Source organism: Psittacula echo (genome assembly GCF_963264785.1).
Source record: "Psittacula echo genome assembly, chromosome: 1".
NCBI classification, from domain to species: Eukaryota; Metazoa; Chordata; class Aves; order Psittaciformes; family Psittacidae; genus Psittacula; species Psittacula echo.
Genome location: NC_137735.1, coordinates 124,354,655 through 124,643,012, shown reverse-complemented (window position 1 = coordinate 124,643,012; position 288,358 = coordinate 124,354,655). Strand labels below are relative to the sequence as shown.

The following is a 288,358-nucleotide window of genomic DNA, read 5'->3' as shown; positions in this document are numbered from 1 at the left end:
CTTGTAAGTCAAAAACTGAAGGTCATTTGGAAGCCTGCCTCCTTTCTCTGTCATGCCAGCAGTGGCCCTCCCAAAAGATTTAATGGAAAGCTGCCTTTTGATTTGGAAGTGTTCCCTTGCTCCCAGGTCTATCAGAGCACCATTACAATGAAGGGAACCGTTGTCAGCTTCCTACAGCTCTCCTGAGTTGTGCTATCAGGTCCATGTTCGCAGTGTCCAACCCTGCTGTCCACATGACCTTTTGTGTACATGGCTGAGCAATGCTGTGTCAGCTCTTTGGATTTTAGCTGTGTCCATTCTGCATGTGATTCAGAACCACAGTCAACCCACAGACATCATCTATATAACCGCACAATCCTGTTTTTGTTATCCCTACTTTTTGTTTCCTCCCACCTTCCTTCCTATTGCTTGTGTCATTGGCTTATTGCACCTCAACCACCAGTAGACTATAAATTCTTCAGCACTTCTCATCCTTCAGTGTCTTCTTGCCTAATGGGAACCACCAGAACACAAATAGTCCTTACAAAACAAACATAAACCTCAACAGCTGGGACAAATAAGATGCATACATGTAATTTCAGCCCCTAAGGTCTGTTTGGCCTAGAAACCCATAATCACTTCAGGCAATACCTCCTGTGTTTTCTGCTTTAGGTCAGAGATGAAGCTGAATCAAACTGTAAGGAAATGCAATAAATAAACACAATCATTTCATGCTTTGAAATTCTGCTGTGTTTACATGCAGTTTCCTGGACAATTGACAGCTTGATAAAATTAAATAATAAAAAAAAAAAGAAGAAAAAGTCTCCTTGAAAGGAAAACAATTTATATATCCTTGTAACACAGTTTCCCACAGACCAAGGAAACTGCTGGTTACAGCTTGTTTCATATCTTTACGTTTAAATATGATATGTACAAAGAAAGGAGAAGAGATGAGACATCAAGAATATATGCAGTGTCCTCCAGCACTGGGTTTGCAACACAGAAGTTTGAGTGCCTAGGGAGAGTAAAGTGATCCAAGGAAACAGAGGTGAGTCTGTCTACATGGTAGGTGAGACTGGAGCCTATGACCAGAGCTCCAAGCACCCACCCAACAGGCTGGGTTAGGGACATGTGTAGTGAGTCGTGCACACCCAGCATGAGCCGTTCTATCTATTTCAGCTTCTTGCTGAGCACAACACAACTCTGCTCCTCTGCTTGAGCTGCAGCCTGCTTCCTGATGTGGGCTGTGTGGCCTTACACCAGCATATGGGCACTATGAGACTGATGGCAGAGGACTTACTTAGACCAAACCTGTGCCCAAATCTATAACCCTACTACCTATGTAGTGCAGAGGAAATTGTTTGTCCCACACTAACTAATACAACACTAAAGTAAAAAGAATATTGAATAGTAGAAAACTAAAGTTTGATGAAATGCTGATCCAGCCCTGAGCTCCCCAGTCACCCTATGGATGTTTCCGTGCCTAAAACAACCCCTGCAAAGATCTCCCTGAGGCCAGGCTCAGTGAAGATGGTACTTTGACTGAATGCTGAGCTCTATCTGGACACCTCAAGGCACCTTAGGTACAACCCATGGCTCAGACTCCTGATGGGATGTGCATTTCTAAATGGGATGACAGCTGTGTTTGCAGCAGTGTCACAGTCAGAGATGCTTGGGAGCTATGATAACCCTAGCAGATGGGTATGCAATCTTTGCACCTCTCTCTTCCCCAAAGTGTACTCTAATCATCAGGCCACGTATGGATTTTAGAGAAATCTCACACATATGTCAAAATAAACCTGGGTTCAAGGGTTAGTTAGCAGGATGAGGAAACTCGTTATCAAGCACATTGGAGCTTGCAGAAATCTGCAAATCTAATTCAACGTGCTCCAAAACAGGCTCTAGACATTAAGAAAACACAACTCCATAACAGCTCTTTGTCTAAATTTCAGCATGGGAATGAGGTATCAAAGCCAGCATGCCTTTGGCATGGATTTCTTTTCTTCTTTGCTCAACATTTTTTCTCTGCTCAGCGTACTTACCCCACCAGCTGCAAACCTCCCCAGAGTAGCAAACATAGTGATGAGTCAGTCTAACGCAGTCTCCAGCTCTTTGCCTGGAAATCTGGCAGGCTCGCTGATGTTACAGCATCAAATCAGTTTCTGCTATCTTTCTTTGGCTTCCTTTCGCTAGTTGTTGCCAAGGCCTGATTTTGCTCTGATTTACACTCAGAAATTACTGCTCATAAATGATTTGCAATAGTGGAAATGACAGAGAAGGGTTGTAGTAAGAAGACAAGGAAGCGAATCAAATGGAAAAGCCCAAATATGCCCTGTGCTGATGGGTCAGCTTTAATACACAGAGGCTGTGACCCACGGGCAACCACAGCTGCAGGGCTGCTGGTGCTGACTTCTCTGCCAGTCCCAGCATGGCCACCCAGAGCTGCTCATCCAGCAGCTTCCTGACTGCTGTGGCTTAGAGAGTGCAGTCAGTAATCCCTCAGCAGGCCTCAGGCAGCTCGTGTCCAAGGGTGGACAGCTGGGGTGGCAGCACTGTCAGCCTCACAGGCTCCTGCATCTTGGCCAGATTCCCTGTGGTGGGTTACCCAGAGCAGTCTTCAGCCCAGCTCCTCCTGACAGCAGGCCAAGGAAGCAATCCAAAGGTCCCAGCTTGCCATGGGAATCAGGAGTCCAGGGAGAGCAGGGTTTGCACCAGGAGCTTCTCTGCACATAGGTGTCTACTACAGCCAGAAATAAAACCTGCTGTAAATTAACCTCTAGTAGCACTGTCTTGAGGAGCACTGGCCATGGACTGTTGCAGAAGACCCAGGCACATATGTCATGTATATGCCAAAATAAACGTGTGCTCAAGGGTCAACAAGATGAGAAAACTCATTGAGAGAGGATGATCTTATATATATTTTATTATAATTATTCAATTGCTATTTTATACAATATTGTTATTGTAATTTTATACGATCTAATGCAATTACTATATTTTTTGCTACATGGCTTGCATTAACATATGTTCCAGAATGGCACCAGTGATCTCCTTTACCATTGTCATATTTTAAAGAGAAGACATTTTCCCCAGCAGTGTGCAATGTACACGCGTATGGGAGCTTGCAGAAATCTGCAGATTTAACTGAACGTGGTCTGGATGCACCAAGTCCTGCGTGTGCCCAAGATCATGAGCAAAAGAGGTGAGGGGACAGGGAGGGACAGACAGTGAATGAGGGGGGCAACAGCCACTTATCTGTCTGGCTGTGATGAAGGGTCCTCAGTGGGACATCGTGCAGCTTTCTGTCCTTCCACTTTTAGTGGGATGAGAAGAACCCTGAAGGTGAGATTCTGAACTCAAATTAGGCCAAATACAAGACGTCTGCAGCTTTCCCCTGGCATCTATGGTTCAAAGAGACCTTGCACTGGCTCTCAGCACAGGTGAACTTCAGCCCTTTAGGAAAGAAAGACTTTCAATAGAGGTAAATGCACTTATAAAATATTCCTCATTTTCTCATATTTTTTTCTGGCTGAGCCCACAAAGTCCAACACTTACTTTGTTGGAAGGAGAGCTTTGCATTGCTCTTTCACTGCCCATCCCAGCACTGATGATGCCACTCTGCCCATAACGTCACAGTTCTGCACATGCCCGCTTAGCAGGGCCGCTGATGCCATATTACATATTAAATCATGTGTTTAACATTTATAGGTCATTTTGTCCTCATCTGCATTATAGTTCTGTTGCACATCATAAATGCAAAATGAGTTTCATTTCTTCTCCCTATGCCTTTGGTTTATTGCATTTACATAAAGCTGTAGAACATTTATGAGGATTTTTATAACTTTATTAAATGAATTTCTTCAGCCGCCAAGGAGATGACATTTCCACAGCAATGCCGTTATTTCCCAAACCCTATTTTCTGGTATCTTTGGCCTCACTGAAGTGGCACATTTTTCATTAAACTTAGCAGTACATAAAGTCATTACGGTGACAGTAGTGTGCCGTTATAGCTGTTGTAGCAACGCTGGAAGTGACTTCACCCTTGGGTCATCTGGAGCAATTATTAAGTAAAGTGTCAAGAGATATTGAATGACTTAGAAAACTTAGAATTGCCTTGCTGTAAGTACCTCTTCTATGCAGACAGCACAGACAGCTGACCTTCGTAGCTCAAGTCATCTGGAAAAAGAGAGTGAGCTACCGAACACTGCAACCGACACAGCCAAAAACATTAAGACATCCTTTCCTTCCTCTAGTATTCTTTGTAAAGCGAATCTTTTTTCACTCCCAGCAACATGTTTTCATTCTGCTTTTCATCTGCTTTAATGATTAAACTTGCCTGCTAACCCAGAGGGCTATGCTGGTCTTCCTGCGTGTCACAACCTGTCATCAGTCACGGTTGCTCTCATCCAGCAGAGGAAAACTGGATGCAGAAGCAACAAATAACCTTAAGAAGTGGGAAGCAGCCTGCTAGCAATATAAAGCCTGCCTGCTTCTTTTCCTCTGCAGCATTTAAAACTTACTGGATGATTCAAAACCCTCTGAAGAGATGAGAGTCTGATCCCTGAACCAGTGAGCTGTGGAGCTTGGTATTTTTCTGACAAAGGTCAAAAGAAACCACTTTGCGAGTGAGGGAGAACGATTTTTCACCTCCCGAAATCTCTGAACAAGCCTGGAGCCATGCAGAGCTACTGATATCTCTTAATACTCCTTAATACTGCAACTGGCCATGTAAGTTACAGGCCAAAATTTCTAGCAATGTGTCTCAAGGCAAACATTTCACCTTGGCTTAAAGAGATGGCAATTTTTATCCTATTGGGAAAATACTATTTTACAGCCACTTGGTACAAGTAGCTCAAGCACAACAAACACTGGGCAGCCCAGCATCACCAATGCTGTAAAATTTGCATAAATAAGCCTGTAGTTTTGTTAACAATAAACTTTTTTAAGCCGTTACAGTCAACACAACAGGATTTCCAGGGTCCAGACTTAAAATTTGCAAGTTCATTGCAGGGATTTTTGAACAGTGCCATTCCTGATTCATTTATTATTTCTTACATTCTGGGGTTGCTGATCCCATTTTTGGATATCACTTACATGGTAAGAAGTCCTGAGCACTTCACTGGGACAAATACAAAACAAGTGAGTCTGTAAACCCACAGGACAGAAATTGTGCATGCTGTACAATCAGGGAGTTAGGCGGGATCTTGGAATTCATCACTTTAGGCAGGGCTGATGGCAAGCTTCCTTATCCTATTATACAGACTTCAAACAAATGCCCCCAGATCCTTACCACTCTGTAACAACAAGGGTAGAAGTCTTTTATTCTGGAAGAGAAGGGGGTGGTACTACCTCCGGCTGAAATTCAGCGGAAAAATGCAGCCAAATGGTTCGGCCATTCCCAAAGCCTGCTCTCCCCTTGCCTGCTTCTGTTAGCGTTTCCAGAAATGGTTTGTTTGAACAGCTGCAGCATCTCCCTGCTGTGCTGCATGGGCTCAAGCTACAACTGGCAATAGAGAGGGGAGGCAATAACCTTCGGTTTTGGGGGCTAAAGCTGTGAAAACACATTTGAGTTTGGCCACACTGTGAACCTTACAGGTGATTTAAGTGTGTGTGAGCAGGGCAATAGGGAAAAAATATGCTGTTCAGCACCATTACACCTATGCCAGCTCAATCACTCAGTCCTCTCTCCACCCACTTTGAACTAAATGGGGCAATCACTGTTAGAATCATAGAATCATAGAATAGTTAGGGTTGGAAAGGACCTTAAGATCATCTAGTTCCAACCCCCCTGCCAGGGACAGGGACACCTCACACTAAACCATGTCACCCAAGGCCTCATCCAACCTGGCCTTGAACACCGCCAAGGATGAAGCATTCACAGCCTCCCTGGGCAACCCATTCCAGTGCCTCACCACCCTCACAGTAAAGAATTTCTTCCTTATATCCAATCTAAACTTCCCCTGTTTCAGTTTCAACCCGTTACCCCTTGTCCTGTCACTACAGTCCCTGATGAAGAGTCCCTCCCCAGCATCCTTGTAGGCCCCCTTCAGATACTGGAAGGCTGCTATGAGGTCTCCACGCAGCCTTCTCTTCTCCAGGCTGAACAGACCCAACTTTCTCAGCCTGTCTCCATACGGGAGGTGCTCCACTCCCCTGATCATCCTCGTGGCCCTCCTCTGGACTTGTTCCAACAGTTCCATGTCCTTTTTATGTTGAGGACACCAGAACTGCACACAATACTTCAAGTGAGGTCTCACAAGAGCAGAGTAGAGGGGCAGGATCACCTCCTTCGACCTGCTGGTCACGCTCCTCTTGATGCAGCCCAGGATACAGTTGGCTTTCTGGGCTGCGAGCGCACACTGAAGCCGGCTCATGTTCATTTTCTTATCGACCAACACCCCCAAGTCCTTCTCTGCAGGGCTGCTCTGAATCTCTTCTCTGCCCAACCTGTAGCTGTGCCTGGGATTGCTCCGACCCAGGTGTAGGACCTTGCACTTGGCATGGTTAAACTTCATCAGGTTGGCATCAGCCCACCTCACAAGCGTGTCAAGGTCCCTCTGGATGGCATCCCTTCCCTCCAGCATATCAACCGAACCACACAGCTTGGTGTCATTGGCAAACTTGCTGAGGGCGCACTCATCTGGGTGCCACTATTGATCTTGCTGCATCAGGCTGGCATAGCTGCATGTAAGCATGCACTCAGATGTGGGATAGGAGGAGCTGCTGAGGGAAACAACCATCTGAGTGCAAAGCATCTGGAGAAATAAAGAGAAAAAATCATATTTTGCCTATTGGCTCGCATCTGCTTGGCCAGAGAGAAGAAAGCTGAGGGAAGGAGGCACTTTGCCAGGTGATCCAGTGTTGGCAGCAGTAAAATATCCACAGTTACCTGCCACAACTGGCAGCACAATGAAACAATATGTGTTCTGTGAAGATGTGCACCCAGCCAAGGAGGTGCATCCAGCCACTGAAACCTACTCCAGAGCCCCTGTGAAAGTGGGGCAAGGTGAGCCATGCAAGAAGAGTCTAATACAACCTTCCCTGTGTCCATCCTCTGGGTGCTGGGAGCTTTATGGACAGCTAGAGTCACCTCCTGCACCGCGCAGGTGTTACCTCACACTGTTGTTGTAAGTCAACAGCACTGATTTCATCTTTGCCTCTTTTCCCCCATCACTCAGTGCTGCCTTTAGGCTGAAGGAAGCCACGTGCTGCTGCCACCCGGAGATGGGGTGCTGTGTTTTGTGACTGTGGTGAGTCACGGATCTGCATGGCTGCTTTGCACAGTCAAAGACTTGGGTTTCATGTTTATACCTTTTAACAGAGACCAGACACAGTATTCACGGTTCAGGAATGGCAGTCCTCAAGTGTCTGGTGACATACCTGCTGTGACTAGTGCAAGAGCTGTCTTTTCCCGAAACTAAAAAGAGGAGACTGGAAAGGGCTGTGTGTTTCTCAGGATGAAACAGATTTCCTCATTGGATGAGGCCTTGGGTTGCATGGTTTAGTGTGAGGTGTCCCTGACCATGGCAGAGGGGTTGGAACTAGATGATCTTAAGGTCCTTTCCAACCCTAACTATTCTATGATTCTATGATTCTATTTCTCCCTTTTGCTCTCCTCCAATCCATGAAGTGCCAAAACGCCTGGGGTTGCTCTAGGTGGCTTCATGCGCAAGAGTAAGATGTGTTGGTGTGGATGTCTAGGGAGGCAGGCTTCTCCAAGGGTGCTGCCAGACCATGGGCAAATGTGCCTGATGGTGATATAGTTAACATGAGGAAGCCCTGGGCTGTTCCAGAAGGCAGACAAAGAAGCAGACTCACAACTGTGCTTAGCATGATAGTGAAACAGTGGATTTCACTTAAACTGGTTTTCTGGCTTTCTTTTTAACCATAATTTTGCAGCCAGCAAAAATTTCACTCAAAACATTGGAAAACATTCAAATTTGTGAAGATGGGAGTTGGTAACGTGGTTGTCACTATAAATGTAATGTAGATATTTCAGGTCCACGCTTAAAAAAAGAAATTGTGGTTCTCTTTCTCTCCTATGAGACATCTTCTCATTTTCTTCTTCTCCTTCCACTGAAGCTCTTGCCTTTGCTGCCTCACAGTGTGACTGTGCTGTTCTTCAGGTTATTTTATCCCATACATGCACAGCTATATATGTGTATGTCTATATATATTGTTTATGCATCTATATATAGCACATGGCTATATGCATACTTATCTATAGATAGAGGAGGCAAGGGCACAGACTTGCCTTCTACTCAACTATCAATGTTTATGGTGATACCTGTGCTGCTGTCTTGTTTGGACGTCTAATACATCCTTCACATAAACTGGGTTGCCATCATAACAGCTCCCTTCAGCTGGCGCTTGTAGTTTTTATCAGAAGCCTCACATGTTTTAATTACTATCCTGAAGACTCAGCTTTAGATACCAGGGTTTACAGAAGAAAATTTCCTTTCCTCTTTCCTTTCCCCTTCCCTTTCCATTTTCCTATCCCTTTCTAAAGTAAGCTTCAAAATTTTTGGGTACAAAAACATGGACTATACAAAAGACCTCAAATACCAGAAAACAATTAAAGTTCTTATTATCTTTGTAAGATCTCATGGGCTTGAATCTCCCAATTCATCATTTTTCAATGCTTCAGATGAGCAAAAATAGAAATGTGTTATTTTCTTGGCAGTTCTCTGTTTGGAGAAGCTTGTTTACTATCTATCAGTTACTTGGTAATTTTTCTGTGTTCTTAATTAGCAATAATAAAGGTTCATTATGCTGCCTGTTTGGCTAGGCTGGTTTAACTCCTTTCTTTGGGCCATTACTTTTACTGGTAACAACTTGTCTCGCTTTGTATATTTTTTAATTCAAGCTTCTTCTTTGGTATATCATTATTGGTGTGAGCAGTTTTTAAAGGTGTTAATTAATCCAAGAGCCTCTCTGACATAATTTACCTCGCCTCAGATCTTTTGCCTTACATATTTCCTGCCTTTACCAATTTTTTGTGCATATTTAGGTGGAAATACATAGACTTTTCCACAGGCATCAGACTCTTTTTTGTTTGTTTTTAAACATGCCCATTCTTCCAGAAAAGAGTCACATATAAAAGCAAGACTTACTCCGATTGATAGAGTGTCATTGTGTAATTTCTCTCTTATTGCTGAGATCAGTCCAGCTAATTTATAGTTTCTTGTTTTCAGTCTGAAAGAGAACAAGATTTTTCCCCATGAATCTTACCAGGAGTCTCTAAAATGCACTATTTATTGCTTTTAAATTTCTCATTAAGTAAAATTCAGTCATCTTTGAAGCTATTGCAAATGGAGAACGTTCCTAAGGACAGTTAAGACTCAGCTATGCCTTTTCATTGCATAGGATGACATAAATGACAAATGACGAACAAGACACCATTACACTTTATAATTTCTTTAAATGAATTTGCCTGACACCTATTTAAATCAAACACCAGCATTTGCAGAGTGAATGCCAATTCTCCCCACAAGCTTTCATATGGATTTTACAGGGAGAAGAATATTTTGATTGCATGATTTAAAAATTCCAGAAGAAAAATCAAGTTAGTATTATGCATAAACTGTGAAATGTCATTGCACGAAACCATCCTTAAATGCTCTGCAAATATGCAACCAGAGTAACTGAGGCAGAGTAAAAGCAGCTAGGGGTGATTTCAGTGCACACTGGACATGATCTGCAGGTCTTGGTACATCTCATGGTATTTCAGGTCAAAGCCACACTGACCTCATCTGTTCACAAACAAGCTGGCTCCCCTCTCAGATTAAGAGGTCTTTAGTGACAGCACCTTAATTATCTCTAGCTCATTAGTGTGCAGCAGAAGTGCTAGTTGGGTTACTGCACAGATGTCCTTTCCATGTCCAGCTGTGTCTTTCGCAGCCGGGCCCAGATGGTCACTATTGCCCTCTTGCCCAAGGTCATTGTTCCTTCTGTGACCAGTGCGAGGGTTCCTAACCCAATTTAATCAGAATGAGACGGATTCACAGAAAACAGCAGCTTAAACACTGCATTTGAAGGATATTTGAAATTAACAAGAGAAGCAAGAAAATGTAATTTCAAATACACTTCACAGCCTTGAACCTGCCCATGATTTTTGGCACTCCAGGCTTCATATGAGGCTGCAGAGAGCCACACGACTAAATCGGACCTCCACCAGAAGGTCAAGGTCATCTGACAGATTGTTATCACAATTGAATTGGGTCTGATGTCTGAAATATTCATGCTAACTTCAGACATCCCTCACATTGCTCAGATGGGAATGTACATTTAGAGAACTCCCTGATTCAAGAGCCCATCTCACTTAAGATTCAGTATCCTCAATGCTAGATGTACATGTGAGCATAATTTGGCCTCCAAAATCCTCTTTGGTAAGAACAAGAGAAAAACGAGAAAAAAAGGCTGAATTTTCATATCAGACCTCAGAAAAAAACCCTTGCCTCTTTCAACTCCACTGAGTTAGCAGAACATTACAGATAACAAAATCCACACATGTTGCCCCATGCTGTCCCTTGTGATCATTAAGTGCATGCTGTTTGACTGTGCAGAGTATATAACACAGACCCAAACCTCACACTCTTGTACTAGGTAGAAGCTCCTTGCCCAAGCAATAGTGGGTTTAAAGACATGAAATAAACCCCTCAAATACAGAGGCACTGGTCACACCTGTGATCAGTGCCATCCTTAGGAGTTCTATTGGGTCATGATCTTCATGCTTACTTAGAATCATAGAATCACAGAATAGTTAGGGTTGGAAAGGACTTTGATATCATCTAGTTCCAACCCCCCTAAATTTTAAATTACCATATTTTAAATTACTTAAAATATACAGGTGACTTGTTTTTGTAGTGAAAGCTGATTGAAGGGGTCCATCTGTTGAAAGTATTTTCTATTTCAAAAGTGCTAGAAGGTGAAATGTGCATCACTGCTAGGACAACTTTTCCTCTACTCATTTACCCATATGTGGTTTTATTCAAACTGCATTTACATGCAAAGGGGTCTCCTTGAAGAAGTTTCTGATCTCTGTAGCTCCAGTGAAGCCAGCAGATTTCTCCCTGCTGGATTTCCTCACTGCAAATGTGTTCCCGATCTGCGTCTTGGGAGCCATGATTCAACAAAAACAAATCAGCCAATGACAGGAAAGTTTTACATGTGTAGCAAGAAGAGTAATGGAATGAGGGTAACAGTTTATTTGTAGAAGTAAAAGCAAACAGTGTAAATAAATGAAGCAACTGATAGCTGTTTATACATTCAGAGGTTTTGTAAACATTTCATTAAATTGATGGGATCTAATGCATTCTTCCAATTTTTTACACTGAAATTTACACGGATAGACCTTTTAGCACATCTCTTCATTATTTTGTTTCCAGGCTAGTTATGGCGCTGAGACGTCTAGTTCTCAACTAGCCAACAAGTCCATGACCTCTGTGTCCATCAGTTCTGAAATTCCCAACCAGGGAATCCAAACCATCTCACAGCTATGCATAGACAGTTTATGTGTTGTGAAACTTCTGCTGTGTAGAACTGTAATCATTTATTGTGCTTCAGTGGAGAGCATAACCTAGAGGAAACTCGTAAGGATTAAAGTTACTGTCAAATATTTTTATTTTTCTAAGAAAAATAATAAACCTCAGCGTTGTAAACTACTACCTACTTAGAAATAGAAAGAGTGCCTAGATCCAAAGCAAACCAATGCTAAGGTTTGGAGACCCACTGCCGTCAACTGTCCATGGTGATCGCAAATGCAGCATCTGTCAATCACCGTCATTCAAGGGAAGATCAGATCAAATGAAGTCGGACCATCTACAGCAACGCAAAGCCCACATAAACTCAGGCATTCTCCTTCCATCTCCACTTTTCTCTGATGATAACTTTTGGGGAGGGTGATATCGTAAGAACTCTGCCAGCAAAGTTAGTTAAAGTTTGACTATGTTGATGGCACTGAACATCCAGCATTAAACAGCAAATACTTCACTTTAGCAAAGAAAACTGATCCTGAGTAAAGCTGTTTGTTTGGCAAAAAGAGTAAAATGCATTCTGTAATCGTCTTTCTGGAGTTCCTAGCACAAGCTCAGGTGATCAAGGTCAGTAATGTGAGCTTCTGTGAAAACAAAGCCAATTTTCAGGAAACGATTTGTATGTTCTTCTGCCTCTGCTTTGGTCAGGTTCATGTCCTAAGTCCTTGCTGCTTGCATCTGCTCCAGAAATGTCCATAATTCAGAAGTGAAGCAAGTCCTGATTGAATATATCCCAGTATCTGTATAGAGATGGAGGATTCCTTGCCTCCGTTATGTTCAGTTTTAAGGTGGGGTTACTAAACAGACCACAAAGCTAACAGGGTACAAATTTCTTTACTCTAAATTCAGAGAAAGGAGCTAGATGAACAAGACCTCACTGTCCTCTTCCTATTAGCCTGTGGTTCAAACTTTGTGCAGCTGGGATCACTTGAGGTCTGAACTGATTATTCCTTCCTTTTCCTTGTTTGATTTGTTAGAAAACATAGAAAAGATCAAGAATCCGTTATAAAGATCGTACTTCCTGTTAAAATGGGAAGTCACTGAAAGACAAAAAGATGTTTTATTTTCACATTTTTAAGGCGTGCAAACAGCAACTTGGATTGTGGAAGAAAAACATGAAATGGACCTGAAAGGGTAAATTATGCCTATCTGCTTACTTTAATTGCCTTGTTTTCAAGTGAGTCAGCTCAGAGCAGTATTTTTCCAGAAACACCAGTCTACCAATTCACATCAGTTAACACCCCAGAAGGTTCCTCTTTTGGTCACATGATGAAACAAATGACATCATTATGGTAAAGCTTCCCTGTAAGTCAGGAATGTACAAAAGTACCCCGACTGCATCCTGCTATCGAGTATAATGACAGTAGGCACAGAAGTGACACGTGTATTACTATCAAACGCTGCAGACAACGTGGAAAAGGTCTCAGGGTGTGCTTGTGGTGCTTCTCTGGAGAGGCAAAATGAAGACAACACAGGATAAAAGAGGATTCTCGGTCTGTAAGAATCTTACTTCCGTTAAGCAAAGCTATCAAATGTGTAATTGTCGAAATAGATGAGGAACCAAGTGCAGTATCAAAACATTGCCAGCCTACTGCATCAGCAGACTCATAAAAACAAGCAAGGAAGCTGTTGTGAGAAGCTGAGGTCAATATCAGCTCCATCATTTGTTTAAAGATGCACCTACAAAGTAATAGGAGGAAATTACTAACACTAGCCTGATCCATTCACTAATACGAGACAGCAGTACTGAAAGGAAGTGAGGATTGCAGAGGGGATGAGGAAGTTCTGTCATTTCCCACTAGGGACTATACCCTAACATCATATAATGTGGTGGTAGCAGCTCGGCTGCCCATACTTTCACTAGGTAAGTGCTATACCTGCCTCTCAACTGCCCAGCCAGAAAACCATATTCTAAATACATGCTAAAATAATAATTTTCAGCCTTTCTGTGGCCAGGGCCAACAAATTCCCAACAATTATATGACATGTACAAAGCCTCCAAAGCAGTATTTCTGTAGCAATATTTCTGTAGCTCTGTAGTACAGACAGCACAAAGCACAGGAGATTAGACTTTTAACACACAATTTCTAGTAGCTGACAAATAACAATCTTTGGCTTTCAAAGCTTTGGCAAGGAGCCATTTAAGAATTAAAGGCTGAGCAGAGAAAGAAAAATGTGTTTTGAAATCCCATCTTTATTAGTTAAGCTATCATTATTACTATTCAATTATTGTACAAATGTGCAGCTTTCATAACGTAAAATACCATTTCAAAGTCTTTTGACAGGATTAGATGCGATATGTCTCTAGTCAGGCCCAGTTCTTCAAGATACCAACATGCCCCCCAAGTCCCACTGAAACCTACTAATAAGGCAAAACCACATGGATGAGATGTCTGTGAACAGCACAAAGCATCAGACACGCCTTCCTTCTAATTAAAAATGGCAATAATTAATAATAGTTAAAAGTATTATCTCTGCTGGTTTGTTGCTTGATGAAAGACAAGCCAACAGGACAGACTCACCCTTTTACAGGAATATGAAAGAACAACAGTTAGAAAACAGTAATTCCTGATCAAAAATGCTGAGGAGGAGAAGAGGTGGGATGAGACATGAGAAGGAGCCCTCTGTTTCAGTAATACTGCTTTGTTGATCTTCCCGCCCTCCACCATGTGGTTTCTATTTTCTTGTATTAATCCGTGCTTCCCCTCCCAACATTTTTTCATGTAGCTGCCAGTCGGAGGTCAAGGAATACTAAGAATGGACTGAAAAGAATTTCCAGGATGTTTTTTAAGACTATTAATAACTTTAGCAGCTATTCAAGCAAACAGCACTCTGTGTTCATCATATTCCAGAACGTAAGCTCATCACTTAAGGAGGCTGATTCAGAGTTTCCTCACATTACAGATTGTACAGACAGTCAGTTATGGTATGGGACTTTGGAGACAAGATGTCAGTAGGATGCTGAAAAAGAAGGACCCATCAACAGGAATGTTTTTCAAAGGCAATAAAAGTCCTGAAACAGGTCTCATGGGGAGTTTTAAGTGTTGCCATTTACAGTACTGCACTTCCTAATTCCAAGGCCCCTAACTGCACAGCAAGCATCATCAAAGCCCTAAGATGTGCAGTATTCCTCAACAACACGCAGCAAGACTGAAGTACCTATGAGTGAGATCTGCAGAAGACATTCAAACCAGGCAGGCTGCCAGAGGCTACAGGGAGAGCTGGCATTTCTGGAGATACGTGATTAAGCTTCAGTGCTGTGCAGTGAAAGCCCCGAGCAGCATCCCTCACAACAGTGATGCAGAGAGGCTCAGCTGGTACCTGAAGGAGAAACACAGCCCCAAGCCCATGATACAGTGAATCATTCAAAATAAAAGAGATCTGATCAGCTGTGTTCAAGACAATGCACTTCAAAATTATACCAAAGCCTTGTGTAGGGCTGACTGCCAATTGCATGATGACCTGTGTTTCAAACAAGGCAGAGTACCTCAGCTTCACATGTCCCAGTACACTGCTTTAACTGATACAATGGGCAAAGTGGGGAGATGCAGCCAGTCTCATTCCAGCTGTCTCCTGTCTGAGACCTGACCTGGCAGTCCTGGAACATGAGAGAGGCCATGGAGGAGATGATCCGAGAACTCCATGGGGGCCTGGGCATGAGGCAGCATGAAGACGCCAGGTGTGGCTGCTCACACATGAGCAGATGTCTCCATTCATGTGTAATCCCCTCTGCTTCCAAGGGGATTAAACATCTGACCCTGAAATGCCTAAAACCAGGGCCCAAAATCTATTTTAAAGCTGATTTTTATAAAACAGAAGATGACTTTTATAAAAGAAGAGACTAAAACTTGCACAGGAGAAAAAGAACCACTATGCCAAGTTTCAGTGTGACATATGAGGGCATAATTCACAGGTTGGAAGGCGAGTTTCAGGGAGTTAAGTGATGAATTCAATCCCAGAGAAATATGTGCTTGATAAAATGCACTATCTTGGACTCCTTCTACAGACAGCAGCGTTTGGGCATCCAGGGCTTTCCAGCACCCTAAGAAATGATGCAAACTATTTAATTCTTTTCCTCAAAGGCTTTGCCTTGTGCTTTCCTTCTTGATTTTGTATTTCAGAGAGTAAATTTAAGCAAGCAAAGGAACATTTGAAAAGGATGTTAACTTTCTTTCTTGCCTCCCCCCAAAATGACCCATGTTAGCAGAATAAAGGTTACATACATTTATGAATTTATTTTTGAGATGTAAAGTTAGGTCTGATTTTTATATAAGCACCAACACACCAGCACAAAGTGTCAGAAGTTTCCAGCACTCATTCATAAAGGTAACCAGAGCTGGGGAGTGACCCAAACCTTCAGCTGATAGAGCTACAGGGTGGTGAAGTGTGGCTCCTGTTGAAAGAACATTGCTCCAGCAAATTATGTGTCTAAAGATGCCCCTGACTTGTTCCTATTCTATAGGAACTGTAGCCCTTTCTCTTTTCCAGTTTTCCTGCTACCTGTGGCTGTGAAGAAGCCTCTTCAAGCCTTTGTACATTACACCAACTTACCCATCTAACAGTCTCACCAAACAGAGCATTTTGCCTGGTTGATGGCAGTAGTAGATGGCCATACCACAACACACTGCAATGCCATGGGAAAGTTGCTTACTCTTTCTGTATTGAGCATTAAAGCTAAGAAGTTTACTGCCCATTTCCTCCACAACTCACATTTGCTGGATACTCTTAATCTCAAGAGTAATTTCTGAGCTAAATGAGTGTATTTTTTCTGGTGCACGGACATGTTTTCATTAATGGTGGTTAAATTCCAGCTAACACCGTTACACGATCCCTACCTTCACTGGCAATTGCAGGGGAGCTAATATTGCATTTTCACTTCCTGCCTTTAAAAAGGACACAACTGCACTGTTTCAAATTGCCCTGTGCATAGCACATTCCCTTAATAGTTTTGCAAAACCTGGGAAATCTTGTGAGATACGCTAAAGGTCAACAGAAATGTATTCCCCATGGGACACCCCTAGAACAGTGCCTCCATTGAAATGTTTGTGGTGAAGCTTTGGATTCTGGTGTGTACGTGAGTGTTCAGAAGAAGGCTGGCAAAAGCCATCACATTTTGGGAGAAGCAAAGGGACAAGGTGGCACTGGTGCTGTTGAAAGCAAATCTGGAATAGGTGGAGAGGAACAGATTTTGTATCCTCTGAGCTAAAACAGTAAAAGGAGGCTTGGAGGACACGGCACACAAATTTTGCTCACCTATAAAAACCCAAACATTATTGCACAGCTTTCTGTATCTGTAAGCTGCATGGTATGCTGTTCTGGTAGCTGTAGAGAGACAACAGCCTCTATATCTACCCCTTAGCACAGCGGAGCTACACCTCCCCCTCAGCAGCATCACACTCTCCTTGGAGGCACTCTCTGCTCAGTGCCTCTTTCCATGTTGAACCTCTCCAAAAGCTCAGCCCCTGCAGCCTCTGCCTGCCCTCAGGAGGCACAGTAGTGATGAAGGTCCTTCTTTGGGAGTCATGGGGAGCAGTAAGGGCTAAGTGCGAAGTCCTCCTCCAACAGCCCCTTACACAGCCCATCCCTCCACACACGAGCCCAGACTGCACACAGTATACAGGGATGCAATACAGGGGGTGCAATTCCCCATCTTCCCTCCAGTAAATCCACTCCTGGCTATCACACATTAATTTTCTGGGACATCATACTAAGTGGAACAAACTTTGGTCAAGGGTATCATATTTTCAGATCAAAAACATGCACTTGTATCCTGAGTAGATTAGATTAAAGTGGATGTGAATCTGCAGTCCAGGGTGCCTTTTCCTGCTGACTTTTCCCAGCAGTTTCCAGGTCAAAAGATGGATACATGCAGTAGACGGTGGGTTTCCTGAAGGCACACTATAATCTTTCCCATATAGACAATGGAGTCGAGATGCCTAATGTCAGAGACAGAATGGTGCTTCTTTTCCATCATCCATGATGAATATTTCTTCTGAGGCTCATTGCCTCAGCTAGGTACAATTAACTGAGCTGTTCTGATTTACAGCTGCAGTTAATTTTATTTCAGGCAGGTGATTGTTCATTCTGTTTCACTGCCTTGCCATTCCCAGAATTTGGAAGATCACAATGGCTTTTTATGCTAATTGGACTCCGCTTCCTCAGATTCTCACACAAACATTAAGCACAAAGCACAGACTGCTCTTTCCTCAGCCATCTGGCAGAGAAGCTGAAACCAACAATTTTCCAAGTCAAAAATCAGACATCGGAAAATAATGTTAATGTATTCTAACCTCTTTGTATCTACTGAACAAGTCAATGGGCAAGCTGGAATATGGAGAACAGGCTGTAGGAAAGGCACACCGTTCACCTTGCCCTTCAGCATCCCCACACAATCAGACTAAGGCTGCAAAATTAGAAACTCAAATCTATCCTCCCCTAGAAAGGCAATACTGCCTGCAGCCCAGCATCTGCTACACCAAAGATCAGGTGAGAGATCTGTGGGCTTTTTCATGGTTTTATGCTGACAAGCAGAAATGAATACGCATGTATAAATATACACATGCATACATACATTTCTATGTTCACGATACGGATTGCTGTTTGCTGTCATCACGTTACATCCTACTTGCCTTAGTAACAAAGCCTTTCTAGTTAAAATCATTTGTAAGACCCATAAAGTGTAAGACACTTTTATCAGTCAGAATCGAAGAGCTTGTCTTACTATTGTAACAGACTCCAGCTTCCTGGAAGACAGAAAGCTCAGATAAAGCTGGCAGGAAGGAGAACGATATGACAAATTACTGACTTGTGAAATCATTGCTTCTTCCACACGACACAGCTAACAGAGGAAACAGAGAACCTGATTTCAGCTTCCTGGAGCTCCCAGCCATCCCAGTGCACAGCAACAAAGGGAGGAGGAAGTCATCATTGTGTTTACCACCAGTGATGTTCTGAGAGGTAAACAAAAGTGCAGTCTGCATTCAAGGAACACAACTCAGAAGGATGTATAGAATATGCACATGATAAGCCTGCACTGTGTATGTATTTTGTGCTTTTCATGTTTACCTGAATAGCACAATATATTTCCCACATAGTCCACAGATGTCAACAGTATCCATCAGGGATTCTGGTTTTGCAGGACTTTTCCAAGCACAAATAGCCATATAAAGCAGTAGTATCGAATGATGAGGACAAAGAAACCGCCCAGGAGCAACAGAATTAACATTTGGCAGAATCTTATTCATCCCAGACCAGTCCTGTGAAACCCCAGACCTGTGAAAGACTGTCTTCACAAGGAAGACCACTGGAGCAGAAGAATATGTAAACCCTATCTGATCATCTCTCCAGCAAAGATATTTTTCTTTCTTTTTTATATTTAAACAAACACTTTTCAAATACATTTTCCTAGCTCAGCTTTTCTAAAACATCTACTGCAAGATCAGTGCTTGATACTGTTATTCAAACTATGTGGTACATTTTCCATGCATCCCACTTGCCAGCAAAAAAATACGCTATGCAGAGCAGCATGTACTTTACAGCAGGAAGAAACCCAGTCTGTTACACAATACCTATACGCTTATCCCAGTTTCCTTCTGTGACCATTCAAAAAGCTCATTAACAAGTAATTACAGACATCAGCTTCTGCATTTTCAACTTCCATTCCCCGTTCTCTCTGAATGTGTCAAACCAGCACCACAGCATTGCTGGCAGGAGTACTCAATCTCCCAAGTAAATCTGAAGGGTTAAATTCCCAGTGAAGTTGGTGGGTGTTTCAGTGTGCTGTGGACCTACTGGTACTTCTCCATTATCATTGTACCCCTTCTTCAGTAACAATAAGACAACTATTGAAAGGAAACAACACCCTCTTTGTCAACATGTCTTTGCTGTTAGAATGGTTTTTATAGCTTAAAAAACCCTGGGTAAAATTGATCTCAGAGGAGGATATCATCCCTGTCCAGCCGGCGAGGATAGATTACCAGCAGCTTTCAAAAGCAGCAGTGTATCTTTTCCAGCCCTGTGAGCCAAGCAGATGGATGCCTGGATGGACAGTGTGGGGGTAGCCATAGTAACCATCATCCTGTGAAGCTCCTGCTCACATCTCTCTATCTATCACAACTGGGGAGAAAAGCCAACAGCTCACTGCTGGGGTGCAGATATCCGGTCAGACCTTCTCTTCCCAGCTCCAGCTGGGGTTTCCATTCCTCTTCAGCAATTTTCTAATCATGCCTTGCTTGTCTGTGTTTATGGATCGTGAGTAAAATCCCATCCCAGGGAAAGATCTCTCAAGCAAGCAACTTCCCAGCTGCTGCAGCCCCTGTGGTGGGTAGATGTGTGCTGGCAGCTTTCTTCACCTCACAAGGAGCAGAAAGCCCCTCAGCCTCCCCCATGCTGGGCAAACACCTCCGTTTCTCTTGAACTCATCTGGAGTACTGCATGGCACGTGAAGATAGATCAGGGTTGACCCCATTCCCAGCCTGTGTGCAGCCTGTCAGCCAGCATTCATCGAGGAGCACAGAGCTTTGTGCTGTAGCCATCCCCATGGGAGCAGGCTGGAAGGTGCTCCCATGCACACATCACCCTGGCTTTTCAGAGGGGATAACGGCACAGGGTGCTCCAGCCTGGAAGGCAGCTGCTAGGCTTGGATGCAGGAGAAGGCTGCTCTGCCAATGTCTGATGGTGTTATCCACTCTCATCTCTCACTTAAGATTTTATCATTTCCATTAAGGGCAAGCCTCTTCTCAAAGCAAAATTTGGTGGTACCCAAGGTAACACATCTAACTGCCCTGCATGAACTCAGAAGGGACTTTCAAATTTTAAAACATGCCTGCTGAAAAGCAAATATAATTGTTTGTATTAAGTTCTGTGACCAAAGCCTGCTCCTGTTTTAGAACCATGGAATATTTGAGGCTGGAAGCGGGCTCTGGGGACTGTTTAGTCCCATCCCCTCATCACTGTTCTTTTATGTAGCTTTTACTTCAATTTGTCTGTGAGGATATTACAGGAGACAGTGTTGAAAGCTTTGTTAAAGTCAAGATAAACAACATACTACTCTCTGCTCATCCACTGAGCCAGTGAATTCTCTGTAGAAGGCTACTGGGACAGTTAGACATGATCTTCCCTTTGCAAATCCATGCTCACAACTCCTAGTTACTTTCTTGTAGTCTATACATTTGGAAATGATTCCCAGGAGGATTTGCTCCATCTCTTTCCCAGGGATTAAGGTGAGGCTGACGGCCCTGTAATTCACTGCATCTTCCTCCTTGCCCTTCTTGAAGAAGGCAGGACATTTGCTTTCTTCCAGTCCTCAGTAACCTCCCCCAGTTGCTGTGACCTGTCAAAAACAATTGCAATGACATTAGCTGCTCTCACTGCTCTCATGGCTGCATCCTGTCAGGTCCTATGGACTTCTGTGTGTCCAGCTGGTTTAAATGTTCCCTAATCTGATCCTCCTCCACCAAAGGTCTTTTTTGCTCTAGACTTTCCCCTGGGTTTCAGGCACATGGAATTCTTGAAGGCAAAAATATTCTGTGAAAACCAACTGAGTGGATGTATGAAGACCTGTGTGTGTCTGCAGCAGGACAGTGCAAACTTGATTGAACTGACATGTGTTCAGCCTGTTTGCTGAAACTCTGAAAACCAGACCTAAGTCATAATCATACTGAGCGATTGCCAGCTCTTGCTGGTGACCTGATCTACCTTCAGGAGCTAAATTTGCACAGCAGTCACCTGGAGTCAGTCAGCATTGCTCTCCGCAGCTCCACCCTTCAAACAGCCCTTGGGCCTCAGCCAAAACAGAATTAAAACACTTCCAATTCAGTTCTGTGAACTGTGAGAACTTGTTAATTCTAAAACTCAATGACAATGAGGAGATTAGGTTGAAGAGCCTGTTTTGAACAGCCTAATCCAAGCGTTCCCTGCACACAACTTCAAATACCACTGACTTTATTAGCATGCACTGCAAGAGCAGCCATGAATTACTGAGTGTATTCCAGTAATTTATGGCTGCTCTTGTCACCTCCTTCCTTCTCACCTTTGTGATGATCTGGAATTGGCTAAAACATGTCAGGTTTACGTGTGGGAAGAGAGCAAATAGAGGGTTTAGAAACCACCCATCATCACCTCACTGAGCAGCAGGCCCCCTGTCCAAGGGGGAGGGCAGGGGCTGCGCATCCATCACCTACTCATTCAACCATGCCATGGTCCTATGCAACCCTCCTGCTTCCCCCACAGACTTACAATTAGATAAACAGCTAAATGTTTAGATTTATTTGTATATTCACTTTGCAAGGCACACATCTGAAATCAATTACCTGTATATTAGTGGAATGGTGTTTTTTGCCTTACTTTTTGTTTCTCCTCTCCTCCCTTCACCTGAGTCTTGCAAAATTACATTTGTGAAGCACAGAAGTATTAAGCAAGGAACAGTGTGAAAAGAAAAGCTTATAAAGAAATGAATAATTCTGTATTCATAGCAGGGCTTGAATAATGTCCCTAGAACCACACGCTGCGAAAAGAGGAGAAAACCAAATATTGAACAGCTGCTCATTAGAAAAGCACCAGCCATCCTGAGCCCTGAAAGACATGGGAGTCCTGTGGGGGACTGCATGACCATGTAATTAAGGGCTCTATCAGACTGTTGCAGGGGCTGCAGCAAGGCTACACTGGCTTTGCAACCTGGCACTCTTCAAATGCAACTGCTTGTCATTTTGGGGGGTCAAAAAACAGGAATCCCCACACCCCCAGGCCACAAACTGTGCTGTGTGTGGTTCCAGGGACATCTTCCAGAGAGGAGTTGAGTGTCCAAATGGAGAGACCTCTGCCACTTGAGCCATTTGAGCCAACAGGAGAGCTGGCAGCAGCATGTTTGACATCCTCTTTCTTGTGTGGGGAGAGGCACTTTGTGCTGGCACATATCTGGGTTTCTCCACTGTTTGTCAGCAGTAAAAGGACCCTGAAGTGCCAGACACTGGTGTGGCTGCCTGGGTACACTGGTGAGGCCAATGGTGGGTCCCTTTGTGCCTTACCTGCACAAGTACACAATTCTGCCAGGGTGTTTTAGCAGAGGTGCAATAATACATTCCTCTTCGGCATCATTCTTGAAAACAGTGGAGCTACTTTGGCAGCAACTTAAAAATGAAAAATCAGCTTCAGACAGACACTCAACATGACAAATTTCATGTCTGATGCATATATCTGGCACAGCCATCAGCAGTTTACAACACAGACTCGTAACAGGAGCATTGAGCAAATACGTTACTAGCCCTGCCCTAAAATACTAACGTTCGGATCGAGAAGCTATGATTTTACTGTTGTTTTCATGGAATACAGGTGCTCAGAGGCCATGACTGATATCCAGATGTGTTGGAGAAGGAAGAGCAATTGCTGTTGGATTGTAATCACTACCAAAGCTTTCAGCAGAGAAACACCAGAAAAGAAGACATTTTTCTAATCTACTGAGACACAAGAATACCACAAACACTGCCCATCAGAACTGGCTTCCTAAGCTTGTAGTTACCCTGCAACCATTCTTTGGAAATTCCTCCTTTCCAACATGTGAGATTTATTTCCTGCTGCCCCAGGCCCCACTAAGGGTACATCCCAATGGCCCCCCCATCCAGGGGAGCCAGCTCTCGCTGTGGTGCTTCATTCATCTTGCCTCCGGATGTTTCCAGTCTGCTCCCTCCTGTCTCAACTTGGTTACCCACTCTGAGCCAAAGCCTTGTCTTCTGCAGCTCTCCTCTGAGTCACCCTTGCACCACTGGTGCCTTTTGTTGAAGGCAACAGATTCCATGCAGAAATTTCTGGAGGTTTTTTTTCCCTTCCTGTTTCCTTCTCCCTTCCCTTTTGTCTCCTCCTTTATCAGTGTGAGTTATGAACCTGCAGAGATGTTCTGTGTTTACAGATTTGCTATGTGAGTAGCTTTAATGCAAGGGGGTAAATACTGCAGGTCTGTCTATTAGTTGAGTAAGCAGAAGTGTGTGTGTGTATATATATCTACACACCAATATAATTATATGTATAGAGAGAGAGGGAGAGCAATATAAGTACACATAATTACAAGTATGCAAATATAACGAAACAGTGTGAAGCTACTGGAAAATTTCTTTTTTAAAAAATACTAAGCTTCTAGGTTTCACTAATGCATTGAGCATATGGAAAACCAGACAACATGCTCATTTCAAAACCGAAGTGCAAATCCCACAGACTTCCTGTTCGGTTCAAATAACTGTGTGAAACAGAGCTTCCCCAAGATAAGGCTATTTGCTTTTGGAAACAAAAGCCTGGTTTTGCCTTAAGCATGAGTGCCGACACTGTTTCCAGGGCAGCTGATGCCACAGCCCCGGAGGAAGCAGATGGCAGTTGGCGCTCCCCAGCACAGCTTTGATGTGGGCCGACTGGTCCCTCTGAAATCACTGTACACTGCAGGCCTTCACTTCTGTGTGCAGTGAGGGTATTCCCAGATCCCACTGGAGATCGGGGTGCATTCACAACCTACCCACACCCCCTGAGAGCCAGGCAACTGTCCTCACCAGGATGGTTGAGTGCCAGTGTGTGGCTGCACAACACAGACCATGCTAAAGAAGTGGTGCGTACCTCAGGAACAGATTTCAATGGGCCAAGGTGCTCACTAGTTTGCATCAGTTCAGCTCTAGGCTGTTGTATTTACACGAGGTGAGAAACAGATGCAATAACTAGCAGTAAGACTCAAAAGTACCATTGCCCTGGATTCAGCTGAAACAGTTTATTTTCTCCTTCTTAGCAGCTGGTGCAGTGCTGTGTTTTGGCTTTGGCCTGAGAACAATGCTGATAACACACCGATGTTTTTAGTTGTTGCTAAGTAATGATTACTCCGATCAAGGACTTTGCAGTCTCTCATGCTTTGCCAGTGAGGAGGGGCACAAGAAGCCAGGAGGAAGCAGAGACAGGACACCTGATCTGAACTAGCCAAAGGGGTATTCCATAACACAGCACATCATGCCCAGTATATAAACTGGGGTGGGGGGTCACCCTGAAGGGCAGATTGCTGCTCAGATAGGGCTGGGTATCAGTCAGTGGGTGGTGAGCAATTGTATTGTGCATCACTTCTTTTAATTGGGGTTTTTTCTTTCCCTTTTTAGTTTTATATTCTCTCCCCTTTTTATTTCCCTTATTATTAGTAGTAGTAGTTTTGTATTATACTTTAGTTATTGGACTGCTCTTATATCAACCTGTGGGGCTTACATTCTTTCAATTCTCCTCCTCATCCCACCCAGAGGGGGAGGGAAAAGGGGGTGAGCCAACGGTTGCATGGTGCTGAGTTACCAGCTGGGCTTAAACCACAACCACCATGAAAAAAATATGAATCTGAGTCCAGATCTCGAATAAATGACTTCTCAGTATAAATACCCATGGGAAATAAATATGCTTTGGAGTTTTTTATAGAGTCCTCAAGATAGAGAATGATATCCATGTTAAGGTACAAGAAAATCCCATTATTACCAAACTCTCAACTTTTGGGACCCAAATCCAATCCCTTTTGAAAATGCAAGAGAAATCAAGCTACCCACTGCTTCACAGGCATTTACACCTGGATTCTTCTTCACCTTAAAAGAGATGCATAAGGAACATACAAGAAAAGGAATATACAAGGATATTTCTTCTTCAGACTACACACTACTCAGAATTGTGGGTGCTGCTGGCCTCATTTTGTTGTTATCGGTGCTTTGTACCACCAAGGCAGCTGGATGTAGAGAGAGATTGGTGTATTAATTACCCTTTAAATAACAAGCGCACTCACAGTTGCTTGAATATTTTGCTCCAATCTCATGTTTGGGTCCTTCTGAGGTGTAAGCTAGCTTTCAGTAGGTTGCATCTACTCATATCAGGGATTCGTTTTGTCCTTTTGGGGATGAGAAGGTGCAGTTAGGAACTGTGAGTACTGAGAGGACAGAGATGTTGGCCCCAGGAAGGGGCCAGGATGGAAAATGCTAACAAGTAGCAGTTGTTGATATGCCTTCCTCTCAACGCTTGTACTTATAGTGATTCCTTATGAGCACAAATAAGGTAAAATTTAAGAGACTATTACAATCTCATCTGCACCTTATCACACTTGCACATCCCTCCTACACTGGATAAAATGGCAAGTCCAGGATGAGGAGGACTCTATGGCCGCCCATGTCACCACCTTCACATCTTCTTTGGAGAAAGAGAAGTTTTTTGAGAGTTGCAGCTGTATTCACTGTTTGTAACTCAAATACAATAACTTTCCTCAATTTCCCCTTTCCTGCCTTCACACACAAAAAGGTATAATTTTCAACCCAACTGCAAACATGAATGCTGCCTATTTGTATCACCTGTTTCTCAGGTGAGAAAGCAAATTCAGCCTATCAGCCTGATCCCAGCCTTGATGAAGTTGATCACAGTGCTTGTTAGCCCAAAGCCTGGCCCTGTTGCACTCCCAGGCATAATTCCCACCAACTTCAAACAGGTCCCCCTGGTCTGGCTCAATGACTTCCATGGGCTTGGCACCAGGGTTTAAATCACTGTACACAGTCACTCGAGAAGCTGTCGGCAGTCAGAAATGAGTCATTAGTATGCTGCCAACACAGTATTCAGTGACAAAACCCAGCTGCCACTGTAGTCAAGAATGCAGTTTCTTTAGCACTACTGTAAGTCTTATTAGCATAGAAATCAAGTGTATGTATGTAATTGAATTTCTTTGTTGCATCCTAGTATGAGATTTTCCATCAATCCTGATTGTTACTAAATTTGAACTAGCAGCCCATATTTGCACTTAAGCAACATCTGAAAGAGGACTACACAAAGAAAGACTTTCCTAAGTCAACACATCCTAGAAAACAGCAGCTGTGCAAAGGCAGAGGCAAGCAGTATTTCATTTTCCTCCCCATAGCACCCAATCTTTTGGTACCTCTGCTTTAAAACTGGGTTCTGCTGGCAGCCTGTACGAGAGCAGAGGCTGTCCCACCAGGAGACTCTGTCAGGATGTTGTGATGCCGGTTACTGTTGATTAGGAAGTGAGATAATACCATAGCTACAGTTCATTTTAGGTCACTGATTAAACTCAACTCCTGGAAAAGAAAGAAGCAATAAAGCCAAGAGGGGAATACCAGAAGTGGTTAGGAGCATAATTTCAGGATTAACTTCACTGACATAGGAATGACTGTTCAGAAGCGGTATGAGTCTCAGAGATGCAGGGGTTGTCTCTGTGGGCTTGGGATGTGCTAGGGGAGGGTGAGGACTGACTAACCCAGCCTGGACTGAGAAGGCAGCCACCATCGCTGTGCCTGCCTTTTCAGTGGTGGTTTCTCAAGGGACTGTCTTAACCCCCATGAACCATACAGCCATATTTTCCGAGCATAACTGTGGTCAAAACCACAGACACCTGACGAGATGGAAAAAGATGGTGCACAAGGAAATTTAATATCTCGCCCCTGTACAGATGGTCATTGCAGACCTCAATTGAGTTGTGTTGCTAATGACTGTGCTGTGAACACATCCCTCCAGCTTTGCTACTAAACCAGCGCTTTACCAAGGTCACTGTCCAAGCAATCTACAAAGCCACCAGCCCTTACCCATGAGGTTAAGGAACCAAGTCTTGTAACCCCCAGGCAGCCTAGCACCAGAGAGCGGCAGGAGCCAAGGTACAAGATGGATCCAAGGATCAAAGGTAGAGTCAGTCTGCAGAATTTCACAGTTCAATTTATCACAAGATCCTGACATGAACCAGTTTCCCCCCATATGTCCACAGTTTCAGGAAACATGGCTGTTATTCCTACAGCTCTTGGGACTTCAGCAAATCAGGATTGTGCTCCTGGATTATTTATTTACATATATATATATATATAGTGACAACTGCAACTAAATAGAGGCAGTGGGGCAGAGTAACTGTTGACGTTGGACAATCTGTAAGTGGCAGGTCACAGTCAGATTTTTCCCAGTACATCGCAATGCCATGTAATGCTGTTTTTACAAACCGGATATCATCACCCACTGCCGGGAGTGGGCAGGCACGAGTTCACTTCAGGGTCCAACAGTTCCCACTGGATTTTTAATTTCTCAAGCAATAAACCCCAAGATCAGGACTCTTCTGAATCAGACAGAAGGAAGGAGTGAGCTCCTTCCTCCCCTGACACAATGCAACAGTAAAGCGGAAACTAAGAAATATCCAGGAGCAGCTAATTCCCACCATGAGCCTCTAGCCACAGATTCCACTGTGCAGCCCTGGCATGAGGGCAGGATGGACTTTCCCTCTGGGGAATTACAGTGAAGGAGGAAAGGGATAGGACATGTGTGGATAGCATTAGCTTTTCACTGGAGTTTCCCTCTGTGCTGATGATGAATTGCACCACCTTGGTCAAACCGTGCAGCTCTGTCTCCCTTTGGACTGCTATAAAGCTGACTTTTGTTACAGATTTGATTCATCGTTATTTAATTTTTCACTTCTCCTGGGCTTTTCTTTTGCTCCCTTGATTTCAGTTATTGTGAGCTCAGTCTCTTTTCAATTTTACACCAAAGCTCCTGTGTATAAGGTAGTAAGTTAGGAAAATGTAAGGATTTCAGAGAAAGGAAACTCTGATATGATGGTTACTGCCGGGCACTATCAGCCAGGGCTGGGAGACCTCCCTGAAGCTTCCTTTGTCTTTCTGGCTCAACAATGCCAAGCAGCTACCAGCCTACCCTCTGCAAATCAGGGTGAATAAATCAGTGTCTTTTGGAGACCTGAACTAACTTCAATTATCATTTGTAGAGTGCTCTGCAGCTGCCTTGCAAGAAGGCCTTACCAGGCATTTCCGTATGACAGTGATCCCAGCTCTGTTCCAAGTTGGTGTTTTGGGCAGTAGCTGATATAAACTGGGGTACCTGTGATGTCAGCACTACATTTGTCAGACACAGTTGCAAATACTAATTTACCCCCAGGGACACCTGAGTCCATTTGCTCCAGCAAAACATCTAGCATTAGCTGATATTATTGCCAATCTGCCTCTCTTGGGGACTTTTTCTTTTTTTGGCTAGTTTGCTAATTTAGTAAATATTTAGAAATCCATGTTCTTATAAAACTGCAGCACTGGATACTATTCCCCTTTGTTCAAAACTGTTTACAGACATAGGCACAATTATAGTAAGATCTGTAGTTAATACTCACTGGGGTAAAGGCAAGCGACCCTAAGTGAGAAAGGGGTGGGGGGGAAAGGGGGAATTTGTTACGGCAAAGTTCGACAGTGCCTTCAAGCCCTCATGGCTGAAGCTCTAACGGAAGGCCTGTTTCTAAAGGGAAAAGAGCAGAGTTCGAAAATAAGGCAGTGAAATTGAATGCCCAAGATAGGATATTGCATGGTGACCTTCAAAAGGTGACAGAGGAGAAGAGGTCGCCTTTAGCACATGGCACAGAAAGCCAGGTCACGCATGGAAAATGTCTGTCGTGGTACATCTCCCAGGTCTGCCTTGTGTATGGATGTGCTGCTTCTGATTTCAATGCCCCGGGCGCTTACCCACCCTGCTCCTGCTGCTGCACCCCTACCCACAAGGGGCCAGTGCCCATGCCCAACATGTTATATCCAAGGGAGTCAGCAAGCCGTGAGAGCAGTCACCAGTGGGGCAGAGGTCTCCAAACCAGAGCAAATACAGCTGTCAACACCAGACAGCAGGGTTGTGAAATCCAGATTTTTAAGAGGAAATTGCCAATTCCCAAAGATTTTTACCATGCCTGAAGATTAAAGAGAGGCCAGGATACGACTCAAAGTGTTGGCAAGGAATCATGGTGCCCTTGAGGAGACAAAAGACATCTTTTGGCAACAGGCATGCTGGACTTAGCTTCAGACCACCAGGGACTTGTTGGTGGCCATAGTTGCATGTTTTTTTCTCCCCTCTCCCAGAAAAGCTTCCCAATCCCTGCTGCTGTGGCCATGCTGTGAGCAGCACCCATGGTACACGGTTTAAAATCAGTTCAGCTGTGTCCATAGGAGTTGCAGCCATCTCTAGCTGCTTGGTGAATGATCCTGGAGCCACTGCATTTCCACCAACAGCGGTTTGCACCACCTTTCTTTCTTTATTAAAGAAATAAATTGCTATTTAGCCAGCCTTTGGAGCAAGCTGAAGCAGAAGGGGTAGGGGACAACGCAGAAAGGGCCCTGCTTGACAGGATCCCGTTAGGAAGGGTTTGCCCAAACATAATGCTGTTGGACAGCACGAATTCATGCTGCCTTAGACAGCAGACAGGTTTGCATGCTCCAGCACGGAGAGGCAGCTCCAATTATTCAGCTAGCCTACAGTCAGGCAGTTCCACATTCAAGTGTCCAGGCAGAGGTCAGTAACTATACACCCTGAAATTACTTTAATTATGGGACAATCACTTTCCAGTGTATTGAATAACCACCTATTTTAGATAGGACCAACCCCAGGGACTCAGCTCCACCTTAAAAGGGAAGCTAATAAGCACGGCTTACAAAGCATACACATGGCTTCTTTCAGCCAGCTTATCAAGATGGCATTTTAAGGGAACCTAATTTACCTTTTCACAATGTAGGTCAAAGCATGAGGCTCTCAATGGAGGGACTTCCTCACAGATAATGGACATAGGAGGCAGTCTTCATGCTGACTTTGATAAGGATTCAAAGCAGAGAGTTAGGAATTCACATTACAGTGTATTAAGTCCCCCTTTCACCTGCCACCACCACTAGCCAGGGCAGAACAAAGAGCTGGTTTTACAAGGCCTGTAAATGATGCGCAGTGTAACATCATATCCCCAAAACAGGTGCTCCCAGGCAACCCCCAGTACAAATCCACTGCAGCTCTCTGAAGATATGAGAAATAATTATCCTCTCTTCTGTCAATAGACATGAGAAAATCCATGGGATAGAGCTCTCCTGGGATGCTGGATTTAATCCTGGATACTACCAAGGAGTCTGCTCGTCTTTCATGGTACAAAAATCTCCAAGTATGAAAGGACCCCTCCTGGCTAACATCACCCCCTCATATGCTTCTGCACCTTAACATTTCCCATTTGGTTTCAAAACTTTGCATTACTCCTCTCCTGAAGATTACAGCTCAGCAGGATTCAAACTCTTCCACCCTGGCAGGCTAGGTGTCTCCTTCACAGGGAGCTGGAGGGCACTCTGGGATCCAATACATGTCTTTAGCTCCTCTGATGTGAAACTAAAGCATGACAGACCCCTGGCACACAACACCAGACTCCTGACTCCACAATCTATATCTGAAAGAAGCACCAGGTATCCTTTGGTCAACAGTGTAATTTATGTGATCCCTGGTACTCCATCTCAATGTACAGTGCCATGTGTGCATCAAAATAACACGGAGAGTTGAAATGCATTAGGACAGTGTCTGTACCTGAATCTGCTGATTCAACTCCCAAAGCTGCATTAAGCAGCTGTACTCTTCGAGCCCTGCAGATGTCTATTTTAATCATCTGTCTTAAAATATCAGCTGGTTTTATGCCCTATTCGGAAGCTTCCCATCCCTTGAAGAGGCTGTTGCTTTCTCTAAGCACTGCCATCCAATCACAATTACAGACAGGCAGGAAAGAGAGGAAATAAGGACAAGTAACTTTTGTTAATGCTTATTGCCACACATCTTGCACAGCTTGCGGCTAAAACACCTTGGGAGGGCATAGCTGCTTTACCTCATGAGACCAGCGGGACACTTCTATTGGAGATCTGAAACACACCAACTGAGGTACGTTCCTCATCAAAAGCAGATTCAAGTTGGCAGAGATGTCTCTTCTCCAAGCCTTCCTCCTTCTCTTCTGCCTTTCTGACTAAGAAGCAGAAGAAACATCCCTGCCTCAAAGAAACACCCCTGTACAACAGAGAAGCTGTTCCTTTCAATGATAAAATCCTTCTGCAAAACAAGCTCGAGGATCCTTCCTAACCCACGCTCGCAGCATCAGCTCACTGATCTCTCAGCTGCTTTTTTAGGGTTGGGTTGTTTTGGGGTTTTTTAGCAAAAACTAACCAAAACTAATTTTTTTTTTCAATAATATGGCTCCTGTCTTGAAGGCTGTTCTCCTTCTCTCTGCTGTGCCACCGCACATCCTGACACTTCCAAAGTGTGTTATGTTCATCAATCTAAGTGTTTCCTCTATTCCCAATGTACCTGCAATTTGTGCAGACGCAGAGCTTAAGATCACCTGCAATCTTGTTAATTATGATAATTACAGTCATTAAGGACCTATTATAGAGTTCACTGTTAATAGAAGCTTCCATAGAAGATTGTGGCCAAAACAACTAAGGCCAGCTCTCCATACACAACTCTTCATGACTTCCAAAGGATGACTGTGAAGTGTGCGATCTCTTGGCCCTGCCTTGCACTCTCCACCAGGGAGGTTTGCTCATCCATGACCAATGTCTGTTCATCATCATCACAAAGCCAAGGCCTTTAGCAGGTGTCCTTTTTGTGGCTATGACAAGAAGGCAACACCCAGCACAGAAAATTAGAGAAAAATATTTTTAATCCTTTGCTTGTTCTTGGACTTCCCCCATAGCCCGGATAAACTAATTAAGCTAAAACATTTAAGCATCTCACATTCGCATTCTGGAGCTTTTCTGTTTGGACCAAATGGAAGAACATTATATTAGTAAGACTTGCAGTCTGCTATGCAAAGTAACTGCTCGGAGTCCCTGGTTTCAAGTAACCTGAATACCACTCCTCAAATCCTGTGTTCAGTTCTGGGCCCTGCGCTACAAGAAAGACATTGAGGTGCTGGAGTGGGTCCAGAGAAGGGCAGCAAAGCTGGTGAAGGGTCTGGAGCACAAGTGTAATGAGGAGCAGCTGAGGGGACTGGGGGTGTTTAGTCTGGAGAAGAGAAGGCTCAGAGTGATAGGATGAGAGGAAATTGCCTCAGAGTTGTGCCAGGATGGGGGATTAGATTGAGTATTGGGAAAAATTGTCAAACACTGGAACAGGCTGCCCGGGGAAGTGGTTGAGTCACCATCCCTGGAGGTGTTCAAAAGACATGTAGATGTGGCACTGAGGGACATGATTTAGTGGTGGACTTGGCAGTGCTGGGTTAATGATTGAACTCCATGATCTTAAGGGTCTTTTCCAACCTAAGCAATTCTATGATGCTATGACACATTTGGCTCAGAAACACAGCAGCATGCTTGCTTTCCCTCCAGTGACTCATTTAACAACACCTCAAAGGAAAATTACTACTACTGGAACAGCACAAACAGCCTCCCAGGCACTATTACGATCAGCTGTGTGGAAAGGAGCTGGTGAGTATGAAGAGGTGAACATGATGCCTGGCAAGGTGGGCCAGAGCCCAGCAGCAGGAGGTGGGAGAGGCATGAATGGCTCATGGACTAGTGGCCCATTTTGACACCACCATGAGGAGAAGCTGCTGTTTGGCCTCTGCCATGAACCAGTTCCACACTCTCCCTGGCCAGAGCCGATGCCTATCTGCCGTACTGCAAGAGTGGGTGAGGTGTCTCCAACCCTTGTGCCATGGTCTGCCCAAAGGAGGCAGTCAGCCTTGCTCCCCAGGGCAGTGACCGCAGGTTGAGGAGAGGTGAATCATCTGTTCGACTCACAGCGATCCTTCTTACCATGCTTACAGCCTTCAGGCTGGGATTTAAGCTCTTCCTCTGGTCAGCCAGGCCCCTGCCAGACACCTGTGTTTAGATGGATGGGAGGAGGCTTGCCCTCTGGAGACAGCAGCCTCTCCTTGCAGCAAAACATCTCCAGTGCGTTATGGTTTCTCATGCAGTGGCATACAAACTTGTCAGGCTCTTGGCATGTGACTGACTGCCCATGTGTCACAGAGGGACAACTTAAAGCAGATTCTGAGCTCTTTTATGCTAACTTTGCTTTGCTTTTGATGCTGTTAGTTCAGAAACCTATATTTTATCTGTCACTTTCCATTTTCAAAGCCTGCTTTGTCAGTGAAAACCCGTGTCCTCCTAACTGTGGTATGAAAAACACTGCTGACGATTATCCCGCGGTTACAACACATCACATTAGGTGGTCCTATCTCAGTGCGGTAGACAGCTGATGGGTGGGGAGGGGAAACTGATATAGCCTAACCATGAGGTCTCACTGCCTGCCTGGGAAATAAAGGACACCAAAATATAACTGCGTGGGAAGGGCTTCCAAGAAGAATTTGTCCCAGACCATTTCTGGAAACAGATGATAACATTATTTACCCAAATACAGGAAGCTCGAGATTGCAATGAATGACGAAAGGCATGAACTAAGGGTGAGGGGGAGAAATATGTCCTTCCCTCTCCCCTTTCCCAAAAGATAGAAAGAAAAACCCACCAGCAAACTCCTGGTTATTAGGCTGTGCACTCACAAGCTGATATATCCCTCTGTGTTTGTGCATGTGCATCTCACACCCACACAGCCCTGCCCGGCCCCCTTTGGATCCTAATGCCGGGGGCTCTTTCCAAAGCCAGGCACGGTATCCCGCAGAGGAGAGTCCAGCTGTTGGGATCCTTCCCAGAAGTCAAACAGCGCAGCATTGAAGCCTTTCTGGCCTTTCAGTAGTTAAACTGGGAATACCCAGACACCGAGAGCAATGCAAGTCCCACCAATGAGAAAGGGATGAGAAGCAGTGGGGTGTGCTTCAAAGCCACAGTATTGATGTATTTATTTATTTATTTGTGTTGATGTTTATGTAAATTTCCCCTGAATCTGGGTTGAACTTTGGGAGCCTGAGCTCTCAAACACAGAATCCAGCTGTTTGAAATAATGAAGAATGCGCATTCCCGCCAGCAACGTAAATCCGAAATGTAAGGAGGCAAAGAGCCCAGCTAGCCAAAGGAGGGGTGAGGGGGAATTAGCTCTCACAGAACAGCACCCTATCTTCTGCTGTATTTATTTATTTTCTTAACGTTGCTGCCTGCTCTGCACTAAAAAAAAAGATGCTGGTTATTTTGGAATACACAGCGATGCAAAGCGTCCCTCAGCCTCTGCTCACAGCGATTCCCAGGCACGGCCTCTGCTGCACTCAGACCAAGTGAACATCACAGACCCAAGATGTTTTATTACAGTGACAGCCTGGCTGAGCTGGATTCAGCAGCATTATATTTATCTTGGCAGTGTTGATCAGCCCAGCCACTGCAAATCTGCTGGAAGACCAGGGAGTTCCTCCTCGTCTCTGCACATGACTCCATGTCCCCAAGACCAGCTCAGCTGTGATCACAGATCACAGTCACTCTGGTCTTGGCTTCATGGCACACTGACAGCATTCCTGGTCTGCTTGTGAGATGCCAAGCACCAAGTCACCATGAACTCACCATTTTCATTTGTCTGTCCATAAAACAATTCAGCTTGTTAACTTTGTTTGAATGAGCTTTATGTTATCTTGGGTGTCAGATGTAGCTCCCTCTGCCTGCACTAAGCCACATCCTCTGCATATGCTCCATATTGTGTGTTTTGTAGAATTTAACAGCCTATGTCAGCACACGCACATGCACGTCTCTGAGCTGAACATGCACATATGATAGGGCGCTCCAGTGAGCAGACGCAGTACTGGTGACTTCTGACTTTAGGTTAAGTTAGATCTGACCCTTAGGTGCAGAGACGTATATAGGACTTCTGCAGAAGACATTGAAGTACATGCTACAGAGATCAGTCTTCCCAGCTATTTATAAAACAGGGAGAAGTTAACCTTCTGAGCCTTTATTTAAGCCCTAAGTCTATTATTGGCTTTTCAATCAGTGAACATTACAGTTATTATAATAAAGATTTTGACAATCTGCTTTGACATCTAAATGTGGGATTGGGATTATAATGCAAAAATCTCAGTTCAAGTGGAAAAAAAAACATTTGTGTGACCTTAGGGCAAGCATATACCTAGCTTTACACCCTAAATGAGCTATGCAGTAAGTGCAAATGCATGGATTAACAGGTACCCATTTTCTACAGCATTTCTACGCACACACAAAAATGCATTTGCAGAAAGGAATAAGCAAGGGTGAAGTTGGCAATTCAGAGGTTAATTACTATCGTTAAGAAAAAATCCCACTTCAGGCACATCAGCATTAAAGGTGGTTGGAAGTGGCCTTCTAAGAGGTGGAAGCAGCAGACAGCCATAAATAGAAGCTCTTCAGTCTATGATATAATAAGTGTGATGTGATACAAAGTCTGTGATAAAATTTCACTCTAAAAGCGCCTTACAAAACAAGAGAAGGGGCAAATCAGTTCAACTAACTCCGAGGGCTCCTATACCCAACAGGATCTCTCACTGATACCTAAGGTATTTTCTCCCTGGCCTGGTGCAAGTCTGAAGCTGTGACCAATAAGCTGGCCTGATTTACACCAAGACTCCAGTCAGCAGTAATAGGTGAGTCTGACTTTGCCCCTACAGAAAACTCCCTGAAGCATGTACAAACCCTCTGCAGCTTGAGGCCTGACACAGTTTTCTCTCCTCCTGTTTTCCAGGCATGAGCTGAAAGGGCAAGATGCTCCCCCGAAGTCCCCTTGGTGACTTTTTGTCCTTTCATCATCCAACACCATCTTTCCTAGTCCTCAAGTTGGCCTTTGCCAACTTTTCTGTGATCATAGAATCACAGAAAGGTTTGGGTTGGAAGGGACATTAAAGCTCATCCAATTCGAAACCCCCTTCCATGAGCAGGGACACCTTCCACTAGACCAGGTTGCTCCAAGCCCTGTCCGACCTTGCCTTGAACACTGCCAGGGATGGGGCAGCCACAGCTTCTCTGTGCAACTTGAGCCAATGCCTCACCACCCACACTGTAAAGAACTACTTCCTCATAGTCCTTGTTAGGTGAACAGCTGTGACTGAGTATCCAAAGGGAAAATGCTTGTTGGTGGATAAACCTTGGGGACAAAGTTAAGACTTCAGCTGGGCACACACTATTGCCTCCTGGTGACTTTTATACATTTTAATGTCAGACATCACATATTAGCGTTTAGGTGACAGTAGCAATGCCTCTGTCACTATGATACCCTCCAGAGCCCACTGGTGACGGAGCGCTGGTAATTAAAGTGATTCAGACCATCCTTATTTACAGATTTATTTTACTATCTCTTTTCCCAGTTAAACTGCCTTGATGACATGCTCCTGCGACACCTGCCACTGCAGAGAATCACTAAGGAATGAATTACAACCATGATTAACTTTCAGCTAAATAGAAAAAGATGCTTGAACCAAAACTCATCACCTGTTTTGATACAAATTAAAACCATTACATTTTCAGTAAGGCAACGCTCCAAACGCTGCAGCACCCTAAATTCATGCAGATGTTATTTAATCACAGCTATCTGCCATTACTTTTTCCTCAGCTGAACAACAGTGCAGTTAGCAGAAGTCATGTGAAAAAGGGCTGACGTTAGACAGAGAATGTTGTTAATGTTATGGTTCCAAAGAAAAGTGAGATGTCTTTTATAATCGTTCATGGCTGCAGCTGATAATTGCTTCCTGTCTTACACCTACACAAAACCCATGAATATAATTACAGCAGCGTAGCGCTGAGTTCAATCAGAAGGGAGTATTGATTTGTGTATAAATCAAAAGCCATCTTCCTCCGGTCCTATTTACATGGAAAAAATAATAGGGCTTTTCTGAAAGAGCTGCATAATCAAGAAAGAGGAGCATGTTGCAGAAAACCTCACTCATAGATTATACGGCCAGAAGGGAATAATATGATCATCGAAATGAGTATACACATGCAAGCCACAGGATTTCACAAATTAATTAAGCTTTGATCTACAATGTTTTAGGGTTTTTTTAAGAAGAAAAAAGAAAACTCCACTTATTTTGGTAGATTTTGAAATGCATAATTTCATTTATATGCACATAAATTATTACCATGTTCTCCTGTGCAGCAGACCTTGTTGCTTGGAACAGAAGCAGATGCTTCTGTTCTTGGGGTGCATATTGCATCACTCACCAGCAAAGACAGGGATGCCAATTAGCACTGGGGTTGCTTACAGGAGTGAGGAGGAACAGCTGTAATTTTTCATCTTCCTCACCTGCTTCCCCTGGTAAATGCTTATCCAGACTGAGAGAGGCATCATGAGCTTTGCAGTAAAGACATCTGAATGAGGGGATGTGTCCTTTCTTGACAGCAAGTGCACTTTGGAGAATCCTGTCTGCAGGGCTATGAAAGCAAGTGTGGGAAAGCAGAGCAAAGTCTGAATTTGGCACTGTGGAACGTGATCCAAACCCCAGAAAGTCACATTCCTTGCATAGGCTGGAGTCCAGTTGGAGGGGGTCCCTGTTTAATAGACAGTACCTGCAGAGAAACAGCAGACTGGCTTTTTGCAACTGAAGCTCGCTGGGGAGGGACACAAACCTATTTTCATCTAGATCTGCCCTGCCTAGAGCTCCCTCCTACACATCAGTCTTTATTAAAGGTTGATCTGTTCTGCACTCTCTTCATGAGTAAATGGCATCCTCCACTGTAAATGCTAACCTTGCCCCAGAGGAAAAGAGTAGCGTGCTCCTCCTTTCTCATCACCCAGGCTTCATGAAGAAAACTTGCTCGCCTGTGTAATTCTCTGCAACTTGTCTGAAGGAAGCCTTTAGGATGGGAAGACTGAACAGCGACATTTCTATAGCTTCCTTGTTATTTGAGCTGCCAGCACAGGGCTCAGGACGAATGCAGAACCACAAGGTCTCATTCTGTGCACAGAAGTTGCACTGGGTAGTAATGGAGAGCTAGAAAGGGACAGAGGCACATACTGTTATGGAAGCATTTGCACAACTCAGGTTTGGCAAAGGGAAAGGAAGAGAGCGTGTAAGTGAAAGATCATTTGAAGCCAGTAGAGCCGTCACCTCTTCAGGAGGTACAATAACGTCCATAAAATCTTCCGGTTTGCTCTCCCTGGCTACACCAGCTCAAAAATGAGACCACATCTGTACCCCTGTTAAACATCCATCACTGAGTACTCAGCTCAAATTAACTGTTTTGGGAACACTTTGCTTGGGGCTACTAGCAATTAAAGTTCATTTTTGTCATTTCCTGAGAAGGAATTGATCAGAACTGATGACTGCGTTAATATTATTCATCACCCCCTGAAGATTTCCTTCAAGTGAGCCACCTAAATAATTAATATTAAAATTGATTTTGTGAAGCATTCTCAGATGTTGTAATAAATGTATACTAACTGTCTATTTACAAGGCCACAGTGTAGAAGGATTAAAACCTGATCAATTATGACATGCCTTTGTTTTTGAATAGGAGCCCGTTTGAAGAAGCACAATCTATGCAGAATAGAATTACATGTATTAAGTTACATCACAATTTGTTCTGCCACTGACTATGTAAGATTAAAAACACTGCTAAGGAAACGGCTAACGAATTAATCAAACAGGATCATTTCCAATGGCTTTCATCTGATCAGCTGTGCCTCAGATCGATTTTTATAGAAACAGTCAGCCAAACAGAAAAAGTTAACTGTAATGGATGGACAAAAGCTGTGCTTGAAAAAATCACAGTAAGGAGTGCATATGCTGTTTTTCATGGATCTAACTAATACGAATCACAAGCATTTCCAAGTATCAAGGAAAGACGATGGATGAGGAGGACTGCGAAAGCACACTCTAGATATGTATATACACACCAGCTATCCTGTTTGCCTCCATAGATAAAATATCAGCATGAAATACTTTAAGTCTTCTAGACTTAGGAAGCTGCATTGTATTAACCACTTGTGTCACTGAGCTTGGAGAAGATACACAAAGCTGTCATTGTACCTAAAGAAAAGCTATAGCTAGGGAATTAAGGACCTAAAGCCATGGAAAAGCCTTGTGGGATTTTCCATGCAGTTTCATTGTTACTAAGACTCCTGCCAGACTCTCACAGACTTAAATGTTGTATTCCTGTGCCTAGCAAGGAAATGCTCAGCTCTACAGAAGGAGTCCACCAAGTAAGGTTAAGAGCAAATGCTCACAGATAACCTAGGAAAAGAGTTTAGCACCTCAAAATGGGATCCTAAGCAGACAACATACAACTACCTGCGAAGATGCTAAAAGGCAAGGGATGGCTCCTGCTGCTTTCACTGATGTAGCACCCCATGAGCCACTGAGCCACAATGACAACCCCTTTCTGAGGATGAACGTGCTGTCCCATGGGACATGGAAGGCCAAGTCTCCATTTCATCTGTAAACAGAGAGCACATTAGCAGTCTTGTTGAACCCAGAGTGATTTAAACGATGTTAGAAAGACAAAGGGGAAGATAAATTAATAAAAATAGCAATTTTTCAGCAATGTTTCTGCAACATATTTTGTCTATTTGTTTATAATAGAACATCTATGGAAATCAAGCATATGACCAAATGACTAATAAAAATGCTGCCTCAGAAATCAACGTCAAAAGATGTGGTAACCTCTAGCTTTTGGCCTTGGAGCTAGAATATTCATAGACCCTGGGGAAAACACTCCTTCCCATCCCTTCCTGTGAAGAAAGAGTGCTGGGCAGATGGGTCCAGGAAGGTGATGAAGCAAGGCAGAAAATAAGCAAGAAAATAACTTGATTGTGTAAAATGAAAATCACTGTGTATGGACCATAAAGAAGACAGTCCACTTGTGAAGATGGTCACAGATACACAAGACCTTTTTTGAACATATGATTTTTCTCCTACTGAATCCAAAAGGATTTTGACAGTGAGCCTACCAAGGTGCTTTGGAAACTCACTCAGTAGCATATGTGCATATTGACTTGTATACCAGCTGGAGAAATTGGACCCTGACTGTTCACAGCATGACAGCCTAAGTTGCAAGAAGGTGACACTGTCTTCTGCATACAGAATTAGTTAATCCCCATCTGCTGGTGTGCTACAATTCCAGTCATCTCCTGAAAAGAATTAAAAGCCAGGCAGATAATTAAAACACAAAGTGTTTTAAAGCACTAATGTTTCACTCAGGCTAGCAGCTGGAATCATTTTTGCTGTTATGTCTTCTTCGTCTTCTCTTCCCCAAATACTGGGTGAATTTGCTTTCTGCCAGGGACAGTCACTAGACATTCACATTTTAGGAAATTCTTAAAGAACATTAATAAAAAGCAGATCTCAAATAGGTCACCATCATTTTTTGCATCATGCAGCCTACACTTTGACAGTCAGGAGTCAACTGAATGCCACACATGCTCACTAATGAAGTAGAACACAGCTGAGATGTCCAAGGATAATTTAATGGGCACAATAAGTTTTACAGAAATACTAATGTATTTCCATAAACTGGAGATGTCCATTTCACCAGGCAATGTCATAAGCCTAAAAAGCAAGTAGGATCTTTAATGAATATATAGGTGGAGAAGTACCTAGTATGTACAGTAAGACAGTACAAGCTAGATTCCCCAGCAAGATCATGGCCCAACAGTGGGCAGCTCTTTACCCCATCTCTTCCAGGGACCAGCATCAGCTGTTGTTACACAGGGACATGAGAAGCACCAGTAGCTCCAGCACAGGATTGTACTAGTATGGCTGGGCAGGTCGTGGGTCAGAGCTGGCTTGGGTCCAGCTGGCTGGGGACATGTCACTGCTGGCACACATCCATCCAGGCACTCCACTGAGTACCTTGTAATTATAGGCACCTCTATGATCAATTAGCATTTTAGCAAGGGCTTTGAAGACTGTGCTTCTCGGCTGATGATGCTACAGTGGTTCTGAAGAGGTTCCTGTTCATTTGTTTGCCTGAACCCCAATCTGAGAAAATGTTCCTAGTGAAATTACAAGGAGTGTCCCTTATTGTTTGTACACTTAACACATGGTTAATTTTGCTAAAGCCCTTTCCAAATTCCATAGTCCTTAAAAGCCTTTGAATTTGAGCAATCATACCAACTAATTAGTTAATACCTGTGGCCCAATTTGAAGTAATTATGGTAGTTTCACCTTCATTAACTTGAATTAGAGTTCATCCAGAGTACAGGATATGTAAAATGTAAAAGACTTCCAAAAAGTTAACTGGATTACAAATGATCCCTGCATAATGGATTTTTGTTCAAATGCTCACTGAATTACACGTGTATGCCCCATCATAAATTCAGTAAGTTCAGAAATTTCATCTCCGTGGTAAAAATGTCCCAACATAAGGACAGCTCAGGTTTCCCAAATGCATCCATTTGTTCACAAAAGAGATCTCTGGTTACAGCCTCCCCCTGAGACCCTCCTCTGGCACAGGACAGTTAAAATCTCTCCATTTCCTGGTAAGAAAGTCTTGTGACATGGAATTCTGGAAAAAAAGGAAAACCTCTTATCTTCTTTAGGGTTTTTTGCCTGCAAATCTAATAGTGGAAGTCCCGACATAGCAACTGTTGTCTGAGCATTGAGAAATGGAAATAGTGTTCTTTTGTTCCTCTTTTTTTACGGGGCTACTTTCCCACATGAGATTGATGTATGCTGTTACATGTGTTTATACAGACAACCATCCACAGTGTCCTTGGTACATGATGAGGACATCAGGATGAATGAGACAAGTCACCTATTAATACTACAACCCCGCTTAAACAAAACAACCCAAATTATGAACCTAGGCTTGACTCCAGTTGAGGCAAGGGTAACATCCCTTTAAGTCTTTCTGCCTCTGTATTTCTGTCATTCCAGGTCTTACATCTCTATGGTCCTGTTGGCATCACCAGGACACTGTCCCTGTGAAAGCAGCACAAAGGTCCTAACTGACACACCACTCTGGTGTCTGACTACCCTGTGATGAACTACCTGAAGTACAGTGACATGGAGAATTAGTCTCCAAATCCGGGAGATCTTGGTTCAGAGGAAACCTCATTCCTTCACCCTCCCTCACATCTCTTCCTCACCCACAGTCATGGGGATCTGAGTCCCCAGGGGCACAGTCCCACATGGAGAGCTTCCAAAACAAAGATGGAATCAAGCCAGGGAACCAGCTCTCACAAGCTCCTGGCAATACTGGTGCAATCTACAGGAAACTCAATGGAGACCATGGAAGGAGGGTAGGAATCAGAAAGCTCCTTGCCTACAAGACAGGCAACCCAGAAGTGCCACAGGAGTGGGAATAATGCACAGGAGGAAATGTGGTAAGAGGATAAGGATGGGTTTTGTGAAAACATGCTCATACCTACTATTATCCAGCACACATGAGGGTGTGGGGATGCTCTGCTATTTAACCTCCTCTCCTACACAATCTCTGTTTTAAATGTCCTGAAACTGAATACTGTGTCTGCTGAATGTTGCCTGAGGCTAGCTCTCTGATTTCCCTTGTAACACCAATCTGCTACCAAGACAAGGAAAACAAACAAACCAAACCTTACAATTAAGCAGGTAACAGCTCCTATAGCCTCTAGTTTAAGAGGGAGAAGTAGGTAAGAGACATGCCGGTTGGCCCAGGCAGATGCTCCAGGCTGGACCAGGTTTTCCTCTCGGTGCGGTGGGGTAGGGCTGGTGCCCAGCAGAGACAGTGTGCCTGCCACAGGAGAGGGGCACGTCCTGGCCTCCTGACCTGCGAGCGGGTGAGCCTCCAGGGCAGCCAGGTTTTGGCATTCAAACATGTGCGGAGGAGCACAAAGAGGCCTTTTATGTCGCTGCAATTGCAACATTAGATTTCAGTTTTATTCCCAAACATGAGCTGAGCTCTCAGTCATAGACAGGCTTTTTAATCAGCCCTGGCAAAGATGAAAAGCCTGAGAAAGAGAGGCAGTGTCTGTGCAAGAAGGACTCATTTACATTAAATAATTATCCTGAAGGAGAGAAACGGCAAGGGGGTGATTTTTTAATTATAAAGAAATAATTGCAGCCTGGAGGAGTGTATGGAGTCCTAGCTCTTTTCCCTGTAAGTTACCTGTGTGCAGTAAAACCCGAGCTGTAGGTTTGAGAGGTAAGAAATATCTGTTTGCTATTATTTTCAAAAGAGGGTATCATGTGAGAAGGAAGACAGGGAAATAGTTCTGCACCCCCAAAAGGCTGCTGCTGTTATAATGTCTCCTCTGCACAGCACGGCAAAAAATCAGTATTGCAAACATAAATGCTAAAAATACAAGAGCTGACATATAAACACGTTCTGTAATGCGTTAGGAATTACTCTGCTGATGAGCGTGTGAGTATGTGTGAGAGATACAGCACTGTCATACTAGTGTATCCGGCTGCTGCATAGCCTGCTTAAGCAACCTGGTACATGCTTTCTCTTCTTTGATATGGCTTATTTAGTAAAAAATAGAAAGGATTTGACTCCAGCGTTTCCCCATAAAAATTCCTTTTGAGCTGAGTTGATGAAGAATAGAACCAAGTTTAAATTCCAAGGCATTTACAATAGGGGATCCTGTGCTTTTGGGATTAATACCCTGGATGGAGCTGACATCCTGAGCCTCCCGGCATATAGCACAAGAGCATGGTTTTGGGGAATGTGAACACTCCACTACAGGTTCTATCATTATAACTGAGGAGGGTGTCAAAACATAAGAAATCCCACACATTTCCTGCTGCAGAATCAGGGCAGCGCTCAGCAACTCACAACTGGTCCTCAGTATAGGGCAGCGAACACACTTCACACCTACATGGGCATGGCACCCATCTCAGGGCCACCAACAGGGGCCTATGATGCAGCCTTGCAGAGCCCTGGAGTGCTTTTCTTCCCCATGCCTGGCTCCTGTCCCTGGGCTGTAAATGTTACAAGTGTGCCATATTTCTATTGTGAAAGGGTCCGCCTCCAGCCTTTATCCACTGCATCTCACTGTGCCTTCTCTTCCTTGATTAAAGACCTGCTTGACAATTACTTCCAGCAATGCTGAAGCTTAAGATTGCAGAAAAATATTATCTCATTTTGAAAGCAAAGAAAAGTGGCAGGGACAGGAGACTCCAGCAGAAGGGAGAGGCTAGAGAGAGAAGAAATGGCATTGGGACACAGCAGGAAAGGGCTACCAGACTCAGGAAAATGGGCAAAGAAACAAGGCTGTATTGACACCTGAAAGCACACAGCAGCCACTGCTTTGCAGCTCAGCTATGCCCTGTCACCAAAACCAAGTGATGGTTTATCAATTCACATACACCTGACAGTTTTTACAGCAGTGAAAGTTCTGAAATACTGGTTTCTGCCTGTAAGTGAAAGCAGGCTGTGGGCTGGGAGCTAGATACCATCTTCCTGTGATGAACAAGGTGGCTGCTGCAAAATCACGGCAAATGTGATTATGAAATGTGTGCATAGCTTTTGTATTGTGTACAATAGCAGAAAAACATATAGACAAGCTATACGTATATGTTGCCTTACAGAATAAAAATAACTATATTAATTCCTTCATAAGCGCATTCTACAATTTTCTTGTTTTCTTACATTCCCAGTAAACCTAATTTTCAGCTCCTGTGTTGGAAAATTCAAGAGCTTACAGTAGCAGACATACAAATCAGACTGTAGTGTCCAACTATACAAATATCACTGGATCGTGACCATCAGGAGCACTGATTTACATTTACAGCTCTAGAAATAGGATTTGGTGTCATGGACTGTGTCAAGTACTCAGGACAGCATAGCAAAAGTTAATGTGCATAACACATTAAGCTAATGGGATTCATTCAAGGGTGAATATGTCTCTTTGGGCTAAGAAAGCATCAAATCTGCCCACATTGTCTGAATACTCTGCAGCCTGCCATGTGCTTCTGCTATGGGCATGGAATGTGAAATGAGAACAACAGAGGAAAAGAAGCAGGGTGAATCTGCAAGAACAGAGGTGAAAAGATGCCAAGGAACAATAAGAACGACCAGCTCTTCAGCTGGGAAAAACAAAAGAACAATTTTCCTTCATATGCCTATTTTGAACCAAATCCAGCCTTGACCGCTCTGCCTCAGAAGAATATGGTCAGATATGCATTGTTTAAGGTGAAGTAGATTTAAACCAGCAACCTTCTGGTTTATAAACATGGGTGAAAAAATACTTCCCTCAGCTTTTTTTGTACAGGTGACTCCCTCCCACCACTACCCCATCGTGGAATTTAATAGAGAAGGAAGATCAAAGGAAAAACAAAATGAAATCTGAAGAGTAAAGATAAATACTGCTGATTTAATTTATTATATTTTGACCTGAATTCACAGTATTTCCACAGAATAATAGAAATAGAAGCCCCCCTTACCCCTCCCCTGCCTTAGCCAGGGCTTCCAACAGATCATTCCTTGGCTTTGTCCCCTTTCTACAAGGAAGCAAGGGAAAGGGGAATTTACTTTTACTTAAAGACATCAGAAGAGTCAGGTTCCCAAATACACAGAGCAGTCTGGAGTACAGCCAAGAGTTTCTCCTGCAAACTCTCTGCTTGCAAGGACTGAATTGGCGCTTGTCTTCAAACATTCATACACAATTTTTGAGGTCAGCTCTTAAGACTACAGCTTTTCAGCTGTTTCGGATGCTAATATGGAATTATGTTTCCCCTGTGGTTTTACCAACATTTTTCGATGCTAATGCATTTTATTGCAAGACTTCAGCATTTTGTATCATTCTCGGAGAATTTGGATTTGAAAAGCTGAGGAAATTCTTCTTCATAAGCTGTGAGATAAAATATGGGTAAAACTGTCAGCAATGTTCATGTAAGCATTAAAAGGCCCCTGTATATGTCTGTGTTTGTATGCAAGGGTCTACGCTCTATGTCTTCTGCTCCAGCTCCTTGTATTCGTATTTCTCCTTCTGGGTTTGTTTGTTCTGTCCACACTCCACCAGCCCACTCAGGTATGCTCTGCTTTCCCCTCTTTGGCCACTGGTCTGATCTCAGGCACTTGTAAATCCTTCTGTACCATGGTGCACGCTGGAGCCCTTCAGGAAAGGTTTTGTCACACGGTGCCATCACAGAGATGTAGGATACCCGGGGCTGGAGGGGCCACGTTTGCACCTCTGCCATGAGATCACTTGAGTTTTATCTACAGGCAAACCCTGAAGGTTGTAGGGGTTTCACCCTTGATTATGGGGTTTCATCAACACTCTTTGGAAACAAAACATGGATGAACGTAAGAGCGATGAAGCACTAAATATATTGAAGTAGCTGATACTGCAAAATACTGTTATGCCACAAGTCTTTCTAGCCTGACTGCATAATATAGATGGGCTCGTTTCCTTTACCCTTCCTTTAGCACCTTATTCCTCCAGCTGTCTCAGGTCTTTCTTACAGTGCTATTTAAGGAGTGAGCAAGTGGCTCTGGAGCTCATGTATGTGTATGTCCAGGAAAATACATGCTCAATAATCTAACAAGCAAAATTAAAAGTTGGGGTATTTGGAAGTGCTGACACCCCTCTCCCTCATTGCAGAAGGAACCCCATGGTCTGCACACACACACACAGGAGAAGTGAACATAAAATGGTTCTCTCACAGACCATGCCAAATGCCATGACATTCTTGGCCATACCAGATTCACTTTTAAACGAGGCTCACAGTTAGTCAACACAATGGAAACCATACAGTATTTGCAATGGGCAGAGGTGTTTAGTGCATTGATAATGTCTTCCTGAGTTAAAAAAAGGACAGAATAAATTCAAATATGATCATAACTCTAAGCTAAACACTAACTCGTCATCAGACTGCAATGCATATGTGGCTATGCCTTAAAGATTGGCACATAATATGGCAGAAAACTGGATGTCTCTGGAGGAAGCATCATACATGATCAGTGACCTCCTCAAGAACTCAAAAGAAAGCTTAAAAATTATAGATTCAACTTTGTTTGGTCTAGCAGCCAAATTCTAGCCACATTGTAAGGGAAGATAGAGGTCAGGACAGAGACAAGCTATGAAATATTCAAAATACTTGGAGGGCTGGAGCAGTAAAGCTTCCCTGTCAGCAAAAGATATTAAATCATAAAGGCTCAGATTGTGCAACACTGAGTCTTAATCTGGAACTAGATCCACAGAAATAAATAAAATGAAAGTAACAAGACTATTCAAAAGCTTCACTATTGTTCACCAGAAGGATGTTAAATAAAGCAGGTTCTGTTCCTGCCCCTTACTCATCTTATGATATTATTTGCAAAGCTATGATCAGTCACACAGGCCAGTTTTTAATTAGAACCCAAGTATTGTGCCAATATGAATACCAGTCACTACCTGAACGGCACCAAGATCTGAAATAAGAGAAGAAAAGAACTGTGACAAGTTAGATCATCCTCTGAATAAAAGCTGGGCAGAAATGTTAAACCCCCTTGAAAGCTGGGTGCAGGGCAGACCAAGCTCTTGCCACTGGACATAGTGAGCACCTCTACTTTTAGAGGCTGGCTACCTACCAGCCAATCAATCAATCTCTTTTGAATCCCTGAATTCAATTCAATCCGTATTATGGGTGTCCATGCACAAAAAAGAAACCCCAAACAACTAGCTGAAAGGCAGCAAGGAGCAGATATTTCCTGGAAAAAACAAATGCACTATTTTAGTGGGCTATTGTTGAGCCCAGTGCCTGATGTATGAGGAAACGAGCGTGAGATAACGTTTTCAAAATAGACCATGACACTTTCAGGCACTGCATCGGCTCCATGGCATTCGGATGAGTAATGTCCATCCTTATCAATGAGCCGTGTGATTCATGCCCAGGAGCTGCGCAGCCATTAGTGGTGTCCAAATGCCAGTCAATGCTGCTGCGCCTGCCCTGTTACGCGGAGCAGGCGTCACTAAGAGATGCAAACCCAAATTGGCCCCCTTGAGAATGAAAACTAAATGTTAGCCTTGTTTTCATAGCTCTCCCGGAGCAAAGTGCCCTGGGAAAGAGGGTTTTGGGGTGCAAACACCTTCTGGGGGTGCTGCCAGCCCTGACATGGGGCCAGCTCCCCTGCTACCCAATCTGTGTTCCCCCAGAACAGCTATTGCTGGCACCAGCACAGGATCCAGAAGGGCACTTCTGTGTTCAATCAAAATTCCCTTCCTCTTGGAGACATGTCAGCTCTTCCACACTGCCAGGATGGCCATGCATACGATATAAACTGCTGCAGGGAAAGAAGTCAGAGAACAGAAGGATATGGAGAAAAGGAGCACAGCTGGAAGAGTGAAAGCCATATCCAAAAGGGTTTTGTTGTCCTTCTCCAGATAAGCTACCTGAAAGGTCTGGCACTAAACCCATATGGCCCCATGTGAAACATGTCTTCACAGAAGGCAGGGTGATGCTGAAATACTCGTAGCAGCTATGGAATTCCCATGCTATGGAAAGAAAATAATTCAAAGCATGAAGAAAATCACATCTTCCGAAAAGAAAGACACAAGCCATGTTTTTGGTACACATGTTCTCATAGCCAACATTGACAGCAGCAATAGAAATGTTTTTGTCACACAAAAATGATAGTTTACATGAAAAAGTTATTTCTTTTCCTATTAATTTCTCTGGATATTCATTCTCATTCATTTCTCTGGATACATGGTATGTGTCAACAAATTTTTTTTTTCCAAAAACAGATTAATTTTTCCTTCCCTTGATCTTAGCTTTTTCTTCCCTCATTTTCCTCGCATGCTCCTACCCCAAAATAAAAAATTTAATGTGGAAAATAAGGAAAATCAGATTATGTATCTAAATATATTGAGAACTCCTTGGTCCCTTTCACAGTCAGCTAGGATTTTGGAGTAGAGGGAAGGGAAGTAGCTCAGTCCAGGTTACCTGTGTCACATTATGCTCAGGAATCACTTTTTCTTACTTGAAAGAAGTTTCTAGGTAAAAGGAATTCCAGGGTATACCGACAGTCTTTCCAACCATATACTCTCTTTCATGAATCATTTCCTCTGAAGTTAAGGAGATGAGGTACACAATCGTATCACTGCACACACTTGTATAAAAGGTACAAAAGGCCTTTTCTTTTAAACTTAATAGCAGGAGAATGAAATAATCTCTTCTTTTTTACAAGAGAATAGTTTCATTGTTCTGCCCACATACTTTATTTGTTGAACTGACATCTGTAATAGTGAAATGGAAGAGGAAAGGGAAGCGGATGAGAGAAAGATATTAATTAAAATATTTGGGATAAGCTTTTGGAGAACACTATATGGCTATGTTTGAGTAAACTTGACATGATCTAAGCAATAGCACAAATAATCAAACACTGGAGGAAAAAGTCCACTCTGATCTGGTTGCAAAGGCTGACCTCTCTCATACATCACCCTTCCTACAGTGTTATTCTAATTTGTTTGCAAGGCAGCTCCCTGAAGGCCCAATTCCCCTTTGTGCGTAGACAGAATTTCCACTGTGGCTCAGAGGGTTGGTTTTTACTATAACATGTTTGTTTCTGACAGCAGCTTGCCATGCTGGGTTAACTCTTTCAACATATATTTGGTTCCTCAGCTTTCGATGCCCCGTGGGGTTCACCCCATACTGCTGTGCATGGGGATGAAAATATCTGCTCCTCAGCAGTCTTGTCTTTACCTCCAACCCAGAGTCCAGGCAAGGTGGCAGCCCCATGGGCTTCCAAGGTATGAACCAACATGTGGGTGAAGAGACCTTTTATGTCCCACTTCTGCCAGAGAGGACTAACACATGACCAACACCAGCATCTCCACCATTGCTGGGTGTGAGGTGAGGTCCTGCCACCACGAGCACCCTTGTTGGGTGGATAACTCGTGCAGAATGGGGCTCTCTGGAGGGCCAGCAGACATCTGGCTTGGCTGCTGTGCTCTTGCCACCAGGCAGTGGCATTTGTGATGGAGAGAAGGAAGAGGCTGAACAGCAGTGGAAAATACCCCAAGTTTTGCCAAGTTGATAAAGGCAACAGTTCTTGCTTTCCTTCCTTGTGCTAAGGATCTTGATGAACCATCAAGACCGAGGACCTTGCATAGCAAGTTAAAAGAATTTGGCGCTATGCGAGGAAGCACCCAAATTTTGCCAGTATTCCTCAGCAGCATCCCCGCTTGTTAAATACCCTCCGGGGGTAATGCAAGGGATACGTTAATTAGCACGTACATTTTTATGTGGACCAGCTGTCTACTCTGTCTGCTGTCAGAAATGCAAAGTCCTCTGGGAATCCCTAGGAGAAAACATGCTTTGTCTTCTAGGAACAGGATGGTTTTCTTTTAATAACCCCTTCAACTGTAACTCGTTTAGCTTATAAATCTTGACACTTGACAATGGATTCTGGCCACTGATGTACTGTTTTCTTATGCTAAGGCTTTTTTTTTTCCCTCCTTCCTCCTCGGATACCTTACACTCTGTGTTTAAATGCGAGACACAGCTGTCTGCGCCAGCAGGAGTTCACATTATAAAAATCACTGAGATTTACACAACAGGTGTCCTACCAGCCCTCTGTGCTAACGTTTTCTCCATGCAATGAAACAGTGCACGGGGCTGGGATAAAAAATAAATCAAATTAAAAGAAGAAGAAAACGTTTGCTGGCTGGAGATTAGTCTTGGCACAACTTCAGCTGAAGTGCTGAGTCTTGGTTTTTCTCTTACAGGAAACCTAACTAGCTCCCATAGAAGTGAATGGGTGAAATTGGTCAGGCAGGATATACATAAAGGAGTGACAACCCCAGGACAAGGCTTAGGAGAAGGAAGATGATTGGGAAGAATTGTCTTTTAAAATATATGCTTATCGGTTGTCCTGATGCCACTTCATTGAATAGTCCAGGGACACCTACAAAGCAACAGAAATGAGACTACAGACTAGTGCAGTTCAACCTCTTGCAACTTGCAGTCCTGTAAGATTTTTCCAGTCCATGATGTGCAGAGCCCTGGGTAGAGGTTTTTAAGTTTACTGGCTTTTGTTTTGTCTTGTAGACCCTGTTTGAAGAACCTTTAGTTACCCTCAGGCCACAAGTTTCAAACCATTGCTCCAGCCAAACAAGTCTCATTGGTGATGAGAGCTCCTCGCATTCCCCAAAAGCTGAAAACAGCAACCAATAGTTTTAAAATACATGCTGTGAGTATACAGTATATGCATATATACAGAGTCTATATATAATGCAGAATGCTATTATATTTAGACACGTGATACATAATATTATAGCAAAAATGCCCCTGCTGCCAGGCAGCTGCAGAGAGAGGAACACTGTAAGTGTTTTATTTAGTGCATTCAAAATGACACACAGTATGTATAGAAGAGACACATTGACACTTGGTACTCAAGCTTTTGACTGGATCAGATTAACTCTCCCTCAGGAGGCAGGGTTATGAGCTCAGGAAATGCTTGAGCACTTATCTGCATGCTTTCCTCTGACAATGTGTTGGGAGGCAGAAAGTGGGGACAGCAACAAAACAGCCATTTCATGGGGGAAACGCAGAGTACATATAATGGCACATAAATTATAAGGGGGGGGGGGGGGGAGTCCTGCTTTTCACACTTAAACGAAAGCCAGATTTGAAGGCTCAAAACCCTTTGCAAAGAGGATTTTCACCCTGGGCATATCTCCCTATCTTCTGTCTCTCCCCACAGCTAATGCCAAGTGCTTGAATTGCTTTAATTCACTCTCGGAGTGGGACCGAGGTCCCCCGGGAGCTGTGTGGTTTTAAAGACAGGTGGAGCATTTCACCCTGCCTTCTCCAAAGAGATTTATGACAAGAGATTTAAAGCAAAGGAAGAAGACAAGCTAAAAAGGAATGCTGAAAAAAAATCACTCTTGGCTTACACACAAGGCAGCTGACCCAAAGAGTGATCATAATGGAAAGACAAGCCAGTGCTGACCTTGACCATATATATGTGTTCGTGATGCTAGTAACATATTTAAAGTACAAAGTCTTGAATGTTGTGTCCAAATCAGAGGATTCACCATCGAGCCATGTAAATTAAAACATGCCAAATAGCTGTGACTAGGAAAACATTACAATGTGGAAGGATTTTTGAAATGTTGTCTCTTCATGTTACTGATTTGTGGGTACCCAGAAGAAAATTGGAGCATTAGGAAACTGGACACAGTCCAACCTGGAAGATCATTGTGCAAGTTTGGAATTATCTTATATCCCTTCCTTGTATTTTGCTGATCAATAAGATAAAGCCATTGCCTTTCAGTAGGCACAGAGAAAGCAAAACATCCAAGAGGAGCACATGAACAACAGTATCGATAAGCTCGTGAGGGAAATAAAAAGAAGTGTCTCCAGCCAAATGTCGACTGTGAGGATTTAAAACTGCTGAACATGTGTTTCACATTCAAGCTTTTCCTGTGAATGAGTTGGCTGTTCTGAGGAAACTGAAGATATATGAGAAAGTCTGAAAGTCCTAAACTGAATGGAGGGATTATATTTGTTAATGCCATGCTACAGAGCTCTAAGTCCCTTAGGATGAACAATACCTTCAGGCATATGTGACAACTGCCATTGCGATCTGGGGTGCATCTTTGCTAATCACGATTCAACCATCAGCGCTAAACGCATCCAGCACAGGACGTTACATTAAGACAACCTCTGTCTTTCTGCAGTGGTTGGAGCTGGCTATGCATTACTCTCAGAGGAAATGATCTGGCCTTCAGATGTGTGAAATGCTGAGGATTGATGCTGCAGGTTATTTTAAAATCAAGGCAGTGTCAGTCACCATTGACAGGGCAGCAGTGAGACGCGCTCAGACGCTCTTGCATCACCCACTGCACTAGCAGGAGGCCACAGGTGGAGAGTTCATTTCATGCTTTCTGTCCTTAAATAAAGCCTCATCTTCCTGTTACATAATCAGCCTCTCTGATCTCAACCACAGCCAGGACTGCACCACCAACTGCACACCAGCCAGCAGCCAAGCTGCCTCTGCAGCCACACTGCGTCGGTGAGCACTGTCCCCATGTGTGGAGATGCCACACAAGATGCCCAGCTGAGCCCTGCTGCAGTGGGAAAGCACAATGCTTCCCTATGCAGCTCCCAGCATCACCGGCTGCTAAGGCAGGTGGGATCCCTAGGCTGCTGTTGCCTGGGTCCTTTCCCTGGCCAGCAGCCCTCAGGGTCACTGTAAATGGAGCTGCTTTTGGCCAAAGATTAGTTATTCCTACAGAGGATGTTTCTACACAGTGCTAAGGCATCCGGGGGTGCATTTTGTCAGTGGCAAGGCACAGTTCAGCTGTCACTACCTCTGCTGAGAAGAGCGGGCTGTCAGTGTCCCTCATGCTTCCTGCAGCAGGCACAGCACACTTGGAAGGAGCCTTGGCAGGAGGTCTGAGCCTCCCAGCATTACCACACCTCAGAACAAGCCCTCCCCTTGCCTGCCTTTTCTGCCTCCTCAAAGTGAACGCACCGTATGTTATCCCCTTGTAGCTCATCTCCCTTTTAATTAGATTTCCTGTCTTACACTGACAATTACTGCTGCAGGGCTGTGGCCTCATGGCGGTAGCACAAATGGCTGAGCAGAAAACTCCATACAGCTCTGGGACGATGCTCAGATGATGCCCTGTCAGGGAAACAGCTGGGAATACTATTTGGAAACCACTTACCCAGGAACCATCATCAGCTGACACACTCCCCTTCTAGCCCCTCAAGCCTCTATCCTCCTTCCCAACAAGCAGAAAGGTGTGCCTCCAGCTTCTGAGGGAGTGCTCCCACACCACGGTGGGGATGGGATCCAATGGGATGGATGGGCATGCTTCCCTGGCAGATGTCAGGCAGCTGAGAGGGACCAGGCATCACAACAGGGCAGTGCCAGGGCTGGCCAGGATCTGCTCCGCCAATGTGGCCAGATCCTGCCGAGCGCCCATAAAAACCCACCCCCGCTCTCCCCACCTATCCCAGTGCTGTCAGCCACACGTGTGCTGGGGTGAAGGGGCATGCTGGAAACCTCAGAGGGGTCCAGTGAAGAAGTAGCCTGATTCACCACCACAGCTCCTAATAGTCCTAATGGCAGTAACAGAGAGCATGGGGGAAACAGGGCAGTGAAAATAAATAGCTCTACTCTGAGGAAGTCTTGAACATTTTAGAGTTTGCAGCTGGGCGAGCTTTCTCTTCTGGGAAATATCTTAATACAGGGAATTAAATGTTTTCCCTGAAAGCTTGCACTAAAATGGGATCTCTTGAGAGAATGCACCCTTTGGGTGGTAATTTGCTGATGCTATTTCGAAAGTGTTGAGGTGGATCACGTACAATCTCTCTCAGCATTTTAGTCCTTTCAGTTTTTATGCTCTGTACTGTGGGGATGGGCTTACTCCATGATCTTGCAGCTCATAACACAGTGGCACCATATTGGCTCCTTGATGTTAATACTTAGACAAAATTGCAGAGCGGTATCACCTCTGCACTAACATGCTAAGTTTAGCCTCAACTACTCTATTTTATCATAGAATGGTTTGGTTAGGAAAGGACCTTAAGATCATCTAGTTCCAACCCCTTGCCATGGGCAAGGACACCTCACACTAAACCATGTCACCCAAGGCTCTGACCAACCTGGCCTTGAACACCGCCAGGAATGGAGTATTCACAACTTTCTTGGGCAACCCATTCCAGTGCCTCACCAGGCTTACAGTAAAGAATTTCTTCCTTACATCTACCCTAAACTTCCCCTGTTTTAGTTTGAACCCACTACCCCTTGTTCTATAGCTACAGTTCCTGATGAAGGATCCATGCAGCCCTCCTTCAGCTATCAGGTTACTCCCTCTTGGAAAACCCTTCCTCTTCCATAACAAACAGGCATTTCAAACACAGGCCCATCTTCCTAACAAAGGAAGGTGTGCTAGTTTTGCCTCCGCCTCCTTGCTATGCAATACTGCATCCAGGCAGTCATGCACGTGAAAGCTTGCAATACTTCCAGTAGAAGCAGGGTTTCTCACATACAGGGCATATGATACCTACAGAACCTATAATTTTAAGTGAACAAAGATGTTTGTGACCAGGGATTTGAGATGGTGATGATAACTTGGCTGCAAAGCCCAAAGGTCACTTAGGACCTGAAGATCTTTGGCTTGGAGACTGTCACCTCCCAAGCTGCTCTTCCATGACTCACTCCGCAAACCAACCTCATTGCCACAGCCAGGAGGAAATGATTCATAAAGACTGACCTTTCCCCTTGCCACCCCTGCAAAATGAGGTCTGTGTATATGCACTCACAGAGCTGGAGCCATGGGAATTGCAACTAGATAAACCATCCACGGACAACAACATCACGCAACCTCTTCCCTGTCTGTCCCAGTGGTGGTGATGTTTGCTGTGAGCCGGGTACACTCACAGAAGAACAGATTTGGGGCAAAACAGAAAAATGAGGCAACGAGAAGGTAAGTCAGATCAGGGAAGACTGAGAAGGTAGAGTGAGAGCTGGATGAAATTCCATGGTCCCCTCTTTGCAGATAGTATGAAGCCAATGTCTCGTAGAAAACTTTACAAGCTTAAGAGTTAATAAACCCAATATCCTTCCTGCCATACTCAGTCTGTGGGATTCACAGTGGCAGATCAGCAGTCATTAAAGAATAATATTGCTTTGTTATTATTAGCAACACTCTCAGGACATGGGATGCCCAGTTCTGGGTGACTGGCCTGCTGTTGACATGCTGCACAGACACAAGGTGATGAGGGGTTGTGACCCAGGATGCTCTCAGACTGCACTCACGTCATCAGGGGTGGATGCAGCAGATGAAAGCAAACACAAGGAAGAAGGACAAACTCCTCTTTGTCTCCCTTGTGAACCACCTTTACGACTTAGGAGGTCCTTACAACTTCGAGGCAACCTCTCATCAAAACCTCCTATTTTAAACACCCCAGAATTCATTTCAGTCTGAATGCAAAGACAACCAATGAACCAAGCTTTCTATTTCTTTATGACACCCTGCTGGGTTTGACCGCTGCCCAACAGAGAGGCATTCCCAGGGCTTGCAGCACACCTCATACAGCTATAACCAGAAATGGCTAATTAAACTGGCAGGAATGTCACCAGGACCTGGCAAACAAAACTGGTTCCTTAGTTCTAAGTCTGTACTTCTGTGAGAAGCTGCCACAGAGGAAGACAGTAATGACAAACAGTTCACTCTTCTTCAGTGAGAGTTGCTTCAAATGACTAAGTCTCTAGGTACAAGTTGCTCTTCACATACCAAGTATAATAGACTCTCCACCACTGAATACAGTGATTGCAGATGGAGGGTATAGCAGCCAATGTGCACTCACAGGGAAAGCATCAGTCTGCCTGGCAGAGCATCCCTGGGAGAGCCATGTGGGGTGCAGCGCTGCCTCCTCCATGTCCCCACTCCCTGGGAAGCAGTGTGTCCGGGCTTGCAGGCAGCCTTAGGGATAGATGACATAAACATGACCCTAGTAGTGCGGGCTGGCTAGAGGCAGGGTGAGCTACAGAGAAGAAGGCAGCTCAGTAATTATTTACACTGAGCACATAAAAGACTTATTAGGCAGCTGCTGGCAGGCAGGCGGAATTACGAAGATGAGCCAGACCTTGCAGTTTAAGAGCAGCTCTGCCAAGAGCCACCAAGAGCAGCATTTCAGCCAGTGGGTGCCATAGAGCACCCAGCTCCACCAGCACGGCAGAGGTTCACCTTCCTTCTCCTCCACTGCCCTCAAGAACCATGTTCTCAACTGCAGCACCCCACTGGTGGAGCAGCACCATCAATGCCTGCTGGGTGAGGGAGGCCAGCGGGGATGGAGCTGGGATACCGGCAGCCAGGGAAGCCCAGAGGGTCACAAACAAGTCCCTTTGGGAATGGTGCTTGGGGCAGCCATGAGTGCCTTTCCCTGAGGGGATGACGAGGGCAGCTCTGGGCTTCACCTATACATGCATGCCATTGTGCAGGTGCATGGCAGCTTTGCAACACAGAAGCCAGTGGGCTTGAGCAGGAATGAAGCTGTGTTGCAGTCAGGAGGCTGGGGAGAGATTCCCACCCTCAGGACAGATTCTGAGCAAGGTGGTGGTGCATCAGGATTTGCGCAGGTCTCACTTGAGCAGAAGCAGCCTAGGTCAAGGTTGCAGATTGTCCATTCCCTTCAGCACATGTCCTCTCCTAGGATGCTATCTAGTGCTGCCACACTTGCTTTCCTCACATTCTTGTTATCAGTATCATAAGATAATCATCAAACTTGGTCATTTCTGGACTGTTTCTGAGAAGAGGCCAATAGTCATTCCTGTTTGAAGCCTATCAGAAAGATTCCCTCAGATATGGAGGCGGTATCTGATTGCAAGATCAGGGAGGGACAGGGACTGGCCCTCGTGTCCCATATTCACAAGACCTTTCCATGGAGCTGCTGCTTTCGAGGTCACTGTGCTCCTCGAGCCATCTCACCAATGTGTTGCTCCCACTGAAGGCTCTCCATATGCTACTGGGTAATGCTCAGGCTGAAGGGCAAGCGTTAAGGCATGGCATGCCCTGCCCTCTGGGGGTAGCATGCATGGTTAGGAGATCATATTGCCAAGGGGGTCACGTAGTTAACCAGAGGAAGAAGTGTGAGTTATGCAGCCCCCTCCACTGTTCGCTTTCTTCCCATTGACATGCCTAACGACCACCCACAGCAAATCCATCCTCTGCACAAAACCTTTGCAGGGTGCCAAGGCACCACAGAGGAAGAATCTGAGCTATTTCTTGATGCCTCCATCAGGGATTTGCCTCTTTCATGGGCTCTGCTACCTGCCAGGGAGCCCTCAATGCCTCTATCACCATCTCCATGCACCGTGCTGGGGCTGCACACATTTTCACGGCACAAAGACATAAATTCACAAGCAGAACAGACCCCAGGGCTTTGCAATCCTCAAACATGAACAATTCTACCAACAAACACTCCTCATGTCCTGAGCTGCAAAGTGTAGGAATATAACAGCTTCTGGACGGTGGGTAGTTATTGAACATCTCTGGCTGCTCAATAGGCTTATTTTTCCTCATTCCTGGCACTTTACTTGTGCACATATCTGTGAAGATGAAGGATTTGAGCACTCTGAGTAGGTGGTGTGCAAACCTGGGGCTGGAGATCTCTTTGAAGCTGCTGACAAACTTAAGATCAAGGTTTCTTGGAGGAGGGAGAGGAAGTATACAGAAATTGAGCTTTCCTCTTCAGAAAGCCATTAAAAAAGGATGTGAAGGGAGAACAGCGGCAGGGTTCGTAAAAACAGAGGATTTTTATGGGCTGGGAGTGAGCACAGCAATTAAAATAGCGGTTCTGAGCTACTTAGCCCAGTGACATTGTAGCAGCTATAGCAACACTGTTAAATAGACCAACTGCAGTAAATTGCAGATACAGCTTTCTAGCGTCATGTAGTCAACAGCTAGGAGCTGAAAACAGCTGTATCCTTGTGCTTTCGAGCACAGCAACAGGGGTGTCTCATGAGGACCCCCAAATCTGGGCTAACCCTGCAAGCTCCAGAGAAAGCCATGCTACCAGGAGTTAGGGACCTGCATGAGGACCCTGCCGAATGAGGTCCTGGCCCTCTGAGATGCATTTCTCCAAGAACTGGGAATTCTTTAGGTTCTGAAAGTATTTTCCTTTTCTGAATGGTACATACAAACCATGGCACCCTGATCCTGCCTCCCCCAGGCTGCAAGTCAGGGATCCACTGGATTTTGCAGCAGCTGCATAAAGTCAAGGTTAAAGAAAGGCCACCAAGCACAGGAGTGGAAGACCTGCTAGAAGTATCACATAAATAAACCCTGCTTTTAGATCTGTCCTTGCTTTCAGTTCACCTGAACCCTTGCCTGCAGCAGCAGGACAGCAATGACAGCAGCAAAGGCAAACCAGATTTTACCTTAATCAATCACACACAGGAGCAGTGTTAGCAGCTGTGAGGGGAAGCACAATCCCATCTCCTTCATGTCTGGGAATACTTTCCAGTGATTGCAACAAAGGTGTGGCAATGAAAAAGCCCCTGCTGAAGGACATCTATGCAGGACTGCCATGGTAGGGCTTTGCCTACCAAGTACCCCTGGGCCAGCTCAGGGAGGGCTGTGACAGCTGAATTAAGAGCAAGCCCCAGCTATGCCAGAGTTTCATTTTACAAGGACAAACCTAATAGATGATGGCTGGGAACAGACTGAATAGAGGACATAGCTGTGGCTACTCCAGGGCTACCATATCTTTACAAGGCACTAGCCTCATCAGTAAGGCACAGAGAATGGACAGTGGAACAGCTGCTACGGTTTGCAAACCTCTCCCACTAAATGCTGTGTGCTAAACTCAGAGAAGAGGGAAAGAAAAGAGGGCTGGAGAAAGACTAAGCATATCCAGAGCTCAGCAAAACGGAATTACTTCTCCCAAATTCAGCTTGATTTAAGGTTTCAACTTCATTTTGAGTGAATGCATTGGAAAAATATCCTTACGTGAATGCTCTGAAAATTAACCATTAAATCTGCTCAGATTCAGTTAAATTAAAACATTAGCAAAGCCAGCAAAATGATCTGTGTTGCCATGATTACCTGTAACTTTGCAGATACATATAATCTTTACTTTTATGCAAGCTTTGCATTGTGTTAGAGCCCTGCCATTGTCCCAAATGAAAATTAAGTACTCCATTGAGGCTACCTGCGTAAGCACTTACCCTTCCTCACAGAGCTGTGGCAGCAAAAGAGGTTGCTGCAGATTTTCAGCTAACAGGAAAAACGACCAAACCATTTATAATTTCCTTTGAGAAAGAAACTGCCCTTTGGGAGGTGGCTCTGCAGCTGAGACAAGCTGAATTAGGGAAAACCTAGGAAGAAAGAAGACCCCAGCCTGCAAATGAAGGTGCCAAGTATGGGTGCTGCACTCCCACATTTGGCACTTGCTAGCACCCTGCTCACAGGGCAAGGGGACCTCCGTTCTCAGGAGATGTTTATTTCACACATTCAGCTTATTGCACCTTCCCCATTTCAAGGCAGGTCAGCAGAGCCATTCCTGAGGTTATTAGCAGCAAAACTGCAGGGTTGCAGGTGTTCTGGAGACCACTGTTTCCTTCAGCTGCTCAGTGTTACTACTCCACAACTGTGGAGAGGAACAGCAGCACTGGTGAAGCCACCAGCAAGGCAGTGGCATGGCATATCCCAGGATGTGCCATCTCAGGAGGCCTTTCAAACACCTTCAAGATCATTTATGAGACAGCCCATTCCTCCTTGGCAAGCCCAGAGGCCTTCAGAGCATGAAGGCTTCTCCAACAGACATAGCCAGCACTAGCAGTAGGAAGGCGAGCCCGGAGCCCTCCCTGGTGCCTGCCCTGAGTCACCCCAGAGGCACCTCCTTGGCCTCCCTCCCAGTGAGTAAGGATGATGGGGAGGATGGCAGGGAGCTGATCGCCCCACAGCTGCAGTTTCACAACAGGAGACGTCTGTGGGCCATGACTGTGAGCTGCTTAAGCCCTCAGGAAAACACAGGGGAACAGTTTCCAGATTATTTGGGAGTGATTGCAGCAGGTTCCTGGGGCGGCAGCTCAATACTGCTCTGCAGCTGCTGCTCCCTGGGCTGATTTTTAAACACAGGAGTGGGCCCACAGACTAGCTGCAGAAATGATCTCAGTTTCATCCCAGACATATCCACCCAGTGAGCCATCATCCTCCCTTGGATGTAAGCTACTGTCTTTTCCCTAACAGCAATAATGGGGTGAGGAAATGGCTTGGTGTTGATAATTACCGTCATTTTATAATGTCTTGCTGCCCTCTCAGCCACTAGATTCCCCTCTCTCTTTGCACCCAGCCACTCAGCTTGCGCATGCAGAACCATAGCGCTTGCTTCGGGCTTTGCAGCTTCTGAGCAGACTCTACCTCTGCTCGGAAGGAGATCAGCCAGCCATCCCTCTTCATCTTCCTCAGCTCTGGAAGGACAGTTGGTCTAATTTAGAGCCTCCCCCCACAAACAATATCTTTTTCCCAGGCCTGCCGGGTGCCCTGGTGAGGAATGCTGACAATCTGCCTTCCAAGAGCAGACCTGTCAGCGTTACTTCCCTACTGCTGAGCCCTCAGTCATCACTTGCGTGAAGGATAAGCATGCAGCCTGCTGCCTTGTGACAAGAGCTGTGACTTTGTTTAGGAGCCAAGCACTCGGGACGAGTACCAGGGAAACGTGGTTTAGTGGAACAGGAAATATCAACAATCATGATAGAAGTGAAAAAAGCGGCCAGTACACATCCAGCTCAGCTGGAGGCACCACTCTACTGTAGGCTCAGAGTAATGGCAGCCCCCAAAAAGACAATAAGGAAACAGCTTTTCCACTTCAAGGCTGACTTCTGAAAGAAGAGAGTAATTTTTCTCCTGTTCATCTGTGCACAAGAAAAGCCCCTAAGCAAGGTCATCTGCATATTGAAGTAACTGCTGGCACAGGGAAAAGCACAGAGGGGTTTCCAGCTCTACACAGGGGCTGTTGCGAAAGCCCACAAAGATAGACTCACACAGCTCCATCTCCCTCTGGCAGCGGGTTAGGATAAACCAGTTGTCCATGAGCTACTACAGCTTTGTGCATCAGTCATGTCTTTTTGCTGGTAGAAGAACACATGATTGGGATAAGTGTTTCTGGCTAAAAGGATTTCTCTCAAAACTCCTTCTTTCTGACTGAAATGCAGAATGGAACATGAAAATTATTCCCCCTTCCCCTTTTTCTTCCCCCTTAGTTTCATGTGTTTTAGTTAAGGCAGTTAGCAGGCTGGAAAAGCTGCATTAACATCGCATTCTTATCTATACAGTCCTTTCAAGTTACTATAGAGCTGATAACCTCTCTTCGTCCTTGTAATCCGCAGTAAATAGAGGAGATTAATCACTCCAGAAATGGGTAACAACTCACAGATCCCTCCACTTCTAGTACGTTGTTTGCACAACACCTAGTGCTGGGAATAACCAGAAGCTGTTTCAATAATCCTAAATCATCCCAAGACTCTGCTAAATCTCACATTAAACCTAAACGGTTTGTCTTGGTCTTATCTCCACCAGGCAAGCAGCTGCACCATGATGATGATCTAAAGCTGGAACTTAGCTGGCAGGACAACCACTCATTTGGGTTTCCATTCAAGGCCCTGTGGCACAGGCAGGGGGCTTGGACACTGCATTTGCAGTTGGCTCTAAGGGAGCTCCCTACCAAACCCAGAAAATGCAGTAGCCTTTCCTGTGAGAGGCAGTGATTCTCACGCAGGCACAGGGACCCTGCCTACGGATGGAATGCTGCTGTCCCTCTCCCGGGGCACGACCTTGGGCAGGCAGCACAGGCTCTTTGGTCCCAAGTTTCCTCTTCTCCAAAACAGTGATATGATATACAAGTGGGCTGAGGGCCTCACAGAGAGGTGCTATCGCCGGTACAGGCAGTTATCATCCCCAGGCCTGGGTCCAAAGCACACAGCAACACAGAGAGCCGTTCCCTCAAAGGACCCTGGCGCTGGCACCCAAGCCAACAGGCTGGATTTGTTCTCTGAGTTGCAGGCTCACTGCTGTTACTACACGCTGTACTTTTACCTTTGTAAATCGCAGTAGGTGCAAAAGATCCTGCAGGCTAAGCAACAAATCCCAACACAAATTATCATTAATGAAATAATCCCCTCCTTAAGGGTTATGACCCAATCCTTGAGCCTCTGCAAGGTATAATCAAAACCGTATGTATGGTCATAAATATCAGAAGTATTTACAAAACACTGACAAGATCTTAAAAACAAAAGCAATGATTTCCTCATCTTGCTGGAAGCCTTACAAAACATGGGGAAAATTGTCTCGTGTAAAATATCGTGCTGACCACAGAGCACTGTATGTTTCACTGTAACAGTTAGTCATTCTATATGCATTCACTGGCTTGGTTAATCTACTATGACTGGCTACAAACTATTGCAAGAGAAAGATTATGAAGTAAGGTCAATAAAAACTTTGTTTATGCAAAATGCACTGTTGTCATAGCACAATTTCACACAAAAGGTAAATCAAGCCCCCACCCGAACAACCATTTTCCCATCAGGGGTGGCTGGCATTGCTAGAGATGTCAAGCAGAATTACTCGGAAGGGCTCTAAAATTGGGCTATTTAAAGTGACTTTGATGAGTCCATAGTGGGGTAAATGCCTCTGCTTTTCCTAAAAACCTGAAATAAAATAATCCCAAGCATTTAAGCACAGAAGCCTCACCTCTGGCTTTCCCTTCAAGTATCCTAAGGAAAACCTGCAGGTGCTGCAGTCAGACAGGGCTGTTGACACAGAGCAGAAGCTTCATGTGGATGCCAGCTAGCAATACAACCTCATTTCCCAGGAGCTGCTGCCCCTTTCCTTGTACATTCAGTGTGTAGCAGTAGGCCAGGACCCCACAAGTTGCTGAGCCCCATTGTGAGGTCCCAATCAGCTCCCAGGTCCTTTTAGTGTCAGGACGCCTTGAGGGTATTCAGCTCATAGCAGGACCAAAGCCACCGTCTTTTCCTCTGCGCATCTTCAGCAGGCAAGGCACAAAGCAACACTGTGAGCAGTGTGTAACAGCGGTGTGGTGTTTCCAGGGTCCCCACCTCACACATCAACAATCCCTCAGTGGAGAGACAGAACAAACATCATCACAAACACCCATAGTACTGTTTGTAACTTCATAAACTGGAAATAAGCTTTGTAAAAGTAACAGTTGATTTAAAATAAATAAAGGAAGGGGAGGAAAGTCATTTAGGTGTTTTCTAGGAAGGGCCGAGATGTTCCTGGCCTAGAAACAGGCAGTCAAAGGAAAGGCTTTGGTTTAGTTCCAATTTGGGTGCAATTGCAAAGAAAATTGTTCCATTTCAGCTATGCTGTGGATTCCATGAAATTGCAAGAAACTGTTCTGGTCTAGACTTCCTTTCAGTGGGGAAGGATGACATTTAGATTGGTCTTCTTTCATACAACAAGGGTGGCAAAATACTGGAACGGGTTGCCCAGAGAGGTGATAGATGTGCCATACCTGGAGACATTCAAGGCCATTGAGGCAGAGAAACGTGTTGTTAATGCACCTTTATGAAGATATCACCATTGATGCAGGAGCAGAAAGTGAAAATTATTTAATCCTTGCTCTACTATATTTATGCCCTTAAAGAGACAGTTATCACTGGCATTAAAAGCTCAGAAGGGACATCTCCAAAAGCTGTAAGCAGCATTGGGCCCTTGAACAGACAAATCCACAGATGCTCAACTGGCTTTTCAAAGCTGCTGACAACCAGCACTTCTGAGAGGTCAGCTCTTTAAGTCATCCTATTAATATCGAATATTAAGTTCAAATGTCTACATTTTGCATGTTTACTATTGAAAAGAAAACTTGTTACAGCAATAGCCTTCTGATGGAAGAGGTTACTGACATCTCTCCAGCACAGGCAGGCAGCACCAGTAAGTCTAGGTCAACGCACACCGTGCCACTGAAGTTAATACACGTTTGGAAGATACTTAAAAATGAGGACCTGCTGCAATGAAAATACATCCCAGGGGAGTTCAAGGCAACTGAACGGCTGCAGTTCTGCAGAGACCCTAAAGCAGCAGAAGTCATCACATTTTTCTTGTCGTACCTCATTTCTTTTCCCACAATGCTAGAAGAGAACAGGTCAGAGGATACACTGAATGGTGGAAGTGTTCATTCTGGATTACGTTCAGGTTACTTGAAATTCAACCACAGTGCTTCAGATACATAAAAAAGAGCAACAGAGCACACTTAATGCTTCATTTTAGGTTCCTAATGTGACACAGAGCAAGGCATTCATGGGTAAAGATTGCGAGCCTAAAGTCTGTGTCCCAATGATCTGTTGTATGTGGACTAAGAAGCCAAGCACCGTACTACCAACATTAGCAGGACTCTCTGTGGGTGCTCATGCGTCACACACAGAAGCCAAACTGAGGACTCTGAGCATTGTGGTTGTGCTATGTATAAAGACTAATGAGGCATCTAAGTGGATCTTTCCTTGAGAAGGAATTTACATAGGTTCAAAGTGTTCCTCTCAGGCTCTTAGATTGAGCTTAAGACATTGGAAAAGCTTAGATCAGGCTTTAATTTAACAGGTAGCCCACCAAACACCATTCCTCCAACATACCAAGAGCTCTTTCAATAGATACCTCTTTATTTGAAATGGAATGCATCTTGAAAATATGAAAAATAAATCACATCTCTCAGAAATCATTTATGAGTCATATTTACACACAATTTTTTTTGACGACACTGGTATTTCTGCTCACAATAGGATGTGCTAGAAAACATTTGGTACATCACTGCAGCTATAATTCAGAAGCTGGCATTTGCATATCATGAAACTTAAATAAAAAGAGGAACTACTTCAGGATGTCACAGAGACAACATCCACTTGATCTTCCTTTCCTCCCAGTTTCTAAATGTTCTTGGTCACCACAGCTTGAATTTCCTTATTGAATTTGTCCCTTAAACACTTTGTTTTTAATTAAGACATGTAATTTTGACCTCTTTATGAGATGAATGTCCACACTTCTGCTACCTCATATCAGGCATTTGCCTGCGTGTGTTTTGCTGGCATTTTTGTTTATTCTGTAATGAATTTATCTCCTGCTGTTGGCTTTTTCTTCCTTTTTTTTTTGCAAGGGGAAGGACAACCTGATTTCTCTACTTGCAAAGCTCCAGTAAGATGGAGTGTGATCTGCTGGACCTACTTTCACAGCCGTTGCTTACAAGGCAGTGACATACAGTATTTAACCGAGCAGTGCCAATGAAAACTATGCTGTAGTAGAGAGGCAAGCCAAAAAAAAGCCCAGACTCGCTTCATTTATAACATCAATTTCTTGGTCTAAAATTACTATCAGTCAAAAGAAAAAAAAAAAAAAAAGGTGGGATTTAGAGTTGTCAGATTGCCCATGTCAGACAATTCAGCCTTCTTTATACTGACATAGTATGAGCCACACATTCCAGCTGTCCCCAGGGGACCCCAGCCAATTTGTTCCCATTCAGTTTCCAGGAGACAGTCTGGAGGCACAAGGCAGGGCAGATTGATCCTTACGCCCATCCCTCCACTCAGGCTGCAGGCATAGGAACAGCACAAGGTGGATTTTGTGACAGGATCACCTCTCACATTAAGAGTTTGGCTGACACCAGTGTTTTTAAATAGGTAACACAGCAGGTAAGGACATCCAGCAAAATACCGTTGAACTACATCCACCCAAGTGGTCTTGAGAGCATCCTTCAGACCAACTTAGAAAACATAAGGTGAAAGTGGGACATTGACCTTGAACCAGTGAAAGAGAGCAGTAAACTCAAAGTGAAAGCTGTTTCCTCAAACCTTACTGGCAGTTATAACACTAAAATTGCCATCTTTCAAAGTACAAATACTTCCAGAAGAGCAGTAAAATTTCAGCTTTAGACTAGATCCATAGACTTCTGTGGCATTCAGGGCCTGTGCATCCACTGAGGACAGGAATACTGTCCTCTTTTAGAGAAATATGTCTGTCTGACCACATAGGAACTAATTTTCATCAACTACATTTATCCTTCAGTAGCCTAAAATGCATTTTAGTAGGTGAGATATCAGCGATACGTCTGTGTATCTGAAAAGGTGGATTAGTTACTCAGCAAACTGTAATTAATGACTCTAAAGAGAGGAGCCAAATTACAAATTACAGTCTATTTTGTGAGTCTTTGACTAGCTCATTAGAGAATCCCCTTGCAGCTCTAACATCCAAGCATTAGCAGAATGATAATGGCAGATGTACAGAGATGTGGAAATTGGCTATTATGATTGCCAAGACAGCAAATCTAATCCTAGAAGATGCTGGGGCACCTTCGATTTCAATTAGTCTCAAAATAACAACTTTGTTAGCACAGCTGTAATCTACCACCCCAAGCTCGTCACGCAACCTTGTTGTGGGCAGTATCAAAACCAGAGCTTAGGAGCAACCACTGAGAATCGCCAAGGTCGGGCTTTAATTCTGCACTATGATGCGTTCTGCGTGTCCAGGTCACGTGGGGACAAGTAACACAAGAGGAGGGCTAAAAAAAAGATCCCGACTTACTTGTTACAGGTCTGAGCTTAAGCTTAGAGTGCAGAAGAAGGGACTGTTACGTGCTGTAGTCAATTCCAATATCACCCTTTGAGCATCACTCCAGTCTTTTGCTTTAAACACTTACAGAAACAGCTTGAACCAAGAACATGGGGCTTTTACAGTCAAGCTACACCTCAGTTACACAAACAGAAAACTCCTGGATGTGTGGCTTCAGAAGACTTTGTTTACATTCATGTAACTTGTAAAGTGGCCAAAAGCTGTTTTCCTCACCACACTAGCTAAAACAAATAGCCCCACGGCTGCAACTTGAACCAGATATAACGGGCCACATTGATCTGTCCTGCTTCCAGCCTCCTGAGGACCAGGGCTGTAGCAGCACGCAGCAGCATGAAGCCACCCATCATCACCTGGAAGGCCCTGGAATGCACACAGACCTGCAACTGCTCCTTCCTCTGCACTGGGCAAACAGCACCGACCCAGTCTCACCTGCACCACAGCCAAGCTCCCAGTGACTCTTAGGAGGAAGCCACACCAGCTGTGCAATTAGCCCTTTGTTTTCCAACTTCACGGCTTCATCACTGTTTTCTGAGGCAAGATTGCACGCCTCTCTCGACATCTGACAGCACTAAACACCACAATTCATCCGGTTCATCTCAGCTACAGAGCAACTTCCAGCTTGTGAAAACCATGACCAAAAGCATCCATTCGCACTAAGGCATACATAAAATAGGGCTTCAACTAGGGGCTACTTTAATGCAAGACACTTAAAAACCGCCATGAAAATTCAACACGGGTCAAGAGCTTGGGTCGCTTACACACCGACCGTGCAAAGAGAGCCATGGACACTATGAAATGTTCATAAATGTCACTCGGGTCCTGCCCTCCTGCCTAGGAGGGAGCAGGTAACTGAAATCCAACTGGGATTCCTGTATCACAAAAGAAGACGGTCAGGTTCCTCTCCGCTCATACATTAAAAACAGATTGGTTTTAATCTCGGGATGACAAGAAATGGTTTTTCTTGAATAACCAAGCGTGAATAAATGTTATTTTTGCCACACGTAGTGTTTTAAAAGAAAATAATTTTAAACCGAGACTATAATTGCTATTCTCATTACAGAAAACAGTTTCTGTACGCAGTGTGGGTTTCAGCCAAATTCCAGACCACACATCACATTTTCCACCTTAGCGTAATACAGTGCATTTTAGGTAAAAATGAAAAACTTTTGTCAAATTACACATGGCCAAACTAGCCGTAACTTTTTATGGTGCTAACGTACACATCGGTCTTTTCCTTTGCTTTTCAGATACAGCCTACATTCAGAAATGTCTTGCAAATATAAGCCTTCAGAAACAACAACAACAAAATAAAAGAAGAAATAAAACCAAACAACCTAATAAATAAAATAAAAATACATTAAAATAAAGTTACAGTACATCCTGTCTCCTAGAAATCCCATCGTACCGAAGGATCCCTTCCAAGGTTCATAAATAATAGATTTGAAATGCTTCTCGGCACCGAGGGCGGCAAAGCAGCAGCACAGCAGCAGCTGGGGTCCAGGTTGTTGAGCCGCATCTCTCCAGTCTACCTGCACCTCCGGCGTGTGCCCAGTCTCTGGCCACCTGAAGAACGGCCGCGGCGAACGCGCTCAGTCCCGCTGCCCCGAAGCGCTCCGTTAACTTCACCTGCAATAAGATAGCACAGCGCAAAGGGCAGCCCGTCAGCAGAGGAAAACCGGCGCGGGAGCTGGTTCTCCCCGTCGGGGACCGCGCTGCGGGGCCGGGGCTCGGAGGGTTCCCGGAGCGGAGGGGTAGCAGGTTGCGGGTCCGTACCTGGTCTAGGCGGAGTTGGAGGCGCTGCGGAGGCGCGGTCCGTGGGGCTGTGCCAGGTGCTGCTGCTTCTGCCTGGTGGAGCGAACGGCGAGGATGGCCTGGCGGTTCTTGTACTGCACCATCTGCAGCGTGATCGCCGCGTTCCAGCCCTGCTCCTGCGCGCACCGAAAGTCGATCTCCTTCCCCTCGGCCATCACCACCGTGAAGTACACGTACTTGCCTTTTCGCTCCACGCAGTCCACCGTCTTCATGTTGGAGAAGTGCAGCTCCTTGATCTTGGCCGTCGGCTCGGCCGGCAGCGGCGGCTGTTGCTGCTGTTGTTGCTGCTGCTGCTCCTGCGGCGGCAGCGGCGGCTGCTGCTTGGGGGGGGTAAGGAGTAGCCCCTCCTCGGTGAGGATGCAGCGCTTCTTCTTCCAGAGCTGCAGGAGCCCGTCGCTCCTCTTCTCCAGCACGCCCTCCTTCACCGCCTTGCAGCCGCTCTCCAGCATCCTCCTCACATAAGCCGGCGGGGCCGAGGGCCTCCGCCCGCAGGGGCTGTGCTCTGGGGGCAGCCGGCACCAGCCGATGACCCGCCGCCCCGCGCCGGCGCCGCGCCGGAGGGCCGGGAGCGCCCCGGCCCGCAGGGAGCGGAGCGGCTGCCGCCCGTGCCGCGGCGTGGCGGACGCTCTGCCGGGCGGGCGGCTGGCTCTGGCAGCGGCTTTTCCCTCCCCGCCGCTTTTGAACGCGCCTTCCCCTCCCCAGGGTGACACCCAGCGGAAAAGGCGGCTCCTCCCGTCGGCACCGGGGAAGCCCGAACCGGCCGCGGAGGGGTGCGGAGCGAAAGGGGCTGCCCCCTGCCCTGCTGCGGTCCCGGGGCTGCGTGCCCGGCCCAGCTGCCCCTTTGTCCCCCGGGCGGTGGCTAGGACAGAGCGCGGAGGTGCTGCGGAAACTGCTGTTCCGCTCTACTTAGCTACCGGTGGCTTCAAAGTGGGATTAATGTAACCATTCGGATGCGCTGCAGCGCTCATGTGCTTCCCCCAGGGTGTGCCAGCAGCATGTGCTCGGAACTGATGTCCTCAGCCTGCCCCCTCCCCGCCGCGGGGAACAACAGCAGAAACCCCCCCTTCTGGGTGTTTTTGATTCAAGTCCAATAAAACCGTGTTGCCAGTTACCAGCGACACCCTGACATTTAAACCATCATCGCTCCATTAAACAAAGGAAACAGCCTGACACAGAACCTGGCACAACAGCTTTAGCCCTATGCTTTCAGTGCTCCCGACTGTGCTGAGGAGAAGCAGCGTTTACTGTATATATAAAACGATATATAAATCTTTACTTGCTGCAGCAGTTTGAGTAATATCCAAGGAAAGCAAGTATCCATACCACTTCCCAGAGGAAACACTAGAACCTCAGTACTTGGAAATTTTACAAGCACAGTAGGAAAAAAACCGCAAACAACCAAAACCAAGCTGGCAAAGAACTAGGACCATTTGCCTTGTTACTCTCTGCTTTGTTGCCACACATTTGATTATTGTTTGGATTCTCCCCTGAGATTAGCTTTTGAATTCATTTATTTGAGTAGAAAAGTGACCTAGGTTAACATCAAGCTACTTAAGTCCTTTGATGTATTAGATGTAAATCAAAAAGCCTACGTAACTGAATTTGGCTGGCAATGCCAATGTAAACTGAAGGCTGAAGTTTCATACTCCAAGAGTATTGGTTTGTTTTAAACATCTATTTAACATGGCCATGAAAATAAAAACCCTCCTCACAGTAATCTTGGCAGCAAGGCACCAGGTCATGTAGCGTAGGTCAGCGGAAGCACATTAGGGAAAAAAACCCCCAGTATTAATGATAGCTTTAATGGAGTTTATCTCCGATAACACTCTAAAATGAGTTTCCTCCTATAATCTTTTCCTCCTGAAGTTCAAAGTTAATTTTGAAAACCTGTTGAGAGGCAAACAATTAAGCTAACAGCAGCAATTAAGATTACTTAGCTGGTTTACCTTTCCTGAGGTAACTGGAAGACACTCAAATCATAATAAAGACAACTTGCTAACCATAATATGAACAAAAAAAGAAAAAAAGATATTAATATCTGAAACATCCACTTACCTGAAGAACAGTCATTTTTAAAGCTTACTATACACACTATGAGATCCACTTCATTTTCACAACCATCTTACACCTATTTCAAGAGGCCCCTGCTAATTTTCGAAAGATATGAATACCATTCATGATTGTCTTGATCTGCAGCTCCTCACCATTTGAGCCTAAATCCCCCAGTGGAAATATCTGTGCCTTCAGCTGCTGGTGCACATACAAGGAGCCTCACACACAATTTGAACTAGACAGGAGAACTCCTTGCCTTTTCACCTGATGTGCTTTACTTCTACTTCTTTGCTCCTGACTGTGTCACGTGAGCAGGGACTTAATTTTGCAGTTGTCAAACTAAAACATAAACTGGTTAAAATGAATTCACCCAGACCAAGCAACTTCATTAAAAAAAACAAGGTAAGGCACAGGGCATTGAACTAAACCTACAGAAGACTTAATTTCTCATTATTCTCCAGCTTTGGTTGCATGTCCGTTGCTGTAGGTGAGCAGCAGTTCGTTTCCAACATGCACTAACCAGCAGACTGGAAACTCGCACTAGGCTTAGGAGTCAGTCCCACACATCAGTCTGTAACAAGCATTCAAGAACCTTTTCCCACCTGCAACACTGCCCTGTAACACTTAAGGACATTAGCACATAATCTGTATATTTTAATGTGAGCTTTCTTCCTTGTTCTCAGTGCTAATAGCAATTTGTAATTAACCAAAGGAAAAAAGTAAGGTAAGTGTGGAAAGCCAAAAGACTTCCAAATATACAGGAGAAAGGGACTAAATTCATTCTACTTTGGCCTTCCATGGCATAAAGTTCCCAGAAGTGTTGAACGTCAGATTTTTAACCCAACTCTAAACACTGATGGACATACTCTGCTAATGTATAGACCCACAACAACAACTCTTTATTCCTGGTGAAATTCACCTAAGCATGTGATCAGAAGTAAACATGCAAAACATCTATTTGAACTTGTATCCTGTAAACCAACAAGTAGTAACAACCATTAAAAATACACTACATATTTGACCAAAATCATCAGATCAGCCAAAAGCTAGGAGACTAGGACAAGATCTCATGCTAAAAGAGCAAAATAACCCAAATCAATCATGCAGAATTTGCCCGTAAAGGATAACAAGCTTCATTTGCCCAGACAGAAGTCACAACTAAACTTCTGGAAATGCTTCTTACACTAGTAATTTGAAAAACCACATTCACCACAGTTAAACACACTACATTATCCCACTGAGAGTTTAAATATCTATTTAAACCAATGCAATTATATTAAATTTTCCATGTCTGCTACCTTTATTGAAATTCCACTGAAGACTATTGCAGGTTCTGCATACGTTCCTCCTGAAATATCTGATGTGCAGATGCCTCCTACTGTCAAACTTGAAATACTACAACCTGATTCTTGAAAATCTCTACATCTAAGATGCATTTATTCCTTACCGAGTTTTTCCTTCTCCCTGATCGAAGTTCATACTGGTAACAGAAATGTTTGGTTGTTAGACACACTTGTCTCCTATATCAAAAGCTCCCTAACTCTGACTCAAGTAGCTGAAATTTTCTACACATAACCTTAATTAAAGAGTAGCTACGGAACAAGCAATGAGTGTTCTTTTTAAATCCTGAGACAAGTTAAACACTGTTTTGGGAAGCCACCGTGAAAGACTAAAAAGCCCATAATTTTACTAGTGTTTCCCTGGATAACGAATTTGCTTGACACTAACTATCAGCAGTTAGTTTCAAAGGGATGCTAACCTTCTGGGCAACAACCCTTAAGCATGATCGTTTCTCCCATTACTGAGAAGTGGCTATAACAGAAAAACAGTTAAAAGGGAAACCTAAAGGAAGTACAAGCGGGTTATTGCTAGACATAAGGAAGGGTCAAGGGCTGAGAAATACATGACAAAATAAATGTGTTGCAACATATGATTAAAGCAATTAGTGATTATTTATTTTTCTTGACCTTTACCGTCTAATCTCAGTGGAACATGCTGCTGACCGAACACTGAAGGATGTTGAACATGTTCATCACTGAAGGATGAACATGTCATCCTGGGGGAAGATTTTTCCTCTCGTGAACTCAATCTCACAGACACCTGTATATACCCCATAGTAAACCAGGCATGAATGCACACAAGATTTATCATAACTATCAACCATACTGCCCCAGACCTTACCATTCCCTGGAACCCATGGTAGTACCAAACAAAGAAACTGTGTGCAGGGCACAGACTATTAGCATTGCAGCTGCTCCAGCCTGGCTTTTCCAAAGTTCCTTGCTCTTCAGAGTTAGAGGTATTTGAAAAACATTAAAAAGTACTTAAACACACATTGTAGAGTTTCTAAGGGGGCTTAGAAGTTTCTCAGATTTGACCAGCAGAATAAAACATGGTGCGAGTTCAGAACATACCATTTCTCATCAACTCCGCACACTTTAGTTAGATACTTGCGAGAACAAATGTCCTTCTGCCACAACCCCGCACTCCCTGGGCACCCACTTCTGGTATACCCCAACCAGACCAAAATGTGGAGTAGCTTATCTTTTGCTTGGTGTACTGTGTCTTGTCTGCTTTACTTGCTCTAATTTTCCTACAAAAGCTGAGACACAGCCCACGTGTGGAAGCTACTAGGTCTGAGCAGAGGCCTAACGGAGATTTAAGGAGTAGTGAACCAAGTCCTGTCCAACACACCACACAAATTTCCAACTCCTCCTGATAGTGTAACAGAAGTAAGACTATTTCCAGAAGATTTATGTTCAGTTTAGGTAAGCATAAGGCAATGATGACTTCTCTGTACAAGTAAGTATTGGATTGGATTCAGCTGCACAGCATGAAGAAGTAATATACAGCCAACATCTGTCTCTAGCTCCAGCCCAGCAGGCCATCAAGGCTGTTACACAGAGAAATGCCTTCATCAGGCTGTCCCCTTTCTACAGCGGAGCTTAGCATTTTGTTTCCCTATGCCCATGTGAATTCCACAGAACAATCCGCCTGCCCAACACAAGGCAAATGGAAATCTCTGGCAGAGAAGTGAATAATCATCCACTTGCATTCAAGTTACCTATCAACTTCTGAATCAGGTCTACAACAATGGGTCTTAAAACAGAGACAGTTTAAGTACCAGTTTGAAGGCAAAGATGAACACATTTGATTCCCAAAGTTTTCAATCTTCTGCTGTTTGTGGGCGGTTTTGGTGTGGGTTTTTTGTTTTTGTGTTTTGTTTGTCTGTCTTCATTTAACAAATAAAATCATGTCAAAATTACAATCTCTGCTAGTAGCTTGGGACACACATCAGTTCCAAGAGTAAAACTAAGAATCTGAGTTTATGAAGCTAGTTAGCTGTAGGAGACAATGGTAAGAAGCATTGCTATGCCTACTGTTAAAAAAACCTCAAAGGTAACATTTCTAACTACACTTGACATCACCCTTCTCCAGACAGTAAAACATGAATGCTAAGCTTAAGTCTGGTCTACTTTATTTCAGGATAATTTTGAGTTTATTTATTGTTTTTAACATTAGCAAACTTACACCAGGCAGGAACACTCTTAAGTGCTAATGAAAGCTAACCTACATTTGCATAAAGTTTAGAACTACCCAAGAAGCATCTGTTTCCATCAAGCATAAGCTCCGAGCACCCTTCGCTGTCATCCAAAGTCTCCGTTAATTCTCCTTTTGTTTTCCTCACCACCACCCCATTTTTCCTTAAGATAATTCTCCCTTCAAACAGTAACCAAAACTGGACAGAAGACATCATTTACCCAGATCTTAAATTTGGGTGCAGTACTGCCAACAACTGACCAAGAAATCTTATTTCAGTGACACATTTTCCTAGCCTGAACTTGTTAACAAGGTAACTGATCCCCCTCAAATACTAAATGAAGAATTTCTCCACTGCTGATATAACCCCATGAGAAGTGAAAAGAATGAGTCACAATACTCCAATCAATGTTGAAAGTTTAATGTTCCTGCTACATACTGCCTTTCAGAATTGCTAAACAAGTGTCTTTGAGCACAAAACTACGTTAAGCACCAAAACAGTTTTTATTTAACTGACAACGTAAGAACTGACACCTCATTTTGTATGATTATAACCTTCCTTTTGCTGCAGTCTGCAGAGCACAAGAACTGCTGATTCAGAACTAGCAAGTCAACCTGGAGAGCAGCTTACCAAAAATCTGTTGACAGAGATGGATTCACGGCTCTAGATCTTGCAGGCTGCAGGTGAGCTTTGACAACTACAAACTCCCCTTTTCAAATAGTGCATCCCATTGTATGGTATTAGAGATATTAAACGAGAAAGCCATCGAATATTTCTTAACAGTGACTTCTGAAATTCATTGGACAACTTTCAACAGTGCTTTCTCCTTTTAAGATACATTTGCCAGATGCTGTTAATAAAAATGGGCTAGATCTAAGTAAGGACTTCAGAGACTTCTCATATCAAAAAGTATGATCCCCAAAGCCCCATATTAATGACTGCTCAAGCTCATAACATACCATCAGTTTGGTCTTCGCATGCCCTGAATTTTAAGATTAAGCTTAACCCTGGGAGACATTTAGAGAAGAGACCAAGTGGAACACAAACTGGCAGGGTCAGGATCTATATCATAAGAACACAACTACCATAGAGTGTGATGTTAGCTTTTCAATACTCTATCTTTTTACACTATGATGTATGCATTACCTAAAAAAAACCACCTAAGAGCACAGCTTCAACAGTACTGTTCCATACACAGCTATAGGTGGCAAAAGCTCCTGCTCCCAAGTCCCTGGAGAGGAGAAAGATGAAGCCTGAAAGGGATTCTGAAATGAAGCAGTATGGTATTTGAGCCTTCAAGGAATTAAACAGAAGATAAAAATCAGTTTAGTCAGAGCACATTCAACCTTCTTCCTTTCAGGGGGGCTGAGGATTCAGAAGGGTGTTTGGGATAAGCTTTATTCTGTATTACTTACCCTCCAAGCAAGAGACATGCTAAAGAAACTCTGCCACCAGCCTTATCCTCATGTGGCTGTTGCCTCCTGCTTCCCCTACTCTTTTCAGCCCTTTAATCCTTTACAGCTAAGTCCATGCATCAGTGGCAAGGAAACAAACAAAAAGAAAGGCAAGAAAAAGAAAGAGCAGCCACTGCAAAAATGGATCCATGCTAAATGGATCTTTCTTTCCAACCCTACAAGGACCTTCCCATGCCTCAGAAAGTTATCTGGGTACTTAATTAGAAGATCAGAACTTCTACAGTTACGTGAATGACAAGATGACACAGAATACAGTAGCATCTTATTGACCGGGAAAACTCAAATGGAAGGCATTGGGTCATAGTTTCTTCAAGCTGAATACATTCAAATCCACACCTCAGATTCAATCAGCATCACATTCAATCAGCACCTCCACTGCTAGGCTAGAGATAAGGTCAGCATGAGAAAGATCTAGCCCATGTTTCAACTGACAATGAACATACAAAGTATGAACCAGAATATGCAGATATAAATGTAGTGAACAAAACTTTGGGTGAGAAGAGGGAATTCCCTTGGGATTTGTTTTCTCCTCTGTAGATGCTTGATACAGTGAGTACAAAGTAGAATACAGCTAAGCGTTCTAGCACTCCCTTTGGTTGCAGGGCAGGTTTTGTTCAGGACAACCTAGCTCTGTCTACACAGAAATCCAAGGCACCTTTCTTGGCTCCAGAATTCATACTAATGACCAGTGCCTTAGACTCAGGCACAGCAATACTGAAGTCCTTTATCAGATCTAGCCCCACTTCAAAAGACTTGTCTTCTCCAAAATGGCAGTGTTGACCAGTCACCGAAACATCTAACTCAGATTCACAAGTATCACACTGCAAGTGGAAAGTATGGCTCAAACTTTCCAAACTACTGTGTTTGGTTTTAAAACGCTATATAATTTACTTCTCAGTAACTCTCAACTTTTGTTTCTAGTGAAGAGTGAACTGCAGCATGAAAGATATGCCTTACCAGTTTACACATGCAGATACACACATCATAATGAAACAAGACTAGCTTCTGAAAATACTAGGTTTTATTCACACCCCAGTGGTAAACAATAACCTTAATATGATGACTAGGTTTCTTTTGTAGATCACTATGTCACATAAAATACAAAACCCATAGCATAAACAAGCTGACAGTTATGAATGTTTAATGTGGTCTCATTGGAAATTAAACAAGTTATACTAATCTTCTGAAGTAGTCAAATTCAAAATGCATCATCATCTCCTAGTTAGTACAAGTCACTGCCAGTTCTATAACAAAGTAATGAAGGCACAGCTAGTGCAAGCAGACTCAAAACCCGTTCCGACTACTGGGCTGAAAAATACTTTGGTTGGTTCTTCAGGAGAGAAGTTTTCTCTAAACAAATATTGGTCTCAGTTAACAGTTCTGATAATCTTCACAGCTGCAGTCTAATAGCTACATGACAAGGACTTCACAAGAACCAAACTATGTAGCAATGAATTAACATTCATGCTTTAGGGGATTTACTGCATTCTACGTATTGGCATAAAATTATACTGTTAAAATGCTAGGTAGATTGAACCTACATTTTAAACTGGTTCTTATGTGTTTGATTTCTTTTTTTTTTTTTAACAAATTGGTTACTTAATTCTACCAAGATACAAAACATAAGGCTGTAAGTAACTAATATTTGTGTTTAGGCTATTACAGTGCAGGTAATCCTCAAGGCCACATACACACTGCTTCACTGCTGCTTGCATTCCGCTGGGTTTTGATCCTTCTGTTGAGAAAAAAGGAAATATCAGTTTACAGGTATCAGTGTTTTAAAAGAACTATTAATACGACTAAGCCTACTTTCTTAAGTTCCAGTATTCAAGTTCTTTTATCTTTTCCCTTAAACTAATTGCCTAGTATTAGCAATACCACTGTCCTTAGATGTGGCAACATAACACAAGAAGCCCATCTTGCAGCTGCTTCATTTTGATTCCAAAACCTTTTTCAATTGGAAGCAATTTGAATACACTACAGCATATCAAACATAACCAACAGGCTGTATACTTTGATTAACAGTTCTATACCCTAAATCTTTCTAGGTACAATACCAAGATTATGTAATTCTTTCAAGAGTACTTCCATTGTGGCTCAAACCACTTCTACTGAAAAACATAAAACTGCCTCCTCATTAGAAATTGCAAGCACATTTCATAGCAGACATTCTTCATTCCCAGACTTTATTTTCACAACTGCAATTTTCACCTACCACCATTAAATGCTTTCGGGTGGCCAAACGTACCTTTTCTTCAGCTAGGTAAAAAAAAAATCTATGAACCCAGGGGCTCACAATCACTTTTCCAGCAAACTGAGCTGGACTAGTGACTTGCCCTTCCCATGGAATAAGAAAGCAGATAGTCACTCTCAGCTATTCACATTTCAGTACTTGGCTGTAAACACATTCCTGAACCTTCACTTCTACCTCAAGCAATAAAAGACTTGCTATTATTTATCCTGAAGAAGCCTCAGTTTTATACTCTGCTGGAAAAATCTGTGCCAGAGCCAGCTTGGGACAGGTTCCCAAAACTGAACCTGCATTATGCAGTTCTCTGTGTGGAGTTACAATTATAGAACATTTTCACCATTAGCAGCAACTTGCTGCAAGGCAAGTTTATAGAAAACCAAGCCTGACTAATTTCAGTGCTCAAAGCCAAAAGTCACTTCTACAAAATGATTCCTGGAGAAAGAACTTCAAAGCTGCTCTACCACTATTAGCCTGTCAGAACTGGGACAGAAATAGTCTTAGCCAAAACATACTCACCTTAGGAACTACTGATTAAGTATTTAAACAAAACAAACAAACAAACAAAAAAAAAAAAAAAAACCACCAAAAAAAAAAAAAAAAAAAACCCACAAAAAAAATCAAGATTTAATCTACATAAATTTGTAAGTGTGAGTATGCATTCACAAAGTTCAAATAGTCTTTATAATTCCTTACTTTGGGGTCATAGTCAGGATCATTTTCTTCATCTGCTTCTTCTTCCCCCTCCTGAAAGAAAACACTTATTTATGTTACTCTAGCTTATACACATTCAAATTCCTGAGCCATTTTCATTAAGATTAAATTATGCTCTTAAATACACTACCACTTTAAGTTACACATATTGCATTCATTAGCCCTCCACAAAGCACATCATCTTTTGACATCAGCTGCAACTTAATTTGTAAGATAACTTAGGGTGGTCTTCATTTGGTTTGGGCTTTTTGCTAGGTTGAAGTATTCACCCTAGATCCACAAAATTATGCGTTGTGTCTTACATTCCTAAATAATACTTAAACTTAGTGTCCAGAGTATTAAAAAACTAAAGGAACTCTTATTTCAGATAAACTATGAAAGGAAAATTATTTAAATCAAGGCCATCAGTCAACTTACTTCATCATCTGCCTCTTCACCTTCTTCATCGTACTAGAAGAGAAAATAAAAGGTTTTGACAGGGTCATAAAAGCAGCTGTTTATGGCTCAAGTACAGCCAGATAACTCAAGTAAATGCCAGAGACCATGAGGTACTGTGCTCCGAGAGAACTTCTTATTGACATACTTAAAAGTGTTTTCTGTATCAGCGGGAGCAACATTCAATCTTTTAAGCTGTGCTCTGGCAGAGAAAACCATCTAGTTTAAGTTCCTTACATGCAACACTGGAAGAGCTTATTAGACTGCGGTAAGCCTTCTGGCCAGTGGAGTGTCTCGAAGCCTAAGGCAATTTGTACAGTCAGTTACTTCCCTCTTCTACATCCCCCAAGCCAAAGCTCTGGACTAAGAGCTACCATTTTACATTTTAAAACCAAACTTTAAGGCAGGACTTACCTAAGCTATCTTAACTGTCAAACTGTCCTTGCTTGTGCAGTGGCAAGAAAATATTTTATCCACATAAAGTTCTGGGGGTTTGTGGTTTGTTTGCAAGCTTAGCTCTTTTACAGCACTTAATTCAAGCCTTTGCAGAGCTCATTTTAAATATTTTCACATGATCCATGAATGTGCTTATCTACAATTTTCTAATAAGAATACCCTCCAAAAGGATCAGGCTTGAATCTCAAGGAACTTAGCAGCACAGTATCGCTATAAGCACAAAGAACAGGCTGAGCAGGTAGATAAATAAGACTAATTTGTCCTCTGGCAGCTCATTATACCTCTACCAACATATTGGGTATGCCACCCTAGGAATGCCTTATACACAAAATCCTCCTCAGACATCCTCTAAATGTTCAGCTTCTACTACTCCTTTTACAATGAAACCCTGCAGTCACTACTTCAAGGATTAATTACTTTTGTGCTGCTGTTTACGCTAGGAAGTTCAGCTGAAACTAATGTTGATACATCCCATTCTAAAGATACCAACATTTTAAGTCAGAAATTACCCAAAATCTTTAAGCAGCTTTATTTCAAAGTTTTTAGCATTTTAAAAGAACACTATACTTACATCATCATCATCATCTTCAATAGCTTCTCCTGTGAAGTACAATACTGATCGGGGGACTATACGTTCACGCAAGAAATGACCTATTTCAAAGTCTGCAGCAAGGATTGCCTCAGCATCATCATCCTGCATAAAACAACATTTCCTAAATCATAAGCTGTTAACTATTTTTGACACAAAACCACAAGCTGCACAGACTTTGATGTGGCCAAATTTACACGAACCTCATGCGTTGGCTTTTTTTTTTTTTTGATTCAGGACTTGTTTTATAAGATTTAAATAGTGGAGCCAAGTTTTATACTATAGACAGCCTATTTGCATTATGCAGGGGGGACTGCTTCTTCAGTAAGCTTAATTATACAAAATTGTGGAGTTTAAGTTTTATTCTTCCCCACCCCCAACTTGCTTTTAAGTAGAAAAAGTTTCATTTGAGACTTTCATTTTTTTATGCACAATACCCATAAGAACTAACTACTAGCCAGGTAAGCCTATCTAATTAAAAATTTTACAAGCTACTTCTGATTATTACAGTGCATCTCCTCCATGACTCCCATTACACTGTGAAACACATGAACACCTAAAAATGCTCTCTGATGCAATTCCAGGTTTTTACTCCTTTTGTTTATACACCAAGTGTTCTGCTGCATTCGAGAAGTTACCTTCAACTCAAAAGGCTTCTTTTTAATTTAACATTATGAACATACAGCTTTTGGTGTCTGTGTCACAGAGTTTTAACAGCATGCTTCTGAAGGCTTTAACCAGATTCTCACTCAAGGTACATAATGTACTCAGTACTTTAAAGCGGTTTAGAGTAACATGGCTTATCGCTACAGAGTCTTCTCCTGGTGAGCACACAGAAGAGCGGGCTCCTAGTTTTCTGTTCTTGCCTTATTACCTTCTCCAAGAGTTAATAGCTTGGGAAATTTTTAACAGCATAAAATACAAATCAGATACATGCAGCCATTAGAGAAGTTCATCCAAATAATGCCCAAAAAGACCTACACCAGCCATTAGACCAAAGGCTGATAACAAAGATCACTACATTTATACAACTGTTAACAACTCCCAAGGTAGCTTTATCAAGAAGGGTAAGTTGTTGAAGTTTATTAAACTGAACTCTGTGATCCAACTCAACAAATACTCATTTTAATAAAGAAAACACAAATGCACACTATTGCTCACAAGTATTCTCAGTTAAATACAGAAAAAAAAAAAAGCTGAAACTGTTTCATAAATATCCAATTTCAACAAACATTTTGCACATAAAGGTATGAGTACTTTCACTGGTGTTTGCCCCCCACCCTCATACTTTAAATAAGCGAACTTACCAGGTCTCCACTTTCAGGAACTGTAGCAAAAAAAAAAAAAGAGACAAGTGAGTGAAGTACAAACTACATTTGAAGTTAATGCAGATAAACTAATGTTCAGTTTACCTTCAGGAGGACTAAAGAAGTTGAAGAAAGAATCATTGGAAACAGTTTTTGTCACTGTTCTAACTGTTCCACGACCCTTATGTTTCTGCTTCTTCTTAATGGTTTTCAAAGTAACATTTTTTCCTTTTTTCCAGTCTATTTGGCAACTGAAGAGGGAAGAAAAAAAAAAAAAAGGCAGCTGCAGCTCATTATCATTCCCCTTATTTATTCAGTGCTATCTTTTCATTACTTCATTCATCAAACCCGAGACTAACAGTTTCATTTTATGATTGAAGTGTTTTCATACAGAAGTTTCTCCTTCCCCACTCAATCTTCATTAGCTACCAAGTTCTGCCTAGTTTCCTATCAAAGAAGATCACTCCATTTTTAGAGCTATATATCAATAATAAAGTAATGTTATATTTGGTCATATTAGTAATATGCCAAGGTTTATCACAACTACCATTGTAATCCACAAGTCCTCAAAATAATGCGTGAAACAGATGTGTAGTTTTGGGTTGGTTTTAGCTGCCTGTTTGTTGGGGTTTTGTCACCTTGTTTTAGTTTGTTTTTTTTGTTTGGTCATTTTTTGTTAACTCTATCCTGCTTACTTTATGCAAAATCATGCCCACAGACTTATCTCACACTCAAAAATAATTCTGGGGACATGTAAATGAACTCACATCCATGACTATCCTTATTTATGCAAGTTCCTGATTACGTTCCTTTAAAGACTCAAAGGAAGCGAGTGAGCTGCTTTGGGATAAGAAAAAGCTGTCTTAAATTAAAAGACAAAACATGGACTAAGAATAAGTCATTTTCACAGCAGCAGAGTGTCATCTTACAGTGACCTCTGCCAGGATTTAAGCCTTTCAAAAACTGTCCAAACTGAGGAAAAAAAACCTGTTTGACTAAAGCTACTCACTTACAACTAAGTCTCACAGGATATTTGCAGAAATATGTTACATTAAGTGACTGGGAAATGCAGTGGTAAACGGAAGTCAGTATCAGTAACTGCAGAATAGTATGTAGGAAAAAAACAACCACGACTATGAAGCGATAGACTCTAAAGTAGTTACTAACACTCAGAAGAGGAGTCAGAACATTCAAGACACATTAACAGGCTATATACAGAGACCTGATGTAGCCATAAGGCTAATTATATACAATTCAGGTTTCTACCACCCTTTTGTTCACAAGAAAAGGGACATATACAGAAAAAGACTACTTAGTGTAAGGAATAACAGCTAATTTGGAACAAAAAGCATCACTGAGAAAGGAGTATGACAGCTCTTTAAAATCACAAGGAAGCTGGAGCTAACAGGAGAGAACAGTTCTTCATTTCTCAAATGGATCAAATGAAAAGAGACTCAGAGGCAAACATTCAACACTTGTGAAACAAACTGGACAACTGCAGTATGGAAAGAACTGGAACAGACTTCCCAAAACACTGAGTGTCAAATACAAAAGAGATTAAAAGTGATCAAACAAATTTTGAAAAAAGCTAAAGGCCTACAAAAAGATAACACCATCCACCTTCCGATCCAGTTCTAGCAACTGTCTATTTCTAAATAAATACTGATTAGGTCTTTTTATTTATATGCATATATAGTACATATGCATTATATAAAATATCTAATTTTATATACTGTATTGAAGCTACTGAAAAAACACTGAAAAACTTAAGTTGAAGCCAGCTGTTTACAAGTTATTAGGTAACAGTCTCTTTCCAGCACCTTCCCAAGCTGCAAGTCTACAGTTGGATAATGCTAAGGAAAAAACTGCTACATTGCCTTAAAGTTATTTATTAGCACTTACCCTGTACAACCCATGATTTCTGGTCCATCAAAGGAGAAGGGATCAGAATCGTCTGGCTCTGACCTCATTCTGTATGCCTTTGTCAATACTTCATTTGTGAAGTAGTCATTTGGTTCAAAATGAAATTCTAATGTGAAACTCTTAAAAAGAATTGCAGAGCATTAACTTTAGCAACACATACCTTTAATTTCTAAATACCTAAAATCTAAAACCAAAAGTACACATGGAGGGAATATATCTATCTCCTCTGATACTGAAATAGTGCCTATACATAACTTGCTCTAGAATTTGCTGCCCAAGCTGTACAACAAATCTTCAAATGTTTTCATTTACCATATTGATCTTGTGCTTACTTCTACTCATTAGTTCAGGTATTGCTTACAATAATGACTACAAGATCTAGTGTACAGATCTCTTGGTGCTAACCAATAAGAGATAAATTCTAAATTTAAAATATTAAAACTTCTCAAGCTACCTGACTTCCGGCAAGGAAATTATATCCAATTATATGCAGCAGCTATACAAAAAGTACCTGAAGGTATCAAAATTTAAAGGTGAAACTTAGTCATAAGATATTAAGGCCTAGTTATTAACTCATCAGAATTTGAAGGTTAAATTAAGTATAAATTCATTCATATGGTACTGCAACACTAGTACTAGCCTTTGTACTGTTCTTCAGAAGACAAGAAGCAGCTGTATATTTCTCATGATTGCCATAAGACAACTGGCTATCACAGACCATGCTACTAATATACAAATAAATCTCTAGATAACACAAGAGTAATCTTGTTTAATAGGTTAAACTAACCATAGGCTGCCCAACTTCTGAAAACTTCACTTTTATATCTTTTAAGTGTTTCAGGATAGGTTCATCATGTTCCTGTGAAGAAAAATACAGGTTATTCAATTTTCATAACATTAAATTGTACACAGATTTAAGACCCTGCAGAGATGAAAAGTCAGTTTTAGAACGAGTTTTCAATAGCACAAGAACCTCATTAAAGCACTGAAACACTTTCAGAAACTTGACCAGCAGATGGCAACAACGACTGCATGGAAAAATTTTCACTGTAGTACACAACCTAAATCCGTGCAAACATCAACTACAGTTTTTAGCAGTATCTAATACACTTTCGATGCCCACAATCTTATAAGTACAGAAGGTGTATTAGTAAGGTAAAATAAGTTCAACAAATAACACAGTAAGAAGGTATTTCAGAGTGCTCTGTGCTCTCAAGTTGACATCCAAGCACTTGCTCCATTTACGCTCTCCTAGAAACACATCAAGTAGTGTACTGTTGCTACTCCTTTCTTAAAGACACTTGGATTAAATATTAACACAACTTTAAACAAGCCTGGACCACCACCTACCTGCACCATATCACTTAGCAAGTCCACGTTCTTGAATACTGTCAGCCAAAACTCAGGAATTCCTTTAGGGTCTTCTTTTTCTTCATCTTTTTTTTCCTCTTCAAGCTTGGCTTTCTCTTTCATTTCCTCCTTGATAAAAATTTTAGTTTTTCTTAATTTTAAGAGCGTGACCAGAAGGTTCATTAACAGTTTTATGTTGATACAGAACAGATTAAGTGCCACGTGCATGCTTTAAGCCAAAGAATTATGATAATTATTATAAGTAATCATTACGCACCCAATTTTATTTTTAACTTTAGTTACTGTATTAAACCTTATTTCATGCTAAAGGTTGAAATACTGATGAGAACAGATTAAGATACTCACTGAAATTTCCTCTTCAACATCTGCTTTCCATTCACATTCTTCCTCTGTAGGTTCATAAATTGCATTGATGATTTCACTTCGCTGGAAGGTAAACCAAGAATATGTTCAAATTTCCTAGTTACTGTAACCAATAATGTCCTAACCAATAAATTCCTAATCCTAAACTTACATAATTAGTAATACATTAACTACGTATCAAAACTTTTTCTTCAGGTCCTAGAAGACTCAGCAATTAAGAGCTTTTTAATGCACTAAAACAAACACTGAAGTTCAAGAAAGGTTACCACATCATCTGGTATCTGCTCAATTAACAAGATGAGACCTGGCATACTGAAGTGATTTTGGTAACCACAGAACAAACTGAACCTTTCTCCCCATTATTCTTAGCTGATACTCATATGGATGGTAAAGCTGTATCAACTGAATTGCATAGGCACATACAAGACCAAAGTAATTCAGAACATGAATAAGCTTTCAGTTTATATTCCCCTGTGTCTTAGATAGAGCATTTAAGTACAAAACAATTAGCATTAAAATACCTTATCAAAAAAGGGCTGATACAGAGCAGCATACTTCCTTTCCAGCTCATGAACTTCCTCATAGAACTTTGCTTCTATCTGTGCACACTGAACTTGAAGGTTCTTGAGAGCATTCACACGTCTTTTAACAACTTTAGGCAAGCTGAAAAATTCAGTGACAGAACGGTTACTAACACTGCATTCTAAGCACATGCTGACCCCTCCTCACCCAGTCCCCTTGCAAATTAACCAACTTGCATCAAAACAGATTTTACACTCTATTTTAAGCTTTAAAAAGCTGTACAAATCAAACCCATGACCTACAAATCAAAACCATGACCCACAAATCAAAGCTATCACCCACTCTACCATGCAGATTGAAACTGTTAGCACAGGCTTTTAAACTGAGACTTAACCTCAGTTAGAACCAGAGTATCCCAAACACCTGGGTTTAACCATTGTCAATCATGAGACAAACTTGTACAACAGAACTTCATACTAAATCCCAAGTTTTACATTATCAACAAACAGCATAGTAAATTCATGTGATTGAGCATAATTAAAAAAGGTCTTATCATTAATTGGCTTGGTATTACGAAAGAATCTTCAAGACAATCAAGTTGTTCTTTGCTAAGGAACTTAATCTTAAAAATTCACATTTTTGTTTCACCAAGGCAAGCAGCTGGTACTACTGCCTTCTAACATATTAACTGTCACTCCCAAAGCAAGCCAGAACTGGTTTGCTAAATAAGCCACTGCATTATACATGTGTAAAAGGAAAGCAATTAAGGCAATCTTCATCATAAATACTTGTCAGCTACAACTCTTTAAGAACTAGTTTCATTTTAGCAAACTATGGTAACGTAGATTTACTGTTAGGACAAAGTTACATACATCAAGGTGACAACTGAAATTCATGGGGGGGATTGCTGACAGCCTCCCTTGCCTGAGAAGTGGGACAAATTGGTTACAGAAGATTATGTTAACTTCCTGTATTTGTTTTATTTAAGCAGCTGCACGGTGTAGGACCAGCTTCAGGTTAGAGGAAGTAACCAAGAACATATTAGCTTAAGTTACACACCAAAGGTTCATATTAATTACTAAAGCTCTTTTACATTTACCAGATAGAACAAGCACATCTTTCAATACCCTTGTTCACTTTAAAATGCAGAACCCTTCTCCTCAATAACTTTATAATCAACATGAACATACTATTTCTGGTTGCTAAGATAATATGCATATAACCATTAAATCAAAATTTCCCTTAACCTTCCAATTTGGGCAAAAGTACATCTGTTACACTAACTATCAAAATGCTTAAATTTAGACATGTATGTTCATGAAAGGTTGATACCATTCTCATTACTCTGACTTTTTGAAGAAGTTAGTCAAGTTAATCACTTGCTGTAATTTTATCTTCAAGTACAATATCAGATCCAACAGCAACTTAAGCAGAAAGTTCTGTCAGTTCAAGAAAAAGGTGCTAAGGAAGAAAATTAGTATGACCACACAGTTGAGTCATACAATGATCGCCCACTTAGTAGCCACATGCATATATTTACACCATTGAGTACTGGCCTTAACAATTGCATATAAAGAACTATGACATTCCTAAGAGGTAGTGCCCCATACATTCAGAATGTTCAGTTCCAGTATGTCAGAGTAAAGATTTTAACCCCTTTACTAAAGAATCAACAGTCTTTTGCATGTGTCAAAGCTACATTTCATGCCAACTAGTGCATCACTATTTGTACATCAACTACCTTTACAAACTGTACTTTTTTATTAAAAAAGGCAGTTTCATGAAAGAGACAGCTCTTAAAGTAAATCCAAAATGGAGAAGCAGACTATGAAATCTGAAGTGGACTTCACAAGTACAACAATGGTGAGTAAAAGCTGTTGCTCTAACTACAAGCCACTAGAAAAGGTTATCATCACACAAGAATAGAACCTGTTGTGAGCAGCTGATGGAAATTCTGCTCTATTAAAATATGTTTCATTAGAATTATTGTGGCCAGGCACAGGTGAAGAAGTTATTGGATAGCTGCCAAGCAATTAGCAAATTCTAAGCCTGAGCAGACAGATGTTTTCCTGGAACCTGTTTAGTTTCCTACCAGCTTACGCATCTAGTTCTTTAATAGCTCACATAACTGGCATTTAGGATCCCAGATTGCTGCTGAATTCTGTGCCATCTCAGTGCCTAGACTCTGTAGATGACTGAACTAAAAATAATACTTGGGAAGACATTTAAGAGTCACCTGTAAAGCCTGGTTAAGTAAGCATGCATACGTTGAGAAAGTGCAGACTCAAGTTACGCACATTTTCCAGTTCTTTTCATATTGCAAGCTAGTTTGGTACAGTGGTGAAGTTGCAATGCTTTTGTGTTAAAAAGTGCATTGATGAAGAGATGGTACAGTATGTCAGAGAGCAGCTGACTAGAAGAACACCATGTAAATCAATGTTACCACTTTTGTTCACTTCTTAGGTCAAGGATCTGGAAAGTTAGTAGATGTTAATTAAGATCAGGAAAAAAAAAAAAAACCAAGAAAAATACTGTGTATAGAAAGCCTGTAGTGTACAGTATATGAGAGAGAGAATGTGGGTACCCTTTGACTCCGTGCTCTTACTTGGGCCAGTATTTATTAAGAAAGACTGTTAGTTAAATGAGCTTTTCTTCCACACCATCATCTATCACAGAAAAATGGTATTGGTAGGAGTAGCAGCAACAGCAATGTCTGTTATTCAGTTCAAGTCAATAGCAATGTAGAACTGTATCACAGCAAGACAGTAGTATGGTTTATAATTCCTGTGAATGTGGTGAAATGTTCACACACAATCAGAAATCACATGAGAACCAAAAAATTTTATCTGTTAATGCAGACCAAGTAAGGAGACCACATGATAGCACATAGTACTGCTAACAACATTCCTAATTAGCTAATGGTTACAGGCAAAAAAAAAAAAAGTTACTATATTAGAGACAGCAGGTCTCCAGGTATTTTTCTGTACTTAACTGATTTTCCATGATTAAGGCAAAGCTACAAAAGACATTCCAAGTAGCAGCAAAATATCTTTTAATAGTGTGCCATATCATAACTTCAGGAGACAAGGTCAGCCAGCCATTGTAAATATTAACATTCTTTTGTTCATAAAACCCCAAATAAAAACTCTACAACTCTACAGATGGACTATATCAGTTTTCCTGCAATCTGAGCAGCATAGTTTATGACTGAACAGGCAATACTGTTCAGAAAGCAGAAGAACTGTTTGTATCACTACTCATACTGAACAAATACTGTACCTTTCTATATAGCCTGTAGATGTGCCTACCAGACCATCAAGTCTTTCCTGAAGGGCTGCAAGAATCTGAGGATTTTGCATCATCTGTACAGTCAATTGCCGAGCTAAATAAAAAAGAAGTTACATTAAGTGCATCTTTTAGACTGATCTTGAAAGAAAAGATATTTAAATACTACAAAAGAGCAGCACATTTACCATGTATACACACTTGCAAAAAGAAAATAGGCAAAGTAGCATTTCAAACACCTTTCCATTTGGGAAGCATGGATCAAACCCATCATATTCTGCACACTGAAACAGCATCTGCATTAAAATGGCCACTACACAGCAAGCTGAGCTTTTTTTTTTTCTTCTTTTTTTTTTTTTTTTTTGATTAAAAAGGAAGGTTTCTAAATGCCTCTGAAGGCATTGGTTTTGCCTTGACTGCTTTTACTTTAAGAAGGGAATAAAAACTGGAACGGGGATTTTCATTCCATTTTAAGTAAATGGAAACAAACAAAACAATTTCAGACTTGGATTTGTAAATCCATGTTTGCCTAATTTTTCCTGCAAAAGAATGAATTATTCATTAGTCTGACACATTACTGACTACTAGGTCCTTGAAGCCTACCATCTTCACCATCTTTAGAAAGCACCTTGTCCAAATGGGAAACCTGTTTCAAACAATGAAAAACACACAGATTCCTAGCCTAAGATTCCATTATCTGTATTAACATCAACCCTTCTGCTCAAAATTTGTGCCTCAATCTGCAGAAATGAATTTCACAACTTTGTATTTGTAATACTTACTAATAACTGATTAATAACGGATTTAATACTAATTAATAACTGATCATAAGAATTTATGGTCAGTTCTTATCATGCTGTTTTGCCGCCTTCTCCCATCCCCAACATCTACAGATAGGCAGACAAGTACTCTGCATTCCTTATAAGATACTAGGTTTATACAGCATTCTTCTGACACATTAAAATTAGAGTTAAGGTTCTAAATCCTTCTTGATGCATAAAACTTTTAGAAATGGCATACCATTTTCTATTTCTATGCCATTCACTACAGTAACCACATGTGAATATTCTCTTCCACTTTTATTCCTAGCACTGAAATTCCGTGCTGAAAAGTTATGTTTCAAGTGACATCCAAAAGAGCAGTCTTGTTTCTCCAGAACGATTGCAATCAGTTTATATTACTGTATATAGCTGTAATTATTTCTTAAAAAGGTACTACCTCACATTAGTCAATACTACTCCTCTTGTCAAGGTATCTAATTTTCTCTGGTCTTATTATTCATAAGTCTTCCCTATAGCTTGAAAACCTACCCAGTTGTGCCATTTGGGTCTGTTGCCAGGCACTCTTTATTATCAAATCAGTATATACATCACACACATGGTATGCCTATGCAAACAGCCATATCCCCTCAAACTGAGATCCAAACACATACTCTGTTTTGCAAGTTTTTGGATTTATGAACACTACTTCTTCAAAGAGCTTCCCTTTAAAGTATGACTACTTAGTGCCCACAGAAGGACTCCTGATATGCTTAACCAGAATCATCTAGATTTGAAAAAAAAAAAAAAAAAAAAAAAAAGAGGTAAATCAGTATAACTTAAGGAAAAATTGTGCATGAAGAATACACTAGTAAACTAAACAAGCAAGAATTACAGATGCAAAAACTGCTTAGCACTGTGTCAAGTTTCCCTACTACTAAACACGTTTCCGATTTGTAAAATCCAATTTCCCCCTAAGATTCCTAAAGTATAATTTCCCCTCAGATCCCATTACAGTAGCTGGAAATAATCACTAGAAAATCCCACATTATTCACCTCTAGGTTCCTTTGCAACAGCTGAATACCTACCATTTAATTACTGTAAGCTGTTCCTCAGCTGACCAATGTGTTCCCCAGAATTTTGCAATCCAATTTTGGAAAGACTTCTTTCAACAGATATAGCAGAGCCTCTAACATCACACCTTGAGCAAAATTATCATACTTTTCCTTAGTGTTGTTATTCTGTTCAAGCAATCACATTATGGGGCACTATCAGCAGTCCAAATCATTTTATTTCTCTTTCGGCTGTTTGCTCTTCAAAATTCTGTGTGTGCTCCAAATCATTAACTACAAAGCATGACTAAGACCATTCAGACAGACAAATGCATTCTGATACATGTTCAGGTTTTTTGCTGGGAGGGTAGTGGGGGGGAAGAGAATAAAGATTTATTGATTTTATTCATTTTAAGAGTAACACTAAGCACGATTTTTCTTCTGTTCGCAGTCAATTCAGCAGCAAATTACTGAGCAACTGATTAAAAAATAAGAGCAATACACATACATATACAAACCTGATTTTTTTCTACCCAAAGCTTCACATTTTCAGCTTTTAACTGATGTTAGCTTTGAAAGAATTTACTCACATACCCACAATAACCCTTTCTTTTCCAATTATACACCCTTACAGGTAGCCAGTGCTATCTGTACTGGCACTAACCATGACTAAAATGAGTGAATGCAGACAACTAATGAAAATACACAACTGGAAAACAAAACAAAAAAAAAAATCTCACTTCAAAATCTAAATACAGTTGTGCATCACTAGTTATGTTTTACCATTTCCTATTATTTTAAGTAGTAAAATCCTTTCAACGCATTCATTAGAAAGCATGTATGCAACTGCTTAGAATTTTCAGTTACCTTTGCTATTGGCGTCTTCACCAGTTTCTTCTTCTTCTACTTCTTCAACATCTTCCATATCCTGTTGATCAAGTTCAGACTGTTCTTTGCTATTAGGAATATTGAGTAACAGATCAAGTTAATTTTATAAAATACTATAATAAGCTTAAAGAGCTCAAATTAGAGATCATGTGGGTAGAAGCAAACTGTTGCATCAGTTTTGATCTATGACAATCCAGAAGTCTAAATAGCCAAAGCCAAATTCGTCTTCATAGATTCAAGTTTTACATCAGCAATCTCAGAACAGTTTAAAGAACTAGCAGCTTTCCAGAATTTTGAAGAATCCTTTTTACAAAAGAATTCATTCAGCTCCTGTTCATATCAACAAGTCAAAGCCTTTTTATGCCCTATACATCCTCTTTGTTAAGATGTGCAGGCCTTAAGAACTGAGGGTAGGTTTACCTAAACTATACTTTGAATGCCATAAAATGAGCAAAGGGTAGAAAAAATCTACATACAGTGAAACAATAATAATGAGCAGTACTAATATTGTTTTCCCCTCCAGAATTCCAACTAACATAGTATATTGACTGGTGTCTTGTCTTAGTTTTGGATTTACTTACAATTAATATCCCAAACCCAACTTAAAACTTCCACACACTATAAACCTCACATCTTGCCACAGTGTGAAGATCATTACCTAGACCCTGTCTATCAACTATCTGGAGATCACAGCCATCTGAAGTACAGCAAAGGACATAGTAAGAGCCAGCCAGAGTAACCTACAGATTTTACTTACTTGTCTATGTCTGTCATTCTCCTAGATTTCAAACCCTAGAGGAGATTAAAAAAAAAAAAAAAAAAAAGTAAGAACAACAGCATTAGACTTCACTTACAAGGTTTACAGGCAAGTGCCATAATCCTAAAAAAAGAAAAAAAGAAAGAAACAAACACAAACTATGTCAGCTTTAAGAAATAGGATAAACACATATTATAATATGAAGAGTGGCTTATCTCCTACATGCTTTGAGCCCTCACTTTAAAGCATATGAAAGTACTGAAAAACTGTTCTGGTTTAGAACCAGTAGATCCACTCATATAAATCTAAGTACCAGCAAAATTCCATGTTGCATTTCTTACCATAGGACTGTACTAGTACCACAGATTGAAAAATAGTCTTGTTCCAGTATAAAATGAAAATACAACCCAAGAAAAACTGAAGCAAAAGGGGTGCCAGAACCATGTTGGTAACTGTTTACTCCAGCATGCAATTGCAGACAGAGGATACATATAGCTAAACCAGTTTATTTCAATACTAAAGAAGACTTTTGTGGCTTTACATTTAATCTCAACTTCACAAACATAATCTAAGTAGTTCCTCAGAATACCCAGAGAATAATAAGAAAGTTTAAGTAAAGAACTGATGTCAGGTGCCAAGCTATTTAACAAGACTAATTTCCATGTCCTGAACGATCAGAATTTCCGTAGGTATCTCAGTATCATCATAAACACATTCCAGACACAATAACGAGAAATATGTTGAGAGACTACTGCAAATCTTGCATACTACTAAGCAGCTATGTTCACAAATGTATTACAAGATGAAAAACATCGTCCACCAGCAAAACTATACTTGAGTCTACTCTCCAAACAGATGTTTTGGGTAGCTTCAAATCAGAGACAATACTATGCACAAGAAAACACTGTCCTATTAATGCTGTCTTAGGTCTAATAATTCAAGGAAAAACAAGTACCAAGAATAATCCAGTGGTCCAGGAAGCATAGAAACTACTGCTTTAAGTCCCCATTTTAGCTGCTGCCCAGTAGGCTAAACAAATTTGAGTTTAGTTCAGGAAGTTTAACTCCTTATAATGCATGCCAACGAGAATTTTAGTCAGTGTTGTCCCAGTAAGATCAGCACATTAACAGTCATGAAGAGACATGTTAGAATATAAACTTCAGAATTTAACACCAACATTCTATTCATAAAATAGAATATAATAACAACACATTATCCTGGTGTTACAACTACTTCCCAACAATTACATGGGAAGGAAGTAGGATGCCTTCATTTAGGACCACAGATTTACAGTGCCAATGAAATATTTAGGAGACTGCACATAATCAGGGAAGTTCAATTCCCCAGTATGCAGCAAAATCAGAGAACCAACTAATTGTCAATTTATTTCAGAAAAATGTAGTATTTGCTATCAAATAGAATGGCAGCACTGCTGTAAACAGAAGGACATCTAATAGTTCTGTAAAAAGTTGAGGAGTTCCAGTAATATTTTTTATTCATTTTAAATTTCTCAAAATTCAGATCATGTTTGCCTGTACAGGGACTTCAGGTTTACACACAGATGCAAGCTTCCTATATAGCAATTCCAAAGAGTGTCCTTTGGATGCTATTCTCAAGACAGCACAGACCGAAGACCTACAGAAACTGAAAACATAGTACAATTAAAACCCTTAATTTAGATACCTCTATTTCTTGAGTGACATAGTTAGCATTATTTTTGATATGCAAAAGTTCTTATCCATGCAAAATATACAATCTTTTCCTTACATATTTCCTTTTAACTTGTTCTTCACACAGGCCCTTTTCAACTGACAGTATCACTGCACAAATGAGCACAAGATGCACAGCTCACCTGTCTTTCATCATCATAGAATCATCATAGAATAGTAAGAGTTGGAAAGCACCTTAAGATCACCTAGCTCCCCTGCCATGGCCAAGGACACCTGACTCTCAACCATGTTCACTCATTTTTATGCAAATGTTACAGTGATCACATTCAGTAACTGTTATTGGCTCCTTGCAGAGACCAGCATTTCCTCTCCATTCTCCCCAGCAAATACAGCTTTCACTTTCCATAAAGCTAGCGGCAGTTCTTTCAAAAGTGTGACCAGTGACAACACAAACCCCATAGTTATACCAAGCCAGTGGCTAGTCGAAACAGCAGCTGAAGCACCTTAGACACATAATTCCTGAAAAAGACTGACTTCTACAGTTCATTTAAACTTTCTTTTTCTAAATAAGATTATGAAATGGGCTATGACCAAGTTATGCCTAAAAACTCAAAAGCAATATTCATCCCATCTCAGACGCATATTAAAAAAAAGTAATGGCACGGCAAGAGACACTTTTAGCTGTCACTCACATTCAGGAAAAACATGCTGGCTCAGGAAATGCAGGTATTTGACAATATCATAATAATTTTTTATTCCATAAAGTAGTCCTCAGCTTCCCTGAAAGCATGCAGGAAAGCTGCAGTTATCACCCAAGCACCGAAGCACTAAAATCCTATTTCTGAGTTGCAACATTCAGCTCAGAGATCATAACCAAGTCAGATTTTTCTACACTGGGCAGCAGTGTGGCAGAGAAACTCTCGCCAGCAGCCTTTGTGCTCTTGAACTCCTCAGTGGGCCCTCATTTTCACCATTCTGAACAACCACCTGTCATCAGCAACGTTCATCCTTTCACTGTTTTCCCCCCTCTTTTCCAGATAACTTATGACCATACTGAAGGCATTCATCTCATTGCAGCACTCTGCGGGAGTCCAGCGCCTGCCCTGCTTCCTCCTCACTGCAGAGGGCAGTTGCTCACCCTCTGCTTCCTGCCTTGTAAATGAACCATGCAAACACTGTTTCCCAACTATGGCTCAGTTTACTCAATGACTGAATAACATTCTTCAAAGATTTATTTTTCATTTTTTTTAATTGAAACAGACTTATCAAGCAGCTGTCAACTTAGGAACACACCAGACGGAGGTTCTGATCTGCTTCATCCCATTTTTCTTGCTCTCCTTGCATCATTTTTTCATGTTTGATCCTTTAATCTTGCCTCCACATTTTACACAACTCAGTATCAGAACATTTGCAGTTGGAAAAGTTCTTCTGCAAACTGAGGAGATACTACTGTTTGTCATGACACTGTCATCATCTGCCAGCTCTAGACAACAGCTCTTGCATGAGGAGGATACAAGGCATTATGCCAACCAAACTATGTTGGCAGACATTTAAACTAATCTGTGCAACCCACTATCATGGATATGTAGTTGCATCACGTTTAATTTATTGTCATGTACTTAAACAACCATAAGCTTTGCTGCAAACACAGTTCTACTGGTAAAAAAAAAAAAAACAAACCCTGTAGACAGAAGAGCACTGAGAAAATACATTCCTTAAGAACAAACAGCCTCCGCTATTTTTGCACAATGCCTGATACAAGGTGCCAGTCTAACATCCAGAGCTTTGGATACAGTATGTACCATAATCAGTAATACTAAAATATATCACAGCAGGATTTATTTTGCAGTATCTCCCCAAAAAGAAGTACTTGTAGTACTCTGCTTTCCACAAGAAAGATGCAGCCGGTTTGTTTCAGAGATGCATTTAGCATTGGGAAATGTTATTATTATATAGCTATAATATATTTATTATAATATATTATTATAAAGCTATAATGAAATTAGTATGTGAACAGCAAGAAGCATTCACTGGCTTCACTCCTTGAAGCAGTTCCTGGAATATACCAGCTCACTAGTTGTCCATGCAGGATTATAACAGACCTGGCTACAGCTGGTGTTTTACTGCAAGCCTCAGTGTCTAAGTGATTGCTCTAGGCTGAGATACTACTTAGAATCTATGCCTTCTGACTGCAAGAAAAGGCTTATGAGTGCCAATAAAGTGTAGCCTCCTTCCCTGCTCAAAAACCAGCAGACAAATAACCTCCTTATTTGTAAATTTTATTACTTAAAACAGCTACAACCAGTAGGCACTGAATTATGGTCAAATACAGAGGTACCTGGAGGCCTCACTTATAATGCTTTGCTGTATTCTGTAAGAATAGGCAGAGGAAAAAAATGGTTGCCTTTGCAGAGCTTTAAAGAGAGTACATAGGAAGTTCATGCTACAAAAAGGAATCAAAGCCACGGAAAAGCAAGCTACACGGCAACTTTTCCAGAGGCTAAAGTTTAAAACCTCTTTCATACAGGTAGCTTAAGCTTGATCACAAGCCTGCCTGCCATCAAAAGAAATGTGTTCTTTTCCAAAACAAAAAGGTTAGGAGACTGTTAACCTAGCACAAGCTTAGTCACAATTGAGGACATGGCATTACTCCCTAAAAACTTACATTTTACCAGAACAGTATGAAAATTTGCTATCATCATGATGTTCAAAGGACAGTTCACCTCTCTGATTTGTCATGGTTTTTAAGAAATGTAGTTCGATAACATGCAGAAACTAATAATGGTATTGCCTCGAGTTACCCATTAGTAAGCTTCCAGTTTTCAGGAGTTATTGTTTCTTCACTAAGTAATTTTGCTTAAGTGAAGACAGAAACACAAATTGTAAAACTTCAGCCCTCCCCAGTCTTTCCTTTACCCACACAGAAACCAGTCAGAGTTTGCACAGCAGCACCATCTGTGTTACAGCTAGAACGCAATCACTGTGGTGAGAGGCCTGTTCTTTTTGAAGATCAGTTCTAAGTGTCCCAAGTAAGCATGGCAGTATTAGATTACCCTGACATCCGTCCAGCCTCAGGAAGACAGGTCAGAGAGGTGAATCAAGAATCAGCTGAGGAGGCAAGACATTTCTGAGACAGCCTTTCTCCAGCAAAACAGTGTTTGCACAAGCTCTAAGGCTGGAAGGCAGCCAACAGATCTCAGCTGCTCAGCATCACTGTAGATACCACAAAGGGTGTCCATTCCCTCCCTTTCAGGAAACACCCTTTCCCCTTCTCTAGAGGAACTGCTCACACAATTAGCTTGCAATAGCAAGTAGAAGAAATTTCTCAAGTAGGTCAAGGGACAGAAATGGGCTTTTTAAGGGTATCTGACCCAAACTACAGGCAAACCTTACTTACATGCATCTTTAAAAAAATAAATAAATAAATAAAAATCTGCCCTCTTGCCCAAACTAATTTCCTATCAAGTGTCAATAATTCAGAGCACTGCAAGTGAGTCAGCCTGTTCACACACATACACATATCAGCCCCTCTCTGTCTCTGGCAAGCCTTGTGCAACTGAAAGCAATATATTAACAGAAGATGCCCCAAACAAGTGAGCCCTATATGGTATTAATAAGCTGCAACATAGGATAGTAAACTAAGTGGACTAAGTAAGATGTCAGTGAAAGAGAGAGGTCCAGCTAGAGGACAGCTAGTTGTATAAAAAAAAATTATCAGGATTAAGTCCTATAAACTATTTGCAGCACATGCAGAAACCAAAAGTGCCAGACAAATAACATCATACCACCCAAGTTCAACTCTCACTACAGACTGGGAAACTCAAGAGCAATATATTCACTGGAAGGAACTTCAAACTGATGTTCTTGCCTAGCATTCCACAAGGGCAGCTTGTAACATTTTTCTTTATATAATAAACCTCAAAAGAAAAACAAAAAACAAAATTAAAAAAAAGGGAGAAAAAAAAAAAACCCAGTCACGTAGAGATCCATCAAAAGACAATCTTTGCCTGTAGATGTTCAAAATAATTGTTTGGGCTAGTTTGCTCAAAACCACTAAGAGAAGTTTGTAGCTTTAAAGATCTCAGATGCTCTGCATAGAGCAGTTTCACGTCAGAACTGGCTGAATTGTTTAAAAAGTGCACAGTACATGGCATAGTTACACACTTCAAATTTTTTGGTAACAAGACCTAAAAAACCCATCTCAATCATTTCACGACTGGTAGAAGCAGCTATGGCACCAACCAGCGGATAGGAAAACTGTTACATGAGAAAGGATCATACAGTTCAGTAGTAACTAGGAAAGCATTTAGCTTCTCTTCAAAAAGAAGCAACTGAATAATTGCTTTTAAAATGCCATTTAAAATCCGATTTTAAATGCCATTTCAAAAGGGAATCAAGCAAAAGACCAAGTGTTTCCTTTTACTTGCGTGAAGAAAATCATGAAACATCTATTATCATTAGTATGGAAATAAGTCATGAAACAAAGGGATACTGTACCTATCACCAACATAGGCAGACAAGCCATGCATTACAGATTTTATCATTTATACTACAGAAAAAAAAGTCTTCTTAGACAAGATGAAGGTCAGCAAAAAAGATTCAGAAAACAGTCTCTAAGTGAGCAGAGTACTCCTATGCTATCACATCAAGATACCCATCTATTTGATGAAAGACATCAGCCACAAAACTCTTCAGAGACAATTTCCTTTTATTAGCACCTCAAAGTTCTTCTATTAACAAAAGATTTCCATTCTTGTAGGAGAGCAAAAATTGACAAATTAATTCCAGAGCAGATAATTAAGACTGTCCAAACACAAGCACAGAAAACAAGAGTCCGACATAATGAAGGCTATCAAGGTCTGATAAAGAGGCTAAGGAACTAACGGTCAATGGAAGTAAGGAATCCAGGTTCCTCAACACAGTAACAAGAAGGTGCCATTGGACCCTTGCAGTAATTCAAACCCCTCTGTTTTGTTGCAGTTTATTGTGCAAACACCAACTCATCCAGAAGACAACCAACAGCAGATATGCTAACTGGCACAAGGATATATGTGAATTTTTAGCAGAAGCTCAAGTAAGGTCATCTAAACCAAGCAGAGAAGGCTAAGAAATTCAGATGAGTAGTGGTGCTTCAGAAAACACTGAGAACTTTCAGCTACATGCAAGTGCTAAACTGTCCAAGATGGGAAGCACTTGCATCACCACAGGGGAGAAACGCCTCCTTCATTAAGGGAAGAAAAGAGTTTAGCTGACTGGAATATCATCTAGCAGAGAAAGTCAATATAACTGGCAAATGCTGCTGGAAAAGCTTATCATGGTTCTTCTTTAACTACACATAGCCACTTCCTTTCATCAACAATGTCTGAACAGCTGGGAAGTTAAAAAAAAAAAGTGCTAGGTGTTTCTTTGTACAGGGCTGGACCTGTACAGGGCAGGGTAAAGAAGCAGAGGCCATCACAGGCAAGTAGCTTCTATAACAACTCATGAATAGAGCTAGGCAAGTTTGAAGTTACTTTATGCTATAACATCTTATCTTGTGATAACAAAATTGAGAATCTAGCTGTAGAGAATACAAATACGAAATCATGATAATGCTTAACCAAGTAACAAAACAATTAAACCATCTGCTCGCTCCTCTTCAAGTGTTATTTTTTGCTTTTCCTAATTACTCCTCAGGTAAAGGCACCAACATCAACCATTTGCCAATACAACAGTGCTTGCAGGCCTCTGCAAAATACATGTTATGGCATGAAAACACAGATTTTTTCATATTTCAACTTTGAAGTGCTCTACAACTTGCATGGGAACACCAGTTTCATGATGGGAAAAATTCAAATTCTTCCAAGGCAAAACAGAGTTGTTATGAAACATATACATACATATATATATATACACACACATACATAACTGAGTTACTAGTAACTGCAGGGCTTGGTTTCATTCATGTGGAAACACTTAGAGCTTTCCCCTTGTTTTTAGGTCAGGCAATGAAGATTCAATGAATGCTAAACTCTATTTTTGTAATATTTTTATTGAATTGTAGGTAGCGCCTGTTCACTCGTGCAGCGAAGAAGTCTCTCTAAGTAAAATGACTACAGAACTATAATTTAAAATCTAGACTAAATTGTATCTGCATGTTTGTCTCTGCTACTGATCTGAGCTCCCTGATCATGTTCTAAAAATAGGGTAATTAACACACAATGTGGGCTTTGTTCTGGATGCCAAGATTCTGTAGCAGAAAACCAATTTCTATTTAGAACCACCTTTCATTATTAGATAAGTAATACAGAAGCTTAAATTCAAATCTGAAAAATCTAAACAAGGATTATTAAAAAAAAAAAAAAAAAAACAACAAAAACAAACCCAAGCTAATCAGTATAGCTTGTTGCAGTTTCTATCACTGATAATGGGAGCACTGCAGCCACCCTGAAGGGCCAAAATAAGAATCTTCATACAACAAAGATATTTAAAACTTCATAAGATAGGATTTCTCTTTGCAATTCATGTTGGCACAGGTATTCAGTTTGTTAAAAAGTGTCCAAGTAATACAAAAATCGTGTTCTAACAGAGTACTTCAGGTAGCATGGTGCATTTTAACAGTCTAAAAGATCACCTTGTGCATGCCACAATATTAAATGAAGGAGAGTATCAGTTAACTACTGAGATTGCCACATAATCAAATACAACCATATTGGCAGTTACACTACCTGCAAGACTCACGCAATGCAGCATTAAAGTTTTTATACAATTTGACTAAAAACATCTAGACACCCTTATCTGAAAAGGAAGTTAAAGAAAGCCACTAAGAAATGTGTACAGGTTTCAGCTGCGTGTTTTTGCTGGAACATCTGGTAAATGCAATACTGTAAATTCATTTGTGCCCCAAGAAGCCACTGAAATTCCTAAAATATATTCAGCAACTTGTTAGATCCAGCTCAGTATTTTTTCCATGGAACCAAAGCTATTACTAAACTGCAAACCTTAAAACATCCAGATTTCAACTAACAATCCAACATTCACTACATAAAGAACGCAACAACAACCTAACTTTGACACCTTGTGGAGTCTGTCAGGGGTGAGATGTCACAATTGGTAATAAGACCAAACAGAAGTATATGCATATATGCATGGTTATGGTTTTCAGTAACTCACTTTCAGATGAACACAGGTGCAGAGTTGAAAAAGCATTCGTAAACATATACTACATAAACCTGTAGAGAAGAACTTAAGCCAAGGAAATTGAGCTTTATTTCAAACTGATCTTCATAAGCTTTTTTTTTTTTTTGGCAAGTTTCAATCAGTCGTGGTTTTGGCACCAGCAGAAGTACCCAATACCTCCATGAGAGTGAAGGTGATGAGAGAATCAAGAGGCCATATCATGAAGATCTCATCAGTTAAAAAATAGCAATCTCATTTCTGATGATGCCACTTGCACACACAAGGAACAGAATAAAGCACTTAATACCAGCTCATACTTAACCGTTCAAAGTCAAGACAAGTAACGTCCAAAACTGGAGTACCACGGAGTTAAGAACTGCTTAAAAGAGTGACCCAAAAGAGGCAAAATAGGTAGTACTAAAATCTAAAGTAACATATATTAAAAGAAGCAACTAAAGCTAAAAGGTCAAAAAATCTCTGTGTAAAGACACAGGTATAACTGCATGCAGCCCACTGAAGACTACTACTCAACATGCATAAGTTACCAAAACCTGAAATGAATGTGATGACTAAAACGCACAAGGCAAAACTTGATCATTCTGTACTTCAGTAACTTATCCTTAATAGAAATACTGTATTCACTACAGAACACTGCAGAAGAGAGGAAGCAGATCGACTTAGGGCCTAGCAACATAAATACTTGAGGAACAGGAGCAGTTTAAATCTGAGATTAATAGTATTTGAGAGGTGAACAATGAGAAGTAACAAAAAAATACCCAAGTTAAAAGGAAGTTCAAGAAGAACCGATTAAAAATTGACTTGAATGTAAACAAGTGTTTCACTTCATGTCCCCTCCTGTGCTCCCCCTCCCTCCAGCCTAACCTTCCAATGCTTAAGACAGGTTTTTAATTAGAGCCAGAACTAGGCTCTAGTTAAAAGCCCAGGAAACTTCTCATCATGGGCAAGTCATCCCACAAAAAAAAGTGAAAACTGACCCTCCTGCCTTTGGAACATCTCGTACGAAACAACGTTATCTAGGTAACAGCCATGTTCAAAGCCAGGTTGGACAGAGCCTTGGGTGACATGGTTTAGTGTGAGGTGTCCCTGCCCATGGCACTAGATGATCTTAAGGTCCTTTCCAACCCTAACCCTATGATTCTACGATAAAGTAGTGGACTGAGCTACTCTTACCACAGATGGTCAGAAAAGCCAACAATATTTATGATTCTAACCTGGGTCTTCAAAGCCTGGGTGTTTGATCCATTCTAGATTTCAGGTACCTGCTTAGTCAAATCTAACCAGAATTTCTAACATTTAAAAATTAGAATAATTCTACTATCTCTATGACTAATTGGTTGCAATTTAGGTGGGGTTGGTGGTATGTTTTTAAAGAATAAATGTCAAATCAGTGACTGAACACTTCACAGCTGCAGGTACACCCAGAAACTGAAGTCTTCTAAAAAGTTGCTTTCACCTTTTGATCATAAAAAGCTACTAAGTAGTAGCTTTAGTGGTAGTATTTTATATATATATATATATTTATATATATATAACTGGTAGTATTTTATTTTGAAGTCTACAAAGACCAGCTGAAACTGCTGACTTTCAACTGCCTACTCATTAGCACAAGTTAAGCTTTAAACTGAGACACTGCTAAAGTATGTCTGCGCAAATGTACATTTAAGCCTACATCCAGCCCCCAGAAGCATCTGTATTTTCCAATACTAAAATCTTAACAGCTCTGCATCGAAGAAGGATCTCCAGTCTAATGTTTGACAGTAGTTAAGATGCAGATTGTGTTTTGGTCATACAGAAATTCATTTAAAATGTTAATCTTTAGGGAGAACATAAATTATTTCAAACCTTACATTATGTATATTTTAAAACTAAGTATGAAGTAACAAAAGTAAATTAGCAAAGTCTTTTTTTTTTTTAATGCAAGAGTTTTAGTCTGCAGTTTTCCTGAAAAGATCAAAGTTACCATTAGATAAGTGAGATTCATCATGAATATTTTTTCTTTGCATTAACATTGTTGAGCGTAGGAAGTCCTCAGAAGCCTCACGCATTGCTTCTAAATAGCTTAATTTTTCAAAAGGTCATCAAATGAATCCCCAAGCAACTTCTGTGATGCCTTCCAGGCACGTCTGGTTTTCTAGACAAATTATGACATTATAACACCAGACCTACTCTCCAGATCAACTATGTTAGGTGATGAGGAACTTCACTAACCTCAGAGCAGAGTGGGAATCAGCTAGATTGAATTAACTTTAATTATAATCACTTTTGAGCTCAAAGTAATTTACAAATTAAAACTGACCTATAAGCACTAAACCCATCATCACAACCGTTTCTTGAATTAAACACTACTCATACCATTCAGTTCTGCTCTATTATTTACTAGCGGCTTTCCTAATAAGTTAGATGGAATGCAGCCACCCAGAGCAGAAGCTAACTCAGAAAACCCCCCAAATCTAGTAAAATGCAACTGGTATTAAAGGCTTACTTCTGTCTGCAAAGTATTATCTTCTGTACCACACAAATACCAAAGCACTATCAACTCATGGAAAAACCCAGAGCTGAAGTCCCACTGAATGTGTATACAAATGCAGAAAACCAAGCAGGCATTGAAAGAACACCTGCATCTCCATTCTCTGCTATCTGTCCAATTCCTAAAGTTGCCCAAAAGAAATAAGAAACAGACATTCAGTTTGAGATACAGAATGTTTACAGCTGCATCACAAGAACCTGAAGACGAACGGGGTTACAACCATATTAACAAAAAAGTGTAGATACCACAGATATGATCATTATACCCCCTGGTCTACTAGAACAAACTGGCTTTCTCCAAAGGATTCAATTGAAAATTCGTAACAGATGATATTTGTCTTACTTCCCCTGAGATTTTTCACTACTGAAATTCAAATCCTGAAGTTATTTTATTCCCTGGAGAAATGCAGCTTCTGCCCCAATAAGCCGAGTTCTCCATGTTACAATTACTTCAACTTCTAGAAGCTAAGTGAATAAACAGATTCATAGCAATGCAACAATACAGTAAGTCTTGAAGATCTGGAGTTCTGTATTAAAGTACATGGTCTCAGCCTGAAGACCCAGGTCTCACTCAGGGTTGTGAAAATTCTGTTAAACTTCAAGACTGTTAACAACTCCATGACATACATGCCCACAATAACTTGCTTTCAGTTTCAGTTGTGCACACATGTTGATTATCAATTATGCAAGCAGCAAAATGAAAAAAAAAAAACAACAAACAGACCAACCATTTCCAGGGTGCTCAGAAAGCAGACCACCATAACAAGTCCTCTGCCTGCTCCCAAGAACAGTTTCTGAGAGAGGTCAGGGCTAGGTGAAACACAAGATTGGCTGTACACACAGTGCTGCAGCAGATCCAGCACTCTGGGAACTTCCTGTGACGCTGGGCTGGCTGCACAGATACAGGGCAGTACTTCTGTCCCCTCCCAGCAATCCCAACATCACTTCCTAGTCCTGTGAACATCAGGGAAGAACCAGGGGCTCTGAAAAACATCAGACCTACCACCTGTGCACAAGATTCTCATTCTACAACCCTCTGTCCTCAGAAACCAGAACACATGATATGTAAGGTCTGCCAGAAAACAGAAAAAATGGAGGGGAGTTTGCTAATATTTATCTCTTGCAGGAGTAAGTGGGTCACACAAGTTTAAGTCTGGATATTGATGACCTATTCTAAGCACTTGTGTCAATGTTTCAGGTACCTGAAGCCTGAGCAGCCTCAACTTCTGCCTGGTACAGAAGCACCTAAGCTACTCATATTTCAGTGTATGAAGATTTTAAACTCTGTTTTGCTGTAAGAATTCAGATAATTTTTGGATTTACAAGAGACTGGAAGCCACTCGCCTTACTCCAGCCCAAGCACAGTGCTTTTATCATTCTTTGAAGAGCTTACCACTGAAAAATGTACCACTGGAAAAAGGGCACAGCAGGATGACCACGAACGTTTTTGTTAGGAGGTTCCTACAGCTGTACACAGCCTTAGGCTTTAGCTCTCCACTCAAATTTTATTTCATGATTGAAAATAATCAGGCACTATTCTCCTGCCTTGTCAGTGTAATGTCCACCACCAGACATCAAAATATCTATAGAAGAGGGGAGGAAAGTATTTGTCATACCTTGAACACCCAGTGCCTGCTTCACTTACCTTCCTCAAAGGAGTTAAAGCAAGAAATCTAAGTGTATCTCTATGGGGCTTCAAACAAGAGGACATGCACAAAACTGAAGTGTGCTTGAAGTTAAAACTCTAGAAGATGAGAACATATTAGTACCATAGCACAGCCACTTGTAGAAAGGTTTGTGTCCCCTTCTGCAAGCAAACGTGGAAGGCTTTGTATTAAATACTGAAAGCCTTGTAATATTGACACTGTGAGTCCCCTACACATCCAGTACAGAGTAGACTGAATATGTTTTGTATGTAGACAGATCTATACGAATGCTAAATGCAAGCCAATACTTCCAGTCATAGTTATAAGATCTGCCAGGTAGTTTCTTAGCCTTCCTTGGCAACAGTCATCATGCACCTCTTGTATTTGCTACCGTGGACAACGGGCACATCTACAACCATCTACAAAGGCGGAAAGCAAATGCCTTATTTCGGGTGACACCAGCTAGCAGGCACCCGAAGAAGCCGCGCTTCGAACTCCCGAAAAACGCTCGCTCCTGAAGCAGGAAGCATGAGTTGCCTGTCCCCTGCCTGAATCTCTGGGTCCCCCTGCCAGCAACAGCACAGCACAGCACGCCCCGGCCACGGCTGCCCGCACGGGAGCGCGAACAAGGCGCGGGAGCCAGCACAAGGCCACAGCGCGCTGCCATCGCCCCCCCCCCCCCTCCGCCATGTGCGCATCCACCGTCACCCCCTAATCTCTCCGCGTCCCTGCCCGCCGCTGTACGGACACACACAGACACACGCACCCGCTCCTCCCCGTGCCACTTTCCGGCCTCGCTGCCCATCCCCTCCGCGGCAACGGCAGCTTCGCTCCAGCCCCACGTGTTGCCGTGCTGACCCTTCCCCCCCCACCTTCCCAGCGCCGGCCCGAGCCGCGCGGCCCGTTTCGGCACCTCCGCGGGGCGCGGCGGGGAGACCCACGAGAGCGCGGGGAGGGCGCGGCGGGCAGCGCACACCGCCGAGGGGCCGGGCGAGCCGCCGAGCTGCCACTCCGCGGGCCGCCAGGGAGAGGCTTGGGGCGGCTCGGGCATCGCCGCCCGCGGGGCCGCGCTAGGCCAGGCCGGTACTCGCGGCCTTCCCGCGCGGGGGCAGGGTCCAGCCGCCCACCGCTCGCCACCCTCACCCCCCGCGCACACCCCCCGGTGCCCGGTGCGGCGGGGCCCCGCCCGGTACCTGCGCGGGCCGGGTCTGGCGGTGACTCAGGAGCGAGGAGGAGGCGCCCGCGCGGCTGGCGGTAAAAAGACCCGAGCTCCCGCCGCTCGCGCTCATATAGAATTAACGTCACCACGCAAACCCCCTCCCCCTCCCCCGCGCGCCACGGGTCTCCCGGCAACGCGCGAGCGAGCGCGTTTTCCCCTCCCTCTCCCGCCGCCCTCCCGCCACGCCTCGGGCGCGCGCGGCGGCCGTTGGCCGGGGCGGGTTTGGGCCGTAGCCCTCACCGCGTGCCCGCCGCCTCCGCGCCGGGCGGGACGTGTGTCCTCGCACGTACCCGACATGCACCCTAGCGGAGCGGGCGGCCGCGCCGGTGCCCTCGCCTGCCTGGCACCCTGCCCGCCCGGCCCGCGCTGAGTGGAGGCACCCAGAGGTGCTGCCCCGCATGGTGGACCACGGCATAGCGCTCAAAGTGTAGTGCTCCCCGGCCGCTTAGCGCTGCTGTAAACCTCAGCCGGGAGGGTTTCTGAAGGGGCCTGAGCAAAAATAGAAGTTACTCAAACAGGTAAACCCCATTCCCACAGGCTACCACAAAACCACAGTCGGCACTACTTACCTTAAACGACCAGGCTGAAAACCATGGTGGTTCAAGCGCTGTCTCATGAGTTTCGATGGTTCCTGCCTCAGCCAGGATGGACAGCCTTAGGCAGCAACTTCAACCCTCCCATTTTAACCTGCTGTACTTGCCTGCCAGTCACCTAAGCAGCCTGGTTTCCTACAAACACCTCTCATGCCTGACTGCAAGCTCCAAGCGAAGTCTTTCCTAAGAGTGATTCCTTTCTGGGGTTTCCCTCCCATGCACACAGTCTTGAGTAACAGCATGAAGCACACTTGGAGAAGACATCTGTGATCCACAGTAAACTTAGAGAAATGTAAATGTCTTTGAGACTTTTAGCTCCTCTTGGCTGGAATGAGCTGGTGATTTCAAATGTAATTAGAGACAGTCGGGATGGACAAGACATATGGCAGGATGGCAGAAGAGCTGTTTGCTGAGGATATATCACCCCATATTTAATGTGTATTCTTTACATTTTGCTAAACTCTTGCATCTACTTGTCTAAAACAATCTGCAGTCCAAATGTAGCTATTTATGTAATGCAAATGACAACAGAAAGCAAAAGAGGAAGGAAAAGTGGTGGATCTGTCTAGTATCTGCGACACAACCTACATTAAGAACAAGATAAAGGACCTTATTCTTGACTACAGTGCCACATGTTTTATTCCAGTATATGGCAGATGTCTTTTGTGGTAAAGAAGTCCCATCTGCAAGACAGAAGTTCATGGAGAGAACTTAAGGATGCGCTGTTTCCCAGCACAATGAATTCTGGGAAGTGGGCTTTTTTATAACATGCCATTTCAAATAGCTAGAAATGGTGAAAGGTAAGCAGGCAAAAGAAAGATCCTGGCAAAAGGTTGCACAGCATAGTCCAAGTCATAAGAATAAGAGAGAAACAGGATGGAGATGTTACATGATTCTAAAATGAAAGTACCTGTAGCCCCCTTGCAACCTTTGGATCTTAAAATTGTACCAGGTGCTGATTATGCATTTATCTGAGGTGTCTGGTGCTTGGGAATATGAAGAAAGCAGAGGTGCACAGAAGGCATTTGATAAAAACACGCAATGGACTGGTATTTATTGCAACACCAATTACGTGCTATTGCAGGCATTCCCTTTATTCGATCAGCTGAAGTGGCAATCCTCTGTAAACTGATTCACAAAGCAGCAGCTAGCCTTGCTTGTCTAGGAGAGACCTGCTGCCTCATGACACACAGAACCCCAAGGTGAGGCCTCTGACCGCTGTAGAGAAGCAGTGTGCAGCAATGAGATGTGCAGATGCTAGCAGAGTGGAGTAAAGAGTAAGGTCACCAGCAACAGGGGACATGGTGTGGGGACAGGTCTAAGCAGGCCTAAGTGGGAAGTGTATCCCTAGACTGGGGGAAATCTAAGTAGGAAGGGGCAAGGGAGAGGACATACAGATATCACACTCCTGCTTCCACGTGGTACCTGCCATCACACATACATCGAAAGAGGAAATGACAAGCCTACTTCTTACAATACCTGAATTGTATGCACATGCAAGCTTTCTAGTGTGGGTTGGTTTTGACATCTGTGCAGTTGTGACAATGAAACCAAAGAAACTTTAAAGTTAGACTTGAGTTGAAGTTAAACCTATACTTGAGTTTTAATGGCCTATATATTTTTCTTTGCTTTGAATTTTCATCTGCCTGTGTGTCTCCCATGCTCTGGAGCATCCTCTGCAACTTTTAGTTTCAACCTGGCTGGATAGTTGGAGACTGCCTTGGTATTGCAGATAGTCAAAATGGTGTTACATTTCTTGAATAATGGGAATCAGATCACTTGAGAGCACATTAGATACTGGCATTAGTTTATATTCTGGATTATTTTCCTCATATCTTGTCTATTTTCCTCAGTATTTTTCAAATTATCACATCTTGAAGCTTTTTTAAAGCCTTAAAACATGCATGTAAGAAATGTGGAGGTGTGATCACTGAATGGGCAGAGACACAGAGTTTTCTCCAAGCTGGAAGAGCTTTGATAAGAGACACAAGACCTGCTCTATGGCATAGAAGGGGCAGGTCTCCTGAGGACAGTGACTTGAGGTCAAATTGCTGCTCAAGATCAGCAGAAGGGTTTGTACCAGGTCCCTCCCATGATAGTTGAGTGAGAGCTATGGACTATCAGGGGATCTGACCTCCCTCCTGAGTGCAGGCCTTATCAGCCATGCTCACCTTTGAGTCCTTTGAGTCCCACAGCTTGCAGAATGGACTGGCACGTTGGCTGTAGAGGGAGGCTGAGGCAGGGGCTGTCTCCAGCCAGAGGCCATGAGGGAACTCAGGGATGGAGCACAGGCCTTGCTTCGTACATGCAAGGGCCTGACGAAGAGCAAGTGCTGAAGCTGTTGCAGAAGGTTAAGCCAGTATTTCTGTAACAGCCTGTTGCAGCAAACGGATTTGGCATTCACATCCAGGCTGAATCTTCCTGAGCACAGCACGCACCCTGTGTGCTTGGGCTGCATTCAGGCTACAGCTAAGCTAAAGTGACAGTGCTTTGCCTTGGGAAAATGTGTTGGTCATGGAGCCTGGTATGCTTATTTCGGATCAAGAACTCCTCTGTGACAGGTGATTCACTGAAGAACTAAGCCGCTTTTTCTCTTTTGTACTAACATAAAAAAGCAAAAGGTCCTTATATGGACCTGGATATGATTACATGAACACCTATACACCCCTTCACTTACCAAAGTGCACTTACTTGCACTTACCAAAGGCTTAGTTTTACAGGACTCATCTCTGGGACTTGCTCAGCACTGCAGACCCGCAATGTACAAAAAACGATGACCACACATTCTTTTCTACACATAGCTGTTTCAGATCAGCTCGCCCCTGACTGTTTCCCAAAGTACTGATTGCCCAAGGTTACCCTCTCCTGAAATCTCTTGGCAGCGCTCCTCGTGTGAGCGCTGAGTTACAAAGAGGGATGATATGAGCGCTCCTTGTCTGCTTCTGTCTGTGGTAGCTGGCTGAGTTACAATCACCATGGAAGTTATCATCAGTCACCAAAAATGAGAACACCCTCACTGAACTATTTACAGAGTAAAAAACCCCAAGGTTCCCCAAGTGCCACAAAGAGATGCCTTTTCCTTGGTACAGTTTAAAACTGCAATGAACTCCTGTGCGGAAGTACTAGGTTTGCCAGTACACAATGAAAACAGTGAATCCAGAGTATTCCTTTTAAAAGACTGAATTGCTTTCCTGTGGCAAAAAGCAATTCTTTCAGCTCTTACTGAATGATTATTCCAAATTACATGGCTAGCCAATGAACGATACAGTGCAGGGCTGTTGTTAGTTCTTCCACGTATTGTTTACTTTTTGAGGAACTACTTGTTTTCTAAAAGAAAGTACATCATCCCAGAAAACAAGTCATGGTTTATAAACAGAGCCACAGACAGCACAGAAAGTTCTGCTGAACTATCACATGGCAAATCATGCAAATCCCTGAGTGGAGCTGAATGAACACCTCTCACAGATTTCTGGTTTGCACTTGCTTTTGCTTTTGTGCAGTGAGATCAAATTTTCCCTCAGGGAACACATTTGCAGTCAGGGGTAGCAGCAAACTAGAGGAATACAGTGTGTGTAACCTTTGAGATACTGTAACAAAAGACAAAGAAAAATGACATGGCTTGGAAAAAGTGAAGTGCTGAAATGTGATTATATACTTTTTGAGATAATAAACCTTCAGCTTCTTTCATTTCTCAATATTTTTAACTCTCCAGAGGACTAAATCATGACCCTTCTCTTCCGTTATAGGGACTGCTCATAGATACAGAAGGTATAAACCAAAAAAAACAGGAAAAAAAGCCAGAAACAACCTAACTTAGGGGAGAGATGAAGAAAACAGGGTTACAGTGTGGAGTGATAAGCTGGGGGGAAAAGTAAATGATACAGGTGCACTGAAATTGCTGAATAAATGGATGTGCAAGTACTTTAGAGATGGTACAGCAGTTAAAATCTCAAGTACTTGCAGTCGGTGTTTTTTAGGGTCATTGTTGGGGTCTAGAACTCACTGCAGGTTGGTTTTTCAAATATGGCACTTATTGTGAAATAAATCTATCTAAAAAGCAAGTGTGCTAACAAGTATCCCTGTAGAATAAACTTTTTAAAGAAGCTGGATGTGGAAACTGATAAATTATTAAGTTATTACATGAAAACAAGTCTTTTTATTATGCATATAAATTAGTTAAGTCATAAGAAAAAAATTGACATTAAATAGAAGGAGCTACATCTCTTGTAGTGCCTGTGGTTGGTCCTAATGTATCTAACGCTTAACACGACAGTAAAACTATATACAGAGTATACCTGCTACTGCTAAAAGTGCCCACGGAACCACCCCTCTTAGGGACAGGAGATATATTCAGCCCCAGAACTGGGCAGGAAAAGGTTCTGAGCTGTATGAAAAAAATAGCATCCCAAATACAGGGAGGAAAAGACAATAACCCATTCTCAGGGACTGTAATCCTTCCCTCCTTGTACCCCAAAAATCACAGATGGGGCAAATCCAGAAATTCCATTTAGATCATCTTCAATCGTTTTGTTTTATATTTGCAATTTCTGTGTCCTTACTGGTATATTTCCAATTAAAAATCACAATAAACCTCAAATCTTGCATTCTATTATTAAAAAATGTCAGAATGAACCCCGGATGATTTTAGAACTTTTTGTCCCATATACTTCTTGACTCAAAACATTTGGTAAGACTAACCCTTTCGGATGAGCAATTTAATTTTCAGTGAATTGACAATTACCAATTTCATCTCTGACCTTGCCCTTTAAAAGTAATTCTCAGCAGCTCTAGTCAGAGTATGACCTGGCACAGGAAAGCTTGTTCCTTCCTCCCTTGCAGCCTCATTTCTCAGAAAAATGTAAACCTTCAATAAGCACAGACACAGATACAAACCAATTGCTTTTCTCAATACATTTTTCTAAAACTTTGTTCATTTCAGCAACATGGATGGACAACACTTTTGCCTGAAGATAGGTGCCTTGGCATCACGTAGCAGTGCAGAATATGGGTGGAAAGAACTCCAGCTACCCAACTTTAGTCAGCAAAAAATGTAAGGTTTTATGTAACTTAGTGTCTCAAAATTATAGTTGAAAACACAGCACGTCAAGTGGATGGCGTTCAAAGGCTGATCAGCTGCATAGCAGAAGCTGTCTGAAGAATGTCAACATAGGGATCTGAACAAGCTCTATTAGGTAAATTTGTAAGAAAAGGTGCATATTTGAAACTTTTTTGCAATGATTGTTTTCTGTCTTTACTCCTATACTGCTTCCTCTGTAGCTTTGGCTTGGGGCTAAATTGAGAGGATTTAAAAAGGAAAGGGAAGGATATTCAGCTGAAGATCTGTTGAGTTTGGCTCAATGGCTGTGGTATCTCACATCACCACTGCACATTCCCACACACATTTTCTCAGGACAGTCTGTCAAGGATCGACACCTGTTCTGTCACAGAAGGCATCTGGATGAGTTTGTCCTGATGGGATTCTAAGATGTTCCAATCCTATTTACTGCAATAACCAAAGCAAACTTTTGGTCAGAATATCATGCTGGATATTAATATTGCTGCAAGGCCCCTATCTACCAACCTGAACTGCTGTTTAGAGAGGTTTGCTGCTTGCTGTGGGCTTGGATCTGGGACACTGCGGAGACATTGATGTGGCTTGTCCTGTTCTCAGACTGTTAATCCCTGCTGCTCTTCCAGGTGGATGCCAGTGCTGCTCAGGGGAGACCTGGAACATATTGAACATGGCTACGTGACTCTGGGTGAAGGCATGGGGGCCCAAATGGTTTTGTCCTTGATTCTGCTGCTAAGAGGCGAATAAATTCTATGAATCAACAACTGTTTGTGCAGCTGGTGTCAATTACAGTGATTTGGTTTTTATGACCACAGGTCTTTTGTGAGGGTCAAAGACTGTTAGGGAAAAGACAGGATCCCACCTGACTAGGCAGGGCAAAAATGTCTTTGCCAACAGGCTGGCCAACCTGGTAAAGAAAATCTGAAACTGGAAATGATGGGGGTGGGAAATTACAACCTACAGCCAAGTGAGGAAGTGGTGGACTGGGTTGGCAGGCAAAAGATACAGAGTGGACAAGAGAGACATTGAAACCAGCAGTTCAGGACTGAAGGGGACCTCAAGCATATAGACTCAAATAAGGAAGTGCCAAAGAGGACAACATTATGCGGGAAGCTCTCACATTTTTCCTGGGAAATCAGCACAAGTGTGTGCCTTTTTGAAATGCCTGTACATTAACACATGCAACATAGGGAGCAAAGAGAAGGAATTTGAGCTTCATGTGCTGCTACAATTTCATTGGCTTCACAGAGACATACAGGGTTAGCTCACGTGGCTGGTGCACAATAGGCACAAATTGAAATATAGGAAATTCCATTTAAACATATGAAAAAAACTTTTTCACTTTGAGGGTGATCAAATGCTGGCACAGGTTGCCAGGTTGAATCCTTGGAGATGTTCAAACCCCAGCTGGATATAGCCCCCCCAGCAATCTGCTTTAGTTGTTCTTGCTTTGAGCAGGGGTTTGGACTAGGTGATCACCAGAGGTGCCTTCCAGCCTCAATTATTCTGTGATTCTGTGATATTTACATAAAAGCCTTGTTGACATTTGATGTTAAAGGATGTGAGTTTGAAAAGCTGTGAAAAAAATCCTCAGCTAAATAAATGAAAAATGCAATGTAATACTATTAACTTAAAACCACCAGAAGAGTAGCACAGCACATCTAACACACAAATTGCTCTGTCTGACATCAGACATGTCTGTCTGATTAATTCCAAAATATTAATGTAGAAGGCAAATCAAAATTGTTCTCCATGATTTACATGACCAATTTGCATAGGGAAAGAGAGCCTTCATACTTGGGGAACTGGAAGTTGGCTATATTCTCTGTTGTTTATTAGGTCTCTTTCTATAAAGCCATGCTGGGTTCTGGTTATAAATATAGCATTTTAGTGTTCTGAGGAAGAGCAGACTGCTTCTGCATCATTTAGTCTTATATCTCTATGCATTTCAAATCATATCTGTAGCCTAATTTACGCTGTTTTATTATGAAATATAACAGTATTTAAAAAGCTGAAAGTACTGATAAAACTGCTTTGGAGTTTTTGCTTGTCATTTTGTTTTGTTGCTTTATTTTGATGCTTTTACTTTTCATCTTCTTTTCTCTCCCACTGTAATAAACGGACCTGCCATTCTAAAGAACTCTTTGGCATTTCATCTACACTAGCTCAAAAAGGATGAAGGACAGAAACTAGGCAGAAAAATAAAGGGAAGTTGCAAAGGACGGAAGAAGAGCAAAGGAAAGGAAGTGTGATTTGCTACATGAAGTAAGCAAAGCCTATAAAAATAAGGGGTGGAATTAATTCCACATGTTCTCAGCTTCAGTATTTCCACTTTCCTGGGTTTTCTTAATAGTAAAGAAAGATAATCTGTTGTACAGTGTAATTCACCTGGGCTGATTTAGTTGCCTGCTTGAAGGTGGGATGCTAGAAATGCCTCTTTCTGTCTAATGACAACAGAAAGCCTAGAGGATGAGCTCAAATGTCAGCAGGTGCATTTACTGAATCAACCTAAATTCTCTAGCACTATTTTGAGCACCTAAAGTGAAGAAAAGGAAGCAGAAGTGGCTTATGCACCTTGTATCTGCCAAAGCTGGTGGTGCCCTAGAGCACCTGGAACATAAATTGCTCAGTATATATATTTTGCGTGTTTAGTGTTGGTTTTCTTTTCTGCTTTCCATAGTGGTATCTGGGTCTGAAATGCAGAGAAGATATGTAGGGTCTGGTTGCTTGGCTTGGGGCTGTAAGGGTGACATCTCCTCCCACGATCACCTGACTGCCCTCAGTGGCTGCCTAGGTCTGTTCTTCTTCATGCTCTGGAATTACTTTCTGGGACTTGATAGTGGCTGCAAAATTGCAGGAATGGGCAGATGTGCAGATCTTATCAGATGGATTGGTCCTTTCCATTAGCACAGCTCTGCTGTTTTGAGACAGGCATCATCCTTGACCTCAGAATACCTTTTCTCATGAATTTGCTGTGGCAGGAAGCCACAATTCTCAGTATTATTGCAAATGCCAGAAGGAGGAGAAAGACGGTCAAGATTCCTAAAAGGTCTAAATGGTAGTCTAGAGCTGCTATAGTCTGTATGTGTCCCTTGGGGGAACAAATCTGGAGTGAGCTAGAAATACTTGGTTATGAAGTAGCATTTCAGCAGGCGGGGTTCATCCAAACAAGATACCATACAGGTGAAGAGGTAGTCTCATCCAACACTGAAGCTAGGCAGAAAGAAAAGGCAGAAAGCAGACTTGTTAATCCAAATATGCATGTGTTACATAAGCAACTTCCTGAAAAAACATCACTTTGGAATAGCTTTTTTTCATCTCCAGAAGAACAATTAATAGCAGTCAAAATAACAAGGAACTCAGAAGTGGTGAAAAGTGGCTTTCTGAAAAATCACTGAAGGGATTTTGGAAGAAACTTTCTCCTTGTGTCAAAGGCCCAAGTACCAATTCTCTGATTAATCCTTAATAGCTGACAGCCAGTCATGAATTCACTGCTAATGCACAATGAAAAATAATGTGATTCCAACATAAATAATTTATAAGCACCAGCCATCACTGGCAATACAGATGTAGTTAAAAATTATTCTTACCTTCAATTTAGGAAGGGACAGGCGTAATGAAATTAGCTCTGTAAAAGTGAGATGTCCTATAAAAATTCAGGATTATATAAATAAATTTTGTGACAAGTCTTCAGTAAATTCCAGAATTCATAAAGTTCTGTAGAAGTTTTGTCTGTTTTTTAAGTAAACTGTACCTTGGAGCTTTTGTGACTTCTCTGCCTAACCTGTGTTACATTTAGATTAACATATTATTTTTAAATTATCTGTAGCTAGCTAAGTGGCGACACTATGTATATCAAAATATTAGGTACTATAAAATGCTAGTATAAATGTTTACTACTATAAATTACTACATTTTATCATGCAATCTGACAGTAAAGCTTTTACACCATTCCCTATTAGGTGTTCAGACATGAATATTTGCATTAGAATATCATGGTATTTATAATACCATACACATTACAGAATGGTTTATAACATTAAAGTGGAATTACTGGAATTATTTGTATTAGAGTGATAGTGATAAACTAATTAAGTAATTTGTAAATGGGATATATATTCATAGATGCTCCAAGTCTTTATGAATGTCTATTATGCTCAGAGCTGTAGGGTTTTTTTAAATGATAAAACATGAGTTGATGAGATACTGCTTTACAAATATATGCTTTTGTCTTTGAATGAACTGGAGGAATGCTCCTTTTGAGTCTGCTATTGCTTACTCCAAAAATATCTAAATCTACAACTATTCCTCCCAGATCTCACAAGGCAGATGGTGGTAGCCAGTTACCTGGATGCTTTTTGGTCTCTTAGGATCTCATTAGGTGCTGAGTATACCAGCCACACTTCTGTTTCTTCTGTCCATGTTCCTGCTCCTAAATACGTTCTAATCCCAGCCCTGCTAGCTCCTGTTCCACAGCCAAAATGGGCAATAACAATATACTACCCCTCTGGCCACAGGCTTGCCTTGCTTTTATTCTGGCATGTCGTGGCCTGAAGCTATCTCAAGTCTTGCTCCCACATGGCTTCACTTGATGCTGTACTTCAACTCTGCATTCTCCACACCTGGCTCCAAACAGTGTTAGCCTTCAATCCCTGTAACCAATTACTGTGATTGATAATTGTTATTTAAGGTCAGACTATCTCATGAGCATTACCCATATTTATTTTCACATTCCTACCAATGAACTCAAAACATCTGCTAGGTAGTATCTGGGAAGGCAGATACAACAAAGTGCATCTGCAGGGACCTGAGGGTTCTGTCAGGAAAGATGTAAAGTTTTACAAATCATTAAAACAATAACTATTTTCTGTTCGAACATTGGTACCTTAATAAAAGGCACATTAGACAAAACTAAGATGGGAAGTCAGCTTCTCAGGAACTAAAAATGTGTGTGGCCTGCTGAATTTTAATTCACTGGCTGCAGCTAATTAACTGTTTGCATTGTCTGTGTTTATATATATGTTCTGTACTCTCAGTAGCTTACTTATCACTGTATCCTTTCTTTTTTGCTTTCAGAGTGTTCTGGAAAAAAAACTGAAGCAGAGGCAGTGATCAATGATTGTGAACCTTCATGAATTACTCAGCAAGAAAAATAATGAAGCTGGCTTATATACTGTAAAACATTGTTTACTTGTTGATTTGGCCTTGGAGAGTTACTGGCACGACAGCTGAGGTATTGGGATATGTGTCTGTACACTCCAGGCAACCTGAAAAAAGCAGGAAAAAGCATAGCCATTAGAAAAGATTAAAAATCCACCAGGATTAAGGCTCTTCCATGGGCTTGGGAGCTCTCTTAACTCTCCCACTTAGGCAAAGTGCCTTCACTGATACAGGTACACACATGTGGCACAGATGTAAAAGAACAATCATTTTAACAGAGCTTTACATTTGCTGTATCAGAGGGCAGGGCAGGCAGCAGACACAGCATGCGTCAGTGCACATCTGTGCTCTGGTCCTGAGAAGCACTTCTGCATTAATCCTGAACTGAACAGTTCGGCATCTTTCAGTGAATTGCTCTCTGCTTTGATTTTTCATCTTTTAGTGTACAGCATCTCTGTCAGTGGCCCATTTGTATGCAGCCTTTGTTGGATTATTTCCCTGAAACAGTATAATTGAAGTTCTTTTCTACTTTAGTATGAGCATGTGTATTTTTATCTGACCCATCTGCATTAGTCATGTTTGCTGGGAGTATACTACCATTAAGCGGGTCATTTAGAGCAGGAATGCCCTGCACCTTACTAAACGATGGCATGCCATCAACCACATACAGGTTTTCCCAGTTCTCTCCCACATTGGCTGTTTTGATGCATTTGCTCTCACAGGTAAGAGATAGCACTTAGTACTCTGCTCCAATGTTCCTGTCTACCAAGAGACATGTATTATCCTGTACTATTTCTTATCTTGACAAATTGGTTTCTTCCTGTTGGAAACAGAAATATCTGCTTTTAGCTCTGCAGGCTGCAGCTTGAACTGCTTCTCTTTCTGTTCCCTCCTCCTTTCTATGGGAGCCTGGTGTGCTTCAGAAGTTCTTCAGAGGGACAGGTGACTACCAATGGCCACTGTGTAATTTTAGGGGGAAAATTTTATGTTTGTATGCCATGTATCCTTTTCTTAACCTCATGCTTTTAGAACACTTTTCAGTGCTCTATTTAATCTGTGCTTTGCATTTCCTGTCAGCCACAGGTGACATTTTGCAGGTGCCATAAATGAGATGTATGGTGCTAAAAAAAATAGACAAGGCAAACTTTAATTTAAAGTATCTCTAGTAAAGCTCCAAAGACATTTTGGGTAGGAAGTATGTAATATTGAAGGGTATTTCAGAGGCAAAAGCAGCTGGGAAAACGAGACTACCTAATTGTTCTTGCTCCTCCTTTGCCATATTATTCCCTACCCTTCAGTTAACCAACAACAGACCACTCCCAGTGCAGTTTTTTTTCTTGTTTCCTGTACAGTCAATCTGAGGTGCAGGAAGAAGTTCCCCTATGCAGCACAGTCATTTCATTATGACAGCATCCAGCCCAGAGCCCTCAGCAGAGGAAGACCATAAAGAGCATCAGCCTGAGCACCTAGCAAGGATTTTTCCTGGATTACAGCTCAGGTTGACTTTACATCAAATATAAAGATAGCAGATGAACCTCAAGAGTAAGATTTTCCTGTATTCCTGGTGGACCGTACTAGAGGCCATGCAAGCATTATAAAGGGTTTAACCAAGTAGGAACTGCTCAGCCTTAAGTAAGAAGAAAGCCATGTACAGCAAATGTGTAGCCACCCCTCTTTGATGACCTACATATTTCATGTATGGATAAAATAATGTACAGAATAAAGATGTCTCAGGTCCCTAAGTTAATGAACTTCATGGAGCTTCAAAGGAGAAGCACAGATTGCAGAAAAAATGTGGAAAGTCAGACAGGATTTTAAAGGCCAGGCACCTACTTGCAGTCATAGTATCGTCAAGCATAAATCCATTTATTTAAGGATTGTCAGGCCTTATAAGCAGAAAAAATTTTTGCTCAGCACATGGTGTAAAAGGGATCAAAAAGGAGGCAAAAATATTACGGGTAAGAAATTTCTGACTCTGGTGACTTCATCAATGCACATTAGCACCTTTTCCATTATTAATTGCCCTGGCTGCTGCAGTTATTACTGATCCATATTAATCCTCCGAGGAACAGGAGATGACAATACCGAGTCATGATGACCTTGTCTTTCCATATGCTACAGCTGGTTAGGAATTTTCCAGTGAAACAGCTGTTCACTGGAAAGTGTGAATTCTCAAGTATCTTTGTTTTTCTTGGAAATATACATATTTACTTGATTTCTGTTGGGACAGTGTTTTGGGATCTGATGTAGACTTCCTAAAGCTAATACTCATGGGTTTTCCCTCAGGATATTAGGTAAATAGGTCCTCCTTCTTCCTGGTAATTCATGCTAAGTGAAAGAAAAGAGACTGAGGAACACCCAGCACAGACTGCATTCTAGGCTGACCCAGCTTCAAGGTCAATTTTGCCTACACTGGCCTCACACAACAGGGCCTTCTGTTTTGGAAGATCCTATCTTCATGAGAAGTTAAAAATTCCTTTGATAAGAAAGACACTTCTTGTTTTTCTTCAGAGGGAGCTAAAAATGAGTAGCAGATTAAGACAATAACCCCAAACCTTAACAAAACAATAGGGAAATAGTATCAGCTTTTGTCATATTTTTCTCATGAGTATTTCATTTTGTAAGAGTTACTGCAGGATGAGAAGGAAACTTCAGAGATTAACCTTCAGACACTATCAGTTCAACCAAATATGGAATTAGGTCTATTGTACTCTGAAGGCAACATGTTTTTCTTTTCAAGATACTTTAAAATATATCCTTGCCATCTTCTTCCCAAAGTCCCACCAAGCTCTACAAATAACATGTAGTTCTCCTGTGTACATTGAAATGCTTTTTAGTATTTTAGCATAGTTTAAGAATTTTTGCATTTCCTTTTCTTTTCCCATAGTCCTGCCTAAGTCAGTGCTCTTTCTGCATATTCAATATGGCAATGATTCTGTACAACAAAGAATTATAAGAGTGTGATTAATGGTTATATTGAAATGTACACATTTAACCTACTGGGAAAGTCTGCTGGAAGGCAATGGACTCCCTAAGGCAACAGATCCAAGAAGATATTAACACACTCTTTGTTATCATGAATGTTTTTGCTTGAATGTGAGAAAAGCAGTGGTCTTTGGTAGGTTCCAGAGGAACCAAAGAGCTGTTCTTTCTGGTGTGAGAAGCAAAGATCAGGAATAGCAACTAAATGACCAGTGTGTGAGTCACAAGGCTAAAGTGGAATGAGGCGAGAAAGTGCTAGGAAAGGAAGATGAATGGGATAGTAGATTCATGAAGGGGAGGGGATGGAATAGAAGGAAAATCAGAATAGAAAATAACTGAAAATAAAAAGAGAAAACTCAAATGCGGTTTTCTAGACTTGAGTGGATCGCCTCCCAGGCATGTCAGGGAGACAGTGAAAGGGTTGAGCTCAAGGCACAAACGTAACTTGCTTTTAGGGTTGGGGGCTTTTTTTTGAGCAGGAGAAGATGAGTTGCCCTCATTTTGAATTTAGATAATATTCAGAATGTGAGGTTTATTTAATTTTATTTAAGCAGGGTTTAGAAAGCTAAGCTTATAAATCCCTTAAATAACTCAGATTTGAATTAAATAGCCAATGACAGGAGCAAGGGTGGTGGGAAAGAAACACAATACCTACTTGTGCTCAGATGAAGGATAAGGGAGTCAGAATCCCTCTAAGAATACTGTTGAGCTCATGGCAGTTTAGGAGAGCTAAAAAAATAACAATAAGGATTTTCAACAGAACTATGTAGTAAAACGTCTGGAGCAGCTGAAATAAAATGGATGCTTAGTCCTTAAAGTCAGCGTATCATGACACTGAATGGGTTATCTCTCACAGAACACTGCTTTTGCTATTCACTCATGTTACTTCAATAAGTAACATGGAAGAAAGAGAGAGGGAAGGAGGAAGGGAGAGAAAGTGTGTTTTTCCCTGATTGAAGTGAGTTTCAGATCATGTTGACCTTTTCACAGACATGGTATGCAGGTAGAATGGATTTTTAGTACTCAAGCAACTTGTCTTGATAAGATTTTTCCTCCTTTAGTGCCATTTAGTACCACTATTTTCAGGTGAGAGATGCTAAGGAGAGAAGAAATGGGCTATGTGAAAATATGCTATGCCGTTCCTTAGATGTAATATTCATGTGAATTATTTTAAATCTTCATTAGCAGGATCTCAAAAGTTAGGGGGAAAATCCAGACAATCTTAGTTTCTTCTCTGAAGGAGATTGTAATTATGAGCTCAATCCTTTTGTCAGCCTGCCTACCAGTCTGCCTCTTGCCTGTGTCATTCCTCTCACTCCACACTGTAAACTACTGGTGGATTTTAGCTAAGTTGAGGGAGAAGTGGAGAACAGAGAAGTAACACAGATCCTGCCAGCTTTTTAAACCAAACACATGGCGACATAAGCAAGACCACAGAACGAACCAGCTCTCTCTTACCAGGTAAAGAAACACTCCAGGTAGAAGACAGATAGAGCTTATCAATGACCCAGTCTGAGATAGCCTTCAGTGAGCACTCCTGGTTACAATGAGTCTACAAGAAACCAACGTCCTTGAGCACAGTGCTCAACAGCACTAGTTTTGGTGACCTTCAGTTGCCTTATCACAAGAAAAAAAGTGCTGATCAGCATGTTGTGATACAGTAACTCTATACTATTGATGACAGTGAGAGGTATCAGTATTTTATTCTGAATTCCTGCTCTGTCTCATATTTTTTTTCTTTTTCTCCCTCCCTCTTCTCTCTGCTCAACAGCAGACACATACACACACAGAAGTTCCACAAAGGTTTTGGCAGTTTATTCATGGGGTCCTAAAGTTGATTGTAACAGCCTCAACTTTTGGAAAGAATAAGACTGGGCAGATATTTCAGCGATGGGCCAGGACTCAACAGGTTGAGATTTAATTCTGCATGCTCTGCATCTTCTGGGCTTTTGTTTCTTTTCTTTATAAAGGGAATAATGAAGTTTCCTTTCTTCCACCTTTTCTTCATGTAGATTGTTATGGCTGAGGGTTCTCAATAAGCCCAGCAGAGATCTGATCCTGTGTTAACATTGGGAAAAACCCTGTCTGACAGAGAGGAGCAGGAACGTGAATTACTTCATCTCAGCCAAGGACTCCAAAGCAGATGTAAGCCTGGTTCTGTAGTCCTTATCCAGACAAGGCTCAAACTCAGCAGAAGCACCAACAGAATGAGGGCAACTAGGTAAGAGCCCATCTCCTTTCACCATGTGCATGTGTCATCATAGGCCCCTTCTTGTGCTAGTTTATTATCACACACTGAGTACTGTTGGTATAAATTATTAATTATTTTAAGCAAGAAAACTGTATCTTTCCTTTTTGCTTCATTTCACTCATTCAATAACCAAGGTCAGATGATGCATAAAAATCCCATAATTCCAACTTTGAGCAGGCAGTCCTTGCAGCAACTGTAAAGATCATTCTGACCCTGTTCCCTTTTAGATTGTTTTTCTGTTTCCACTTTTGAAGAGGAGAAAAAATGTTTGTAGTGCCTTGATCTGTTTATTTATAACTTGCTAGACCTTTGGCTGGAAGCATCCCAAGCACAAGAAAAAAAACCCCAACCAACCAAATGAAAAACCCCAAAACAACAAATGTATGTGGAATGCAATATTTTAATTAAATGGATTTATATTATCCTGGATGTTCTTTGCTAGTTTGTTTTGTCTCCTGATTAAAAAAAATAAAAAAAGATAAATTATTATGTTAGTAACAATGTAGTTGTCTCTCATAGTTGACATTACTCTTGAATGGAAATTCTTACTGAAAAGGATTTAATTTTAGCATTTTGATGGGAAGCAAAGATACCAGTATTGCATTTAGCTCTCCTTCTCACCACCCCCATTTACATCTTCAAGAGAATTTAGAATTCAGAAAAGGTGCCAGACTGATAGCACTGGAAACTCGGAGTCCTCATTTATCTGCAGGCTGCATTTTGCACCACTACTGTATGTCAACTTGATAGGAAAGTTCACAGGGTAGAGGGTACCTCATGCTTTCAAACATTATTTTCTTGGTCTATCAACACTGCCAACAGCAAGTTACTGGGCTTGAAACTTCCCACAGGCAGTGGGAAAAAGAGAATCTTGCAGCAGAGGAGTTGCTGTGTAATCTCACATTTCTGTGATGCATCTCAAATTAAACTTCCTCTTCCAAAATCTTTGAACAGCAGTCCCAAAGAGGCATACTGGGCAGGAGGGCAAGAAAGTAATAATCCATCCTGAAGCTCCATCCTGAGACTGTAAGATGTGACAATAGGTTCCAAAGCAAGAAGGTATTCAGAGCCATTCATTTTCTCCATGTCTTGGCATTATATATAATGTATGCCTCTCAGCAGGACACATTAATCTGTGCCAAGTTCCATGTTGCAGTGGCTAGACTGCTTCCTGTGTGCTTGGTCAGTAGAGGTTCACTGAACCCCTCTGCTCTGCGACGGAGCCTCCGGGGATGACACCTGATGTCATTACAAAGCAGCTATGAAAATGATGGAATTTTGTTTTCTCCCCAGCAGTTTGGTTTTCAGAAGGACAAAAGCATCAGAACTAATGCTGTTGTTCCTTATTCTGCAGATGTACAAGAACTGAGTCTGAGGCATCTGTAGGTGAGAATGAAAAAAATTAAATGCTCTATCTACCACTTGCAGAGGAGTACATTGAGGTGCACAGGAATATTAGCCTGCACATATGTAGCTGGAATATTTGATGCTGCTTCAACATTTCTGCAAAAAAAGAACCAGCTCAGATTTCAGAAATTAATGGTTTTTTCTATTGTTTTCTTAATCTTTCATCTTACTGTTTCTTTTTAACATAATATATACTGCATATGTAATCTGTGTTGCAGCTTACTGTAATCCTTGCTGCATTAAAAATATGTCTTGCTCTTTCTCACACATCTAGAGTTTATGATGTGAAACTGTCGTGGTTTAAGCCCAAGCTGTAAATCAGAACCACGCAGTCTACTGCCCCCCCCCCCCCTTTCTTCCCTCCGCTTCTGGAGGGACGGGGAGGAGAATCAAAAGAATGCAGCTCCCACAGGTTGAGATAAGAACAGTTTAATAACTAAGGTATAACACAAATCACCACTGCCGCCACCAACAATAACAACGACAAGAGAAATAACAAGGGAAGAGAATACGATACCGCCCGCCGGAAAAGACAGCCCGCCCGACCAGGGGACGTGCCCTTCCGGGTAGCTCCCAGTTCCATCCCCTGGCATGACGTGCTGTGGTATGGAATACCTCCTTGGCCAGTCTGGGTCAGGTGTCCTGTCCCCGCTTCCTCCCGGCCCCTCCTCCTCCCTGGCAGAGCATGAGACTCACAAAATCCTTGGTCAGTCTAAACATCGGTGTTATCAGTTTTTTTTGTTCCCAAGCCAAAAGTCAAAAACACAGTGCTGCAACAGCTACTAAGAAGGAAAAAAAAAACAAAAAACTGACTACCACTGCTGAACCCAGGACAGAAACCCAGTGACAACAGCTGGTATGTGATGTGTCTGAGACACTTGTTCCAATAGCAGATTTCTGTGTGGTGAGTGCAAACAAATTCAAGACAGATAAGATGATAAACACCATGGTTCAGCAGCTCATCAAATTGCTTTCTGATATTCTGTGAAGGGGTTTTTTTTAGAGAAATTTTGTCTAACCTCCCAAACTGTTTTCACTGAAGGGTTTGGGGGTGTGTCTTTCTTGGTGGGATGGCTTTTCAGATGGCTAAAATGTGGTGATGTGAATCACCTTCATGTTTGTCTTCCCTAACTGTTTAAGGTTTGCTGGTCACAACACTGGAACATAAATTGTTAGGAACAATCCTTCAGAAGACTGGCTAACAGATTCCCCCACTACTAATGAATTTCCACGAAAATTAAATGTAAACTCCCATTAAAAGCACATAATGGTCACAGTGCTGTCTTTAACTATCTCGTTTTGATATTTTGAGGTTGTGCCTATTGATGCTATATGCAAAAATACAATAAGCAAAAATGAAGACTGCAGTCTGGTTTGGTCAATAAGATGAAAATGCTCATTTTACTTGAGTATTTCAATGTCTATTTTTCAGAAATTACTTCTGTCTCATAGGAGAAAAATCCATTTTGACATTTCAGGAACAGGCATGAGTCTTGCCATTTTGGGCAGCACCATAGTGGGCACAGAAAGCCTTAGAGGCAAGGTCTTTTTAACAACTAATATAACCTGGCAAGCAAGCAAATATAAAAGGCAAAGTGTGATAATCTGGGCTGCTCAGAAATGAGTCCAACTTAGGAATTAAAAGCCTTTTCATGAAAATATTTGTATGTGGAACCAATTATCCATGGACCTGAATTGTATAAATCTCCTTCTCCCTGCTATTATCGTCTTTCGGCAGGCAAACTCTTCCCTTTCTCCCACTGCTGACTGTTCAGTGGTGCAGCCCTCAGCTTTAAGCAGAAGTTGCTGAGCCCATTCAGACCAGTGAATCTGCAGATAATTCTCCTGTTACCACAGAATTATCCTGGTTTAACCCCAGTGAAAAAAAAGAAGGTAATTTGTTCTTCTGGATAAATAGATGATTTATCTTTGGGTCATTCCATGCATAGGTAAGTCAGCCAGGTGTCACAGGTCTTTCTTTCCAAGGGCTGGACTTTACCTGTGTCCTGGGTTCAGCAGCAGCGGTCAGTTTTTCTCCTTAGTAGCTGGTGCAGTGCTGTGGTTTTGACTTTCGGCCTGGGAATAATACTGATAAAGCCGATGTTTTCAGTTGCTGGTCAGAATGTTTACCCTGACCAAGGACTTTGTGAGTCTCATGCTCTGCCAGGGAGGAGGAGAAGCCGGGAGGAAGCAGGGACAGGACACCTGACCCAAACTAGACAAAGAGGTATTCCATACCACAGCACGTCATGCCCAGGATGCAGAACTGAGAGTTCCCGGAAGGGCTGGAACGCGGTGGGGTGGGGGCGAGGTACCAGTTGGTGAGCGGTTGTATTCTCTTCCTTGTTATTTCCTTTATCATTATTATTATTGGTGGTAGCAGTAGTGATTTGTGTTATACCTTCGTTATTAAACTGTTCTTATCTCAACCCGTGGGAGTTGCATTCTTTTGATTCTCCTCCCCGTCCCTCCAGGAGCGGAGGGAAGAAAGGTGGGGGGGAAGTGGACTGCGTGGTTCTGATTTACGGCCTGGGCTTAAACCACGACAACCTGCAAAATAAGAGCTGGCCCTGACCTGTAAAATCAGGATCCTTATTGACATATCCTCACTTGTTCATTAGCCCCTTAAACCACCAGCCTCATGCAGCAGCACTGCCTTGGCCCCCTTTTGTCTGCATTACTTTGAAATGCACAGTTCTAATGCAGCTCCATCATACAAAACACACCAAGTTCATTATTTGTTTTTTTGTGACATTACAAAGTTAAAATGATCTTCTGTAGCTCACAAACTAAGTTTTGGTTCATGTTGTGCCCCTTCTTCCCAGAATTTGCTCTTCCCTCTTAATCTCTGTGCCTGGCAGAGTACAAAAACATGAGATACCCAGGTCTTCCTACGAATGTCTCAGAGGGCATTGCATCAGCACGGGTGGTAAATGCAGCCCCTATCTTCATATTGACAAAATAAAATAGGCCAACATTGTCTCAGAAGCTGCATAATCTGAAAAAGCTGCTGAGTCTGGGTAGCAGATGCCTGTGATTATCCCAGATACAAAAGAAATAGGACCAAGGAGGACAGATCAGAAGTAAAGAGGAGCTATAGGAGCCAGGAATGCAAACACAACAGTCAAGATAACAGTACTCAGCTAATGCAGATGCATGACTGACCAGTCAGAGTACCCTGGTGGAAAGTTTGTAACACCAGCCTCATTTTTACCAACAGGAAAAGACTCAGGTGCAGAAACAAGCCCAGGGCTACCCAGTAAGGTATAAGTAGCACTGGAGAAAGCAGTTGGTTCCTGTATCTCCTTCTCTGGCTTTCTTCAGTTCTCTTGTAGCACTCTGTGAGTCAAAGCCCTTATGTCCTAGCAGAACAGAGTGCATGACAAAAGGAGCTTTGGCCTTTGCGGGTTCTTTGTGCTGCAGAACAAGAAGAGTGGTGCCCCTTGCAGAGCCCATGTGCTCTGCTGAGAACAGGGTGAGAGCTTTTCCCGGCTACATACTGTGCTTCATTTTTACAAGTACATGCTGAAAAAAACCCAAGTGCTTTGCCTGCTGAAGTGCTTTTCCTTTGAGCCTGACCCAGATCTTTCCAAACCGTCTCAGCTACAGAGCTAAATGGAATGTAGCAAAATCCTGCCATATTGCCCTGGCACAAGGGCTGAGGTGAGTGCTCAGAGGTAATGGAGGTGGCTGTGTGCTGTATGGAGTCTACTGAAGTACTGGCAGGCGTGGGTGGGCACCTGCCTTGTTCCACTGCCAGCAGTGTGTTCCTGTATGTTTAGTGACAGACTGTGAATGACATCTTCAAAAGCTGCTGCAATCTTTAATATGTAAGCTTGCATTTTTACATTACTTTGATGTGGCATTGTGCTGTGTAGAGTGTCCTCACTAAAAACCAGTGATACGCTCTGGGTCAAGGCTTCGCTGCAGGATACTGGTTGAAGACCAAAGGTCATCTTCATACTCTGTTACAGTGTCAGAATACAATTTCAGAAACACAAGAAACACTAGAATAAGTGGGCTGGAAGCTGCCAGTGACCTTCGCCAAGGACTGACCTTCCTGGCAGTGTGTGAGGCAAGGATCCAGTACTGAAAGATATATTTCAAAGAGACAGCCAGCTGAAATCCTAGGCCAGTTGAGGTACAGGGGAATTTTGATCAGCAGATTTCCACTTGTTTTCTGTAATAGCGAAGCTGAGGTGGAGCTAACATTTTGGTTTTGAACAGTGTAACCAAACAGTGAGCAAAGTCAATACAAGCAGGACCTTGAGGAAAGCAGAATACAGTTCTGTGTCCTGTTGTACTCCAGGCTGGTTGGACAACCTTGACAAAAACTTGGCATTGAGACTTTCCGAAGCTGCACCACAGATAAAGAAATGCAGAGATGGAGCTTGCAAGAGGCAGCTGCTTGAGGAGGCAGACAGAAGCATAGCATTAGTGTGAGACCAGGTGGTGGATGGTGGAGAGAGGGCTTGCAGGGAAAGAGAACCAAGCACTGGTTGCAGAGCTTAGCTAGAAAGTGTCAGGTAAAGACAGATAGGTGGGAGGAGGGGAGGCATATTTTTCTCCCCCAACCTAGCAAAATCAATGCCCACTTCTAGTTGCAAGTCCCTGCCATATCTGCAGAGCCCCACCCAGGCTGGTAACAAATATGTGGGCACAGAGATAGGATTATCCTATTATTACTTTGCAACATTCCAAAGATCAAAGGAAGGATCCCACACTCCACTGTAGATAGAAGGTCATTTCCCTTCCTGAATAAGCAGAGTGACTTTTTTTTTTTTTTCCTCAGTTACAGAGAACTGTTCAGCACAAATCATTCCCATGTAAATGTCTACAGGGTAAGGCTGGAAGTGCTGAAGTGAAAACCTACATTTTTAGAAAGCCATAGTAAAATCATATTCCTCATCCGGTCATGAGAATATGAAGGGAAAGGAACAGAACAGGTGTGTCCTAACCAAGTGCTGGAGAATCAAGAGATGCCTGTTGAAATAGCTTTTCCCAGTGGTTATTATGCACGGGGGGGGTGGGGGGTGGGGGGGTTGTGTGGAAGAAAAATATTAAAAGAGTCTAAATAGAAATGTAGCTATTTCCATTTGACTAAGCATGATGAATTTTAAAAAGATGGTTCATCTTCCAAGCAAGACTAAATTACAGACAGGATGAGAGATGGGTTTTAAGCTGAGTACAAATCACTTAAATGGCTCTGCTAACATCAGGCTGCAGGGGTACTACCAGTTCAGGCATTTAGAAACATAATCATTCAAATACCATATATTAATTGTTTACATAAAATCATAGTTTGATAAAATGTCTTTTCTCCATTGATAAACTGTATGTGATTTCCTCATAAACGCTGAAAAGTGCTTAAGCATGTAAAATGATCCAAACCTCACTCTGGTGATATGGCTGCTCTGCTTCTCTGTCTGTGGTCACACCAGCTGCGCTCACTGCTTAGCTCATTCTCCAGCCTGATCTCCTGATTCCCTGACATGTCAGTGTCTCTTCTCCACTTGGGGAGACACCACCATGAACTCAATGGGCTCATTTCCACACATCAGACCTGGTGTGTAACACATTAAGTTTAAGAGAGAGTCCACTGCACAAAGAAGGAGCCTTCTTGCTGAGCCGCTTTGAGCATGGAACACTGCTATATACAGCCGATCATGGATCCCACAGGCAGCTGGATCTGGCAAGTGAGGCTGTGGGTTGGGACATGGAACCAGAGGACATCATGTACTTAGGCTCCCACAGGGCTGTGAGTCAAGACACAATTATGAATGTCCAAGACTGGATAGCTTGGTATTCCCGACCCCAGCCTTAGTCCTGTTTTTGGGAAGGTGCTGTGCTGAAAAGGTCCTGTTGTCATGCTGTCCTATCACTCCCAGCAGCAGTATGTTTCTGACCCTTTGCCTGCTGGCTTTTTCTTTCTCATAACAAGGTCTGGAAATTATCCTGTCTTGCTTTTTATTCCAAGCTCCCACTGCTGTAATACCTTGTTCTTACAAAGACCTATCAAGGTAGCATCTCTGGGAGGTCAGAAACATTGTGTTGCCAGTGGAGCAGGGCAAGATAAGAGTCATGCCCCCTGCATGAAGCAGAGTGTGGCCCAGAAAGTGCTGAGCTGTCACTGACCCTGCTCCAGAACTGGGAACATCTCAGCCATGCACAGCAGGATGCTCTCTGGGAGGTAAGACTGCAAGTGGTGCCCTGGCACTAGCCCCCTACATCTGCGCCTTGCTCCACTGCTCTCAGTGGATGTGCCCAGTAATGCCCAGAAGTGCTATTTTAGGAAATCAACTCAGCACCATTTCCAGGTTCATAGATATTCCAGATCAAAAAAAACCTATTGGGTCATCTGTCCATCCCTCCTGCCAAAAAAGGATTACGGGAGCCATTGATATCTGAATTTGTGTCAGTCTTTCCAGGTGCCCTCTTTGCAGCAGTATAAATATATCAGCTGCAGATTGCTCCTTACTTGCAGCTTCTGAATCACACACACCATTGCCAACAGAGCTTAGGGGGGTAAGCAGGGAGCAGCTGGGTGCAGCTTTCCAAAGAACAGGGCAAATCTGTGAGCAATAATTTTAATTCCTCCTAATTAGACTCATATATTTACAGGAGAGAATGAGACAAGAGAATGTCTTCGTTACGTTTCTAGTGCCTGCGAGAGAAATCAGTTTTCCCAATGTTGGGACCGGATATGTTAAGCTGAATTCATGATTTTGTTAGTCAAGACAAATATCCGGAACTTTTAATTCTGTCCCTGCAATTGATGAGGAAGCAACAATCTTGCCTTTACATGCTTAAACATCATTGCCTCCTGGGGATTGGCAAAGCTTGTTTAGTGGTTCTTAAAGTTGGTTCTTAAATTGCTTTTAGGAAGTACACAGGTAAAGCTCAAATTGCAGAACCCAGTGTTCGCTTTGTAATGCAAATAGACTAGAAGAGACAGAAGTGAGCTCCTTTCTACCCTTCTTCAGGAGTGACTTACCTGAGACTGCAAGGGTTAAATGGCACAGAGCTGTTGGGAAGAAGAGAAATGGGCCCCAGTAGCATACATTTGTTCTGTTTCCTTGCTGAGTCTCATTTTCTTATGCCAATTTTTTCTTGCTAGCAGCTAATTTCTCTTCTGGACTCCTCTAATGTTTCCCTTGTGCAAGAAACTACTGGCTCCTGACAGAGGTCGCAGCGAAACTCATTAAAAGTACAGACTCGCATCAGCTCCCCTGAGGAACCTGAACTCACGTAATGCTGGTGGGCTGGGAAGTTTTATAAAATACCTTAATGTGATGCTGCTGTTAGTTAAACACCACGGGCAGAATGCATAAACTAGAAAACCGTGGGCCCATCTCTCCTTGCTGAACCTATAGGATGATGGATGTGTATTTGCTCCCAGCGGTCTCAGCAATGCCCCACCTCCTGTGCTAATTCAGCATTCCTGCAGGGCTGCCTTTGCTGTGACAGCAAGGGCTGACAGTGCCCAGCACTGCAGGGTAGGTGTGGCATTGCAGGGGACGCCCCGGGCAGCAACCTGACAGTATGGAACTGATACTGGCGATTAATACACTTGGACAAAGAAGCAATTGCAGCAAAACCAGAGAGATCGATGTTATCCTGCCCAGCAGCAGCTCCAATTGGACTAAGAGACTACAGGAAGCTGACTGATAACTTGGATGTTTTTCAAAGCATAAAGTCCCTTTTCTTTAATGAAATATTCCTTTAAATTGGTGTTTATGTTTTTCAGCCACCTGAGCAAACACAATAGCAGATGGAGCCTCTCTCTTCTCCCAGCATGTTCACAGCTGGAATGTGCAAAGCTGTAATCTCCATTTGTAAGAATATTTGTAAATATATTTACATTCAGTATTGCTGTGGAGTCTGAGTGGTAAATAGTGATGATCTCAATACACTGAGATGGTTGGCAAGGTATTAGTAATCTGGGCTACAATACCTTTCTGTCATACTGCAATATCAGAAGATTTCTTTAGGAATATACCTGTTTGATGCATTAATATGCATAACAAAATCCGGGATTTTACCAGTATGATCCTTCTACATAATCCTGAGCTCATTTATGTGGACTTGGTTTTCCAAAATGACAATTTTCACAAAGTTATACTGTTAGTGTGACAAAGAACAGTTTGCCAGTGACTATTTAAGGACTCAAATACTTGTGAGCTACAGTTTGGTAAAAAGAATCCAACAACTTGGGTATCCTTTTTATTATGTCAGATTTAAAGAAAATATCTGTTCTGGGCTCAGCCTTTCAGTAATGACCTCAGTATGTGAGGGCGCAATTAAACATGGTGTAGACACAAGCTTGTGAGGTTTAGTTGTGCCTGGGGAGATGGGGAGGTGGTAATCAGATGACCTGGAGGACTGAAGTAGCTGGAATCAAATTGCAACCAGCAGCGCAAGGTGGAGGACCAGGTACCAGGGGACTAATAAGAGGGTAAACCTCAGAGCTCATCAGCCTTAAACTGCAGAGGAGGAGGAACGCCTGGGTGCAGCAGCCAAACTCAGGGTCACTATGTGCTGGCACTGTGATGCCTTCAAATGGTGCCAGGGGCAGGGGAATATGGGAAAGTGGCTATCGTAAGGTACCACAATAGTTTGATACTATAAATTACTAATATAATAAATATTGCAGATTATCAAGACATTGAGACTGAACATAAAATGGAGTAGTGAAGCAAACCTTCCATCTGCCTTTGGAGTGGAGTTTGGCCGATTTCTGGCACAGCTACCTGCTACTGCAATGGATTAGATCTGAAAAGCCAGCTTGATCCCGGCTGGGATCTGCCCCACCTGCCTTTAAGGGCAACATGTACATCACCCAGACCTCTCCATCAGAGCCTGCCATCCGGGCTTGCTCTAGAGCTGAAAGGAGCGAGTGTTTTAGGAGCTGCAATATGTCTGATCTATTTTAGACAGCTTCTCTGGAATAAGATGTATCATGTCCTGGAAGTGCCTATTTCACTCCATTGCTAGACGTCTACATCTGCTCTGAAGACTCCCATCCTGCCTGCAGCCAGCAGGCTCAGCTGAGTAAATGCAGCCAAGCTGACTAAGGGAAAGTTTTGCTAGACACATTCCTCCCCATCTATTACTACTGACATGCAATATACACAAGTATTTTAAAAATTTCATTTACTTTTTGGGGGAGGTACTATTTATTTAGTTATATTTTCATTCAGAATCCCTTACAGGTTTGAGAGGCAAATTTATATTTGGATTTTTGAATGGCAAGTATCAGTTGAAATCTTCATTGTTTAAAAGTAAGTATTTTTGCTGGAAGCTGCTGAGGAACTGAGTTCCTTTTAAAAAAATAACAAGGTTTTTAGTTATTGTGGAAGTTTGAACACTTCTTCTTAAAAAACCTGGGATTTTTCAGAAGAAATACAACGATGAAGGGATTTCTAGCCCTGGTCCAAGTTAAATAAGCTGGCTGTGAATGGTTGTGAGAATCCCAGTTGCAAATTTTGGCTCTCATTCTGACTGACACATTCTTCATTTCAGTGTGGCAACAACTGAGAACAAGCAAGATTTTTACACCAGTTGTCTTAGTTTTACACCAGTTACAGCAAATTCAGTTGCTGCTTCAGTCATGTCTCATAAGCAACTAAATACCCAATTTGCGAAGTAGGTAATGCCTGTGTATGTTCCTGGGGTGATGTTACCTGTTTGTGCATTGGGATTCATGTTCCCAAATTCCCCAGAACAAGCACATTTGGGAACATTGAGCATGTACATTGAAGACCAGAGCCTGAAGATGTACCAGTGCTTCCAAGAGACAGCCACAAGCAGTTTTTCTCAGAAACCAGGAGAAGAGTGCATGTGACAGGTTTCTTACTTCTGTGATCATGGCCCTTCCTTCACCACCACTGAAACAACAGCTCTGTCTCCAGCAGACAGACATTATTTATTACATCTGAATCTTGCCGTTACTTTGAGATTTCAACATTAATTTTGTTGGACTCCATCATGTTGCTTGAGGTGTTTCGAGGCGGTTCAGGTGTACACAGCAGTCTCCAGGCAGTGCCCTTCTGTTCTTCCTCGTGAGAGGAGGGAATGCTTCAGTCCCATGTTCACCCAGGCAATCCTCACTCACTGAAGTCCTGCTGAAGTAAATGGCAGCAGCAGCAGCACAAGTACAGATCTGTATAACCAGATGGCTCACTCTGGAAATTTTTGCCATCAGAAGAAAGCCAGCTCTCTAGATTTCTTCTTTTTATATTCATGAAAGGTGGCAGAACCGCAGAATGAAAACAAACACCATGCATAATTTATCAAATATTCACCGCAGAAATATTTTTAAGATCACCTGCAGAAACCCCAGAAAAATGTGAATAATTCATGTGGAAAACAACAGAGCCCTCACGCAGTTTGCCACGCTGCCTGTCTGACTGATGGTACTGCTGATGGTACAGCTCTGATGCAGCTGCACCCAGTGCTGGAAGGGAATTTAATCTTACAGTGTGGTGGTGGCAGTGTTTTCAGTGGCATGCTCAGGCTCACAAGCTCACCTGCAGCCCCATTTCCAGTACATCTGCTTCCTCCCTGTCCTGAGAGCCCAGCCGTGTGTGTTTAGGAGACCGAGATTCAGGCTGTGTTCCAGTGGCATCTGCCTTGGTATTATTTCCAGCCTGTTGTTGCTTGCTGTGGCATGGAGAAAATGTCGCTAAATGAACCTGTTTGATGGGTTGGGATTTTGGGTGAAGGGTGGATGGAAAAGAGTGGAAGTTCTGTTGGGATGTGACATCTACCCACATACACCTGCTTTGAAATGAAAAGTTAAAATACAGAAGGCAGACCACCAGATATTCGCAAGGAGCAGAAGACTGATTTGGACTGGCATTCCCTCAAAAGCAATATTCTGTGCTTAAAAATCAGCCTATACCAGCTTCCAAGAAAGAAGAAACCTGGATGCTGCTATTGCTGAGTAGTTTCCTCTGACTAATATGTCTTTCGTACCTGTATTAAATGAAGGGGGTGTTATGCCCTGAGAAATGAGTGTTCATACTCATCTCAAACCTCATGGTTTTTAATCCTTAGCAAATAATCACTTCCACCAACATGAACAGAAATAGAAAGCTTTTCTTAAACAGATGCGAGGATTCCTGCATTCCAGTCTGGGCATATGGTTTGATGTTCTTCCACTTTCAAGTCTTTGAAAATATAGACCCATAGTGAAATAAAGGCAATGAAAAGCAGCCAAAACTAGGCCAAAACAAACCCAAAAATCTTCAATAGTTTAATTTCAGAGACCAAAGAGGGAAAGAGCTGTTATGTGTTGCAGAGTGCAGGAGAGAGGCCATCATCATCCAAGCTGGGTTAATGCAAAGCCATGGAATCCGGGGAAGACGGTTTCATTTTCTTCCCTCTCTCTGTCCCATGTAGATATGGCCTTTGATTAACCTGGGTGTACAGCAGAAGAAATGTCAAGAAATCAAGCTGAGTTTATTTTTCCGGAAATACCCATCAAACTGCAAGTAAGAAAAGGGCACTATCTTTTTGATAGGGTTTAAAAATGTCCCCCAGATGCTATGGATGGTGCTATCCCCCATATGCTATGGTGCAAATGCAAAGCTCATGTAATTCTGGGACCGCTGCAAGGGTCCTGTTGTTACTTTTCTTTCTGTTCTCTGAAGAGAGAAGCCAAGTAGAAAAATTAGCTACACTTTTAAATTCTAATTGCAACAAGTGTAGGCTTTTCTGTTTGCTTTATTGTGTTGCAGGCCCTTCAGTTGTTAGAAGAATGGCAATCACTGTAGGATTTGTAAGAAACTTGGTGTTATGAGGCACCTCTGTCAGGAATAGCTTCAGGTAAGTCCTCCATAGCACCATTTATTCATGTGGTTGTAGCCATTAATTGTATTCACTGAAAGCCAGATATATTTAAAAGAGCAAGATGCCAAAACCTGAACATTTTTACTGGGTAAAAATGGTGAACAAAAACTCCCCAGTTACTTGAGAATTGCCTTAAGTTACACAGATGTAATTAAAATTTAATTTTCAGTTAAGAGAAAAGTTAATCATTATTCTTTTACAAAGAGCTAGTTTTTAATTAGAGAAGCCAGTTTCTGCTTAGCACATTTAAGACTTAGTCTGTGTTGAATGAAGCGTTATGGACTTGAATACTGCATCCCTCCCCACACTGTTTCAGGGCTGTACAGGCACTGGGTACGGGAGAGAACAACATGCCTTTGTGGGATCTTCCAGGCAGGCACTCCTGAGCTCTTTGCAAGCATGACTCAGTATCTGGAGGTGAGATCATTACGTATTATTAATGCTTGTTGGTTTCTAGGTGGCACAGAGAGACTAAGGGATTAAGGACTGCATCTTGCACCTCTTCTGTGTTGTGCATTGCGGTGATGCAGCCCCCAAGCAGTACATCTCTGTGTGTCTGCACAGCCCATTGGCTGCAGCTGTTGTCCCAAACTTCCCCAGCCTGGGCCATACTCCTTCCAAAGGGAGAGAGGGCAGAGATGTGCCCTTCCATCCAGCCAAGCATCTTGGCAAGGGGCAGTAGTTCCATGGGCATATGTGTGTGTACATGGGAGAAGATGGATGGACACCCAGCACCTTACTGGGACCATGATGGGACAGGGATCAAACCTGTCCAGCATCTAAGCCAAAGCACGGATGCAGAGAATCATCCCAGCTGCATGATCCTCAGCCCTTCTTGTCTTCACAGACAGCGCAATGAGTTTCCACCCATGTTTGATAAGGCAAAAAGGGTCTGTTTTTCAAAATATGTTTGGCTTCCACAGGTTGTGTCAATGAGCTCAGCACAGACTAGTGGTCTAGGTCCCCAGACACCAACAGGTTTCCTCTGTGCCCTTGAGAGTGAGTCAGGTCCCCCATTCCCACTGCTCCTTCTCCACGCACTGCGAGTCTCCAGTTCCCTGATGTCCTAGGTGTGTGGTCAGGCTAAGGGCATGAAATACTGGGCTGGCAGCAAAAATGCAGGCAAGTATCCACTCTCAGATCCAAAGGGCAAAGAGCTCTTTCTCCATAAAACCTTTGGCTGCAAAGTCCTGCTGCAAGCCCCTGCCAGGGAAGTGTGAGTGAGCTTCTGTGTGTGAAGAGCAGAGATCCCCTGGGAAAAGACTTCTTCTGTAATTCCCACCTTCTTTCAGTGTCTATTCACTGTTAATTATTTTTTCAGACTCTACCCATTTCTCCTGTCTTTTTTCCCCAGGCAATTGCTTGAGGCACTTGAAGGTTAATGGGCCATGTGCTTATTTTTAGCTCTGCATTACTTTAACACAGGAGAACCTGGCTGATGGCAAATAAGCACCTCTAGCCAGCATGAACAATTTCTGTCTCCATTGCTCTTCCAGATATTATTTCTTCTTTTTTTTCCCAATGAAGTCACAGCAAATAGCTGGTGACCTGCTGCACAAGATGCAACATGTGGACTCTTGCACCTCTTTGACAGGCGCCTGCAGGCTGAGACTGCCTGGAAGGGCAGAAATGCTTCCAGCAAATTGTGGTGCATCAGCTTCCACCCCTACGGTGGGTGCACAGAAACAGAAATGAAAATGGATGAACACTCCAATATGGACACCATTCCCATTCCCCTGTACAGATTGTAGACTACAAATCCAGGGTGCCTCTTGGCCCACAGTCCACCTTACTGAGGGGAAGGCACAGGGCAGGAAGGCCATCATCCACCATGGAAAGCTCAGGGGGCACCATCAGAGCTGCAAGCTTAGTGCCTGCCCTCTTTTGGGGGCAAAAGGAGGCGGTGTCCAGCTGCAGGAGCTCTCACCTCAGAGCAGATAGGTGTTCACAACTGCTGTTTGGCCTTGGTGTTTTTAAGTCATTTTGTTTCTTTTTGAGGCTTATTTCAGAAGCACACAGGGTACCTGGGGTAGCAGGTCTGGCTCAGCAGTGGCTTGGGTGCTGAGGCACGAAAGCAGGAGAGGCACCTTCGGCACTATACCTTTTCCTGGTGTTCCCTTCTTCTCTCGTCTGCCCTTGCCCACTCCACCACCCTGAGGACTACACTGATGCCTCGCAAAATGGCCCATCCACAGCCTCATGAGGGGTTGTGCAATGGGTTTAGGAGGTTGCTTGTCTGTCCGTTCCTCAGAAACACAACAACCTCACAAAGTCAATATACAGGAACACTAGTTGAAATCTCCTTGAAAACACATGCTGTGTGAAGGGCTCACCAGCTGCACGGTTTCCCTTATGGCTGTTTAACCTGTGATGTTTTGACTGAGGCTGCGATGGGCAGCACCTTTTAGTGGCCACATCTGCTGTGGTCCACACTCTAGGATCTTCTACTCTGGAAGAAGCATGCAATCATGCTGGCATGACACGAGGTTTTCTGTAGAGCTGTACCCACTAGTGGCAGAAGAACAAAGGACTCGTATAGCTTAATGAAGTGGAACATGGCTTATTCCTGCAGTGTTGCAGTCACTGTTTAATGTGGAGCATGAATTTTGACCAATGGGATACTCTTCTTGGGCTTGCATTTGTTTTATACCCTGATTGGGGTGTGTGATGCTTTTAAACCTCAAGGCTTTTCCTTGGCTAGTTCTCATATTGATGTGGGGTCTGAAGTGACACTGCCACAGCCTTCTCTAAAGGACTTCCAAGACGTTTTATACACCATGCGTGGTCCCCTGCCAATGACTTACCCAGCAGGTAGGGACAGCAACATAGCTTTGCTGTGCTGTAACGTAGCAGCCCGATTACATGAAATACACAGCTTCTGAGGCTGATTTTCTAGCCCTGGCAGCTTGCTGATTGCACAGGCAGAACCTGTAGATGAAGGCTGTATGCTGCACTGACTCTTTGCAGGACAGTGACACTGAGCAAGTGTCAGGAAAAGCGTGAGCCAGGGCTGCTCTTGCAGGCAGGGCTTGGCTCGTGCTTTGCAGGTCACCCCAGGACTGGGCAGCATCTGCAAGGAGAAGTGCCTTCTGGCAAGCTCCTCATTTGGCAGGCAGATCTGCGCAGTTATCTTTGGTTCTGAAGGACTTTCTTCAAAGCAGGCAGTGGGAAAAACACCACCTGTGGCTTGGATGCTCCCAGCTGCCTCCTTGCCTTCTCTCAGCCCCCACTCCCAGAGTGAAATCTGAGATAAGGCAAGGATCACCTCTCTCCTTTCAAGGCAGCAATAAAGTGCAAAAGGGTAAGGGAAAAAACTCTGGGACTTCACCCAGGAAAGGCCAGGAAAGGGGACAGGCTTTAGTGTGAGGCAAAGGTGTGGAGCTGCAGATGCCACCCCTCCTGCTGTGCAGCTGGATGAGAACGGGTGCACAAGCTCCATCTATTTTTGTTCCTCCAGTTGGGGGATTTTAATAATGCATGATTTGGGAAATTGCTGCATACAGCAATTACTCATAAAGTCCATCCAACTCATGTGTGAATGAATACCAAAATGTTAAGCTTGCCCTTAGCCCTTAATAAGGAACAAGTTGAGTCCCATTTGGATCAGCGATTTCAAGCAAGGGTTCAGCACCAAAATGCATTTGACACGTTCGCCAGCTCTGTAGGTTGTAGAAGTTATTTGCTGCTGCTGCATTTTCAGTTCATCTCCTGGCTCTGGGAGCAGAGTTGCCAGGTGTGATCTCAGGCAGGGGGCATCTCTGGTTAGCTGGTGGCTGCCCTCCAGATGATAAAGTGATGAGATGGGCTCGCAGAAGATGCTGGGAACTCTTGTCCCAAAGCCAACCCCTCAGGGAAAGCACAGAGACTGCAGCAGGAGAAGGATTCATCCGCTCCTGTCACCTCCACCCATTTCACATTTCAGGGATGAACACACATGCTGGGAGGACTGTGTACAAGTTCATAATGGGACTTGAAATTGAATGTAAAGCTTTTCTCTATAGTCCAGGAGGGAAATATCTCACTGAATTGAATGGCTTTTGACCACATTTTGAGTTCATTAACTTGTGAAACCTTACTAAGGTGGAAGCTCTTCTCCGGTGGAGACCAGCTCATTCTGTGACAGCTATTTTGTAAATTTTTGCAGTGCATTTTATGCCCTCTTTTTGTCATTTTGGAGCAGGAGATGCTCCATGACAGATGCTCTTCCATCTTCTTGCTCTCCTTCCCTGCTGCTGACAGTGGTTCAGATCCACTGAGGGCAGAAAAGTCACTCAAGAACTTAGATTTTGAAATATAATGCTTAGAAATTGAATAAAAACTCGCACAGAGATTAGCCAGTTTCCTGTAATTAATGCCAGTCCATTAGTTTTGTTAATGAGCATTTCAACTAAGGAATGCAGTTTCTAAGTCTGTAAAGTATCCTCTGTATTTTCCTGAGTTCCCTCATAGTCTTATAATCATAGAAGCCTGATGTGTTTTTATCTCCATAATGTAATTGCTGGCTGGGATCAGGAAGCCATAGATATGTACCATGATCCCATGTGTATTACACCACAGTTTGGGTCTTTTTTGTCTTCTGTGGCTTCAGAAATAGGTCACTGCTGAAGACCATCGTCAAATCCTGGTGTTACAGTTTATGCACTTCATTGTGGGGATCTGATGTTACTGATGGGGGAACCTTCATTGAAGAGGGGTTCAACTAGATGACTTTAAAAGGTTCCTTCCAATCCAAACTATTCTGTCCTGGCCTCCGGGTCAATGACCTTATTCTCAAATGTGGTCTATGTTGCTGCAGATTAGGCTAATAGCATAGAATCATAGAAAGTCTGGGGTTGGAAGGGGCCTTGAAGCTCCTCCAGTTCAACCTCCTGCCATGGGCAGGGACACCTCACACTAGACCAGGTTGCTCAAAGCCCCATCCAACCTGGCCTTGAAAGCTGCCAGGGATGGGTCAGCCACAGCTTCTCTGGGCAACCTGTGCCAGTGCCTCATCACCCTCACAGGGAAGAATTTCTTACTGATGTCTAATTTAAATCTGTCATCTTCCAGTTTAGAGCCATTCCCTTGTGTCCTATCCCTACATGCCATTCTGAAAAGTAACTCTCCAGCTTTATTGTTAGGCCCCTTTAGGCACTGGAAGCCTGCTCTAAGATCTCCCCTGAGCCTTCTCTTCTCCAGGCTGAACAACCCCAACTCTCTCAGCCTCTCTTTTCACAGGAGAGGTGCTCCAGCCTTCTGATCATCTTCATGACCCTGCTCTGGACTCGCTCCAACAGCTCCACATCCTTCTCATGTTGGGAGCCCAAGAACTAAACACAGTATATGCTGGAAATTTTTGCAGGGGTGTGTTTGTGCCACCAGGCTGCTTCTCGGGGCCACTGCAGATGGAAAGCCAACACTGCTGCAGGATTTCACTGATGGTGATGAAGTATGATGCCTCCTCACAAACAGGGAAAGTGAAGGAAAACATTCACACATGGGGTGTTTGCTCTTCTACATCAGTAAGACCAGGGTTTTCCTGGGGGGTCTCCTTGGAGCCATGTGAAGAAAGGGAGAAGGAGAGGGTACGTAGCACTGCATAGACCAGCACCCTGTGGCAGAGGGGACCGAGACAGGGAAGGGGAAAGGATCACCTTCTTGTTGGAATTGCCAGTTAATAAATCAGACCCCAGGCAAGGGGATGCATTGCTTGCAAGGCGCCCATACATGTGAGTTTGTGCAAAGGGAGGAATGATAATCAGGATGACAGAATGCCATAAAGGCTCTGCCAGCTATGTTGAATGTCCTCTTCACAGGGTCCTCATCCTAGGGCACTGATGTGGGGCTGCAAACCCAGGTGTCAAATGCTGGAGCATGGCCCTACTGTAGAGCCAAAACCACATGGGCAGCAGGCCATTTTGCAGGCACAGTGGCGCAGCCAGGGGTCAGTGGGGATGTACTTCAATAGAGGTACATTCGCCACAGGTGGAGATGGTGCTCTGAGAGATCAGCACAGGGAGACATAAGGGCAAAGTGTGAAGAAGATACTTTCCCCACCTGAGAGTGTCCCTTCAGTAGGTGCACAGAGCTACACCCACCTCTAGCTCCTCACCACCTTTCAGCTGGAAATGAGCATTACTTAAGTGGTTTGAAGGTGCCGTAAAATAATTCCCCCAGACTGAAGAGAGAGATGCTGAAGAGCACTTTGTGATGAATAAATGATGAGACAAAAAGGAACAAGAGTAAGTACACAGGTGCACCCCATCACACGCACAGGCGAAGCTCTGCCCTGCCACCTCCTCACCTTTACCCTTTAATTTTATACTCATATGAATATGTACCCTATAATTTAATATACCCTGTAGTCTAGTTTTATAAGCCTCTCAATCATCGCTTCCATCTTCCTAGTACTTGACCAAAACACACTGTGCAGCCTGACCGCGTTTGAGATTATTCAGTTACGCTCTTTCTTTGCAAGGCTGTCTTGGCACACTATGGCTGTCCGATTGCTAAGTGCCTTTTTATCATAGAATCATATAAAAGTTTGGGTTGGAAGGGACTTTGTGCCTCTGCACATCAATGGAAGGGGTCCATGGCACTCTCTGGGCCTCATCCCACAGCCCCCAAATACATGACTGCTCCTGCTGCCTTCATGTAAGTACAAACCACAGGATCAGAGCCTTAAGGGTTAGAAAATATTCTAGTGTTAACTTCTGTTCACTCTCATTTGGCAACTCAGCTTGCACTTTGATAAGTAACTGCTGAGAAGGAGGCAGCAGGCAGGAGTGCTTGGGGAGGGTGAGCAAGAGGCCGGTGGGAAGCAAGGAGTGGACAGAGCTTGTGGTAGGAGGTTCTAACTCCAGACCTGGAGCAGTCCAAGCGATATGTGCTGCACATCAGAGACAAGGAAGAGGCGAGGAGACAGCAGTGGGTTTAATATAACAGGGAAACTTACCATTTTTGCAAACTGCTGCCTGTCATGTTTTGCTTCTTCGCAGCATGAGTGTCATTTGTGGCCAGAGAGAGCTCAAGTGCTTCTAAGTCACTGGGAAGGAATAAAATGTCTCTTCTCTTCCCCCCAAGTGCCCAATCCTTGAGGAGCAGCCATTCCCTGAACACAGTGAGCCAAAGTCAACAGGAATCCGACATTGTGGGTGTCGGATGGTAGGATGCTAGCACTCTTTCTGCAAGCAATGTGCACATCTCCCCAGCCCCATCTGATTTTCCTTGCAAGAGTTTGCAAAGTCTTTGGGGTATGGGTCATCACTGGAACACAACCCCTGTATGGTCTGCATTGGGGATAACCCAGTTATCAACAGGAGATACTCATTCTCCAGAAAGTTCATTGCTGGACACTCCTTTCTTGGGTGATTCATTATTAATGGTCTCTACATGCCTTTTTTTCTGCAGTCCCTGTAAAGTTCAGTTACACACCTTCTTATTTGTAGAGAAAGAGGAGCTGAATGAACATGTCAGCAGCGTGTCACTTCTTCATTCCTCTCTCTGCCTCTGCCCTTCCTTTAATAGTCTGAACCAATTTTAGAAGTCTCTGATGCCACTGATGATCCATTGCCTCTGAGAACTAGAGGGCTATTGAACAGTCAACATGGGCATGCTCCTCACTGCACAGAGTCACTAGCAAGGCAAGAGCAGTACTAGCAGTGGCAATGTTGATGCAAAGCTGATGATGTGTTGTACATTCTGCTGCAGCTGCTTCAAAAATGCCATTTTTAGTCCTTTTATTTTTAACTAGATTAAACTGACAGCTCCCACACCTTTTAAAGAGATGTTTTAGGCTGTGTTGAATGCAGCTATTGCGTACAGAGGTACTGAATACGCAATGAGAGAAACAGGATGAATTTTTAAAGCCCTGGTGCCCTGGAAAGAGAGAACTTGTGATCTGTCTTGCTGCATTTCACTCACGCAGCACAGGGCTGTGCTTAGCCTGGCTCTCAGTCCACGCAGTGGCAGACCTTGTCCTCCCTGCAAGGAAGCAGAAACGAGAGGTTTCAGGCATCCCCTGCAGCCACCCTCTGCGTCCTTGCTTTGGCTAAATATGCCATCACACAAATAAAGAGGCAGTTCTGGTCCAGCTCCATCCCACCTCGCTGCTGAGGCTGTGAACATCAGCACTGTGGGCCCTGCAGATGGGAGGCAGACCCCAGCCCGGCAGCAGGAGCTGCAGATGGCAGCTGGGCTCTGTGCCTGGTTCACCACAGTTGGAGCCAGAACTAACAAAAAAAGCTGCCCAAGACCTTTCCTTGAAGTTGTTGCTGAACTCCCCTGGTTGAGCAGGAGCTGCAGGAGTGAGGAAGGACAGACACAATACCTTTGCCTCCTCTGTCAGTGAGGGGGAGGAAAACAGACAAGGGTGGAATTGCAGAGGTGAAATTGGCACTGTGCAAAGCCCAGGCTGGAGTCCTCCACCGGTTCCAGCATCTGACAGACCAGATGACAGAGGGGAAAAAACTACACATTAGGTCCCACCAGGCTTGAAATCTACAGCACAAAACCATTTCTCCTCAGATGCCAAACCAAAACTGCAGTGAGAGAGACACTTTGCTTGGCTAGAGGCTTGTCTAGCGACACACTCAGTACCAGCTGCTGTGCAAACACTGTAAGTGATTTGTTTTCAAGATACATATTGAAAGATGTTGCTCAAGCCTCATAACTGCAGATTCTTATTCCGTTTGGGTAGAAAAATTCAATGAAGATGTTCCAATAATTTTGCTTATTCCATCAATTAGCAACAGCCTGAAGTAAAATCCTATCTTACTACGAAGAGCTGTTTACAGCCTGGGCATGCAGGAAAGGCTATTGACAATGCTGTAGTGCCCAGTCCAGCAAAGCAAAGTGCCCTGGTGACTGCAAGCATCTCTAGGAGATCCTTCGTCCTTCAGGAGCAACGGAGGCCTGTGTGCAGCCAACCTTGGAGACACTGAAGTATAAAACTTTGATGTATGGAGGCTCTGGGCTACTCTGCGCGTAGGAGCAAAATGAGTGAAGCTGCTCTGGGCACTCTCGCTGGCTGTGGTTGATATTGCAGCCAAACATCTCAACAAGCATCTCAAGGCAGCATCCCTGCCTTGGCAAGGGGTCCTGCCTTGACAGGGGAGTTGGACTAAATGATCCACAGCAGAGGTGACTGTGACACAGCAGTGGGTGATGTCACCAATGCAGGTGACAAGTAGCTGTTGTCCATGTCTGGTGAGCAACAGGGGCCAAATGTCATACTAGGCAAATTCTCCTTTAGAAACAGAGTCCTGTAGTTACTCTCAATGGGATCTTTACATACCCAGCTGGGGGATTCTTTTAAAGTACCCATATGCTCTGATTTGCAGGCAGCAGAAAGCTCTGCTTGAGGCACATCCATCATAAGTAAGAGCTCTTTATTTTATGGCTGACTCTTTTCATTTTATGACTGTGAATGGTAATTTATGTGTCAAGAGATTTACTGCTTTGCCATCACTCTCCTGCCACGGTGCCACCCATCACCTGATGCTGGCACCCAGAGGTGTGCTGTGGTGTGTAACAGCACTGGGCAAAACCAAGCTGGTTTTAATTCTGTATTTGTTATCCCTTCAGATTTGTAGAAGCCTTCATGCTGGCCTTAGAGCAGGGATCAAGCAACATAAATTCAAATCCCAGCCTTGTTAAATGTTTCCTGTGTTCTCTGCAGGGAATTAAATAAACTTCTAAGCTGCAAACTGGAGACAAACCCTCCCAAAACTTCACTGTCCCTAATGCTTTGTCTGGCTGGTCTGTTCAGACTAGTACCTTTGGACCATGAGCTGCTGCTGAAGGGGTGTTTGTACACCTAGTCCTGAACTTGGCTGAGATCTTGCTCTCCACGTATGACTGTATATGACAAATCAGTGAATAAATAGCTCGCTCCTTCTGGCCTTCAGTAAGGTGAGACGCTGCATTAAAAGCCTCTGCAGGGCTCAGGATGCAGCAGCCCTTCTGGCATCTCCTGCCATGATGCACCACAGGCAAGCAGGTAACAGCAGAACAGATAAGCCAGCTAATACATTACTAATAAAACTGTGCTTTTGTGTAGCTGCAGAGAAAACGGATTGGTGCTGGTCCTAGAGAACTGTGAGGAGACAGAAAGATCCTGTTGGGAATTTGCCTCTCTTTATATTCATTTTTCTGCTTTTGTGCATCACCAGTGCTGTTCAGAGCCATCACCTAGGGGTCATTTGCAGCTTGTGCCCATCAACCATCAGCCCCTCATTGGTGCCTGGTGCCAAGAAGGTCAGGGTAGGTTGTGCCAGCTAAACTTTCATCCTGCTGTCAAAAGCCATGTCACGCAATCACTGCAGCCTGACCCAAGCACAGAGGAAAGGACAAGGCTGTGCTCCAGGAACTAGGAGCAGATGATAACGCAAGGTTTTTCATTTTAATCTGTGGTGTGCAAATGCAGATGCTGCAGCAGCTGTTCTGCAGTCTTTAGTCAGAACACGTATTTTGAATGTCACATTAGTGATCTTTCCTGCTTTTCCTTTTTCCTATTAGGTTACTGATCCTTGTATTACATTTTCCTTTAGTGCTTGCTCCTTATTTTGTGGCAAAACACCCCGCAAAACAAGCGTTTATTCTTCTAGAGGTAAGCGTGACCTGAGTGTGGTCCATCCCATTGTATATATATCTGTTTTAGGAGAATACCCACAACCTTCTGCAAAGCTGATGTGCAGCCACTTCTGCAGTCATCAAGCTATGTGAAAAAGTCTTAAATTATTCTGTTTGGGGAATTTCAGCTGGAAGGATGGCACAGACTGATGCACTTTGCTCAAGTGTCCTTTCATGTCATGAAAGTGCTGAAAGCGCTGCTGGAAAAATTCCAGTGATAACCTGCTTTGTCTGAGAGCTTCCCAGCAAACGTACAGGAGTGCAGCAAAAGCCTCTATCTTTATTTCAGTATTTGCATACAACTCCTCATCAGAAATCAGTTCCAGATGTGCCCAGAGGCACTAGTGAGCTCCAGAAGGGCTGTGGCCAGAGAGCAAACGGGAACCCATTCCCTGGTGTAAAAAAGACAGCAAATACATGTGTTTTCCTATCTTCCCAAAAGCACAGTAGCTCCTTTAGCAGCTGGTCAAAAAGCAGGAACAAGGTCTGGATGCTTTCCCCAGCCTTCCTCCCGGGAAACCCATGAATTCAGGGGAAGTGGGGCTGGGGCACTGTGTGTGACATCTCCATGGGCTGTGTGGGCTTGTGGTGATGGGGAGACAGATTTCAGCCAAAAGTGGGTAAGATTTTCCCTTGTAACTGTGTAGGGACACTATGGAGCTCCTTGTAGTGTCCTCCCTCAGCTTGAAGGGTTTGCTGCTTTAGCCTCTGCTCATCATCGTCTGCATCTGGGCTGCCTCTTCCAACAGGCTGTTCTCCTTCCTTCTGTGCTTCAGGTTCCACTTTATAGCATCCTTGAGCCTCACCTGAGCACGAGAAATGTAACAAACTTCTTTGTCTAGGAAATTATTTTAATTAGCAGTCATTTACTTAATAGTTCTCCTGTGAACAATGAGAAAGATTAACATCATGCATTGAAAATGCATTCAAGTGACAAATGTGTTTCTTTTAGAAGACAACATTTGACTGCACTTCCACTGCAATGGGTACTGAGAGATTAGACTCTAGTAAATATGGTCCTGATCCAAAGCTATTTTGCTGGAGGGCGCAAATGCCTGTTCATTTGAGTAAAGTACTAACTACTATGACAAATGCTTAGCTAACTCGAAATCTTAATCATCCAAACTGATTTTTCCAGCAAAGTCTGGGTGATGAAGGTATGTGTCCAGCCCAAGGGGTCTTCCTAGATGTTTTGAAAGTCGAACCACCGTACAGAGGCTCCTTACAAGCTAAAATCTGAGCATTTTCATCCTGTTTTCTGTAGCAGTGATGAGGAAAACATGCTTGGGGAAATTTCTGAGAGTAGCACTTATAGCACAGGGTCAAACACAGAGATTGACCCTTTTGACCAGCTCTTTACATGGTTTTTTGTTTGCTGTAGGTCAAAGCAGGTGCTTGGGTGGTGTGTACAATGATGTGCATGTGCTGATGTGTGCCTTCATACACACACACACACATATATATATATAAAACTTGTGGAGAAGTTTGTTTTACCTGTGTGAGCCATCAGCCACTGACCATATATCATAGAATCATAGAATAGTTAGGGCTGGAAACCCAGTGCTGCCCAGCCACAGGCGGAGAGTCTGAAAAGCTGTGTGAGAAAAGGAATGGGCTCTGCAGGGCTCCAGTGGGGATGGAAGGGAAGGAGAGCTGAAAGTGGTGCACATCAGTCTCTGCGGCTGCAAAGGGATCACATGTGCCTGGCACAAACGGACAGGTTGCAGCCCGTGGTCTGTGTGTGCAAGGAATAAGTGAAGTGAAAATGTTCCCCACAGCCTTCAGTGTGTCCCACCCCCATCCCAATACCTCTGCTTATAGAAGTTGTCAACTTAGTAATGCATCTTACTGCATAATGGTAGCCAGCAAATATTACCAGCATGTCTTCGAACAACAATATCTGCTTGACAGTGATACGGCTCAATGAGAACAAAATGCTGCAGTCTTGAGTGAGAACATCCCTGTTGTTCAGGCTTAACACTGCTTAGTTCAGAGCAGGACCAAAGTCATCATCATGGACAAAAATAAACCCCAGTTGCTGCTGGGAGCCCTCAGAACAAAAGCAGGCTCGGAGCACAGCCAATGCCCTTCTCCCCTGCTGCCTCCCCCCCAGGATGCCATGGGAAGGGCATGGACAAGGGGGATTTTACTCATTTTTGATGGCTCACAGTGGTGTTTCCCCTCCAAAATTTGCAGGGAGGGGCCATGTCTTTTATTAGGCCAAACGATACACTCAGAATAAACCAGACACCGTGTGCCCCAAAACTTGCCAGCTCTTTTCTCCTGCCTGTGTCTGATGGTCTAATAAAAGATATGAGCTCTCCTGACAGAGCTATCTCATGCCAAGGGATGTTGTCTTTGCCCTAACATTTTCTGGCAAGTGTAGAGAACCTGCATTCAGCTGCCCCATGGGAGCCTTTGCATGTGCTTTGGTGGGTGCAGACCCAGAGGTCCTGTGCTGGAGAGTGCTGTTGTGCAAAACAGCACTTGGCATGGCCAAATGTGTTATTGGGGTGCACTGAGCTGCATGGTCAGCTAAACCATAGAATCACAAACTAGTCTGGGTTGGAAGGGACCTTAAAACTTATCTAGTTCCAAGCCCCTGCCATGGGCAGAGACATCTTCCACTAGACCAGGTTGCTCAAAGCCCTGTCCAACCTGGCCTTGTACACTGCCAGGGATGGGGCAGCCACAGCTTCTCTGGGCCACATGTGCCAGTGCCTCAACACCCTCATAGTGATGAATTTCTTCCTTATATCTAATCTGAATCTACTCTCTTTAGCTTAAAGCCATTCACCTTTGTCCTGTCACTATATGCCCTCATAAAAATGTCCCTCTCCAGTTTCCCTCTGGGCTGGAAGGAAAGTACCTAAGTTTTCCTTAGGTACTGGAAGGCTGCTTTAAGATCTCCAAATACCAGAAGGCATTTGGAGACAAACTCCAGAGCAAGGAAGCACTGTATGTGTTAGTGATGTGCTGTGCCAAACACACAACCAGGCAGACATGCCGGCTAAGGGAGCAAAGGCTGGCAGGTCCCAGGCATAAAGACTTGCACTGTTGGGCTGGAAAAGCACTTGGTACACAGCCTGGTTTGTGTGCAGAAGACAAGCTCCCTGGGGTACTGATGTGTTTTTTCCCCCCTCGGGGCTATGCTGCTTTGGGCTGTGCAGGCCACGCCAGTCCCTGGTGAATGTGGGCTGGGATCTCCTTGGCTGGCTGGCTGCCCCCTTGGCCAGCATGGAAAAGCTGAACCTCCAGGAGGCATGCTGCTGGCTGTAGGGAGCAGCGGGGCGCAGGAGACACAAGGGATGGGACCCTCACCTCTGTTGTTGGGGCCCCTGGTTGCCTCTGTGCTGTGGCTGCTAAGTGAGCACCGAGACGAGTCATTTCTCCTTCTGCCCCGAAGGCAAACGATTACAGCTCAGAAGCAGAGAGCAGCAAGTGCTGATGCACTGAAGGGCAGCCACTGCTGGAAAGGCTGCTTTGCTTGCGCCAGAATGAAGTGGCTCACCACAATAAGCCTGCTGCAGTTTCTGGCTGATTTCAGTTTTGCAGAGGTATTGAAAGAGGGTGAAAACAGCGGAGGAGTTTGCTTGCTGTTGTGTTCAGATTGCTCTTTGGAGGCAGTGGCTGCACCAGCTGCAACTCCCCAAGCTCCCTTCCCTCAAACCTGGGTCTGGGTCCCCAGCCGGGTGCTGGGGGACACGGGCAACCAGGCAGCTTCTTTTGTGCACTCAGTTTTCACACCCACATGTGAGCAGTTTCCTTCCACCTGTGCTCACCTGTAGCATCGTTCAGTCTCAGGGCTTTCTGATTCAGTATTTCATCAAGATTATGGAGATGGATGGTCCCTGCTCCCAAGTAGCCTTAACTCTAGAAACCCATTTGGCTGTTTCTGCTAACACATGATGCCTGCCTCAGTCTTAATCCCAATAAAGATGAGCAAACTGCAGAAGGCTGCTCAGCACAGAGATGTGTTTATCTTTTCCCAACCTGACAGGGAAACGCCAACGTAAGCAGTGCTGGAGGAGGTGCACACCAAGGACAAGGACAAGGACAGGCGCTGGCAGGGACAGCGGGTGGCCTTGGCAGACTCCCCTGCAGTGAATCCCCAATGCCAAGGCACGGCTCTGCTTTCACCTTGGAGTTGCTCATCTTCCCCTCCTGCCCAGAGAGGAGCCCAGAAGCACCCTCATCCCCCCTGCCTTGCCTGCTTGACATGCCATTCCTGGAAGCAACCCCGGAGAGTTTAGCAGACCGCAGAGGGTAAATTAGGTTTGCTAAACTTTCCAGGGTTGCTTCCAGGGATGGCATGTCAGAAGACACTGAAGCCCTTGCTCATGATCTCTTCCAGCACCTGGAACATGTTTGCTCTTGAGGCCTGAGCAGTTTACAGTAGTCATCACAACGTTGGACACCTAAGTCATGTTGAAAGGGATTATTCTTCGTTATCATAGGAGCTGGAGTAAAATCAGCTCTTCCGCTCCATCTGGGAACCTGCTCACCAGAGACTGAAGCCGCAGCTCTCATGGGATGATTAGTCTTGACCCTTGTTCCTATTTTCAATTCATGCACCCGTTCCTCCAAAGCTGAAGTAGGTTTTCCATCCCACTTCGTCATGTCTTCTCCATGATCCCGCAGGTAAAACCATAGGGTGGCCCGTGGTGTTTGCCTTCTATATCTTCTCTCTCGAACAATAGGACGTCTTTTGTTAACAGCTGAGACGTGTGTTGGTACACGTGAGGAGCTGGATAAATCAGATAGATCGTCCCTCAATTGTTTGACATCCTGGGACAGTTTTTCCACAGCTGAGATGATGGAAGGGGTGAGATTGTCTTCGAACTCTCGGAGTTTGTGAATCATTTCATCCACTGTTGGTGTTACTATGTCACCCCAGGTTACTGTTGCCAATGAATGGGCATATGATGACGGTGCATTCCGTGTAAGTTTTCGCCACATGGGTCGTGTACATTCGACTTCATCTGGGTCTATGGGTATATCTCCGTTATTCGGTTTGATGTGATAGATCATCTCTACGATGGCTGATTCCCTCAGAGACTGGATGCCTTTGTCTAAAGTAATCCACTTGGCCGAACGACTCGTAACATCGTCCTTGTATGGAAAGCTTTCTTTCACAGCTGCCAAGAGCCGCCTCCAAAGACTGAGGGACTTTTTCTTTCTTGCAATTGCTTTGTCAATTCCCCCTTCTCTAGCAAGTGATCCCAGCTGCTTGGCTTCTGTACCTCCTAGTTCGTGACCATCGGCCCCATTGTCCCAGCATCGGAGCAACCAGGTGATGATGTGCTCCCCTGGTTGGCGGGTAAAATCTTTTCGCATATTCCGTAGCTCGGTTGAGGTCCGAGGTCGAGAAGTCACCTCTTCTTCTTCTTCGTCATGGGATGATGACTCCTGATCAGATGGTGGCCCGGGTGGTGAATACATTGTTTCTTCATCTTGCTTCACCCTTCTTGCCTCTTTTTTGCTTTTTCTCTTGCGTATGGGGGCAATCGATATTGGTACGAATTGGTCCTCTGGTTTAGCTGCAGTCATCACTGTGGTTTGAGTAGCAACAGTACTTGTCGCTGGGGGTGGTGTAGCTGCTGTGGTTGGAGCTGGGGTAGCTTCGCTGTCTGTTGCAGTTGAAGTTTGAGTAGTGGCTGTACTTGTCGCTGGGAGTGGTGTAGCTGCTGTGCTCGGAGCTGGAGTAGCTGCGCTGTCTGTTGCTTCGCCCTCAGATCCAGGGACATTTTTTCCCTTTTGAAGGTGCTGGATAGCGTTGAACAAGGCCCGGTAAGCATAGGCCAAGCCCCAGCACGTTGACATGATTTGTCCCTCTCTGGTATGACCAGGATGACAGCACACCTCATTTAAGTGTTTTACTAATTCTTCTGGATTTTGCACTTGTTCGGTGGTGAAGTTCCAAAACACTGGAGGGGCCCACTGACCTAGATACTTGTCCATACTATCCCACACACCCTGCCACTCATGGCTATCCAGCCTCGGGGAAAATCTCTCGGTCCCCCTATTTTGTCGTCTAACCCCAGACAAGACCCAAACCCGACTCTGCTTAACTCTTGAGATCAGACGTAATGGTTGTGGACAAAACACACTCTGTATGCGTGCCAACATGGTGACCCCCATCACAATCAGCAAACAGGTCTCAACAATATTAAAAGGCCACTCAAAAACTTCAAAACTCTCAAACGATGCTGTAAACGGTCTGGGAGGGGCACTGGGAGGGTAAAAGAATGTCTCCTTCAAAGGTTGACCACCCAGGAAGGAGAAAAAAGATGTATAGTTGCTAAGCATTTGTATTATATACCTCCCAAAGTATAAAGGTGGTGACCACACTGGGAACATAAGCCAGATCAGTTTCATGATCAATCCTTCTATTGTATTACAAGTCATTGCCATAAAGTGCAATGAGAAAATAACCTTAGCCCAAGCCCCACACTTGAAAAACACTAACACAGCAAATACCAGCTCTAAGTAAGCTACAGCATATTGAAACTGTGAGATCAAAAACAACAACTTTGAGAGCCAATAAATCAGCATTGTGACGAGTGACTATTAATCCAAAACACTGAATGCTTATCACAAATACGATTAGACACACTCCGGTCAGATCTGTCGTTATCTCAACCCTTCGTGCCCCACGTTGGGCGCCAAAAAAGAACTGTCGTGGTTTAAGCCAGTCGGCAAGTCAGCCACGCAGTTTCTACTCCCCCCTAACCCCCCTCCTCCGCCGGAGGGATGGAGAGGAGAATCGAAAGAATGCAACTCCCACGGGTTGAGATAAGAACAGTTTAATAACTAAGGTATAACACAAATCACTACTGCTGCCACTAATAGTAATAATGATAAAGGAAATAACAAGGCAAGAGAATACAACACCTCACTGACCGATACCTCGACCCCACCCCGCAGCGTTCCAGCCCTTCCGGGAACTCTCAGTTCTACCTCCTGGGCATGACGTGCTGTGGTATGGAATACCTCTTTGGCTAGTTTGGGTCAGGTGTCCTGTCCCTGCTTCCTCCCGGCTTCTCCTCCTCCCTGGCAGAGCATGAGACTCACAAAGTCCTTGGTCAGGGTAAACATTCTGACCAGCAACTGAAAACATCGGCTTTATCAGTATTATTCCCAGGCCGAAAGTCAAAACCACAGCACTGCACCAGCTACTAAGAAGGAGAAAAACTGACTGCTGCTGCTGAACCCAGGACAGCTTTTTCATGTGCTCAAGCGAAGCAGCAGCCAGCACCCGCCAGCCTGTCCTCTCATGGCCACAGGTATTTCCGGAGGTGGATTAGGGTCCTGGCGGGTGGGCTTGTTTGTTTGGTGGACTTGTTTGTTTGGTTTGCTTTGCTTGTCTCACACTGGATCAGATACCAGTGGCTCATCTTCCTGGGAGGGGAGGGTCTGGCAGGGATTGCCATGTGCTGCTAGACATGGCTTAGCCTGCTTTCCTCTCCACGGACACACGACATCTCTGCTTCACAAAGGCCATATCTGCAGGGCTGCAACCTCTGTTCCAGAGGTGCTGAGAGCAGCACTAGAACCACCAGCACTGAGCGGTTGGTCGGCAGACACAGCGGCCTCAGTAACCCCAGTCCCAGCCAGGAGATGTCCCCGAGGAACCTGCCCTACTGACACGTTTATTTTCAGGAGCCACAGAACCAGACTGAGCTTCAGAGGGGTAAAACAAGCCTGACTGCGGTGACTCACCCTCGCCGGAGGGACACAAGCGGCTTCTGCGCTGTGGTCCCTCACTGGGACCGGTGCTACAGGTGCCCAGGATGGGCCTGAAGCCCCTCAAGCCATGTGCAGGTGTCTGCGCACCGTGCCACTGCACCGCCACGAGCCCTGGAGCCACTGCTGTGGGTCAGGAGGCTGCATGCTGCAGGAGGCGGCTGTTCACCCTGATGGCAAGGACTCAGACTGGCCAAGGGTACATGGACAGGGAGCAGCAACAGAGCTGGGACTTGGGGTGACATTCCCAGCAGGAGGGTAGACACCCCTTTAGGGTGCATCAACACCAGCAGGGCACATCACATAACGGCAGGCTGTGATGTCAAAAACAAGGAGCTGATGCACAAGATCCATGTTCCTCCTGGAAGCCCAAAATACAGAACAAGCCCAGTGCAACACTCTCCTTTCAAAGCACTGGAGGAAACACACATCCTGACAGCCGAGCCCCTGTGAAGCACCACCATCCTGGGCAGCTGCTTTCAGCAGATATGGTTGGGACTGACAGGAACCTGGAGTCCTTTGTGCTCTTCTTTACAAGAAAATAACAAGGATGTTCAGGGCGACTACAATGGCACAAGAGTAATTCTTCAGAGATAAGGGGGAGAAAGACACAAAGGAAAACTGGCAAACACTATTGGTAGAGCACTTGGATAAAGCAAACCAGGACAGATGGGGCAGCTGCTGCTTTTGCTCAGCTGTGATTATTTTGTTTCTGCAGTCTCTGAAGCCAGCCTAGGCCACTGGTCTCAGTTGTCAAGGACCATGAGCCCAGCTCCAAGTGTGAACTGGCCATAGAAAACAGAAGCTGAAGGCAAAAGGCTCAGAAGAGACCAAGTGGCTGTTCTCAGGCCAGCACAAGAGCCATTAGCCTAACACAGGTCTCCGTGATGCCTGCATGGCCCATGCTGAACAGCTTCCAGTGGTCACAGGAGAGGATGTCGGGGGAGTTATGTCCTGCTGGAGCTGCTCTCCCTAGAGGCCACCCCTACATGGACTCTGCATGTGCGCTCCTCCAGGGTCAGCTCAACCAAAGCTTTATTCCAGATTCGATTTCATGGGATGGAGAATTTGTTGCAGCAGATGCGCTGACAGAGCACAACATCTGCTTGTCATCCCAGGACAGGTGAGGTACGGAGAGCAGGAGAGAGGAAAAGAGCTGTAGGTGCACAAGGCAGGAAAAAAGAGAAAGAGAAAAAAAGCATAAACAGCCCAGATGAAAACAAAAAGAACCCCAAAACCCAAACAACCAGCCCAGAATTAAGCCAGTCACTCTGCCATTCCCTTCTCACAGATGACCCTTTGCCAGCCTGGTGCCAATTGCTTATGCAGGAGTTAGCCAAGTGTCCTGGTTTATCACATCCCCTACCAGGCACCAGCCTCTGGGAAAATGGAGCAGTACAATGGACTGGGGAAGAGCAATCAGTGCTGGGACCTTCAGACATTGGGGTCCACATTTACCAAAAGCCACCTGGTTGATGAGCACTCACGGATCCGCCAGCAGGGCTGGCCCAGCCCAGTCAAAGCTTTCACGTAGGAAGGGATAAAGTTCCTGTGGTGCATGTAAAGAGTCTGCTGCGGAAAACAGTCTGGGTTATTCCTGCCTTGGGCAAGGGCAAACCCACTCAAGGGTGTACCTGGGGGTAATGCGGGAGGATGGGGAAGTCCTCCCTGTGTACCTCAAGGGGATTTAATTTGGGATGAAAATAGCCAATTAATTAAACTGAATGATGTTACTTGCTGTATAGTACTGTGTATCATCACTTCTATGATGGCCATAATGCCGTATCAGTAAAAGTCACACAGATTAATGAAGAGTGAAACCTTGATGAAACCAGACAAGGGCAGCAGCGATAGAACCAGAACTGGCTTCAGCATAAAACTGCCCAGCACCACACACCATTTTTTCCTGCCCTGAAAGAACTGTTATGACAGATGGAGCCCAAAGTCATGGACTAAATGAACTCAACGGATTTTTAAAGGGATAGTCCTTAGATAGACTAAGGGAACATTCCTGTGTAACCTTATCTAGGTGTTCCTGCTCTGGCAGGGGGATTGGACTAGATGATCTTTTGAGGTCCCTTCCAATCTCTAACATACTGTGATACTGTGATACTGTGAATGATATTTGTTTGCATATATGTGTGTGTGTGCATGTATAAGGACCAGATGGGTGATGATGGTTAACTGGGATGTATTGGAAAGTGTGGGACCTGGGCATGATGTAAATGGTATGGAACAAGAGGCAGATACTGTCCTGGTTTCAGCTGGGGGAGAGAGTTAATTTTCTCCCTTGTAGCTGGTGCGGTGCTGTGTTTCAGCTTTAGTCTGAGAACAGTGCTGGTAACACACCAATGTTTTAGTGTTGCAAAGTAGCAACATGATCAGGGACTTTTCAGTCTCATCTGTCAGTGAGGAGGGGCACAAGAAGCCGGGAGGGAGCAGAGACAGGACACCTGACCCAAACTGGCCAAAGGGGCATTCCATACCACAGCATGTGTATAGACTGGGAGGACTTGGATACGAGGGGCCAAGCACTGCTGGGAGGAAAGCTCTGCACCGGCCAGTGAGTGGTGAGCAATTCCACTGTGCATCACTTGTGTTTATTGGGTTTTATTCCTGTCTACTTTACGTTATTATTATTATTAACAATATTAACAGGATATCTTACTTTATTTCAATTATTAAACTGTTCTTATCTCAGACCATGAATTGTACCTTTTATCCTTTGCCATTGTCCTCCTTATCCCACCAGAAATGAGCAAGCAGCTCAGTGCTACTTAGTTGGGAGCTGGGGTTAAATCACACCACTAAGTGTTAGGCTCAGAGTTTTCCTGCAGTTCGCCTTACTGCTCGGCTTTCCATGATTCCCTGCAGCAGCTGTGCCAGTGCCACCTCCACGGCAAGGAACATGGATTGGCATCTTTTCCTCTTCTCTGCTTTGTTGTAAGTCCTCAGTCTCTGTACCTTGTAACTCTGCTGCAGGTGAGGAACGTGAACCTTGCTCCTGCTTTTTAGGAAGTTTTGTGAGTTTTGTGGCAGGCCACACACAGCTGATAGCTTGTGGCTCCTGCCTCTGTCTTACAGTCATCTCAGCTGAGAATGCATAGTGAGATTCACTTCTTTCACCTCGTTTTCCTCATTAGTTTCTATTTATGCAACACAAACAACATTTTTTACCCTATAACATTTCTTAAAGGGAGAAGCAGCATGACAGTGACTCATTCACACAGAGCACATTTCAGTTGGAAATATCCATTTATTTGTTGAGAAAAGGATTAAATTAAAATCAAATGGGAAAAAATCAGAATTAAGAAAACCATCCCCTGGAGACTTCCTCTTCCCAAGTGACCGTCCTTTCAGTTTGCTGCTTGGCTTTAATGACTCCGGCAGCTTTGTGCTAGTGTAAGGGACCTCTTAATTAGCCCCAAAGATTTATTTGCCTCTGGAAGAAGCCAGTGCCCGGCCTCATGCCAAAAAGGATGCGACAGCTCTCTCTCTGGCACTCAGGAAAAGCCTGAATTCATCCCATCTACTACCAGGCATCAAATACCCAGCTAGGAGGTGTAACCTGAGGCTGGGGAGAGAGGGGACACCTCAAGAGGTGAATTCAGCTCTGTGGGACAAAGCCACCCTTCAGAGGTGTCTCTCTCATCCCAGGGGCTGTTGGAGGAGCCATGGGCAACACAGACCTTCCTGGCAGAGCCTTCTTGAAACACTTCAGGTGGCACTGTTGAGTAGGGGTCCAGGTGTCCCAGAAATGCTCAGAAAGGGCTTGGTTGAAGGGGCGGGCTGGGGAGAATACGGCCCCTTTAAACAAGAGCTTTGTGCAAGGTGCAGTTATCACCACAAACCAGTCAGTCCTGGGACCACAGGCACCACATTGGCTCAGAGCTCCTGTTGCAGGTCTGTGAGCAAACCCCGGCTATTCCTGCAAAACAACTCACACTGCAAAAGGCTGCCTGCCAGCTCGGTGTTATAGCCATGACAAATCCTTGTCCCTGAGCTGGTCTCGGTTTGTCCTGTCAGCTGGGCTGGTTTCACTCCAGAGGCTGCATGGATTAGGCTGTGAGCTGTGCTCCCACTGACACAGCCCACACTGCCGGGCCAGGCTGCGTCAGTCTGCACAGAGAGCAGTTTGTCACAGGATTATGGAATCATAGGACAGTTTGGGTTGGAAGGGACCTTAAAGATCTTCCAGTTCCAATCCCCTGCCATAGGCAGGGACACCTTGCCCTAAACCAGGTTGCTCCAAGCCCTGTCCAACCTAGCCTTGAACACTGCCAGGGATGGGAATGCCACAGCTTCTCTGGGCACTCTGTGTCAGTGCCTCACCACCCTCACAAGGAAGAGCTTCTGCCTAAGAGCTCATCTAAATCTCCCCTCTGTCGGTTTAAAGCCATTCCCCCTTGTCCTGTCATTACATGCCCCTGTAAAATGTCTCTCTCCATGTTTTCCTTAAGGTACTGAAAGGCTGCAATAAGGTCTCCCCATAGCCTTCTCTTCTCCAAGTTTCTTTTCCTCAGCATCATAATCATTTCAAGATGTGATCAGAGAGCTGGACCTGGCAGCACTAGTTGGCTCCTGCCCAGATCACACATTTCCATTTCCCATATGAGCCAGAGGGACTTCACCATCGTGTCACAAGCTCATCTGGCCTGTACTCCTCCCAGAGAGCACAAGGACAAGGGACCATGTGTAACATCTTTGTTCCATCCTCTCTGGAAGGTGATAAACCGCCCAAGCACCAGGGCTGAGTACCAGTGCTGCTGGGCAATCACAGCCGCTGCCTTCTCTGAATTCTCCTGCCACACATCGCACTGGCATCTGCCCTTACAGCTACTGCCCAGCCCTTGAGGGCAAAACACAGGGTAGGTCCTGACAAGGGGAACCGTTCTGTGCCTGCAACAACCTGTGCACGTGCATGCCTTAGGTATCAAGCACTGTTCTGACCAGTTCCTTTAAATGTGTATATATATATACAGCAGAGACAGAAAATACAAAGAAAAAGGTGAGGGGGATGAACATCGAGGTGTAGAAAAGCTTTGTATGACAAAGATTAGACTTTTCTGCTTGGAAATGAGAAACAAAGGGGAGGAATTGTCTATAAAATCCTTAGTGAGTTTGGAAGGGACACACAGAAAGTGACCTGCCACTTGGGTTCAGTGGCAGTAAACTTCCTCAGTAAACCAGAGTAAGTGGGTCCTCACTCAACCCGTCACTGCTCTATAAACATTTTGCCTCAGCAGGCAAAACCCAAGGGTTTGATCTTGGTTCAGAAACCATGTACACAGATTGACCCAGGGTAAGGCCATTACAAATAATGTGAAAAGGACAAAACCTGCTTTAGACATGGTCAGAAGTGGCCCAACTGACGTCTTTCATTGGAAGGTGGGAGCAGAACAGTGCCTGAAAATACCTGATCAAGACGGGAGGAATAGACAAAAAGCCCAGAATAAGTGAGTAATTCTGATTAAAGGGTTTAATTACTACCAAAAATCCAGCTGCTGTGTGCTGGGTCACAGAGACGTACCGGAGAGACACAGACGACACCGATGTCCCTCAATGAACAGGGACTCCAGCAGGAGAAGAGAATGGCAAGAGGCATTGATCCTCAGCTCGGGAAGTTAAGAGGCTCCGGCATGTGGCAAGCATGTAGACGAATCAGTGTTTCTGCAGCTCTTTCGTCAGCAGCGCACCTGGATCTAACCCTCCCCAGGCTACGTCCCTTGATGTGGAGCTTTCCTTTGGCAATTCCCCAACTACCGGAGCTCCTGACATCCCCTATGGATCCGTGTCGGCCGGTAATGAGGCAGAGAGCAGCACACCAGCGCCTCAGCAGCCAGCACAGTGGGCTTGTCTGTGGCTGACCAGCTCTGAGGGGAGCCTGTCCTGCAATGAGTGATCTCAGGTTTCTCCTGTTGCCCTCCCCAGCCCTCTCCCTGTAGGATGTGGGTTTGTGTATCATTTCCCAGCAAAACGAACAGGCTGGACAGGCAGGCTCCCCTCTGCCTGCAGCGATACTGCAGGGCACGGCTGGGGCTTCTCTGCTTGTTTGTGCCTCACCAAATCGAGGTGGGACAAAAGAGACACAACTACAGTAAGGAAAACGACTAGAAGCTGTCCTCTTCTTCCCATTAGTGGAGCCCTTCTATCTCTGAAGGAAAGCAGGAGGCAAATGCCAGCTGGGGCTAAAGGCTTTCCATCTTTCCACCGTGTCCAGGGCATCAAGCTTGAAATGCCAGGGCATCCCTGCCTAAATGAGGCTTGAAGGACTGGAGACCCTGCAACCCAGCACTGAGATCTATTTTAAAAGAAAACCATGTGAAAATGACCAACTGCTTATAAATACAGGACACTCGAAGGGCTGCTCGTGGTGGCAACCTCTCAAGCATGATTTCCATGGTGCCGCAGGAGCTGCCCTCGCAATTTCAAAGCTTTGGGTAGTGACAAGAACGTGTGGGACCAGTGATCCTTTGCTTTAGGGGCTCTGAGAGGAGGCAAGGAAGGCGCAGGTGGTGGGCTGTGGGGTCAGGCAGGGTGGGATCCAGCAGCAGCCTGGGCAGCAGGAGAGAGAAACATCAGGAGATGGAGAACCAGGTGGGAAGGTGAGGCACAGCAAGGCATCTGCCATCAGACATCACAAATACAGCTGGAATCCACCTTCCCTATGTTACATCATTTCACATACTCGCGGAGGCTCCTACTGCTTAATTCAAGGCTTAGCCAGAGGAAAGGCTGGAGATTTCAGCAGCAAACCTATCCTTGTGTTTTTCTAGTGCCAAGGGTGATGCAGCACAGTAGCAAATCAAATACCCCTCATACCAACTGCTTTCTCTTCAGCCCATACAGTGAAACACAGGGGAAAACAACCCCAGCCAGAGCCAGCTGTACCACCAGGTACCAGCGGCCAGATTGCCAGCCCAGCTCCTCCTTCAGGCCCAGCTCCTGAAGGCAGCCAAGTCCAGGAGAGGTTTCCATCCTATGCCACGCTCTTTGGAGGGACTGTTGGCAGATTCCAGCTCAAGAGACGTAAAGATTTATCCTAATAGTTAAATAGTTAAAAAAATAAATGCAAGAAGATGGCTTTGGGGTTTTCCAAAGATGCAGCTGCTGCACCAGGTATACCAAGAACAAAACCATGCATGGGGAAGGGTGCCATTTTCATTTGTATTGGCATCACAGGAGCCAGCAGATTAAAATGGTGCAATAAGCAAGGCAAATATATTTTGATACATTTGCAGTTTGGATCTCTATCAGCCATTAGGAATGTACCCCTTTTTGCAATGAAGAAGAGGCCGGGGGAAATATTTCCAGCAATACGTGGCTTTATGTGCTTCAGGCTGAGTAAAGAAAAGCTGAGTTTGTACCCTGCTGTTCAGTAACAGCTCATTTCTAGGGCTCTGACTCACTTAGAGCACAGCAGCCGTGTGCACTCTTAACTGAACTGCAGCAAAACTGTTTGCAGCACTTATGGGTATCTGATAGTTTGCAGTAGAGCAGGCAGCAAATGCCTGCTGTGGTTCATTTATACCTGAAACAAAGCGCAGGTACACAGTGAAACACTACAGAACTGTTGCAAACCTGCTAAAAGGACTTGGGTTATTTCTATGAGGGAACAGGAATGTAAACCCGCAAACAAATACCCTTCTCCTACTCACAGCTACCAGAGGTGCAGCTGGATCAACTTCACCTTTTCCAGACGCATGACATTAAAAAAGACTGGGTTGAAGCCATGCACGGAGGCAGGCTTAAACAGCGGGTGTGCTCTAAAGAAGCTGGCTGGGGAGAGCAAAACGAGGCGGCAATTAGGGAAAGGGCCAGTTCTGAGGATATGCAGTATTTTAAGCCGGTGAGTAGGAGTACTTTTGTTGGATAATTCACATTACCTCTGTCGGGAAGGACAGCAGTTCCTGCTCACGCTCCTGTGTTACGACAACACAGCAAAATAAAGGCTTGCAGTATGCATTGCGAGAGCTGGAGATGTGCCAGTCATTTAGAGGTTGCTTGGTCCAGTAGCTTACCTGATAATTTCAGGACATTTGAAGCTTGCTGCTCCTCTGCTGGCACTGCAGGAGGGCTGTACAGCAAGGCGTGAAGGTGGTTGCAGCATCTGAGTGCTGCGTGACATGATAGCGTTTGCCTGGTGTATCAACTATGCTCTGCCACCCTCACTCAGAGCCACTGCCATTACCTCAACAGCCTGGACCCCTCCAGCAGCTGCCACACAAATCCACCTTCCTCCACATGTAACACACAGGATGCAGTCACCTTGTTTAGGAGCACTGCAATTCCTTTCCACCCGTGCCCACGGCATCAAGCTTAAAATGCCAGGGCATCCCTGCCTAAATGAGGCTCAAGGGACTGGGGACCCTGCAACCCAGCACCGAGATAACCATGTAAAAATGATCAACTGCTAATGAGTCCTGGAGACTCAAAGGGCTGCTCATGGTGACAATGTACCAGCTCCCGAAATGCACTGGCAGGGATTTAAAACACCGACAATCAAACACAAGCCATGGGCTTGGGGAGGATTTCTACAAGGCTTCTCTGAGCAAATGACAGCCTTCTCGAAGAACACAACCTCAGCTACAACTTCTGATACTTTGGGACTTCTATTCATTGTTTTCTAGCTTTTTAAAATTCAGCTTTCAGCTTACTTCTTAGCTATTATTCAATATTTTCACCAGTGTTAACTAAGCCCAGGGAGCATTCGCAGGCTTAGCCTGGATTAAGCCTTCATTCCTCGTTGTTTTAAATGCATGAAAGTCACCCGAGTTGCTCTATTTTATGTTCTCCATGCCACAGTGAATTCCGTGCTGGTAGGACTGCAAATGGGGCACGTTGTTCATGAATTACTAATCCCTGTCACTCACGTTTTTCTGGGGAATACACACTATATTTAGTCTTCATACTTGGAAGAAACAAAGCTGGAGAACTTTTCTCATTAGGAGGCCTTAGAATATTCCTTAAAATAATGGCAAGATAATTCAGTCACCAAGTATAAGTGCAATTCATTAACCATGGTGGAAATTAGACCCTTGAATCGAGAGGCTAATTAAGATCATTAGATCTAAAGGAAACTATGCAGCCATTTCTTCAAATCTCATTTATACTTACGTAAATCTGGACCGACTCCACTGTCATTTTCTGGATTTATACCCAAGTAATTGAAATCACTGTTGAGCTCTTCTAAGCTCTCAGTATCAACAGAAGGCATTGAAGTAAAACAAATAACAGCTGGGCTGTGTTTTCCTCTATAACTTATAGATGAACTTAATATCACCATGGCCTTCTTTCCAAAGGAACTTCACCATTCTGATGGATTACTTACTCAATAAAACCAATTTGATGAATTCAGAGGCTGTCATCAATGTAAAGAGCTGCCAACTTTTACAACATTAGCAAATGAAGAGAGATGAAATGTTCCGGTGTCCACTACTGTCTCTTCCAGGAGAGCCATTCTTTTTAATCTGGGGCTTTCCTATGGAAGGAACCTTCTTCTCTGCTGTTTCTTGTGACCACCAACAGCACAGAGGCCACCATGTAGTAAAAGACACTAAGTAAATGCTGTACATGAACCAAGTAGAAAAGTGGACAGTCAGTGGCGAAAGGGCTTGGAGCAACCTGGTCTAGTGGAAGGTGTCCCTGTCCTTGGCAGGGGGTTGGAACTGGATGATCTTTAAGGTCTCTTCCAACCCAAACCATGCTATGATTCTGACACAACTTAACTCTACATAGATATGAACTGTGACAGTGCACCTACACGTGCAATTGCCTGCTACGCAGCCATCAGGAAAACAAGGTTTACTTCCAGTTGTATACTAGAGGAAATTTTTTCACAATGAGAACTCTCAGCCATTGGAATAATCTCCCAAGGGAAGTGGTGAATTACCCAACATTGGACACTTCTTAGATCTGGCTGGGCAGGGTGCTGGGACATCTAGTCCAGGTCATATTTTGCCTAGAAAGGTTGGACCAGATGATCCTTGAGGTCCCTTCCAACCTGGGATTCTGTGATGCAGTGTCTGGGGTAGGAAGAAGGGCCTCCAGGGAAAGAGAAAAGAAAGAGGATTCCCTTCATCTGGGGTAAAAAAGAGGCAGAAAGGAGTTAGGTTTGTTTGGTATAAATGTGCCTAAACTGCTTTTGCACAAGGAGCATGCAGGATACCTGAAGCAGATGCGGCATCTGAGGTCAACCTCTGTTCTTATTACTTATGCTATTGTGAGGTTTTTTTAATTTCTCTTCTCTGGAAGGTTTTCTGGAGCTGTGTGCAGCAGTCAGAGAGAATCTGCCAGCCTTGGCAAGGGAGGCTGCTGCATCACAGGAGCACTGGTAGGCTGTCCTCTGGAAGATGGCCAGTTCTGGCTCCTGCAGCTCTGGCTGCTCAGCGGGAACTGGGAGTCATTGCCTTGCAGACAGCAGATAGCCCTGGCTGGCTAAGCAGGCACGGTGCTCTCCATGAAACCAGAGACAAATTCAAATAGGCCCCCTCAGCCCAACCCACCTATTCCCATTTCACATCACTTACAGTCTGAATTCAACCTGGGGGGAGTCAATGAGAGCATTCCATCAGTTCAGCTCAGGATCAGCCCTTCCCAACCGTCCCTTGCCTCATAAACTTGAACCCTTCAAACCTCCATCCTGCGGGAACCCATGTTCTGTGGAGTACCTGGAACTTAAGAAATAAATGAACAAAACTTACAACCTAAGAGAGGTCTCAATTTCACCCAGCGTGCAGGAGAGTTCAAGCTCCAGGGCTCTGTATCTGTTCCATTTGTGCTCTGGAATTTGATTTTGATGCATTAGGACAGATCACTGCAAGTGACTTCTTCCAGCAGGCAGTAAGGCAAGCCAGCTTTCCAGCCACGTACAGCCCAGGGCATGAGGCCAGCCTGCTCCTCCTGGGCACAGCAAAGCCAAGGAAAACATAAAGCTTCCCCTAGTTCCCAGTTCCATCAAAGCTTTGACATTTCGTGTCACTTGCGCACTGGTGTGGTTGTGGTTCTCCAGTCAATCTCCTTTGCAGCAGCAGTTGGATTTTAACCAAAATCTGTTGCTTGTTTTATGCATCAATATGCATGAACATCCTTTCTCTTTTCACAGAAAATCAGGGCTTCAGTTGCTAATGGCACATGATTCAGTTCTCTCTGACTCTCCCATATAACCTTCAGGATAATTAGTCAGATTTTTAATACAGTCATCCCTCTCTGTCCTCTGCCTTGCTGTGAGGATGCTCTGTCAAGGTACCTGTGGAAATTCAAGTTCAAAGTCATAGCATCCTAACAGCCCAATTACAACTAATATAGCCAAGCCTCTGAGCAAACATTACTACTCTACACATTCAGAGCACAACAATTGCTATAGAAACGGCATTCTCTTTATTAGGCATTGCACAGCTGTCTCCCAAGCAAATCACTTTTTTCTCCTGTGTACATTAGGACTGATCCATCAAAATTGAAAAACTGTGAGTTAGGATCACACATAAGTACCTTATTTTGACCGAAAGGTTTGGGTTGGACCAGTCACCAGTGTAAACACAAAGTTTGGAGTCTTCTGAAGAAAAATGTGGTCTGCGATATCTAAGGGGAAAGAAGCAAAATTCCATCGATAAATGACAAACTTGTAGGTGTTGGACTCATTATTTAAATGGCAGTAATAAGTTGTCTAAAACTCAGACTGCTTCACGAAGGTTGTTCAAGTTTAGCAGTCAAAGGAGAATCACAAGACATTTTTACCTGTGCTGGTGATTAACAGAAGCACATCTTGGAAGTACATGACACGCATAACCCAATAAAAGCTCTCCATCTCTATGTGTTTTATGCTAACATAATCATCCAGCATTACATGGAAGTCCACTGCACACATAACACTTTCTCCTAGCAAACCAAATGACACACTAGATGACAATTTGGCATGTGTTGTTCCTTTAAAAATTAGTCTTGACTTGGATTAAGGAAGTAATAAATCAAAAATACGGCTGCATGGGAAGAACAGAGACCTTCCTAAGCAGTGGTTTTCCATACACTTTTCCTCCATTGCTTTTAGGAGACAGAGCTGGTGCCAGGCTGCATGACAAGAATCCTAGTTGGTTGGCTATGGAGAAGGTCATATAACTGAGCTGGACACCCTTATACTACACACATGCCATGATGGAGCTCTGGACAGTCATGTAGGCTGAGGAAGTGCAGTTGCATGGCCACAAAGATGGTGTGTAGTGTCCTTTGAGACCAGTCTCCCACTGATTAGCTCTCCAAAAGTAATGTTATTCTTTACTTGACTGTAAGTGCCTGGCATCTTTAGATGGTGGGCATGAAAGTTTAGATAAAAAAGCAAAAAGGAGCTGAATCTGCTCCTTACAGCATTTCTGCAGGTGGTGATGGGTTCCAGCAAGGCTCACACTGCAGGCAAATTGCTGTGCCATGCCATCAGCTGTCAAGGACTTTTTACAAGGGCATGTAATGACAGGACAAGGGGGAATGGCTTTAAACTGACAGAGGGGAGATTAAGATTAGACATTAGGAAGAAATTCTTTACTGTGAGGGTGGTGAGCCCCTGGCACAGGGTGTCCATTGGAGCTGTGGCTGCCCCATCCCTGGCACTGTTCAAGGCCAGGTTGGACAGGGCTTGGAGCAACCTGGTCTAGTGTGAGGTATCCCTGCCCATGGTAGGGGGTTGGGACTGGATGAGCTTTAAAAGTCCCTTCCAACCCAAACTGTTCTGTGATTCTCTGATCTTTAGATTCTCAGAGATTTAAAGCACAGCCCGAAACCTTTATGAATATGAAGCCCAGTACTACCACATGATGGAAAATTAATCATACAGGCATTAAAGTGACTTACTGCAGGCTTTGCTCTAAATCAGTCCCAGTGATGATAAAACCCTGGGGTCTTAATCTCTGCCTCTTTCTATAGCTGATGTCTTTACCTCACGATATTGAACAGCTATTCCTATGACATACTAACAACTGTCCAACTACAGAGCTATCCTGGAAATTTCTGTTAAACGAAAACCATTTGAGGAGAATCCAGTTATCGACTCTAAGATATTAATGTTGTGCTGTTTGTTACTGTGAGAAGTTTGAAAAGTCCTCAGCATTTGCCTTCTTTACATTGAATATTCATGTCTGCTCTTCTCTATTGAATCATTGGGTGACTCTTCAAATAATTTTTGAGCAGGGTGATTAAAACCTATGTGAATAGATAAGCAGTAAGTGAATAGATAGGCAGTAAGCAAATAGATTAGCAGCAAGTCAAGAGAAATTCTGGCATCTACAATTTTAACAAATTGTGACAAGTCTCAGCCTTGAGGAAAAAATACAGATAAATAATGGCCGGTGTCACACGGCACATCAAAACAGTGCAAGGGAGGAGAATGAGGGAGGGGAAAATACTTGTCACACTATGGAAACTGAAAAAAGGCACACACACGTATTTTTTCCTGCAGATGTGGGTGTTTTTACAAGTGGAATAAATTTATTCCAAGCTCAAAACCGGAGCATTTAGAAAGCTCATGATGACAAGAGTAATATCATGAGGAGCTGTAGAGGCAGCATTTCAAGGCAGTGGCATTTATTCTACCTTCTGATGTGAACACCCACTCATTCTGACAACAGGAACCCAGAAGGAATAATGATGAGAAATTTATTTCTCTGCATTTCAGTACAGATTCAGACTTTGGTATAAACCTGAGCAGGGCCCAAATTTAAAGGTAAAATTGTTACAAAGCCGTACAATTTATGAGATACTAAACACAGTTTGCAGATGCTAGTGGTCCAGGCCCCAATCCTAACCCTGGGCATACATCACTATAAAACTCCAGAAGACGAAAGCCTTCCGGTTATCCCCAGCGGCTCATAGTAATAGATTTCCAAGACATTCTGAGCTGTTCGCCACATGACCCTTGCAGTTAAAATCTTACAGCCAATGTCAGGCAGTTACTGAATCAACACAGAGATTTTAAAATCGGGTATTAATCATATTTACAAAACTCTACAGCTGAATACGTTCGCATTAGAGGTTTGGGGTCTGAAGCAGAAACCTGCTGTTTTCAGTGGAAGAGACCTTTTTCATGGTCATGAGAGCTAGCTATTAAACAAACAATACTATCAGTAAGAGATGTATTTGAGGACTGATAAGAGTGTATTTGAGTAAGAGAAATATTTGAGATGCTGGAAATCTATGATTTTTAGAGTGTTTTTCTTGAAACTTTTCAGTCTTACGTGAAGTCAGAACTATACAAGAAAATTAATTTTTCCCTGCAATTCAATAAAGGAGGCTAAAAGCACTGACCCTCTGTTATATTTCACTGTGAAAAGTAACCTTAGAGGTCCTAGACAGGCTTTCTGTTCTTTAACACCAGTAAATTTAGATTAATTATCTAAGGCCTAGCAGATGGCAAATTTATCAATGATGATTTATGACTGTAATAGGAGTTCGTACAATTCTTTTCAAAGCACCAAACCCAGCAGCTTCCCATTACGCTCCAGTGTTACTGGAGCATGCATGACCTGCAACATGAACTTGTGCCGTATTCCCTGGTACAAATAACCAGACAAGCTCGAGCCCAGAACGCCTCACCACTGAGGCTGTGGAGCAAAACACAGTATTACTGATGACTCCAGCCTGTATCTTGGAAGTACCTAAGGATCAAAGCACATTCCAGAGGCTCAGGCCAGCAAGGCAAGATGTGCTATCTAAGTCAATGTAATCCACACCCAGTAATTTCTGCATCCACCCCTAGAGCTCTGGGAACAGAAATGTGAATCGTTATCTCAGGCTGTCACAAGTTTACAGCCCAGACTGCCTTGGGATACGCAGACAGGCTGTCTCCACAGCTCCCAGTACCTTTCCAGGTCACTATCTCCTACACCAGCACAGGAGAAAATGTTTCATGGATTTTATTTCCTTCATTTGGAAACCATCTTTTGCCACCCTTCCAAGGCAGGAGCAGAATTTAATGTTTTCCCTCTGGTACTGCATCTCCAGGGAGGGACGTGTGGAAGCTGGGGCTGTTTCATTCCATCCATGTATCTGAGCCTTTATATTCTTCCTTCTACACAGCAGTCCTTCTCTATGCTCTATTCACCATTCAGCTTTCATCTTTCTCCCTCCTTTCTTTTTGAACTGGGCCTTCTTATCTCCCGTCTGCTTTATTCTTGTCCCTCCTTCTTGCCATCGACACAGCCATGGAGTTACTAATGTATTACACTGTCTCCCGAGCGTTGCAGTCAAGCAGAGTAGAAGCAATGAAACAGGAGGAGAAAATTCCCTGCTTTCTGCTTGATTACAGATTGGCTTCTCTTTGTAGATCCAAGCCATGTATCTTCTGCAACACTGAGGATTATGGCCAAGGCAGAAAGCTCTTGAAATAGAGTCCTAAAACAAAACAGTGCTGATAATACTTGCTAATAACTACTGAAGCTTAAAAAGTTCCCACTGAATGGTGACAAAGATGTCTCAGATCATAAGGAAGGTAATTTCCAATACTTGCTATATTATAAGTATGTGGAAATGCCACAAAACCCCTCCACTTACCTACATCACAGCTTGCAAGGCTTACTGAGCTGCCCAAATTCATCCATAAACACTACAGTTAGCTGAACTGTATCATATATAAGCTTGGCAGAGTAGGACCCCTCTTATGTGTGACGGGGCAGCTTTTGTTTTCAGTACCTAAGTGTCACCAGAGTGAACCTTGTGAGGAGGTGGCCCAGCTCCATTATTTTGGAGACTCAAGACAGGAAGCAGAGGATCTGAAGAAACGTCTCACAAACACGAATTCATCAAACACAGAATTAAATACGCTGCCTTTTACTTTGTTCTAGGAATTAAAAATCCACTGGTCACACAGAAACAACAGATTTCTTCAAGCTACGGGTACTAGAAAAGCTTAACAGCAAGGCAACAAATGCTTGCGAGAGTGCAAGGGCAGAGTAACCCCTGGTATCAACAGGAATTGCAGAAGCAGCCTTGCAGGAAGGTCCTCAGGACTGTACTCTCCAAGCTGTGCATTAGAAAACCCTTGTGCCAATAAATATCTCAAATATAGGCAACACTCGTAACATGACATTTTTTTGCAGCACTGTGTAACTACTCTGTACTTTTTAAAGTACTGCATCAGTAATCATAGAATCATAGAATAGTTAGGGTTGGAAAGGACCTTAAGATCATCTAGTTCCAACCCCCCTGACATGGGCAGGGACACCCCACACTAAACCATACCACCCAAGGCTTCATCCAACCTGGCCTTGAACACCGCCAAGGATGGAGCATTCACAACCTCCCTGGGCAACCCATTCCAGTGCCTCACCACCCTCTCAGTAAAGAATTTCTTCCTTATATCTTAATAAAGAACCTCAGAGTATTTCTGGGTTTAGCAAACAGATCCCGTGCAGTTCATTTGCCCTAGATATAATCCTCATACATGATACCAGACATGCATCAAACCTAACATTAAAATGTCAACGGACATAACTCTCATCTGGAACTGCCTCTTTCCCACATATCCAGAGAAATCCCTGCCATGTGTTCACTCTCTGCATTCACATTTTAAGGTAATATTTAATCAGATGCTTAGCCTGGAAAATGAAGATGCTCCCTGAAAGTAGGTCATGATTTTCATCAAACGGATAAAACCCCATGCTGGACTGTTTTACTGGGAATCTCAAAATAAGAACAAGTTAGGGATACTGTTCAGGAAAACAATGGTTTAGGAGGCAGCCACACAGGAAGCAATATTTTTGATATGGCCTTAATCCTCCACAGAACCAAAGCCTCAGCGTAACAGTTGTTTGATCTGCTGGCAGTTTAATGAGAAATAAACTGCTTAACGTCCAGGAAAGGTTTTCCTACAGAAAACTATTCTGTATCCTTTTTGCCAGGCCAGTTTTTAAAGAGAGTGCACTGCTCTATCACAGGAATAAATACCTCTTCCAAAGTCTAGTCTTCCATAGAATCATATAATAAAGAAGGAGTTATTGCATATTAAATCTACTACATTTTTGCCATCATTATTGTTAGTTTTGGAATGCTAAAATTAAAATTCTTATTTCTGGAAGCAATTATTAGTTTAATATTCTCAGAGGGTAGTAATTTGTGTAATCCTAGATCCAAACATCTATTTCTAGTCTCATAAACAGAATACAAATGATGCTTTACACAAAATGGTACTGCAAAATTATATGTGTTAATTATGGCCAACACATTTCCAAAGCTACTGTTTATAAATCAAGACATTACTGTCTTGATTTGTTCAGTCTTAATATCAATAATGCAATATTGTATATGCAGTATAGTAAATAAAGCAAGTGTTTATCTTTGGGCTTCCCGGTGACAATAAAAAGGTTTCTTTGATTTCAAAATAATTAAACTAAAAGAGTTACTGCAGCTGAACACTGAAATAGTTTCTCTCTTAACATGAGACTTAAAGGAGCCTTGCCAAAAAATACACAAGGGGACAGATTAACCTAAACAAACCATAATCCAAAATGGAAGTCTCTACCTCTAACATCAGATGTGTTACATAACAAAAAGCAAACTAAGTACAGCCTCAGATGAATGCAGTTCTAGTGGAGTTCAGGAGATACATGCAAGTGAAGAGTTTCATCTTCCTTCATCTCCTGTGGTAATGTTAATCACGAACCTGTGGGCTCTGGAAAACGACAGTTGTAACAACAGAAACAATATAAAATGACCAGACTCATGCCACTACACAGTAATGCTCCTAAATGAAGTCGTGCATTCCCCTACTCCCTCTTACAAATGTGTTTCAGTAGTGTGTGATTTGTGACACTACAGAATAACATTCTTTGTTGCGACTGGTTCCTATCAGCGATACCCTCTGTATAGTTGCCAAAACCACTAACAGTCAGTAATCAACTAAACATGGAGGGAAAAATATAAGGCCATATTCCTGTTGCATAACATTAAGGAACTTAAACAATACCTATTTGGTAAACAGAGAGCTGGTGTCACTGGAGATCAATGAGAAGGACCTGGGAAGGTGTTAGGCAATGGGATGCTGGGGTCAGGGAATGTGGAAAGGCAGCTGAAGGAGGGCTGGGGAATGAAGGCTGGCTCAGTGCTGTCCTGGCACTTTGTAAAAGTCTGTTGAGACCTGACCCCCACCAAATCAACAAATAAAAATAGTGCTTATTTGTCCTGCAGATAGATTATTCCCATTCTCAAGAGCTGTGTGCAGGATGCACTTTCAATCTAGTCTCACTGTATATTACCACACATGCGTTTTAAACCCTGTTGTTTTAATTAAACAAACAACGCCCCCAACAAACTACCTGCCTGTATATGTGAATTTGCTTCCTGACAAATGGGATCACCTTGCTTAAAATACACCTACACTAATTGGGGCTGAGCGCCTTCAAAATATTCTGATGCATATCATGTGGTAGAATATAGGTTTGCTAAGGACTGCAGAAAGGAGTGTTAGACATCAGTACTATTTTTTTTAAACCATTCTTTCAATTTTAGGTTATTAACATCAGTATCTCCGTACTTTACATCAGTTTGGACCCAAGTCCACGTGCACATACGTATGGGTCTACATCTACCCAACGTTCACTTTGCATGGAAGCCAATCCATACTTACAACTATAAAAATAATAGAATAATAGCACAAAATAGAAACTATCTCTGGGAAACAGTGCAAGAGGAAAAACCTGTAGGCTTTTACAACCTTAGTGCATGCCCAAACACACCTCTCCCTGTGGTTTTGACTGAGTAAACATGTCCTCCAAAGCTGCCTCAGGTAACCCTTTGTCCCTGCCACTCTGTCAAGAGATCACTCTTAGCATCGTCCCTACGTCACCTACCAAAGGGCAAGCTACTTTTGTAGTTAGCTGTAAGATTTAGGATAGCTGCAAGATGACATGGAAGAATTGCACATCAAAGAGCAGTAACAGCCTGAGAAGGGTTGGCTGGGTAACCACAGCCTCTGCAACACAGGGGCAGCTGGTGAAGCAGGGCAGAGTCGTCAGCAGAGGAGAAACAACAGGGACAGCACCTGAGCCACAGCCCAGAATGCAGACTGTGCCACTTCTCAGGGCTGTAAACAGCCGTTCTCTTAAGGAGTAGATAGGACAGCAGTGAACCCAAAATATTTTCTAAGATTAGGTCATGATTACACTTCCAGGCTAATTACTGGAGAAGATTCCCAAAGATAAGAAAAAGCTGAATCCAGAAGTAAATCTGCTCTTCTCCCCAAAGACTGTTAATGCCCGTTTTCTCCCTTTAGTTTGTGCACATTTTGTAATGTGCTTAGACTCCAGGACTGGAAACCAAAGAGCTACGTCCTGAACAAGCATGTCCCCAGCAGTTCAGCACAAAGAAGGGACATTCCTCTCCAAGGGAAAGGTGTGCCACGTTCTCAGTTTACAAAAACCAGGGGACCAGTAGTTCAAAAGGGAAACCTGATCATTCACACAATATAAAAGGACAGAGAAGTCAAAGGTGTATAATCCCTGACTCAATGAACCTTCAGACCTGAGAACTTTCACCAGAAACAGGTCAGGAAAAGAAGTTTTATAGAACTGTCATTTTCAAATTCTCTCTTGTATCTCTGGCATACAAAACCCAAGAGTTTTGTGTATGATAAAATTTTTGGACTCTCTTCTCAATGACACAATTTAAATCAAACAAATAGGTCATTCACAGAAAGTATTTTTGGGTTAGCCTTTTTCAAGAAACTGCAGTAAATATGGAAGTGTGCAACGTGCAAATGGTGAAAATAATGTGCAGTGATACATTATTCTCTTTATTGCACCTGTATTTTGAGAACACCTTGCTTCACCACACAAAAGCAACTGCTGCCAGGTTTTATATGTGCCGCAGTCATTAGACTGCCACAGAGCAAATCATTTATCTTTGGCCAGCAAGCTGATCAGCAGTTTGTAGAGTATGCAGACACTTGTGCAAGAGCAGAACTGTCTCGGCAGCTCATTGGGACATCAAAATACAGAACCCAAGTGCCTGCTGAAGTGCCAGGGCTGGTGGAAACTCACCAAACACCAGCCCTTAAACTCCAGTTCTTCCACAATGGAGATTCCTCTTCAGTCATACTGGAGCTGTCACACTAAGCAGCTACCAAAAGCATGTGGTAACAGCAAGAATGTGATTTTCTTATCCTCTCTGTTTAATTCTCCTCCATCTCTGTATCCACCAAAAATGATTCTAAAAACTAGGAATTTCTGTCCCTAGTCCTTCACTAAAGACATTACTCTAGTGATTTTCACTGTTTTATTATGTAGATGTCTGTAGGAATGTATTGGTCATACACTTGGTATTTTATATTACCAAGAATAGATACAAACTTTCAACAGAAAGTTGTACTCAAAGCATTTCTGTCAGAATGACTGAAAAAACTTTGTAGATAGCAGATAGACTCTTCTGAAGAAACCAAAAAAGGGAAAGCAACAACATAAATGAATAGGGATTAAAAAAAAAACTGATAGCTGTAATCATCTCAGGTATATCATAAATATGATTTGTGTCTGTGACTTTAAATATCGTCACTACATTGTATTTAACAGCAGACTAAAAACCCCAGTTATTCTAAGCATTACTCAGTATTGGCAATAGCACAGAGAACCAAGGCGATACCGTTATCAGCTGCAGCTGTTCAGTACCTCAAAAGCCTTCCCCACCAAACCTGTAGCTGTTAAGGCACAGCAGAAAGGGAGGTGTATTGACATCCAGGTGATACGGAACTGAAAGAAACTCTTATCGGGGTAGAAGTCCTGGGGAAAAAAAAGGAGGAGGAAAAGAAAACAAACCAAAAAAGCCACAATAAAATCCTGAATGCTCGAAGTCTGAACTGAAAAATCACCTCAGGTTTTTCACACAAAACTGCATTATGCAAACTTTCACGCAGTCTTTGATAGTAACACCACAACTCATCCCAGCATAGTTGAAATTAATAGCTGTACTAAGTAATGTCACACAAACTAATTTGCCAGAGCAAATGCCAGCCAATCACAATATGAAATTATTCTTATCTCCAGTGATCTGAATGAAGCAAACTCAATGAAGGATACAAATGCTGCATCTTCTGTCAGATGAGAAAATTCTTCACTGGGATAATGCTGCAGTGGCCTACCTCTGCCTGTCCTACACTGAACAGACCAACAACAGTTCTATTTTTCCCATTACATTTGAAACCACAATATATACAAAAATAGTTTTATTTAAAGTAACATTCAATCCAGCCTATTGCAAAGGCTAAAAAGTCCCCCCTCGCTTAGAACTTGCAAGCGCACAACCCAGTTTTCCACAAATCTCAGCTGGTGAGCCTTTCTCTTCCTTTTCTTCTTAGAAGAAAGAAGCATGTTAGGTCTCTGGGTCTAAAAAGGTATCTTTCATTCTCTAGCACTGACTTTTGAGACGCAACCTTTTGACAAGATGGCACAGGAAAAAAATATAATGAAAAACATTCTTTATTAAGAGATTTCAGAAGTCATTCTCTGAGTCATAATCCTCAGCTTTTTGCAGCGGCCGCTTAACACCAATTATTAAATCTATGGAGAGCAGCTCTGTAACACAATGAAGAACTGAGATGACTAAGTGGTATTTGCAATACACTGATTCTAAGCTTTTCCCATTCATAGGCAGTGGCTCATTTTTTCTGAGTGCATTTATGGCTCCGAGATAGAATTTGTTAAAGCTGTTTCGTTCTGTTGTCCCGTACAAGGACTTGGGAATACTTAGCAGAGCATCAGCAACTATATTAGACACAACAGCTACCTCTGACTGCTGAAACTGTTTTGCATAGTACTGAATATAATAATGTAACAGGACTTCAAAGTAACCTCCTGCTGGCAAAACTGATCCTGCTTTTATGAGGGAGCCAGAATAATTCTGTGCAGTACTTACACAACTCTTTCTATGTTTTAATGGGACTACATTGCAACTGGTTTTCTCTAGGTCTTTGCCAACATCTAGGCTTTCACACGCAGTGCCTGCATTAGCATTACATGCTAATACAGCAGTGCTCTGATGCTTTTGACTGTCCACAACTGAATCACTTTTATGGTTCTCGGGCATGGCACCCAAATGCTCACATTTTGCATATGGTTTCTGTACACCTCGTGAAGAGCCACCTCCTTCAGTGGCACCACTGAATTCCTTGATGTGCAAGATGGGATTTGAGGGTATTTGCAAGTCTGTTTGCACACATATTGGATTATCACATACCTGCGAGTCTGGGTTTACAATCTGTGTCTCTGCTTGATCCCTATGTGCTTTTGATTGACCTTCAGACACCTGAGTACTGTTACAATAATTATTTTCTATTGTAAGTTGCATCTGAGTAGCTGGAAAATGCCAACTGCAAACACCTGAGGCTTCACTCTGGCTTTCACCTTCTGCTTTGTGTTCCTCCCTCTGTTCAACAGTTTTAAATAGCTGCTGCAGCATTATAAATGCCTCTTGCAAAGCTGTAGCATGTTGCTCATTAACACTATCGACTGGCCCACAAAGAATGAGACAATGGGGCTGAAAGATGCACACACTGGTGAAGCCAATGTGAGCGCATCTCTTTGAGCCCAGCAGCAACGGCTGGCAAAATGTTGCCACTGCGGTTTCCGTGATTTCTCCGTGCATGTTATCACCAAAAGGTGCACAAGGGGAGACTCCTGTAATTTCACAAATAAGGGCCATTTCTTCCGATGATAAGCACTCTACCACAGATATACCGTATAATTTCGCATAGTAAATAACTACTTCCTCCTGCTTCACGCTCGACAGTAACAGCTTAATGTTGTTGGTCTGCAGGTGTTTCATTAAGGCTTCTGTCCTCCTTGTGACCCACTGCAGGGAAGCCTGATACTGACCCTCGGAGTCGACAACAAACTCAACGCCGGGGGCCGAGAGGGCGGGTCGGAGGGGCTCAGTGACAAGCACAGCCCGCAGCTCCCCTCCTGCCGGGCAGTAGGTCGCGAAGTCCCTGCGCAATACGAGCCCGGGCAGGACCCTGGAGCTCGCCACGGGGAGGCCGGCCACGGCGGTGTGCAGCTCCGCGAACCGACGGCCAAGGAGGCGCAGCGCCTGCGAGCGGGCGGCGGCGGCCGGGGCGCAGCGGCAATAGTACTCGGAGCAAAGCCGCGCCAGGCGCCGCCGCTCGCTCGGCCCCAGCCGCCCAGCCAGGTAGGCCTCCAGCAGCGCCTCCAGGTCGGCCGCCTCAGCCTCCTCCTCCCGATCGGGCAGAAACGTCAAGAGGTGCCTCCGGAGGCCCAGCGCCACGGCCCGCTCCAGCACCTGCGCCTCGAAGGCCTGCAGCGCCCGCCGCAGGCCGCCGCCAGCCGCACACAGGCCTCGCAGCACGCCGGCCAGCAATATAACGAACGTCTTAGCGCCGTCCCCCGTCGCGGCGCGGTAGCTGCAGGCACACGCCGCCATCATCCTGCGGGTACACGGGCTGTTAGCGGGACCGCGCCCCCCGGCCCGCCCCAGCCCAGCCCCGCCCCGTACCTGGCCGTCGGCGGCTCCAGGCTGAGCGCCTCGAGCAGGCACCGCCCGTCCCGCGTGAGCACCGCTTCCCCGGTGGCCCGCACCAGCAGCGCCCGCCCGCCCCGCGGCCCCAGGGCGCCGCGCACCGCGCCCGCCAGCGCGGCCGCCTCCTGCGCCATTCGCCGACGCTCCAGCAGCCGCGCCATGGCAACCGCGGCTCTGCACCGCCCTTTCCGCCGCGCGTCACGCACACCGGGGGATGGGGAGCCGCGAAGGAGGCCGGGACCTCAGCCTGCGCCCGGCGGCCCTAGGCCGAAGAGCGGCGCATAGAGCCGAGTGGCGCGGAGGTGCGACACGACTTTATTGAGTGTGGCGGCGGCCCGCCTTAACAGTTCAAACGCCTTCAACAAACCGCGAGCCCCGGCGAAGTACAGCGCGGCAACGGCGGCAGGAACACATGGATAGGGCGGGCTCCGTGTCCTGGAGACTGACGTTCCCGCTTGGCGAAGGGAAAGGCCGGGGCAGGGCGGGGGGCAGTGCAACAGCGTCGGGCACGTTAACAGTAAAAAGCCGAAATAATTTGTCCTTGAGGGTGGTGGTTTGTTATGGCTGTTTCTATAATTTCAGCAAGTTCATTGTATCAAACGCCCCTCATCCTCCACTCCTGGCTCACCAGAGAGAAAGAATAACTTAATGTGTTTCAATAGTTGCCGTTCTCCCCCAGAGTGACTTAAGCAGGAAAGTCAGTTTTCCGACACAAAAGCCCTCACAGGACCTCGGATACTACATATGGCACAAACTTGACATACCTTCTTTACATGTCTCAGAACAGCAAGAAATCCATCAAGAAGGCACTGTTTACAATACTGGAATACCTCCTAAGTTCTCTGTGATTTGAGGATTCCCTTGAAATAACAGTAATTAAAACTTCCAGATGAACAGAATCCTCGTTATGTTATTTACACAAACAGTGGTAAAGTGGTAGCCTTTAACAAACGATACAGAACAGGATGCAAACTGTTTCATACACACCAGTCTAGTAAAATAACATTTGCCAAAGGCACAGGAGGGCAGCAAATAACAAAGAAAAAAAGGAGGAAGAAACCACCATCATTACAATTTATGGGACAACCTTTCAAACGATTCAGGAGATTTAGTTGGGGGTGCCAGGTGGGGGCACTACCAGGCTATACCCTCATTTATGTATTGTCTACTTAAAAGGAATCCACATGTGAAACACAGAACATCTGCTGCTGCTGAAACTGATCCTTGCTACATTTCACATGGCATATTTGTTTTTTGTTACCTTAGGTCATCGCTACCTAACTAAGCAGTCTGTACCTAAATGGCAAATTAACAGCTCAGAGTGCATTTGAAAAAACTCAACAAACAAATCAAACTCAACAAAAGCACATGGCAACAAGTTCTGAAAGTATTTCCTGTACAAGAAAAACCCCAAACAAGCATGGAAAAAAAGGGCTGGTTTAGACTTTAAAAACTAGGAGGAGGTCACAGCCCTCACACATCTGCAAACTGTACAACCCATTTTTATAATTATGTGCAGAGCTCAGTCTCAAGTACATAATAGTCAAGATCAGCCACAAATCATGGTTAAACAGGAGAATGGTGATGTGCTGAGGAAAAGGCTTCACACATGCCTGTGACAAAGCTGCACGGTAAAAATCAGGCAAGAGATTTCTTTGTTCTATTCACATGGGGGAACATCATACAAAACCCTGCAAAACAGGAATTCCTACGATTTCGATGCACTTTCCAGAGTATTAGTTATCTAATATAGTCCAGTAGAGATCTGCAATGTTACTTTTCCAGAAGTTTCATCATACATCCTTTGCCTTTGTGGATCATCACTAAAACAGCTTTCACAACAGAATAAAAAAATAAGTTGAAAATAAGCACAGGTGTTTTCTCTGACTCTGTTCAAGTCACTTATCTTGAGCTGAATATGAACTTCAGATATAGAGTATCTATTTAGTCTGATGTTGTCCAGCACCATGCTGCCAGCCAGCTGGCTGAGGCAAATCCAGAGTTACTACCATGCAGTCTGTGTAAAAATACATGCAGACTGTGTTATTAACTGATCTTGAATAGAAGTGATTAAAAAAAATTGGCATGAAAGGGCAGAAAGATATGTCTATTTACAAGAGAGAGAAAAGCTTGTAACTATTAGTCAAGAGTTTCAGCACCACAAATTTAGCAGTGTTTTTTTAGGGGATTGAAGTTACTGCCCAAATTCTCGCTTATTTCTTCTTGTATTACTCTCGTACAGAGTATGGTTAAAGCCTTGTTGTAATGGCTCTTAAGACAAGTAAAGCTTTGACATCTGAATGTCATAATGAATGGCCAAATTCCAGGCTGAGAATATTAATTCTGTAATATTCTGCATTCTTTATGCCATTTTATACATGGCTAATGACTTCAGTTTCTGTTTAGAGACTTAACTTGGGGACTGTACATTCACAAATTTTACCTTATCAGCTGTAGATACAAGGCAGATAGACAGAAGTCCAATCAAGTTTGGTCTTGCCCACCTATACAAGATCACTCTCGTCAAGGTACCACATGCCAGAAAATTACTCAAGACTAAATTATGCTAATATGAAGCTGTAAGAAATAAGCTGAAGTTGACTGCTTTCATCTAGCTCATACTTCGCTGTGGCTAATACCTTCACACACCTCCCCTCTCTTTTACCTTTTCCTTTGTTTAAAAAAAGAAAACAAAGGAAAAGGTAAAAGAGAGGGGAGGTGTGTGAAGGTATCAGCCACAGCGAAGTATGAGCTAGATGAACAAACAACTAAATAGTATTTTCACTAAATACTAGTGGGACTGATGCAGAACAGTTAGGGAGGCTACCCAAGAGAAGAGCAGTAACCAGGCCATAGTGAAAAGCCAAATGTGGCCCCTGAACTGTTCCACTGCCTGAGATGGATTTGATTTCTGAGCAGATCCTCTAAAAGCAAACTTGGCTGCCCTTTGCATTGTGCCGCCTGTCCACCTGTTGCCTCATCTGAGTTACTGAGAGTACCTCTACAATATTACAGCCCCTTTTTGACTTTGTATGCTTGACTGGCCTAAGGAATTCACCAGATAAACACTGGCACTAAACTTTTTTGCTTGAATTGTACAAGTTCTATACATGCATATATTTCTTCAAACAAAAATGTTAGAAACCCTGGTTTTAAATTGAAACTTGAGCTTCACATTAATAAGTATAGCTACAGCATAATGAATAGGTGCATCCGTGTGTTCTGCTAGGTAGTATAATACTGCAGTAAGGAGGCATTTAACAAAGACTTAGGGTTTCACTCTCATTTGCTTTGATATGCGTGTTGTCGGCCATCCCACAACTTCTGAAGACTTTCCCCTTGTAAACATGCACATCTTCATCTGCAAGTGAATTCATGATGGTGCCCGAATTTTGTTCTACGTCGTCTGCCTTTTGGGAGGTTCAAGTGAAGCTAGACACCAAGCACACCTCTGCATCTTCACATTTTGTTTCAAATAGAAGAAGAAAGTCTTGCAATCAGCGGTCTGCCTGCTTATAGTGACAAGGCCGTACACAACCGTAAATTCAAAGCTGTAGATCTATAAAGACTTCCAAACATACCATAAATCCTTGACATTTACAACATGTGAGAGAGTGGACTAAGACAGTACCTTCCCGGGTGCTGCACTGTTAAAAAGATGCTCTGTACAGTAGATGAAGGAATGTGTTTATGAAGAATCTGAAGTTTTAAAACTATAAAAATAAAACAGCTGGCTTACAAGCCACTGTAGTAATAATTCAGGATAAAAACTCATACTTCCAAAAACAAGTCAAGGACATTACACTGCAGAATTCCCCAAGACTTCAGCTTTTTGCTAGTTCCTAACATTCATTATCTTTGTATAATAACGTATTTGTTTGACCTTACACAAAAGTTTACTTTCAAACACTCAATGCCATTTACAAAAACTGTTGGCTACTTCAAAAGTTCCTCCTTTACAAAAATGGGAAGTTTAAATGTAACAAAGTATGCTCGTTTATCATTCTACCATAACAGGAACTGCATCCTACCTACAGGGTCTGACCTCTGAATTCTCAACTTCATCTAGTCTGTGGTGAAGATTCATCAGTACAGCGTATGACGTAATAGAAAACACAAGGCTGATGTCGTATGTCTGTGAGACAGAGGCACACACCAGGAGCAAGAGTGTACTGGCACTTACACAATTCTTACTTCAACTGGGTAGATGGGAGTATGATTCTGAACCATGGATGCTGAGGCAAAGTTCTGTAAGCTTGTTGCTACAGGGCTCTTTTAGATAATATTGCATCATTTAAGGTCTGACTTAAAATATGGTCCCCGGTAACAGTTTGATCGTTCCAGTTCAGAAAGGCCCTTGTTCACACTTCCTATTTGAACAAGAAATTAATGGTAAGCTGTAGCAGAACCACGACTGAAATGAAGACATAGTGCTTAAACTGCAAGAAATGGTAGTCCACAGGTGGTGCATTAGAAGTGACTCTGTTTCTCAGAGCCATAATGTCCCTGTAAAATAGAAAATAATATCCTGTAAATGACATTCTAGACAATTTGGCATTTTCTAGTGTGTTAGGGCTCCATATAGAAGATGGTTTTTGAGGAAAATTCTGAAACATCAATGAGCAATCAAAATTTGGGAAGGAGGATAGTTTAAAAACATCAAGGTTCTAAAGCAGAAAGATACATCCCAGCCTCCAAGGAAGAAAAGCTACAAAATTAGTATGTTCTAAGCCATTTTAAAGTGTTTAATTTAGTATTACCTTTTAATTTCTTCTTGTGTTTCCTTTATAGATTCAATGGCACTCTGCAGTTCACCAAGGTCTGCCCCTTTTTTCCTTATTCTTGTGTTATGCTTCAGAAGTTGTGCTAGAAAGATACAAAAGATGTAATTCAGAGGTGTAAGTCAAAAAAGGAACAAAGCACCAATGACAAACTAAACCAGTTGCAAAAATGAGAATAAACTTTTCTAACTAAGCTTCTACTGAAAACTCAAGCTTTATTTCAGTCACCTATAGCACAGGACAGCAAATTAAGCACTTGAAGTATCTTAAACCAGTGCGTTTTGAGCACAATGCATTCCAACACTCATAAAAATCTACCTTCTAGCAACACAATGATCTACAAATTAAAACAATTCGTCTTGTTTTAAGAAAAAAAAAGAAAAAAAAGTTTACAGACACATCTGCCCCCCAAACACACTTATGTGCAGCGCTTAAGCCCACCTATGCTACATACTGATGTTGAAAAGGACAGAACAGCTTGCAATTAACACCATGAGCTAAGCCCTTCTGCTCCTTCTGTTTTTCCAGAATGCGCTTGGATAGAACTATGATCTAAAGCGTACATTATTTCATAATATGAACATCAAGATAAGAAGTGTATGTGTGACTGCAGAACTCTGCCAAATACATTTATTACTTCTGTATGCAAATACATCTTGTCCTACCTTCACTCCCAGAGGAATCCTGGTTATCAGGCTCTGGGGATGAGAAACCACACTCTCCTTTCTTCTGGCCGGCTGGCTTTCGTTTGATTTTTGGAACACTAACCTACAATTGATAAACTTACAAATTATTTCAGAGAACCAGCACTGTAGCAAAGCAGCACATTCTAATAGTAATAGCTAAAAGCAACTTAAACCCAATAGAAGCCCAAGTTAAAATTTCTGATGTATCACCACTTTGTGCATCTTCCCATTTAAAGGAAAATACATATTAAACTGTTGAGTTCAAGTTTGGTTATTTTATATACCTATCCAATTAAGTAATTTCTACTGCTTAGGATGCAACACAGAAGTTAAAACTATGGACTGGGTAAACTACATTTTTATAGGATCACAACAGCATTTCCCATTGCTCCCAACACTTTGATGACCTTTGCACACATAATGCAATATATACAAGACCCTGGATCTTGCTGCATGCACTAACAGACCTGGAACATACCATTGGTGTCCGATGTCGAACTTTTGTCTGGATAGTCCCATCTTTTTCGAATTGGATCATATCATTCAAAGGGTCCCATGGTCTGGTACTAGACAAAGCAAATATAATTGATTAATACCACCTACAGCCCAGTCCTAACCTGAAGAGCCAAGAAAGTAAAGAAAAATAAGCTTTACATCCAACAACTCTCAGCCAGCTGGTAAGAGTACTAACTATTGAATTTACCAACAATATCAGTCTGAATTTATCTGGCTAGTGATATGTATTTGTCAAACGTGGAGAGGTTTTCTGCTTCAAAAAGAAGAAAAAAAGAAAAAAAATAAAATCCTTTGATTAATGTACAGTTATTATTTTAGAACTACAGGGAAATTGGGGGATTTAAAAACTTATTGTTATTCTGGCCTGCTTTTCTTTTTTGTTCTTTTTAGAAGATGCCTGGGAAGGAGAGGTTAAGAATCAGTCACCTCAAACCTGTTTTCATCCCAAAGTGGCTAATGTTAATCAAGACTGGTTTCAAGAGGTACTATGAGCTACACACAATTTTCTTGTTCTGATTTTCCAAGAGTGCTTTTCCAAGTGCAGGTGGACAGAGAATTAAAACAAAAAAAAAAACAATTATGTGAACACACACAGCTCCCTGGAGAACAAGCAGCTGCCAAAGGCAAAGACTGACATTCTCACTAATTACAGCCTTTTCAGGATACGAACTGCAAGCCAGCTGCGTGAAGATCGTTCTGAGGCACAGCTTTAGTGAGAGTAGATTAAGCGTGGATTTCCTTTCATCTCCTCCCGTATGCCTTTTAAAAAGTTTGTAGCTGTTTCAGATGTTGTGACCACAAATCTGCATTTACATCTTAGCTTAACCTGACAAATTCAGTATCATCATAGGTAACTGGGTTCAAAACTAGGAAATGCTCTCCCAAAGGTCTTTTGTATCTGTAATCCAGATACCTTAATAAATGCCACAGCTCACTGAATGCATCTTTCCCAGTAAGTGTGAAAGAAAGCTCTCTACATGGACGAGGTGGTGAGCCAGTATTATATGTGTAAAAGGAGACAGCAGTTTCATCTGGAGACTGCTGACAGTATAGACTGCTTTCTATCACACAGCAAAATTTCCATGGTGCATCCTTCAACCACAAGGCCTCAAGGAGACATGAAATAATGCAGAGTAACAAAACAGACTATCCCCTGAAGCTTTAAGACCTAACAGGTCTAAAGCGTAGTACTTTTCCTGATGGTTAGACACAGGGTTCAATGGTACAGACAGTCAGTTTGGCTGCACTGTTCATAACTCTTCCAACAGGAATAGGCATCAAGAGCACTAGAAGGTTCAAACCAAGAGACGGTGTTTCACAGAGCGTTTGGTCTAGCTGGGGAATTCCCTGTGGCAGGATGCTTTGGGTAGTAAAGGGCTAGGCTCCAAGCTGACTTTTGCAAGCATTGGCAAGAACAGATTGCATCCCAGCAGTCAGGGAGACAGCTACATTTTCTCATCCGGATCATCACACAAAGAGATCCATAGACACTCATATGTGCAGTCCATATCTGACAGCTGATCTGAACCACCTGGTCCCCAGCATTAACATTGCTGTAAACATGTTATTCTCAGAGTTCAGTTCAATTAAGCACAGGCTTTTCTGACTTCCAGACACTAGATTTTTCTGACTTCCAGTTGGTATGCCTGTATGTAACATATTTTCCAGTCTGGGAAAATCTGTGTAGCTGCTCTGGTCAGTCTGGGAGAGGAGAAGAAATGAGCACAATACATCATCCCAAAGTGCCATGCCCAAGAAACTCTAGAACACAGCATGAATTTGTAGAGGCACATAAAGATAAAAAAAGAAAAAGCCCATTGCAATGGTTACATGAAACATGGTTTGCTGCATTAGCAATCCCTACCTTTTCAACACTAAAAGGGCCAGTCAAGTTCAGCTAAAAAATTATGCATTTGAATTAAAGCACATAAATAAGAATATCAGGTAGCACTGCATATTTCACAAGTTTGAACTGAGCCGAATATCCAAGTTCTTTTGCTCCTGAAACCACAGGAAGAGGCTCAGCAACACTAACAAGGAATTAACAAACAGTTTTTATAACAAGCACATCAGGACTCACTCTGCATATTTGTAGTGCCATTCTCCTGTGACTGAATCCTGATCAAACAGTTTGCACGTCCACTCTTCACCCTTAAGTTTCCTCTCTTTGGCACTCCTTCTCTGAGCTTCTTCCAGAACATATTTCTCTTGAGTAGCTTCTGTTTGGTCTTTATTATTTATTGCTCTTGTCACTTGTTGCCAAAGCCTGACAAACAAACAGAGAGTTACAATATGCTTGGCAAATAATTGCAAACATTTCCTTAGTTATAGGTTAAATAAATGGAACAACCTCTAAAAATAACATTACCGTGTTGTAATATATGTTTTATCTACATTTCCATCAAGACTTCCCATGATTGCAAGGTTTGTAAATAACGATCTTGTATTTAACAGTGTTGCTTTCTTGTTTTACAGGCCAACAACAGCAAACACGGGAAAGATAGAAACAATAATCTGTTCATAATTTGGAGAAGATGATGTGTTTTATTTTGTCAAAATAACTATACATGGTTCTAAAGTGAACTTACTTCTCTGACTCAAAGTCACCTTGCTCTTCAAACTTCACTGTGTATCTAGGTAATCTACGCTGCTTGATATCAGATGTTGGGTTCCAGAATATCTCTGAAACATCTGTCTTCTTCTCACTAATAGTAACTTCACTGTCCTGTAAAATATATATATATAATTCAGTTACCTTAAAGGTAATAATCTCAGAGAGTACCAAAATAACACAAAAGGGAGAAAAAAGCCTGTTTTTTTTTAAATGAGAATTTTCTTTCATTTGAATGAATGTAGTTAAGAACAATTAGATATGGTAACTTTAAAATTCAGTTCTGACTTGGAGCAGAGATGCAGTGAATCAGCGGTGCCAGTGTTGCCTCATCAGAACTGAAACAAGTATAAACACTTCGTGCTGGTGCCATAACCATTCTTCCTAGCACTAACACATATACTAAAAACATTTCACAAGCTGAAATGTACTTTCTTAACGACTCAATCTTACACAACTTTTCCACCTTTTAACAGCTGCAAATAATACTACGTTGATTCTATACTTTCTTGAGAACTAACTATACAGAGATACTTTCTATAAAAGTGGTACTTAATCAACTCCTTTTTAAAGATTTAAGTCTTCTTTTGTAACTAAGTGCTATTTCACCCGTCCCAACTATCAGCCAGAATATAAAGTCTCATCAATCACTACTTACCCAGTGACCCTCCAAAATAGCCAGAACTTCTTTGCCAAGCTTAATTTTCCCTGATATTTGGTTAACACTGTCATTGTTACCCAAAAAAGGCTGCAAAACAAAAAGAAATGCTTTCATGTTTATTTTAACACAGATTTATTTTTGCATTTATGTTTAGTATTAAGGAAAAAAATGAAGAAATGTGATGCAAACAGCCCTAGTGACTTTAATATTATAACTTCTGCCTATTTAATCCCCCAAACAAGTCTAAACCCACAGTAAGTTGTTCTCTCATGCTCTGTTCTTAAAGGATTCACTGAGCAAAAGCATTGCCTAAGAAATGTGGAAAGAGAACAGAAAATAATGCAGAAAACAATGACACAATGATATCTTGGAGGGCATAGTCATTTGCTAAACTAATCTCACCACTTTGGCAAAGGCCATTTGTTACTTAGAGATTAAGTAACAACAGAATTGATCGCCTGAGACTTTCTTTGGCCTTTTTGATGACCTGTGCATGTATTCTGTGGGCTGATGAGGCAAAATATCAACACAGCCTCCTTTTATGTTTCCCTTATTATTTCAACTGAATACAGCTTCCCCCTCCATATGCACACTTCTTAACAACTATTCGTTCAGCTTTAAATCAGTGTCTGCCTCAAAGATGGCAAATGTATTTATCAGAAGTGAAAGCCATCTGTAAGTAGTTTAGAAACCTTTATTTAGCTTTTGTGAGTGGAGAGATGTTCCTACAGCACACACAGCTGCCAAAAATAGTCCATACAAACTGTTGCTTAGCACTGGGCATTAGGCTGACATAAATGTTAGCCAAAGCCTTTGCATCATCTTTATTTGAGGTACCATGAGCAACTGAAGTTTACCCCAGACTGAAAAGGGGAACTTGGGTCTGAGTTCTCCTCCAATGGCTCTCCAGGAGTTTAAAAGAGACCCGGAACATGTTTAGAGAATTAAAAGTCACCAAGGGGTATTAACAACAATACATAAAATACCTGAACCACTGATCAGATCACTTCTCTTACACTTTCCTAGACACACACTGTTGCCACTGCTGGAGATAAGACACACCTTTGCTTTTTTCCCAGTAGTGGTGCTCTTAAGATTCATACCACTAGCAATATGCTTGCATCTCTTATCACCAGAGATGAAGACAGCACTGTAAATTTCAGACAAAACCTCTGGACTCAGGAGAATACACTAAGAAAAGAGAGGACAATATAATTCCTCTTAAATAAATAAATAAATAAATAATCACTATTTGCTAGATACGCATAGCTGGATATGTAGCAGTTAAAGTGAAAATTCCTCAGTTTCCAAAAAGACAATTCCATATTAAATCAGACTGTATATAAGGAGTGACCTAATTTCCGTATATATATTTTTTTTTTCATTCTCATTATACTCATTCACCTCCTTGTGCTCACTCACAGCATTTACTAACCTTGAGTTTGAATTCAATTGTTGCACTGTAGCCAGTTTTCTCACAAGTGATGTTGACTGTTCCCCCAAGCTCTAAGGTCATTGTGCCATAAAGAATTCCTGCAAGAGAAAAAAACAACTAAAATTAAAGTTTATAACTGAACAAGATAAAAACCTTAAGTTCTTTGGGCACAACTCGTAAACATGTATGCGCCAGAGGAAAAATCATCTTTTCAGATGACCTTTCCTAATGATAAGCATGATATTTCTGCCACGCAAGATAAATCTTTTTTGTTTCTGTTTGGGTTAAGTGAATTACATATAAGCAGGAAAAATGGTTTGAGACATATCTTTGGCATTGTATGCTGCTGGCTCTAGCAAGGGGGGTATTTAGTCTTATTGGAGGTGATTGGAGGATGGAAGCTTTTGAGGTTAAGGCTGGCAAATAACTGCATGACAAAGAGAGCAAAGGAAAACTTCACTTGAACAGAAGCAGTATGTATAGTCAGGGTGATGACAATCATGGACAGCCTATGTAAGACAATATGGATCACCTCCCTAAAGACTTTTGGAAGTACAAGGTTGACAATGCTGAATACAATTTCTTTTCTATGACTGCTGTCTTTTCCCCTGCCATCCAGCCTTTAAACCACTGAATATATTTTACATACAGTGAATGCACATGCAAATACATTTTTTTACCATGCAATCCTCCTTCCCTCCGTATTCTTCTTTCTCCCTCTCTATCGGCTTTATTAGCCGCACTAGCTCCCCTCTTTCCTGTTTAACTTAAATATATATATATATGTTATGTGCTTTTTAATTGTTAAGTATTATTTTTGTCACTAAAGCCATAAAAAAAAAAAAAATCCAGAATATTAAAAACTCCCTGAACAATGGGAAGAGCTTACAAAATTAATGTCAAATTATGTAATTCTGCGAACTGATCTTCATACACCTCAAAAGAAGAAGTTACTATAGTTGCTGACTATAAGGCTTCTGAAAGAGAGTCCTGGCAGAGAATATACAAGTAGCTAAACCTGAATAAGTACCAGTTTAAAAATCAGCAACTCTGCAATGTATATTGTACTACCACTGACCTTCCAGAAAGCTTTAAGATATACTGACTGGTTTCCCATCATGAAACTAAAAAACAAATGGCCATGATTTACACTCAAATCACACAGTGAGGTATAGATACTAAATTGCCTTTTATAAGAGGAAAACACTGGAAAAGACCAGAACTGTTCATTTAAAACAGTACATTTATTTAATGTCTATTTAAATTTCAAGCATATTTAAATTACGAACAGTAATTTACTGCCATGGAATGACAGATACATATATCCTCTTACTATTTATGGAAAATAAATAAATACATAATTTTTCTGTGCCAAAAAAATGTATCACTGCTTAAATAACAGATGTATTTTTCTCCTGGTAAAATATGTGAAAGCCTAGAGCCACCAATATTGCTAATATTCAGAACTCTCAGCTGACAAGCTCAAAGTCAGCACATTATACTATGTAGAATAACGTACTATGTAGCATAATAAACTTCTGTTTTCATGATTTTGCCATCCAGAGAATGAAAAAAAGCCCATTACCTTTACAGTGAGCATATGGCATTGTCATTACGTAATCTTCTCCCCTGTTTAGGAATGTTAGCCGTCCTTCTCCATCTAGTATGGCAGATAATGAATTCCCTGAAATTCAAAGACAGCATTATCGTATTTCTCACCTCGCAAGACAACAGTCAACGTTTCATAGTACCTGAGCAATAAAATTAAGAACAGTGGTATATTTAGCATTGCAATCTATCTAGTGAAACCACTATAATACACAGCTTTTCCAATTAAAAACTTAAAATGCTCCAAAATATAGAAATTACAATCGCAAAGACCAGTAGCAAAAACTTTTCAAGGAATAGATAATACAATGATCAACCCTCTGAATTTTCTAACAGCCTTCTCTCGTCCACAAAACATGTCATCTGCACTGATTTTATACTCCTTAATAAAGGTACAAGCAAAAAAAAAATCCATTATTTACCATAGAATTTTGATTTGGCCAGAATGCTACCACTAAGGCAAAAACCATCCTTGCGGTTGCTAACATAGAAGGCAGATATTGGAGGATGATGTGACACCTGTTGGGAAAAAACCACATATTTGAAGAAAAAAAAAAAAAAGCAAAAGAAGAAAAAATGAACATGCAATATAGGATAAACCTTGAGCTAATAGTAACGGAATGCAAAATTCAGGCTGCACATGACAAGAATACAGTTAATATATGTGAAATGTGACTATAATCTTTAAAGATAAAGATCAAGCGAACACATAGTTTCAAAAGCTAATAAAATTAGCACCTGACTTTTGTTATAGAAAGAGGGAACAGAAATGCTGCAAACATCTTTCTGTCTCTCTAGGAAGACACACTTGAAACAGACACCTGTAAAAAAAATATTCTTACCAGGAGAGTACTAGAATATAATTCATACGTTTAAATACATTTTCTAAAACCACCCCACCATTTGGCTACCACAAAAATGCAACACATATCTTTTTCTTTAAAATATTTCTTCCAGTTATTGCAGCTACCTGTTCTGCAATGTAAAAAGTCTTGCTATTCGTTCTTGGATGAATCCACATGCAGCGGAAGGTCTCACCAAGTATAGGATTGTACGGCTTTTTTAGTCCCTAAACAGAAATAGAACAGAGAGTAACCATACAATGCAGGTACAGAACTCAAACTTTATCTGTCTGTCACTGAAGATAAGACACAGAAAAAAATACAACCACAGCATGTATGCTAGAGTACACTGTACTTGAATTCATCATTTGAGTATTATGCTGAGTTACTCTGCTCCGCACTCTAAAGAAATTGACACAGATTTGGTCTATCTGCTTAACTATTCCAGGCTACACTTAAGGACAAACAGAATATAAGGTCTTTTTATATGAAAATTATTATGGACCTTTGTCTCAAGTTGGGTAGTGAGTACTTTCTTCTTTCACTACTGTTTCCCACCAACATAACTATAAAGAGTATTTAGTGTAAAGCTAAATAATTAGTGGGAATATTAATCCTCCAGTTGCAGCATGTTATCACGGAAGAAAGGTAAACATAGAACTGGCTCCACTTTATCACAAACTATTTAGTTCAACTTCTACTCCAAGGGAAAAAAACCAACTGAATACAGTCTATTCTAAGCATGGCTAGAGACCAAAAATGTCAATATGTGTAAATAACAAAGTTAACTTTGCTTTTAAAAAACACCCAAGAATATAACCTAAAGAGAAAACTTACTCTAGCACAGCCCTGAGCCCTCAAACCAGACACAATGACTAAAGTAAAGACAAAATAATATGCGACAGGATACCTTTGGCTTTTTGTAGAATCCTGACAAATACCACTTCACTACTTTCTTCATGCGGTTGTAAGCATTCTCTTCAAGAGCAGCTCTGTGAAACAAACAGAACACACATCAAATATCAGTATTGTTTAAGTTACAACACACATATCAATTGTTGTGATGTATCTTGAATCTCGGAGCTGACTTAAACAAAGGGCTTGTGATTGGTGCTACTGTAAAAGCCTGAGTGCTTCAAATTCACACTTTTCAAATAATTGTCTGAAAACGGAAATAAACACCCAGAAATGGTACCTTCCATAATTGAGTCTGTTCTTTGTAACATTAAATCCTGTTCCAGTAACACTTAAGTTACTCTGTTTATAAGATACTGCTTTAGAGAACTGAATTAATCACGTACAGGACTCAGAGTTGAATAATATTTCAAATTTACAGTCATTTATTTACTACCTACGTTTGAGAATTGAACTAGAAATCTGAATGAACTTCATACTGTATTAAAAAGATTAACTGGTACTGTTTTACCCATTTTGAATATGCCTCCTAAAAAAAGAAAGAAAGCCCAATTTTGCAAAGTCTGCCATCCAGTCTCCAAAAGCTAAATCAGAAATGTCTGTAACACAATTGCTATTAAATAACCAAGAGGGCCAGACTTCAAGAATTACCATATGAGCTCTCAGGCAGTTAGTTTTCAGAAAACAAGGACATCTGGTGACTGATACACTGTCAGACAAACACTTAGACTCTAAGCAGTCTACAGTGCTTAAGCAGACCAGATCAAATGTTTCAGTATACACTGTTAGCCCATTTTAGTTTAAATAATTAAAAGAATGAAAACCAGAGATAGAATTGACTCACTCAGACAAAAAGTCCGCATGGTAGTAGTAATCAGACAGCTTGTCCAGGAAAGAACGAGGTTCCAAGATAAATGTAGGCAGTACAACCTTGGACAAGTCCATTCCTGGCCGGACTTGCTTCAGTAGTGTCCAGATCAGACTTTTGTTTTCTTCTGACACTACTTCTGTCTGAGCAGCCTCCCCTGCCTAGGATGAACAAAAAAATGCTTACAGAAAGGAGAAAGAAAATAATCCTCCAGAAGACAAATCAACACATTCTAAAGATGCAATGAGAATGCAAAAATGGGTACTTCAGATGAACTACTCAAAGAAGCTGGAGCAGCTATGTGAGGGAAAAAAACCAAGTTTCTCTAAATACACTTATGATACGTCCTTAATGAGGTATGCTGTTACTATTCAGCATTAAAAAGTGAATTTGTTTTCATCAGCCCTAAAAGAGAAATACTGAGGTAGAATGTTATTTAGGAATCCTCTCTTAGTCCTTTCCTAGGCATCACTCAAGTACATAACCCTCTGTTCTCATGTGCAGGACTTCTGCAGCAGCAAAGGGCTGTTAATTCTACCACGGAAGTTGCCACATCTATGCTTTTATTTGACCAGTCAACAACATCAGTGGGTTTTCTTTCCTTAAAGAAAACCACTGCTTAGGGGTAAGCATGCAGAACCAGAAGCCACACTCCATTGTGCTCCTTTCCATCCAAGAAGAGGGGAGATATTCTTCCTTACAGTTTCTGAAATCAACAGCAAAGGTTGTAGGAAAAGCATCCCTCCTTCCAGAACAGTTCTAAAATGCATACTCAAGAACTTACTGTCAACTTAAACTCAACTTTTCCTAGAAACTCTGCTTTTCCTAGAAACAATAGTAGAAAGCAATAAAGCACAAAGTATTTATGTCCCATGGGTATGAAAAAGAATTAAAATCTTGTCATTAGCACCTGAGAATAAAGGAGAGATTTGTGAAAAAGCTCACCTCGATTTCTGCTATTAAATTTTTTTGTATCTTTCAAGTAAGTAAAACATACAAATATCCATTGTGTTTGCTTGTGTAGATATGTAAGACAACCTGCGTAAGTAGAATGGCAGCTCTGGGGCACCTAATTAGAATGCGAGGGGACATCAGAAACACAGCAAGCCTTCCACTGAATTCTGCAGACCCCACAGGTGCTTAACTCCTCTCTTGCAGTACAAAAAGAGGTGTCAGTTTGAATTAAAATCTTCAACTTGGAGATTTTTACTTGAAGAAAATAACAGGAATAAGTTAATAAAAATGAGATAGAAATAACAACAAAAGGACAAATAGATATGGTCAGCTTCTGCTGCATGTGGCCCTTTCAAACTGAGCACCTTCTGCCTGAGCAACATTACAGATAATCTCATTATCCGTCAAAATATCAAACACAAGCACAAGAGTGGCAAAGTAGAGCACAACACAGGTGAACAGAACTTCCCCCCCTCCATTATTGCTGAAAATATGAAAGCCAATCCTGCAAGTCAGCTTTCAAGCATAGACTAATATCAGCTTTCTATATAGAGAAGCTGCTTGCTTGCTACATCAACAGCACTTTTACCTCCCCGAGTTCTTCATGACTCTGTTCTACATAAGTAGTTTCCTTGATATCAATTGGTTCTGGATCAATGTAAGAATCATCCTGTCGCTCCGATGTGTCACTATCGCTTTCTTCGCTTTTCCCCAATCCATCATTATCAGATTCCTCGTGGTCATGGTCATTTTCCTTATCAGATTTGTCAGAGTACATATCGTGATCTTTAAAGTGATGCCTTTCAATTTCACTGTCATTCAACCTACAAAAAATTAAAGGCTATTGAATCTTCAACTTCACACAATGCTATCATGTTTCCAAAACAGGATCTTAATAAAATTCATGCTAAAACTGCTCATTTCAAGCTCAATCTGGCAGCAATGTTAAACTAGCTTTGCTGGAAATATATAGGATATATTTTTCTCAGTGAACTGTCAAACACACCAAGTTTAGAATAGTTCCATTGGAAAGGACCCACAATGATCATGTAGTCCAACTGCCTGACCACCTCAGCGCTGACCAATGGTTAAAACGTGTTATTAAGGGCATTGTCCAAATTCCTCAAACACTGGTAGGCTTGAGGCATCGACCACCTTTCCAGAACACCTGTTCCAGTGCTTAACCACCCTCTAGGTAAAGAAACATTTTCTAATGTCAAGTCTGAATGCCCTCTGACGCAGCTTTGAACCATTCCCTAACACTAGATACCAGGGAAAAGAGCTCAGCACCTCCCCTCTCCACTCCTCAGGAACCTGGAGAGAGAAATTAAGTCACCCCTCAACCTCCTTTTCTCCAAACTAGACAAACCCAAAGTCCTTAGCCACCCATCACAGGGCATTCCTTTCAGCTCTTTCACCAGCTTTGTTGGCCTTCTCTGGACACATTCAAGGACCTTCATATTATTTTTTAAATCCTGGGGTCCAGAACTGCAGACAGGACTCAAGGTGAGGCCTGTCAGCCTGACCTCAGTGCCAGGGAAGGCCATGGAGCAGATGATCCCAAGTGAGATCACAAAGCACATGTGGGAAAACAGGGGAATCGGGCCCAGTCAGCACGGGCTCATGAAGGCAGGTCCTGCTTGATTGACCTGATGACTTTCTACAACAAGGATATACACTCAGTAGATGAGGGAAAGGCTGTGGACATTGTTTATTTGAACTTCAGTAAACCCTTTAACAGTCTTCCACAGCATCCTCCTGGAGAAACTGGCTGCTCATGGACCAGATAGGTGTATTCTTTGCTGGGTTGGAAACTGTCTGGATGGCAGAGCCCAAACACTATAATGGTGTCACATCTAGTTGGTGACTAGTCACTAGTGATGTCCCTCAGGGCTCGGTGTTAGGGCCAGTGTTGTTTAATATCTCCATTGATGATCTGGATGAGGGGATTGAGTGCACCTCCAGTAAGTCTGCAGGTGACACCGAGTTGGGCTGGAGGATAGGAAGGCTCTGCAGAGGGATCTGGGCAGGCTGGATCTATGGGCTGTAGCCAATGGCATGAGGTTCAACAAGGCAAAGTGCCAGGTCCTGCATTTGGGCCACAACAACGCCGTGCAATGTTGAGGAAAAGTGCCTGGTGGGAAAGGACTTGGGAGTGCTGACTGATGGCTGAACATGAACCAGCTTGTGCCCAGGCAGCCAAGAAGACCAGTGGCATCCTGGCCTGTATCAGCAATAGCGTGGCCAGCAGGACCAGGGCAGTGATCAATCATCTCCCGTACAAGGCAGTGGTGAAGCCACACCTCAAATCCTGTGTTCAGTTCCGGGCCCCTCACTACAAGAAAGACATTGAGGTGCTGGAGCGGGTCCAGAGAAGGGCAGTGAAGCTGGTGAAGGGTCTGGAGCACAAGTGTGATGAGGAGCAGCTGAGGGAACTGGGGGTGTTTAGTCTGGAGAAAAAGACCTAAGGGGAAACAATGCTCTCTACAACTACCTGAAAGAAAGATGGAGAGAGGAGGTGGATGGTCTCTTTTCTGAAGTAACAAGTGATAAGACAAGAGATAACAGCCTCAAGCTGCACCAGGGGAGGTTTAGACTGGACATTAGGAACAATTTCTTCACAGAGAGGGTGCTCAGGCATTGGAACAGGCTGCCCAGGGGAGTGGTGGAATCTGTCCCTGGGAGTGCTCACGAACTGTGCAGACGAGGCCCTCAGTGACATGGGTTAGGGGTGGCCTTGGCAGTCCTGGGGTAAGGGTTGTACTTGATGATCGTAAAGGTCTTTTCCAGCCTGGTTGATTCTATGAACACAGTGGGACCATCACCTCTTTTGGCTGGCTGGTTATGCTGTGTTTGATGCACCTCGGGTGAGGTTTACCCTCCCGGCTGCCAGGACACACTGCCGGCTCCTGCTGCAGCTGCAGCCAACCAGCACGCCCAGGCCCCTCTCACAGGGCTGCTGTCCAGCCACTCCTCTCACAGGTTATACTTCTGCCTGGTGTTACTCAGCCCCAGGCACAGAACCTGGCATTTGTTCTTGTTAGATTTTGTGCCACTGATGTCTGCCCAATGCTTCAGTCTACGTAAATCCCTCTGCAAGGCTCCTCACCCCTCAGGCAAGTTCACAGCACCTCCCAGTTCAGTATCATCAGCAAACTTGCTAATGATGAATTCAACTCCTGCGTACAGATCGTTGATAAAAATACTGAACAGAACAGGCCTCAGGATTGACCCCTGCCAAACACTGCTGGTGACTGGTCACCAGCCAGAGGTAGCCCCATTTACCCCTTTGAGCCCTGCCCTTCAGACATTTCTTCACCCAGCACACTGTGAACCTGCTCATCTCACAGCTGGATAACCTGTCTAGAAGGGTGCTTCAAAGCCTTAATAAAACCCAGATAAGGAACATCCACCACCTTCTCTTCATCCATTAGGCAGCTGACTTGATCATAGAAGGATATCAAATTACTCAAACAGGACTTCCCCTTGGTGAACCCATGCTGACTGTGCTCAGTGATTGTGTTGTTCTCTAGATGTCTTTCACCCAGTATGACTGTTTCCATATTTTTTTCCACGTACTGAGATTACACTAAGAGGTCTGTAGTTTCCTGGGTCTTCCCTCACACCCTTCTTGTAAATTGCAATAATGTTGGCTAGCTTCCAGTCAGCAGAGACCTCTCCAGACTGACCACACCTTTGGTAGATGATTGAGAGGGGTCTTGCTGCAACATCCACTAGTTTCTTCAATACTCTGGGATGAATCCCATCAGGCCTCATGGTCTTATGAGCATTGAGCTGATACAATTGGTCTCTAAAAACACTTCAGTGTCCACAAATGGAAGATCACTGTTCCTGCGTTCATGGTCCTCAAACCCAGAGGACAGGGCAGCCCAAGGTCTACTAGTATTATTAAAGGCTGAGACAAAAAAAAGCATTGAATGTCTCCAGATTTTCTATGCCTATTTTTCAGGTGACCATTTTCAACAAGTATCAGTCCTATGTGTTCTTTGGACCACCTCTTGCTATTAATGTGCCTAAAAAAAGCTAGCTCGTAGTTGGAAGTTAAAACTGCTTTCACCTTTCTTCTCCCTCTCCTGCCAAGCACATTAAAACTAGGCCTGCAGGCTTTGTTGCTTAGATAGTTAAGAATACTCAATAGTTTTAGAATATGCTATACCCAAAGATCTACTTAAGTTAAGAATACTCAATAGTTTTAGAATATGCTATACCCAAAGATCTACTTAATTAAACCATTAGTCTTAATTAGATCTAACATTTGTAGTTAATTGCTATGATTGTAATCTGGGCCAGCTGCTGATATTAAGGTACTATGCATGAGTACAGATCTCCAGCTGAATTGTACACAGCAGTTTTATTGTTTCCATAAGTTAAAAGAAGAAGCAAAACTGTAGGTCAGCCTGCTTGGTCATCTGGATAGGGCCTTGAATCTGGGCCAGGGGCAATAATTTGCCTTTTCAGTGCTGTTCTCAGACTACCTGTGCCAGAAAGAATTGCATTTCTTCCAGTCCAGGTCTTCTGTCACAAATAACAGCATCAGACTCTTAAAAGCAGTACAAAATTCCTGCCCACCCAGAAAAGAGAGATGGACAGTTAAATCTTCATGGATGGAAGGGATTATCTGAAATAAATTTATGTTCACCCGAAAGTACATTCAATTGGTGGAAGATTACCAAGAGAAACTGCATAGCACAAGCTTCAGATTCAATTATTTCAAATAAATGACTAAATCTTTTATATTTTTTAATGCACTTTGGTACCACAATTGAAGTGTTTGAAAACACCACTCATTGTTTAATAATAGATTTCATTGTCTAATAACATATTTCCACAAAAGCTCCCAAAAATCTGGCTGAAAGCATTTATTGAAATAAACAGGGAGTTACTCAAGGGCACACAGACATTAGATACCAGGTGATACCAGAAAACATCAACTTTTGTGCACTGAATTTAATAGTAGGGTGACTGAATCGTTATTCATCCATCTGATGATTCAAAGCTGAGACATGCTGAAACCATTTTACTAATGATAGTATTATTAATTTCTTTAAACCAAAGAACAGCAGCTTATATTCACATCTACCAGCTTGTGTCACATGCACTAAACTTCTTGTTTTCAGGTGAAGCTAACTTAAAGATACAAAATAATTAAAACTTTAACAGTCTGAGTACTTAACCTTACTGATGTGATACTCAACCTTGAGTTCTTGAGCTAAACTTTCCTCTGTATCCACTTCACTTGAGAAAAAAGAAAAAGATGCTTTCATTTTATCCACATACAATATGAAACACAGTGCTAATGTGGCATATGAATAGAACTCGGGAGCAAAAAGAACTGCAACCTTGGAAAGAGATTCTCTCTGTGAAGAAGTTCTCACTACAAGCTTCTGCCAAAAGGACAATCAGGTTTAGTAATTAATTCACTTACGGTAAGTTTTCTCCGCTGTGCAAGTTGTTAGCACGAAGCAGACCATAGAGAGAGACATGAGTACTGTCTGCCGAAGAGTTCAAATCATGCTCTTTACCTTCTCTAATCATTGTTCGTTTAAGCAGACTTGAACATTTCAGTGCCAGTTCCAAGGCATCCATCCAACACCTGCCTAAAGACAAATTCATTATTAGACTAAAAATTAAGGATTTAATTGAACTATACAACTTCCATGTCCTAATTTCACAATCATTTTGGATCCGCTTACATTGCCTTTGAACACACTTCAGAGCTGTTCCATTTTGCATGCACTGGGTTTTATAACCTGGTGGGGACATCAAAACAACTCAAAACTACCCAGCTCTGGTAGAAGGGATGCTTCAGGGTAGGATAAGAAAGGTAGATTATGATTCTGTTAGAGCAGATTCCAGCATTTTTTCCTTAATGCAGATATGGTTCCACCCAGGCCCTGTCTGTTGAATTTCTCCAAAGTTGCTTGCAGCCCTCCCTAGCTTTGAAGACTAACTGTATCAATTAGCAAAATTTGCTCATGGAATACAATAATAGTGTGGGAAAGGAGCTATAATGATAGCATATAAATGCCATTTCATTTTTGCAAAAAGTAACTAAACAGATTTATGTGTTTTTTCCACTCCTTATTTCTTCACTTTCATGTATCTAATAGATTTTTCAATGCAGAAGCAAGTAGTCGTATTTTTGAAGTCTGCAGGGGTATGCTTAATTAACCAGTAGAAGGAAAGCAGCTACTAGACAGGTTACACAACAGTCCCAAATTTTGCTTCCAAATTGTAACCTCTGAAGATGGCTGCACTGATATCGACCACCACTGCCAGAGTGATGAAGGGTGTCACAAAACTGTATTTTGAAGGAATTACTACTAGAACTCTGTTTAATTGCTGCACTTTATAATAACAAATGCTTTCATTAGAAAGCCAGTATGTTCACATTAGTACTTTAGACAGGTACTAGCTTGAGTATTTAGATGTACAGTAATACAGTTAAATCTGAAATAACCGCTTTCCCCTCCTCTACCCAACCAACACAAAGCAATTGCAAGGAGTTCAATGACAATTTCTTCAAGTCAAATTTTCATTTGACAACCATGAAAAACTACAAGTACCAACACAATTGAAGGCACTAAGTTAAGGGAGAACCTTAACTGCAGTCACAGTGCTGTAACAGACCTGGTGAGCCAACTGAAGCCACCTTTTTCTAATAACTAACTGCTGTCACTGTGGAAAACCATTGAAATATCTATTTACCATCTGATTCTGAAGCAGCTCGGATGATCAGATAACTGCTGGGCAACGGCTGAGTTATGGAACCAACTGCTTCACCTTTTGGACCCTTGAAATACAAAACCAAGCAAACAGCATCAGATGTTTTAATTCAGTTTTACAGTTTATCATTTCATGTAATAACAAGCTGACACACTGCAGGGCTATTTACTGTCACTCAGCAACATCTAATGAAGACATGAATGGAAAGATGGACAGCCCTCTTTTACTAGATTTGTTCTTCAAAGACTTGATTCCAAGTATAGCTCCCAATTCAACCCCACTTTAAAAAGAATGGTCTTTGGGATTCAAATTATTTTGGTGGGTTCTTTTTTGTAAATCAGACTTGGCATAGTAACTTGGAAATGCTCTGCTGATGCTACTTATAGCAAGATGACAAAAGCATCAAAAGCAACACCACAGGGAAGTCACCCTGACTTCCCAGGGATCCCTGCAGATAGGTGTAGAGAGCTCACAAGCGACAAGCTATTCCTCATCAGCTCAGTGTTTCAGCTGAATAGGTTAAGATTGAAAGCAAGCAAAACAAGACATGTTTGTGGGATGGTTTAAGAAAGTTGATTTACAACAAATGCTGACAGTAGAAGATCCCACACTTATACAGTAACTGGCTCTTTCCTCTCCAGTCACATTTGCTCCTGATGAGAGCAAAGGTTCCTCTCAATTCCTACAAGGATGTTATGGATCATAGCACAGAGAGACGTGAAGGCAAGCCAAACTCTTGCAGAGAACAGGAGGCCTTCTTCAGTGATCCAGTTCGTGCTTAATTTATATTACAATGTTTGGTGTCTCAGCACCATCCTGTGCTGCAGTACTGCACAATTTCTGCCTGTTTTGACAGACAAATCAACTGGTATTTACATAAAACGGAAGTAGCTTCTCCCACCTAAACACTATGTATTGCTATAGAAACCCACTCACTCTTTCTCCCTCCCTCCCTCCTCTTCAACCTCACTCCTATACAGTAGTCAATTCCACAAAATATTTAGGTGCCTAACTTCAGGCTTGGCATTTTAATAGGAAAAAAACCAAGATGATGCCCAAGTCCATAAAAGTAATTTAGATGCTTAAGTCTTCCTATAAAGGGTATCAGCAGGACACCATGACATTATGTTCAATGACACACAGAGGATGTCAAATGACAAAGTTTAATTTTCACTGTGAAGTTCTTCACTTACCAAATTAAAGAAGTAAACAAATCCCAAAGACCTTTCCATTTCTGTCAAGCTTCATTTTGGAATAAAATGCTAACCCCACCATTGAAAAGCCCCTTCAAAAATAGTTTACATATGGTAACTAAGACAACTGATAGGCAAAGAGGGCTGTATTAAACATACTTGAAGCTATTGTTGAAAAGCTGGGTTAAGCCTGCCTAACTGGTGAGTTAACATATTTTGGTCTTAACTATTTCCCCCAGAGAAGCCTAATGAAAAGCCAGTACAAGGCTTAAAAGAGGGAACTGGAAAGCCAGCAGAAGTTTTGAGCAAAAGCAAATAAAGGCAATATTTTAGAAGCAAGCAAATGAAACAGCCAGAACGTTTCTGAGGGTGAGAGGTGGGTAACAAGGAGTCTTGGTGGCACTTAAATACCAATACAGGCAAGCCAGTGCTGGTGTAAATGATGTTCAGAAACTCCTAAATAGTCAGTATGGAGTAACAGCAACTAGGGTGTTAGGAACAAGATTCCAAACCTCAGTCCCCTTCCGAGTGAGTGGAAAGATGCACCTACGAAAAGTCTTTGGAGAAGCTGCAACACAGGATTAGGAGTGAGCAGCTAACAAGAACCAGGAGGGACCACTCCATGCATGAGCATTCCTCACCCTGAGGGCAGGCAGGCAGGGAAGAGGTCTCACTCCCCGCAGATCCCTGTGGAGAGGTGAGCACCACAGTGCAGTGCAGCACCAGGCAGAGGTGGGGAGATGCTGGGTGCTGCATGGAGAGGACCACAACACCGTGGTTGCACCAGCGCTGGGTGAAGGGCTTGACCATCACCAGTCCTCGGAACTGTCAGGTCACAGGACACGGACTAAGGGTAGACCTCTGCCTGCAGGACCTGCCCTTTAGGATTATAATGCGGCCATGCAGGGTACACTCCTCTCTACCAGCTTGCTATAATTTAAGAGAGGAAGTGTGGCTTTGGTGTTTGTTTTGTTTTAATGCAAGAAAGCTATATTCCCCTATGTGCTTTGATAATGCCTTGATTAAAACGGAATGAATAATTTGTAGTGAACATTTAAGTAGGTTGACCTATTTTTGAATAACTGCTTGTGGATCTTGAGTTCCTCTACTTGATTACTGTTCTAAAAGCACTGGACATTTTTTTTGGTATCATCCATTATGGTTTCAAAATCAGTTTTTGGTATGTTGGTGTTCTGTAGAAGAGAGACATTAGTTTCCATTTGTTAGGTGACTGCATTTGAACTGTCTCTCTTCCTGACAGAAAGATGGGTACAACTACACCAATACAAGGTAAAGGGCATATTAAAAATTCCACTAGATTAAAAAAAACCCCAACTTTAAAATTTACTTCTTACAGAATATTCATACCAATAAAATTCAAATGCCATGAACATTCAGAGAAAGCAGTAAAAGCTCATACGCAATCACGCTTGACTAAATTTACTCATGAGAAATTATTTGCAGTAGTTTTTCTACTTATAAATTTTAGAAAACTGAAATGGCATCAGGGCCAGGCAAGTGAAGAAGACAGAACAAGGTACAGTGCATCAGCTACATCAGAGTGCAGGTGGAACATCAAAGACCACAGCAACAGGATTAAGGGAGCATGTGAAGAGACTGGTCACGAACTACTGCAGAAGAGAATTTGCAGTCTGCCAGAAGGACACACTATGGGAAGTGTGTTCAAGTGAGAAAATCTCCTGCAGTAGTTAGACCTGTGTGAATGTTTCTTGCAATGTCTTCTTCCTGTACTGACTGCAAATGAGGCTCATTTTGCCTTAGGCTGCAGGCTTGGTCTGGTAAATCTACTCTGTAAATCAGTCAATTACTATTACGCTTATGAAAGTTTGCCTCATGATACTATATCTGTAACTAGGTCATCATAACTGAGTAGGTAAACAAGGCACAAAAAGGTTTCAAACTTCAAGGCCTTTTATCTAATTAAACCCAGTAATTCTCAACTGCAAATAGCCATACCAAAATGAACAAACGCCACTCCAGCTCTCAGCACATTTAGAATGGACAAAATCAACTTGTTCAGGTTCAAAATTTGACCTACCTTAAAAAAGTAAAAATCTGGTGGGGCATGTCCTCTAAATTCTAAATATCTAGTTAAAAAAACAAACAAATCCATTTTCTCATTGCCAAGCAAAAAAGAAATATAAGACTGATTTGTGATCTTCTGCAGACAAGCCACCACTTTGCAATGCATGTATACTTGATCATAAATAATTAAAGCACATTAACACCAAACCCTATCACTTTGGAAAAGGATATGAATTTTATGTTCTGCAAATGTAAGATCACCACTAACTAGTGAAAAGTCCTCCTAAGCAATGTTAAAATTAAATAATTCAAAAGAAACTACAAAATATTTGATCTAAGCCTGGTAAATTTAGGCAACATTAATAATGATAACAATTCAGAAAGATCAAAACAAACATCAGGATTTATGCTAGCTGACTGACTTCCCAGTCTGAGATAAGGAAGGCAAAACCAATGTAGCACATTCTACAGATGTGACAGTATATCTATATTAATTTAAGATTCAGAAGATACAATCTCACAATTAATAGCTATCTTAAGATGTACATTGCAGAGGGCATCATTAATTTATTACAAGGGCCCTAATATTGTACAGTAACTTCATCTAAACCAAGATGGCAATTTCGGGAGGTAAGTATGTTCACTTGTGCTGTATTTCCATACTCCCTCTCCATATGAAAACAGGAAACACGGACTACAATAGCATGTTTACTAGAGTATAAACAATGAGTAAGAGCAAACAAAGATTCTTAGGAGAAACTGAAATAAACCTTTGCTATGCAGAACACACTGTGGTTTTCAGCACTTACAGATAAGATCTGCTCACAGTACTATGCCGTGTATGAGAAAGCAAACAGACATCAGAACTGAAAACATTTATCTGCCTAAAATTGTGACCAAAAGGGAACACAACTGGCTAGCAAGTTGCAATATAAACTACTATTGCACAAGGAAGTAATTTGAATTTCTACTTTTACAAGCAAATTGAACTGAAGCTGACATTTTATTACATGAGTATATAGCGCTGGAAACGAAAAAATGTTTATAATACATTTCAACTCTCATTTTGACAAATCACTTCCCTCCTTAATTTCTCAGATTCAGCTGATGTAAAATACGATGTTATACACTTATTCCTTCTCCTTACATAGTTACACACTGATGGCATTAACCTCTTCAATGCCATCCTTCTGCACACCACGCTTCTGAAGCTATTTAAGTATATAGAGCAGCATAAATCAAATAATTTGTGATGAAAAGGACTAGATATTGAAGGCTCGTATTCAGAATAAACAAACCATTAAAGTTATAACAGCAAATGCAGTTCAGCTTTTCATTAAGATTGTCTTTACTGATCGCTGTCTAATGCTAGTCATCCAATAAAAAATACATATACTACCACTAACCTTTATAGCCCATATGGACTGCTCCAAAGGATGAAAAAGTTTGAAACAAAAGCCATCTTTTTTAGAAGGCCTCTCAATGAGTTCACAAGCGTTCAGGAGCACTGTTCCCACCCACTGGCCATTTTTGGGGGTTTTGTAAACAAGCAACACTCCTGGTTTCAGTACACACCACAGTTTGGTCCAGCTTTTCAAGGTACCACGAATCTAGAAGATAAATAGTTACAGTTATATGTCAGTGAAACCAATACCAAAACCATCCCTCTTCACTAAATGAAAATCTTAACTGAAATTATTTATTAGCTTTTATATCAAACCAAGTATATCAGGCCTATTAAAAGTTTATCCAGGTTTATCAAAAAAAAATACAAAAGCACAATTTCAGCCCTAACTGTTCTTTCTTAATACTTATTCTACAAATGGGTTTACACACATCCATATATGGGAAGAATGACAATTCATCTGAAATCTTCATGAATTATTTTATCTGGAACACAATCTATCACTAGCATAAAGACAGGATAATCTTTGGAAACAGAGTTCCTCTGAAAACAAGGCAGATGTCTGATTAGAAAAATAAGATGTTCAGAAAATAACTCATATATTTGAATATGTTAGATAAAACATAACAGCTGTTAGTTTCAACCCATACTTGAAACAGAAGATCTTTTCAAGTCCCTGAATTTGCATGTCTAATTAGATGGCTTGCATCAATTCTGCCAACTCTGGATTTTAATCAGTTCTGTGTCTGGAGGACTGAATGTCAACTTGATCTCTGAGCAGTGTGTTAGCCTGCTTACACTGATTTTTGGAAAAAACAGAGAAACTTTTTGCAGACAAGCAACAGTTTGGAGCTAACTATAAAAATGGGTAACAAAGCTTTTTTTCTCATACAATTTCCAAGCAATAAATTTACAAATTTAAGGAATTATATACCGATACATAAACTGCACTACTGTTGCTGACACTGACTGCTATCTTTGAGAAATTAATTCTTCACCTTTTGTACCAGTATTACAGGACAGCTAGTTCTTAAGGGAAGAATTACCAGAAAAAAACAAGAAATCTGCATTCAAATATGGACTGAAATATTTTCACTACTGTTACAGAGGTAAACAGAGCTTCAATTGAAAGTGTACAATAAAACAACAAAGTAAGACCAGTAAAGCCAATTCATCTGAAGTTAATTGCTACACACAAGATGCACATGACTACGGTGACTGCAGTAAGTGGGAACAAAGTTCTTCTATTATTCCCCTAGGATTTGAGCACAGAGACCCTGGGATGCAATTAGTGGCTGCTGTACTTGTAGAAAAACATTAACAGCAAGTAAAAGATCGAGCCTTTTCTATTCTGGTCAGAAAGCAGCAAGCAGCTGCTACATCTTCCACTCAGGTTTCACACTTGGATTCTGACCTTCAACCAGTCAGCCATAACAATAACTGATGGGTCTGTGATAGTGCTAAGTAATTCTTTCGTAGCTCTCTTCTTTTCTTCTCTGTAATTTTTCTTCTGAACCTGTAAATAATAAGAAAAAGATTTACAATGCCACAGCTGTAAGCCAGTAATCAGAGCACAGAAAGACACTGATCAATACAAGCTGACGAAAAACTTGCTAAATTCAATTGGCAATATAGAAAAATAGCTTTAAAACACAATATTTTACTTCAAGGTGTGAACAACTATTTCATGCTCTGTTTCAAGAACAGCTAAATGTAACCAATTTCAGATTCTTCTGCCATTTGCTTTTAATACCAAGGACTTTGAAACTCCTGATAGAATCACAGGGGGGAAACTAAACAAGCAAACCAATCCTACCCCCCTTTCCTTTCCTGGTGTAAAGTACAAAACCACACTTGGGCCACATTCAAATTTAGAGGTACATTATCTGATCAGCAGTCTTGACCTGCCCATTACTTTCCCTCCCCAGTAGAAATTTGCAGCACCATACCTCACTCTTCTAGAGACAACTAATTTTAAGTTTCCCCTGACTTGGTGTCCACCAAACAATGGTGTTTGGTCTTGTTACAACACAGAGGGAAGAAGGCAGTAGAAAAACCATAGGTTCTGCTTGCAAATTGTAACTTTGCTAATTCAATTTGTCATTTCATTGCATCTAGATGTGCATTGGAAATTACCTCACCTTGAGAGATTCCTTTTTTGTAAGTTTGCTTGCAGATAAAGAGATGTCCTTCTCAGAGCCATTGAAAAGCTTGGATTCAGACTGAAATTCACAAAATGCATAATAAATAAATAACAATAACAGATACAAGGTTGTATTACTGTTGCAGATACTTCAGAAAGTATTTGCAGTGCACAGTTGTGTTTGTAAGGTTCCCACTCCCATTTGCTCCTCTACTGCTTCTCCTACGTAAAAAAACAATAAACCCAAAACACAATAAGCCACAACTCATAATATGAGCTGTTCACCACCTATTTATGGAGTCTTTTTGTCATAAGGGTTTTATGGGAAGGAAGTCTGAGATTCCTTCAGAAGAAGTCGAACTACATGCAGTAAATATTTACCACATGAAGCCTGTTACTCATTATGTCACAGTCTTGACTAGTTAAGAACTTTTTTAGCAGAGAGATAAGGTTTTAGGAGAATCCTGGTGTTTAAACACAGGAGCTGCTCCCATGCCATACAAATCCCAATGTCTTCATTCAAAACTTGACAGCTCCTCCAAATGGATTGCTATAGAGGAACTTACCCTGTGAGCCATGAAGGAAAATACAGCCTCTTCAATCTAGGATTCGGTGCTCTATAAATCATCAGAGTACAACTGACCACTAACAGCACTCATTCTGCTCCTTCCTCTCTAATCCCATGTTCCAATTACTTCGCAAGCCACCTTCAAGAACCTCGCAGTGGTGATAAGACAGGGGAATGAGACTCAGGTTTGTTCACGAAACCCAAGTCCTCATTACCCTTGTTCACAGCAGGACAATGTGCTGTCTCAGCACCACACGATTTCTCCTTCCTGCCTCTACCCACATCTTCTAAGGTTCAAAGTTTGTTCCTTGGCATCTGCTGCCTACTAGTTGAAAGGGAACTAGAGCCACCAAATATTCACCGTGGGATACAGAGCTCATGAAAAAGAAAAACTAAAAAAAGAGGAGCCTATGACAGAGTTATCACATCATTCCTACTGCAAGTCAGAGGACACCAGGTAGGTATCCACTATATATGCACTTTAACTAAATTAAGAGTTACATTTCTTTGTGCACTGAAATATAAGCCTGACAGACCCAAAGTTCCTAGTCAAAAATAAAGAAGAAAAAAAGAAAAATCAGTGTAACCTTTTAAACTGTGAAAACTCAAGCAGTTTATGAAAACTACTTCTCAAGCTGTTCAACATTTCTGACTAGTAATTTCAAATCTCAGACCACAATGCAAAGTCTAGACATCAAATTTCTGTTTTGGAATACTATAAAATGACAGTCAAAAATATGCAAGTTTTGAGAAAACTGACTGCAATAAATATTAACAGTGTACTTGACCACTCTTCTTAACACACAAGTTGCTCAACCTAGTTATTTAGATAACTAGTGTCAAAAAGATGTTCAATAACTGGCAAAAAGTAATTTTATCTCAAAATGATTTCAATGATAAGGAAATGTTCTCTAACTTCCATATACATCTTGGAAAAATGAAGGACACCTCTTCACTTTGTATTAAAGACATATTCTTAACACTCAAAACGTAGCTTTAAGACAAGCATACAACTTGAAATTTAATTCCTCTCTCTAGAAGTTAAAAGGAAATACAGTACTTTAAATGTAATAACAGAAGAGGGAAAAATGCTTATCACTGTCACATAAGAAGAGGTAATGAACTCGTTATGCAAGCTATAACGGAGCAACTTAAGGAAAACATTCATAAATATTCAAGTTGCTCACTAACAGAAAGCTAATGCAACCTAAAGGTCACGCATATAAAAGCCCCAGACCAGGAAGTATCACAGGTTACAGAAGCCATTTCCTCAGTGTCTCAGTTTTAAAGCTCACTAATGGCACTGAGTAAAGGCCCGTATTTACCTGTCCAACGGATTACAAGCAAGATTAGTGATTCACGTATTTTTAAGCTAGTAACTTTCTCAGAGTTACACCCACACAAAGTGGGTGGGATCAAAATTTAAAGGAAGAAAACATTTCAAAGAACCTACTGCAGCTCTCAGCAAGGTACATTCAGCACCAGATTCTGGGCAAGTCTCATGCCTGCTTTTCCATCCTTACTTACAAAGAAAGGCTACTACTTCACCTCCTCAGCTCTGACAGACAGTTGCCATCTTCTGTTAGCCTGAAGTTTATTTGTGGGTTACAAAAGAAATGCCACTCTTATCAAGCCCCACATGCAGTAATTGCAAAAATAACAGATAAAGAAGAATATGTATTAGAAGTAGTAGGAATATTGGTCTTATCTTTGATAGCAGAAAGACACAAACAAAAGTAACGGTAAAACACACAGAGATCCTGGAAAGACAAGACCCAAGCAAAATAAACACATGAAAGAGAAAAAACAAACTGGATAGTCAAAGATAAATGATTAATAGAGTCTGAAATAAATCCAAGTTAAAAGAAACAGTATTAACTTGAGTTGTAAGTCCAAAATGATTTAGAGGTTTCTGGACCAACGTAAATGTTTTGATTAGAAGACTTAAATGTTTTGAATTAGAAAGCATGACTTAGACTAGATATCCCAGCATCCTGTGCAGCTGGCTCCTGAAAGTATCCAGTGTTGGGAAATCCATCACTTCCCTGGGGACATTATTCCAATGGCTGGTTGTTCTCATTGTGAAAAATTGGAATTCTACTTGGAATTTCCTTAGGAGTAACTTGCCATCACCCTTCCTCTTTCCCATGTGACTCCACGTAAAAAAGAGTCTCCATCTTCTTTGTAGCCATCCTTTAAATACCTGCTTCCTTGACCTCTCTGACAAGTGAGGGTCTAAGATGCAGTAAAGCTGAAAATGCAAAGCTCTGTGATTCCAAGTCATGTGTAAGATGCCAACAGCTTGAAATGCTTAGCTACACACTACTAAATTGCAGCGTAAGCTGCAGAAACTGACCTGCTCTCACCTCAGTGCAATTCTGATAACACCATTTAACCAGGGAAATGCTACCGTAATCCTTAAATAGCTTTGATTTCCTTTGGTATCTCTCTAACGTTTCTCTTTAATGCTCTGACACATGAAATATCAGACAACTTTGTGTCAAGACCTTTAAGCGCAATCCCTCTGTCTCCCAGGGCTGCAGCTGCCTGTGCCCAGATCCAGCCCTGACAGACTGCAGTGCTAACCTTGCAGCAGAGAACTATGGAAAGAGCTGTGCGTGGAGCGAGAAGCAGGCCCCTTCCCCTTGGGTGCTAGCTGTGGTAAAGCTCAGGTCCTTGCCTTGCCCTACCGAGCAGTCCCTGCCTGCTGTTTAAGTGTCTGTTACCCCATTTGCCTCTGTGAAAACCAGTGGACATCCTAGCAGAAAATAGCTGACCACACAGCTGGGTAATTTAAAGCCTTGAAACTCTATCCTGCAGTGATGCCTAAATAAGAAAAACAAGTGAACTTAGCTACTCCATTCAGAAATCATACCATACACAACCTCCCTCTTTGAAAAAGGCAGTCTTTTCCTCATCTCTTTAATCTTTGATGTCTTAAAGAGACACCTATTGTATGGGGCACCCAACTGAAAACATTGTTTTTTCTAGAATTCCACATTCTAAATACGTAAAAATCACTAGATAAAACTTTAGTGCATTAACATGCCAGGCACTTTTGCTGACCAGAATGTTCATGCAATAGGCCAACAAATAAAGAAGGTTGCATCATAGTGGCCTACAAAATGGCCTAAAACTGACAGCTTCTATAACTGTAAGTTACAAATTTACAAGGATTTGGGAAAGGAAAAGACAGCTATGGTAGATTTTTCTCTACGCTACTACAATGACTTGTCACACAACTCTCTCATCATGTGCCTACTTTATTCTGAGTGAGAATCCTATTGCAAACTACTCGAGTAAATAATTGTGATGAGAACAAAACATAGGTCTGGAGAGAAAAGACCTGAGACTACTTCATAAAAAGAGACTTTTCGGTTTCTTGGGTAGCTCATGTTTTCTTCCTTTTTGAAGTTTAGTCATCCCAAGATCCTATGGTTTTCGCGACTGCAGTGTCCATGTCCCAGCTCCACTTTGGATGTTCTCAGTTTTCACCACATCTCAGTGAGCCTTTTCCAACTTGGGACTATACAGTGAGGATTATGAATTTGCTTGACTCCTGCCTTTTCCATTTCTATCATCAAGACTACCAGGAAAGATAAACATGCATAGCAATTACATCTACTTTAATATTCTACTGAGCCAGCTTTCTGTTGCATGCTCAGTGCCTCAATGAAATGGGCCTTGGTAATTAAATTCTGAGGTACAGAAGCCATTGCAACAGACAGGACAACAAATTACACTTAATTATGTTTTACTCTGGCAATTTAAGCCATTAAAAGAAACCTTTTCCAATTACAGTTTCCCTAACATTCCTATGAGAAGATTTCCTACAGCTCAGTGAACAGTATCTTCACCTCAGCTTAGAAGAATTCTAAATTATGTTGCGTAGCAAGAGTTGGCTTCCATCCATCGTTACATTTGGCAAGACAACATCCCACCTCCCGAGACAATAGTGAAGACTCCACGTTTCGTTTTCACTAATTTGAACTGCAGATTTTAATGTGATGTCATCCTGACAACTGTATTAAGAAATTCCCTTTAATCTTTATCTATTGCTGAATCTGAAGAGTAATCTTCAAGATTATCTACAACAAAAGTTTGATAATTTGCATTTAAACTCCTTTATACACTGACATTTTTAAGCCAGATTACTTTCCTTACCTTGCTTTTTGACATAGAATGTGACGTATCCTCTTTACTTTGTGACACATCATCCTTCCCTTTGTCAAAACCTGAAAAGACAGTAGTGTTGCAAATTATTTGAAGACATCGATTTGATGACATCAACATCAGCTAACCTTTGAAATAAATTTGCAAATTGTGTTTAGCATTAAAAAGTGCAAGCAGATTAGATTTTCAAACAAAGTATATGTACCAGACCCTCACTTTAGTTGAAAACATATCAGCTAGTATAATATAAACTAATTTTATACCCACCAAGATATAAGAACAGTCCACTGTATTTGGGTGGCACGGCACACCATCCAATAACGTGATGAACTGTAAATACAGTGTGCAAAGTTTTGTCCTTTTATCTTCTCTTGTAGCAGAATACCAAATTGAGCCTTTTTTTGGTTCATTTCTGTAGCTAGCAGTAATTGTTAAATACCATCTACATGAAAGCAAATCTAAAACACTGATTAGGATTGCTAGTCAGTTTTTTTGCAAGAAAATGGGGAAAAGGTTGATTGCATTAGCCTTGAATTTATACCTTCAGCTTGACACTGCATAAGTACGTCAAGGTTTTATATTAGAACAGTTGTTGAAATCCCACTTATGGTCTGCCAGCAACTCAAAGTACAGACCCCACATTTTCCCAGTAGCCAAAAAGCAAGTTAGACAATGGCTGTATCCAGTATATGTTTGACAATGGAAAAGGGGGTCACCCGTTTCATACATGCCACATAACATATACTGAGAACCTAGCATCCTCTTAAGGAAAAATAATCTACTGAACATCTCAGTGATCCATCTACTTTGAAGCGGTTGGTGGTAGCATAAAGCTTTTGACAACAGGAATAAACCAAACTGTGCAGCACATTTATCTGGGTAAGTAAAAATGCCATCACTTCCATGCCCTCCAGATGCAAGGCTGATAAATATGAAGTCACACATTAAGTTCAGGAATAATTCATGCAGCTGCAAAGCTCTTGCTTGCTCTGGCAGTAGCACCCCAGACCTTTAGCCCACGAGAGGGCACTGCACCAGCACACAAATTGCATAAACAGACACCTAAAGCTCTTCTGAACTTCCCTTGAAGATGCTCCGAACTTTGAAATAGAAATTGGTTACTCAGATGTCTAAAATAAGAAGATTTATCATAGAAACGTTTTGCTTTTACATTTTTAGGGGACCTTGTCTATGTGTGGGGAAACCATGAGCTTTAAGAGAATTTTTATTAACTCTGTAGCAGTGTTGAGTAGCTTGTTGAATGCAGGATTTGTTTTTTACATTAGCATTTTCACCCTTCCACAACTTACAATACCCAGAAACTGTAACAAAGAACAGATTCATCTATCACAAATACATGTGTTGGGAAGTGTCACTGAGTTAAAGAGGCATTAAGTTGGTCTTCAGGTTACACGAGAAATCAGAGATTCCTCTTAGTTTTAGTCTGTTAACCAGTCTTTTGCAGGGTTGTCTTTTTTTGTTTGTTTGTATTTATTACCACTTGCAGAGATTCTTTTGTAAGACTAGTTTTATTTTGAATTATATTCTGCAGTACAATGATGTTTCATTTTATGTTTACACAAAGTAAACCCTACATGCCTTTAAAGAAGCCTTTACACATCTTTACGGAAGCCCCTCTGTGCACAGATCATTAACTCCTTTCTGTTGAAACTCTTACAACACATCCATGGTAAGTTTGTTCAGCTAATGAATCCATAATGCAGAAGACTCTGACCACAGGGAAGGACTACTTAGACAGGCATTAGATTTGTAGTACTAAGGAATCCAGAAAAATCCCAAAGGCATGTTGTGATCCGGAGACCAGAAGCCACATTTCCTATTTAATACCAAATCCGAAAGCACATTTTCTATAGCACTGGTCATTAGGTGCTATAACACCTCCAGCCTTAGAGGACAGACCTGCCTTAGTGAATTGAGAAGTTACTAGATTCAATGCCAGTCTTAGGCAGTCAAACACACACCAAAACCATAGTAATGAGGTTCTGTCCTTACCCCATACCCAAAAGAAATCTTTCATTAGGAACCAAGTTCCACTGAAAATGTAATGCGTTTTTTAACAGCTTTCTCACTTTTACTTATTTATTTATAGGCATATACAGAAGACTTAGTGATGGGAATCAACGAGGAAGTGCTAAGTCAGGATTGTTCTTACTGAAGATAAGCTATAATTCACAGCTTACTTTCTAAAGCACAACAGTTTTAAGGGCTTTACATATCCTTACTTAACAAACATATGTTTTCATTTTCATAAACAAGCTTTGCATTGGTATCACCAAGCAGAAATGAAAACAGAACTACTCTGTCCCAGAGAATCAGACACAAAGACCAAAGTTCAGTTGTGCTTCAATGAATTTAACCTCCCTGCTTCCAGTATCCTGAACCTGACGTGCATGCTCACTGATTCATAAACATGCTGCCACACTCACTGTTCCCTTTGCCTTATTCACACACAGAGAGCAATGGGCTGCCTGAGGGGTTTGCTAGAGAACCCAAAGCAGGGTGCTGCAGATCCTGGAACAGCTTGCACTGCTCTGCCTTGGTCAATGAGGAAACCCAACCAGTCATTCTCGCATCCCACATCATCCTACTTGTAACCCCCCTCTCTGTAGAAGTCATAAGGTCACTCAGAACACAGACAGGCTTTTTTCCCCTATGTGCTAAAATGTATAAAACATATGATGTTAAACTGAAAGAGGGCGGATTTAGATTAGACACTAAGAAGTTCTTTACTGTGAGAGACGTGAGACACTGGCACAGATTGCTCAGAGAAGCTGTGGCTGCCCCATCCCTGGCAGTGTTCAAGGCCAGGCTGGATGGGGCTTGTAGAAAATGGAAGGTATAGGGGAGGTGGAATTATATGATCTTTAAGGTCTTTTCCAACCCAATTAATTCTAGGATTTTATGTAAAACACCATAATTCAGGTGCAGATTCTGACACAGCCTCACCCACTGTAAGGACCTCAGTGTTATAAGAACTCTTACTTCTAACAAGAACAGTTTGATACTAATACCCACATGGAAATATGTACTGAAACATCACAAAAAGCTATACATGGGCCCAAGATGAGGATGATATACACTTTGCCATGGAAATACTTGGTCAAAGAAACGACAGAACAATTATATTCAGAGAATAAACAATAGGAAATACTGTTTTCTCCCTTCCTGCTACCAGTTATGAAGAGCAAATCACTGAATGGATTTCTGACAAAGGCAACCGCAAAGCCAAGAAAGCTGAGCCTCTAAATGATGCTCTTTGTTATTGCTCTTTTTGTAATTTTGTTCATCCCAGAGGGACTGAAAATTGCACCACAAGAAGTCACTGAATCAGTGTCTGGAGCAGAGACTGCCAGGGTATAAGAGGGTAGAGGAAAGATCTAATGAAAATGAATGTTTCAAGTTTTTCCAACGTTGTCCAGCAGTGGTTTGGGGCTTAATATTTTAGCTTACTTGCTGTTTCCCATCCTGTAATTCAATCTTTAACCTCTTTAACAAGATAACCTGAGCTCACATTTCACAATGTAGAAATTCAGGTGTTGAAGATGCAGTCCTTTTCTGTAACTTGCATTAACTCTCTTGAACCCATGTATCATTTTCTACCTAATACTCTTAAAGCAATCTTCAAAGTTAGGAGAGGGCAAGCAAGTAATGTCTGAATCAACCTTCAGAGCTGCAGACTGAGCTCCTAGTATTATTTAAGACATCTGCAGATTTGACAAATGATACTGTCATTTTAAATGCAGTCTCCACTTAAATGCTGTAGCCTCTAAAGCAGTTCTGGACATCAGGGACCATGTTCAGAGCAACACTATGTCTTAGCAGACTTTTTCCCGCTGTGACCTTCCTTGTCTTTAACATCACAGGCCCCAGGGCCTCTGAAAGCTGATCCCAACCCCACTGCAGTCAGCTGCAGTTCATGGTGTGACCTTAGAAGCCAAGGGAAACTGTCCATCAGTACACATTCCTACTGTGAGCACTCAGCAAGTCCTTCCCAAACTGGCAGGTAGAAATCTACATAAGAACTCATGATGAGCTTTCAGATAGTTGCAAGCTCCTCCTGATAACTGCATGCAACTGGAACAACCAGAACTCTATACACTTAAGATGTCCATGAAACAAAATCAAACAGTGCTTCTTAAGAGACTGAGCTGGAAGACACAGTCAATACCAAAGGAGAAAAATCCTCCAAATGTCATTTTTGACAAAAAATGAGGAGTATATACATTGTTAGATCAGTGTTAAAGAATCGTTAGGATAAGTCTGTGGTAGGGCACATTTTAAAACTGTTAAGAGTTTTCTATTTTGAAGTGTAACACAGGTATCATACTTTAGTCGCACCTAAAATCTGTCCCTTTAATCAATTCTGATGGATGGGAAAAACCCAAAACCAACCACATAACACTGCCTACATCTCAAATGCTGATTCTGTACCTCTCAAATACCATACGCAATTGGGATAGCTGAGAAAAATACATCAGAAAAACACATGTTAGTTTTAACATAAGATCTCTTTTACCTAAAAGGAAAGAACTGCTATCCACTGGAGGCTTTTTTACAACAAACAGAAGCAGCAGCAAAAAAGTAATGCAACACATGAGAAGAGCACAAACAGCAAGCCAAGTAACAATAATAGTGACCGCCAATAAAGAGCAAGGAACAGCCTGGTTTGATTACTGAGGTGCTGCATAAGCAGTTGTGAAGAACTAATAATTGAGCTGAAAAGCTGTATGCTTCTGAAGGAACTATGAGTTCCCCTTAGTGGGAGATACCAGTACTGGTGTCTTATAGTAAACACAACAGGGGGAGAGAAAGGAAAAATCTTTATAAAGAACAGAATGCAGGAGACAACAGTCTGTTTAACTGACCAAATTTCAAAAGCTTGCTAACCACCAGTTTTAAGAATACAATCCCATATGAAATAATCCAGATTCCTCCATGGATTTTGAAACTGGAGTAATCAGAAAAGTCCTTTCATATATTTTCTCAAGTATTTTGCAAACGCCATCTAAAATAAACAATAACAGCCAAAGCTTCTCCTCCCTTTAAGTATACATGAATATTTTTTAGATGGGCAGTAACTACTCTTTGCTTAAACAAAACTGAAAGAGTGTATCTTCCAGCACATTAAGGTTGTTTAAATTCTTCAGATATATGGAAGATCCCACAAGATAAAACTTTTTTAGTTATATTTTAAACCTTTGGGGTTTTTATTTATTAAAAACTGTTTTCCTTTTGTTCTGCCTTTTAAGAAGTCACTCATTGTCCACCTACGGAGAGTAATCAGCCATTCTATACAGGAAGGAAGCAAATAGGAAACAAATCCCTTTTTGTCTCAGTAATTACCAGACTACATGCATTTACTTTAAAGGTAGGAAGAATCTGTCTAGTTGCCAACACCATGCTTTCAAGCTTTGAGATCTTTATTTCCTGAACAGCTTGAATAAAGCTCAAGTGCTAAGATTCTTGGTAGAAGGCTAATCATTTCCAGCAGCAGAGTGAAAAGAAATATTACAGGGTAAAACATCAAGTTGAACAGAACACGGTGTCCCAGCAATTGCCCCTACCTGCCTGAGCCTGAACATGCTGCTCTGGTGATTCTGCAACCCAGTGATGCTGAGAGCTCCCTCATTGCCAGCCGGCAAACTCCCCAATGCACCCTATAACTCTTCCACAGCTACAGAGCCAGGGCTTACAAATTCAGTGAGCCACTCTGCAGAAGGCATGCAATAAAAAGTGAGAACTATTTTATCACAGCCCACCACCCCTACTCCTCACCAGCAATCTGTCCCCATGGGACTATGTCACAAAGTGCATCTGTGCGCATGCACAAGACAAGTCACACACACAGAGTAATTCTGGTAAGAAGGTACTATTGTTACGATGTCCCCTTTTCAGGAAGAGGTGACCTTGTAACACGTTTTCGAGCATCAAATTCGCCAGGAGTAAACTGCTGAAATTCAGTACCTATATCAAAAGTGCACATCACGGACAGTGAAACTCCAGAAATTCATTTCAATATTCCAGCACTCATTTTCAGCAAACAACAAATCTGAGCAAAAAGAGATTTAAGCCCTTTCTGGTGTTAAATGTCTTACAAATCTTGCACTGCAGTGTTTAGCAAGGCTATGCTTTTAGCCCTAAAATAACCCTTGTTATTTTTTTCAAACCACTGACGACAAGCATATAGATTCTTCAGTACTTACAGCTAAATTAAAACCTTCTGCTGTACCTTACTATTTTAAAGCATGTCCATTGAATGTGGGAGTAGTGTTAAGTACAAGGGAGGAAGACATTTATAAACCACATCATAGAACTTCAGTCATAAAAGCGCAAACAACCAAAACAAATATTCCAGTCAGTACCAAATACACAAACGGCTTTTAAAGAGAGATTTACTGAGATGTAAAAGCTAACTTGCTCACTCGCCTATCTGCAAATCTGGCCACTACAAAGTGCTGTTATCTAAATGCATACAAGCAATACTCTTTCTGATTTCTATCAACACCTCAGTGCATTACTTTCATTCAAGCTGGAAAATCCAAGGCGGAAATTACATTCTCTTCTGTACATTTTAAGAAATGCAAGACCGAAACAAACCTGGTAAAGCAGGAGAGAGTTCGTTATATCCTCCAAATGAAGCATTCCGGACAAGCTTTCGGCCATCAGCTCTTGCAGAAAACACAGATGAAATCCCAGCACATGAAGAAAACCTACGTCGCACTGGACCCTCTTCCTTCATGAGTTAAGGTGTTTGTGTAAGGATTATGTTCTCTGTGAAAGCTGGTTAGCATTAGCTGCTTGGAACAACAGTGTTGCAGTAACAGCCTTTTACCTCACATTCTGATGAGTAAGATACAAAAGGAAAAAAAAGAAACAAACGAAGGGCACATGTGAAAAATGCAGTGAAGAGACAGAGGCTGCCAAATCAGCAGCAAGCCAAGCAACACTATACTCCTCTCATCAAACCCATTAGGACGCTTAAAGCAGAACGGCTTTGCTTCAGCTCCTCTTTCCCACAAACACATCTCAGTTTTGGCCCTACTCGTATGTTCTAAGCACATAAAAAGGGTGAATATTTGGATTTTAAGGACCCCTTAAATTAAGCTTTTCTCCTGTTGGTCTTTCAAGTCCCAAATTTAATTCGCACAAAGCAAAACTCATGAGCTATGTGGCTTCCCTATTTGATATTGTGGGACACTACAGTAATCTGAAAAGGAATCTGATGCTTTGCATCATGCAGCCATATTGAACTGCTGTTCAGGCTCTTACCTAGCTAGTTTTTATCAACTGATTGCCATGGCTTCTACATCCTCATTTCTTATTTTTTTTTTAAAGGTGAGGAGATAGCTTTTTCTCCTCTTAGCCTCTGCCATTTCTCTCTATATATATGAGCCAATCTGAATCCTGGAAGAGTTTGTTATTAATGCCCCAAAGATTTTAGGCAACGAATAAAACACTTAAATGAACCAGCTTAAATTTTAACCATAAAAAAAAAAATCTCAGTGAATTGTGTTTCAAGACCAGAACTCAGCTGACCCAAACTGTTCTTGCTGACAGCTACCAGAATAAAGTCTAACAAACTCTCCCTAACCTTCATCCACTGCTCATTAAGTTTGGCTGCCTCTTTCTGCCCTGACAACTAGTGTGCATGGCCACACTCCTCTATACGTGGAACATCCGTCCCATCTGGTGCTTCTCTGCCAATCTCATTCCCCCCCAACCCCATCTTATTTCTGACAAAATATTCTTTGAAACCTACTCCGTTTGCTGGAAAACGGAAAAATGAGGCACCAAGAATTGGCCTGAAAATAAGAATTTGTGCTCTTCTTTACTCCATACTTGAGGTCTGCTCCTCTTACAAAGTGAAACATGCCCCACAATTACATCCATAATAGCGTGAATTTGATTAATCCTCAAATAATGCTGTCTCCAGATGCTTACGCAAAGAAGTGTACTCGCTGTACAGTAATGCAGCTCAGTAATTTCAGTTCACACTGGCTCAAGGATAATACAGTAGACCAAAGTATTTTATAACAACAGGTTTTACTGTGTGGAGTGTATGTGCATTAGTACATGCATATAGATACATACACTAAGAGAAATACTGAACACACTGAAAATTCCTTTTTCTGATCATGAAACGTAGTAGCCTCCAGGATCCTACGAATCACCAGAATTTCTTCATGCTTTTTAAACAGACTAATGTCTCAATACATGCCAAGGAAAAAAGATGTAACTGAAAAAAACCCAAAATGAGAGCCATCAATCGAAACCATTATATGTGCTATGTAATTTCCACTTCTTCCGTACAAGAAGTGGAAAACTCTATTCACTTCAGCACAGGGAGGGAGAGAAACTAGATAAGCATGTCATATATTCAGGCCTGCCTCCATTTATCCATTACTGTGGCTCATACTTCCCTCAGCTGAAGCTGTCCTTTTCCAGATGTCCCAGAATGAACAGAAAGAGCAGCTGAAAAACTTAAGGAGTGGAATGGTGTGGCAATTGAAGAAGAAATGCAAGGAGGCAGAACACCACTTATTTTTTTAAACAGGAAGGAGAAAAAACAACAAAAACCCAAACCAAAACCAACCAAGCTCCATATCACTCCTGCAAATCTATCTTCTTAGCTACAACCTTGGTCCAAGTCTCTTCAGAATACACATTTTCCTTTTTCTAATTAAAATCAAGAGAAAGCTGCAGTAGAAAACCTCGCCTTACACACAGAAGGAACTGTATCCTCTCATTACAGACCTATCTTGCCCAGCTAATGGCTCTGTTATCTCAACTCTGAGTCAGGGCTATGACCCTGCCAGGGACCGCTCTGCTGACACTGGTATCAGGATGTTGCTATGTCTTGCACTGGAACGGCAGGGTCACGTAGACTCAGGGGAAGCTGCACCATCAGCCAACTGCACCACTCTGTCTGCATCTGCATCCAGCAGCCGTGCCAGCCAGCTCTGGATACGCTATAGCCTACCACATTCCTCCACAGCATAGTCTTCTCTGCCACTTTGTTCTCACAGAATCAACTGGGTTGGAAAAGACTTTTAAGGTCATCAAGTTCAACCATTATACTAGGATTGCCAAGACCACCACTAACCCACGTCACTAAGGGCCTCGTCTCATGTTACTAAAAAGTGCCTAGACATCCAGGAATTTGAGGAAGCAACATAACCCTGAAAGTTTCCCCTTATTTCTCTCCATGCCCTTCCAAGTTCCTTGACACTGTTCATGTAACCTGTAAACAAGAACAATTAAAAACCTCTGTCTCTTTCCTATGCTGTTGTCGCCATATAGAAGTGAAACTGAAGTCTTTGGGTAGATAAAATTAAGAATTTCAATATGGATAATGCTACATTTCCCCCCTCCGAAGCCATCTCCCAGCCAAGGAAGCCATTATCTGGGTATTCTACTTAATTACCTCTGCTTTAACTCAACACCGAAAGGAGAGGCAGACTCTGTGCCTTTTGCCAAAATATGACTCTGTCTCACCACCACCACAGAGGAAGAAAAGAACAAAAATATCTGATTTAAGCTTCCTTCTTCATCTCTCTCTCCCCTCCCCCCAAGACATCTTCACATTTCACTTAGATTTGCAGTGGTAAAAATATCACATAGTTTGGCTGAAAAAAGTCACTAGTTCTCCATCTTTTCAGCAGCTTGTGGTTCATTATGCCTGCTAATACTTCTATACACATACTCATTTGCTTCAACTGCTTCAAAGCAGTATACATTGCTGGAGACAGAGCTGACACACAACCAAAAGGCTGTTAGATGGAAAGGAGTCTGTAACATTTAATAAAAATTAGCATTTTTCTCAATAGTGTAATTCTAAGCTAAAGTTTATTGTAACTCTTGAGCATCAGCCTGAGATAATACTAAAGGCATTTCTGCTCTCCACGCACTCAGTGCCCAAAGCTCTCAGAAACCGTAATTCCTTGCTGTAAATTTGATTCCTGAAAGGACACAGAGGTACTTCTAAGTAGCTGGAAGTGCTTTCATTTGCATGTTCAGTACACTATAATGGAAAGGTGCACTTCAGTAGCCATCCTTTTTCCTCTTCTCCCCTTCCGGCAATTAAACTCAGACAGAAATGGTCAAACTATTGATAAATTTGGAATGAGTATCATTCATAAGGTGATCTTAGACTAATGTTCAGGAAGCCTTCTATCCTTTTGATATCAGTTCCCAGTGCCCTACTAATTGATATATTTAGAAAATGCACTAACATACACAGCTTGGAACTTTACGCAGTTTCAAAATAGTCACAAATAGAACTACAGCCAAGTCCAACTGCACAAGCAAGACATGGCTGAAAACCCTGCATAAGGAGGAAAGTGTCTGCATTCTAGCCTAAATGCATCAGCTGTGTGCCACAGTGCATGAAAAAAAGACACTTATCTGCACATGAAACAAAGATGCCTCATAACAGAAGTTCGGTACTTCATGAAAGCTGGCACTAGACTAAATATGTCACTGTAAGGGAGAAAAAGTCTCATGGTTTCTTTGTATTATGTAACACCTAATTCAGGAGGAAGATGGAAAAATCATGACTGAAATAGTTCATCTGTCCTCAGGAGGGGAGAACCCATGCTCAGTCTACCTGTTGAACATCTCTAAGAGGATGTTTCTCCTCTAAGAGGAAGAAAACTCATCTGTAGTATACATTTTCTAAAGGACAGAATGCAGTTCTCCTTTCAGCTACTCAACTGGGGCTTCTTCAGTAGTTAATGCTGGCTGAACAACAAATCATAATTCCATGCTTAAGGCATTCTTCCAAGATACTACCTGGGGCAAAACTTAAATCTGAGTACGTAACGGCAAAGAGAAGGCACATGTAATTCCAACAGCGCATGAACACTTCTGACGAAGCCTGATTTTAGTTATAAAACATTTCTCAGATTGAAAAATATTTACAGCTGAAAAAACCCACAGTATTATCAAAAAAGACCTTTCCGAATTGTACAGGTATGAAAACCAAGCACTGCAACTGAAATCAAATCAAATATATTCGGAACTATTCAACTGATGAATTTTAAATATAATAAAACTGATACTGATGCAATAATAGAACTAAAAGGATATCTAATGTTGAAGAGCAAAAAATACTCCTTTTCTCATTAGAGGTATATATGGAAAACCCAAAACATTCTTAAAAAAAAAAAATCTGTGAAAGCTAAAGGGAGATTAAAGTGGAAGGAAAACTGATGGTGTAGCAGAGAAGACAAAGCCTTTTTAGCCTTGCCCTTCAAGTCTGACAATAATTTGTCCTGACATTTTGACAGCACTACCTTTTTCAGAAATTCTTCCTCCAGTCCAACAGAAGAAAAGGTCATAAATAATTATCTGCATGCAACAGAAACACTCTCTTCATGGCATGCAGAAAACAGATAAAGGAAACTGCTAGATTATCATACCTATGAATGAGTTTTATCCAACAGCTGACTTCTTTGCACATGGACTTTAAGTGCTTTTCTCCTATTTAACGAAATGGGTATTAAAGATATACTTGCCTTCAGACACCAATATCTGGTTCAGAAAAAAGACGTGCAAGTAGTTTACAGTGGCAAGTTTCTTTCATCAAATATTCTGCTGTTCTCTGGTATTTCCAAGTCGAATGCAGTTTAGCTGAGGAGTAATTCCAGAGGCATGCCTGAGAGTGGTTATGAATGAACACCAAAGCTCTCAGTGCCCTGTTGGCAGCTGTACTTGGCTGAACCTCCTCACTTGCTAACACTCCTGCTTAGCTCCTCCCATCCTAATTAAATAGGCTTGCTCACTGCTCAGCTTTCAAGTTTTCATCTCAGCCATTATGAAATTCCCAAGGTCACAGTTCAAGTAGGCCAGCTCTGCAGAGATTGTCGGCGAGAAAGAGAACTTGCTTGAGAAGTTTCAAAGTAATCAGCCCTGCTGTCCCTTTCAGACTAAGTACCATGCTTTCATAAAGCCATAACCCACACAGAAAGGAGTACATGCAATTTACTTAAGCCACAAATACTGGGTGGAGTAGCATTTCAGAAATGGCAAGTTTTAATAAACACAATGACTTGCAGAGAGGAATGTGCCAGAGTATGCATTACAGCAAGAAAGCAGGACATCAAAATAATAGATTCAGGAAACTAACCACACAAAGCAGAACTTAAAATACTTCACAAGAAATTCAGTCTGGTAACACAAGCTAAAACTAGATTATTTAGAGGTCAAATGCATTCATTGATTACTGTGACTAGAATTTCACTCACATCCCATTTGTGACAAGCATCATTAAAGCTACTCCAAATAAGTTGCACAGGTTTGCAGAACCTGGGCTTCACCTTCATTGAAGTTTGCTCTGTCACAGAACTTCAAAGTGACCACCCTTTGCACTGAGGTCAGGTCCCTGCAGCAGATACTAATCCAGAATTAGCTAAGGAATAGCCAGTCCACATGGCTGCTATACACTGCTGATTATAAGATACTTCCTCAACATCAAAAAACACGGTAAGACACATGAACATACCTCCCAAGAACACAGAAGAGAGAACAAGGTTCTCCAACTGCAAGGGCTTATGAGGTCTTAAGACAGAATTCCCATGCAGCAGGAAAGCAAAAGCATTAACATTTTTCTAAGACATTAGATGCGCTTACTCTACAGAGAAGGTGCCTGACTTCAGAAGTAATATTTACTGTTAACTCCACACTGAAGTGCTAGCTGAAAGATAAGCAGGAGCTGGTATTTATGCAGTGACCAGTATTCTACCAGTGGAGTTAGAGCCTCCCCATGCATCTGCTATAACCACAGACATGAAGGATTTCTCTCTCCAGCTCCAGCACAGCACCTCTCTGCTCTGCCTTTAGTCTCATGTGCCCTCAAGAACAAAGAGGCTCTCATGACCTCCTGGAAGAAACCTGACCAAAGTGCCACAGCCAAGAGCCCACCGCAGGAAGAGCTGCTAATACTTTGGAAAGGCTTCGAGTGCACTGACCCAGGGCTGTTATCTTTCCTTCTACTGGATCTGTCTTCCCCTGATAGCCAGGAAGAAGAGATGCAGGCTACATCTCCAGAACTTCTTGCACGCTGACCACCAGAGAGCCAGAACAGGGATGATAAGCCAGGACATTTCTTACTGCGTGATCAAACAAAATGTGCTGCTGCTGCTGTCAACTGAGACAAACACCTGAAGCAAACAGTTTTTAAAAGCTACAAGTCACAGAGGTCTACAACAAACCCCCTTTAACTTGTTAACTGCCTTGGGTAGACAGCAGTGTCCGAGTCTTGTACTGTCTTAGTCATTATGGCTCCAAAGGCATGGCAGCCTTCCAACGGGTCATAAGTGTTCTTTGGGACCCACTGCTTGCATTTTCCACTTTCCACTTTCTCTCACATTCAAAAATAGTTAAATTTGTATTTTTCCCACAAATGCAGCATCCTATGGATTAATTAGCATGTCCTTTAGATGTTCAATCTTTATCATCCTAACATGCTTTTTTAGGCTCACATTTTCACCCCATCTGCATCTCATCATTGCTTTGAATAAAGACTGGAAATATACAGAAAAATTAGACATTTTCAAACATCCTATTACAAATCTTTTAATCATAGAATCATAGAATAGTTAGGGTCTTCACTAGATTTCTTACCACAAGTACAGCTTATTATTATTTAAGCATCTATACTGTTGTCATGAAAAGTTTGAAATATGTTTTAACAGCATATTTATAAGTTTAAAACCCCTTTCCAAGGAGACTCCTCATAAATCTCCAGTGATCACTATTTCTATATTAATCCAATTTATCAAACAAATAAAGCAGTATCCTGATGTAAGCCCGAGTTAACAAGATTTACAAGAATCCAATTTACCAGGGATAATTTGTGTAACAACATAAACAGCTTACATCAGCAAGCAGAGTTCTGCTCTACAGCTTTTGAAAATGTAGTCTTTATCACCGTTTTACCATTTCCCACCCCAGCTGCAGAAGCACAGTAATCCACGTGAGTGAGCTGTTGAGTGAGAGTCTAGAAACTGCTTCCTTAAACACATACAATGGAAAATTAGGGAAATCAGTAAAAGTTGGCAAGATCGACTCAATGCAGAGCTGCTCAAGACCACTTTCACAAGCAGTTTCTGAGTTATAAATTATATATAGAGAGAGTTTGTAGTCGGAAAGCTTTCCTTTATGTAGTTGAGCTTACAGCTCCCAAGACAAGTTAAATTGCTGGCTTTCTAGAAATGGTGATACCACACAGAATGTAAGCAGCTGCCTAGCTAAACCAACTTTATACCTTTATTAAATGCTTTCTTACATGCTGTAGATGCAAAAAGCTATCTTTTACGCTTCTTTGTGTGTGTGTTTTTGCACTCGACAGCAGTTGGAGTTTGGTATTCTCCAACTTAAAGCCACTGACATTTCTAGGGCAAATAAATTTGTTTTATAGAACAAACTGTACTTGTAGCATTATGTTCAGGACTAGCTTATTCTGACACTCTAGCTAACCACTCGATGAAATAAATTTACCATTACTAAAAGCCTATCTCAGGACCAACGCTATATATGGCTGCATTAACCTTCCACCACTAGAATTCTGAACGTACTACGTAAACTGGTTGAGATCACATAAGCATAATCCTCACCATCACTTTTTAAAATACATTTCTGTCAAACAACCTTGCTGAGGTTTTCTATGCATGCTAATCTAATCTCCACACCTGTAAATGCCAGTCTACAGCCTCAAAGGTTAGCCTTCAGCCTCAGAATAAAGGACAATGTATCTTCACAGATCTTAAACTTGTTACGTAAAATTAGAAGCTGCAAGTTTTTTATGCAAAGATTATACAGAACAAGGATAGTGTAAATAGTTTGGCTGAACAATCATCAGACAATGCTTCCAGACAAAACTGTATTCTACGTCTGTAGAACAGATCTGCACTTGACTCCAAAAAGAAGACCCCCACCACTGTCTCAGATGACATAGTACATTTCATCTTACAAGAGTGACAGGCATGATGAAGGAGGAAGTTATATGTCTTAAACTAAAAAAAAAAACAAGTACAGAAAAATGGAAGCTTTGTGAAATCCACCATTATGGTCACAGACATGAAAATCTAATATTTATGCACAGGAGCACTTAAAATCATGAAATATAGACCACTTAAAACTTCATCATGACACATGACATGGTTCTCTGTTCCAAACAGGAAGCCAATGCCCCAAACTGACGTTACATACTTACCTCCACTGCCTCCTATTAAGATTTCTAATCATATTTATATATCATAAAGACTTCCAATCATATTTATAATTCCTGTGATTAGGATCTTCCTTAAAACACAAACAGAAGACTCAAATTAAGCTTGTTCCAGTAAATTTTCCAAGTGACAGGCATCAAACATGCCTCTCCCTGGACTGCTGCTGGCTAGCCTAAGAATCTGGCCACATGTGGTGGTTTATCTCCACTAACACCAAAGTTAGTGCTAGTTGCTCCAGACAGACTTTGCACAAGCTTCGTTTCATTCCAACTCATCTGGTTTTTAACCACAAGCTCTACACAAAACTGGCTTTGCCACACAGGCTCTTTTATTCAGGCAACAGGAAACATTGCTTAGGTAATGGTGGCCAAATAGCATCCAGCAACATAAACTGTCCAGCGGCAAAAACTAAGTACCCTTAAGCAATGACATGGCTCCCCTGGATGGACATTTAATCAGTTCTCTATAGACCGTACCATACATTTTTCTATTTCGACTCTCTTTCACCCTGTGTCTAGCATGCTTTTGAATTGCTTATTTATGTTACCCATCTCCTAAGGATGCATTTGGGTGCCAGTAACTAAAAGCATCTCCATTTAGTTCATAGTAAATGCCTTTAAATACTGTAAATAAACATTTCCTAATTTCATAGAATCATAGAATAGTTAGGGTTAGAAAGGACCTTAAGATCATATAGTTCCAACCCCTCCCCCCCCCCCCCGCCATGGGCAGGGACACTTTGCACTAAACCATGTCACCCAAGACTCCGTCCAACCTGGCCTTGAACACCGCCAGGGACGGAATATTCACAACTTCCTTAGGCAACCCATTCCAGTGCCTCACCATCCTCAGTAGAGAACTTCTTCCTCATATCTAACCTCAACTTCCCCTGTTTAAGTTTGAACCCACAGTCTCATCATACAATATTAAAGCATATTGTAAAGACATTTGTTAACTGGATTTTAGTTGAGCAGTCATCCTTCAAGTACTTCATCACTTTTAAATCTGTTCTACTTCATATTTTTCAGGCTTGCACAGCATCTCTTTTCCCCTATGTATTAAGCTGACATTTTCATCAGCACTGTAATTTTCCTATAGGAATAACTACCACAGAATAATCACCCAACTTCTAAATGTGGGTCAACCCCCTCCACAAAAATCAAACCTACACCTCCCAAGTTGCAGATAGGCTAGAAGTTAGTAATTAAAGGTTGCTGAAACCTAGCCCACACCGTAGCTTTTCACTACTGAAACTGACTGCAAGCCAAATTCCTTGTTTCATGAAACTACTGCTTCATTTCTAGCAGCACTCCTAGAACACTAAGTCAGTGATGACTGATGCTAAAAAAGGTAGATATATTTAACCAGCTTAAAATCATTTATATAAGCCCTGAAATAACCAGAGAGAAGACTTAATATCTGCCAGAAGCTCGATGTAACATGATTGAGTCTTAGTGCATTTTAAGACCATTTTAATTATTTTCCTAAGAGTAAACACCCTTAAAAAAGCACAACAGTTTGACTTTATTGATTGGTATGAATAGCAACATTCAAAGGAAGAATGTACTAGAATGTTCAAATATACTTACATAACTACATTTCTCTAATAAGGGATACAACACAGCATGTAGAGAGAATAACCAAAAATTCTTCAAATATCATAAAAATTACAAACAAGTTATATATTTACATATGTGTATATTCTACAGAAAATATTTCCAGAATAAGCACAATACAAGCTAGAGAACATAAAAGTGCTGTTCCAGTGAGATAACAGAGCTTTTAGAAAAATATATCAAAGCTAGATGTGTGCAGCACTGAAAAAACTACCATAATAATTCTTCAAATACACTAAAAGACTACCAAGTTCAACATGGTAACAACTATTTTTGGTTTCACAGATCTTTTCTTTTTATCTAAATGGTATTAAGTGGGAAAACAGCAAAATGATTGAAAGATACCTGAGACACTCCTTTCATTGCTCTGACAGACTAATATCATTACTTTGACAAAGCAAGCTATGGGAATTAGGGAGACTCATACCAAAAATACAATAAATTTCAGAAGCGCTACTAGCATTAAAGGAAGCAGAGATGACCAGCATGGCTGCCAAGAGTAAAGGGAGAAAGAATATTAATACAAAGAGCCTGAAGTTTTCACTAAGGAATTCACACACCATAACAAACATGTCTAATGATACCCTAGGCAATAAGACAACACAAGTAGTTTCACATGCAAATAAGCACAAGGAGAACAACTCTTGCTTGCTTTTGGTTTTTAAACAGACTATGAACATATCAGGTCTACTGGTGAATTTCACTTTGCATCCAGTCAGTTCACAGAGATCCACTGACAGTGTTTTCAACGGGTTTAGCAAGGCAGAGGGACTGTTTAACAGCCCACAAAAAGTAGTGCTGAGACTTTTTTTTCCCCTAAAGGAAAGGATCTTTCAGTAGAACTAATTGTTAATAGATCTTTACCCAAAGGTTCCAGGCACAAGTGGTTTATCACAACACTGCTGTTTAAACACATAAATACCAGAGACATTAAATGTGACCATTGGCTACAGGATTACACACAGATAATGACTTACCATCACGTGGACTGCTCTCCCACAAATCATAACATGCTTTAATAAAACTAGTGCACAACATAATGCCTTTTTTTTTTTTCCATTTCAGATTAAAACATAAGGATACAAAGAATTACATTCAATATTTCAATATGCTTTCTTCCTTACCTCTTTACTGTAAAAGGCAGCAGTTTTGAACCAACATTTGGAACAGATAAGTAATATCAGCATTTAAGTTCTTTAAAACCTCTGTAAAAATAGCTTTGTCTTACCATAACCATGGGCAGATCCTGGGCTGAGAGATGGTTGGTGCAACTCTTTGGTTGGAGTAAAATAGACTTCTTTCCCCTGGTGCTGGCTCATTTTTCCTGGAGTTAAATGCTGTGACTCATCGCTGTTTGTTACCACTGCTGAAATACAAAATGGATGCTCATTCAATAACGTTATGTGCTTCTGCATAGATTTCTATTAACAACTTCACTGCTTTTTATGAAATGTATTCAAATGTTATGTTGTGAAATTTTTCATTCTAGAAAATTAGGATTCCAAACCAGAGATCTGCTTTCGAGGAGATGGCATAAAGAAGCCAACAAGACTGATAGAAGACATGAGGCAGAGGATGAAAACAAAAACTAGGAGGTAGAGAAAGGCTGCTACTGAATATAGATACAGTATTATGCTGTTACTTAACATCTGAAATCCTGCCTTTCTTTCCACTTTTGTGATAGTTCTTGTTTTAACTAGCCACAACACAGCCAACCCACAGCAAGGAAACAACTTGCAGATCAAGCTGTGCCACCATCCCAGAAAGTTAAGATGAACGTACATATATACTAAAACTAATCAATACATAATCATACGTATACCAAAACTAATCAATAAATATCATGTACAGACTCTGTCAAGGTACAAGGCCAGACTAGACGGGGCTTTGAGGAATCTTCTCTGGTGGAAGGTGTCCCTGCCCATGGTGGGGGGGGTGGAATTATATATTCCTTAAGGTCCCTTCCAACCCAAACCATTGTGTGATTCCATATGAAGACAAAAACTTAAAGCAGAAGTTTCTCTTTGAACCTTACCAGTCTGAAAGAATTGTGTGACATTTTCTAGCTATTTATAAGATCACCTGCCCAGCCATCCTGTTTATGGTGTCTGTACATTTGCTTAAGCTGCACACAATGAAACTGCACCCTTTTTCATAGTGGAAGAATGGCAGAGTCAGTTAATACCCGTCCCGTGGAGTAGATACACTGACAAAAAATGATCAGAGGAACAAACAGACGTTTACTAAAGAAGAGCCTGCACTGGGCAAACATGCTGTCCTTGATTCTGCAGCTTAAGAATAGCTTACCTTTGAGGCTACAGACTGGCATTTACATTTTTCCAAGTTCCCTTCTACCTCAAAACATTCTATGATTTTAATTCTTCTAAGGTTTCACATGCCATCTCTACAACTTGAAAAACAGATTTGGTAGGCATATGCTCAATGTGTCTGACAAGACAATAGCATTGCCAACGATTCTTTCCACTCAAAGGCCTGCTAATTTATTTTCAGCCCTTCACTCAGGCTTCACAGAGCACTCATCCAAGAGAAATATCTCTATTTCATCCCTTCGTTTACCTGAGTGAGTTTAAACCCATTCCATCCATCTCCCCGAAGATGAGCAGAGAGTTATTTTAGGGAAGAAGCATCAATTAGTAAATACCAAAGCCTCCTCACAACTCTTTGGAGGGCACATTTCAATACCAAGAGAACTATTAGAGCTGATAATACATATTTTATTCAATTTCCTCATACTGGCCATCAAATTACTGATACATAGTTTGTCAGTATGATTCATGCATCAGAAGAAACACAAATTGGGGTCTTTGCAGCCAATTTATTTCATCGGATAAACCTATGAAGAATAATAAAATATTTGAAGTGGCAGATTTCCAGTTCCTCTGTTTCTATAATGAGCATGTGAAAGTGCCTACACTCTTGAAAATAGGACAAGGACATCAGATACAGAAAAAGGTTTATCATAATTCAATTCTGCATTATTTTGTAATGCCTATAATAAGCAGTATCAGCTAAGACCATGGCTTCTACATGGATTTCTGACCAAGAAGAAAGAATTGGTGCCTGTACCTTTCTCTTCCCCACATAAATGAATTCTTAATCCCAGGCAAAATTATTCTGCCAGTCAGATGATCATACTAATGCACATGAATCAGTGAAACTACTAAGCCTTTAAGATGCATGCATGCATCTATATACATACACTGAAGTTCTCCCCATGATCACATCAGACCCAATCCTTACTGAAGTATTACAGAACATACACCTGTTCATTTCTGCAGATGTTAAGTTATTGACATTAAGCGAACCATAGAGCCCTATAAATACACAAGCTCAAAATACAAACTGTTTCTGAACCATTATTTCCATGTCTTTAGAATCTCTACTACAATAACATTTGAAGGTTTCATTTCAGAGTGATAGATATATTGTTTTCTCTTTCAGGTAGATAATTTAAAAGATTTGTTTTCTAGCCATGACTGGGTAAGGTGAAGAATAAACTTTTCCCAACAAATAATAATAATAATAATAATAAAAAAAAAGGTTAACATAAGGAAACATTTAGATGAGCAGTATGCCAGGTAAAATACTTCCCCAAGAGTAAATTTTCATTGTACTTCAGCGTCACAATTACAATACAGAAGGAAACCTAGCATTTAGCCCAGCAGCCTACATGCAAAGATATAGCCTATTATAAGCACATGTGCAAACATACTGTAGGAGAGGGGAATCACTTACTTGATGGTCCATGAGAGTCTCTGTTATCACCATGATGCTGTGTACACATACAATTGAAGAACGAGGAACAGCAAACATAAAAATCCAGGCCAGGAAGAAGCAAATGCGCAAAAGCAGCAGCGGGAAAGAAGGACAATGAAAACAGTGTTAGTTCACAACTAAAATACAACATGCACCTCAATACCAGGCAAGGCATCAAGAGACTTAGCAGTTCAGAAAAGTTGAAGCAACAAAACTGACAAATATGCTTATAGAGCAGCCATTATTAGAAGCCATCATCATATATGGTTAGTAAACAGTAACTGCCCCAACTGCTAATTCAGAGTGGAACCTCTCCATCAGCAATGCAGTGCTCAAATGACTTGATACACAATATATTTTAAGAAATGTTTAGCTGGAACGTTTTTAGACTAAAGCTCTGAAGAAAGATGAAATAACAAAAGTTGTTTCCAAAACCGCTCCACTCTCAGACAGGTATTCTGGAAAGACAAAAACTTCTAAGCCATCAGTAATGTGCAAGCGCCCACTAATGTCAGATCCAAGTCTAACCGCTTTCGCACACAGACGTGAACTTAGAAGCCACAGATTCAGTTCATCTATAAACACAGGGAACATTTTAAATCGCTCAGAATGCAAGACAAGCATGCAGCTTAAAATTTAAGAGGACATTTTCTATCAAACTATTTCCAAAGAATCAAGTTGCATAACAAATTATCTCTGCCCACTGAACGTACCAAATATAGGCACTACAGGCGAGTAATTATATAGTAACAGCATGACATTTGATCTGGAATCTTTTGTAAATCATTGCTACCCAAGGTCACAACTGGGGCTAAGATCCCACCATGTTCAGCCATATACAGATGTAAGGTAAGTTCCACCTATGTCTTAAAGGAATTCCTACTTTTGAAATCCACAAAGAAAAGGAGGAGAAAACAAGCATACTGATCAGCATGAACATTTCCTCCTTATAAACAAGGTAAATTCAAACATGCTGCATCTTCTATACCCCAAACAAAAACCATCTGCTCCATAAAGGAGAGAAATCCTTGCTCTGTTTTAAAGAAGATCCAATCTTGCCTCTCTGTTGTGAGGACTAAACAGCAGGGAACTTGAAAAATACAAATCTTAGCAAGCAGGAATCTTGTCTTACAATCCTGATCTCAAAACAGTGACTTTTATCCCTCATAGCTGACTAGGGGTGTTAAATTGGCAGTGCAACATGCAAATGTAAAGCACTGCAATGAGAATACAGCAACCAAAGTGCTCGTCATTGGAAAGGTGAGGAAACCCTTCTTTAATTATTCTGCACTTTCTGGAAAAGGACTTGATTAAACAAGAGAAGCTGAAATAAACTACAGGTGCACTTGGCAAACAATCTTCCACCCTTTCAGAGAATAAATTTAAGACAGACTGAAACACTGCTAACAGAACTTATCACACAGGTTCAGTACTAGTACATGAAAAGCATTCAAGAATTCAATGGTTTTCAAGACAAAGTGTTTCTTTTCAATGTACAGATAACATACTGCAACTAGGAAACAACTTCTGTTCAGACTGGAACCTGTGCCCTGCACAGGTTTTAGATTCAGGAGAACAATGACTGACAAGAGACCAAGATAAAGGAGTCTGCAGTAATTGTACAGAGATTCAGCAACTGACTGAAGGGCTGAGAAGACCACTATTCAGCACTAGTCTGCTTTACTGCATGCTAAAAGTTGGAAAGCAAGAGAAGAGAACTGGAAAAATAAACTGTTAACAGACATAGAGGATCAGAAGTTTCTGAGACTCAGACAGCATGTCCACTCATGGTGCATACTTACACGTTGAAGAAACACAGTGAAAAAGTACCACAGCAGGTCCTGTCTCACTGCCTGCCTCTCTAGCAGCTTTGACCAAGATACAACATGACACCACAGAGCATGGCAACTCGTCACCCGAGATGATGCAGGGGCTTTTTATGTAAATATTTTAGCATGACATGGTTAATCCTATGAACTGGTATAAACAGCTCCTACGCCAGAGGCTGAAACACAAGCCTGTCTAACTCTGTCCCTGATCTTCTCCAATAGACATTCTGTTTACATATCAAACTGCCTTCGTTGCTGGTCAACCCCCTCTCTTCATTAGAGCTATTTGGGCCTGTGTATTTACCTAAAACCTGCAGAATATATATTTCTAAATATTGATGCAAGATTTTAAGATACTGAAATGAGACTATTTTAGCCAAAAAGACCTCTTCATTTTCCAATAACCCACTGCATCTCTGTCATCTGCAATTCATAACACTGCAGACTAGGCATTGAAACCCCTAAGGGAACAAGCCATGACAGTGCTTCTACTTCAGTGTTTTCTCCAAAAAGAAGGTCCTCAGGGCATTCCTGTCCATCACCTCCCACAGTTTTTATTCTAAATATACAAAATAAAGAGAAGCACACACTTATTTCCAGAGACAGAGCCTACATTTATATTGACATTTATTTAACTGATCGACTTTGCCTACAGATTACAGAACAAGTCCTTTGACAAGGGAGGTTCTTAACAGTACGTGACTGATGTAGCTTCTGCTGAGGCACATTTAGTTAACCATGTTGCTACCAAATACACAAGACCTACCCCTCCCAGTAAGGTTTTAGATTAAGACTAAGGAATAAACCCAGCAATATAAACCATCACATGAGACAGCAGCTATAACTCTCTTTTCATACAAAAGCAGCACTGTGCTCCAGAAAGCACTTAGACATTCATTTCTCAGAAATAGAACTGTTACTAAACCTAAAACTATATCTGCCGACTTGTACTGTAAAACAAAGTCCTTTTCCTATCAAAGATTAGGGTAAAAGCAAAAATGTATGTCATGGTATCGTATCTGAATCTCAAACTACAAAAATAAAGCTTTTTAAAAATACTTACTAGATTTACAATCTAAACCTATACTTAAATTCTTAATACAGTTTAAATGCATGCTTTATAGCCAAGTCAGTTTTCACCCTGCTGAAGACAGGAATTTCCTGGAGGCAGTCTCTAATATGTGTCAATCACTAAGATTACATTTAAATTCAGACACATTACAATAAGATACATTTAAAATCAGGACCACTAATCCAACCTGCAAAGCTGATTAGTAAAAAGGACTTCTATTCTATGCTCCAAGGAAAAGAGGTACTTTTATGTCTGCTGATGTATTTAGATAGCAAGGACTGACTGTATAGGTTGTATCAAAGGCAATGTCTTTATGAAATACATGTTCTGACAAAAATCAGGACTAGAAAGTTTTCTTTAAAAAATCATTTAGAATAGGAACGGTTTACATCAGACGTTCCCATGTTATGTCCTCAATTCTGGGCCAGTGAGGCTTGTTTAAACTGAATTATGATTTTATAGAAAAAAAGGCAAAACTTGTTCTCAAGAACTCAAACCAAAGTGTCTAGTATTTTGCATTGCTTCAATAGTGCCAGACTACAAAAAGAGTCTGCTGAGCTATCATCACATCTGCATTCAGGGACAGTATATATCAACCTAATTAGGAGACAGGAAAAGCATTTCATGCAAGATTTTTCTCCACACTGGCTCTGGAAAGAAAAGCCCACAGTATTAAATTCTGTGACCTCTTTCTTTTTCTCCCATAAGCAAACAAATACAGTAGAAAGCTGACATCTCTAAAATGGGCTTTTTCAGGTATCTTCTAGAAACCCCTCAAAGAACTTAAAAACTGTGCAGCAGTATGTTGATCAGTGTTCTTCCTGCGTGTTTGCAACTCATGTATTTCACGAATTTTAATCAGTCTAATGGAACAAAACAAAAGGATGCTGGAGACAGTTTCTTCCATAGGAACTCTAGCGACAGGACAAGGGATAATGAGTTCAAACTTAAACAGAGGAAGTTCAGATTAGACATAAGGAAGAAGATCTTTACTGTGAGGGCGGTGAGGCATCAGAACAGGCTGCCCAGAGAAGCTGTAAATGCTCTATTCCCTGGCAGTGTTCAAGGCCAGGTTGGAGGGACATGGTCTAGCGGAAGGTGTCCCTGCCTACAGGGACACCCCAGAGGGGTTGGAACTAGATGATCTTAAGGTCCTTCCCAACCCTAACCATTCTATGATTCTATGATAGCAGCTAAGTCTGCAATTCTGAAAAATCTCAAACATGACACAAAAAAAATTCAAACTTCTGGGAAGTGTCAGGATTTGCAAACAGGCAAGGTCTTCACAATTACTGGATCCAATCACTCTTAATATAGATGCACCTTTTTTTAGCTGTATTTCAGTTTTAATTATTTACTACAGTGTATACCTGACTCCCAGATAAACTTCCAGAAATGTTTTTATCAGCTGTAGTGCAATCCATAAAACTTCATATGGTAACTGCAATTAAGACAATTACCCTACTAGATGTTTTTTTGGTAAGAAATGCTTAGAGTAGCCAACCACAATAAAAAAAAAAAAACCAGTTTAAAAAAAACTTACTCTGAGATGATAATTTGGGTGCTTAAGCACAGGGATGAAAGGCAAATATATCCCCTACTCTCAATATTCTTCTGAAGCAGACTTAGTAAAGTATAGATAGCCTTATTTCAAGACACCTTCTTAAAATCATGCTATTGTGAAGGCAGGTCACAAAAAGAAAACTAGCACATTTCAAACTACTTCAAAGTGTTTTGTAAACTGGCACTTCTTTTATTATTATTTTAGGAAATAGGAAGCACAGCAACTGAATTGACAGATTTTCTTAAATAAATATCTCATTGCACAGTTGCCATATGATACTCACAGTACCTGGGATATAGATGCATTGGCCCTGCCACAATCAATGAATTTGTTTATTACAGAAAAAAAGCCAAGGATTTTCTTAATGCACTGCAAAATGTCTTGCCTCCAAACTCATCACTTAAGATAAAGGCAGTAATAAAACACTTACTCAAATTAATACCTCCATGCAGTAGTTGAACTATTTACAAATAATGTCTGTGACTAAGAGGTTTTATGGAGCTTCGCTTCAGTTACAGAAAAAAATATACCCTGTTTTGTCTTTGGGAGGCACTGCTTGTATCAGAAAACAGCTTTGGAAACTAAAAATCATTTTGTGCTTCAGGTTTTACAGTCTTTTCACATAACAGCTTGCGGAAAAATTAAACTCTTAAATAATTTCAATGTTATGATGATGATGAAGTGTCATGGTACTCACAAGCCTTTCCTGGTTTTAAATTGTGCTTAGAAAGGAACAGCTGTTAATTTCACTACCTCAGAAATCCTTGATAATCAGTGCAGATTATCAACTCTTTCACCTGAAATTATTCTGTTAATATATAATTATCATTCCTCCTGCCTTTTCTGCTCCTCATTCCATCAAAAAATACAATATTTTTTCTTTTATGCATAGTCACTAACTGGGAAAGTATCAACTAGTAAGACTGAGAGGAATACCTTTTTCTTTTGGGACACCAAGGATCAAACCCAAGAATCATATGTTTTTGGACATCCACCCCTCTTACCATGAGAATCTAGTAAATGATGGATGATACTACATGATATTCCAAGTGCATTCACCAGAAAAGTACTGATTCAAACCAAACTAGTACATATTCAAAATGCTTAATCCTCTCCCTGCATCTGCACATTCACCTGATTACATGAAGCCAGATTTAAGCTACTCACTAAATTTCTCTCGAATTCCCCATCAACCGGAACAGTTTCCATGTTGAAAAGGCCCGTTGTCTGTCTCTCCGTCAGAGTTCCTCCATCCTGCTATTCGAGACCCTGGAGAGGGAAAGTAAAACATAAGAATTCAATTCCAGTATCTAAAATCCGTTCAAGAGCTTCACTCTCTCTCCCCTATGTTTTAGGAGGGTAAATAGTCTGCTATTATAAACTGTGCATATTACAGTTCCTTGCAATTCCAAGAATAGAGAGAGTAGTTTCAAGTAAAATGGGCAAAATGAAAGGTACTCACAGAGGCAAGCATTGACTTTTACAAATAAGGAAGAATTATGCTGGAAGAACATAACCAACAAACAAACAAAACACACCCACAAAAAAAACGAAACGAAAAGAAACGCACAGTTTTTGCCTTGTATTTCCCCTTGTCAGCACACCACTCCTGCTCCGCAGGCATATGCACACAAGCTGTTTGGGTACATAAAAGCTATTCTGGAGCAGAGGTTAGGGCTTCCCAGCAGAACTCCAGAAACAGCCACATTTTGCTTTATGGAACCACGGCACAGAAATTAAATCACAGTGCAAGCCAACACCCTCTGGGGCAGAGCAGGCACTCAGCTGGCAGTCACCACATGCAGCCAGAAAACAATGCCTTGTTCTCCATGTTCTCTAGATATTTCCTATTTACTTTTTTTGCTAGAGGAAGAAAGCTACAATGAACCTTAGTATGCACACAACATTTGGAAACACCAGTGAGACAAGAAAATGGTCTGGAATCAAGCAAAACTTGGTGGGAAAAACACACCTTAACCATTCATTCATTTAGTGGGTTTCAGGAGGTAAGAAGATCAAAACAGGATGCCCCCAGAGATGTTGGAGCTAAATGATCTTAAGGTCCTTTCCAACCCTAACTATCCCATGAACGATTCTATGATGTGCGTCTACAGCCCATTGCTCTGCTTCTCTCTCCAAAGCCCCCATCAACAAAAGATCCAAGCAGATAAGAAGGCTGCAAGCTGACCTGTTCAAAACAGTAAAGCCAATATCCCACAGACAGAAAAAACCCCTGTGGTTCCACCCTCCACTCCACAGGTAAGTGGTTGATCACAGAATTAGCCCGGGGACTTTTCTGGGGTTTATTTTCCTTTTTTTTTGTCTTGGGTGGGGTGAGGGGGCAGGAAGCAGCTAAGTTACAGACCAAATTGTGAAACCAGCACTTGTGCAAGAGCAGGGGAAGCACGGGGATGGTGACTTTTGTTTTTTAAGCAAGAGTGTTAGCATGTTGTGCTTAAGGTAATACATCAAGCTACGGCTTCAGTTCAAGCTTTAGCAGCAATAGATTAAGTGAGGAGGCATCACAGCCCCTCCTGGGAGCCTGAGGAGCATCCCGGGTACAGGAGGATAGGAGAAGAGGAGAGGACCAGGAGGAGACACAAGATCTTGTGGTTCAAAGCCTGCCTCGGGAAATACACACTCATGAAAACCAATCTCACTATAAATCTTACAATCAAGTCTCACCATTTGTTCAACTGTTTTCAATATTTTTATTACCTTTGTTTTGTATTATGTAAAGCACATTAGAATTAAAAACTCCTTAGGAAGAACATACAGTGTTAACGCACTATAGCAAGTTACCATACCACATGCCACTAAAACATGAAAAGAAGCATTAATAAAAAGTTTAACAAAAAGACTGTGCTAAAGAAACTGCATACAGCTCACTTCAATGAGCTGACAAGGATCTCAGTGAAGTACCTGAGTAATTACCGAGGTAGCACATAACCAGGGAGCATATGGCTAGATGTTTCCATATGCATTAGAAACAGCAGACATCTGAAGGGAGATGACTGCAAGTGACTAATTTACATTAAGAAAATGGAAGATGGCATTACCACAGAAAGAGGACTTCGCCCCAGAAGCCCTGATTCCTAGAGCAGCAGGCACTGCGACTCACACCTTCCTCACAGCAATGCAGGGGTGCAGAACTGGGTAACGACTCTTGGAGGCTGCTCCTTGTCATCTCTTCCCCCCACACGCATTTCAGGTTCTATTATTAACAGGCAATTCAGCAACACCGGGCTGCGTACATACTCAATTTACAGAAACACTAAACTCTCTTACACAGGATGAAAACTGAGTGGTATTGCAAACCAATGTATACACTGATATTTAAACCAGTTAGTCAGCTTTTTTAGTTACACAAACTTGCAACCATCCTGAAGTTATCCAAATAAACAGGTCTTTCCTGAAACAGAACATTCACCTTAAAACAAACTTAAACCCATCTCTATTTTTAACAGACATTTTTTAACTCTTAATTTTTGTTGTCAGAACGGTGTATTCTGCTCTTCGAGTTGTTTAAGCAACCACAGCCACTACCTCCTTCCTTATCTCAGTCTCAAGAGCAGTATCATCAGACAAGCACCTTAATGTTTAATTCTCAGTGTTTGTGGTCAGTTGTGGTCCCCAGGAAACACATAATCCAGCAGGGCCCCAAGCACTGCAGAGAAGTTACCTTGGGAGAGGGAGGCAGTTCTCCCTGCTCATGGCATATTTGAGCAGGCAGGCAGAGTAAAGCAGGTGCAGAAACAGTTAAGGGTTATCTTCCCCCCACACTGTTTAGCTTATGAGCCAGCTTAGCTTATTTTTCTTGGCAAAATGAAGGCTGAAAGCAAAAAACACTGCTCCTGAAATGTGCCAAGATAAACACCAAGGAAGGAAAAGAGATCTCTCAGCAAAAGGACATTTGCAAAAAGTCAACTAAGGATGAACTTGGAGAACAGATTTATTTTGAAAATTACTTAATACTTCCAACCACCTGAATCCCAAAGCTTTGAAACAACTTTCCTATCAGTGTAGGAAAGGGAATTTGTTTGTAAATGCAGCCAGGTTATTATGATGAGATTACTTCAGCCATTGGTAGCTTTTGTAACAATCTGCTTTTCAACTAGCTGCACCTCAAGAATAGGAAAATCCTGCTTGGGTCTCCCATAGAAGCAAGGGGCAGCATGCATCAATGAAAGCTAACACTTCGTGTGAACAGGATCTTTTCTACCTTTATACATACATACATACCCAAATACCTTATGTGACTTCTTACCACTTCCCAACTCCCACCCATCAAACAAAACAAAGAAATACTTTCAAAAGCCATAAAAGTATACCTCAGCAGTACAAGTGCTACACAGTATTCTCTTCAGTATAGTAATGCAGGCTACAGAGCAAAAGCAGCACAAGTCAGTTGCCTTGGTCATGTCATAAGTCTCTGGCAGCAAGCATTTGCCCACACCTCAGTGAAGTGGGTTTAGTCTGTTCTGTATTGATTTACAAATTCCCTAAATTAACCAGATTATACAAGTGTTTAACATACGGATATGTTCACTTAACTAAATAAAGGACTTCCTAGGAAAGATATTTATTTTCTCTTCCAGCTTAAGAAAAGCCCTTGAACAAATATGTAACTTGTCCCAGGCATGTTAGAGTTTCGCCCTACTCCATAGCAGTAATACGCTGTTGGAGGTACATTTCTACCAATAAAACCTGCCCAGGCTTCATCTGGGATATAGATAACTTCCTACCTAGGAGCTGGTACAGTGCAGCCCTGCGTTTCAGCTTTAGTCTGAGAACAGTGCTGATAACACACCAATGTTTTAGTTGTTGCTAAGTAATGATTACTCTAATCAAGGACTTTTCAGTTTCTCATGCTCTGCCAGCGAGGAGGGGCCAAGAAGCCAGGAGGAAGCAGAGGCAGGACACCTGACCCAAACTGGCCAAAGGGGTATTTCATACCACAGTGCATCATGTCTGGTATAGAAACTGAGGGAAGCTAGCCAGGAGCCACAAACTGCTGCTCAGGCTGGGCATGGGGCAGCAGGTATTGTGCATCACTTTTCCATCTTGGGTTTTATTCCTTTCTTTCTCGATTTCCTTTTTCTTTTCTTCATTTCCTTGCCACAATGAGAATAATCAGCCACTGGAATAATCTTCCCAGGGAAGTTGTGGATTCCCCAACACTAGACACTTTGAAGATCCAGCTGAACAGGGTGCTGGGACATCTAGTCTAGGTCATGCTTTGCCTAGAAAGTTTGGACCAGATAATTCACGAAGCCCCTTCCAACCTGGTTTTCATAGAATCATAGAATACTTAGAGCTGGAAAGGACCTTAAGATCATCTAGTTCCAACCCCCCTGCCATGGGCAGGGACACCCCACACTAAACCATGCCACCCAAGGCCTCATCCAACCTGGCCTTGAACACCGCCAGGGATGGAGCATTCACAACCTCCCTGGGCAACCCATTCCAGTGCCTCACCACCCTCACAGTAAAGAATTTCTTCCTTATATCCAATCTAAACTTCCCCTGTTTCAGTTTGAACCCGTTACCCCTTGTCCTGTCACTACAGTCCCTGATGAAGAGTCCCTCCCCAGCATCCCTGTAGGCCCCCTTCACATACTGGAAGGCTGCTATGAGGTCTCCACGCAGCCTTCTCTTCTCCAGGCTGAACAGCCCCAACTTTCTCAGCCTGTCTTCATATGGGAGGTGCTCCAGTCCCCTGATCATCCTCACGGCCCTCCTCTGGACTTGTTCCAACAGTTCCATGTCCTTTCCATGTTGAGGACACCAGAACTGCACACAATACTCCAAGTGAGGTCTCACGAGAGCAGAGTAGAGGGGCAGGATCACCTCCTTCGACCTGCTGGTGACGCTCCTTTTGATGCAGCCCAGGATACAGTTGGCTTTCTGGGCTGCGAGCGCACACTGAAGCCGGCTCATGTTCATTTTTTCATCGACCAACACCCCCAAGTCCTTCTCCGCAGGGCTGCTCTGAATCTCTTCTCTGCCCAACCTGTAGCCGTGCCTGGGATTGCTCTGACCCAGGTGTAGGACCTTGCACTTGGCATGGTTAAACTTCATGAGGTTGGCATCAGCCCACCTCACAAGCGTGTCAAGGTCCCTCTGGATGGCATCCCTTCCCTCCGGCGTATCAACCAAACCACGCAGCTTGGTGTCATCGGCAAACTTGCTGAGGGCGCACTCAATCCCACTGTTCTGTATGATTTCACTTTATTTCAACTATTAAACCGTTCTTATCTCAAACCACAGGCTTTACCTTATTTTTCCAATTCTTATCCCCATCCTAGGTGTGGGATGGTGGGTAGATGAGTGCTTAGTTGCTGGCTGAGGTTAAACTACAAGAGTCTATTTTGGCACTCAACATGGGGCAGGAATTTGAGATAAGAATAGTAACTGAGACAGGTAAGGGGTAAAACCAGGGACTGAACAATGTTAGAGAATGATTATGGGAATCATTCATTATGGGAAATTCTGTTGTTGCAGCTGTGGTGAAGGCGTGAGGGGTGGATTGTGGGTATAAACTCTCCACTTTCCTTTAGTGTTCTGGTGATGTTATTTTGATTTTGCTGTGGGGAATTCTTTTTTTGTTAATGCAAGTGAAGTTTCTGAAGACTGTATGATAAACACTGATTTTTGTGATAATTCTTAAATATGTGATTTACATAGGCAAGGTGGGGAATGTATTGGGTTTACATGGCAAGGTTGGGGTGGGGGAAGGCTTCTATGAGAGGCTGCTAGAGGCTTCCCCATCATGTCCAACAGAGCCAATGCCTGCTGGCGCCAAGGCCAAGCCCATCAGTGATGGTGGTAGCACCAAAGGGATAACATTTAAGAAGGGGAACAAAGTGTGAACTGTAGCCAGAGAGAGTACAGCAACAACTACACAGAAATCCAGGTAAGCGCAGGAGAGGAGGAGGTGCTGCAGGCACCAGAGCAGAGATTCCCCTGCAGCCCGTGGTGCAGCCCATGGTGAGGCAGCTGTGTCCCTGCAGTCCATGGGGGTCCACAGTGGAGCAGGTGGATGCCCAAAGGAGGCTGTGACCCTGCAGGAAGCCTGCACTGGAGCAGGCTCCTGGCAGGACCTGTGGCCCCATGGAGAGGGGAATCCACACTGGAGCAGGTTTGCTATAGGACTGGTGACATAATAGGGGACCCAGGCTGTATCAGTCTGTGCCTGAAGGGCTGCACCCATGGAAGAGACCCACGCTGGAGCAGAATGTGAAGAACTGCAGCCTGTGTGGGAAGGACTCACATTGGAGAAGTTCATGGAGGACTGTCTGCTGTGGGAAGGGCCCACACTGAAGCAGGGAAGACTGTGAGGAGTCCTCCCCTGAGGAAGAAGGAGCGGCAGAAACAACGTCTGATGAACTGACTGCAACTCTCATTCTCCATCCCCTGTGCTGCTCAGGGAAAGGAGGTAGAGAAATCAGGAGTGAAGCTGATCCCAGGAGGAAGGGAGAGGAGGTGAAGGTGTTTTCAAGATTTGGGTTTATTTCTCATTACCCCACTCTGATTTGATCAGCAATAAATTAAAGCTAATTCCCCCAAGTCAAGTCTGTTCCACCATGACAGTAACTGGTGAGTCATTTTTCCCTATCCTAACCTCAACCCATGAGTCTTTTGTCCCTGTCCCGCTCAGGAGGAAAGTGATAAAGTAAGCTTTAGTGAGCAGCTGCCCTCCAGTCAGGGTCAACCCACCACAGGACAAACCCATAATTCAGTTCACAGAAGGATCCTTCTTCCCCTTTTCCGACAGATCATCTTTGACTCAAACGCTTTATTAAGTTTGGAAAATTTCATTGAGATAAGTTGCCTGATCTCATGGCTGAGATGCTCTCACTGTGCAACCTCCTGTGCTCCCACTGCCCCTCACATGATTTCCTGAATTTCAGCCATAGTGCAGCCATGAAGTGGAAGAAGCAGAGATGACCCCTGAATCTAGTATGTTTTCTGTTTAATCATAGAATCATAGAATAGTTAGGGTTGGAAAGGACCTTAAGATCATCTAGTTCCAACCCCCCTGCCATGGGCAGGGACACCCCACACTAAACCATGCCACCCAAGGCCTCATCCAACCTGGCCTTGAACACCGCCAAGGATGGAACATTCACAACCTCCCTGGGCAACCCATTCCAGTGCCTCACCATCCTCTCAGTAAAGAATTTCTTCCTTATATCCAATCTAAACTTCCCCTGTTTAAGTTTGAACCCAACAGACTAAGTTACTTGAATGCCTACATACTGTATTATATAGGCAGGTTTTAGCTTTCTTCGTAAGTACTATCACCTGTGGTCATTAGATATGGCATTTGCACTGTGATACGGTTTTGTGATCTGTTACAGTATCAGAGTGCTTTCTTACACTCCAGCATCATACCTCAGAGGTAAGGAACAGCTTCACCTGTGACCTGCTAACAGGCTGCACCAAGCATACAGGGAACTGGCTACTGCATGCTGATCTGGCCTTTCCAAAGGTGAGGCATTTTCCAGGGCTCTGACCTCCAAACTGACCTGCTAAGCTCTACTGGATGCCTGCCTTCTTTCCTGAAGGCCTACAGTAATTCAATGCACTTAAATTGCCCAACATGCACATCAGGTAAGTGTATATTGTAAACTTCTGCAAGGTAACACAGGCATAATACACTGAGTTCAAAGATCAATGTTGCAACAAGCATGGGCAAGGCACATTAGGAGAAAAGATATCTAGTTGTTTACATTGGCATCGAGAAAAGATTCCCTTAGGTCCTTACTGGAAAGCAGAATCACAACAGTACCATACAAATGCTATTCCAAAGGGAATCACAGGATGGTTGAGTTAGGAAAGGACCTCTGGAAGTCATCTTGTCCAACCCTCCTTCTGCAGGCCATTTAGGGAGCTTCTGATTATTATCTCTAAGGATGAAGACTCCACAACCTCCCTGGGCAACCTGTGCCAGCATTTGGTCACCCTCACAGTAAACAGTCCTCCCTAATATTTAGAGGGAACCTCCTGAATTTTAGTCTGTACCCACTGCCACTTGTGGCACCACTAGGCATCACTGGAAAGAGCCTGACACTGTCATCTTTCAGGTATTTTTACATACTGATGAGATTCCCCTGAGCACTCTCTTTTCCATGCTGAACAGTCCCAGCTCTCAACCTTTCTTCATATAACAGATGATTCATTCCCTAGATCATCTTCATGGCCCTTCACTGGACTCTCTCCACTATATCTACATCTCTTGCACTGGAACTGGACCCAGTACTCCAGGTGTGGCCTCACCATCGCTGAGCAGAGGGAAAGATCACTACCCTCAATCTGCTGGTAATGGTTTGTCTAATGCATCCAAGGATACCATCCACCTTCTCTGTGGCAAGGGCACGTTGTTGGCTCATGTTCAACTGGCTGGCTGTCAGAATCACCAGGTGACCCCAAGGTAAGCAGTTCTCTGGTGTGGTTATCAATACACTCAGTTCAATAAGGAAGTTTAAGGTAATACTCTAGAGAAAAATATCTAAGTGCCAAAAATAGATCACAACAAGTTTCATAAAAATTAAGAGCTAGCAGGGATAGCATCAGTTTTAAGAGATTAAAAGAAATCTACATCCTAAATCTAACTTGGGTGACCAAACCAAGGCTCTCAAATGATCTAAGGTCACTCAACAGTCACATTCACTTTGCTCCATGCAACAGGGGAGCAGCAATAGCACAGAAGATTAAAAAAGTACATGTCTTACTTTCAAGGTTCTCTGAATCCAGTGCACCAGAGGAAGTAAGCACAGCACCCTGGTTGTAGCACAAGATCACAGATCGTCTCTCAGTGAACAAGTCTACACACCAAGTACGCTTCATCAACAAGTTACAGCTCTGGCCAGCTTCTTGCACGAGACACAATGTCACTGCATGCCAAGGACCCTGTGTTTGTTGAGACCAGTTCTGAGAAAGCAGGAACTGAAGCAGAGTTACTGACAAAAATGGAGTGGGGCCAACAGGGTGAAACGACTCAGCAACAGATCTGGTAAACAAAGAAATCACAAGTTTTCCTTGAACTAAGAATCTTGCACATACTAACAAGAACTTGAACAAGCTAGGAAGAGGTTTTGTTCTGCAATTCTAGAAGATGAATTTGAGAGCTGAGTAAATTTCTAGGTTCAATTCCTTGTACTGTGAAGTCAGGCCAAATAGTAGAGTGATAAAACCAGTAATAATATTGGGGAAATCATAGATGATGAGCTACACGGTTACACTAACTCCAAATTGCAATGTCTAAATGCTCAAGAATTTGCTACAAGTATAACACCACATTAGCAGGTATACTGTGATCACTTAATGCTACTGGCCCCCAAATTCACCCCTATGAAACACTTCCTTCCACCCTGAGTTTCATCACTTGCCTTCCTCATTTCCTGAATAAACACTCCATGTGCAAAGCAAGCTGTTTCCTCTGTTCCTGGATGGGGAAGAACACCACCAAACCATTCAAAAACCCAGGAAAGGTGAAGCGCTTAAGAACAAGCCTTGAAAACACTTCTCATCTAGAAAAAACTTGGAAAGTAGAAGCATAGTTCAGCTACCTCAGCTATCTTGTAAGAGCGAGAGATAGCAATGACTGCCAAGAAAAGTATAGCAAGCTCCTGAACACCCACTACAACTTTAATAATTACTACCTTAAACAGGTGTCCCACAGACAAACTTGTCCTGATAAAAAGGAAGGACAACAGAAAAGGTGTAAAGAGTCACTTCCAGGTACTAAAACACAATATCCTCTCAAAAAACTCAAGTCCCAAGTATTCTGGAGCCCTCTGACTATTGAAGTGCACTTCAAAGCTTCCCAACTTGTCCCACTCCTCATGATATATATTCTGCAAGACTGCTCCCATTATCCAAATGAGCTGCTGGTCTTAATGGTAAAAATGCTAATTTCTTCACCTAAGGGAGTCTAGTTACTTGGAGCATTATCCACTTTGCCTCCACAAGCCAGTTTTACCTAGTGCTCAGTCTAATTTGTAGCATAAGAACAAGAAAGGCAATAAATGATTACATTTTTTTGCATTTAAGTTCAAACCAGTCAGAACCTGAGTATTTTATGAAGCTTCATAGAAGGTTTTACTACTTTTGCTTAGTTATGATCAAGTAAGGAAAGGAGGTTTAATCAAACCTTACATCACACAATCTAGTGTTTCATTTTTACATTTCAAGATCTTGCAGCATCAACCAGGAAAATAACCATGTGGATGACAAACCAACCTTACAGAACCTTATACAAGGTTAAATTTATCAATGACAGCCTTCATTTGAAGAAAACCACACGCACTCAAACCCAGGGGTTAGACACACTGCAAACTGCTGTCCTCTCAGAACTCCACCCTGAAACAAGGCACATTTGCTATATGGGCCTTGCATTTTTCCTGCCTGAAGACGACAGGCTAAAAAAAGGTTTAAGAAAGCAGCATGACAAATTTAATAACTTAAAGTCAGGGAATCCTGGCCTTTCTTCTAACAGCTTTAGTAGTTTTCTTTTACAACAGTAAAAGTACTACTAATTGCTCCCTCCTTCCCCATATATCTGGTCAACCATATAGAGGTTTGCATTAGAAGCCAATATGTTCCTATTAATATCTCAGTGTTCTGCACTGTGATGAGAGGCCAGCCAGTACTCCCTGTGGTTTCTAATCTCTTCTTTGGCAGCTGTATTAAGTTGCAGTGTGACACACTCTTCTAGACACAGCTGAAAGGGGTTAAGAGATTACTAGTCCTCCACACCTCATCCTTTCCTCCTCTTTCCCCATGGCAGCTGCTACCCTTCTGACCTGCCCACAAGCCTCTTGTGTCAGAGAGACCTCCACTTAGGCAAAGTATTTTAAACATCCATTCTCAAAACACAGTCATTTGTACTGAACTACGCCATGGGACTTTACATCAGCCTCCCTGCTTGTGGGTCTGGCACAGCAGTGGTAAAGAACAGCTGAGGTCCGCCTCCTAACCCATCTTCATTCCAACCATAACAGCCTGTGGGCTATGAGCCACAGACTTACCCGGCACCAGCTAGAAACCACTGCAGGAAGTGAAGAGAGTCAAGCCAAGGCAAAAGGAAAAGTAATGTTGTTGTTGTTGTTGTTAAAGGTTTTTTGTTGTTTTGGTTTTTTTTTTTATGAAAAAGGAAGATCAGTCAGCAGAGATGCTTCCACAGACAAGATGGATAGGTGGCTGGACAAGTCCTTCTGTTTCTAAAGCCCAAGTGGAATCAGTTGCCACTCTGAGGTATGAGATAGATCTGGATTTCCTCTGAGCAGAATTTTCCAAAACAAAAACCTCACTTTTCCTAAAAGGAACACTTTAACTTTTTTCCTGTTTTGCCCTTGACAAACATTATTGTCAAATACATCAAGGTATTAAAAAGAGGAAAACAGGACACCATTCCACACCTATGAAAAGCACTAAGCATATAAGAACTAATTCATTATACTGGAAATGCCTCAAGAAGCAGATACTGGAAGTCTACTTTAATACACTAAATGATGCAGAATACTGCCTTCACGATGAAGCCCCTCTGAATGTCTCAGTTATAATGCAATCATAGATGCAAAAATATTTTAAGTCTCTTGTGCTGGCCAACAATACAAATCAACTTCATAAGGAGTAAAGTTTCAGAGAAATATTCTGAGGTTACATACAAATTATTGCAATTAACCATACTATTGCAGATGAGTGAATTGCCAACTGCCAAATGAACTGTATGCCACTAGATAAGTGCTCTTTATTGAAGTAAAATAAGTTAGCTTAAACTACTGTAAAGTTTCTGTATCTCAGAAGCTGCAGTGACTTTGCATGATGGTAAGTATCTGTCCAAGCAGACAGTCCATTGCCACATCAAAAGCTATTGCAGGCCGTTTCCTACATAGCTTCTCTCTGAGCTGATTTAAGCCAACACAAGCAAGGTTGCGTATCGTCACAATTTCAGAATATCCACATGGCCAGACTGTCATTTTAAAGCATTTTGCTTACTAAGAGTTTACAAAAAAATTGCAGTTTTAATCTGAACACAAAACAACTGCTTCAGGCATTAGAGCATATATTACTTATGTCACTCTACCATTTATGCTTAAAAAGTCTCTATTGCTGGGGGATGGACAAGAACATTTTTCCAAGGCTGTACCAAAAGACTACACAATCCTCTGCTTAAGGAGGGCCACCACCTCCTTTTCTTACCTACAGTCTCCCTCATCTTTGCAGGAGTTATGGGCACCTGGAGAAACAGGATGCTCACCCTCCTCAAAAGTGATCAAATCTTGCTCAGTACTTTCACTGACAATAGACACAGATCCAAAGCAATTAAAGCAAATTCAGATTAATACCATGTTCATGGCTTTATATACCCTCTGAATTACCCAGCTGCAAAGGTCAGAATATGCAGAACAGGCCATGCTCAAAAATCAACCTCCCAAAAAACCCCTAAACCCACGCACATTCAAATGAGCAGAAATTTGTAAACAGGTGACCACAACTGACCTGCAGTATCAGATATTTGGTATCATGTGAGCTCCAACACAGCCTTCCCAGAAATTACAGTAACTAATCAGACCACACACTGGTCCTTACTTTTCTTCTTATATCTCTTAACTAGTAACTGTCAGTATTTAACTGTAAGCTCCCTTGAGTACATATCCTTCTGTTCTGTATCTATATGCTACCAGGTTCAATTTGATCCAAATATGACTAGGGTTCTCAAGTTCAAAGCAATATAAGCAGTTACTGTTGAATAAACAGAGTGTTTAAGGGGGAGAGAGTCATCTTAATGCACATCTACAGCAAAAAGGAGAAAACTAGATTCATAAAGTGAATAATGTACCTTAAAAATCGAGTCAGTGCAAAGGACCCATTTTCCAAGTGGCAAATCTATCAAGATTTTAATCTTTCCTTTCCACGGTGCGTGTTGCTGTTCCTAAGAATTGAAAAGGGCGGCCAACTCACTTTAAAAAGAGCTGAAATACACCTTAAGAGCTCTTTTCAATTTTCATACCTGTTGAAAGGATACTTTGGGGGTGCAGCAGTTGGTTCTGTGCACTGGAAAAAAGCAATCTCAAAATATGACTCGGGTTACTCACTCACTAAGAGCTGCCCAAGAACAATACTATGATTCAAATTCCAAGTATGATGCCATTCAACTGCATTCATTCAGAAATAACACTAGACTACAGGCTTCCAAAGGCCTAACAGTGGAAATAGTTTCTTCATTAGCAAGCACTGCTAAGGAATCACATTCATGTGAAGTAAGACAGACCATCTTTCCCCCACCTAGAGCTCCCAAAGACCTACCAGCAGAGAATCACTTTTCTATACCCCAGCAGCTTAATTTCACCAAACTGAGATTACCTCTCTGGAACTTACCAGTAAGAACCAGGAACACACTTCACAGGGGCTCAGCCAAGAGCATAACCACAATCCTAATTTCTGCTCTAACCCAAGATACATAAAACAGAAAAAAAAAATTAAAAAAAAAAAAATCAATGCATACTCTAAAATTAAAAGTATGAAAGAACACTGACAGCCAAGTCTCAGTCAAGCTGTGATTAGCTGCAATAGTGTTATATTGTGTTTAAGAGACTTTTATGAAATGAACTTTCATAGAATCATGGAATAGTTAAGGTTGGAAAGGACCTTAAGATCATCAAGTTCCAACCCCCCTGCCAAGGGCAGGGACACCCCACACTAAACCATGTCACCCAAGGCTTTGTCCAACCTGGCCTTGAACACCACCAAGGATGGAGCATTCACAACCTCCCTGGGCAACCCATTCCAGTGCCTCACCACCCTCACAGTAAAGAACTTCTCCCTTATATCCAATCTAAACTTCCCCTGTTTAAGTTTGAACCCGTTACCCCTTGTCCTGTCACTACAGTCCCTGATGAAGAGTCCCTCCCCAGCACCCTTGTAGGCCCCCTTCAGATACTGGAAGGCTGCTATGAGGTCTCTACGCAGCCTTCTCTTCTCCAGGCTGAACAGCACCAACTTTCTCAGCCTGTCTCCATACGGGAGATGCTCCAGTCCCCTGATCATCCTCGTGGCCCTCCTCTGGACTTGTTCCAACAGTTCCATGTCCTTTTTATGTTGAGGACACCAGAACTGCACACAATACTCCAAGTGAGGTCTCACGAGAGCAGAGTAGAGGGGCAGGATCACCTCCTTCCACCTGCTGGTCACGCTCCTTTTGATGCAGCCCAGGATACGGTTGGCTTTCTGGGCTGCGAGCGCACACTGAAGCCGGCTCATGTTCATTTTAACATCGACCAACACCCCCAAGTTCTTCTCTGCAGGGCTGCTCTGAATCTCTTCTCTGCCCAACCTGTAGCTATGCCTGGGATTGCTCCGACCCAGGTGTAGGACCTTGCACTTGGCATGGTTAAACTTCATCAGGTTGGCATCAGCCCACCTCACAAGCGTGTCAAGGTTCCTCTGGATGGCATCCCTTCCCTCCAGTGTATCAACCAAACCACACAGCTTGGTGTCATTGGCAAACTTGCTGAGGGCGCACTCAATCCCACTGTCCATGTCACTGACAAAGATGTTGAACAAGACCGGTCCCAACACCGATCCCTGAGGGACACCACTCGTTACTGGTCTCCAGCCGGAGATCGAGCCATTGGCCACAACTCTTTGCGTGCAGCCATCCAGCCAGTTCTTTATCCACCGAGTGGTCCACACATCAAATTGATGTCTCTCCAATTTAGAGACAAGGATGTCGTGTGGGACAGTGTCAAAGGCTTTGCACAAGTCCAGGTAGATGACGTCAACTGCTCTGCCCCTTTCCATCAGTTCTGTAGCCCCATCATAGAAGGCCACCAAATTGGTCAAGCAGGATTTCCCCTTAGTGAAGCTATGCTGGCTGTCACCAACCACTTCACTTTGAAGGATTCAAAGTGGATATTTCAAACAGGAACTTAATTGTTTATTCTCATGTACAATTCCTTATTTTGGCAGCAATGCCTCTTTTCTTGATATTAAAACAGAGTTGATGACCTAAGAGATGCCCTTTATCTGGATTTCTTTTGGCTAGTGCTGAAAGGTAGTTTCCACAATTTCAAGATACAGGATATCTGCATGAGAATTTAAGAACAAAAGGTCAGAGAAGCCTACCACAATAGGAAAAACCCTAGAAATTCTAACTTAGAGCAGCGCAGGTTCAAACAGGCAGCAATAGGATCTGGCTTGCACATCATGGTTTATTAAAAAGATTTAGAAAGTCTAATTAAGAATTCCATTGTTTATGCCAAGTTTCAGGGTTGTTGGGGTTTTTTTCCACTTTACTGCTTGCCTAATTAAAATAAGCTGATGAACTTCTGGATTTTTAGGTTTCAGTACTATTCTGTATGTTTGCAATTCATAATCTTTCATAGGGGTTTTTGGGTGGGCTTTTTTTGTTTGTTTTATCCTTTTTTTGGGGGGGTGGTTTGTGGTTTTTAGTTTTGTTATTTCGGTTTGGGAGTTTCTGGGGGGTTATTAAGAGAAAGTATTGGTTTTGTGGGTATTTTTTTTCATTGTTTTGTGGTAGGAGGATTTAAGTCATGAACAAGTATTTCAAATACCCTTGCACAGGCTTAACAAGGACTAGTGCTTTTAGCTTGTCTTCTGAAGCTACCGAGTAACTGCTGATCAACTTTGATTTGGAACTGCTGCTAGACTGTCACATAGCTTTTAGTTTAACAGGATGAACCAACAGCATTTAAACAATACAACCCGATTCACAGGAACTGTAAATTATTGTCATATTGCAGACCTGCCAAGTGACCTAGAACTAAACCTCCTGCTTCCCCACCCATTTCTAATCAACAAATTACATGCTCCCCCATGACATTTCTTTGGGTGAGGAGAAGCACCTAACCTGCAACAAGCAGCTACGGAAAAGACAGAAACATCATGAAGTGACAACTTCCCTGCTATTCACAGCCTTCAGAAATCAGCTCAATGTTAGGTAACTGCTCACACTATTTGCAACAATAAATAAGCAACTTAGAGAAAAATATTTTTTGCCAGCTTTTCACAGCTCAAAGCCAGCCCTCAAGCAAGGAGTTAAATATGTTTGTTCCCAAAGCTACCCCATCTCTGAAGAACAGAATGCTTTTTGCTCCTGGGAGGAGACACCAAAATTCCCTGCAGCAGGAGTCACATATTACCAGGGTACATTTAATTTTTTGCTTCAGGGACCAATATAGAAGATACTAAATCCATTCAAGAAGAGAAAGTATGTGTCATGGTTAGGATGGGTTCTGTTCCTTGACAACCAGGGAGTGGTTGTAGTCACTTCAATACAGCACAGGCAGGAAAACAAAGTCTTGACACTTCCTCAGAAGGTCTTTGAAATGCTTCAGAGAAAACAAAAAAGCCAAACCCTAGTGTCCTCGACAAAGAATTATTCGATTCAGGGCCAAATAAGTATTTAATGGAGAAGGCGTTTCCTCCTGCCCTTCCACCAGCCTACTCAAGTATTGGGAATTCTCTTTCCCATAAAAGGGGTTGAAGGGGCTATCAGATAGCTTAAGCATGTGATTTAAGATCAATGCTATCCTCTCAGCTGTGCAATCCCATAGGACTGCGTGATTTGAAGTTCTGAATCCCTCTTCCCCACCACCCTCTATCCATCCCCTCAATACTTAGCTAGTTAAATCAAAGTGCATGGTGCAGGTTGTGAGGGACATCACACAGTTTAGGAGCCCAGGGACAAAGAGAAGACGGACACAAATGTCTAGAAGGAAGGATGCAATGTTTGTGAGCTCCTACCAATTCAGCTGGTGTTTTTACAAGAAATAAGGGAAAGAACACTTAAAAGAAATAATGTATTTATTTTTTAAAAGAGAAAAACTACATCCTTCCCTTCACAGCATCACCTCATTCTAGTATTGTCTCCAAAACTGACAAGAGTCATCAGTTTAACAGCATTTTACAGCTTACTTTCATATTTTAAAATCACACACGATACCAACATAACACTAGTTTAACTACCAGGATAATATTAGCATAAAGCAATTCAATACCCTTTATCTCTGCCACAGCAGTTAACTAGACCTTTAAGTATTACGTTACACATTTTATTCCCTTGAAGGCAGCTTAAGCATGTATTTCAAAGTCTAGCATTTAGGAAAAGACTGAAACACCAATTTCTGTGTTTCACAATGTAAATGGAGCTGGGCAGCAACAGCTCAGGTCTCAGAGCTGTAACTGAACAGAAATCTATGTCCTAACTTACAGCCAAGAGCCTGCTTCCTGGAGCACACTCCAACTCTGACACTCATTTTCACATACCACTCTGAGGTGTCAGGAGAAGGAAAACTGAATGTACCAGTTTAGATCTCCTGCAGGAGTAGCTGTAAGAAAAACTGGCACTACATGTTTCCAACCATGTGCTATGCTAAAAGGGGCAACTGGAGAAGTCTCCTGTCCTGCGTTCAATCCATTATTAACCAAGCGTCCAGAATGAATATCCAAAACCAGCAGTCACAGATACGAACCAGTGAACTTCAGGTACACTCACCACTAGAGGCTTTAACCTCTAAATACTCCCATTTCTCCAAGAAAGACTGCACATGTAATACTGATTTCAATGAAAGCAACAAGTGGGCAGAGGCCCTTAAATCTCAAAAACACCAAGGCATGCATATTCTTTCCTGTGAGAAAGGATTTTGTTCCCTGTTTTGCAGACCTCAACAGAATTCAGAAGGATGAGCTTTTCTCTCCTAATGATTAGAACTTAAGAAAAAAAAAATGTAAGCCAGTAGTACTTAATGCAATGGCTCATTTTACATGCCCAAGATAGCTTTTAGAAAGTCTCTGACATCCATTAACTTAGGCCTTTGTATATCCAGATTGTCCACAGCTCTCACAGAATATGAAATTAAGACCTAGTAACTTCAGCAGTGCTATTAACTTCATAAAATATCAGATTTTAAGCAAATAGCCACTTGGGTATTACAATGCCATTTATAAGCACCATGCTGTAAAATAACTGAGAAGCTTATCCATCAAAACCACATAACCAAGATAAGCACACCAGCTTACATCATGAAGTAATAATTTCCTCCAGGCAAGTTGATAAGTTATAATTAACCTTCATAACCCTGTCTTTGGCCTTGAACATTAAAGCTGAATTCAGCTTGGAAATCCATTAAAATGCTAAGCAATCTATCCACTTGGGAACTGGAGAACAGCATACTGCATTCAATTAAAAAAAAAAGTTAGCACAATTGTCTCCTTAAACACCTTCAAGGATCTGTTAGTAAAAATCGTAAGTCATAAATAAATCACTTTTTAACAAGAACTCAAGAATTCTTCTGTTCTCCATGCAGACCCTGAAACATTTAAGGTTGATGAAGGGAACTCTGATACTGGGAAAATTGAAGGTTTAACATAAAACAACAGACATAGAAATAAAGGATAAAGACGAGCTAGGTGGGCTATAAAGTTTGATTTTACCTTTTCATGCTTATCTGTAACAATTGATATTATTTGCATCAATATGGGCCAAAACTCATTCTCAGGTTGCACAGCACAGTTCACATTCACAGAGCTAAATTTTGTTCTCCCCCATTAAGGTACATTGATTCATTCTGCCTTTTGGATAGACTATTGACAAGGAAAGCTACTTAAAACTTATGGTTCCAAAGCTGCTTTTTCTATGGTTGCCATTTCTAAATTAGTAGAAAAATTAGGCAGGCAGATAGAGAAATGAAAATTTCAGGTCTAACCACTTCTTTCCTAGACATGAAAAGCACGGAAAATCCTGGGCTACAACACTTAATTGCAAGGTAAGGCTTCAGACTGACCTCACAGCCAACAAAAAACCTACAAATTGAAAGCTTCATTAAAAAAATATAAAAAGCACATTTGAGAGTGGTAAAGTGCCCTTGGAGATCACCCCTGTAAATCCAACTGGCTTTAAAATAATAGGAAACACCACAAAACTACAAGCAAATGCATTTTTAGTAGCTTTACAATGGGCATTACACTTCCTCTTACAAAAGAAAAGTCCATGTTGACCTGCCATGAAATTCAGATGCATGTGGATCTCTAGCTGAATATGAGGTTTCGTTTCAACCCCTTGGTTTTGTTGCAGCTAGGGCAGTCACCGTTATTCTGTTACCACAACACAAATAATGAAGGAAATAGAAGATTATAGTCACATCCCTAAATACTGAAAGGAACAAAAGACTGTAGTAGATCAATGTCCAGCCACTTACAAGAGCCTTTCAGAGTACCAAGACTCTCAACAAGAGCTATTCTGCACAACAAATATGGTCACAGGTGCAGAACAAAAAGCAGCTGTAGGTTTGCTTTAAAGTAAATTACTATCAGTCTTGGCTTCCGCACCTTCCCATTTCAGCTTGAAATTTGTATTATACTAAAAGATTAAGCCAGATACAAAATCTGCTCTTTTAATACTATTACAATTTTCCCATGTTATTCTGTATAGGAGGCTGTTGCATCCTGACAACAAAAGAAAAAACTGAATCTCTTTATAGCTTCTTGTTGCATCTATTCTTTCACATTAATCATCACTACTTTGTTTAGTGTCAGAGCAAATAAATTCATGGGTTTTTTTCCAGTTAAAACACTACATAGAAACATAACTTCAACAGAAGGAAATGTAGGTAAAGCATTTTCTGATCCTCTACTGTATCTGATCTGATAAGCACCACTCCACTCAGTTTTAATGCCAGAATTCTGATTCCAGTGATCTGCGTGCTGTATCTTCGCATAATTTCATTCACTCACTTCTGAGTTCAGTGATATTAATTTTATGTATTTTTTGATATTTCTTTACAAATATAGACAGTATATCTGCTCAACAAGCATCTACTGAGGTATTTAGATAAGCCTGAATTAGCTACACATTTTGAAAACAACCCCTTTATGAAGTGGCTGAAAGTCAGTATCACCGTCGTGTCAAGTTAAGACGCATTTCAAGCATTTAACTCCTATAAGGAGTTACATCGATTGCTTGACAGCTTTGCAAGCAGTCGTGCTATAGATGGCAGTATTCTACACAGCTCACTTCCCTATCTCAACGTGCGGCTAAGGAGTACAACGCACAGAATACACTGCAATGTTCCTGCAAGAATCTTCAGTGCAAGTACTTGTAGAGCGTATTGTGTGTAGTAAGAAAGCATACAAGAAGCATTAATTTGAAAAACAAAATCTTGGCCCCTTCTCAGCTGGCTAAAGACATGTACCATAATGGCAATTAAACAAAATTTTAAGTTCTGCAGATGAGGTAACATCCTTAAAACAGAGACCCGTAATAAACTGTCCCTGTGTATGGGATTTGAGCACACTCAGACATTTTACTTCAGCTAACCAAAATCAAAGTAAGTTTTCTGTAATAACCTTAGATTCCTGACTAGAAAGTGCTTTACTCATGAGCAGGGTACATCTGGATCCTCTGGGTTTCCAATTTACCTAGAAGCAGGGCATAGGCATTCTAGAAAATACTGGCCTGCAGAGCAAAAATCTGAGTTTCACACTAATCTTCCCAACTCCTTTCGTTAAGATGGCTCTAGTCTGTTAGCAACACATCTTCCATGTAGAACCTCTCAAAGGCAGTCATTTTTGTCTGAGAGGTGACTTTGTCCACTTCATGACACACATGGCTTGAGCTTCACAAAAATGAACCACTGCTCATTCCTGGAAAACCAAAGTGACATGCATTCAGGTATATATCTATTGAATATCAGGAAGAAAGCGAATTAACTAGAGTTCTTTGAGAAAAGCAAAACATGCGGTATCCCTGCTCCTACAGATCTGCTATGCATGTCAGAAACTGAATGAGGAGCACAATTATGAAAATCCCATGGCACCATCATGGTGGATTCATAATTATTTCGTAATGGGTAGAAAAGTGGCTCAATCACTAGCAAGTCAATAGTTTTAGAAACCACCTTGGCAGCAACTTCAATGATCCCTCAGCTAAAAACTCTTATAGCTGTCTGCCTCATTATGTGCCTCAAAGTACATAAATGCTAGCTCAAACAGATTCTCCCAGGACACGGAGCACACAAGTTTCTCTTCATGATGCTCAAGACTAACATTTCCATTTCCTATGAGGAAGTACAGCCTTGCTTCTCTTCAGGTCAAAATTATTGTTTTTGCTACTCAGCAAAACACATGCTGGGAACTAGAAGAGGTATGAGACATCAGAAACAATGATGGAGGAGAAGTCAAGACACAATAACATACCATCTTGATTAAGTCTGTGAAGATAAAGTCCAAGGCTTCAAAGGAGAGCAGACTGATACCACCGCTTTCCACGAGAACATCAGCAGTAGGGCTTCTACCAGTGCTGGTCCTAGCAAATAAATTTATGTTGGTAACAACCTCCCTGGACACAGTACTGGGAGGAGTGGAGCATTACTCTTTTTGCTTGTACAGCTTATGCTTGCAGGAATTTGTTTGGGGAGGGAGGAGACACTTGCTGACATACCCTGTTCTGCAGCTTCTGCCACACCGTTACCATAGCACAATCTCTCCAAGTTAAGCAGCAAAGATTGCCATGCACAGGATTCAAGCAGGGACATTGAAAATTGCACAACAGCAATATACATGTGTATGTTGGCAAGCTCAAACCAGCATACACCTGCATTTTTCTCATGAGAAAGAAAAGCAGAACAGAGAAGAATGTGACTACATTTCTGAGCTGCTAAAACACACACGACAGCAGCAAAAAAAAAAAAAAAATATGCTATCATATGCTAAAGTGAAAGAAGAAATGAGAGATGCATGGGACTTGAGATAAAGCTATTATGGACATGGAAAAAGATGATAAATAAGGCAAGGTGTGTGATGTTACACAATACAGTTATTCAAGCAGAAACCTGAGACTAAAGCTGAGATGGAGGAAAAGCACTTAAAAGTGTCAGGCAATTATAACTGTAACAGTTAATGACACAAAGCAAAGATTTATAAGATGGCTACATCAGGACAAACATGAAACTTTTTTTAATCTTTCTAAACATACAGAATAAACTTAAAGCAAACATTAAGGTCCTTTCCAACCCTAACTATTCTATGATTCTATGATCCTGTAACAGGACAGAGAATAAGTCCACCACTCAGAGCCAGGTAGGCTTTCATTCAATACAGATGGTAACAGCAACTTTATTACACAAGAGGGCAGATCCTAAGTGAAATTTGAAAACTCTCTATACTATACCCATAAGTGGTAACAGAAAAGCCCCATCATCTCCTCCTCCAAGACTCAATTTTTGGGACCCTTGACACTAGAGAAGGAGGTGAAGATCCAGTGGGGGTTTTCAGGCTGCAAGTTAAACCCAGATAAAATACATAGACACACACACACCTTCCTTCACTCAGGTCTTTTCCCAACTTTTCACCAACATGTAACTCATTCAGCAATTGCTTTTGCTACTCCAGATTTTCCACTATCTGGGCTGTTCTGCTACAGAACGCACACTGTAGGCTGTACAAGGTCAGCTATAGCCAGCTACAAGTCATGAAAACACCAGCTGCTCCCTGATGAAACAAAAGGCACAAACAAAACCCAACCAAAATCAACCTCTCTTTCTTCCTTCCATCCAAGAGTTCACAGCTAGAGACTCAAATTCAAACACTATCTTTACCAAGGCACTATATTCAGAAAATCATACTACAAGTCAACAGCTTGCTTCTCCAGCACTTCCCCTGACACCTTAAAGCCATATGAATCGCAACATATGCTACTAATTTTGCAAGAAAGACAACTTAAGCTTCTTAGGTATGCATTTTTATGACACAAATATCCACTAAGCAAGCAGTTTAGCTTTTAATCACCTACAAGAAACTAACAGTCAAAAAAACCCCAAACCAAGCAACCACTAAACTGATGAAATGAAATTGATGGTTCACTCTGGAGAAGTAAGCTGGTTTTTTTTTAACCCACAAAAATGCCTACAAAGTGCCTACAATGAATAATAATCCAGACTTACCTGCAATCTCTCAGGCACCTTTCAGCTATCACTTCTGGACACTATACAATGACAGCAGTGTCAGGTCTCTGTCACTCTACTTTCCCTTGCCTCTACCATGCCTGCCAACACAATGCTCTTGTACATATGAAATTCACAAAAGGTCAACTGCCAGGCAGTATCCCATATTCAGAACATTTTAAAAAAATTAAGAACTCATTGTGTTTAGTCCATAGTTCTCATGAACAACACCCAACCAAGCTACCTTAAAATGCAAGGAGCCTTAGCTTCCTGAAGTTTAACACTAAAAACAAAAATCAAAAGAGCTAGAAGTTTGAGAGGCCTGAGCCTTGTGATGCTACTCAGCAACGCCAAGTGACCATGGTGGTACACAACTTACTGGTCTTTCTCTCCCCAAAAGCAGACTAAGCCATGCAGTAGAGTAATTTTTCTGCTGGATCTTCAATAACCCGATGCATCAGGTATTGTTCTGCTGAAGAACAACAAATATATTGGACAAAAAGATTATTTTTAACTGTTCACAGCATGAGAATTGTCATGCTGGTAAGAGGCATAACACAGAGGCATCTGCAGGGGCATAATGAGTTCTTGTATCTGTAATAAGAGGAAGGACTCCTCCACAATTTATTATGCAGAACAATTAAGAAACAGAGTTCAGAAATAAACCCACATTAAGGGAAAAAAGAACTACAGTGCAGGAAGATAAGTAGAGCAAGGTCTGCAATATATTTTTCTGAGCTTCCTATTGGCAAACACTTAATCTATATAGGATGTAAAGATATATAATTTCTTCTCTTTTTGAATTAAAGACTACAGGTGATATTTGGAAGCATTCACAGAACAGAGCAACTGAACCGGTATAGCTGAATGTTGACTTTTGTCTCATTCTATTCATGCCCCGGTTCCATCTATGCTGCTTATATTACAATTAATAAAACAGATTATTTCAGTATGTTTACATTACAGGATAACAGAAGTCCTATTCATAAAGTGGGTTGTATTTACAAAAGTAATCTGTCAGTGACAGGGGAAAGTGGCTTAAGATAAGCAAAAAGTCCATTAGTTTTTTTCATCTGATAAAGAAGGAGCGAATATAATTTGCTAATTAATAAAATACAGTCACAAGTTATGCAGAAAAATTCTGGTTTGGTCACTTTTTATTAACAAAAGAAAAATAGGTACTCAATAAAATACTACGACATACATTTATTGATTTATTATGCTTGAAAATAAAGACCACCTACCAGATCTCTAATCTTTTTGATATAAATCAAACTCTGTTTGGGAAGAAAGTAGAAATCAACAATAAAATATACAAGGCCATTTTTTTTTAAATTCAGGGAAGACAAATATTGTTTATGTGCCAAAAGCAGAGGGGAGGGAAGTACAAAAGCTTGCTTTAATCAAACAAGAGCATGTTGAAATCCACAGCAGCACAATTTGTAACCTGTGAACTGACAGCGAACCAAAACAGAGGTCGTCTGCAAATCTAAATACAAAACAAAGCAGAACTACTAACCCCCAAACCCTCGCACACCACAGGCCTCACTTCCTTACACTGGTTCTTAGTTTACAAAAAAAGAAAGATGTTTTCCTGTTCCAAGCTGAGAACCAAATGGAGCTGATGACACTGAAAGGAACTGATTATTAAGTTCAAAAGAAAATACTCTCGTTAAAGCATAGACAAGAATATCAAGCACTGTTCTTTAAAGCAGTGACAGTGTGTATATTTAATATTTAATTCAAGCAGCTGACATGGCACAGTCCCATCTGTACACTCTCAGGTTTATTTTTCATCAGTTTTCCCCTCATTTTATAAGGCAGCTCCTTGCTCTCCATTCCATTATCTACCTTGATTAGCATGTATAAGCTTTCTACTTGATGCTTCTTTGCCTCAGCAGGCTTTCTTTTTTAATGGAGAACTTCTATCACCAAGGGAGAACATTCATTCTTGTTGATGACTTCCAAAATCAGTCTTAAAACCTCTCCTGACACTCAGCAATTTTGTGCATTATTCAAATTGATAGAATCAGCATTTGTGTAGAGAAGATTTCTTTTTGCTTGCAAATATCACAGGCCTTAAGATGTCTTTTCCCCTTACAATTTGCTATCACTACTATTCTAATATAGTTGTGTGCATTAAGGTTTATCCAGTCCTTTTCTCAAAGCAGCACAGGCTATTGACAGCGAAGTATAACTACAGTCCTATTTGCCAGCTAGAATCAAGAGTACCGTTTGTTAAAAAACAGCAAGCAAATCTTTATAGGTAGATTAGCATGAGGCCTGTAATTCTGCATACAAAACAAGATTCAAATGTTAGCTTATTAGCTTCTCTCTGCAATCACAAAGATTACATTTTAATTATTGATGAGGTTTTTCTTTGATCAGAGAAGGGACATTACAAATTGTAATTTCAGTACAAGAAATACTGTTCCACAAATCTCTCAGCCTCAACACCTTACAAATGGACAGCCTAGTAAAACCTTCAGTGTCGGTTTTGAAGCTAGAATTACTGGCTTAGAATTGCAACTTCTTCTCATCTATTGTGCAGACTCACTTTTTTTTTTTTAAAGACACTAATCAAAGCAATGAGGTATCTTCAAAGTCTACAATTTTCATCATGCAGATTAATCAAAGTTGCTTTGCTTATGCACACGAAAAGATTCTTTTTCTAAAGGCGACTGCAAATAACATGAAAGATTTCAGGTCACAGCTGCCCCTTTGGTTGAGTTAGCCTGAAGACCTAGCTGAGACCCCTACACTGAGGATTGCCAGCTAGCAGTCTACAGGAGGTTATCTGCTTCTAATGTATTATTAGTACACTTCTGTTACATGCACAAACATATGCACGCACACACGTTATTTTCTGCATGGTAAGCAAGTCTTTGAAGTAAAGCAGATACTAGGCACTGTCTGTATCACATATAGGCAGCACATACTGCCGTCTATGTAACACAGGCAAGCACATATTTATAAAAAAAAACCCTGAAAAACCCCATTATGATCGTGCTCTCTTCTAAAGCTACCATCTTCTGAAAACAGCTAAAGCCATGATTAGTCAGATGGTACCTAGAGTTTCAAGAAATGAGACAGAAAATTCCCTGCAGCAATTTAACTGTGATTTGAGTAGGAGACCAAGGCAGCAGAAAGATGGTAAGTAACCAAGAAGACTGGTACAGGTAGTATAGCTGAAATAGCAGGAGAAAGTTGAGAGGTCATAGAATCATAGAATGGTTAGGGTTGGAAGGGACTTTAAAGATCATTCAGTCATCTCTCAAAAGAAGAAAATCAACAGCAATCCCAGTCGTCTTTACCTCAACAAAACAAACAAGCAGAAGGCCCTCCCCATCCTACTTACACAGCAGAACAGATGCAAGAGAAACAAAAGGGCCACTTCAGCATTGGCAGAGTAGATGCCATTAGGTTAGGAAAGCAATGCAAATCATATCCACTCACAAAAGATACTCCTCCATTAGTGATGTGTACATTACATCCACCTTAAGTATGTTAAGACATCAGCTACAAAAACCATGGCCAGATGTGAAGTCACACTAAATTAACCCTACCTGCTGCTTCAGGGAAGAATTTAACAGCTTTTCTCAATCCTCCTTCTGACCCCTCTTTCCTCCACATTACCGAAACTTTCGTAACATTCCCTGAACTGGAAAAGAAGATGACAGGGGAGGGGGAGAACATAATATCACAGAGAAGCACAGAGCATTGTAAGTTCATTATAAATTCTCCCCATAAGAAATGCAATTACCAGAAGAGCACATATCTTACTGAAAGAAATACTAAAGGTCAGGCATCTGGAGAGCTGGAAATCACTTACTGATCCTGAAATTTCTTCTTACAGACCTTGGATCTTGGCTCCCAATGCAAGATCTAAATGACTTCTGACAAAAACCTGTTTCTTCCCCCCCTCAAAGAGGGAAAGGAGCATTAAAAAGAATGAGCATTAAAGGAAGAGAGCATTTCTGCATTAACTTCTGCTGCAGCATGACCATGGATCTCAAAACATCCAGTACTTGAGTGTCCGATAGTCCTTCAAAGAGCAGTGCAGCAGCTTCCAAGACTTGTGGAAAACAGGGTAACACTGGCATTACTCATATCAGAGCATGGAACTCCTTCCAAAAGAGATCAAACCCAAAACTATACATCCACCTACTCAGAGGAAAAGAGGTCACTTCCTGAAGTGCTTGGTTGTCTTCACAGGCTCTCTTCAAATGAAATGACCAAAGACTGAAACAATGCCTCCCCAGGCATCAACTCCACCTCCAACCAGCACCACCCCTAGAAACTACATTTAGTTTAGCTGCTAGTTGTAATTCCATGGAGCCAGGCACACACAGGAATGCAGCTTCACATTCAGCAGCCAGGGTGCAGGTGACAATACATGCAAAGAGTCGGCACTACTGCCATATGCCTGTGCAAGAAGCACAAAGATTATTTGTGCCAGTCTACAAATTGGGAGATACACAAAAGATAAACTGCCTCAGAAAGAACACATAAACGAATGAATCAATCCATCAAGCGAGCTGCCTCATTTTCATGCTACACATGAGGGAGGGGATGAGAGAGAGGAAAAAATTAAAACATTCAAACTCAGTCAGGCCAGAGTAACATATACTGCACTATATGCATGAGGTCATAATTCATTTTCCATGCATTGCACAGTTGATTGCACTACTCTAAATGGATATTTAAACCGGCTCAGTTCAATTCGAAGACACAAATAAACGTGTGATTGCTTTCCACTGGAAAAAATACTGAAGGAAACATGATGAGAGCTCTCAATTATGCCAAAGAAACTGCTTGCATCAAAACCCTTATAATGGAGCTCTTATCAGACAAAGGTAAAGTCATGCAAGGAAGGAGACTGGTGCCTTCTTCTAGAGCCACGTTAAATGTTTGTTTTCAGGCTGCAGTCCTTCTCCTAGACCAGTTCTCCAGTGACGAACAATGGTAAACCCACTCTCCTGGTACAGTACGGCACTGCAGGATTCAACTCCCACAGTTGCAAAGCAACAAATTGCAGTTTATGCAGGCTCACTGGTTTAATGTCTCAACAATATCATAGCTATCCCTTCTGTGCCAAGAACAGTATTTGCTTTACTCAGCTTTAAGGTTCACAAGTAGCACTAAAATCTCCACTGGGAACAAACTCCTCTCAGTGTATCCCACCTCAGTGCACGCCCTCCTTCTCAGTGGCATCCCATCACATGAGGAACAAGACTCCTACCCTGCTCCTTTCCACCACACATTCCCACGCATGGCAGAGGATGCTGCAGCAGGTCCCTCCGGCAGCCAAATCTGAGATGCGTCTGGAAGGAACAGCTTGCACAAGGGGTGACAAACTCATGGGAATTTATTTCAAAGGCTTCACATGGCTGGAAGCAGTATTTCCATAACTCTAGGCAGTATTTATATCACCTGCAGAAGCATTATTCCAAACACCTGTGCTAGAGGCCTGCTCCAAAGGAAAAAGAGTGGCCCATAAGCAGGTATTTACATCAGAATTCAACATGCAAGAATAATATTATGCTATTTAGTACCGAAAATGGTTTATATCCATCACCACATATCCTCACATCAAGTGGTCTTTTCCATTATACTGCAACTAGACAACGGAAGCTAAGCTTTCAGGTAAACATGTTTCTTACTGAGTATCACTTTAGGAGTACCTTAACACAGATTCACAGCACCATTATACCTTCTCTAAAACTTGCAAAGACTGCAAGACCATAAAATCTGAATGTATTAACTAAAAAATTAGATCAATGCAATATTTAAGCAAATGTTTCCCACGTTTTGCCTAAAAAAAGTACTCACTTTGCCTGTAAAAGCATCCTTTTTACTACGTCTTCACAGTAATCAGGAAAAATAAAATCCGCATAAAATTTCAAGCAATGGACCTTGCTGTGTACCTGGCATAAGTGTTTCATAGATCTTACAATATCACATTTTGCCTTTGGATACCACCAGGAATCTTTTATAATTCATGAATTAGACACCAACTGAACCTTTAATTTACCACATAAATCTCCTATCAACAACATAACCTTCTTTTTAAGTAGTATCATCTAGTTATAATTAATAAGCTGTTTGCCTTAACTCTCCACATCACCTGTAAGAAATACAACATCTAAAGAGCATCTTTTTGAGGGAAAAGATGCTAACCACTGAGATGAGGCCCTCAATAGGTATCAAAAGAAGACCTACTGTACAGGAGAGAAAGCCAAGTTTGGAATGATGCTTCTGCCATTTGAAGAGTCAAGCAAGTCATTTACATGCGTTGTTCGTTACTTGGGAGGGGAAATTAGAGGTTAAAAGTATCCTTTAGTTTATTAAAGCCATTCCTAAGATAAAGCAAGCCCAAGCCACAATTCAGTTTATGAGACCACCCACTTACTATCAGCTTTAAAAACATGAATATTAAAGCCAACCTATTTTCTTCTGATGGACAATTCCTTAAACAGCTAAAACAGTCAATCAAAAAAGTCACCTACAACTTGTACGCTTCCCTAAGCTGGCCAAGAACACTAAATTCAATCAAAATACTTTATCACATGTTTGAATGACCAGTAATACAGCTGCACTTTCACATCCAAGCCTTTGAAAAAGCAACCCACTGGTCTTTTAAAATAACCTTCAAAATACTATGGATTCTATTTGCAGGCAAGCAAGAGATAAGGGAAGACTGTTTCTTCCACAGTTATCTCAACTGAATAGTCACATTAACAGTTTCTGCAGTACTACAACACAAACACTGGGTGACAGGATTATCGCACTGGAAAATATATTAACATACAGATAGCATATGAATGCACCCAAGCTTGGATGCAAGGAGAATGAATGGTAGAGTGAATAAAAGAGGACATACACATGCTCCCATATCGCGTCACTGGAACCTTAAGAACTTCCGAAGAGACAGATGCAACACTCTTAGCGGATGAAGGATCAGTGCTGCACCCCGTGCTGAGAGAATAAGCTGCGATAAAACCTCACATCCACAATTAAGAGTGTAAAGAAAATGAGGTTTATTTATTCCTCCCCAACAGCCGAAGTCCAAGCTACTTCCTCAAAATGAAAACTGCACTTCCCAAATGCCTCTTACCATCTGTCAAACAGTTTTAGCTGCTCTCAAGAGGCTTCTTATGCTACTATATACGTTACATCTGCAACAGATTTTCTTGTTGTACAGTACAGATGGAATAAAACATTGTTTTATAACAAACATAGCAAAATACTGCACCGGATTTCAATTGTGTACAATCCAGAACCAGTTAAATTAATAAAACACTTCTGACTAACATATCTGCTGCTAGTCAGTGCCCTATTATGAACACTGTTCCCTAAACATTATTTGCTCAGTTTATGGGGTTCAGTACTTACGTACACCTTCCTTTTAAAAGCCAATGTCAGTTCTCAAGTCAAACTCCATCAAGTCTCTCTACCACGGTATGAAATTACAAACAAGAGTTGAGACAAATTACCAGAAAAAGTATGCAACATGCTCTTCCCACAAGCTGATAAAGCATTTGTTTAAAGATAAAGCTACACAGAGCTGCTTTTACTGTGTCTAAACTGACGGAGTTTCTTAGGCAGAGAAACCACCTCCTGGATCAGAAGTTAATTTATAAAAACATTCCCAAAAATGATGCAGATTCTTCAAGGCCAGAGACAAAGCAAGTCCACAAAGCAGCAACAATATACCTCCTATACTAACTCCCAGCATTACGAAAGCGAGTGTCAGTTTTTCAAAGTCTCTATTTTTTCTACTTTCTGGTTACAATTAGACCTTGCAACATCTAGACGATTTGTGAAAGTCACATTAGTCTCAGTATTTGCTCACAGGCTTTCAACAGCAGCAAAAGCCTTACAAAGCTCTTCACATTCCTCCAGCTGTAAACTCCTAGTATGATTTTGCACTCCATATTAGTGGAAGAGCTGTACGCAGCAGAGGGAAGGAAGGAAACTATTGACAGGTTGTTAAACCGTGAGGTTGTCAACTTCACACAAAACACAAGACAAAGAAATCACTCAAGCAAAATCCAAAAACAATCCTCTAAAACTAATCAAAGCCTTTGGGATACAACTTTTGTTGTTGTGTGGGGTTTTTTGTTTGGTTGGGGTTTTTTGGGAAAAACAAAACATCAAACCCACCACCAATACTGTGCCCATTGCCTCCTGTATCTTAAAAGAGATGTATTTCTGAACTGTATTACCATCAACTATCTGTTATAATAAAAGTTAAATGTAAAGGCTGTCTAACAGAAAAGCCGTACCAATTCAGCACCATTACGACCACATCAGAAGGAGGAGGGGTGGAGTTCACTCAGTATCATTTGACATTTAGAAGTAGTATTTTTTATTTCCTCACCAACGCACTGAAACAGCCTAGGTGAAGAACTATGCTGTTTCATTTCCTATAAAAACAGTGACTATATAAAAACCCACCTCAAAAAGCTTTCAGCTATTGCTCCCCTCCTTCCCAACAGTACCTCTGTCATAGAAGCAAGATCTTCATTAATAGCATACTGTATACTGAAACACAATTTACCTGACCAAGATTTCCATATTACAGTTTGAGAAATGGGATCACCCGTTTGTATTGTTTCTAGCACACTGCATATATTGAAGAAAACCCACACTTTCGGGTAGTAAGACTGTCTTGTTTCCCAGAAAACAGCTGTCACTATTTCTTCACTGAAAGTCTATTTCTGTCTTCCACCACAATTCTCTGGTTTGTTAAACACTAAACTTGTTCTTCTGTGTTTAATCATAAATTTGAGTAATATTTTTGAGCAGGTTCATTAAAATGAAACAAAAACCCCACACTGCTTAGCCCACTGGGAAGTTTTAACTATATGATGGCATGTAATTTCTGCAGCAAATTTATTTCCTGTTCTGAAACAGAAGGCCAAGAGACTAACAGATAAGTTATTTGACAGCCTAAAGTGACAGAAATTTCACAGTATGGGGAGGGAGAAAGGAGAAAAACCCCTTTAGAAAATTGCCCTGAATGCTCGAGCAAATAGAAGTTGTGAGAAGCACAGGGGGGAGCAGGTGGCAAAACAGAAGTTAATGAAGTGATGAAAGCCTAATAACTGACTTGATGCAGTTTATTAAAACTTGGCTGAGTGATTTATGCAAAGATTTAACGGACAGAGAGGGGGCTGGAACACAACTTCACAGAATACTAAACATGTACAGGTAATTATACAGGTAACTGCACAAACATCTTTGAAAGCATAAGAGCAGGCATAAGAAAAACAGCAGGTACCACATCACCCGAGACCCTTCTTGATCTCTTCAACAGCATTAAAAGATAAAAAAAAAAAAAAAAAAAAAAACAGTCTAAAAAAGAGCAGTTGTCAATAAACTTCTTTTCTCCAAAAATTATTTTCTATTAATTTTAGCAGTGGCAGAATTATGAGTTGGATGGCCCTTTACTAAAAAATCAGTTTTTAACTAATTTCACACAGCAGTATGCTTAAGGAGCTCTTCCCCTGACCCACAATTAAAGTAGGAAAATGATCTATGAAGTGCCAAGTCTAAGCTACGTCCATCTTGACAAATTCAGCTTATTTACAACATGATCTTAAGGGTCTTTTCCAACCTAAATGATTCTATGATCTTTACAACAATGGAAAAAAGAAGCCAAAGAGCCCACAAGTGACCACAATCACACATCTCTCTTCTCAACTAGCTTCAATTTTGCAGCAGACTGCCTTAAATCTGCAGCTGGAAAGGAGGGCTCTACAGCTGAAAAAGGCATGTATTCACAAAACAAATTACTTCAATGCTCAGGAGTTTTGATGAAAAACTAGTAAATGGCTAAAGTAACAAACATTCTCACAGGTTTGCAGGGAACTCTAAAATGAAACAGCACGCAGAGTTTCACCAGTCCTTCCTACAGCTACTTGATAGCCCACAAGGGAAATAATGTTCTACTCCTTTTCCCTCCATCATTTAAGACCAGTACTACATCAACTCTAAACTAGCTGGAGAACAGACCTGACAAAGACAAGTAGGGAGCAACACTCCACACACTCCTCCTATTGCCCACAATGTTTGCTGTGGATAAACAACTCACTGTTTACTACAGTCTTTTAAAAACTTCAAAAAATAGGTTGATATTAAACAAGCATCAACTGGGCCTCAACTGTGTTAACACTTCATCATCATCATTATAGAACCATAGAACGGGTTGGAAGGGACCTTAAAGATCACCAGGTTCCAACCCCCCTGCCACAGGCAGCAACGCCTTCCACTAGACCAGGTTGCTCAAAGCCCCATCCAACCTGACCTTGACCACTACCAACGATGGGGCAGTCACAGCATCTCTGGGCAACCTACCCCAGCACCTCACCACCCTCACAATAAAGAACTTCTTCCTAATGTCTAATCTAAATCTACCCTCTTTATGGTTAAAACCACTCCTCCTTTTTACATGCCCTTGTAAAAAGTCCCTCTTAAGATTTCTTGTAGGGCCCCCCTGGATCAAACAGAACTATATTTGTTGTGAAGAAGCTGAAGTGATAGCAATTGAGAAAACTTCCAGACGAAAATCAGCAGTTTTTAAAGGTTGCCTGTCCTCAGTCCCAAGAACTGCTTTGCTTAGACAGTAGCTCACACGGAGCAACATCTCATGTTAGGAACATCTCCAGTGACATGCAGAAACGCTGATGGCTTTCCTCCTTTCACAAAAAGGAATTCTATAACACAATTTACAAAGACACTTACTTCAAGCTAATGTCTGAAGCTCGGCTGAATTATCATCGAGTATATTAAGCAAAAAGCCTTTAGACAAGACACGAATGCACTCTTTCAGAAGCAAGCCATTTATAAGGCCTCCTAATAAAGATACATTGGAGCAGCTGGCAGCAATAAAGGACTAGCGATAGCAGTTGGGATTTAGGTTTCACTCCCCAGGGCACTGCTAAATCAGCAGTCTCTTCCCAGTAAGGAGGCTACCGACAAGCACAGGAGCTAAATTTTAGCTGCACTCGGTACTTAACCCGGCGGTTTCCAAACCGCAGCTTGTGGATCCTCACGGGCCCAAGGTGTGAGCAGGGCAACCAATAATAGCAAATCGACTGCGAAGTGGCTTCCAAGTGCCACGCCGAGGCGCCTAGCTACACGGAGGCGCTTTGGTCTGAGCCCACCCAGGGCTCTCCAACGCCGCACCCCCGACCCAGCAGCCCGCCCTTCCCGCGCCCGGTCCCGCACCCCCGGCTGGGCGGAGGCCGAGCCGCTACCGGAGAGCCCCCGGCTCCACCCCCGACACACACCCGCCCCGGCGAGAAGCTCGCCGCAGCACCGTCTGAGCGGCACCGCGAGCCAGCCACGTCCCCCGCCGCGACGGCTGCAGCGCTGCCCCGCAGCCCGGACTCGCCGCTGCGGCACGGGAGGGCTCCGGGCGACGGCCTGGCGGGGTGGGGAACTCCCGCCCTCCAGCCGGGCTCCCTCTCACCTCTCCCCGCAGCCAGGTCCAGCGGGGTGCGGTGGCTGGGACCCCTCCTCTTCTCCCCTCTCCGCGGCGCGGGCTCCGCCTGCTGTGCGCGGCACCGGTCGCCGCTTGATCCGCTCATCCGCCGCGGCAGCCGCACACGCAGGCGCGCCCCGCCCCGTCAGGCGGTGGCCATCAGCGGTACCGCCCCCTGCAGGGCGGTGTGTGCCATCCCCTGAGCCCACCGCGGGCGGCAGTTAGCGGGGTCGGGCAGTCGCTGAAGGAGGAGAGCTGAGGTGGTGGAGCCTGCGGAAAGCTGAGCGGCTCTGGGTCTGTGAAACGGCTGCAGGGGGTGAGGGTCCAGAGGTCCTTCCACAAGGAACAGACAGGAAGACATAATCCTGCGGGGAGAGCCAAAACTTATGAGGAACGTTGAGGGAGGTGTAGCTGTGAGGGGGCTGCTGGAGCTCACGGTGTTCGAGCTGTGCTTCTAATAAAATCCTTTTCTTGCAAGCGGTGCTATTCCTTCAAGTGGAGACTGAAGGGTGCAGAGCGCTGGAAAAAGTACAGTCATAAATACCACAGCAGCATTGACTTAATCATCGAGTGCGGGTTTAAGTAATAAATTAGGCAGCCAGAAAGTAGTAATGGAAATTAAACATGCTCTGAGGCATGCCCCTAAACCAGCAAAGAGACGTGGTTGCCAGTTAACATGCCAACAGGAATCCCACTCTGGATATTTTGTGTTTTCATCACAAAATGTGTCCTTACAGTTTTAAACATTGTTTTAAACCTTTCAAACATTAAACACCTTGTTTAAACCTTACCTATGTTGCCATGTTTAAAATGAGATCCATGTGAACCCCAGTTTTCAGCACCTGCCAGCTGACATATCTGAGAACAGTAGCTAAATGCTCAATAACTTCTCAAAATGCTGAGCATCATTTTATCACTTATCCCAAGGAAAAGTACTGTTGGTACCTTCAGCACTGACCCTTCAGCACTGACCCTCTGACTAGTGACGCAGTGAAGTTGTCAAAGGATTAATATTTCCAAGTCTGAAAATAAGCCTTCTGGCTCCATCTATTTTTCATAAAATTATCTGCTGTATCTTAATTATGTGGCAGTGTCACTAGAAGTCCATTATCTTGGGCTAATGTTCCACTCACAATCTTTTCATTCTGTTCCTTGAATAATCTGAGTTAATTAAAAGGCTGAGTATTCTTTCCTCAGTGCTTTTTAGTACTTCCATAGAAAATACATATATATTCCTGACTGCAGAACGCTGCTTTTTCCTCTCAGCAATGTTGAAAAATACAGACATCAACTTTGCTTTCTTCATTAGATACGCAGTTTCTTTGTACAAAGCTTTCTATAATTAAACAATACTTCTCCCCAAAAGAGGGCCCTGGAATGAGGTCATTCACTCCAACAAGAGTTACACTTGCAGGTTTTCTTGCTGTAGATCTTGAATTCACAAGGCTGGTCATGGCCTGTCAAATGGACTGAGTCTCACGTTGGGAAGCAGTCCTGCTCATGTGTGCAACTCATGACTCATTCATGAAAGTCTTGCCTTATGAAAGAGCAATTCTTTCAAAGCTGTTTTCAAGGAGATTTCAAACTTCCACACTTTGAGAGATTCATAAAAATACCCATGAAGTTCTTCAAGTTGTGCTAAACACCCATGAACAGATCACAGTTCCAGATGTACAAAGTATGTGATACCAGGACATTGTGTGCAAGTGGGAGCTGGTTCACTTTGTGGATACTCCTGGTGAATCCATGCTATGCATTTCGCTTCTCCTGGAGCTCATCAGTAAAGCCCTGTTACTCTTTCCTTAAAGTGTTTCCTGGGTTTATATAGTTCCTGTATTCCTGTCTGTGACTGAAGCGGGAGGCTGGCAGCACACTGAAACAGCAATAGTTTACAGAGAAACTCAGGCATCTGCTCTGATGTTTTCATGGGTTGTACTGCGCTGGATTATGTCCAGAAGTTTTGCATTTTAAAGGACCTCTCATAGGAAAAATGGGGGCAAGTATCAGGTTTTGTATCATGTTTATCACCACAAAGTACCATGTTTTCAGATTTGAGGACACAGAGCACTGACGAGTAATGGGAGTTTGTGCCTCCGTTCATGGGACTGTCAGGTAGAAGAAATACTTAACTCATGGTTTAAGCACAGCCGGTAACTCAGAACCATGCAGCGGCTCTCTCACTCCCCCCCTTCCTCCCCTTCACTCCCGGAGGGGTGGGGAGGAGAATCAAAAGAATGTAACTCCCATGGGTTGAGATAAAAACAGTCCAGTAACTAAGGTATAACACAAATCACTACTGCTACCACCAATAATAATAATGATAAGGGAATTAACAAGGGAAGAGAATACAACTGCTCACCACCCATCAAACGATACCCAGCCCAACCGAGCAGTGATCTAGCCCTTCCAGATAACTGCCCCCAGTTTATATAGTGGGCATGACGTGCTGTCTCTGCTTCCTCCCGGCTTCCCCTCCTCCCTGGCAGAGCATGAGACTCACAAAGTCCTTGGTCAGACTAAACATTACTGAGCAGCAACTAAAAACATCGGTGTTATCAGCGCTGTTCCCAGGCCGAAAGTCAAAAACACAGCACTGCACCTGCTACTAAGAAGGAGAAAAATAACTGCTACTGCTGAACCCAGGACACACCACAAATACATGCACTAGGGAAAGCATTTGCCTGCATTGTATGCATCTGTGACTGGGTATAAAACAAGAGGAGGCCCACAAATAGCAGGCAAATAATTATCTGTGTTTTCTGTAGGAATACTACAGCTACCAACCCCTATTAATGGCGTGGGAAGGCAGGAAAAGGGTGTAAAACCTGCTGTGTAAAAGAGGAGAAGCTCTGTTCCAGTTTTGAAATAGGCTTTTAATGGGGGTTTCTTTCCACCTCCTTTAAAACTGCACGGATTCAGGTAACTTAAGGGTAGACCTGATGTTTAAGGTTGTCAAGGAGCAGCACAAACAGGATTGTTCCCTAAGGGGAACATGAGCTGAGGACCAAAATGGATAACTTAGCTGCCAGGGCAAGGACTTCACCATCCAGGGCCCACTCCCACAGCACCTAAACAGGACAGATCTAGACACAAAGGTCACATTCAGCCAAGAGATGAGATCATAAGGCAGTGTCAGGTTGAAGGGAAAAATCCAAGGTGAGGCCAGGAAAAAATACTGCTATTGCGGTTAGGATCAAGTCCAGCATAGCAGTATGAACAAGCTGAAGTCAAGCCACAGGTTGAGGCCTAAATCAAGAACTGCTATGGCACAGATACAAATGAACTGGGAAGCAGTACTCTGCTAAAAGAGTTCAGGTGATGAGTGGAAGCCTGCGGCTAACCGTAAAAAGAGCTCCTAGCCCATGGGTGTGAATAGAAGCTGCAGGTGAGGCTGCTCAAGCCCATTAGGGCTTATTAGTGCACTCATGACCCACACAGTCCATCTAGTCCCTTTATTCCTTACGGGATAGAATTTACAATAATATACTGAAGCAAACTTTTGTCCTCTGTTACATACAGCTGCCCTTCCTGGTTCAGCTCTGGCAAAACGAAAGGTGAAATGGAGTGTGGGAGCTTATGACAGCACTGCTGTCTTACAGCTCCTTCCCAAGCTCACGTGTTCCCTACTGTGTGTTCAGAAGACAAGATAAAGTACTTTAGAGCTGAAGGTGAACAACAAAAAGGCAGAGTGTTTTGTTTTCTGGTTGTACATATCTTTGAGGCTATGATTAGGGCTGGTAGATGCTGTAGGAATACAAACAAGCTCTGTTCAGAATAAGAAGATAAGAAAATTTGCATTATTCTCAGGTAACATACTTGCAGAGTCACTAGAGGATTATTCATTGTAATCCTGATAGGCGTTATCTTATTATCTAGTGGTAACACACACCACGTAGGGCTTTACTGGTAAAGGAAAACAGAGAAAGACTAAAAGCAATAGCAGAGCCTGAAGCGAAGTGAGAATTCTGCAGTTCTGGCAAGGGAAAAGTCCACACACACCCCCTCTTTTGTTTTAGCTTCTCTGTTGAAATGTACCTTACTGCTACATCTGTAGGTGGAGACAGCTCTGAAAATTAGAAAGAAAAACCAAACTCAAAACCAACAAACAAAACAAATCCAGAAATAAGAAAGAAGTGTTGTATTAAAAACATCAATATGAAAAATACAGCAGTTTGATATATTTTGGGGCCTTTCCTTGTTCTTCTTGGAAGTTTCAGCTTCCAAAATCTCTCAAAGAGAACTGAGTCTTTCATTCTCAGCTTGAAAAAAGCTCACTTTTAAAATAAAAGTTAAAATTGGGCTTTTAGTTATAATTAACAAAACTTGGTTGTAATTAGAAAGCAGCTGGGACTGGTCAGAACAGCAAAAGACATTTTAGCTAAATGTTCACCTAAAATGATTTTAGCCTCTTCTTATGGAAAGAAAACCAGTTTGAGAGGTCCTCCGTTGCCCTCTGTGGGAGAACCTTAGCCCTGCTCAAAGAGCAGTGGTCATAGGCACTCTGTGGCCTCTCAAAGCTTCTTGCCTCACTGTGTTACTCTTCTCTAATTTGGAGAAATTATCTGCACTGTGACGTTACCAAAATTAAAATTTTAATTAGAATTAAAAAGGATTATTATATATTTGGCTGTCAGTACATTGTTCACGATAGAAGACAATGCTCAGTAGTAGCCTTTTTATCATGGAATTTGGTCATTCATGGCTATTTCAGAAGATATGTTTTGAAGCTTTAAAGCTACTGGCATTACTAATATTGGTCTGAGTTTCTGATTTGAAGCCAGCATGGTTGTACTGATTAAAATTTCAAATAAGATGACAGTATTTCAATTTCTATTCTAAAGATGGTGTGGCAGGTATCTGAAGTATTTCTAATTTACATTACAGCAATTCTCATTGTCTCCAGTGTGTTCACAGTTACGAATGCTATCCTGATGAAATTACTTTCGTCCATGGTAATCCATAATTATCCATTCATTCATGGGACTAACATAAAAAAAAAATCAAACTTATTTTTCCACTATTAGATCACATATTTGTGTGATCAACAATATTAGATCGCATTTTTGTTTTATATGATGCTACTCATTCTGTCACAGGCATCAGCACTTCAGAATGCCATTATGTATATTCCTCCTTCCTTTAGTTCTAAGCTTGTTTCTATGAAATATGTCATTCCTGCTTGTCTGCATTATATTTTGTTATTTAGAACATGAGTTTGTAGGACTTTTAATCCAACTAGGGCATTTTTCAAGTACCAGCATATTTTTATTCTCTTGCACCCTCAGTGTTCAAGTATTCTCAGCCCTGATCCAGTTTGTCATTTTTGCAGTTTTCAATATGCTCTTGTCTGACAAGTCCTCTTTAAATATCTGCTGTATCATCTCCTCTGCTGTCTTGGAAAAGCTCTTTCTCCCCATATGTCTCTTTTTAGCCTCCAACTTTCATGTAGAGAACCTCACAGTTCTCATGTACAGTGAACTGAGCTTGATGAGATTATATTTAGCTGTATTAGTAGGATTTTAATCCAATAATCCTGTTGAGAGGAAGTTCTTGGCAGCAAGGAGACCTAATGCACCTGTTTCACTTGCACTTAGCTTACACACCTTTGCAATCATTTGTCTCAGAATTCTTTGTATTAGTATTTGGCATTGTGAGGAAATAGAAAACAAAAATATATCCACTGTTGCACTAAAGCATAAATGTACATAAAGGATGTGAAGTATTCACGTCATATAGATTGTCAGCTCTCTCTGGGTTTGAAATAACCCTTGCCAGTGATGAATTTCATAACTCTTCAATATAAGGCTCTGCCAATACCAGATGAATCAGGCTCAAGTGGCACCATCAGGATGGCTCTTCCCCAGGCTTGAAACATTTTATTTTTGTTTTGGGAAGTTCAGATTGGCCAGGGTCTTGAAAGGGAGGAGGGGAACAAAGAGAGAGAAGGCGCACTTGTTAGCATAGAATTATATCTGATTGTCAACAATATTGACCAAAACCTCTTCAGGCCAAGAGTATAGAGTTGTTAATTAATACAGACTTGAACTTTACAGTTGAAAAGTATAGGGCTGGTTCTGCACCATTACGTATATCTGGCAGTTGCTCCTAGGTGGAAACACAGATAATTCTTCCCTGCCTAAAAACAATTAAATGATTCATATCCCCCCATTTAAAAAAGTAAAAATACGAGATGCTCACTGCAGAGGGAAAAGCTACTAGTCCTTGTAATGGTATCACAGAAAACCAAAGTGAGTTGCTAGCATGATTCACACCCTTAACGTGTGTAATTTTTATGTCTTCATACTGTATGTCCTTAACACACAATCCTCAAAGCATATTCTATTTCCAGGTCTCATCTCAACCTTAAGCAAGGCTGACATGTCTCAGTTCCTTCATTGTCCTGGTAGATAGCTAGCTTCATTTGCTCTGTAGCACTTCATTACTGTAAACAAAACTTGTATGTTCACTTTTCAGGGTAGTTATGCAGTCAGTGCTTGGGGGATTTTGTCAAAAAGGGCCTGTCACATTTGACTTTCCTCTCACAGGCAACATTCATTAATTCAGAGCAAAGCACTGGCATCTCTGAGTCTTGTTAGGATTTTTATTTAGCAGTAGAGCAATTGAATCAAGACTCCATCCACCTCTGCAAATGTGTGTTGTGATTATGTGGTCTGCAGCCTGTCAGAAGCTTATGAAACATTTTTGAATCAGGGAAAGGCAACTCTGGCAATTTTATTTATTTTAACTCTTGTATCACACAGCTCCTGTGTTATCTGACACTTTATTTCTGTTCTAAGAAAGCCTGATGCATAGAAAACTGTGAAAGCAACTTCCCATATGCTTTTAGGTCTTTTCCATGTTGTGCAATGCTAGTTTTCATTCTTCGTCATGTTTTTGTTACCTTCTTAATATGTCAAAGGCCAGTATCTTGCACCTGGACCTACAGGCTTATCTTGATAAGCTGAGACCTATGCCCTTTGTTTTGGCATATGTTTAGCAGCTATAAACATCACAAATGAAATAGGATGTGTACACTCACCATTGCCCCAGCTGCAAGAAACTTCTTGTCATTCCTCTCTGCTGTGACACGGCTGTCTACAAATCCAGTTCGGAGTTGTCTCCCTGCCTCTGCGTTTCTGTCTCATGAAATATCTCAACAGTCTTCATGTGTGTGAGTACAGTTGTCATGAAACTTGTCCATGAGCCACAGCTCAGGAGTCCTGAACCCTTTATTTATTTGCAGAAGAGAATATACGTCATCAAGGATGAGGGAAATTCTAGAGGCTTTTCTAGAGAAACCAAGCTCACTTTCCTTTCCTAGAAATAGGTAAGCTTTATTATCTATGTGTAAGCACTAGAAGATAACAAGGTAATGAGCAAGGTAAAGAGCTGGTGCACTGGCGCTAATAAATCAGAGCACATCACATCAAATTACTCTTATTTCCTCTATCTGAGGAATTTCTGATTAGGAAGAGGTCAATGTGATACATCTTAAATTTAGCAAACATGTCTTAGTAAATACAAAAATGCAATGTAAATACAATATCTCTAAGGTAGGGATATAACCTACCATTTTTCTCTGGTTTGAAAAACAGATAAAGGTAACATGATAGTATCCTTACTTCCATGTTCACTATTGAAATGAATGTGAAAGTTCTCTGGTTGTGATAGTGGTTGCTAGCTTTAATTTTCCTCTGTTGTTAAATTTAAAGCATGGAAAGCAGAGACCCAAACTGAAAAGTCTTGTACAAGTAGCACACTGGACAGGTGTTACTGTAAAAAAACCAGAGTGCATGAGTAGGCCATAAATTTGAATTATTGTTTAGCTTGAAGAGAGTCTTTCCAAAAACGTGTAATGCAGTGGGATTCACAGTTGAAACATCTAACTAGAAAATTAAAACAAAAACCTTTTTGCAAGTTTCCAGTAGTATACAAAAATCTAGCGAAGCTGGTAAATGTTCTTGCTGCTAAGGTGGTCCATGAAGTTTATTGACAGGACCAAAAGTGCTGCTCCCTCCTGAAATAAACTCCCACTTTATGAATGGTATTTCAGTCTCCATGTGGGTCAACATGACATCTGGAAATCAGGCATTCAGGAAGGTGATAGTGTTTAATCCCTCAGTGATGTTTTCAAACTGACCTTTCTTAACTGAGTTGTTATTATTGCTAATTATAGTAGTAGGTCTAACAGGTCATATGTATACTGTGTTAATCAGCAGTATTGGTCTCTATATTGTTTGGGTATTTTTTCTTTTGAGAAAATAAGAAAGCTAGAATCTAGTAATATTTTTTCCTACTGCTTTTCAATATGTTTAATGTTAAAGCTGTTATTCTACTCAAAGAGAGATTGTCAGTGACTAATTAGAGCAACTGCTTTCAGAACTGTATCCAGAGATTACTTTTCAAGTCACCACTAGTCAATGTTCATTTCGTTCATTCAATGTCTTTAAATGATTTAAAGAAGAAATCGTTGCATAGTTGTGCTCCTTTCCAAGATCTGTGCATATAATACTCTCTGTCACTAGTAACATTTACAGCAGTTCATTTTTAGGTAAAGCATCCTTTGTTTGGCAATGGATAGGACTGGCCTTAGGAGAACTAAAAATGGCATTAATCGTCTAGTTCACTGGAGTTTTTTACTCTAGTTGGAATTAAATAATTTTTTTTGAATATTTTTTCTCATCATAAGCTTTGTATCATGTGGTGCAGTGATCTAGTAAATGCTTAATTTAAAGCAGAGAGAATTACAAAGCCCTGATGCAAATAGAAGCAAATTATTAAGTCTCTGAACAGTTCAGAGTGTCTAATAACAACAAAGTCCAACGGAAACAGAAAGACACACAGGAACCCACCAATCTCTTCATTTAGCCCTGTGTAACTAAGATAAAAGAAGGCTGGAATCTGCTTAAATATTTGTTGAATTAGGGTATTTTACTAATGTAACTGAAGCAAATTTCTAGTAGTAAAATCTTTCCCAGAGAGGGAGGAATGGAAAAAATACAAAGACTGGGAATATCTGCTTGGCATGTGGATCTGCAAAATCCCACACAAAAAGTCAGCACAGCATTCCTTGTTTTGAACAAATTCAACTATATTCGATAAAAATGTTTTAAACCATTCAGTAATCATGTCTTGCTTGTGTAAAGGCAACTTCATGAAGTCCAGCCTGTGTTTATTTGCTAAAGGAAAGCTCTTGCACAGTTTCAGCTGTTTTCAGCAGCCGTGAACACATACGATTGAAAAACCCACTGCAGTTGGACTCTTCATTATGTTATTCTCCTATGTTTTTTCTAACCTGATTCTGCTCTGTGGTACTTGTATACTCAGAAATAAACCCACTCCTTCCAACTGAGTTGCACCAGTGGGAGTGGGTTGTATTCAAGCTTATTGCATCCAGAAAGCTGAAAAACAGGATTTCAAGGTCTGTTTTGTTTAATAGAAAGTTTAACTTAGCAAAGAGCTCAATTAAATAATGCTTCTCATCTCTAAAATAGCTGAATCTGAACCTAGATGATTACTTTTAATAAACTGTAGTGATTCTGAATATGAACCTGCCTTCACAAGTAGGATTCTGTTAAGTCAGTGGAAAGATCATTGTGGTATGAGTAGGACTAAAATTGCCTGCCCCTTCTGCAGCATTCCCTGTGCTCCTAGGAAAAGCATTGCCTGTTAGGAGAATGTGTTTTGTGCTGCTGTTCATGCAGAACTTCATACAAATGTTACAGCTGTGAACCCTAGAATAAGAAACAACAGCAGAGGGAGGCATACCAATAGGCACAGGAGGAAAAATGTGGAGGCAAGACCTGAAAGCAAATGAAAGGAAAAGAGAGAGCCTGCATGACAGCAAGACAATGAAAAGTATGACTGCATAAGTGTGAGGGGGAGAGAATAACTGCAGGTAGGTACCCAGCCTGTGAGTCCCACCAAAACCAGCCTGTTGCTAGGGTTAATACAAAAAAGGGGAGGTGGGGACAGTTTTGAGTTACCAGGAATTGCAAAGACGGGAGATGGCTGGGTTTGAGAGTTCTTCTCTTCATCCTGTTACAGGCAAAATACTCTCAACTTAGGGAATTTTTACTTAAACTACTGCCATTTAGCACCAGCTTCTCATCACTGATTCAGGTATGGGAGGTGGGGTGGGTGGGGGTGGGCGCAGAACAGATATGGAGAAAACATAATTAAACACTTTAAGAAAACACCTTTCCTTCTTCAGGCTCCAAGTGAGCCAATCTCTCCTGCTCCCATCCCAGACCCCTGTTTCGCTGTGGGTCACTCAGTCATGCCAAGGTGAGGCGGTGGTTGATAAATGATGACTGCTCTCTGCCACTCTTCCTTTCTCACTCTTTTCCCTCAGGCCTCCCTGGGGCCGCATGTCCCAAGCAGCATCTTCCAGGACATCCGCATCTGTAACAGGGTTTACACTTTTTCCTTACAGTAAATCCATGATTTCATATGGTACTGCAAAAATGACTAGGCAGGCTGTTAGAATGGTTGATACCACTGTTCATATACATGCAAAGAATTGTAAAAAGAAAATGCTGCTTCTAAAAAATTCTAGAATGAAAAATTCTGAAATGCTACTACTTACAACCAAACCAAATCCAAGAGTAATTGTATGTTTCTGCCTCTAAATACTCTTCTTTCTCCTCCATCAGGTATAACTTCTGTGTCTGCTAAAAGCAGCCATCAGCCTGTTGATGACAAGATAGAGACTGCCTCTTACTTGCCTTTCTGCAACATATGGCTCCATGTGATGTAAACCAAAACCAGTGCAAAATACTTCCTGTTAGGGCACTTACGTGTAAAAAACAATGTAACCAAGTGGGAGCTAAGTTTATTTTTATTCCCAGAAGTTTTTTCTTGAAAAGAGGAGAAAGTTCTTGTTGCATGACCTGCTTTCTGCTCTCTCTGCAAATTGTGTGCAGAAAAAATTAGTTGTGATACCACTCTGCGAGGGTGGTGGCTGGTTGTGAAAATGCCTTGCCTTCTTAAGTGATTTTAGTCTAAAGCTCCAGAGGCACTAAGCTTTTTCCTTCTGTTGCTTTACTCGCAGAGGCCTCAAATGAAGGACAGTCTCAGAAATCATTTTGCCGTTAGTACTTAGTATATATGCGTGTGGGTGATTTTTTTTCTTGCTAAGCTGGCATCTTAATGCCACGGTGTCCAGGTTTCCTCATTTCTTCAATGACTGTCTCAGCTTGCTCAGGATTTTTCAAGATGTCACTGAAGATTTGTCTACATCAGTGAAGAGGTGCTTTAGCTCTGGGGCCTCCCTTTGTGTATTGAATTAGGGGGTAAAATGTCTCTCTGACGAATTTCCACATTCATTTCAGTGCTTTCCATCCTGCAGTTTTTGAAAGCCGTAGGGATGCACCAGAATAGTCCCAGATCCAGGGGCTAAGGGATAACAAAAGGACATTTCAGAACTTCCCATCCCAAAGTGCTAAAATGGAGGCCACATCTAACTTCTGGTTAAGTTCAGTGGGGACAGGATTTTAACATTACCTGGATGCCAGAGGATTTCTCCCTTAGGGTCTTTTTATCTTTCCTACTTTTTCCATGTGAAAAGGTAGTTATTAAAATACTACTTCTGTGGAGGAATGTCATGATAAATTTTGCTGTGTGGAAGTGCAAAAGAACCTTAGAACACTTGTGAGCACTCAGAAGACCTCATTTGATTATCATTTTCCACTTCAAATACGTCAGCACACTGTTATATTAAAACTAATGTTTAAATATTTTTCTAACTTCACTTTTCATTGAGTATTTTCTAAAGCATGAACAGTGTCTATTCATAGGAGGTAGACCTGGCCCTGTACTGCAATACTGGACTCCAAATGACACAGTGTTTTGATACAGTTGGAAGCCTCATCTGAATTGCTACAATTTGGAGCCTAAGAAACAGTTTTGAAACGCATGCTTCGTATGTCCTAAAAGGCGAGCTGGTGGCCTTTCAAAGTAATGTGCACTGTATTCCACTGCAGAGTGCATTCTCATAGTAAAAGCAATATAGAAATACAGAAATGTCCCCACAACATCCGTATGAGCTAAATAAAGTATCCTCTTTTTTTCACAGATGGAAATATTGAAGTAGAAAGTCAAAGGCTTTGGCCCAGGACTCAGAAGATAAGCATGCCAAGATTTATGACTTAGTTTCTCAAACATAGGAAAGCTTTACCCTGAAAAGACTAGTAGGTCTGTGAGTGTTGCATTGGGGTATCTTCACCAGGAGCTTCCTTCTTCAGCAAAAGACAGAGGTAAGCTACTCTTTCCAGGGAGCTAAAACCCTCATTACAACTGATCTTACTATACTTCCACTATAGTTCACAGCCGCTTGCGTACTGAAGGATCCTCTTGCTGGTGTCAAGCCCAAACATAATGAATGGACTGTAGGATCAGTGTATAAAGCTGCAGATGGCTCCTATAAACACTCTCACTTATCCTCTCTTCCCAATGATGCATAAATCACTAGCTCCATCTGCCTGCTATTTCCTTCAGCATCTTGGGATTCCAGGGTTTTATTTATATATCTTTCCTGGATCTCACTGCTATATAGTAGCGTCTCATAACAAGATATATGCAACTTAAATTATTTACAATATTGCTTTCTGACACTCCCTGAGAAAACCTATGATGTTCATGTTTAGCCTACTTTTTGAACACCGAGGGACTGATTTTGGTGTAAAAAATAATTTTCCAGCATTTTTTTTTTCCAACTCTGTATGTTGTTTTAGATCAGAAGTTTGTATATGGCTTTAGATAGGAAGAACTTAGTTCCATTAGAATGCAAAGAATCACGCAATTCAAGCATTATATTCATTTTTAGTTGTATGATGAAATGAAATTATATTCTACAGCAGTGAGAACAAGCTTATTACAAGAAAAAATATCCTGCAGAATGCATCCTTTTCTCTTGTTTTTCCCCAGCTGTCCAGGAAGAAACAAGCTGTGGGCTGGATGGATTTTCACCTTTTCATGGAAAGGATTTTGAATTGTTAGACAAGGGTCCTTTTACATGATTTTGTATGATTATTCTAGGTGTAAGATGCACAGAATGCAGAGCCAAACCTACTGGTTTATTTTATGTATTTGAAGAGATAACTAACATATGAGATCAAAGATACACTTGCTACCTTCCTGAATTTTTTATGTGCTCCTTTTTGTTTCACTGTTTCATAATGCAGGCAGGTATGTAGTGGGCCATAAATTATTCTGTTTCTTTTGATGGTGTTACTACAGACACCCAAAGCAAGGTAACAGAGTTTAAAATATGGGTCACTGCTTTTGGTTTCCTTGCTTTACGCATAGTAGAAAGAGGAAAATAATACTTTTTAAACCTGTGACTTGCAGAGTTATGGAAGGGTTTGACTCTTAGATAGCGTGTCATTATGAATAGTGTTTAAAAGCTGGAAGTCTAAATAGATATGTCTTGGACTTTGGGGCAACATTTGGGGCCTTAAATAGTGAAACTGGGGGGAAATGGGGGTAAAAATCTTCTCTGTCTCCTTGACTTCCTGCTGGTCTTTGTTATGCTGCATCACAGTACAAAAGCTAGGGTTAGCCAAGAGAGAAAATACCAATATGAGTTACAGGGGCAAAAGGGTAGATACAGTTACAACAAATGTCTGTGATACTGCCAAGCTCGGAGTGACCCCAGCAGCCGCATCCAAGAGTGCATTCCTGGTGTCTTTGCTCTTAGGTTTGCTTCAGGAATCAGGATGGTGCTCCTGGCGAAGTCTAAGAGTGCCGTAACTGTTGCTCTGGCTCCTGCCAGTCGATCCATCAATTCCCCGGCAGTTGGAGTCAGGATGCACAAACAAGCCTGTAGGCATGTATGTGTGATTGCATGGAAATGCTGATACCCTGTGTTTAAGACCATGTGCTAGAGATGGCAAATATGCTGACTTTTCGTTTTCTTTAATAAAGCTTTAGAAATCAATGTATTAATGTAGACAGGGAGGTAGCTGTAATGTGTTCTTTCTTCAGGTAACCTGAAATATTTTGAAACAGACACCTGGCTGGCAGGACTGACAAAGAGAAAGTGTTACCATGCTTCAAATAGGTAATAGACACAAGCTCAGTACTGGGTTAGGGTCTTGAAGAAAGCTGTCCGTGAAAAGGGACCCAAGGGGATTCTGCGTGAGGTATCTTATTCCCCAAAGCAGTCAGACCACATTAGTCTTCCACAGCATTCCTTTTGCTTCAATGGACAGGTGGTGCACGGGTCAGTGCTGCATTTACTGTGTGCTTTAAGAAGAAATGGTGGACAAACCTTGCAGCAGGTAAGGGAGACCAGGGGCTTCTCTTTGTTTTCATGCTTAAATGGCTTCTAAGCTATGACAAAGTATCTGCTGTGATGAGTGCATTGCTCAGGCAGCTCAGTCCACATGCTCTACTGAGCAGAATTTGAAGAGCTGGCTCAAGCTGCTTCTGTTCCTGGACAAAGACACAGGTAGGATTGTTGGTCTTGCTTCCTAGGAGTAGCCTAGTTGGAGATTGCAAAAGAGCTGTACTGGACTGGAGTGCTATTACTAGGCTAATTTTCCTCTATTCTGCTCTAGTCAGCATGTAAAGCCTGCTTTGCAGAAACATACTTCATCAAGTCACCTTATGCCTCAAGAAGTAATGAAAATACTCTGAAGTACGCTTTTTTCCTCCACACAAAGCTTCTAATTCCTATGAAAGAAGTGAGGTTATGTTTGCCTCACTGTGAAACAGCAGTGGGCATTAAAGAATAGAGTGAGTATCTGACTAATTAAGCCATCTTAAACTTAAAACAACAAAAAATACTGAAACAAAAATGAGACAAGAGCACATGAGGTGCAGGAAGATGAACAGTTACAGCTGCAGGAGCCAGAGCAGATTTTCTTCTCTCCAGCAGATGGTAGGATTTTCTTAACTACAGACAGGCAACAGCAAGAAGAATCAGCCAAAACCTAATCTCAAGCAATCTCCAGCAGTTATAGTGGTGGAACACCTTAAAATAAATAAATAAAAATTAAAATAACCATCAATTATTTAAACAATGTGAGGAAATAAAATTTTGCTACAGGTGTTATTTAAGTCTTTATTCACTACTATGGTGTGAAGGAACTGGTAGATAAGGCAGCAAGGTTTAAAATCCAGACACCTATACAGATATTCTTTGTATGTCTTTGGCAAGGTACTCATCAGTTACTTTTCCAGCTTTCTACCTGCAAAGTGGGTACAAGGCTCTCAAGAGAAGGTTAAATTCTTTGGGTGACTTTGTCTTCGTTAGGTGCTCAGGTACAATACAGAAGAGTTAGAATGATAACTAGGAATATGGACTGTAAGCAGGAACTCTTAGCTAAACTTTCAGCTGCTGTAACTCTACTGGTACAAATATAAAGTTGCAAAATAGACTTAGGCCTACTATCCTCCTCGTAAAAAACTATGTACAGGAGTAACCTGTAGAAGTAGGATAAATCTTTATTTTTTCTAACATATTCATACAGCATTAGGTGAATGCGTGTACTTAAATTCTG

General features: G+C 42.1%; 3 protein-coding genes across 18 annotated transcripts; all 3 read right to left on the bottom strand.

The window, feature by feature from the left end:
• Positions 1–76,423: 76,423 nt before the first annotated feature.
• On the bottom strand, positions 76,424–107,556 carry NAP1L1 (nucleosome assembly protein 1 like 1). 9 transcript variants are annotated; one of them, XM_080617178.1, is made up of 15 exons: positions 106,930–107,042; positions 92,716–92,750; positions 91,938–92,026; positions 89,254–89,356; positions 85,974–86,115; positions 85,435–85,515; positions 85,069–85,197; positions 84,506–84,577; positions 83,698–83,837; positions 81,901–82,046; positions 81,796–81,815; positions 80,471–80,593; positions 79,426–79,458; positions 78,991–79,041; positions 76,424–77,781 (listed from the first exon to the last, which is right to left on the bottom strand). In XM_080617178.1, exons 1-15 carry the CDS (start codon positions 107,023–107,025, stop codon positions 77,746–77,748), a joined length of 1,296 nt encoding a protein of 431 aa, XP_080473304.1. In that variant the 5' UTR covers positions 107,026–107,042; the 3' UTR covers positions 76,424–77,745. The 9 variants fall into 9 exon arrangements, with proteins under 9 accessions (XP_080473304.1, XP_080473305.1, XP_080473307.1 ...); XM_080617179.1 differs by having other exon boundaries at positions 76,424–77,778; XM_080617181.1 differs by lacking the exons at positions 76,424–77,781; positions 106,930–107,042 and adding an exon at positions 107,525–107,556 and having other exon boundaries at positions 78,109–79,041.
• Positions 107,557–176,059: 68,503 nt separating this feature from the next.
• On the bottom strand, positions 176,060–178,394 carry BBS10 (Bardet-Biedl syndrome 10). The gene is made up of 2 exons (XM_080633136.1): positions 178,108–178,394; positions 176,060–178,039 (listed from the first exon to the last, which is right to left on the bottom strand). The coding sequence occupies exons 1-2, from the start codon at positions 178,290–178,292 to the stop codon at positions 176,089–176,091; spliced, it is 2,136 nt and encodes a 711-aa protein (XP_080489262.1). The 5' UTR covers positions 178,293–178,394; the 3' UTR covers positions 176,060–176,088.
• Positions 178,395–178,440: 46 nt separating this feature from the next.
• OSBPL8 (oxysterol binding protein like 8) lies at positions 178,441–272,971 on the bottom strand. 8 transcript variants are annotated; one of them, XM_080633068.1, is made up of 25 exons: positions 272,841–272,971; positions 259,617–259,725; positions 238,560–238,661; positions 232,907–232,943; positions 230,379–230,516; positions 212,275–212,345; positions 207,541–207,621; positions 206,814–206,915; positions 205,401–205,604; positions 200,738–200,822; positions 199,455–199,626; positions 194,598–194,832; positions 193,031–193,215; positions 192,182–192,263; positions 191,400–191,498; positions 190,852–190,948; positions 190,407–190,505; positions 188,822–188,919; positions 187,384–187,473; positions 186,703–186,839; positions 186,195–186,380; positions 184,077–184,164; positions 183,578–183,680; positions 182,892–182,997; positions 178,442–182,637 (listed from the first exon to the last, which is right to left on the bottom strand). In XM_080633068.1, the coding sequence occupies exons 3-25, from the start codon at positions 238,599–238,601 to the stop codon at positions 182,502–182,504; spliced, it is 2,673 nt and encodes an 890-aa protein (XP_080489194.1). In that variant the 5' UTR covers positions 238,602–238,661; positions 259,617–259,725; positions 272,841–272,971; the 3' UTR covers positions 178,442–182,501. The 8 variants fall into 8 exon arrangements, with proteins under 8 accessions (XP_080489196.1, XP_080489197.1, XP_080489194.1 ...); XM_080633073.1 differs by lacking the exon at positions 232,907–232,943; XM_080633067.1 differs by lacking the exon at positions 259,617–259,725 and having other exon boundaries at positions 272,841–272,963.
• Between the last annotated feature and the right edge of the window lie 15,387 nt (positions 272,972–288,358).

Coding starts and splice junctions, on each gene's coding strand:
- NAP1L1 (XM_080617176.1), bottom strand. CDS start 107,025: ATGAGCGCGAGCGGCGGGAGCTCGGGTCTTTTTACCGCCAGCCGCGCG. Junction 85,516..85,973: donor ATCAGCCCTTTTTTGATAAG/GTATTTTAATGC, acceptor TTTACCTTCCAG/CGAAGTGAAATCATCAATGC. Junction 85,198..85,434: donor ATGTTGAAGAGGAAATTTCA/GTGAGTATCTTA, acceptor ATTTTTATCAAG/GAGGAAATGAAAGAGAAAGC.
- BBS10 (XM_080633136.1), bottom strand. CDS start 178,292: ATGGCGCGGCTGCTGGAGCGTCGGCGAATGGCGCAGGAGGCGGCCGCG. Junction 178,040..178,107: donor CTGGAGCCGCCGACGGCCAG/GTACGGGGCGGG, acceptor GTGTACCCGCAG/GATGATGGCGGCGTGTGCCT.
- OSBPL8 (XM_080633068.1), bottom strand. CDS start 238,601: ATGGAAACTGTTCCGGTTGATGGGGAATTCGAGAGAAATTTA. Junction 212,346..230,378: donor AGGATCTGCCCATGGTTATG/GTAAGACAAAGC, acceptor CTGTCTTTTCAG/GTTTTGACAAAGGGAAGGAT. Junction 186,840..187,383: donor CTATTTTGGAGGGTCACTGG/GTAAGTAGTGAT, acceptor TATATTTTACAG/GACAGTGAAGTTACTATTAG.